The 288358-nt window shown below is 39.6% G+C and overlaps 6 protein-coding genes and 2 long non-coding RNA genes across 17 annotated transcripts; 5 read left to right on the top strand and 3 right to left on the bottom strand.

The window, feature by feature from the left end:
* Positions 1–48946: 48946 nt before the first annotated feature.
* Positions 48947–131989, top strand: ASAP2 (ArfGAP with SH3 domain, ankyrin repeat and PH domain 2). 6 transcript variants are annotated; one of them, XM_021525431.3, is made up of 28 exons: positions 48947–49299; positions 67995–68067; positions 71853–71998; positions 80576–80650; positions 82196–82245; positions 91896–92025; positions 94115–94200; positions 95521–95596; positions 95967–96053; positions 101291–101394; positions 101504–101573; positions 106510–106597; positions 108386–108434; positions 108543–108709; positions 110088–110221; positions 110936–111030; positions 113293–113482; positions 113895–113980; positions 114179–114294; positions 114751–114818; positions 115605–115718; positions 117359–117614; positions 120026–120187; positions 121043–121211; positions 122523–122590; positions 123736–123845; positions 127643–127765; positions 129355–131989. In XM_021525431.3, the coding sequence occupies exons 1-28, from the start codon at positions 49174–49176 to the stop codon at positions 129427–129429; spliced, it is 3093 nt and encodes a 1030-aa protein (XP_021381106.2). In that variant the 5' UTR covers positions 48947–49173; the 3' UTR covers positions 129430–131989. The 6 variants fall into 6 exon arrangements, with proteins under 6 accessions (XP_021381106.2, XP_077638544.1, XP_085430661.1 ...); XM_077782418.2 differs by having other exon boundaries at positions 48948–49299; positions 123739–123845; positions 129355–129835; XM_085574535.1 differs by lacking the exon at positions 120026–120187 and having other exon boundaries at positions 48948–49299; positions 123739–123845.
* Positions 131990–132268: 279 nt separating this feature from the next.
* On the bottom strand, positions 132269–141395 carry ITGB1BP1 (integrin subunit beta 1 binding protein 1). 5 transcript variants are annotated; one of them, XM_085574550.1, is made up of 8 exons: positions 141289–141395; positions 139378–139478; positions 138641–138716; positions 138364–138442; positions 137526–137662; positions 136244–136336; positions 133294–133443; positions 132269–132626 (listed from the first exon to the last, which is right to left on the bottom strand). In XM_085574550.1, exons 2-8 carry the CDS (start codon positions 139455–139457, stop codon positions 132555–132557), a joined length of 687 nt encoding a protein of 228 aa, XP_085430676.1. In that variant the 5' UTR covers positions 139458–139478; positions 141289–141395; the 3' UTR covers positions 132269–132554. The 5 variants fall into 5 exon arrangements, with proteins under 5 accessions (XP_085430676.1, XP_085430673.1, XP_021381112.2 ...); XM_085574547.1 differs by lacking the exon at positions 138641–138716 and having other exon boundaries at positions 141289–141322; positions 141370–141388; XM_021525437.4 differs by lacking the exon at positions 138641–138716.
* A 55-nt stretch (positions 141396–141450) lies between these two features.
* Positions 141451–160593, top strand: CPSF3 (cleavage and polyadenylation specific factor 3). Its single transcript, XM_077782424.2, has 18 exons — positions 141451–141539; positions 141972–142035; positions 142423–142520; positions 143467–143595; positions 144316–144493; positions 146034–146123; positions 147115–147265; positions 149499–149674; positions 150175–150333; positions 151084–151230; positions 152188–152340; positions 152736–152844; positions 153584–153682; positions 154746–154840; positions 155377–155464; positions 157455–157524; positions 158106–158202; positions 160165–160593. Exons 1-18 carry the CDS (start codon positions 141469–141471, stop codon positions 160264–160266), a joined length of 2076 nt encoding a protein of 691 aa, XP_077638550.1. The 5' UTR covers positions 141451–141468; the 3' UTR covers positions 160267–160593.
* A 678-nt stretch (positions 160594–161271) lies between these two features.
* On the top strand, positions 161272–166995 carry IAH1 (isoamyl acetate hydrolyzing esterase 1 (putative)). Its single transcript, XM_021525425.4, has 6 exons — positions 161272–161390; positions 162435–162487; positions 162926–163074; positions 163912–164073; positions 165848–165966; positions 166658–166995. The coding sequence occupies exons 1-6, from the start codon at positions 161316–161318 to the stop codon at positions 166823–166825; spliced, it is 726 nt and encodes a 241-aa protein (XP_021381100.1). The 5' UTR covers positions 161272–161315; the 3' UTR covers positions 166826–166995.
* A 1516-nt stretch (positions 166996–168511) lies between these two features.
* ADAM17 (ADAM metallopeptidase domain 17) lies at positions 168512–203109 on the bottom strand. Its single transcript, XM_021525424.3, has 19 exons — positions 202916–203109; positions 190677–190809; positions 189045–189178; positions 188048–188136; positions 185925–186093; positions 185249–185379; positions 183474–183563; positions 182277–182390; positions 181613–181757; positions 181002–181090; positions 179002–179154; positions 177998–178197; positions 176856–176959; positions 176080–176214; positions 175024–175154; positions 173929–174007; positions 172710–172798; positions 172017–172073; positions 168512–170427 (listed from the first exon to the last, which is right to left on the bottom strand). Exons 1-19 carry the CDS (start codon positions 202998–203000, stop codon positions 170086–170088), a joined length of 2469 nt encoding a protein of 822 aa, XP_021381099.2. The 5' UTR covers positions 203001–203109; the 3' UTR covers positions 168512–170085.
* A 177-nt stretch (positions 203110–203286) lies between these two features.
* On the top strand, positions 203287–212763 carry LOC146767796 (uncharacterized). The gene is made up of 2 exons (XR_014953585.1): positions 203287–203768; positions 212162–212763. It is a non-coding gene; the product is annotated as an uncharacterized LOC146767796 (long non-coding RNA).
* Positions 212764–226243: 13480 nt separating this feature from the next.
* On the bottom strand, positions 226244–247903 carry YWHAQ (tyrosine 3-monooxygenase/tryptophan 5-monooxygenase activation protein theta). Its single transcript, XM_021525423.3, has 6 exons — positions 247802–247903; positions 246404–246782; positions 231337–231460; positions 228801–228964; positions 228338–228433; positions 226244–227313 (listed from the first exon to the last, which is right to left on the bottom strand). Exons 2-6 carry the CDS (start codon positions 246695–246697, stop codon positions 227254–227256), a joined length of 738 nt encoding a protein of 245 aa, XP_021381098.1. The 5' UTR covers positions 246698–246782; positions 247802–247903; the 3' UTR covers positions 226244–227253.
* A 558-nt stretch (positions 247904–248461) lies between these two features.
* Positions 248462–278949, top strand: LOC146767795 (uncharacterized). Its single transcript, XR_014953584.1, has 2 exons — positions 248462–249098; positions 250828–278949. It is a non-coding gene; the product is annotated as an uncharacterized LOC146767795 (long non-coding RNA).
* The last annotated feature ends 9409 nt before the right edge of the window (positions 278950–288358 follow it).

Raw genomic sequence — 288358 nt, 5'->3', positions numbered from 1 at the left:
ATTAAGGTGTGCATTTTCTCCTGGCCTCACACTGTAGTGACCACATACTCATGCTCCTCTATTTTCACAGTATTGGCAGTGGGAAAAACAAGTCTCTTCAATATTCTTTTTCAGATATCAAGACCTGGATTTCCAATGTGAGAATTAATTGCTTTTACATTACAGAATTGCAGTTTGCAGATTTTACTTTATTTTTATCTTATTTTCCCTTTGAGTTCAGCAGATCTCAGAGGTTTCTGGGAAATCATATCAGAGTGACAACAGATCATGTTGTGAGAAAGTGCTTATTGTTATTTGTTGCTTTGTTTAAATCACCTTTTATAGCTTACTAACTTCCTATGGAAATGGTTTGCCTTTTGGTATTAATGTGTCTAAACAGATAATTAGTGTCTTATTCTTAGAACCTTCTTTGAGCTTGGGCAACCCACTGGTGATATTTACACTTAGAGATCCCTGAATGGAGAAGAGAGGGAATGTCTAAGCCTAGCATGGCCTGAACATTCTCTTCAGGCTCTGCAAAGTTTTAGAATAGCCTTCTGAACACATAATGTGTAAGTAAAATGAGAAATTTTCTGAACTACAAAAGCTCAAACACAAATTGTACTATTACTTGACCAAATCCATTACCTGAAATTAAATTTGTCAATTATTTTTTATATAGAACTGAAAGAGTGCTGATCTGAAGTAACTACTTTTTCAGTTATACCTGCCAACCAGCACTGCCACAAAAGTGGCTTATCTGCCACAGCAGAGGGGTCAGAAGTGAGTTGTATGTAGTTTATCACCAGAACCTCCCATGACAGAGGTCTGCCTCTGTGACTGTTCAAAGGACCCCTTGCCAAAAAGCATTGGCTGCTGCAGTGCCTGAGATAGCGTCCACCTAAAACAGACCAGTAGAACAGACCTCTGGTGACTTTTCATGATAACAGATGTCACCCACTTAATAAGCCTCACAATTTAAAAGTTAATAAAAACTTAACTTTGCTTAAACTTTTCCTTAGACTAATTCATAAGCACTGTTCTTATGCAGACAATGATAACAATGATTATTAGTGAAGTACAGGTTGTAAAATTTACCACACACCTTAAACCATCTTCACTTAGGGGGCAACCCTCCATTAAAACAGATCTTGCTTGTTTAAATGAACCTTGGAGAAAGAAGTTTAAGGAGACAGTTGACTTAACAGTTCTGCAGCTCTTACTGAGACAGTGTTGGGGAAGGTGCTGTACCATTATAATGGGTTTCAAAACAGCAGACCCATCATTGATGTCTCACTGTGAAGAAATTGGCCAAGTATACGAGGTAGTTCTTTTCGGGGGAAAAAATGGATGACATGGTTTCCTTTGTAGATCACTATCCCATACCTGGCTGGAGACAGCCTTCAAACCAAGTAATGTAGCACAAGCTGTCAGCTGCTTCTGAAAATTATTTCCCATGTGAGTTGACTGTACTTGTTTTCAAGTGCTGCAACCATGACAAAACCAGACTTCTTGCCATTTTAATATTTATACACATAATTGCAAATTTAAAATATATTAACCTTTTGTAGCAATTACTGAGACATGCTATATTACATAATTTAAAACACCCAACACTATTCAAATTCAAAGTGTTACAGTTGCTCAATTTATGTATATAAAACCGCCTCCTATTATCAGTCATCCATGCAAGCAGCAGCCATAAACTTCTTACTTGGCTTCTTCCATTTCTAACTGTAGATTGTAACTGTCTGTCCAGAAATTGTCTCCCTGTTTACAGAGATGTTTGTCAAACCATAACAAAATCAGTGCTTGGTATTTTGGCAATGTCACTCAGAGCATGGAAAGATTTATCCCAGTGCATCAGGTCCCCCAATTATTCTCTTAGCTTGTGAGGGAACTTCAGCAGTTGAAGCAGGTGTAGGAGTGAAATCTGAGCCCCCGAGTCAGGCTGCCCTTAGGGCACAGAGCGGATACAGGAGCACAGAGCTGCTTCCCGGGGGCTCTGGGCAGAGGCTGAGCAGGAACTCACTCCCAGCCCAGCTGGGCATCACACCTTTTCTTTATTTGTATATGTATTTATATATATTTGTTTAGGAAGGTAGGCACTCTCCTGAGTTTGTGGAGCAGTCTGAGTCTTTCCCAAGGAATGGCTGAGAGTGCATCTAGCAGGGGGGAAGCAAGTGGCCACATCATCCTGATTCACCCAGCACATGTTTTCATTATGTGACTACATCCTTGTTTCCCACCAATGATAAGCTTGAGATTTCTTGATTTACCATAAGATCTAATTATGAACTTTTGACACTACCATAAAACTATTGTCTTTAGCATTATTTTTTTTTTTCTCTTTGCAGTACTCTGAAGTAGAAGTCTAGATTGAGCTCAAGATTACTCGGGAATCTAGACTAAAATGCAAAATTTTGTTTAATGATAAAGAGTAGTATTTACTACTAATTATACATGTGCAGTTCTTACCATACAAGTGCATAGCACTTTACAAATATTGATGGAGCTAGTCTGATAGTGCTAAGATAACATAAGTAAGCATAAATTTGGGCACTCAACACGAAACAACTCTGGTAATGTATGTGACTAATAAAAGTGTAATCCTTTATGCTGATTTACTAAGCCTGTTGACTCACTATGTAACCAAAATCCAGTTAAAGGAACTGAGGAGTGGCTGTGTAGGACAAGGGCAAGGACTGTACAGGCAGGAAGGGTTGAGAGGGTGGGACACTGTAATCATAAGGCAGAAAGCTTTTTATTTCTTCATTTTATTTCTTTTTTTATGGTTGTCAAATTCCGGAAAGGGACAAGTTACACTGGTTGTGTCACTGAAAAGGCTGGGCACAACATCTCTTCATATAAGAATTGCATCTGCTTTGAGATGGGATATTTGAAGAAGAAATTATGATAACACCAGAATAGTGTCACCTCTGCATAGCCAATCTCTGTCTTTATTTGACAACCACCTCACATATTTCCTTCTATAAATTAATTAAATCAGTTTATAAGCTCTGGTTTATTATTTGTCCTTGTAACTCCCACTGGAAAGTTTTTTCAAACTCAGTAGTTTATCCTAGTGTCAGTAAAACTCAGCTTGGGTACCTTGATACCTACTGTGTGCTTTAATTTGAAGAGCACACCTCCTTTCATCTGCTTCTTTAACTCAAAATTTGCTTTAAAGTCCCATTCCCACTGTTGGCCCTGGAACTTTCCCTTACAGGGCACCTGGCATTGTTGCCGTTTCCAGTATTTTAAGTTATCTGTGTGTTGTTTCTTTCAGTTGTTGCCAGTGCCCTAAAGTAGTCAGAACAAGTCATTTGTTGTAAGTGCAACAATTTAACTACAGTAAACTGCATTATTTCTTTGCTGTGAGTGTTTTAAAGGTTTTCTTTAACTATTCCATTTATACGTTTCTGTGTTATTTTGAATTAGCCACTCAGCATGCTGGATTGGATTGACAGCCCAGAATTCAGTGTTCACTTGTGCTGCCTGGCATAACAAGATTTTTTTCTTTTCCGTTGGCAATGTTCATGGATCCTTAGCAGAAAGAATGGAGATCAAGTTAACAAAGCTGAACACTTCCTTTGCTGGCATTAAATAAATGCTGTACATTTGGAGTCATTTCAGCTGTTCAATGCACTTTAAGTAATTTTCAAACCACTGCTAGACAGTCAGAGGAATCTACTGAGCTCTCCTACACTTAAGAAGAAAAGATTGCTTTTGCATTTAGAAAAACATACTAATTTTGCTTCTATGTACAGCTAAAAATCAGAAGTAAAATGTGATTGAAAAACAGGCTATGAGTTTTCAGTGTTACCTGACATAAACCACAACCTGTCACTAAGAGACAGGTGAGTCCTAAGCATAAAGTCCAGCGCATGCCTCATGCAATTCAGATGGGCTTTAAAATTTTCCACTATTAACATCTTTCAATGTAACTCAAATAGCCATTTTTATTCTAGGATTAAGCAAGAGTGCATGTTGTTCCACAGAGAGTTGGTGGCCCCTTCTTAGGCTGTTAATATAGTTATGACAAATTGTTCTGAATTACATGCACCATAACTCAATACTAATCTAGTAGCAAACTACTTTTTAGCTGCAGTCCCTAAACTTTGTTGTGGAAAAATAAGAAAAGTTGATGGAAAAAATTGGCAAAAATATTCAATAATTTGTACTTGATAAACACTGAAAATAAAGAACTGTTAGTCAATTGTGATTTTATCAAGACTTTTTTCACAAGTGCAGTTAGAGCTTAATGATTTCAAGCAAAAGAGGTTTTTTGTGTCAAATGATATATTGTTTGCTATTGTAAAACATTGGGGAGAGTAAATTATTACTTCTTGGAGGGGGATAAAAGCAAGATTCAACAAACTAAAAAGGATGAAGGAATTGTATGAAGCAGTAAAGGAAGCAAATCCTCCCATTTGCTGGAAAAAGAAAACCATGGTTAAGGACTATGCTGTAAGCATGGAAACATATTTGCATCTGATTTTATTAGGGATGATTGTATGAACTTTATATTCTGATGTCCATAGGTATTCAAACTGTATTTGAATAACATTTTCCAGAAAAAAATATAGCAACAAGTTTAAATATGGTAATGAACTTTTTATAGCAATAAAGTTATTACAAAAAGTTGTGATAAAAGACCAAAAATCACAAGGAATGGTCAAAATAAGGTTTTCCTGATACATTGATCCTTTAATTAGATGGAGAGAAATTGTAATTCCATTAGCAATGGGGGTTTTTATGCCTTGTGAGGGTAGAAGATGGAAGGACAACAGTTCAGTCACCTGGACCACCAGTTACATTTGTTGCTTTGGCAGTTCACTTCCTCCCCACTTAAGGCTGCTCACAGACCTGAGCACTACCTCTTTGCTTCAGGTACTGTGGCTGAGTTCTGCCTTCACAAACCTTTTTAGCTTTCAGAAATTTGTTAGGTTCTCTGAAAGTAGTGAAGTTAATTCCCTCATTATTTTAAGTGCTATGGAAAAGCAGAAACTGAGGTTTCAGAAGATAAATAACCAGGAATATATGAATTCATCAAGATCTCAGTGGCCCAATTAAACCATTGAAGACTCAGCTCATGAAAAACTGAGTATACTAATAAAACCATGAGTCATCGTTCCATTTTTTATTGATTCTTGCTATCTTTCTCTATCTGAGGCAACAATAAACATGATTTATATGCACTGCCTTTAATTTACCAGGATGTTCTAATCTCACAGTGTTGTAGGGGAAAAGTCAATGAAGATGGATGGTGAGCAGACTGCAAACTGGGAGGCAGGCAGCAAATTTGATCAGAAATTGGGCTGGGATGGATCATGTTGCAGAGATAAGTTACTTTTACATCTCTAGAGCTGATGCCATTTAGCATATATTATAAGAAAATGGTGTGATGGGTAAGGCAGGAAGATGGTCCTGTTTGTACCCATAAAAAGTGCCCATTTCAATCTCCTTTGTGGATGAATCAGAACATAATGCTTAACATTTATAAGCCTTTCTATCCTCTGCACACTGCTAAGCAGAGACAATTTCTGTGAAGATGTCTTCTGCAAGGTCCAAATAATCTAATTTGTATTGGTGAAACGTCCTACAGCAGTTCTCCTTGCTGAGCCACACACATGGCATCACAGGAACTCCAGTGCCTTCATATACATTTTCTATATCACATGGGTGTTTGATGGAGAGCTGCCTGGAAACAGGCTGTAGGCTCCCTGGCAGAATCATTCACAAAAGATTAATTCAATCTTCTAAAAATATAGAGACTAGAAGACTAGAAGAAAATTGCTACAGGCTATTTTCCAGTTCCTTCCCTCTGGATGCATTGTTGGGGCCTTTTTGAAAAACATTGAATTAGGCTGCAAAATCCTCCCCTTTCATTTATTGTCTCTGATAACATCCTCTTTATGACTGTATTCCAGTTACTGCTGAGATGGTGCCATTTCACTAAATGCTATTTATCTTTGCAAAAGGGATGGTTAAGCCTGCAGCTTCTGGCAGAGCCATGACCCTCATGCCTGCACAAGGGCCTCTGCATATGATACAAAAGAGGCTGCCTGTGAGAATCTGAATGAAGATGAGGTGCCAGAGCACTTGACTAAAGTGGGAATCAGTGCTGAGGACAGCTACCAGGAAAGTGCTTAAGGTGTAAGTGCAGATACTTACTAACTTCCTTCTAAAATTACTTACCATGGCTCAAGAAATCAAGAGCATTGGTGTTCAAAGAGGTCAGTCATGGGCACAGAAAATGTAGTAGTAAAGCAACTAGACTTCTAGAAATGCTGTATTCCTCTGTAGAGAATGGCCTCAGGGAGAAAAAAAAAGCCTTTCCAAGGAGCAGCTTTTTGTAGGGCCATTGCAGCAATTGTAGGTCTCCAGTTGTTATTACTGGAATAAGAAAAAGATCGCATTCTGAAGCAACAATGGCTTAAGCCTTTATAAGCAGCTCCCTCTTTATGGCTCATTTTGTGGTCTCACCAACAAATTATTTTACAGTTTCTTCCAGAGAAAGGCAGCTCTACAGTTAGAGAAAAGCCCTTTGGGTTCTGTTCCTCAGCTCCACTATCCCTCTCTTCTCCAGTGAACACAGAGATCCTTAACCTACTTTTACATTATTATGAGGCTCAGAGCCTGTGTTGCTCCCTTTAAGGACAACTGGAAAGCTGCCACTGACTTCAAAAAGAGTACGGCAGGCTTCTTGTTAGTTAACATTCGTAAAGTGCTTGGAGGTACTTAGACAAGAGATGTTACATAAATGTGATTAATATTGTAACTTGTCTGTCAATACTGAAAGGCTGTTCTGCACCTTGGTCAGCAGGATCTCCATTCACAGCACCATATGGCTGAGGATGAGGGGTTAGTAAAATGCAGATAGATAATTTTCCTAAGTTCAATGCAACTATTAATCTACATAAATAAACCTTCTACCTTTGTCTAAATAAGGAAATATCTTGTTTGTGTGGAAACCCTTTTAAAAGTATATATTAACACTAGCTCTTATTTCTGGTACAATTATAAATCATAGCTACTTGTTGAGGTGTTATATGTTTGAATCATCACAGATGCCCTGGGAATGGCAATATAACAATAGATGCAGAAGGTGAATGCTATTTAATACTAACAATTCAACTGTTCATGTTAACTTTTGCCAGTTAATTGTCAAAATTAGCTTTATCATCCGGTGACACAGAGAAGTCCATTAACACTGATGAGTTGTTTGGGTTACCTAAGTACTTTGGTGCCATTTGTTCCTTTAACATTCCATGAGAGAAAAGTTATTTCTCTATCGTTTTACAGAATTCACAACAATACTTCAAAATTTGTGGGCATTTCTTAGTGGTTCTTTGCATTAACATTCAAATTAACTTTGGGCAGTATTGCTTGATTCTATCATCTTGAGGCTTGGAAAGAGAATCAAATGAATGCAATGCCTAGAAATCACCTCCTGACATGGAATGGCAGCCAGTGCTGACAGGGAAAGGTGGATATGCTCCCCTGGAAGGATCCATGGCAGAGGGCTGGTAGAAGGAGGTGGATTTTGGATGAGTCTCAGCTCCTCGCACCAGTAATGGCAATGAGTTAAACAGTGAAATCCAACACTGAAAAGCAGTAACAAGCACAAATCCCTGTCCTGTGTAGACAACCCACATTCATACACAGGCTTTATGTTGTATAAGCAGAGTCATCATGTATTATGAGAACTATAATACGTACTAACTGATTGATTTAATTATGTTCCATGAACCATTATCTTTTTTCCTAAAAATTCAATCCACAGGATAAAATCTGGCATCAAGTCTTTTGATAGGCTTTCTTATATGATGTAAAATTCCCCTTTTGTATCACATCCCTGCAATTCTCCATCAGCATTCTGTATGCACTTTTGTTACCGAGAGCCTAAAATTAATATTTTATAGTAGTTCCTTTTCTGTATTGAAAGCACTTTGTTGTCATGTGCTGCAAGTATTAGTCAGTTTGGTTAGTCTTAACAAAAACAATGGCATGTAAATGAATATTATGGCTGTGTATCTACCATTTCAGATTCTACTTTAATCATTTGAGGTAATTACCAAAGAAATATGCAGATCATCTGTGGATAATATACTTAAAGAACAAAGCATTCTTGTAAAAATGAACATTATTCAATTACAAAACTAAAAATATAATGAGTTGAGAGGAAACCTACTGGGTATTTGGAAGGGCAATTATAATGCACTTTATCAAACTGAACCATCAGCATTTGTATTCCCACATTTTTTTCATGTCCAGCACATAAAGAAAGCAATTCTTGATGTAGAGAGCTGGTTTAACAGTCCTTAAGTGATGGAGAACCTGAGGTCCACAGATAGTTTAGGCAAATATTTGCAAGCAGTGCAACTGAGCTGTGTTTTTAATTTCTCAGAATGTAAGATACTTGTAGTGTGATGGGAAGAAGTCTTTAGTCCATTATTCCAGTCATGGCCTGGAAATCATAATGCCAGTTCATGCATCATTGATACATTTGGTATTTGAATACTTAGAGACACAGCCTTTATACAGTAGGGGATGTTATTCACTATAATTGCTATTCTCTCTAACTGCTGCTTTGCAGCCACTTTTAAGGCTTTTAGTGTTTTCAAAGCTGCTGTTTCCTTCTGTACAAATATGACTTTTCATTCTCTTACTTTATTTGTCAATACTAAAATGCAGAATACTTCTTTGCACTCTGTTCAGCAAGTGATGCCTATAAAAGCTAGGTTTGCATTTTCAATTTCCACTCCATCAGTCTTTGTGCTGCACAGGGATATTAAAGCCAGCTCACGAGGAGCTCACTACAGGCTCGTGTTGCTGAACAAACCCAGCTGTTTTCAAGCTTCACTAGTTTCCTTTAGCCATGTACCAACTCCAAACCTTAAACAATTTCTCAGCCAGCTTGATGACTGATGAGTAGATTGGATAGAGCTTTGGAATTTGTCTGCAATTTGCCAATGATAACCCAGAAGTGGAATGTTAATGCTGCTCTCTGAGTTAGTCAGAGGTGGGAAGCTTCTTACAAAACTTCACTGCACTATGTGGACAAAAACTTTCTTCTCTAATTCTTGAGAGTAACTATTTTATGCAGTCTTCAGGATGACAGATTAAAAAATTAATGTATAGCTGCTTAAATAATTTAAATGCTGAAGGTGTTAAATCATAAAACTGGCCAATAAGGATGGGTATTTTCTCTACCTTACTTCTATTCAAATTCAGCCAACTCAGTATTTCATGCCTGAAAAAGATTCTTTGCCCACAGGAGAGTGTCATGCTGTCATTGCAGCGTCGCCTCCTGCATAAAGTGCCACGGAGTTGCCCTGTGTTGACTAAACTAGAGCACAAATATGATGTCTTAATATTAAAATTAACAGAAATTAACAAAGAACCTGCAAAAAGGTCTGAGTGTTACAATTGTTTCACATTTATAGTGAGGCTATATCTAACATCAGTGTAATTTGCATGGAAGAGGGTATTTCTCCTGGCTGTTTATTCAGACAGACCCAGTCTGGCCTAGAAGCCAGTCATCCCTTGTGCAGCTCCACAATAACAGATGGAGTTGGCCTCTGCTAAATGTAATCTACCCTTTAAAATAGCTATGTAACCATGTCTGGATCTTACACCTAGTGTATTTTTCCTTTATAGTTTTTTTTAAAAAGACATTTTCAGTTATGTAGCCCCTTTTCCTGTACAGTGCTTCACAAGAGTGGACAGCTCTTGACTTTGTAGTGGTGTGCACCATAGAACACTGACTTCATGATCGAAAAACTACATGGACTTGCCATTTCCAGCATCTTCATTTTTTCTTTCAATAATTTTATTCATGAGTTGAAGCAAAAGAAGTAGAATACAGACCAGCACAGAGACAAAACCAGCCACTGATTGCACAATATGGACAGCTGTTTTGTGCTTTCACAGAGCATTCAGTAAATAGAGTTTGTTGTATTTGGCACCCATACCCTCTTAATTCAAAGACGCTCTAATTTATATCAACTAAATATTGTAGCAGTGAAAATCCCTGTGGCAAGCACATGAAGCTTGTGGTAAAACAAGAGACACAAAAAGCTGTCCAAAACATTGTATGTCAGCTATTTAACATGTTAGAGCTGATTTATTATTGACAGTTGCTACCTATTCAGACAGTTATCCATTTTAATTTTAATAAGCATCTTAAATACATGTAAATTCAGCCCAAATGCTGAATATTCTTTTTTTTGATCCCAAAGCCCCACTTGCTACTGAACAACAGCTCCAATTTGTTGAGAGAATATCCTGTGCTATGACTGCAGTGGGCAGAGAATCAGATGTGACCATTATGGAAGACATTAAGTCCTGGTGTTTTTTTCTGGATTTGGCCACCTCTCCCACAGATTAATGGCACTGTTAGTTTAATGCTCAGATTTTGTTTCCTTGAGCTCTTAAGAGTACATGACCTGTATAATTCTTTTTATAATATCTAATTTATGATGTGCTTACTAAGAATGAATGCTTACTAAGAACCTTTTCCATTCTTTCTTTGCTCATTTCAAACTTAGCTTCAATTCTGGAGAAAAAGCCATATAGCCATAAGCAAGGTTAAAACAATATTTAGCAAATGTTGTGATTTGTGTAGATATCCATATTCCTTTCAAATCATGCCTAGTTTGGCAATCATATGGATGCACTATTATAATTTATAATTAATCAACATTCAGTTATACACCACATTATGATGCTTATTTCTAAACAGTTTCCTATTTCTTCATTTATTTTTGATCAGTTTACTGTTGTAGTTAAGAAAAGACATATATACATGGACAATGAGAGGATACTGACTCTGAGCCATTAAAAGGAGACAACATTTTCAATTACATGGTCAGGTTATTATTTCTGCCCCCTAGCAGAAAGGTAGTATCCAGACTTCAAAATAAGATACTAAGATTTTGTTATGAATGGTGGACCGGCTATGGGTAATTGATATAAACTGTTATAGTTCTAACAACTTCACCACAATAACTTAATTAAGCAATTGAACCTGACTGGCATTGCATTGTTGAGGGATTATTGCATGCCTTTAATAAAACATAAAATAAAAAGCAAGAAATTTCAGCTACCAAGAGACCTCTGAAAACTAATCTTCTGTCCACCTTTTTTAAAAAAAGAGGAACTAATGGAATTTTAGGAAAGCAGAAAATAGGTCAGTCTTGCATTTAGCAGTCTAAGGATATTTATCACCACTATGAAACATCTGCCCAGAATACTGTATTTATTTCTCATAACCCATTGCATGATAACTTTTACCCTGGAACCAAGATTCAAACAATGGTTTCATGTTAAGATACTTTTCTATTATTCTGACAAAAAGCAAGAAGAATTAGGGTGCCAGCCTTGAGGTGTTCTTTTGAGGAATGAGCAGAGATGGAGACAATCTCCTCTCATTAGGTCTGTCTGCTTTGGTGGAGACAGCTGAAAAGACAATGGAAATAAATAGTATTAGCAGCTAAGAATGGTGGGATAGAGCCCAGTTTACTTGAGCCAAGCCCTGCATTGCTGTCAGAGCTTCGCCAGATGAAAATATGGTTTGCAGTAGATTAATTATTATTGACTAAAACTTTGGATCTAGAGCCAGTTATGTAATACAGAAATGCCTAAGTCATTTATTTCACTAAAACATTGAGCAGAGCTGAAATTCTGCCATGCTAACAAAAACCTATATTTATCATAACCACTCTGCTGACAGCGTCTACCAGTACAGGTGTATTGTAATGCTTTCCAAAACTTTACCTTTCAGTATTTCATACCTAAATGTAATGTGTCACAAAAGGAATGAGAAGATCAAGCCAGTCAAAGCCAAACCAGGAATTATTCTCCTTTTTCAAGCTTTTGAGGTTATCATGCTGCATTCTATATGGAGAAGTAATAAAGACTTTGATTAAACCTCTTTCAATCTGGAACAATGAAATGGAGGGTGTTGTGTTGCAAAAAGATTTGGCTTTGTTTTGATCCCTGTTTTTCTATTTGAGCTCTATGAGGTCTTCCTGGTCTATGTTCAATCTTCAGTACCTGAAGGGCACTGCTTGTTCCTGTTGAATGCCTGATCAGTGTCAAGTTCTTGTAGTTAGGTACCAACATACTGCCTTAGCACAGATCCCCTACCATGTCAACATTTTATTGCATTTTGAAGGTTATTAAAAAAACAAACTATTGACTTCATCTTCTGCTTTCTTCCCATATCCCCATGGACTTACCAAATATATCAAATATCCCCCTCCCATCTTATAACTGGTGTCAGTGACAGGCTGTCTTCACAGGAGCACCTGCTGCACATTGAGGATCAGATGAAACAATGGACATGTTTGACCTATGCTGGAGTTAGCACGTAGTCAAAAGAAGAAGATGCCATTTTTATTTAGCTTGCTGGCACCTGAACATCCACTGGTACAAGAGTCAATGCTGATGAAGGAGGAAGAGAGCTGTGAAGGTGCCTGATGAACTTCTCATGGCAGTCTTTATCTAAATGCCATAGAGGCATTTCTGCCACTTTGGCATCAGACCGAGGGCTGACATTCATTTCCCTTTCCTGTTATCTCTCTGATATACTTTCTTCCTTGAGCTGAGGATAATCACATCAGGAACATACTGTGCTTCTATGTTTAGATCTCTAATTAGTTTATTCAATAGGGTAAGTAAAATTATCCTCATTTTGAACCATTGTATGAAGATTAAACAATTTGCTCAACATCTTACCTCAAATCATTATGCTTTTATATCTGTGAAAATTCCTCATTGTATTGCTTGTAGTAACAGCTTGTCTCACTTAGTTCCACAGCCTGTGTGTCCCACATCTTCCAAACAAACTCCATATGAGACTTCTGCCCACTTTACACTGTGATGTGGGAGAGAGGCACAGCCTCACACAGCAGCAGCAGTGAAGGAAGCTGCTTTGCAGGGCACCTCATTCTCCCCAAGGTAAGGAATGAAAGCTTTGAAGATTTCTCTGTTTCCTCTAAAAACACAGAACAGATTTATGTTGACATTTAATTTCTCCTAGTCAGCTATTTGTAAGCACACCACTTCTTAAAGGAAGTATAAAGTTATGTGTGTAGAGGTTCAGTAATTTAAAACAAGGCACTCTTTAGCTGATGAATCCCAAAACAGTTTTCTGTTCAGTTACCATTCTCTGCTATAAAGGACTGAAAAGTTGCACTCATAAGCCAGAGTCATTCAGAAAGTTAAATTTTTTTTCAGCTCTATTTTATGCAATTTTTTTAAGGAAGGGAAAAATTAAAGGAAATTTGAAAAGGCTTTTGGCAATTGCGTCCACAGCAGTGTATGTATTCTCTTCAGCACAATCATTACACTGGAGCACACAAAACCCCAGTTTTCATTTGTTGGGACTGACTTTTAAGAAGCTTTCTCACCAGTGCATACAATTTGGTCTGTGTGTCCTCTTTTGTGGCCATTATTAACTCACAGTGTGGGCTATAAACCCAGGCTTCCTCATCTGGTGCCAACTGGCATCTGTCACCACTCTCTCCTTATCTGATACCTCTGCCAGTTCCCAGTGTGAAATGAGGCCACGCCACGCTATCGTCGGGATTAGACCTAATGCACTGAGTTCTGTCTGCCCTGTTTATTTTTACCAACTTATTTAGATTTCCAGTCTGGGCATTGGATGCCCAGAAATACTGGTGTTTTATTTAATAAGCAGTAAATCCACACAGATGTAAAGCCTGACTACTTCCTCTTGCATTTTTTGTGTGTCCTTACAGGGCATGGAGGAGATGCAAAATCCTACAGCACAGAAAGCCCTGCAGAAGTTGCTTCCCTACCACTGCCATGTGTGTGTCCAGGTGCAGAAGGACCAGGGGACACAAGGAAGGACAACTGCCTGACTATGTTGAGAGGCACCTGGCGCCAATTGACCTAATGCTCTGCAGGTATCAACTGGATAATTGTTCTGCAGCTGTTTCCTAAACTAAAAATATATTTATTAGATATTAGGAGATAAAATAAACAAACAATAAATGGATTTAAAACTTCCTCCTCTAATATATAATGATGATTAGAAAAAAAACCATTATATGATCCATTTATAATCCTTATCTGAAACTGATGGAACAAAACCCAAACTAGATAAGATGCCAAAGCACAAAGGGCAAGGACACAAACATGAGATGTGTGGTTCTCATGCATGGACGAACATAAAGGAACTCTGCAAAGAGAGAAATCATCTGGTAGCTATTTAATGCCAATGCAGAAGTATCCTTATCCAGTCTTTCCTAAGGGTTCCAGTCCAGTCCATTTTTAGACACAGACAATCTCTTACTAGATATTTCAGATATTGCACTGTTGGACAGCATTTTTCTTCACAATCTAGTCATCATTTTCTTATCTTAATTTTTTTCTTAGTACCACACAAAATTTTTAATCATGGGTGTTAACACCTTTTTTAATACTTATTTGCCTGTTAAATCCCCCAAGTACCTTCTTTACCTTCCTTAAATTATCACAACTCACTAGTCAGAAAGCAGTAAAAACATTAGGCTTTCATTTTATAAAAACAAGGTGAGCAAGGTTAAGACAAAACTGGAAATTAAGCAAGCCTCCAAAGCTTGCTCAAAAAGCTGCAGAACACTTCCAGAGGGTGTAATGGATTTCAAAATTTTGTGCATGTCCATTAAGCAATTAGATTCATGGTAGACAGGCACCTCAAATGCAATGAAAAGAAAGATGTCACCTCTCAGCAAGTCAGTCAGCTGCAGATCACTGAGGAATGGGTGGTGAGCTGGGGAAGAATCACCACATGCTTCCCAAACACCTTGTGTCAGCCACTTTCCGGGAAGACTAATGAACTAGGTGGACTTCTGGCTTGGTTCAATACATCAGTCCTTACAGTTTTTTATTATCCTTTTGGGATGGGTGGATTGTTTCTTTGATTGATGTAACTTATCTACTGTATCACACAGAAACTCTGCCGAGAAACCAAATTGCTATATTCGTCATAATGTTGCTGGGACAGAGGTCAGCAGTGCGGAGCAGCACTTCTGGGCTGATGAAGGCACAGCCTGACAGCCTGGGAAAGGGTTTCAGAGAGAGATGCTGAAGGTGTGTGCATGTGTGGGGTAGAGTTAGGCTGGGTAAATGCACAGCAGCACGAGTGCCCCTTGGGTTTTGCTCCTCACTCAGCTGCCGTGGCCGAGGACAGATCCCTGTGCGGGCAGCCCCAGTGAGAAGCTGCTGCATGAGGAGATGCCAGCGCTGCGCTGCTGGACCCGAGCGAGCTGCAGCGGTGGAGGGGCTGGGCTGGGAGCAGAGGGGCAGCTCGGCTCCCTCAGTGCCTGTGCTGGCAGCGCGCCCCGCTCACCGAAGCCCAGGGTGGTGTTCTTTCCAGCAAAACATCAGCACCCTGCAGTGCAACAGCGCTTTAAGCTGCAGAAGAGTCATGTCTTCCCTGTGTGAAGTTCATCAGGGGGGCCTCCAGGACACTGGCTAAGGTTTCACTAACTAAAACTTACACTTTCAGGCCATTACAGCCTCAGGATTGTGCTTTCTCAAGCACAGATTCCTCTTTCCTCCCTTCACCTTCTGGCTCAGTCAACAGCAATGGCTGGCTTCCAACACACTCGGCACAATGTAATTGAGGGCAAGTAGCCAGAGCTTAGTGTTGATACTTGGATCAGAAGAAGGTAAAACAGTCAATGGAGACTCATGGACACAAACCAGAATGGGTTTCAGATCTCTGTTTCCTTATCGCTTCAAAGAAAACTGCATTCATTTAGTCCAAGGAAATTAAATGTAATACTGGCATTCATATTTCTAAATTTTTCTCAGTAATTAAAGAATTCAGACTACTGAAGTTTCAAAAATAAATAACACTTCTCTGTTTCTATAAGCTTAAATAAGCTGTGATTTATTTAGAAATACTGAGCCCAAACACTTGATATATAGCACTTGCTACTGGGAGATGAATTGTCTGAACCAGTCAACCTTCAGCATGATTCATTACTACCCAGCAATACAGACCACTGCAAGAGGTCTGCTTGTTTCAGACAAGCAAGGCATTGCAGCCTACAGTTCTGCCAGTCAGCTGTAGTCTCTGACTATATTTGTCCATAAACAGACCTGATAATCATAGCCCCAATAGCTATTAAATTATTGGAGTTTACTGGCTTCATTATTTGAGTTAATTTTTATCTTAAATTATTTGTAATTATTATTGTATTTATCTAGCTATCTATCAACAAAAAGAAAGAAGGATTCATAGGCCAATTACTGTTTTCTTCATAATTTCATGTATTCTGTGACTTCTTAACCTGGGCTAAGATGGTGAACAAACATCTGTGTTTTTCCATTCAGTTCGGCATAGTTTTCTTATTTGTGGAAGCAAGAAAAATACTGCCTCTACAGTTCAGTGCTCTGCTCCTATCAGTTTCACTGCTCTGATGCATTTCATTCTTTTTTTCCTGTAATTCACTTTCCTTTCCAAGTTATAAAATATTTGGGCCAGGTACTCTGCTCTGAATTGATTTAAACCTGCTGAGGACATGTTTCAAGAGCTCATGAGTAAAAAAGAATCTTGTTAATCTATCTGTTTTCACCTTATTAAACCAAAGATAGATTGTATTATGTATTTAATTTGCATTATAATAATCTTAATACATGTGTCTGCAGTAGTCAGCAACTCACAAACATATGGTTATATGGGTAGCTTTATGCCTGAGATACTTCCAGTGGTTTTGGGGGTTATTCCAGTGTCAACATCCCTGTGTGTGTTCGTGTGTGCAGGATCAGGGTCACAGCTTTCAGGCAAGTCATTTCTAAACAGGAACATGACACGCTACATTTCACACTGTGACAGATCTTGTAGTAATACTCAAATCTTCAAGAAATATTCTCACAAGAGTGTGACTCAAACTGGCCTTGACTGTCAGCACACTTAAGGGATCAAATGCTCAGAAAAAAGAAGTTTCAGAGCAAGAAGCCAAAGCAGCATAACTATTCTTAGGTACTGCCTGGCAAAACCCAGCTGCCAGCTGGCTGACCTAAACATGGTGATTGCCAATTAAAAAGGAAAAATGAAGATGATGACGAATATTAGACTGAGGGCTAGTTAAAGAGTTTGCATAACTTGTCTTTGGCTTTCACCAGCCTTATTTTGAGGTTTGGTGTTCCTACCTCAAGAGTTCAGCTGTGATTTTTGTTATCAGTATCAAATATTTTTCATGGTAAAAACTACTGACAAATATTTTCACAAAGCAGGACTTTGTTAAACATTTAAAAGTTTATAGTTAATAGTTTATTTATAGATTATTTATAAATTTATAGTAGTTTTATTTATAGCTTATAGTTAATAGTTATATAGTTATAGTTTATTTTCTCTACTTTCAATCCCAACTTTAGAATTATTTACCGAACATTGCATTCTGTATTTTTTTTGTGACTGTAGAAGGTTTTCTACATTATGTTTACTTGATAACTTTAGTTTCTTTTCTCTCTGAAGTGTCATAGACTGCCTTATGTGTTGATGTACTAGACAACTAGAAAATGTTTTTTATTCAATCAGAGTAACTATATGATATCACAAGCTCCTTATGACTGAGCAATATGTTATCAATAAGGCCTTGTGCTTAGTAATACACTTATTTGCCTATGAACATGGATGGGATTTCACCTGGTATTTATTGTCTCTTTCCTACAGAATTTATTCTTTCAACACTCTCCTCATCCTCCTCTCAGCAGGTGAAACAATGCAACTCCTTTAACCTTTCCTTGTAAGTGTAGGCCCTTTACAGTCCTAGTATCCTCTCCTCCATTTTCTCTGCATCCATCCTAACTGAAACAAAAACCCCTCCTGAAAGATGTGTTTCAAATGGAGCCTCCCCAAGACTGAGTAGAGAACAAGGCAGTGGGACAGCGAATGTGAAACCATGCAATATAAACCTGACATTTTCACCTAGGAGTGAAGAGTCTTTAGGAATCTCTAACAAAAGTGTAGCAGGGTACGATCACCCTCACCCCAGACAGGAGCACAGCATCAGGGCAGAGCCCTTTGGGGCACATGTAGCAAAGGCTTAGCACTTTCTCCATCATGTTCATTTTCTTCAATGTTTTTGGCTAATAAACTTCCACAAGTGCACGTTTAATGAGCTGGTATGAGCACTGCACCAGCTGAGCACTGCTGCCACTCTGCAGTCAGGGCAGGTGATCCAGGCAATGCTTCTCACCACTCACTCACCAGCTGTTCCTGGTGGCAAGGCTGGGAAAGGGACCCTCAGTCAGGACCAGTAGTTATTCCAGATTCAAAGGACCAGATCCAAATATTACATTCCAGATACAGATAAAGTGATACAAACACCTTACTGGTGGCAATAGTGAACAGCTACCAGACAGATTAAACTAACTCCTTTTCTAGTATATTTTATGTTAAGTGTGCTCTTACCCATCCCTAAGGAATTCTGAGGCTCTTTGGTTCTGGTACTGCTCTTTGGTATAGAACAATAGTTTTAGTCATGTTTATTGCCCCATTTGAGGATTTTTGGTAAAGGACCATCTTTTCTGATTTTTTTTTGACTACCATCATGGCTAAGGTGTTAGGCAGAACTGTGGTTCTGCGGTTCTGCCTAGTCAGGGACTTTATCACATCTGCTGTGGACAGCCAACTCTCCTTGCCATCCCCTCCCACTTGTGACCTCCAAACTGCTGCAATTTAAGCACTTGCTAGGCCAGTTCAGTACAAGTAACATTGTGGAAAAGATGTGATTGTTTACTAGTGCTTATCCCATAAGCATATCTCAAAAACAGTTATAATATATTTTCATTTAAATAGAAATAACCACACTTCAGTGAATTTAACTCCCTGAATTAAAACACATCTGTTTCTGGCTTTCCCTGGGATTTTTTTTCTGGTTTGAACCATCTTCTAGTGACCACAGCTGTTTCTACATGTCTTTGTGTGCTTTTTTTAGCTATGTAAAGAATTGCTAACACTCAGTACGGTCCACATATACAGACTGATAATTCAATACCACTTTCTCTCATGATGAATGATTACAGACCTAATGGTGGCTTCTCCAGATAATGGATTATGGGTTCTGTGAACTCTGGTTTCAGCTTTTCCCATGACTGGAGGGGTTGGGATGTTTTTTTCCAGGTAAGAGTCTCTCTCGATTTAAAGTGAACTTGTGCTGCAGCTGTTTCTTCAGCCACAGGGTTTCTAGCTTCCCCCTCCACGCCCTGATCATCAAGAAACATTCAGGAATTCCGCATGGAATTAAGATAGCAGATGGACATTCGCGTTGAGATGAGCGGAGGCCTCCAACAACAGAAGCTTCTCCCCTTGGTTCAGAGCCAAAATGCGGCTGGAAATCAGTCGCACCTCGAGGACAGGAGGCACCAATCCTTGCGGCGAATGTGGCTGCAATTTGCCAGCAGCTTCCGAAGCTCTTGGGCTGGCACCTCTCGGCGCTTCGTGCCGAGCCGAGAAGGGGCAGCGGGGCTGGGCGCTGAGGCCGGCAGGAACGAGTCTCGCAAGGATGGTGAGGAAGGAGGAAACACTCAGCCAGCCCATAATGAGCTTCTAGTGCTAAGGTCTGAAAAGCAACCAGGCCAGCATGAACTACTCAGGGCTTTAGGCATGTTCAGTTCAGTCCCACATGTGTAGGATTCCGGTGTCACAGTCCCCCATCTAAACAGCTGAGTCGCTTTTTCTGAAACTTACTTGACATAAAATTAAGCATTTCTGGGCAAAGAAAGGAAGATATGCAGGCTACCAGTTTTTCCCAATAAAATATTCTGGATTTTATATAAGATTTACAATTGTGATTCTAAAAATAGGAAATGAACCATTTTTTCATTAACTGGAGTAATTTGTATCAAGAACTCAGAATCAACTTTTATTGTAGGGACCAGTAGAACTAAATGAGTTTCACTTAGTACCGTCCATTCGTCTTGTACTTTTTTTTTCACTTTCATGAGTCTTTTGAACTCATGTAGATCAGGTCTCCCAGTAATAAGCTGCTCTCCACCACATTTGTAAAGGATGCTATCAGACTGAAAGCCAGCAAGAGGCAAAGGTTGTTTGAAAAGATGTTTTTTAATATCAATACCTGTTTATAAATAAAAGGTTTCCACTAAATTTCAGCCAGCTAAGCTGGTAAAAAATTCCTGACTAAAGAAGGACTCAGACTGCAAACTCTTTGGAAATTCTACTGGTTAGCAAATCAAATACCTTGCAATCAAAAAAACATCCTTAGTATATGTAAGATGTGAATTTGTTTCAGTAACAGTTAAAAGATGTGGTTCAGATTTTAAAACTATAGCTAAGCTTAAAAAAAAAAAAAAAGAGAGAGAGAGAGAGAGAGAGAGAGAGAGAAATGTCAACCCACGATCTGAAGGGGAGTTTGTGGTGCAAATCCCTGCCTATCCACAAAAGCAACAAGAATTGTATTTTGAATAATAACAATAAATCTCAGGTATAAGTTGTTGGAAGTTAAAATATTCGTCTTCTGTGTTAGTGACTTGGGAATCAAGAAAACTGAAAGGTAAGCAAAAATATTCCTTTTCCCGTAGAAGCTAAATGCAGAATTCACGTCCATCACTAAGAGGCGCTGCTGCATCAGGCCCATGGGCGACTCTTGCTCGTCTCACGGTGAGGTGGAGCCAAGAGTAAATAAATACCTGCACACATAGATTTGGAGGGGGTTTTTAATGCTGGAACGTGTATATATGCATGCATGTATGTATGTATGTATGTATGTATGTATCTATCTATCTATCTATCTATCTATCTATCTATCTATCTATCTCTGAATTAATATTCTTCTTTCAATTGAAACAAATCTTTCAGCTTAAAAAATACTCTACTGAGTGGCTGCTCTATCTTTCATCAGAAATATCCTGTATTTTCATTAAGCTGTGGAAGATTTTGTGCTGCACTTGTGATATTGGAAAATGCTCTGAAAGTTATGATGGTGCTGACAGTAAATTCTTGGTGCCTGAGGCAGTGTAAGTCCTCAAGCTGGTAATGAACATTAAAAGGAATTTTAGATCCATAGAGCCAACTCCCCTTTCATGAGAGGATATAAGAACAGGCTTAAAGTGCTTCTTACCGTGATACACGGAGCATGTTAAGCAACATTTTACTCCTTCATTTGCAAAGGTGGAGTTTCAGGAGGGGGCATTACTAAGCCAGAAATACATGCAAATATTGTTAAAATTGTTCATGCAGCTAAGGTGGCCACTACCAACTGGTTTAACTTGTTCTAATTTGGAAAGGAGTTTTTTCAGCAGAGTTCACAACAAGCTGGATTTGGTCTGGGATGGAAAAGTGTAGGAATCTCAGAAAGGATTTGCAGTTAATGAGGGTGAATGCACCAATGAAACAAAACCTGTATAAGATGACAATGATCACAGCTCCAGCATGCAGCAGGCCTAGAAAGTACAGGTTGGGCTTAGCAGCTTGTCTTGGGTTTGTTCTTTACATCCTTGCTGCAGACACTGGAAATCCTAGAGATAAAAATACAATGTTATAGGATGATTAGTGGTGCATATGACTCTTCCAAGATGGTTTTTAGGAAAAGGAAGAAAAACACAAACAGTGCTCCACTCTTTAAAGAAATGCAGAGAAGAATATCAGTACTGATTAAGAAAGAAACTATCGTTTCAAAAGAGTGTTTGACATATAAAAATATGACATTTTGAATTAAATTGATTTACATTTGTCACAATTGCTCTGTGAACCATTCTCCTCTTAAAAGCTAACTTAAGAGCTTTTATTCGAAAGAAGATACAAACCACTAAAAAGAAAAGGGAGATAAAATACATTTGTAAAGGCTCTTGCAGCTATAGGCTCTAATATTTTTTCTTTTAGGAAAAAGTAAAGAAATTAACACAGAAGAAAGTAGTAGTTACAACTACAGCAATGTTTACTGCTTCCCACTCCTTGAAGATTATATAACAATTAAACTAGAAGAGGAATGTTCTTCTACTGTGGTTGGTAATGGTAGAACTATAAACCAAAATACTTTTCAAAGAAATTAGTATAAGGGTATGGTTTCAAACACAGCAAAGTTGCCAAAATACAGCTTGCCTCCCCTTACCCACCCTTGGCTTTAGCCCTTGAGCTTCCTTGACAGCTGTCAATGGAAGAAAAGCTCCTGCTCACAAAGGCCTGTCTTTCTCACATTTACTTGCCTGATCAAATCACAGGCCAGTTAAAAAGTCTAAACTGACAGAAAACACACTACCTACTGGAAAAATACAAGTCAATGCATTTTTGCCAGTTCAGTTCCCTTAGCTCAGGCACCAGGGGGTCAGACAAGCTCCAGTGCAAGGGGCAGCAGGGAAGAGGTGGCATGGGAATGAGATCAAGTGTCCATTTGGGCAGCAGTTGCTTCCTCAGCTTGTGTGGATCATCACATTGAAATTTATCCCTTTTGCCCTTCTCTTTTGCATGTGTAAAACCCCATGTGATTTTTGGACAGCCTTCCTCCTGTGCCTGAAGTGTCTTTCAAGTTTTGTCACTATGATTGATCATAGAGTAGAATCATAGAATCATAAAATCATTAAGGCTGGAAAAGAACCTTGAGTCCAACCTTTGACCAAACACCACAATATCAATTAAACCACAGTACCAAGTGCCATGTCCAGGCGTTTCTTGCACACTTCCAGGGATGGTGCCTCAATCACTTCCCAGGGCAGCCCGTCCCAATGCTTAACCTACATTTCAGTGAAGAAATTCCTCCTGGTGTCCAACCTGAACACACTATGCTGACACAGCTTTAGGCTGTGTCCTCTTGTCCTGTCCCTGTTGCTTGGGAGAAGAAACCAACCCCTACCTGGCTGCACCCTCCCTTCAGGCAGCTGTAGAGAGTGGTAAGGTCACCCCCAAGCTTCCTCTTCTCCAGGATAAACAACCCAAGATCCTCTTCAGACATTAACTATTATAATATCATTTTGTCTTCAATTGGAAGACCAATGTTGTTTCCAAAGGAAAAAAAAATCAATTCCAATAAAGAACTTAGAGAATTTATATATATATTCTTCCTGTTTCTTTTGCTATATCAGCATACCAGAAATGGTCAAGGGACATTTTGGACTTCCAAGCTACTCTCTCCAGCTGCTCTTCAGACCTGTCAAGCAGATTACCAAAATGTGCTGCCAAGATGCTTGCTCCTTCTCCCACTGCCACTGCTGGCAAAGGTGTTACCTGGAGTGGAGCCAGACCCAGCAGGCCATGGCCAGGTCCTCACCCAAGGCTCACTGTCCTCTGGCAAACTCTGCTTTCCAAAAGGACAAGGTATGAAGGAGGCAAAGGGTATTATACCAGAGGTCAAGAAGGCATAAGATATGACTGTAGCATGGTAGTGATACAGCCGTGTGTGATAACAAGGAGCTGAAAAGTACTTCAGCATGTTGCATTCCCTGCAGGTGTCAGGACAGGAAGGTAAAGTGAAGGGTGGTTTGTATCCTCTTAGCATTCACACTCCATGCCTCCAATTATCCCTGCGAGAAGAGAAAATCTTGCTATTCTTTTGGCACCAGATGCCTGAAAATTACTAACATTATTGAATGTTGTGCAAAAGAAAATAAGTCTTTTTGGATTTAAGAGTGATTGTTCCACTGTGACAATTTGTAAGTAGGAGACAGTGGCAGACTCAAGATGCAAAATTCAGCTCATGAAGATGACAGCAAAACAGGAAAATGGGTCAGTGTCTTCAAGTAGAGGGGTATGTATAATTGTCAATATATAGAGTAAGGAACATAGCAAAAATATTCAGTTGAACTTAACCTTTGTAAAATTTCAACTGCACTTTAGTTATAAAAATACTAAAGGTGTGTGAAGGAAATTCTGCCTAATTTCTAGTATATCTTTGTGTAAAATCATCATCAAAGCAGACTTGTATTTCTGTCTTCAGCAATCATAATAAAGCTACATATCCCTTTAGAAGGGTAAGGGCATAACAGCAGGGATGGCATCAGAACTTGTTTTCATTTATTAGCATTCATATTTTGGTGGAAAATATTCTAAATAATAATTAATGGATTATGTGGTGATTGTATTTGTGTAAGTACTTTGGTTTCCCATGAGGTCTGTCTTTACCACAGCCCAGTACAGCATTAGCAGTGTCTGTCATCTTGCTTTTTTGTTCAAGCTCAACCATTCTTTCCTTCTCCAGAGCCACCACAGAATTCATAATTTAACAACTCCATGTAAAGGAAAAATGCCTTCTGCCGAAATTAAACACTCTCTCTGTGCTGCATACATCATAATAAATCAATCAACATGATAAAATCTTTCAAATTACTAAAATTCTTGTATCTCAAACTCTTATAATAGTTCTTTAATTTCAAAGCCCATAAACAAGGTTAAATAAGAAATAATCTAAAGGAATAGTAAAGGGAGGAAAAATATAATTTCTCTGATAATATAGCGTCCATGTTGTATTCCATCCAAAACATCCCACAACAGCCAGGCAGTGACTGTATGTCAACCATTGAGCAAACTCCACAGCATTTCTCCTTCACCTTCCCATGGTGAAAAATTTGGAATAATCATCTTGCTGCATGTTGCAACTTCTACTTAACTTCCACTGTTTTTTGTTTTTTGTTTTTTTTTTTTTAGTTCTGTAAGGATCTAAAACACATAAATTATTCTGCTTGTCCCCAGCTTTAAAAAAACTCATCAAGTGATGAGTAGCATGGAAATATTGTGGAAACTCCAGGCTGATATTCATTATGCCTATATTTTTTCCTGTAGCAGTTGTGATCAGAAACTAACCTTTAACTAAAACAATATCTAAGATCCCTCCTCCACCACTTCCAGAATTGGGCATGATGAAGATAAACAATGGCCCTAAGTCTTGTGATAAAATTAGTAAAATTAGCTCAGCATGGAAATGTAGTATATTAGGAATATCTTATGCATGGAGATGGAAAAATCTAGTATGAGAGCTAAAAGTAAATTGACACACAGAATGGCAGTCACTTCAAGACGAAACAATTTTTGGGTCCTGGGAATTCTTTTCAGTACAGATTCATCCACACAATGTATTATGTCCAGTTCTTTTTTCCCAATTAAACAGAATACAATATTATTATCTCATAGTTTTTCTGGCAAAGACAGTGTGTTTTCCTCTTGTGCTTCTAAAATAGAGATGCAGATTCTAAACAGCTGGACATTCAACAGAAATTATCTCATCCTTTAAATCTGTAGCATCAAAACAATACAGAAATAACCTTTGAGTGCAATGGATATTTTTTACAAGATAAAGGTCTCACACAGGAAATGGAACACTCAATTGTTCTTAAGATCTTTGATATGTGTCTGTCAGAAGAAATCTAAACCAGCTTTTGGAAAGGAAGGATGAAGTGGACTGGGAACTTTCTTGTGGCTGTACCATAATTAAAGTTATTGTTACCAGGCTAATTTATAATCACTGAAAGCCTCTGCTTTCCCCTTTGACTTCATAAGGAATTTGACTGCAGGATGGAGTAAGTTTTTCCAGTAGCCTGGGTAATCCCTGTTTTTCCCACCCATCTCTAAAACCATTCTTTGCATTAGTGTGGTTTTCAGCACCACTTCAGATCTGAAAGCAGAATTCTTATCTGCTAATTAATGATATCTGCTAGTTAATGAAAAAAAAATCCAAAATATTGTGACTAATGCTATCGACAGAGCTAGAAATCCTCATGCCAGTAAAGGGTAGGATCTAAAAATCAAAAATCTTTATATTCCTAAGACACCAGGATTTAATATAAACCCTGAAGTATCAGTGTTTTTCAGGGTTTGTTGTGGCTCCATGAGTGCTGGAGTCCTCAGGAAGCAACAGAAACAGAGACAAGGTATGTGTGCAACTTCCCAAAAGGTCCTCAGCTTCTGCTTCCCACACACCACTGCTTAGTGCCAAAGCACTAGGTGATTTTTGAAGTGGAATTTTGGAAGTTTTGGGGTTTGTTTTTTGATTTTTTTTTAATGGGTCAGGATTTTGAATAAATTTTCTGGGTAAACTGGAACAGATTAAACCTCCAAGGTGAGGGACAACTGTCAATAGAAGAAATGCTCCTGCTCACAAAGGCCTGTCTTTCTCACATTTACTTGAAAAGTAATTCCACTTCTACACATGTGGCTGTGTAGTTTAGGATGTAATTTATTGTAATAACAAACAGGATACTCTGGACTCTGGGAACAGCTGCAATGGGCTTTGGAGCAGTGGTGTGGAAAGAGCTACATCCTTCCTGCAGCAACCAGCAAGAACAGCAGCCAGCCCAGCACAGAGCCAGGCTACAGTCAGCAGTCTTGGCTAATCTCAATCTAAATCCCCTGGAATCCCTCTAGCAAACAGTGTCTGACAAACTCCTCTGATGAATCTGCCACAAAGACCATTTATTACCTCAATTTCTGCCCGAAGTTCCATCTCTTCCCATCATCCTGGCAGTTACCCAGGCTGTGAAATGGGGACTAAGTGCACTTTCTTTTTCAGGGGAAGAGGGACTTCAGGAGGAGGCAGGAATTTCAAGCCCAGGAGCTGTGTGAAGAGAACCACTGCTGTGGGGAGGCTCATGGGAAACCATAACCAGTGAACCTCTGATGTCCCATGATCTCAAGTGTCAGAACAGGGTGGTGCAGATGGACAACAACCCAGCTGTCCTGCAGTTCAGAGCCAGGCTGTCCCATGCACTGCTGTTGCAGACTCCAGACCACTTGGAATTTATGCACACCTCATTCATTTTGCAATTTCCCCAAAGCTCTGACAAAATGGCTTGAAAATAAAGGAGTTTTGCCCCTAGGTTGGTGCAGAAAATGTAATAAATAATTAGAGTTCATCAGAAACAAAATCATTGAGATCTTTTAATATTTTACCCTAAATCAGGACATTTCTAAAATCCCAGGATCATAGAATGGTTTGGGTTGGAAGTGACTCTAAAGACCACATAGCTCCAAGCCCCTTGCCATGGGCAGGAGCACCTCCCACTAGATCAGGTTGCTCAGAGATCCCTCCAGCCTGGCCTTGAACGCTTCCAGGGATGGGACATCTGCAACCTCTCTGGGCAACCTGTTCCAGCGCCTCATCACTATCACAGCAAAGAACTTCCTTCTAATATCTAATCTAAACCTACTTTCTTTTACTTTGAGTCCATTCCCCCTTGCCCTGTCACTACAAGTGTTTGTGAAAATGAGAAATTCTCCAATGTTTTAATTATAAATATAAGAATTATAAGCAGGCATTTTACATAGAAGTGAAATGCTTCCTTCCTTAACATATGAGCCTTTCAAAGAGGCAGGAAAAACCCACTATTCACTTGATTTTTAAAAAATTTTTCTATTTAAAAATATTCTTTTTAACCTGACATGATGCCATTTTAGAGAGAGGGTATTGAAACAAAGCAATCTGTTTCAAACATCATCACCATGCAGCCACCACGCTGGGGTCTGATCAGGCATCTTGAAGGTGTTCCACACCTGCACAAATAAACATGTCCTGGGTTGGGTTTCCATGGTGGGAAATCACACCCTTTCAGCTGATCAAGAATGGATCATGCAGATACAAAATGGTCAGAGCTATGACCAAAAGCTGAAAGGGCCTTGCCAGGCTTATTTTGACAGCCTCATGCTCTCACACAAAGTGCTCTATGAGTGGAGATTCTTCAAATCTCTTGTAATGGGAAAAGCTATGCAGATGATTTGTGTATTCCAATTTTTTATGTTTTGCTATGAACCAGTGCCTTGAAAAACATACCATTTTCCATGTAACTTCTTCAGTCAAGAACTCTCTGAAGAAGAAAATCTAAATGTGATAAACCCCCAAGGGCTGTAGGATGCTGCCTCAAGTCCAGTCAATTCCACATTTTTTAAGTTTTTTACAATTGTTCTTCCTCAGCATGGGACCCTAAACCACTACTTCTTAACATATTCCACATATCATGGGAAATACTGACTGGCTTCATGGGCAGCTTCTCACTGAGCCAAACCCCCTAAAGGCACATCTCTGGTAGATTGCAAATACCACACAAAAGTACCAAGTCTCTACAGTCAGAGGTTTCTGCTGCAGTGCAGAAAAGTGTTTTTAGAAGCCAGAACTTGAACATATTCTTAGATTTTAGAGACTGAAAGACTTTATGACAGCTTTTCTGACTACTCATCCATTACAAGCCTTTAAATGGAAAAGCAAAGTTTACGTATTTTGTGAGAGCCCATTTTGCTCAAGTTTTGAGAATCCAAGCCCCTCCTGCAAGACATTCAGCCTGGTCTTTGTTCCAAACTCCCATTTCAAATATAAAGATGGATATGAATACATTTGAAATAATGCCCAGCCACTGTCCTGGGCTTAGGAGATGAAGAAGGAAGGAGAAAATTCTTACCCAAGCAGTAATGAAAAAGGACATTTTGGCCAATGTTCTTTTCTGCGTTTTTAAAGTAAATCTTCTTTTCTCTTGGACTGTGTTCATACAGTGGCAGTTCTACCTGATTGACACCATCTGTCATTCCCATGCTTGTGGAGAGAAATTAGTATCTTCCATCTCTGTAAGAAACCATGTGAAAACAAATGCTAAAAACGTAGTGGCTGTCTCTAATAAACTGCAGTGGCTTAAACCAGTGATATTTACATCTTGAGCCACATTAAGTTTAGACTGTGGGCAAATGACCAAATCTTTTGCAAGATGTTGCAAATATTTGTTGACAATAAATACGTTACATAAGTGCCCAGAATGTCTATGAGGAAGTGGTATTAAAACATTTCTGCAGATCACTATTCATAAGAAAGCCTTGGAAACTTTCAGCTGAAGTATGTTTACTACCTTGATGTAATTTGTAGATTTATTTTAAAGCCTGAGATTTAGGGGGGAAAGTATTTAGAAAAACCAAAAGCAAACAACAAACCAAGGTTTTCAAATTTTAAGCCAACATAATAAGTGTTGTTTGTGGAGAGTAACTATGAAAATTAACCACACACCCCCTTATAGGATTCCTTCTCTACACTTCATCTTATCATCTGGGATGCATCATTGATGTATTGTGTTGCTTTGGGTCAAACAGAATTTTAACTAAACTGACAAAGAAGTATAAATCCTTAAGGCAAACCTCCCAATATTAGTCAATTTTATCAGAATTAGCCAGCTGGATTTCATGAACTTGCTGAGAATCTTCAAAGAGTTTTTAATAAAATGGGTAGTGTAGTTACTGGGAGCTAAAAAAATTAATGAGTGCTTAAAGCTTGAAATCTAAGATCTTAATAGAAAGTCTGGAGGCTGATAACCTATAACAGCAGTTCCTGATATTTCTACTTCCTCTGCTTTAAGAAGAAATATCTCAATATCTGTGAAATAAGCAGCTTAGAAAACTCTAAAATTACATCCTATGTAGTAGCTTTATTGGGTGTTTCATTCGAGCAAGAGTAGGTTGACACTGCAATAGTAATGTCAGATGTTGTTTGCTTAATAAAATGTCTCTTTGATTAGACTGTGGGCAGATATCTTGGCACTAAAACTATTAGACTGTGGTGGATTTCACTTAATTTAGGAATAAATTTCTCATAAGCATTTTATTTCTTATTTCAGGCAGTAAAATCAGAATTAATCTTATACTAATTTTTCTATAATCAAGGCACACTGTAAAGGACCTCCCACACAGCCCTTACTGTGAATCTGATCTTTTTCTTGCTTGCAGGGAACAATGACCTAATGCTTTTCCAGGAGACAACCCCTTAAATAGACCTTGAATGTTTTACTGAAAAATCTGTTCCTATTCAGAGCTGTCAGATTAAACCCCTCTATTTCAAGACAGTGGTCTTCTGTTGGTAACTGGGGCTTTCCTGTTATTTTTTTCCTACTACTTCCAAATAGTGGGGTAGTATCAACATCTTTCTGGAAGTTCTCTGGCAGTTTCCAATTCTACATCACAATTACACATGCTGTATCACACCCCTTGGATTTTCTGCCACAGGGGAAGATCAAGACTTAAAGTCCTTCTCCCTGAAGATGTTTTTCACCTCTTCCTGGTGAGGCACTAATTTATATCCCAGAAACTGGCTATAAAATATTAAATATCAGAGTTGTATCATATTTACCTTGATTTTATAGCAACATGTGTTACATGGCAAGGTGCAGGGCAAAGGGGATTCATGTCCCTGTGCTACACTGAGCTAGTATCAGTGTGCTAATTGATTACCAGATGTGACATCTAAGTGTAACACAATTTGAAGGTCATTATCATGGCCTGTTACAACAGTGCCACGCAGACTTCAAAAACACAGAAGTTATGAACAGACACTACGTTATCATTAGCAAGCAGTTTGGCTAAGAGATTTCTGTGAAGACTAAAAGGGGTAAGTCCAGTCATAATTAACTCCAGTACTGCAGACAGTAAAGGTCAAAACTGAAATATCTGGCAGACTTACAGACTGACTACATGTTGCTGTGACATAATTCTGTCCATCTTACTACAGAGACTTCTTTATCACCACAACAAAATAATTCAGTTAGAAAGGGAAAAAATTTGGTGATATCTACAATCTCTCTTGTATAGGAAGTGGGAAAATAACTGCTCTGAGCTTAATACCATCCCCACAGTGAACTTCTATCACCATACAAATACTATCCAGTGACAGCAAACCTAAATTAAGTGTTTTAAACAAAGTTAGGTGCTTCTCTGTTTATGTGTACAGGAGATTTTGTGGCTTCAAGATTGGTGGCATACATGTGCACACTTCAAATACTACCTTCTCACTAAGCACTGCCTCTAGACACAACCTACTGCAAGCACTGGGCAAAAGCAGGGATGGCAACTGGCTCATGTATGGAACTGAATTGGTCTTGAGCCTGCAGTTAAACTTTCCTTAGATTACTGTAGAAGGACACACAGAGTGGCCTTTTCTCTTCCTTTAGCTATTATTAATTGTCATTACTTCTATAGTTCCACTGCCATGCACTTTTTTCTTTGGTTTTCAGTTTACCAATGAAAGTAATGTCTAAACAGAGAGCGCACATGAGGCAGGGGTTACCTGCCAGCTCCTTCCCTTCAGTGCCAATTACCTACAGAAAGTAGGGAACTATAAAAGAGTGAGATAAAAGAACAGGGTATTTCAAAGAACAGCACTGAAGACACTATATCATAGCATTAAGATACAAAGGCTTATTGTGGGAGCAGCTGGGTTTGCAACCTCAACTGGTTATCAAAATGTGCAAGGAGCCATTGCTTTAAACAATATTTGTGCTCTCTTGCCATGGGGATGCCACATACATGCCCCATTTCCACAAGGAAAAGCATGAACAGTCTTACTGGCTGCAAAACTATGGAGAACAGCCACCACTAATGAGGTTCTGCTTCTTTTGCTTTTCTGTGGAAAAAAGTCAGCAGGTATTTTCATTCACAGGCATGAAAGAAAAGGATGAGGAAGATGCTGACTTCCAACCTCTGCAAATGCTCACAGAAACTGAAGACCAGTGACAGGTAATTTATTTATTGTCACTCTGTTGTGAAATCACCATATTAATTTCCCACCATTGTGGGAAGACTAGCTACTATGTATTCAGGTGGCCTTAAGTGTAGAAATAAGCTGCCTTTAGAGGTGAAATAAACCGTCCTTGGATATGCTTATCATCTTGGTATATGAGAATCCATTAATACAGTGAACGTGGGTTGCAGCTGGGAGGGATGAATTTCAGAAGACATTTAGTTGAAAGTAATGGAAGGTAGGTACAAAATCTGACTGGACACCAATATGCTAAGAGTAGTTATTAATAGACCCACTGTTTAAATTAAGGGATTGATAAGCAAGCCTATCTCTATCAAGCTTGGGGCTACAGTAATCTGGCCCAGGTCCAGTTTAATTCAAAATTTCATTTGTAACCTGGATGATGGACTAGGTAATATTTCTATTAAATATACAGACAACATAAAACTGCAGAAGACTGAAAGGATATTGGCTGACAGGATCAGAATTCAAAATGGTTTGGACTTGTAGGAAAAAAATTCAGAAGACATGAGAGGGGATTCAGAGCAATCAATGGAAACCTATATACTTAGGCCAAGTTTCCACATTCATGTGAGATCTGGGCATTGCTCAGTCGCCCACCTTTACCACCTCACTTAGTTGCAGATACAACGTTTATCATCATAACTTCCAACCTATTGCCACATGAGCAACAGGCCATGTTCACCTCTACCTTAAGCAGCAGTAGTAGGCTGGATATCTACCTGGAAGTGGTCAGAGAGCTGTGTGAAGAGGAATAGATCCATTCAAAGCTCATCACACACATCACAAAGGGACAGTGCAATTTTATGGCTCAGTGGTACTAAATCTGGGCTGCTGTAGTTCTGCCATCTGCAGGACTTCCCAGCTATATTCCCATTCTTTTCTTTTTTTGCTACCACTGCTTCTAATTCAACCACATGCTGAGACAGTTCAGGGGCCTGACAGCTGGCTGTGCCAAGAAAGTGATTATTTTTTTGTCAGAGCAGCTCTCAGTCAGCTCACCATATAATTCTATGAGCATGTGCAATGTGAGGGATGGGAACATGTCTGGGTCTGAGTGGGGCAGCAGGAATTCAGCAGCTCGGATGTGACCAGCTCCAGGTGCCATAGCACTGTAAACAGAGAGAGGCCTCAGCTAAGACTTTAGGAAGTCATTGTGTCCATATGAATAAAGGGCCTCCCCCTCTGAAATCATCCCAAGAGAAAAGAGATGTCTCATAGCTGTGGGATGAGCATCCGTGGGTGGCTGGAGAAAATGTATTTGATCACCTGAAGCCCAGAGGAATATTCCTTAAAGGGAAGAAAAATCTCAGACTAACTTGACAAGGATTCTACTTCTCTGCTGTCTCCTGCATGACATTTGCAGGAGCAAAGAGGAGCAGATGGCACCAGACAGAGAGCAAGAAGCCCAAAAGGAGCCCCAGTCACCACCTGTGCCTGCCACAGCTTGTTCACTCACCCGGGACAAATGGGAGGGACAAACTGTGGAGAATGGCCTGACTGACTGTGCTGTGCACCATCCCTGACCACTGCTTGCTGTGCTGGGAAATTATGCATGTGCTGGAGGGAAAGAAGCAAACAATTGTGCTCTGCAAATCTTGCTCCTAGTCTTTTTTAAGGTGTTATTCCTGCACCCACCCTGGACCCCAGCCTCTGCCAGACATGGCATAGATCCCCTAGGCTGCTGGTTCACTGATTATTCCCAACACCTTGTTAATAATCCTCCAATTTACTCTCGCAATTTTTCTGCTTGGCAAAAGTGCAGACAATCCAGAGCTGTTAAAATATAACAGAATTTGTTAAATTGTAACAAAGGCTGAGTTATGCAAAGACAAGGGCAGGTCTGAAAGACAGAGGGACTGTGGAGAACTGGAAAGGTCAGAATCCCATCATGTGTCCTTCTGTGTCCATCCCATCCAGTGACTCTTACAATCCACTGCTCCTTGATCAGAAGGATTTTTCAGTGCTAGAAAGAATCTTGTTGTCCTGGGAAATATAAAAATTGCCAGGGCACAAATGCCATGGTGTGGTGGTGGAGGAAGATGCAGGAGAGCAGAACATGGCACTGAGTACAGAGATCCCTTGTCCACTGGCACTACCATTCCATCACCTGCTCTCTCTCCAAAAAAACCACAGAAGATACCATCACCTGGAGAGAAACCATGAGGGAACAATAAAAGGAATTGGAGGTCTAGAAACCCCAAGGAAGGAATTGAAGAATAAAGGATATTTACCCTTTGTAGGAAAAACAAAGGGAAGCATCATAATAGGCTTCAGAACTTTTTAGTGGAGAGAAGCAGAGCAGTGGAATGACACTGTTTGCAGCAAACACACTCACTAAGGTTTTAGGATCTGGTCAGACAAGGCCTATGAGGAAGATGGTGATACAGTCTTGGGATGAGTTGATGACCTGTGCTACCTCTGACTAAATTTTTTGGGTCTTATAATTAATACATTATATTTTATATTTTACATAATATTATATATTAATACATTAATACAATATAATTAACGTCATTGCATTTGCATCCTGGAGCAAACAAAGCAATAAAGATTCATTAGATATGACAGAGAATTACAGGGATTTGGTTAAGAATATTGCTGCAATCAGAGTCCTCTCTTAGCACACTGAAAGGATTCTGTTCAGAAATCAGAGGCCTGGATAACTCTGCAATCCATACTTCCATCACCATTCTTCTTCAGTCTTCAAGTTAATATTCAGTTGCTCTTCTAATTACCTTTATTATAATTTGCTTGAATTAATTTAACTCAAATAAAAACTAATTACTCATATTTACCAAAATCAGAAGGATTTCAGAAGTTGTACTTTTGTACATATTATATATTGTCACCTATTCCGCGGATTTAGGACTGCTAAATAACATTAAGTTCTTTATCCAGTTCTCCTTGAGCCCTTCAGTGTGTTGCACTAACAAATACACTCTGGGAAAATGCTTCTGGAATCACCTCCTGTCTTTTAAGATAGCATCAGAATGGTTACAGCAATTATTTTGTCAACCAAACCCATTTTATTGAACTACATGCATGATCTGATTTGAAAGTAATAATAATGAAACAGAGGACCAGCACAGGAATTCTTTAAACAATTTTTACTCCTCAGTTAAATTCCTCTATGAAAATAGTAATTTTGCTGAGCTTTTCCACTTTTTACTGTCCTTTAGCAGCTAGCTTGTCCTTTTAGTCATGCATTCGTGTAGCTGAATCTCATTGTTTGTGTCATTTCAGCTGCCTGGATGTGCTCATGCAGTGCTACAAGGAGAGGAAGCCTGGAAGCGGCGCCTGTTGTGTCCCAAAGGACAGGCTGAAATGTCATTTAGAGCTTTGCTATTGCATACACTCCAGTGCTGAATTACAATGTAGAATACAAGCTGTGATCATCTGATTCTAGATTTTCTGGTGGTAAAAAATGAATCCTGGAAGAATAGACATCCTGGTACACTGCAGGTTTATTCTGGATCCTTTTAATATTTCTTATCCCATTTCCAAACACACACTTTTATTGCCTTGTGATTCAAAAGGCTGACCAGTTTACTGGGTTCTAGGAGGGTAGTGGCAGGGAGAAGGGGGAGCTGATTTGAGGGCAATTCCTCTGATTCTTCCCTTTATTTCCAAACAGATTATTTTTTTTCTAAACACAAGAAAAATCAAAATAATGCTGTATAATTCTACAGCTCCCATCCTCAAATCTTTCTCACTCAAAACATGATTAAAAATCCCTTGTTCTTTCTCATTTTTTCTCAGATAACCAGTACCAAACTTCTGTGGGTTTGTCCTATCCCATATTTATTTATTTATTTACCTAAGAGACATTTCTGCTGCCTTTTGTAAAGAGAAACCAAAAAGAGTATAACAATACCCAACAAATTCCTCTGTATATATATATGTACTTTCTTTTGGATGAAACCAGCTGGTGCTTCAGCTGCTTTTTTGCCATGGAAGTGTTTAGTAACTTCTTAATCTTAAATGAGGAATCCTATACATAACTGTGTACTCATCCTTGATTAATGCCCTGATAAAACCTGATTTTTTTACTTCAATATAGGAATTTGGGCCAAGTGTAGAAAAATATCATAAAACAATCTTTTTATTTTTCATGTGAATTTTGCAGAGGTTTCAAATATGCTTAAATTAGCTTTGTAGACTGTACTTCCCTTGGCCTTTGTCTTCTCTTCTGTTTATTTATGCTATTTTAGCCCCTCCAGCAATATTCAATAAATAATAATTTCCTTTCTGTTAACTGCCATTGAATAACGCTTGTTCTAATGTATATTTCCTATAGTCATAGCTGAAAATCACCATCACCACCAGCCTGAGAAAGCTTAATTCTATAAGTTGATAGTGCAAGCTAGTGCTTAAAAATTTATCTCCCAGAAATTATGAAAATGAAAGCAAACACATCTAGTTTGGCTATGTTTCTACACAATCCTGCATGAAGCAAAAGCAAAAGGATTTATTGTTTCTATTACATATTGCATATCAAAATACACTCGATGTATTAGCAGTTTTGATAAGTATATAACAGAAAGAGCCAACAGAAGTATATTTGCCGTTGTTACCGAGTCCATAAGCCTGATTCAGCTTCAGACTGATTTCCAGTCTCAATAGACTGTGCTAGTAGAAGAAAGGATAACTACGTGCTTTTCCAAGAGAAAACTCATGAGAAAGGAGAGACATCTCAGGATTTCTGAGATTAAAAAAATTAATATGTCTTGCGCATTCAAAAGACAGAAGATTTTTTTCAGTATTCACTGAGCAGAATTCTTTTGTTTTCTCAGACTGAAACCAAAAGTGCATTGAGAGATTTTATCCTAGAATGACTGTGGCATGCAATGTCTTGGCTACCTGTGACAAGAGCAGCTTACAAGATGAATTTCCAGACAGATATTTAGTCTTACTCTGGTACTTTACTATTCTACTCATGCAGGCATTCCTCTGTCAGTGCAGTTTTACTGCTGCCTCCCCACAGTCGTACGAGCAAGTCCATGTTCTTCCTTTGAAACAACACACTTTGCTGTAGTACTTGCCTCATCTGAAAAGTTTTAAATCATCCTGAGACCTCCTTAACAAGACAGATCCTAAAACACAGTCTTTGTTCAAAGCTTTCTTGGCAAGCTCCTCATGAGACATCCAGTAAATTCACTCAAATGAAAAACAGGTCACCCCACTGCACCTTGTCACTGAATCATTGCATACCTCTCTTTCCTGTGCTTCAGATGCAAGTACTGGTTTTTGTCACTCCATTACATTTTAGCTATTTTCCTTTAATAAAGGGAGTCCAAAGCATCACTCAGTCTAAGTTTTCCAATTGTTCTGTTTCTGAGTTTTAAAAAATCTCAGCATAAAGGAAAACTTTGTTATAAAATGAGGTCAGTGCAGGATTGTTACATGAGGTCACTGAAGAGCTCATAGAGCATGTGTTACACAATGCCAGCAAGTCAAAGAGAGCTTCCAGTAACAAACCATGACAATGGCAACAGAAGTCATGATGATGTGTAGCTGCCTTGCAGTTGCTCAAAGTTTTCCACAACTTGCACTTGTCATGCAAATAGAAAGTCAGAACCTGCTAACAATAGTGTATGAAAACAACACATTGTTTTGCAACAAACAGGCATTATGTTAATGCACAAAGCCTAAACACTCTTTAGGACTAGATAATTATCCCCCTTGTACTCCTGGAAAGCCAGAATTGCAAAGGAGAACTGCATTAGCTCAGACGTGGTCAAATAGTGGCCCAACTGAGACCTCAGTGCCTCTGGGTGCGTTTTATTATTGCTGTAAAACAATGATAATTTGTGCTAGCTAGAGACAAAACTTTTCTTCTGCAAACTCCTATAACACTGCTTTGATTATGTTTTCCAGAGCTTTCAGGACAGTGCATGAAGTCTATAGCAGATCTGAGCTAGCATCACACAGCACCAGGGAAAAACAGAGCATTAAAACACGTAATGGACATAGGCTGTCTCAGGGAACTCCAAATGAGGATAGAGATCAAGCACCAGCAAGAGGTCATTTTATGTAAACAGAAATGGAGAGCACTAAATTTAGTCAGCTGATTATTTATTTCATATTACATTTTGCTTGAACATTTGGCTGTGGAATAAAAAAATGCTAATGTGACTCCATGGATATTCTTGAGAGCATAATAAATTTGCAGAGTAGATAGATAAGCTCATTGAAATCAATGCTTTGGACCACGCTGAAAATAGCACTCAGGACAATACCACTTAGACATTAGAGATATTACAATAATTGGCTTCATGTAAAACAGATAGCTAAAGACATTGGATTCGTTCCCAGGAGCATGCTAGACTATATCATTGAAGATGGGTTCTTTAATTGAATGCATATAGAAATAGATACAACAGCTTGAGCCATACACAATATGTCACAAACCTTAACAATTATGGCTACATTTCATTTTGCACACCATCCCATCCCCATAAAATAGCTTGTTTCAAATTTAAAGGTACAGAATACAATATATTTGCTTAAGAGACATTTTCTATTCTTTGAGGAAGGAGACACATCCTCCTGCTTTTTACTGAAAAGAATCCAGTACAGTCCTGGAGCAATATAAATAATAAATCTCTCTCTTACACATTTATAAAGGCTCCATCAGTATGATACATATTTAACATACAAGCACTTTATATTTCATGATATATGTATGTGAAAATTAACTCCACTTTCTAGGTTTCCATAAATTTCCCTGCATAACTGGTTTGAAAATATGGGCTACGTATTTTTATTTTCCTTTTTTTTTTCTTTTGTTTTCTTTTCCTTTCTCTTTTTTTTTTGTTTTCTTTACCTTTTTTTTTTTATATTTATACAAGCTGAAAAACAGTTTGCAGCTATGCTTATCCTTTTCCTACATCTTATTTTTAAAAAGAACCAGCCATATCTAGACTGTTTTTTTGCTTAAATGCAGGAAACTAAGAATTTTCATTGATAGGGTGTACCTACAATGTTCTGACTTTGCAGTTGTATATGTGAAAAAGCAAAAACAGAACAACTAAAGCCATAAGGATCACAGATCAATCTGGGCAAGTAATCAGGCATCTTGCACTAGAGAACTTGAGAACTTCCTCAATTATATATATATTTTTATTTTTATTTTTATTTTCTTTTCTTTTTTGTTTTGTTTTGTTTTGTTTTTTGTTTGTTTGTTTGTTTGTTTTTTGTTTGTTTTTTAAACATATGTATTGTAAACCAAATCTCTACCTTTGGCCAAAACCAACTGTGCACTGTAATGGCTCTCTTATGAGCATTATCACAAGACAATAGCTTTGGAAACAGAGTGCTGTGTTTTCTGTGAGTGTAAAGATAATGAAAATATGTGAATGGAAATCATGTGATTTCCTTGGAATGCTATATTAAACCTCTTGATTGACTCTCATAAATTGCTTTGCAATTACTGCACCAATTCTTTTCCCTGGTTAGAGATGAAACAATGTAGTATTTTCTCAAGAAGTTTTCTAACAGCTAAAAATGCATCAGAAGAAGGCTGAGCTGCCTTCATAACAACATATGTGCTTTCAACCATATACTAGAATTTTTTGTAAGTTTTTGCAGAATCTATTATTTTCCTATAGGACAAAACTAGATTGTAAACCCATAAATATCAAATTAGGCTGCTTGCAGTTTACACCAGAGTAACCTCATTCCAGAGGTGCTCAGAAATCACAGGAGAGAGTGGATTGCATCAGCTCTCAGCCCTGTGAGGGCACTTTCCATAACTTACCATTCATGCTTGCAGCAATTGTGAAGCAAATCCTCTTCTCAGCTTACTTTGACCCATATGGACAGTCTAGTTCTGTGCAGCCAGATTTCCTTCATGAGCTGCTGCTTGGGATACTAATGCAGAGGAATTAAGGGGCTGCCTTAAGGCTCCTTATATGCATCACAGTAAGCAACTGTGCTGCATCCAAGCACTACTGCATTTGAATTCTTAACGGCAAGTCAGTTATTGGTGTTTATTTTTTTGTTTCCTTCATACAACATTGTAAATGTTTATGTTAGCATAAATGAAGGATTAAAAAATATTTTTAATCATCTCCTACACACCAAGAAACATGCTAGCATGTAATTTGTTTCACTTCATTGATAATATGCTCAGTCTTTTGTGCTGAGGCATGAAAAGTTAATTACTTGCAGCACAGGGTATTTATTACATCTCCTTGTGTTCTAAGTGTTAGTATTTTCTGGATGGACTATTTAAATGAATTTTTGAAGTAGCAATGTTTTTTTTGTTGTTATTTTAATGTGCCTCATGATTATGTACATTTTTCATCGTATCTGGATTTTACCAATGAATTATTTGCTCTTTTTCCTTTAGGCAAATGTGTCCCGATGACACATTCTTTTAGCCACTGACAACTGTGCTTATTACTACTTTTCACTATCTTTTATATATTAGATAGTGACACCAAAAGAAAGACTATCAGATACTTTAAGAGAGTGAATGTAACTCAGTTCAAACACAAATAAAGCTGATGTAGAAGGACTGAGCTTTGTGGCATCAAAAAGTCTGTAAATTTCTGCTGAAGTTCGTCACTGTCTGCCACTAATCCCACAAAGCTCAGTAGGGATCAGCTGCTGATAACACCAGGGAAAGGGGGTCTTTGTTACAGCACTCTGGGTTTTTGTACATATTGAAGACCTTGTGAGCCTCATTCAGATTGCCTGTTACTTAGCAAACATTAACAGTGTGTATAATGCAGTGCTTCAGACAAATCTGTATTTTCTCAGGGTTTTTTGTGTTATTTCCATTTATCACAAATTTTTATATACAATTCATTCTTATGATTTAATTCTCTATCCAAAATAAATGCTTCATAAATAAACATTAGATTTTTTCGTCTTCTTTTCAGTGGCAAAATAATGATTGCATAGATAAAGTTCAAAGCTAGAATGTTTTGCCTGTGGTGGATTTATTATTACTATTATAAAAGTTGTCTTCAAAGAGTTAAAGTTGGTTAGTTAGTTATCCCAATTCTCCCTGTTTAATGAAAGTATTTTGTTTCCTTAAACTGCATTTAATAAGTAATAAGGAAGACTGGAAAATGAATACATATCTTGCTGTATTGATTTAGGTTGAGTTCATTCTGTTTTCTCTCTGAAGTCGACAAGCCTTTAGGTGCTAGCTAATCTATTCATTTCTGACATGCACATCTTTCTACTGCCTAAGCGCCTGTGCTGTTCTTGAAGCAGCCTCGGAGATTATTTAAATCCACATGCTTTGCTTTTTCACCTGCTCACCATTTCCCACATACTTTTATCATGTACTTCAAAACATAATTGTACTCTTAGAAACTCCATTGTCATATTAGGTCTAACTTAACATGACAACATTATCCAAGGATAGTCCCTACATCCATTGTCCTGCAAGGAATATTGCTAGATCTCCTCTCGGGTTCTGAAAGTGCCTGGCAGCAATTCCATACTCGGGACTGCATTTTAAAATGGATAGCTACTAGTGTTGGAAGGTAATGACTCAGGCTGTGCATATACAGGTAAGATGCAGGCAAAGTTAACACTGTGGTTCTATGGTAAGTGTGATGACAGCAAACTGCAGTTATTTTTAGATGACAGTACAGGAAATAAAATGATGTGCTTAAAACCCACAAAATGCTAAATTCAAACCTATAAAGTGCAGAGTCATTGTGACTGAAGCAGCAAAGTGAGGGACCAAGGCTGGTGAAAAGGCTGGAAGGCATGTCCTGCACAGTGGCTAAGGACACTGGCTTTGTCTAGTTTGGAGCAAAGGCAGCTGAGGGTGAAGCTTTAAAGCTTCCTGAGGAATGGACATGGGGACAGAAGGAGGTGATGAACTCTTCTCCCTGGGATGCAGTGACAGGATATATGGGAATGATTCCAAGCTGCACCAGGGGAGGTTCAGACAAGACCTCATGAAGCATTTCTTTACTCTGAGGTTGGTCAAACACTGGAACAGGCCTCCTTGAGAGACAATCAATGCCCTGTGCCTGTCAGCATTTAAGAGGCATTTGGACACCAACCTGAACAACATCTAATGTTGGTCAGCCCTGGTGGTTGGACAGCTGGAGAGATGGTCACCATGGGTCCCTTCCAGCTGAAACACTCTATTCCAGTCTATCCATACAGTCACAGTGCCATGCTATACAAACTGTCTTCTCAGTATAACTTCTTCTCTGAATCCTTCTGCCTGAGCCTCCTTAGGCAGGGGCTGGCTCAAACTGTACAGTCTCTGTAGGGTCTTTCTCTACCATTTAGAGCAGCTATGAACAGTTCTCCCAGGAGGATGCAGGTCTTTTATAACCCTGGAATGCCAAATAGCTAAATACAAGTGTCAGTAGCTTCCATAGTCCAGAATACCTCTGGACTATGATCTTGTTCAGTCAAAATTGAAGAGCAGAACCATCACTCTGAAGAGAGTTCCTTTCTGTACTGCCTAGGGCCTACCATGTCCCCTACCACAAAAATTTGTGCCACCAAGTAAACTAATTTCCTACCATTGCTATGTATTCCAGATAATCATATGCAGACAAGCAAAAAATGTAGCAAAGGATAGCCTCTGAAAGGCATCCAAGGCAGCTGGTTTATATAATCATAGAATAGGTTTGGGCTGGAGAAGACCTTAAAGAGGATCCAGTTCCAATGCCCCTGACAAGGGCAGGAACACCTTCCACTAGAACATGTTGCTTTAAGTTCATCACTGCCAGATATTCCCATTCAAATCTTGCATATTTTTGAATAAGTGGGGACTTTACCATGCAAGGATAGAAGATGCCAGGCTTGTAAGCTTACTTTTGTTTCTAAATGTATTCTTCACTTTAAAGGTCATCATATTTTATTTAGCAGATATTCATGAAATGCTTGAGCTCATATGCTACACACTTGATTGCAAGCCTGACTCTGGGAAACAAGAGATTTATGCTTTTTTTTTTTTTTTAATTCTACTTTGTTTTGAGTCATACTTTATTACAATGGGGAAACTTTGAATTTCTATGCTTGTTTTTCTATGTTAAAGCCAGGTGAACTCCAGTCTTAGTTCTCTTTTTTAGACAGTCTTTGCCTACTGAATTTCATTTCTTAGAGTTTTGTAGTATTCTAAGTAGCTTTTTGAAGACAGACCAGTTTCAAGATTCTAAATTCCAGTGGGGCAATGGAGCACTGCTCTCTTCTGAACTGAGTTTCAGGAACCAGTCCTTTACAGCAAATTTATGAGAGGAATAAAGGTGCTTTGTGTTTAACAACAATACAGGCTTTTCTTTCTTTCTAAAAATTCTTGAATCTCAAAACATTCCTCATCTTTTCATTTTGTGTCCATGGGAACTAATGTCTCTTCATTCTTAAACACCATCCAGTTGTCTTCCTTGTTAAGTGCTGTCACCTGAAACTTTGCTGATTCTGGCACTGAATTGTAATTCTTTAATTTCTCAGAAGAGAAATCACCTTATCTCAAGCTATACATTAGGGATCTGACACAACAGAGCATGTATTGAATATAGTCTGGTGAATGCAAAAGTGGCCCACAGTCTGCTGACCTTGCTTATTTTCATTGGAGATCTGGAGCTGTAGGATCAGAATAAGATCAAAAGGCCATGTCTATGTAAGGGTACCTCCATTGTGTAGTCTTTAGATACAGCTGAGCTGCTGACAGGAACGATGTGGTTCAGCATGACCTGAGGCTTGAGAAGTGACCTTTCAGGATGTGCTTCTTGTGACCATTGTGACTGCAGAGGTATTTACAACTGCCTGGGTACTAGAAAGACTGAATTTCCCTCTGCAGATGTTACTCTCTTCCCCTTGTGTCAACAGGCTGGTTTATGGCCCAGGGCAGAGACTGAATGGCTGTGGTGGTTAGGGATGGTGACACAGGGTGAGGGAGCAGCCCAGGGGAAACACAAGCTCTGCAGATGAACGTTAGAAGAATCTCTGGGACTGTAGCAAGGTAACTTCAGCAGTTGGTATCCCTGAGGGCTTCCCCTCTGACTGGGTTCCTGAGATGGCCCAGGGGCCTGAGGCTTTATCCACACAACACAGCACATCCTGAGGCTCTGAGAGGGGCGGCGCTCCAGGGCGTCCTGAAAGATAACATACAGCAGTGCTCACATTCATCCAGGGCATACCTTACAAATACTGTGACCCTAAGATATAAATATTGAATTTAAATTAAAACATGCGGTATACCTCTGCCACATCTCAGTAAATAAGATGTTACAGACTCAGTCCTGTCCAGTTTCACCCTTGGAGTAGCATGCTCCCCCACTGCTGGTTTAAATAGTCTCTTTGGGGAGCTTTGAGGGAAATAGAAAAAATGCCAACACTCTACTCCATGTTTTCCTTCTTGCTTTTGTCTACACACTACTATTTCAATTACTGGTGATGTTGTTATTATTAGTACTAGGCAAAATAAATCTTCTAAAATTCTCCACAAAAGACTGAGAGCAATGCAAAGGTACATGATGTAAAATGTAGTAAGGGTGGGAAAAGCATACAATCACATATGCTTAAACCAGATGCACTTCCAAATGCAAAAGGACCTGAAAAAACATACTTTTCTGAACAAACGTTTTTAATTTGCAGAATTTGCACTAATTTGTAGACATAAATCTCTGGAAATAGTCCTATGAGACCAAATAAATTTTCAAATAGGTGTTATTTTCAAGTTAATTCTAAAAGAGCAAACACACTTGCTATTCTAAAGCTGCTACATGTTGCAATTGGTATCATTAAAACATGAGTTAAACCTCCAAAATCATGGGAAAGACTTTAAAATAACTAGGTATCTGCTCTTCTGGGGATTAATAAATTTAGAAATCATGTGAAACATTTCTCCTAAACCGTGGTAACAAATTTTCGAAAATGAAAGAGGTTTTGAAAGTGTTTCTCTGAACAATCAACACCAGGGATTGATACTTCATGGAAAGAATGTAAGAATTGGGATGAAACTACAGAATCCACTAATAAGGCTCGCCACACAGTGTTTTACTAATCTGCTATGAATTATATGTACTATAGAAATTTCCTGAGTTTAACATCCATCTGCCTGAAAATTGTCACACAGTAATTAGCAGCTGCCAGACTACATTTATTTGCATGCTTATTTAAAGATAAGTGATGACACTAAGGAGATTTTCTATGAACCATCTTCTTGTTGTGTTCCCTCAAAACACCCTTAATAGAATTAAGAAATATACCTCAGAATCATTGTAAGTGCTGAGTACATACAAAGAAGGCCAAGAAAAAGTGTTTCCTCAAACTATCTAAAGCTAGCAAAGAAAGAAATTTTGTGGAAAGCCATTGACATAACATAAAGACAGAGCAAATAGAAACAATCTGTCATGGAGCTGATTAATGGAGGGCAATAATGATGACTGCTGTGGGTTAAAAAAAAACAACCTTACACATTTTGGGTCCTATCCTAGGCAACTGCTTGAGGGATCATCATATTCTAACCAGATCATCATGTTCTTTCCCTGCTACTCTCAGAAGTCCATTAGCATGTCCTCTCACTAAACAGATATTAATTTTCCTCTGATCCATGACATTTACCTCCAACTTTGACATGTTAAATTTCAAGGACACAAAGTCTTTTGTGCTTTCTTTCATGTTGACCCTTATTCTTGCAATAATTCCCCCTTAAGCACACCAATCTATCACATAACCCTTCTTGAAAATCCTACTTAAAATGTCTAAAGAAACATTTGGGCAGCAGTGTGTGAAGATCATAAACTGTAATACAGACCAATAATGGTCCAGTATTTCCTTATATTAACTCAATTGCCTTTCATTAGCTGATTTTAAATATCAAGATCTCCAGAGGCTGCCTTATTGTTCTGTTTCTATAGCACCTGATCCTCAGTTTGAGTTCTCACTAGCAGTGATGCAAATAAAGATTTTGACATACAGATAAGATTTCTAAAGGCTCAAAACCAACCATACAAATAAACAAAAACATAAGAAAATCAGTTTTTTTTAAATCTGTCTTACTATTTTGAAGATGACATGTTTTTAACAACACAGGCTGATGCAACCATTAATGCTGTTTTGAAGTCACTGTTGGGAGAAATGTTTGTACAAATCAAGTATTCTGACTAATGGAGCTGTAGTTGGTGTGTATCCAGTAGATAAGAAGCTTTTCAGCAATGTGCAGAACATGAATCTTTGGAAAATATTTTTATTTATTTCTCTTTAGAAGAAGATCTCTGAGTGACTGGGTCAAAGAAGGCAGTGGCATTTTATCTAGGGAGGGACAGAGGGAGGGAGGGTCCAAAACAGGAGGAGCCATGGTAAGGAAGCAAGGAGGAAAACATAGAGACAAAATAGTAGTACCCCATTCTGCACAAGCAAGCTTTGTTCACAGCTGTCTCATTATCAAGTGTATTCCACTTCAATACTTATTCACAGGTTCAAAGATTGGTTGAAATTAAGTATCACTCATAAATACCTAAAGGCCAGACTGTACATTGGGACCAGAAAGTCTAATAATACACTTGAATGCAACAATGAAAGAGTAGAGAACCAGGAGAGTAATTTATTGAGGTGTTAGAACTGTAAAAATTATGGAAGGGCTGAGAAAACAGCCTTTCAGTGAGAGATACAGGATTTGCACATACTAATAAAAGTGTTACTGCAGAGTAATGAGGTGCCATGTGTCAGCTGACTCACAGTCACCCCCTGAATACTCAGTTTGAGTTTGTGGCTAATGCAAAGCAGTTCAAATTAACTCTGCCCTCTTTAAAAGAGGGGAGTTATTCTATATATATATTAAGAAATAAACTGGAAAATTATTTCATGTCTGTGTACAAGAATGCTTACAAGTCGAAAAGTCTGAATACCAAATAGTTCCTCAAATACTGAAAGATTGGAATAATAGCTGTGGATGCAATTAGCTGATGTCCTAAAACACAACAGAAGCAGGGAATTTTCCAAATTGTTGAGTCCTGATATGAAATCTAAACAACTTCTAGAAAGTTTACCCAAGTACAACTTTTTAGCTTCATAAAGAGGAGAGCTGAGGCAAATGCACAGTCTGTCAAGAAAAGGACCTTGCAGTTTCATTGGGATGGCAAATTTTTGCATCTATTTAAGTTAAAGATAGAAGAAGATCAGATATCATTGCAATCATCTAACCTAATCTGCTGTACAAAATAGAATCTGTAGAATTCAAAGACTCATTGCATGATGGCACTGTCTGTCCTGTTTTCAGCTGGGATAGAGCTAATCTCCTTCTTCACAGCTGGCACATCTGGCACAATCCCGCATTTGGAATTTAGTATGAAAATAATGTTGATACCACACCAATTTAGTTGTTGCTAAGTAGTGCTTACTCTAAATCAAGGACTTTCAATTTTCCCATGCTCTACCTGCAAGCAGGTGCATGAGAAGCCAGGAAAGTGCAGAACTCTGACCAGGCCAAAGGGATATTCTGGACCATTGAATGCTATGTTCGGCACATAACCTGGGCTTGGTTGGAGGTATCAACCACTGCTTGGTGATGGGACAGGTATTGGCCAGTAGCTGGTGAGCATTGCCCTGCGTATGGCTTGTTCATCTTCAGTTTTAGACCTTTCTCTCCTCAGTAAAATTACTAATATAAACATTATTATTTTATTTGGATTCCATTATTAAACTGTTCTTAGCTCAACCCACAAGTTTTTTTCCTTTATTTTTGATTCTCCTTTCCATGGGCAGAGAAGCAGTGATGGGTGTCCATGTGGTACTTTGTTGCTTTGTACTGGATTGGAGTTAAACCATTACATAATCTCAGTTGTATATACTACAATATCAAACTGTGGGTGCAACCACTAGAGGCTGTATTATTATGTTGCAGATTTGCACTATAATCTGATAGAAGAGCTGCTGCAGAAAGTCAAAGTCTAAGAGTATTTGCCTTTCAGACCCCAAATTTTTCATCCCCTTCAAAATATCAAAATAAATATGCCACACAGGGAGATATGGTAGGTAGTTTAAGAATGCTAGTGTTTACTAAGTTTGGGTAATAGTGTGATAAGTGTTGCCTTAAAGGTACCACTATCAGCTAATGCAAAAATGAGCATGCAAGATCACACATTTTTAACAAGAATTAATATTTATCCTCAACTATACTTATTTATTATGTGATGTACAAATACAGAAATTAAATGCATTAGCAGCAGAACAATGTATACCTTTATATGCTGTAGTAACTGATCATACATAATTATTAACAAGGAGAGCGGCAATGAAGTTAGAAGCAAAACAACAGTGGTGACTTTCATTGGAGAAAATAAGGAATTATTAGGATGGAAAAACTATTAAGAGTTAAAAAACTGGAAGAACATGCAGATAGACCCTGCATCCATTCATCTGATTTACTACAACCAGTAAAATAAATATGGTTGACAGGCTTTATTATTTATGCTAAAGAATCTAGCAAGGATTGCAATGGGCAGTAACATCTGGGCAGGCTTACAGTTATTTATTTGGACATTTTACAAATGGCAGCAAAAGAGTACCTGCTTACTCATCTGAAATCCCTGAAGAGTTTTAAAACAGAGTAATAAAGAATCACTTATAGAAAGCTAATAACTATCACCGGAGGGGAGTGAAAGAGCCACAGGAGACTTTCTGGGCCAAAATACAAACTTCTAAAGCTTTCTGCAGGAATAGGATAGAAGTCCTAAGGGCTTTGGGGCCGAAAGAAACCACTGCCATGGATCACATCCCTGTATTCCCAATGCAAGCAACACCATGCTCGTTCAGTGACACCTTGCCAGTGTCCTTTCTGCTGCATCAGTCACAAACACTACAGCTCGGCTGAGTTTCACCCTTTTTGCCTTGAGTGATCCTTGTGGCTTTATGCTGAAGAACAAAGCAACTCCTCCGATAGCTCTTATTCCTTGAGTACAGAAAAAGCTTTTTAAGAATTTACATTTAACCGTTACTTAGCCTAAAAATATTTTTGCACGGACCTCTTGGGGACGACAACATTTATCTTTAGCTCCCTCGAAACTAGACAACCAATTCGTAAAACAGATTAAACTGTTGAACCATAAATTACGAGCTGTGAGGGAAGAGACTGTCTCTGCACCTGCAGGCATTCCCGGAGGGGACAGCGCGGAGACCTGTCCTGTGGGCTCCAACCTGCTTCCCCTCCTACCAGGCAGGCACTGCGCCTCACCTTCCCCTGCCCTTGCGCTTTTGTTGTTAAACACTCTCCGAAGCGCTCGGCGGGATCCGTCCTGCCCGTGGCTGGGCTCACCCAGCCGGCGCCCGCCACTCCGCTCCCCGCGGGGCTCGGGGGGACGGGCTGGGGCAGGGAAAGGGGGAGGGGGCCGCCATCTTCCCGCGCGGGCGCGGCGGCAGGTCCGCTCCGGGGCTGCCGGGGGTCGCCAGCGTGTGAGGAGCGGGGGAGGAGGAGGAAAGCGAGAGGGAGAAAGCGAACGGGAGGGCGGGGTGTGGAGGCAGCTCCCGCGGCTGGGCGTGTGCCCGGCCCCCGGTGCGGCGTGACCGCGCGGGAGGAGCAGGAGGAGGAGTGTGGGTGCGGGGAATTTCCTTGTGTGGCGGCGGAGGAACAACACCGCTCCAGACAGCAGGGCTGCGAGGAGGGCGCTGCCGCCGCCGCCGCCGGTTGCCGAGCGATGTGAGGGGGAGCCCCCGCTGCGCCCTCCCCTCCCTGCCCCTGGAGCCGCCTGCTTTCCCCCTCCCTCCCCTCGCTCATCCCCGCCCCGCCATGCCGGACCAGATCTCCGTGTCGGAATTCGTGTCCGAGACCAATGAGGATTACAAGTCACCCACCGCCTCCAACTTCACCACCCGGATGGCCCAGTGCAGGAACACGGTGGCGGCCATCGAGGAGGTGAGCCCGGGCGGGGGGCGCGGGGCGCGCAGCGCTCTCTGGCCTGGCAGCAGAGAACAAGGCGCTACCGGCGCTGGCTCCTGCCGCTCCCTCTCCCGCCCGGCCCCGAGCAGCGCCCTCGGCTGCCGCTCGGAGGAAATGGAAATGGGCTCGCCCGAGTGGAGAGAAACGGAGGGGGGAAGGGCCGGGGCGCCTCTCCCCCGGCCCGCGGGGCTCACGCTCCGCCCGCCCCGCAGCGCACGGCGGGGCAGGCTCGTCTGCCGCCCGCGGCTGGGGGAGCCCGAGCCGGCGCTTCTCGCTCCTCCTGGCGCTCGAGGAGCCCCGATCCGGGCGGTTCCGCCCGCTTTCCTAGTAAATGTGTGTGTGTGTGTGTGTGTGGTGGTGGGGGGGGGGGGACTTGAACTCTGCAGTCTCCTCAGTCAGCCCCTTCCTTCACATCGACCCCTTAACCGCCTTGGCCTCGCCAGCTGCTGTGTGGGGCTTCGGCTTTCCCTGTTTGTCCTTTCCCCGAGTGTGTGTCTGCCTGCCCCCGGGCACAGGTGGGATTTAATCCGCTTTCCAGTTCCCGCACACAGAAATTTAAACGCACTTCCCCCGGCCATACGGTTTAAGGCAGCCGTCCCTGGGATCCGCTCCCGCTCTTCGGTGCGCGGGGTCCCGAGCTCCTCCTTCTTCCCTGCCGCCTCCGGGACAGCCGGGCTGCGGGTGCCCGGCGTGAGCCGCTTTTGTCTCGCCGAGAGCCGAGTGTTTCTCTGCCTTTAAAGATACTCGGAACGTGCTGTTGAGCCTGATGGTGAGAGCCCACCCTCTTTCCCACGGGGGACGTCTGCCAGCATCGGGAGAGGGAAGCTCTTTTCCCTCCTGTTTCAAATCAGAGGGAAATCTGGGACAGGTCTGAACACAGTGAGAGCACATTCCACATCCCAGTCATACACGCAGAATGAAATGAGAAGCGTCTGTGTATCCTGACTCTTCTAGCAGCTTCTCTGAAGTAACTTATAGGACGGGGGAATCTTGTGCTGCAGATTAATTTGCTCCATCTACCTGTTACATCAGTTCTTACAGTGTGTGTTTAGTTGATTTGTTTTGCAGTAAGCATGTATTTTAAAAAGAGCCTCTTCAGCAAAAAGAATCTTGTCGGTTGTTGATGTCCCTTCTTTCAAAAGAACTGCCACTAGCAATGGATTATTAACGTGTCTTTAGTGAACAAGACCCAGGTTAGGTGTTTAAACACCCTTTTCAGGATTTTCCTGTTTTGCCAGTTCCCAAAGCCACTAAAGCAAGGAGTTGAATTCAAAATAATCTTGTTCCTGAGGTAATTTTCTGCCCTGCAAGCTTGCACTTAAATGCCTGGATTTAATTATGCTTTATTAACCCAATAGTCTTAAGATCAACAATTCTGTAACAAAGGCAACCTCTTCCTGAATATTTATAGTGATGAATAATTTTAATTGCACGGTAGAAGTGCTTAATAATTGATTAATACAAGATTAAGCATTCGGGCCAAAAGCAGTTTTGTGAGATTTAGAGATTTTTATTGCTGAAAAAAAATTGTTTTTTCTCTAAGTCTAATAGTGGATTTGTGTTAGATTTTTAATATAACTCAATCACAACATTAAATCTTTCTTTGTATCCGCCTATTTCTGGTATTAGATGCTGTATGCTAGCTTAGTACAAAATTATCTTTAGTAATAGTGATGATAAACAATGAGCCTAGTAAAGTTTGTAAGGCAGGAGGTGAGAGATTGCAGAGACTGGCAGTAGTTGTTAATAGTATTGATCTATCTGGCACTTCTGGCAAAATATCAGCAGTTCCTGCTTGTTTGTGCTGCTGTCTGAAAGCATGTGTGGAAATGACTACTGAATCTTTTTCTCTGTGATTTGTCAAGAACAACAAATATATTTTCATAGTTTCAAAATAGTGATTTTTTTTTTTTTTCATGTTTAGACTTCTTTGGTTTGGAAATACTCAGGTCCTTTAGCATGACGTGCCTGGTTTTTCAGGTTAAATGTGATTCTTGGATAAAAAGCTGTCTGTAAATTGTGTAATAGAGAAGTCAGGGCTCAACACATTTTTTCTGGGAGGCTGGGCAAGAAGTAGTTCATCAGCTTGTTACGAACTAAAGCTTATTAAAGAATGCAACTAAAAATATTCAGGGAATACAAAGAACCTGTGCATTTCCAGCGGCATGGTATTGTGAAGCACTGATTTGCAGAGCACACTGCTCTCTTGCAGCAGGCAGTGTAGTTCTGGGATCTGGGAGGTCTGGCTGTGTGTGATTGTGGGAATGTATTACTTTAGAGCAGTTAATAGGTAAGTTGAAATTGGTTCACTGCTGACTTTGTGTATGCAGTGGTTTGAACAAGCAACTGTAAGAGCTAGTTTATTAACTGAAGACACATTTTTGCTTCCCAGGATATTATATACATTTATTAAATCAACAAATTAAGTGATTAATACTAAGACTTAGAGGATGTCTCTTTACTGCTACTCCCAGAAAATATGGTTCTACAATGGAATATTCAACTCCCTGCATGAAGGCAGCTCTAGGCTCCAAGTCTGGTGCTCCCTTGGGAGCTGGGGAGGCAGTGTAGAAGCACAGGAGGGAGAGGCTGCTGTGACTTTTAGCCTGAGCTCAACTGTCCACAAACACAGATATGTTTTCACATCCCATTGTGATGTCTTTTGCACTTAACATTGCTGGCTACTAGTTTTGTAATTCTGCCTTTGTTAATTAGCAGGTACCTAATAGTGTCTTGAAAGTTTAGTTAATGAAGCTTTCCATGGTGGAGTGGAAGAAGTTTGTTAAGTGAGGAAGTCAATACAATGTTGGACAATTCAGGATGTATAATTTATCTGTATATCTTTGTGGGCAGTGGTATTGCCTTAAATCTGAACTTGGATTAACTGACCTCTGTCAGTTTCACAATATGGTTGATTCTTAGTATAAGTTGAAAATACTTTCAATTTTGCTGTTTTATATAATTATATACACTGATTACAGACATGGATTAAGGCTTTTGAGATCACCAGAAACACCTGCATTGCAGTTTGGGAGCTGGTGCCTGTTCAAACACTTGCAGGAAGAGCTGATTCTTTGCTGAATCTGTTTATTTGCTCTCAGTAGTGGAAAAGGGATTAGGGAAGGCATACTTGTGGAACACAAAGTGATTTCAAGGGAAAAGAATCATATAGTTTCTTCTTTGTTCTCAGATTAGGATGTTGCTTAGCAAAATGTTGGGAATATTTTGCTGCTTCTGAAACAAAATTATTAGTGAGCAATATGTCACAGGCCCTTACAGGTTACTGTTTAATCTTTACATGTGTGATAGTGACTAAGATGAAATAAGTTTTAATTGATAGAGTGCAGAGCATGGTCACATGACTGGGGGAAGGGTTGCTTGAAATCAGTAATCTGGTCTGAGAACTGCAGCCTTTTTAATTGTCTGCTTTTACTAAAGGTCACAGGATCTAAAAATTTGTGGTGACCATTCTTAAACTCTGAATGCTTAAAAATCTGGTTTCAGTACTGCTGTTACTTAGAACACATGTTTCTCTCTTTTATATGCTGTAAGTTAAATAAAATAGTCCCTAAATTGTAATGAAACCTGCATAGTGGTTGTAGCCACTGTAATAATTTTAAAGAATTTTAAGAAGTAGTTTAAGGAGTAATTGAATGACTAGAATCTAATTGTGCCACCTTTTTTTTTTTTTTTTTTTTTTTTAAGCATGAGTTAAGTTTTACAATCAAGAGTGGAAGTGAAGCCCATATTTCTGTTCTGGCTGTTTACTGGGGTCCAGTCCCGGACCAAGTAATTAGGATAGGGAGCAGTTTTGCAGACTAATATGTAAACAGAGAGTAGCAGACTGTCCCTGTGCTTAAGACATTTCCATTAAGACATTTCCATTAAGACATTTCCATCTAAGTCAGGATTGAGGTACAAAATTTACCCACCTACTTAAACTTCACTGCATGCACAGATTTCCCTGTGAAGGGAGGAGAATGGAAACACTGAGAGAAGTTTAATAGGTTACTGGAACACCTCCACATAACAGTGGCACTTGCCACTGAAGTAAATGTTCTCTAAAAAGTAGAGAGGACAAACATGGGGGAAATATGTAAAGTGTACAACCAAAATAAAAAGCATAGTGGTACCAAAGATGGTTTTAGTTCTCTGGATAGAAATAGATTTCAATTGCATACAGTCTATTTACAAACCGCTCTCAATAAATTTTTGTAAAAGTTGAGGAATTAATGTTAAAGGCATAACTTGTAATTTCAGGTCTCTACTTGCCTTTGTTTTGTAGGTCCCATTCCATGATGATTATACCTCAATAATTCTGTTATTTTACCCTTTCAACAATTTTTTTTTTTCAATTACCACTTGTACAAATGCAGCATGTCATTTCTGCATCAAATCCTTTTCTTCCTCACTGTTATTTATAATGCAGTTTTCTGTCAGAAATGGCAAATCTTCCCACCTAAGGCAGTCCACAGTTTTCAGCTGGCTTGGAGTGGTGTAAGGGATCAATGTTTATTGAATTTGATTCCCTCTTTTACGGTACAATTCTGTAGCATTCTCTTCTGCATTTTGGTTCTGCGAAGCTAATGAGGGGGAGATGTAATAACAGCTTAGTAGGCTGGGGGAATGCGAGTCTGGATAAATGGATACACATATATATTTACTTTTTGCTTGCTACATTTATAGAACTGGATTCTGTTTTCCTATAGGTGATGATTGTGCCTTGCATTTCAAAGTTACATGAAGAGGGTGATTCTCTACAGTTTGAGAAGCAGTGGGAAGTGTCATATACTATAGTGCATTTTGAGAAATTTACTATGGTTTCTTGTATATTTCTTTTTAATAAAATGTATCTTTATGTCGACTACAGCATGCTCTTTAGTAGAACATATTTGCACATTTTTCTTACCTCACTGTTAAATACACTTCCACAAATACTTGTTATTTAAAATGTTTTTTGTGTTCCTTTCTGGAATCATGATTCTCTGTCATCAGCATCCAGAGGTTTTCTGGAAAAGTCATTATAACACAAAAGGCATGATGATTTCAAAAGGAGTGTGGGAATTGTTTTCTTTTTGAGAGGAATATAGAGGATGAAAATTGCAGAAATACAGGAGATAAACTGTATGGCTTCAGCTGGAGCTTTGTGCATATTTTCAAATAGATAATTTCAACTTTAAACCCTTAACGTCAACATGCAGTCAGTTAAAACAATATCAAACCACAAAAAACCATTTCTGTGCACCATACTTTAGGGCATTTGATGATGAATCTGCTTCACATTACCACATGCTCCCATTCCTCCTAGGAGCATGAATGAAAAATATAGATTTATAAAGAAAGATATAAATATTTCCAAAGTATTTTACTAATTGGGGGTTTTGTGTTTGAGTTTTCCATACTGTTGGTGTATTTTTCAGAACCATCTTATCTGAATCTAGTGTACTTCATGCTGATGTTAGAATATGGTAATGTAGAAAGTGGATACTTCTGCTTAGGTTCAACCCACTTTTTCTTCCTCTTCATTTTGTTCTCTGTGTACCATAATATGCAGCAATATTAGGTAAAGGTGAATAAAGGTGAAGCATTTATTCTGAAAGGGATTGCAAAGTCACAGGACAAAAACCTAATCCCTGCTCCAGAGTTCTTACAGTCCACATGTCAAGTGGATCTAGCTGGTGAATACAGGTGGAGAAATGCAAGAAAACTTGGTGCACCTGACTAGTGTAGTGTATTAGTAGCTGAACCACTGTGAAGTGCTTTCTTTTTATTCATATGCATTGGAGTAGTGGTTATTAAACATTTAGTTCAACTCTTAAATCTATGATTGTTTTATAATTTCCACCTTCCATGTGTGAGTACGTGTATGTATTACATGCAGGCATTCCCTGTGTAAAATCCAGCACTGCACTTTCTGAGCCTCACTCTTGAGAGCCCACACGGTCTGTCTGCTCCAGTTTCCCAGAAACAACCTTTCCACTTAAAGCTCCACAGAAGTCGGGTCTGGCCTTGTTTAGGCTGATTCTTCCCTCTCTTGTCTTGGGTATCAAGCTCCTCTATGCTTTCGAAATGTCTCCTTATCTTTCTTAATTTCTTGAAACTTCTTTGCTACAGCAATTATTGGTGCTTTGTCCTACCCCTGTAGAGGTCCCTGCCTTGGCCCAACCCTGTCCAAGGTACTGGAGCAATGGCTGGGGTTCAGGTGGGCTTCATGCTAAGATGAAATTCCTCTCATGGGTGGGCCAGTGGCAAGAGCCTTCACTTGTTCTCAGCCCTTGCTGTCTCCAAATAAATCTTATATTCTTCGTGAAGTTGCTTGTGAAGAGATAGTCAGGCATCTGTCATGGCAAGCCAAGATGCTGACTTTTACACAAGGATACAGAAGCTGGAGGGGCTAATGTGAAAATTGCTGGTTTAAAGGAAGGAATAAAGTTGTGGAAACAAGTGAAGTGTTTGTTGAATAGTAGGGGCTGAATTAATTATGTACTTAAAGCAAAACGAAATTAAAAGCAATGCACACACATATACATATATATGTATAGGAAAAAAAAAATTAAACTGGTGAGAGACCTGGTGAGGTCGATAGGACTGAAGAGTGCATGTTCTAAAGCCTGAAAAATGTTAATTAAATATTCCAGGAAAGGGGAAAATTATGGAAAAATCTACAGACTTGAAACACCCCAGGAAGAATGTCACAAATTATCTGAACCTGTCAGACATGTGAAGAAAAAGCCAGATATTCAGAGGAAGGTTTTGTTTTGAAGAATATGTGTAAAGATAAAAGACAAATTTGCAAAAGTCAAGTTTCTTTAGGAGTGATAGGAGGCAGTAAAGAAAACAAAACTGCTTTTAAGGACATAGAATTGCTAGGAGAAAAAGAAGACATAATATGCAATTAGAATGTAGTAGCATTAAAGATAATGTAGCTATTGCCAAATCTAAACAAGTGCTATGCTGCAGTTTTTGAGCTCAAAGTGTGAGAGAAGGTAGAATGGATGGCAGGAACAGAGATGCAAGTAAGCAAAGCAATAAACAAAATGGTGAGCTTAAAGCACTCTGTTTGTTGGGGCTGGTTAATTTATTTCCCAGGATCTTGGAAGATTTAAGATGGTAACTAGCAAATATTTCTGACAAATCCTCTTAAGACTAGCTTGATATGTGATGTAGCACAGAGGGTTAAAAAGGCAGGGATAGAAAGAAAAGGAGAAATATTTACAGCTTAAAAAAAATATTTCGGTGAATGCAGAAATGCAGACCATGACCATTAAATTGAGGAGAGCTGTTCTTACTCAAAAGATTGTAAGTGTTCCTGGATGAGTGGCAAGCAAGTACTGGTTCCCCTCCTGCTTCCAGAAATGCTTGAAAAACATTCTAAACATGCATTTACAGCAATTACCACTGCTATTCAAGAAGACGGTGCTTTTCACACTTGTAGCACAGTCAAATGTTCAAGAGGTTCACAATAGGAGAAAGTGTCTGTCTCCTTATTTACTCTTTCAACAATGCTGGAAGCTGCTGATGGGAAATCAGAATTACTGAGAATCATACTTGTAAAGCTGTATGAAGTGGTTATACCCAGGCCTCATATAGCCCTAAAATATCTCCTTTGGTCCATTTTAACTGAGACAGATTTTTTTTTTTCTTTAATCCAGCTGGAAAATGTTGTTCTCGTTATGGGACAAGCAGAAGTTTGTATCTATTAACTTTATTGCAAATTGAGGGCAGGACTTCTCTGTTTTTTGATAGCCTTTCCCCTACACAGTCTCATGTTTGTTAGCATGAAGCTTAAGCTTTTCTCTGTGCCAAATGCTTCCTGTGTGGCTGCTCTTGGTGGGGACAGAGACATAGCTCAAAGAGTTTTAGTATTAGAGATGAGATTTTCTGTGATTAAGGTGACCACAAGCTTCTTTTGTTTCAACTAAATCTAGACTTATTTTCTGATGTTTACATCAATCTAGGGGTTAAGTGGTTAAGTAAATTTTGCTGGGAAGCAACAAAAAATGGTAACACAACAAAAAGGGAAGACTCACAAAGTAATGGGCACCTGAAATGTTTAAGAGCTAACATGGAGATCAGTCAAATGTGAAGAACAAGAAAAGGAAATTTGAATTAAAAACTAATAGAGAGATTGAGTGAGTTATTCAGAAGCAGAAGTACTGTGATGGCATATGAGGAATTGAAGGGTCAGGAATTGCCACTTGGGGAGAAGAAGCATTAAGGAGGGGATAAGGAAATGCATAAAAAGTCTGAGGAAGTTCAGAGAAATTGGAATTGACAGGAACTACAAAGGAAGAGGGAGTGTGGCAACGTTCACTCAGGAAGTAGGACGAGAACACAGGCCTGAGAACGTGGGGGCAGGGCTAATGTGAAAAGGATCCGTGTAGCAAGAAGACCGGCAGGAATATAGGGAAGGGGTAGTGGTGGAGGACAGAGAATAAAGGTACCTCTTAGCTATATCCTATTGTGTAGTTTAGGACTGGAAGAAGAGTTCTGTAAGTTCCTCAGAAAATGGGATGTAATTAAGAATTATGCAGACTTTATGAGATATTATACATATCTCAATTTTATTTGGAAAGAGAAAATAATTCACCTTACAGAGGAGAATATATTGATGGAGAAACCGAGATACAGAATTGCAACTGAATAGGCTTTTTCTTATGAGCGATGGTGCTTTGCAGGAAATTAGCTTGGGTGGTGTGATTCAGTACTTCTCATCTCAAGTAGTAGGCTTTGTTTTCAAGTGAGTAGGTGTTGGACAGAATTTGAAAAATGTGCTTCTTTCTGTGTGTGAACTCTGCTTCACAAAAATATTTACTATGTAAGTGACATACTGTGCAGTGAAGTGTATTTCTTTGAAATATATTCTTTAAGAGGTGGCTGTAAAAGAAGCTATAGTATACATTCTAGCATCTGACTTGTTAAACCAAGAAGAAATAGAGAGCTGAGAGAGAAGGCTGAACTCTGTTCCTTGTTATATTGGAGCAGTGTGGTGTTAAGAACCATCTGCTGTTTGTGGACCCCTCAGCTAGCCCTGATTAAAGATCAGATTATCAATGTAGTTGTAGCCTGAAATCTATAATTCTGTCTAGGCATTATGCTAAGTATGTGTTTAGATACATCAAAACAGCTGAAGTGATTAGAGCTGAACAAACTACTTCCACATTTCTGAAAGCTTTGTACCACATTTAAAAAGCACATAGGAAGGGAAATGGTAGTGAAGGGATGTGGATGTTCTTATGGATTATTTTCTCATGTTTTATGATTTCTGTTCATTGTTAATGAAAGATTTCTTTTCTAGAATATACAATTTCAAGGAATTTTAGGCTGTATTCTAGGGAAGTCAATTCAGAAACAAATGCATGATGTAATCATTTTAAGCCACTTCAATCAACCAGGATTATTGTTTGGCTATTGCAGTAGGAATAGAAATTTCCTTAGCATTTGCAAACACAGAACCCCTGCTCCATAGTCATGTGCAAAACATGCAGTATGGAGTTTTGCAAAGCACGTGTTTTTAATTATTTATTTTCCAGCACTGTAGGTGTATGTTACACAACAATAGAAAAAAAATGCCAGCAGAGTCCTCCTACACTCTGAGCTCCATGTAGACTAGATGCTAATTGTGCTGATGAGAATAGCATTGAAGAAGCAAGTAGTAAATCTTTTCTAAGCTGCTTTTTGTTTGGTTTCATTCATTCTTCTGCTTAGTTCACTCTCTTCTGTTGCTTAAATGGTCTGGATATAGATGATAAGCTGTTCATATAAGTATTTCTAGCCCAGTCTGTTCCAGGGATGGAGTGGTCGTGCTTGCCACTGCCTTCCTTGTCCCCCAGGCCATACAGATGTGGCACTGGTGCAAGGACACATGGTGCTTAGTTACATATAGATTCAGGCATTTGTCTCTTCGTTTCAATCAGTTGATTCAGTATCTCTTTTCTGTTTCATTTAAGAACAACAGAAGTTCTGATAGGCCTGGACATGCTTCTCTGTTCTAAATTGCTTCAATTTTAAATGCAGAAGTTCTTTGTCCTAGGTAGCGTTTTGTCTTAGGTAACAGTTGTGTATGAATTTACCTTCCTAATCTAAATTGATGATACAGGGAAGTAACATCTGCTCCATTCTATAGATACCTTCCATGACATGAACTCTCTCATTATTTTGGCAAAGTCCACTCTAGTGATAAAATTTTTATTTTTGCATAAATACTATGTAAATGAGTATTGTATCTCTACTGTTTGGTGCACTAATAATTGCATCACTTAAGATTCACTTACACTTTGAGGCAGCTGTCTCTAGTGACAGGAGTGTCTGAACTGTTAATTTTTGTTATACTTAAAGCTGCTGAAATTCCAGTAGAATTTAAGATCATTGCTTTCAAGATTGTAATAGTGTCCTGAAATTTCTGTGTTGAAATCTGAAATGAATGGCAGTTCAGATGCATTCTTTCATTTAAATGTATTGATAGTGAGATCACGCAGAGATTTTCAAAGGTATGATGAATTACAGAGAAGTTGGAGTGCAAATCACAGGCTGAAGTCTGAAAGCCACTATAGAACAGAAGTAATTTTAAAATTTTTCAAGAGAAAATAAGTTATATCATTTGACACTGGTTTTTATGTGTAATTATAATAGACCATTAGTATTATAGGTAGATGCTCTTAATAAATTTCTCCCCTGATAATAGAAAGATGATGTCCAATGTGCTGCTTTACCTCTGATGAACCTTATTTTGACAGCTGGTTCTGTATGTCCCTGGGAATGGTTGGTTCATTTGAGGTGATTTGTCTTACTCTCCTGAAGTCCCCTCTAGATACCTCTGCCATTCTTTGTTGTGGAAATATGGCTTCCTAAGAGTTTCTGGTGTATCATAAACTAGATAGAGTTTGTGTGTCTTCTATCCCAGTTCAGAATGGACACCTTGTATGTGTCTGCCAGAGATGTTTGTGACACTGATTTATTATTTATTGCTGTTAAGAAGCTCTCAGAGGCCTGTTAAGACTAAAGTTTAATTTTGCTGTGTTGCTGTAGACTCTTCTCTTTTCTAGGCTAGTTTCTTCTCCCTAAAATTATTGGATACCTCAAGAAGAAAAAGTCAAAGGAATGTTGGGTGTGGAGGGATAGATCAGCTTATGGCATCCAACTGATCTGTGCACATACTGCAAAGGTTCTCATTTTTAGCATAGAGTATGTCATACATGGGGGGGAAACGTAACTGTTTAGTCTTTCATTGTTTTATAGAGTTTGTAAGAGGAATGTCTGCCTGGTTTAAGTAGAGCTTTGGAAGACTACAAATACCAAATTAGACCACTAATATGGGAACTTTTGAGTATCTGGAAATAAGTATCTCCCATACTCGGGGAAAGTATCTCCCATAAGTAACAAAAATTTCTCTTTTCTGAAAGCTTATCACATGCAGAATAAAAGGGCATTATGTTCTGCAAAGATTAATTTTTGTTGCCTCTGATGGTGTTTAAAAAGATTCAATACTGGGGAAAAGAGTTACTGAATTAAAAAATCTGCAAAAGGAAAATCCCATCAGCCAGCTCATCATAATGCTGTGGAATGATACAATGTGAAGACCAGCCTCTTCCAACAGCTGGACTCTGAACCATGAATGACTTTGATGGATGCTGACAGCAGACCGAAATGCAAAAGCATGAAGCTAAAAAAAAGTCTCTTTCAGGGTGAGGATCAGAGAATCTTGACATAGGTAAAGGGTTGCTAAATCTTACTGGTCCATTTAAGACAATCATCACTGGAACTTTAATCCTGTTGCCTATGTTACTTTATTTTACATGGTGATATATCTTAGGATGTTGAAGCATGTAATAGTAAATAAAGGGAAATGGATATCAGGAGTTGACTACTGCAACTGAAAAAAACCCCAAATATTAAATAAGGGAGTTTATTTTACACCACTCTGTTTATAAATGAGCTACTGTAAAGATTAAGTGCATCATCTATTACAATGCTTATGAGATCTGTATTTAAAGTTGAGTCATCTTGTCTTTGAAAGCAGATAGCTGCAGTGTTGGAGAAGGAAAATGTGTTTCTCGGTGTAAAAATTGGTTAATGCAGGAGGTTGATGTGTTCTGGATAAATAGTTGGCATAAGCAGCTTCCATTCTATCTCTAAGCATGAGATTTTATTTCACAAAAATGCTTGATGTCTGTTTCCTAGTTAAGTACATGTTGCATTTCTAACTTTTTGTAGTGAGGGAAGCCTCACTACACGGATTGTGGAAATCAATTAATACACAGATACAGCACCTGTTTAGTGTGAAACAGTCTCATTTTGTGACTTGTATTAATGATGTAACATTTTTTATCTCTGAACCTCTGATTTGGGATTTCTCTTCTGATAGAAGTGATCTGTTACAGAAATCTGGTTTTTAGGCATGCCTTCTTTGTTTTAATAAATGCATTGTACAAAGTCATCATGCTCAGGTCTGATTTTATACACAACATAGAGCCATACCAAATTCTCCCATCATTTACCTTTGCAGCAGAATTACCTTGCACTTTCACATATTAATTTCCCAAAGCACATTATTGTTACTTTTTTCCACTATGCATATCCTTAGCTCAAGAGTTTACTACATTTTTCTGCCAGATACAGCAGTGCTTGTTTAAACAGATTGCCTTGGCACTGGGACCTCAAGAACCACAAACCCAGATGCTGGAGAAATAATGCTTTTGTGGAAAGGGACCTTTCAGAGATGATTCTGCCATAAACTGTCCTTTTTTTTTTCAGGTTTGTCTCTGAACCTTCAGTCTCTTCAGATGGCAGGTCTCACAGCAAAGAGCTCATTTATACAAATTATCTGTCATAGCTACTGCAGTTTTTCACATGCCTGCTCCAAGTAAAGTAATTGCCTCAAATGAAGTGTTTTTAAATTACTATTGTTCTAGGATAGATTCAGGAACTACAATGCCTTGCCCCAGACTATGCCTGTAAGGGTTTTTTTCCACCCTTTGTATCAGTCCCTCTGTGAATTTGCAAGGTGATCAGTGGAAGGAAACTGGAGAGGGTTTAGGAAAGAAACTAATACATTGAAGGAGGAAATTACATAAGAGTAGGAGAATGGAAAGAGGATTCTGGAGAGGGATAACATAATTTAAGAAGTTTTTTACCACCTCTGTAACAGAAAAGTGGATTGAAGCCAGCGGTGTTGACAGTTCATTTCTAGTAGAAAAATAACAAGCTGAGACAGAATGTCTGTGGATATCTCTGATCTTTTGAGTCAGCAAGGATTAATTACAGCAAATATCAGATTGCCTGTAAAGATACACCAGAAAAGCCAAACTATTGTGGTTCCTGGATACAAGTATAAAAAAATTTGCTGCTGTTAATTTTTAAATGAGACCAGTCCAGTGAGGCACAAGAACCTTGTCTTGTTCTGCTGTCTCTACAATAACTACTTGATTGTCTCTCTTTTCCTTAACTGTCCAAGTTTCTTCCTGTGCCCTTTTGTTTTTGGGAAGGATGTTCCTATATATGTTCAGCATCTGCATCAGCTTCTGGCATTATAACTTATCCTGAAATACTGGAATGGACGAAGTGCAGGATTTATGACTGTTGAGTACCTCAATGTTTTAAAGCAAATTGCTGAAATTAAGAGCAAGATCTGATTTTGCTTTAGAGAAATAGTGTTAAGATAACTGTGTATAATAGATCAAATATCAGTGTTAATATTTTTTTGTATATTTGTCAGTTAGATGTTAGATGTATAGGGAAGAACAAGTAGGTTCCTGACTCCAGGATAATTTTTCAAATAACACAAGATTTATTTCCCAAAATCTTGTTACTGCTTTAGCAGTACTTCCAAGCATTTGTTGTTGTTGTTCCAATGGACTCTTTATTTTACAAAATTATTATCTCGAGACTTTTCTCAAATTCAGACCCAGTTCTATGAATACTTTCAGCAAAACCCCATCCAAATAGCTGAAAATGTGAAATAGTTGCTTTTATACTTTCCAAAAGGAAGCTGTTGTGGGTATGAAGGAGGGAATATGTTAGATGTTTTGAACTGTTTTAAATGCAAAATAAAGTAAAGGTGATGGCCAGCTCCTTCCTCTTCCTCTGTCCCTACTTCCCATGGTATGCTGTCAGGTTTAGTTTTTTTCCTTTCCCTTGTCTGGAATGAGAAAATTTGGTCTTGTTTCTCTTGAGAATAGCCTGTTGGGCTATGTAGTGTTTATGGTTGAAAGTATCACAGCCTTTTGTTTTTAAACTTATTACTGGAAACTGGGAGATTATCCTGGGGAAGGATGTGTACGTGCTTTTCCTTGCTTGCAGCCCCGAACATCTGCTGTTGGCTGCTCCTGATAGAGGATATCAAGTTAAATGCAGTGTTCATCTGATCCAGTATGGCTGTTTGTCTATTCCTGCACAGATAATTAATTATTTTCTGGGTCACAAAGAAAAAACACACTGGTGTGAGGACACTTGTATAAGATAAAGACCCAGACTTCTGCTGTAAGTTTGGCACAAAAGGTGTTTAATGAACTGCTAGAGCCTGGGGACTCTTCACTTATGCTGCTACTGCCCTGGTTTTCCTGTACCCTTTGGCTCTGTAAAAGGTGCCAAAATCATCTCTGGGATGTTCAGTTTCTGAGTTTCTGTCTTCCTGCTTTTTTTCCTCCCTCAGTAAAACATGCTAATAATAGAACAGTTTGTTTCTCCTCTCTCCACTGTAAAGAGCAAATAATACATTCCTCTTTTATGCCAACTGTCTATATTGCACAGATCTATTTAGATAATATAGATTTGGGGATTCATGCCAATCTTTTTATTTTCTGAGTTTTTTTGAGGGGGAAGCAGCACAATTAAATGTTTGAAAATTGTAAATCCTGGTGGGCTTAAATCCTTCTAGGGAATGTGAAACAGACTTAATCAGAACTATTATTATTATTATTATTATTATTATTATTATTATTATTAATCATCATCATCATCATCATCATCATTAGATTGAAGCATACAGAGTAGGATATAGAATAGCATTTCAGGATGTTTCAGTAATCTTAGATTGATTTCTTCCTGGTAAGATGGATTTGATTCTAATTAGTTGACACATTGTACAGTTCAAAGTAAAAACCTTTGAAGCAGTGAAAATGGAAACTGGCCTTTGGCAAGTGAAACTGGACCTTGTTCCTACATGTGGAAAAAAGCTTTGCTACTTATCACTGTTAACTTGTGTCCTCTGTCCTGTGTTCCTTTGAAAATCTACATTTGATTGTGATATGCTTGTTCCTTTCCCTAGTATACTTCTGACTAAAAAGTAATTTACCTTAAAAATGGTTTCATCAGATTGCCATCAGAAATCACATGAAAGTAAATGAAGAGAAGACATAAACACTGTGTTTGGAAAAAAGATTGCACAGACAAGGACACAGTCAAGAAGGTCACTTTTGAGTTTCTGTTTCAGTTCATGTGCATAACACCACTTCCACAATAATGTGACTTCATGTTTTATGTACTGTAGAGAATTCCCCCCCCCCAACTTCAGTCAAAGCTATATTTACTGTTTTTAACAATAGAGAAATCTGAGTACTCATTAGTAGAAGCTGAGTAGGACTATGAAAATTATTTATATGGCCTCATAGTCTTAGTTGTGCTGAAACAGATGCTAAAAGAAGAAGCCTCACAATAGAGTTTTTTGAGGCAAAACTAGAAACATTACCTGAGAAGACAAACTGATCCCATCATCTGAAATACATGGTCACTTTTCGTTCTGTTCAGGAGTTCACTAGGCATTTTTAAGCGAATAAAAAGAAATGCTAGTATATGCAACATACAAAGCTATTTTAAAATTTCCTGCTTCTGAAACTATTGAAAATGCACCAAGAAGTTGAATTAGGGTGCATTTTGGTGCATGTGTGTGCATTGGTATAGTATGTGTATATTTATGAAATAAGCAGAAGCTTAGAAATGTGAACTGTAGTGAGGCTACAGCTGGATTTGAACTGATTTCCCAGTGCTAAGATGTGGACAAAGAAAAGGACAAGGAAATATGTAGAACAACACTAAAGACAAGGAGCTGACATTTTCAAGTTTTATCCTGAAATGACTCCTTTGAAACACTAGATATGAATAACACCAATGCTGTTCAATCAAACAAAGGCAAAGTCTTCCTCTCTATTTTTTGGTCTGTAAGCAAGAGTGAAATACAGTATTAAAGATGCAGAGCTTTTTACTATTTTGCCCATTATTTTGCGATTTTGTTGTAGGCACACATAGGCACTCCTAAATGTCACACACTATGAAAAGGTTGCACCAAGGAAGGGAGGAATAGACAAAACTTCCTACAACAGCAAGTGTAGTTTTCTTACCACAGTTGGAAACATAGTAATTGTATTTTATAAATATATCCAGGTCCCGCTTCAAATGGCTAGATATTTGTTATCCTTTGTTTCCTGTTTCGAAAGCTTTCCAGAACTGATTTTCCCCCCCCAATTTCTAGTCACAGTTTGTTAAGGTTCAAGTAGAGCTCTGCACAGACACAGCTGAAAAGACAGGGAGAGGATGAAGAGAGGACCCAAGAAAGCCTGACCTGTACAGTTTCAGCACATTAAGGTTTTAGGTTTTATTTGTTGTGTTGTCCTTGGTACTGTCAGTGGAGTATCTTCCCCCTTATCCTTTGTTTTGAATTTTTATGTGGAGCAGCTGTTTGAAATGGATTGATGCTTGAGTTGTCAGTGGTGTGTTAGTGGCATTAGCTGCCATTCCTGTTGGACTCTGGTTGTGCAGTGCCTTGTGGGTTTGTTCCTCTGCTGCCTGATCCTGGTGAAAGGGGAAGTTGGTTGAGAGACATTTCAAACCAAAATGATGACTTTAGTTGAGGAGGAGGATTTGAGGTTTTTTCCTTACTGGGAGTTTGTGCTTTCTGACTGAGGCATTCTTGAGCCAGAGGATTTTATTAATCCATACATCTGTCTGGATCCCTCACCATGGTAATAAAATTAATCCAATGCATTTATCCTTCTGACATTTCCTTAAGAATTATCTCCCTCAAACTAAGGTGCAGAGATTTAAATTTTCTCAGCTGCACACACAAATCTAAGACTTGGCTGAGAATTGAATTTGTTAGTTTTAAGTCTTTGGCTGTCAGCCTTCTCTTTGGACTGTTGCTCATATTGCTTGTAGTTGGAGACATTCCTTTCACTTGTACTCCAAGAGGGTGATTACCCTTTGATGCAGTCATCAATGAAATAATTCCTCTGTAGTCAGCTGATCAGAGGATGCTTTTCTTGAGGTTATTTTTAGAAATCAGCAAATACACAATGGGGGAATTCACTTCATGTACTCCCATCCAAACAGGTGACTAATCTACCCTTCGAGATCACACTAGATACAGACTTGTTGTACTAGATGGAATTCAAATTGCTGAAGAGGGTGAACAGATCTGGCTTTTATGGGCTTGCTTAGATTGTTTTATTTTTCCCTTCCTCTGTACTTCAAATCTCCATGTGAAAAGGCCTCTGTACTTCTCCTGCTGATATGTTTCAGATATGAACTATAAAGATGCTGGAGGTAAAATCTCCAATGGATGTAGCAGTACCATGACACTGTAACCATTAATGTTAAGGCATTGTCAAAACTGCTTTGTTTCCATGGAATGCTATGAAGATTTTGTTCACCTATTTGAGGTCTAAATAGATTCAGTTCAAGAATACTTCCAGAATCAGGGGGCTTAATATTTCTTTTTGCATTCACTGTGTTAAAATAATTGTATAGACTCCTAGGGACTGACTTTTCTGCATAAAGCAATGGTAGATAAGGTATGTAGCTGCTACAATTCATTGGAATGTTTTGGATGAGAACTAGGATTTATTTGGTGGGATTTTTTTGCTTTATCATGTATCATGCTAAACAGCTCTTGGCGTAATACAATTTGTAGTGTTCAGTATTGTTTTTCAGTGGGGTCTAAAGATACCCCATCTCTGAACATGTATTTTCTTCAAGTTTCACAACTCTTTTTTAAAAATTAATTTGTATAACTGTAATTCTGCTTCTCCCTTCTGGAACAATTCTACATTTTTGAGTCCGCTCATATTTCACTTCAGTAAGCAAAATTATTACCTGCTTTTACTTCTTTCTTTGAAACAAGTTGATTATAAGTGCTTGAACATTCTGGGTAAGATTTAAACTTGAGTTTTATGTAGTGTTGGAGAAAGCTTAGCTTAGTGTTGAACTATGTGAAAGATATTTGAGAGATATGCAATTTATTTTACTCAGCATAGCAGTTAAAAAGTTCATATAGTTGAGAAAGCAATTAACTAAATTATCCAGGAAAACTGAAAATAAATTCCATTTTCAATATTCTGCCTAAGGAAGTGGTGTTGCTCATTTCTTCAGCAACATCAGAATATACCATGAGTGAAAACTGTTTTAAGTTTCTTTAACAATTTAGATTGGAAAGACAATACTTTGTAAATTGTTTCCTGCTTAGTTTATATGATGCGGATCCCCAGCCAAAGATGGAGGAGGTGTTTTTTTCGGGTAAGGTGACAGAATAGGTTGTGTGGATGGGGATGGAAACAAATGGCAAGTAATTTATTAAGTATGGAAATAAAGTTAACTATGCAATAACTGTAACTACAGCAGGTTTTCAGGACAGAAATTTGCCAAAAGAAAATCCGTTATTATGTTTTTCTCTTCTTTTTTAGGCTTTGGATGTTGACCGAACTGTTCTCTATAAAATGAAGAAATCTGTCAAAGCCATAAATTTATCTGGTCTGGGTAAGTACAAAATTCCTATTAGTTTATACTGATGAAATTAGAAGATTTAAACAGTCAGATGTCATACTGAATCAGAAAGAGTTATATGGGTAACTGTGAGAAGAGAAATATGTGAATTTTTAATGGCAGTCTTGAACTGGCTGTTTGATCATGACCTCAGTAAGGATGAGGTGCTGTGGGGTAGCTAAACCTCTCTTGCTGCTGTATGGGTACCAAGTGGTAAAGCTGTGCTCTTCTCTTTCCAGTGGGTGTGGGCTACCTGCTCTTTCTGTCATGCCTGCTGCTTGGCAGATACCTAGATGAGTTTTTAAGCTTATATAAAATTGCATATGCAGTGAGATCAACTTAATTTGGATTAGATGAGCACCTGAAGTGGTAGGACCATGTGTATCATCAAGAGATGAGGGTGTGGGGGGTGAAATTACTCTTCGGCAGCAATAAGAAGCTACATTGGCTCTACTGCTTTGTGAAATCTCAGTCTCCCTGGTGGCTTCCACTTATGTATGTTCAGAAATTCATGATGAGAGGGAGCTGATGAGCTGCAACTTTTTGTTGTCATGATGTAAAAAATCAGATATTTTTCATACAATGCTATATAAAATACAAAGAACTATTGCTGCATGCATTTTTAAATGTGTGCCAATTTATTATAATTTTGTAGGTTTATCTTCTTTGAAAAAAATAACTGAAGCTTTTGTTTTTGTGGATCACCAGCATTTTGTGAATAAGAAATAGCATTTGTTTTTGTGGATAAGAAACAGCATTTGGTTGGCTTTTGTTCTCACTGTGCAGTTCATAGCAATTAGAGCTAACAAAACCTATATTAAATGCAAAACATATAGGCCTGTCAACCTTGGAGAGCCACCAATATCTGACAGAACTTGTGGCCGTGTTGCTGTTCAGACAAAGGTACAAAAAGAATTGTTGCTGTGGTATAATTCATCTCCAGTAATTGAAAGGAAGGTCCTTGTCGAATGTAATAAAACTGTTATCTTCGGATTATGGAGAGTTCAGTTTAAGATTCATCAGGAGCTGTTTCATTGGTTTGGCATCCTTTCTTATTTTCTTTTTCTTACTTGACTGGGTTTTTTTGGCTGTTGAGTTTTTTTAAAATTTTATTCTAGAGTGCTAGACTATGCCTCCTAATCAGAATACCTGTTAGAACATTGTAGCAAATCACTAGTCTTTGCATAAAATCAGTACCTTGCCCACGTTTTAAATTTGTGCTGCCCACCCAATCTTGGCAAGAAAGGTTTGGAGGTTTTTATCTTCCACCAGCAGAAACATCACTATCCAAGCCACTTTTCAGCCCCTGGGGTTTCTTTTAACAAAACAAACCCCATGGTCCTACACTCAGAAGAGTACAGTGACTGGATTTTTAGTATAGGCTCCCTAAATAGTTAATAATGTTATAATAAAATAATGTTTTGTCTTTCTTTTTTAATGTGAGCATTTACAAATCATTATTAAAGATTACATAGCGACTCCCAATTTGTACACATCTTGGGTTCTTGCTTAAAGAAAGCCTCTAAACCATCAAAACTGGATCAAGTTTTTTTGTGTTCTTCAGAAGCACTTGGGGGTACCAGCTCAGTTAATAGTACTGCTGCAATAAACTAGCATCAGCCTTCTAGGGAATGTCTCAGAATCCAGAAGAACAGTCCCTAGGCTGCTGGGGAATAGAAGACTCCTGGGGATGCCTTGTGGAATGGTGCTGGGCTTGTTTCCTAAGGTAAAAAGTCAGCATGGCTCAGCTACTGGTTGCACATCTAACCATAGCACTTAATGGTAGAAGCCTTTTTACCTTGCTTTCATGCAGGGACAGCTTTCTCTTTTTGCTATAGGAATTGTGGCTTGACCTCTTTTCTCACACCTGGGTTCATGTAAGCTAAGCTGGATGCAGGAAGCAGCAAAAATGCAGAAAGCATTGTGGAAATAACTCACCTTACTGGCTAGATGTGATGTGAAATCTAAAGGATCCTCATTTTTTCTGCCTGTGCCAGTTCATTGAAAGCTTGTTCAGGTGTATATATGTCACACAATAGAATTAGTTGAACATCCTTACTTCATCCTACAGCAAAAATTTTGGTAAGTGCTCAGCCCTTGCTTTTGAAGCTGAGGAAAATAAGTAACTTTCAGTGCTAGTATTCAGTTTTAAATTTAATAGCTATCTGTCATAGGCTGCAAATTCAAGGGCTCAAGTTAAAGACTTGTAGAATTAATGGTTTGTGTAATTCCCATTTTGCATGTACATTTTGTCAGTCTTTAATTACATACTGTTATACCACTACTGCACTGGGTTTTAGTTTCATATATTGGAAATTAGAGAAAATTTGTAGCTATTTGAGAAACAAAGTTCTTGAATTGTGTTCAAGATAGGACGCATGACCAGACAGGTTTCTTTTTAGTCTGGAGCGTGATAAGTTTATTGAACAGGTTATATAACTAATGCACTGAAATTTGGGGAAGGACTTTTATAAAAAATCCTTTGGATATTAAATGTGTTTATGTGCACAAATGGGCTTGAAATGAAATGGAATCATTGCTTTTTAAAACAGATTAATCCTCTCTAAATAATCTTCAGGGTTTATGCTAGTGTCATGTAATGACCAAGACAGTCTTTGTCCTTATTAATGCATAATTTGTTTTCTACGGTATGGAGTTTTGTTTTTTTTTTCCTGACTTTCTTTGAAGCTTTAGAAATTGTCTACAGCTAGAATAAGAAATAGGCAGTGTTAGCTTTCTCATGTGCCAACTTGGTGTGCTTTGTCCACATGTTCAAGCATGACATGGTCACTAAACTTGAGTTCAGAAAAACCTTGTGTTTCTGTTTTATTCCACAGATCAAATTGACTTTTGACAAAGGCACTTTTTGTGCCTGTCTATATTGGCAGATAACCTGGTGACCTAAGAGTAAATCACTTGTGCAAAGTGGTTAAGACTCTCAAATTTCCTTTATATTTGAACTTATTTTATGCCTAGATTTCCTCTTATGCCCTGGGATGAATAACCCGCAACATGTGCAGCTCAAAGCTTTATGAACATTGATGCTGGTTGTGTGCTGCATGAATTGTCCTGGACCACTGGATGACTTCTAGTGCAGAGCTTCTGGTTTTGTTGTCTCAGAAAGGAATCTGGTTGTCATGAACCAGAACTGCTTTCAGAACTGAACTGGCCTGTGGTAAATGCAGATTGCTAGGATTTGCTTCAGATCCCCACTACTGCCCTGAATTGGAGAACTGACATAGATATGGTTTTGTCCTCCACTATAATGTGTTTTATAGTCCTTTTTCCTAGGGTGACCCAAGAATATTTGTTCTATTGCCTTCTGTTGTAGAGATCCAAGACACTGCCAGCACACTTTAGCTCCTCTGTTTCTTTTACAGCACACAGTAAAGCATAATAGCACATAATAATAGTAAAATAAGAAAGTGTTAATAAAAGACTAAAATCTGAAATGTCATTATAGGAGTTGGGAGTTTTTTTGAGGTGTCTGCTGTGATGCAGAAATACAATGGATCTTTCTAGGGTGTCAGATGTTTGTCTTGTCTTGGCACACTGTCATTTGTACATGTGGATAGGAACATGCAAACCGGAATTAGTGAGATATGTCATATTTCTGGCATATCAGTGTTAAAGTGTAAATAATGATGGATTTTTGTATCAAGTAAACATTTTAACAATAACTCTGGAAAGCTTTTCTTTTTTAAAAAAGACCCCATAAATTGTGATTTCAATAACCTTTTATCTGCTGATCATATATTCATGTTTTGCTCTTTTCAAAGCTCATGTGGAAAATGAAGAACAGTATACACAAGCACTGGAGAAGTTTGGTGGCAACTGTGTTTGCAGGGATGACCCAGATTTGGGAACAGCGTTTTTAAAATTTTCTGTGTTTACAAAGGAATTAACTGCACTCTTCAAAAATTTGGTAAGGATTGCTTAAGAAAAACATGTTGGAATTTTAAAGCCAAAGGCTGTGTTTTGGAATTATAACAGCTCTTCATATTGAAGACAATTTGTGTTGTAGCAACCACTGTTCATAAAAAATTCTCAACTTATAAAAATATCTCATGTCCTAGGTTTTCCCCTTGCAGAAGTCAAAACTCAACCCAAACCAAAGAAACCAGAACACCACAACATAAAAACACAACAAACTGCCCTCTTCCAACACTTCTCATGCCTAAAAGCTTCCCACAATAAAGTAGTTGTAATATACATTATAAAACTTCACAATTTGCTTTAAAGTGTGAAACCAGTAAAACCCAACTTGATTTACTGTGTGATCATGATATTTTACTTTACTTTTTCCCACTTTCCATTTGTATTTGTAAAGGGAGATTTTAGTGGCTCTGGAAGAGAGCACTTTCACTTCTTAGGGAAACAAAATCAAGCAAAATGCTAAAACAACAGTAGTGTCCTTTGGGGACCAATCCTACAGCTGAAGCCAGTACGTCTAAAAGCCTCTTTGGTGAGCCAAATGGGATGGACCCAAATGGGAGAACAGGATTTTTAATTATAAATGGAGAATTTTCAGCCTCAATTTCACATTAATCAGAGGGTGCAAAAAGGATAGATTCTGATTACATCCTAGAAGCTAGAGCTATCCCCTATCTTAAGTACTGAATTTACTTGAATTCACAGAACTCTTATACCAGGGGCTAGGAAGGGGAAATGACCCAGATTCCCAGGAGCATTTAAAAGTCTGTGTCTGCTGAAATCAATGGCATGAAGACACATCAAATGCTTTTGTGAGACTAGTCCAAATGTCTGTAGTTTGCAGCCAGCTGGTCATAATCACTTCTTTGGGGAATGTTTCCAGCTGATGGGATTTAGGGCAGTTCCATTCCCTCTCTGATGCTGTCCTGTCTTTTTACCCAATCATTGTATTGGTGAATACAGCCACAAATATATTTATCAACAATGAGATGTATTTCATATTGGTTATATTGATTTGGACTTCTCTAGATGTACAAATACTATCTGAGATTATGTATCAGAAGAGGCATCCTGATTCAGTGTGAGTCAGTTATCCCAAGTCTCTCGTACAGAGTCAGGCAGCTCCTGCAGAAAGGAAAATGGAATGGGTCTTCTAATTGATATCTTCTGTTGACTAAAACCCCCTCTCTATCATATATTAATTGCAGTATGATGAATTCATTAGGCAAATGGATCTGGGAAATGTAATGTTTAAGTGGTTTTAAAAAGCAATCTGCTAAAAGCTACACCCCCTCCCCAGAAAAATCTTTCAATGTATTGCATTTCAAGAATACTTCTGAAAGCTAGGTGGTGTTACTTTTTTTCCAAAAATCTTAGCTATTTGTGCTCTTAAAACCAGAAACAACAATCTTTGCAAAATGTTTCTGACAAGAATAAATTTTCTTCCACACTTTGGAAAGAAAAAAAAGCAAAACAAAATAAGTATCTATGGGTAGTTGGAATGCATGTTTTTGTTACCTTTTGTTATCTGCCTAAGTGTTTTGTGTGTCTTCTCCAAGGAAAATTTGTAGTTCGTTTTGCTGGGTAGTGGTGGGGTTTTTTTAGTAGCAGCTATGTCCTTTTGCTTCAGTTTGTGTCTATAAGAAGAGGATATGTTATAAGAGAGTAGCTAAGTATGTAGTTTCTCTCAGTTTGTGGTTCTTATTTTCTCTGTTTTTGAAGGGAAGGGTAATTTTGCACAGACATGAATGTAATTTTATTTTTTTTTTTGATATTGGAGTAGCATAGACACCTTCTCTCTTTAATACTGTCTGGTGAAGAACAAGTCTCTGTAAAGCTCTGCTCCTTGCTAAGATGCCTCATATTGTTGAGGTTTGAAGCTTTTTGTTTTTTTCCTGACTAGCAAAGGAAACCTAATGGTCCTTGAATTTGGTGTCTTAATAGGAAAATAGTTTCCTCCAGAAAGAAATACAAATGAAAAAAAGGTGTGAACTTAATTATTCCTTGTAAATGCCATATTTATGAAAAAGAAATTTAAAATAATGAAAAAATACAGCTTTATATAGCCTTGCCTATTAGAAGTTAATGCCACTAGAATAAATTTTTAGTAACTGGTCATTTTGAAAATCTGTTCATCAATTCAGTGTTTGAGGTCTAGTTTTCTAGAAGGTTAAAAGAGTATTGACCAGTATAAAAAGTTTTGTACAGTAATTGGAAATAATTTAGGGTGTGTTTTATTAAAGTCATAGCCATATATGCATTCTCACAATGAGGTGACATATCCAACTCTGAATGCTTTCAACATGATATTAAAAACATGCCTCTCCTCTGGTGTTTCCTTGTAGCACTCCACATGTTTTGGTTGTAAATGTTTTCATCAAAAATTTTGCCAGGGCCATACAATCTGCTGCTGTTGAAAAAACATTCTGAAAAGTATTCTTTAAATAGACCTATCTCTGGAGTTTCACAGAGTGCTGAATTTCCACAGAAGATTTTAACTGAAGTGGATGGGAAATGTGCAAGGAAGTGAGAGGACATGTTCAGACTGGAACAGATGCCAAAGCTATTAACACTGGCAAAGCTTTAGGGCTACTGTCAAGTTTTGCTTTGTCATATATTTTACTTTTGTTTCTAGAAGCTGATGTGTTCTGTCAGCTCTTGGCCTGGATGGCATTTAGAGCTGTAGCTCTAGAGTCCTTCTGCACTCAGATTTTCCTTAAAGTTGTCCTTAGTAAGATAGAGGAAAGCCATTATAAAGTTGTTCTCCTTTAACTGGAGTTTCAGGTGCTTGTTTTCCCTAATATTTTTAAAAGTTTCCCAAAAGACTTTGAAGTTGTTATGGCCTTTTCAAGACATCAGTGTTTTAAAGTATTTCAGTAACAGCTGAAGTTTTTTTTGTTTTAATCCTAAAACCTGTATACTTACTACTCAAGTTAAAGTTTAGGTCTTGAAGTTTATACAAGTTTGCTATGCTGCTTTTATGTGTACACTTTCAAATACTGAATAAAATTTAAAAAACGCCACCCCAACCTTTGTAGTTTTTCTTCACTTTTGAAGGGTTTTATAAATTCATCTTCAAGAAATGAATTTATATTTACTGTGTACAAGATCCTTGTAACCACTTATTTTAGTCATTCTACCCCAGTTTGCATTATTTGGATCACTTTGTGATATGTACTGTGCAATTATTTTCTCTTGCCAAAGCTCTGCTATCAACTTAAACTTTTTTTTTCAACTTCTGTTTTTTAAGAAGATTGAGCAATCAGTTTGTCTTTTTGGTAGTGAAAGATCTGAAAATACTAGAGGCCATTTTCAGAGATAACATAATACATTTTGTGGCAAGCACAATATTCCTTGTTGATGGCAACCTTGTTACTAATTCCTAATAGATTTGGACCACCCACTAGAGTAGGCAGTGCTCCCAGGTGGGTTATGTCTGTATGGTACTTGCTTGTAGTGTTAATTGCTATTCTTTATTAAGTATAGTGTCAAGGGATAAGGAGTGAGTCTTAACATGGAAAATATTAGGACAAGGAAAGGCTCATTGCAATTTATTTGCACATTAAGTATTTTCTCCTTTAAATCCTATTAAATTACTACACTGAGAAGAAATAAACTCTAGTTGTGCGTCTTTGTCAGCACTCCTTAAAAAGGGTGAAGATGAACTAGCTATTTAACAAATACCATTCTGTATTTGTTGTTGTTTTTCCTTTATTTTTCATTTATATAAATTTAAAGCTAATGAAACAGGCTGTATTGAGAGGAGTGGATCTGATATTTCCACTCTGTGGAAGATAGCTGAAACTAAGAGATTCTGTTTTCTATGAATAATCTGTGGGTTTTTAGTCAGGAAAAATGGAAGAACAGCAGTGGTATTTTTCTGACCTTATGCTCTTGCTTTACTTACTTTTTTAAACATAAGAAGAGAGAGAATATCTGCTTAACTGTAAAAGGTAACAGCAAAACTGAAAGAATTATCTTTTCTGTATTGTGAAATGAACATGAAAAATTTATGCCTAGGATTTTCTGTGTTCAGACCAAGGTGTTATAATGTTTGATGACTGAATTGTCACAAATGTATTTTTGTTTAGAAGCACTTGCTGAAGTCCATGACAAAACTCTACAGGTTATACATATTTGAGATTGGAGTATTATATATGGAGCTTAATGATTTAACTTGTGAGTGTTCAGTTTTTCACCAGTACACTTGAGGAAAACTTGGCTAACAGTGTGAGTTAGAGTACTCTTTGATTTATGCTTGTAGAGATATAAACCAAGATGTAATAATTCCTCCTTAGCAGCATGGGTTCAGCTTCACCTGGAATCAAATTTTTATTTTTTTGCCAAAGGGTATTGATCCAACTGGAGGAAATTCAGAGGACAGTAATAAAACATGATTAGGGCTTCAATAGGTAGGATTATGAAGAAAGTTTGGAAGAATGTTTGCTCCACAGATAGCTCTGATTGCGGAGGAGGAAAATAATAAATTGCATATAAATGAAATCTCACTCTGAAAATATTAGGTGAAATGTCCCAGATAAAGTGATAGAAGCCTACCACTTAGGTCTTTCAACCTAGGTTAGAAAATGTGCACTCTGGAGTTCTCCACTGGCAAGGAAGAAGGGCTAGAATAACCACAAACCTCTTCCTTCCTTTTCTTTTGCAGCTCTTCATTTTATGCTTTTCAGATTTCCTGTGAAATACTTCCTAATAGAGAAGTTTGCATATTGGTGCTAATAATGGGGCTGATCCTAAGTAGTTCATGGTGGCAACACTTGGTATCTTGTGTGAAGGCATTTTTCTAGGCAGCTGTGCCAGCAGCTGCATGTGGATCCTTAGTGGTGCTCAGCTGCTGTTGTGCTGGAGGCGTTTTCTTCGTGGCATAATGGGTGGTGGGTGATGTCTCAGCTCAGCCACACCTGTGCTGTGGGGGAAAGGGGGTGAGGACAGAGGAAGGGCAATGTTGTGTCCATGTGTGTGAGGGGAAGGCACAGTGCAAAGATGAAAGTTTGTGCTGCCCGTCTTTGTTGCACATTTTTCTGAAGTCTTGGGGGTAGATGCTAAACCTTAAAGTTCAGACAAACAACGTTTTATCTGTAGTGAATGCTCTGATTTCCACTTTCTGCCTGCTATATTGATTGGCCTTGTTCTGCTAAAGCCCATGTCACTAGGAAAATTATTGGAAACTGTTAAATCCAATAGAACTTGCCATAAAAAAAAAAGAAAATAATTTAAACAATGATTTTTCAGCAGGCATTACTGCCATCACCTGCACACACACAAGCACACTGAAGGTTGAGAAACCCACAGGCAAGTACAGGGACTGCATCTAAGGTTTAGTAATGGCAAAAGGAGACATATACTGCTCAACTGCCTGAATTTTAGTTTAAACTGAAAAAACTTTAAGTTCTGCATGTTAAGAAAAGTATTGGACTTCTGAAGTATACTGAAAAGGCTTTTTTCCCTTCTTGCTTGGATTTAATAAACAAAACCTACAGAAGTACTGCGGGCACCAGTACAGAAAGCTCTTATGGAAAAGAGCTTTATGTTAAAATTATCAGGAGGGCTGGCAAACAGTGAATTTAAATGTTTAACCATAGGCCCTTAAACCACTTGAACATCTTTCCCCTTTACAAATGCTAGCTTGCTTGTTGCTTCTACCAACACTTCTGGTAGCTATGTGTTTTGTTTATATGTTCTCTCCCCTGCCAGTTCTTCTTCTCCGAGCCTTCTTCAACTTAGGAAGTTTTAATTTTTTACTCTGTCTTGTTGGAAACTGTCAGGAAAACTGCAAGTGCCAAAGCAGCAAAGTTGGAAGTGGAAACGAGGTCAACTACTTTTTTTTTTTCCTTTCTTTATTTTTAACCATGTGGAATTTGCTAGTGTTTCTCTGAGACAGGATGACTTTAATTTCTGTGAAGCTTTCTTGCACCTTTGTTTATTTTTTTTTAAAGCACATTTTAAAACATAAATGTAGAGTCAAAATGTAGAGTCCATTGCATATGTTCTAGCTCCCTGTACTCTGCACAGAGTAGGACCTGCAGCATATTAGTGCTTCTCTGCATGCCAAAAATGGGTCTATATTTTTAGATAGTTCAGCTTACACTTCTCAAGAAAGAGGGGAAAAACATGTAAGAACTTTCATCTGTATATTGCTTGCTGACTTATAAATATGAGGGAGCATGATTCATCTAACTGGGTTAAGAATGACAAGTTCATGCATTATGTATGTTTACTTTTGTTACAAATAGAATAGGAGCATAGGAAATATAATAGACTGATGGTAATGTACAGGTGATGGCACACAGAAGGAATTAATTTGAATAGGCAAACTTTCTCTAAACTTTTAAAAAGAATGTAGAGCTTTTCTCCTGTGTTTTTTTTTTTTTTTAAAGTTTCTTTGGACTCCAGACCTCATGGTGTGAAATTCTAGCAAATATCCTTAACTATTTTGGAGTCTAATTGATGTTTACATGAGTATGTTTGGGATAATACTTCAGATGGTTTATTTTTTTATGACTTAAAGAAAAATCAGTCACCTTGAGTCTGCTGTTGAAAAATGCTTTGTTCTTTATTCCTGTTACTGAATTTGAAGAATAATTAAATGGAGGCTATGAAAGTATTAATCCTTAAGTTAGACATTTGACTACATCATACTCATAAAATAGAATAAAAAAGTATAAAGCTTTGTGTGAGAAGATATCTTGAAAGAGACCTCTTTCCCACCTGAAGAACCATTCTGGATGTGCGCTTGTAGAATTTTTGGGGGTCTTTTATGTAGGTGTTGTGCAGTCTAAACCTTTTCACTTATCTCCTGTATTTGTGACATATAATTTTATTACCTTTTAGAATGGTTGTGTTGTTATGTGCATGTGATAGTACTGCTAAGGACTTAGGAGGTGGATTGTTTCCAGCACTGCCAGCTAGGCATGTGTACATGTTGCTCATTCAATTTTTACAGCAAGTACTTTAAAAAAACAACCGCAATAAAGAGCTGAAATATAACTTGTTGATTCTGAAGGGCTGTGGTTGGGTCCTGCAGCTTGTTGGGAAGGAGAAAACGTAGGGTGGAGGAGGGAAAATATGATTTGTGTTAAGAGTTTGAAAGACCAGACTTTCTGTATTTCTTTAGCTTTTCCATGTAGACACAGTCTGTGTAACCTTTAAAACTGATGAAGGTTCATTTTGACTGGTGGCTGAAACTTCAAGCAAATGCAATAAGGTAGTTTGTTTGAGGAGGAAAGCTGGGGACAGTGGGGCTTTGCTGGTTTGTTTTAACAGAAGCTGTTACATATCACGGACTCTGTTCCAGTGAGGCCACCAGGTAACTACAGGGTGATAATATTTTGTATTATACAATTCTGGGGAGACTGAAGCTTCCATAATTGGAAATATTTTTTCCTTGAAATTTTAGTATTCTTTCATCTCTGGATGGGTTACACTAAAGGGGACTTTGATGTCCCTGACATTATTCCTGAAGAAATAAAAGCATTTGTTCCTACATGATGCAAAGTTTTTTCTGTAATTTGAACATTCACGTAGAGATTTCAGAGCTTCTTTTAAAATTGCATTTTAAAATAACAGCATAAAATACCAAGAAAGAAGTAACTCATCCAAGGGCAACTTTTGCTGAACTGCTGCAAAAGTTATTCTATTTTTTTTTCTCTTTGTCTTATTCTAAAATATTTTGTATTTTGCTCCTCAGAGCAACCAATCCTTTTGAATAGTTACAGTTTAAACTCTTTGCCTACGATCCATACCTTGAATGTTTTCTTTGAATCATAAAGGAGTTGATATACAATCTTTTCCTAGCTGCTTATTCTTACAGTCTTTCTTTGTTCTTTTAACTTACTAAAATATTATCATACAGGTACTTAACAAAAACCATTATTATTTTACCACTGTCTTAATTTGAAATAATTTTTATCTTATTGAAGTACTTCTTTTCTCTTGAATTACTTAGATACTAATGACATAATTAAATTCTTGTCTCAAAGTTTACATGGGACAAATAAGGCAGATGTATTGCTTTTTAAAACAAATGGAAAATATTGGAATGGTACTTATTTTACAGGCCAGCATACTTTGTCTTTATAACTTCTGTCACAGTAAAATGCTATGTATTGGGAGAGTAGCAAATATGCTTTATGGAATAGGTCTGAAGATGCTGGAAAGTAAACAAGGTTAATATAAAATATGCTCATGAACTTAAAATAATCACTGCTAAAAATTATAAACTTGTTTTCATATAATTTAAATGAGGAAATAAGGCAATGTAAAAAATAGTGATCTTATTTTGCAGACATTGTTAGATGAGATATTTATAATCAGCAATAATTCTGGAGATTTCCTGCTGGTTTGGGTTATACTGTTTCCAGAGTGAAGTTTAATTAACTCGCGTTGCTTTCATCTTTGATTACTGGCTGTGCTGATAAACGTGTCCATAGGGCAGGGACAGGAAAATAATATGTAAAATTTCCTTGTGAAACTTTCTGAAATGTGTGTATTAAGACAGTTTATGTCTATGCCTAAATATATTAACTGATCTGGTGTAATTGTCTTGTTACAGATTCAGAATATGAACAACATAATCACTTTTCCACTGGACAGTTTGCTGAAGGGAGACCTGAAAGGAGTTAAAGGGGTATGTCTTTCCTCCTATTAATGTATAGGATTGTTGTTGGTACAATAGATACCTTTAGCAAGTGTACTATTACATGTTGGAAGGCGTAGGATACTCAAGTAACATATTAGCTCAATAAACAAGACTTTGGGGGATTTTGGTGGGGTTTTTTTGGGTTTTTTGTTGTGAATCAAGTCATCCCTTCTGTTTGTGGATTCACATACCACAAGTTCTTGAGTGTGTATACAAAACAACATTTGAGAAGCTTTAAAAGCAGGCCTGAGATACAGAAGATAAGCAGAGAAAGAGGTGTAAGATTCAGATATTTACTTAGTTGAATTAAGGGTAGTACTGTATTTTAAAGGATTATAATAATTTAGCATTCTAAACTTACCTGGAACTATTAAGAAACAATCAGATGACTGTATGAGCATAGGATTTTTCTTAAAAAAGCTGAAATCTATTTGTTTATGCCCCAAGGACATTTTCTATTTGAAATAACAGCAACATAAGACTCAGATGATGATATGTTTATGATAAATTTCAGAGCCTATGGCAACCGAACTTGCTTGGCTTTTGCTTTGTTTACTGGTGAGCAAACAGGAAGTGACTGGCAGCTATTGTTCTAGGACATCGAAGGAAGGAGGAAAATATGTACATAGACTAAAATTGGTTTCTGTAAATTACTGGAGGATAAATAGATTATTTAATAAGATAGACTTATTATCTTTGTGTTGTTTGCTTACCACATTTAATTTGTGTTCTTCTCTATGTCAGAATACATTTACTACGATACACTGTTTCCCCACTGCCTTGAGAATATAATCAAACGTTTCTTCAGTTAATTTAATAATTGTCTCAATAATTAATTAACATGTAAGAATTAGTTCCTAGTTGCAAAGTTTTTCCAGTGTCTGATAGTTGAAGTTGTCTGTTCTCTTGAACTTCGTCAAAATTTCAGCTCTTGAATTTTTAGACATCAGTGAAATAACTTTACAACTTGTTAAGATAATTTTATCTAAATTACCATATTTAAAGGAAAGAAGATAAAGGAATTTGGAATATAAGTAATTCAGAATTCTCACGGAATTAGTTATGCTGAGTCATAAAGTCTATACTGTTCCAATTAAGTCAGTGGAAAATTGATTTTTTTCAAACTTCAGTGTGGTGAATCTAGTTCCTAGCCAAAGCTATACCACAGCCTCAGGACAGGGGCTTTTTTCCAGTAGAGCCAGAGACAAAATGATGAGAAAGTAGTTACTTTGATTAATTGCATTGTGTGGTCTTGGGATAACATGATGTTATAACTTTTAACGAGTAAAATGGAGCTGTAAAAATCATAGTAAAGAGCATCCGTTAGATGCTTTTAAAAACATGAGTGTATTAATTCTCTTTACAAGATTGATTTTTCTATGTGCAAGATTACTTTTGGACAATCCTTAGAAGAAAGAGTGAAGTCCCTTATTCTAGTAGGCATTGCAAGTGGCCAAGGTGTGTCTTCATTGTTAGATCCACAGTATTTTTCATGTAAATAGTTGGCTGTTATTTTTTCTCTTTTCTTGACAGGACCTGAAAAAACCCTTTGATAAAGCTTGGAAGGACTACGAAACAAAAGTGTATGTATCTTTTAAACTTTTATTTAAAAGGGAAATGTAACTGAAATCTGTAGAGGTTATTTCTTCATTATGAGGTTGGATGCTCTCAGCAGGTGCAGCATGTACTAGAAGTGGATGTACACCTATCTGAGCCTTGTGAGTTGTGTCTTATGTTGTGGATCTAACCCTACTTAGCATAAGCCACTTGTTTGAAGTTACCAGATACACTGTTCAAACAGCTATAAAATAAGTTTATAAAAAATGGAACTTTAGCTGAATAAACGGAATGAGTCAACAAAGCTCAACACCTAATATCAAACACAATTTATTCTGGTTCCTAGTAAATCTCAAATGATTCAGTGTCCTACATCAGGGACAGTTCTTTCCAGGGTTGGCCAGGTCAGTTGTAGCAGTACAGCTGACAGTCTCTGAAGTAGAATTTTGTAGTGAGTTTTATTCCACATTACCGTATTACTTGGATTGTCTATCAGTTTTGTGTCACATGTACAGTATCTTTGTTCTTCTGAAATAATGCTGCTTTGCATCAGACCATCTCTGATGATACAGATACAGAAGAATCACATTTGACGACACTATTTAACATAAATAACTTGCAGATCCACAGCCAACTAGACTGGCTGAAATTCTAGCACCATTTATGTATTTTTTTAAATTGCAAAAAGTTATAATGATTCTCTGGTGCCCACTTAGTCTGTCTGAAGTCTTCAAAAACTATTCCTGTAGCTCGTTTACCCACAAAAGCAACCAGTTAGCTAAATTTCATTATTCCTTTTGTGCATAACAATGTTATGCTTTCTAGCATCAAATTGTGAGGAAGACCTGTGTAGCTTTTAATTTTTGAAACTGCCTAGCTATAGCTGGATTTTCATAAAAAGACATTCTGAAATACTGAGATAAACCTCTAGTCTGACACTCTAAATCCATAGACGATTGTGTTGGCTCCAGTGTTTTATGTTCCTGACACCGGTGAGCAGTCTCATTTGGTGCCATACCAGTTATTGGCTATTGAAGTATTTAAGATTTCTAATGATTGCCTATGGCAGTAGTTGGTCTCTGAGGACAGGCCTCAAAGAATAGTCCTATAATTTGGTCTGCTGTTGTCTCACACTGCTTGATTGCTGGATCTGAAAACTTGTTTACTTGTGTGTGACTATTCATACTGACAACCCACAAAGTTTGTATTCAGAATTTAAAATAAATTTGTGCACTGCTGGGACATACACCAAGAGGAATGTTACTACTGGACCAGGATCTCTAGTGCTTTTAGGATTTTTTGATCTAATACTCACTAGGATGAGTGTGTTGAAGTGATGTAAAGATTTGTACTTGATCATCAGTTTGTTCAGAGCTGGCATTTCAGTCAGATATACTGGAAATACTTTCAGTTGTTATTTAATTTAGTTAAGTACTTGAGAAGTAAGAAATCCCCTTAGAAAATGTATTTGTATATTTGGGGATTTTAATTTGAGGTTATGGACATGTTGGAAATGTTATTTTGTGTGCTGTGTCATTCAGGACCTGAAAATGTGATGTGGACTTTGTTTTCTGTCTGTGGCATTGAATCCACTGCTGTTTGTATGATATAATGAGATTTTTTTCTTTTTCTTTCAATTGGCAATCCTTTAGCAAACCTTTTTTATGACTTTGCTTTCAAGTAAGACACTTTGGGTTTGATCTGAAATGGGTTTCCTTTTTCCACTTGCAGTTATCTCTACTTTCTGCAAGATTTTTTAACAAATGAAGCAGACCTACTTGACAATGCTCATTTCTAAGCTATTTACATGTCAGGTTATTCAACATGCAAAAGTTGAAGGTAGCACACATGCATCAGGAAATTTTTTCAGATCCATGAACAATTTTTTTGGTATCTCTAAGTGGTGGGCTGATACAATTACTGAGTGCTGTATTTTTTAAAGTGGTTAGATGAAAGCTCCACATCAATATTTTGAGGTTTTAAGCTCTTAGTCAAATCTGTTGGACTCCTTGACTTTGAAGACCAAAGGATCATCTGCTTGAGACTCCAGATGTGAAGCCTGGGAATTCCGTGTACAAGACAATTCTTTCAAATAATGGGCTGCTCTTTATTTGCTTTTTTTGGTAGGCTGTTCTACAACAGTGGAAATGACTTTTCACAGCATAAGGTTGGCAATCAGGGAGTATTGTTTTTTGGTGCAAGCTGTGTTGCTTATACCGATGTGCAGACCAGTTTTGCATGGTTTTGTTGAGTTAAATTCAGTCTTGGAACTTCCATAACATCCCTGCCCCTGCAGTAGGACTGTGGGATTTGTCAGACCTCTTGTACATAAGATCAGTTCCCAGATAAATTGAGATGTTATGACCTCTCATTATGGAGCGTTTGTCTTTAAAAACCAGAGATAGGAATTTTAATGATGTGATTTTCAATTTAGTGTGAGAATATTAATTTGAGCTTGGATTTGTTCAGGTCAGTTTTTTTTCTCATACTAATTTTCTGACATAGGAAAACAGTGAGGCTTCTCTGGGTTGCTATTATATATACATGCTGCTGAGGTTTCTTAAGAAAATAACTTTTCATTCTGTCTTGAATGGATCTAAACTTCCTTATAACTGTGTGTTTTGATCATCTGTAGCAGTGGGTGGATGCAGAATCACCTCAAGAAGTCTTAATTGCAAATTTTGGGGGGTTTGTTGTTGTATCTTCATTCTCTCCGCTTTAATAAAAAGAACAAAGGAATCTGGAGAGGTAACCTCAGTCTCACCTGCAGCTTGTGTTGCCAGAGTAGAATGGTGGCTGTCGGTGCTGATAGCCAGAGGTTTGCTCAGCCTTCTTCAGTCTGTTACATTAGATAACTCCTTGTTTGGATTGTGCCTAAAACCAATTCTAGGTATGTGCTTAGTGAGCTATCTTTTCCAGTGATATTTCTTCTTATATGTGAATAACTCTTTAAAATTCTTACCACCTTTTTTTTTCTTTCTTTTATTTTTCCATTTTGGTTAACAAACTACTCAAGGCTGCTAGGCTGCTTTTTTTCTGCACATGCCTCTGTATCATATGCTTAATATCATATTGTTCATCTGCATTTCCTAGTCACAAGTACAGACCTGTGAAGCTACGTGCCAGATAAAGAAGGGGTATTTTTGTAGTCTGTTGGGAAGTGACAGTTTTTATATTGATTGCTGTCTTTATAAGGAAAAATTTTAAACTTATTTATCACACTATCTCATCTTTCTTCCTTGCACCTTTGTGATAACCTCTCGGGTGCAAATATACCAAAGTGTGACATATTTGTAAAGAAAAAAAGTTAATTTAAAAATGGCATCTGCTTTGCTTTATTCCCATAACAATTTTTGAGATTCAGCCTCTTTATATAATTAAGTGTATTTAAAAATTTCCATGTATCTAGTTCTTGTTTGGGAGAGAGATGTTAAGATCCATTCTGATGCTCTTGGATCACCATCCATCATTGTTGATTACAATGCACCTCCTCTGCCCTGTAGCCACCTAACTTCTCAGACTATTTTCCTAAGGATCACCTTAGGTGAAGTAAGGAGGGAAGCTGGATCCCTATTTCTCTGTGCCCTGGCACTGTTCTTGTGTAAAGTAGTAGGAGGAGCAAATAACCTATAGCTTCATGCAAACCTACTTCAGTCAAAAATTGGGACTATCCTGAGATGGTATTCATGAACAATTTATCTTTTCTCACCATCAGCCATTTACATGAGTTAGTTGGAGCCATAAACATTTTTAAATGTTTTTAAAGCCTTAAAGCAGTGCATTTCTGATGGGACCTCAGTTACAGTTGTTGCTTCCCACATAAGAGCTGGGAGATGCTGCCAGCCACCAGAGCAGCACAGCGGGACTGGTCTGTGTCCTTTGGGAGAGCTGTGTTGGACTGGGCTCTTCTTGTTACAAGGCAGTTGCTTTCCCCTGTGTACTTAAACACTAATGGCAGGCGTGCCGGGGGACCATATGGAGAAGGAGTACACGTGTCATAAAAACTGCTCATTCTCCCAGCAGACAGATCAGATTCAGCAAGGCACTGAGCCAGATATCGCCCACATGCTTCACTTTGGTCGGTCCTGTTGTGGTAGATTCTGAGGTAAAGACTTTGTATTGAATTTTATGCAGTAAATAGAAGCATAAACTTACTGAAGCATATTATTCACAATATTTTTTTAGCTGAATATGTCTGTATTCTGGACATAAACCTGATTTTCCTGAAAAGAAAAAAAATGTTATTTTCTTAAAATAGAGGTGTCTTATTTTGGGGCCTGTAAATGCCTATTATCTTCAGAAGTCTTCTTTAAGAAGCGTTGTGCTAGTGCTATGAAATTTAAAGGTTTAATGGAAACTAATGAGCTATTTCTGGGAAGGCTGATTACCTCTCCTTTGCCATTCTCCTTTTAAAAACTGGGCATGAGGTCTCTTTTGCACAAGTGAGTGAAGTGAAGAAGTTGTTTGAATGTGCTTATGGCATTTTAAGATCCAGGCTTTAGCAATACATTACTGTGAAGAAATGCAAACATTCATATCTAGAAATAACTATCATTGATTTGTTTCTGAACTATTTGAAGTCAATGGAAAAATGAACAAAGTCAAATACAGTTATCTGTTAAGATGTCTGTACAACTCTCTGTTTAAGTGATGCTATTTCCAGTTTAGTAGTCACGTTTTACACAATATGAAACAATTTTATCTGAAAATTCTGCAAGCATTTCTCAATTTACTTCTTCAGAGCTCAAACTTGACACAGAAGACCATTGATATTCATAGCTCCTAGATATTTCTGCCATGTTTCCTTTTAATGCAAGTACGTAAGATAAAGTGGAGGTTGCAGCTTGTAAATAGTGATATAGAATGAAAGTGCTAAACAAGGTTGCTTAAATATAGAGTCATAGAATAGAATAATACAATCATTTAAGTTTGAAAATACCTTTAAGATTATCAAGTTCAACCATAAATCTAACGCTGCCAAGTTGAATCTAAAGCATGTTCCTAAGTGTTACATCTACACATCTGAATACCTGGAGGGATAGCAACTCAGCCACTCCCACAGCCAGCCTGTTGCAGTGCTTGACAACCCTTTCCAGAAGAAAATTTTTTCCTAATATCCAATCAAAACTTCCCCTGGTGTAACTTGAGGCAGTTTCTTTTTGTGCTATTGCTTGTTACCTGTGAGAGGAAACTGAAATTCCACTGCTGAAACCTCCTTTCAGGTGTTATAAAGAGTGATAAGGTCCCCTCAAGCCTAATTTTCAACAACTTAAAGAATCCAAGCCACTTCCCATCAGACTTGTGCTCCAGACCCTTCACCAGCTCTGTTGCTCTTCCCTGGACTTGCTCCAGTGCCTCAATGTGTTTGAGGGGCCCAGAATTGGACACAGTACTCAAGGTGTGGAGTCACTGGTGCAGAGTACAGGATCACTGCCCTGGTCCTGTTAACTACACAATTACTGATACAGGCCAGAATGCCATTGACCTTCTTGGCCACCTGGGCACATGCTGGCTTGTGCTTAGCTGGCTTCTGACCAGGACCTCCAGGGTCTTTTCTAACAGGCAGCTTTCCAGCCACTCTTTCCCCAGCCTGTAGCACTGCCTGGAGTTGTTGCGATCCAAGTGTGGGACCTGGCACTTGGCCTTATTGAACTTCATATCATTGGCCTTTCCCTATCAATCCAGCCTGTCCAGATCCCACAGCAGAGTCTTCCTACCCTCCAGCAGATCCACATACCACCCCTCCTTCTTAGTGTCATCTGAAGACTTACTGGGAATGCACTCAATCCCCTTTTCCAGGTGATTCATAGAGATATTAATCAGGACTGGTCCCAACACCAACTCTGGGGAATAGCACTAGTGACCAGTCACCAGCTGGAGTAATTCTGTTCACCATCATCCTCTGGGCCTGGCTCTCCAGGCAGTTCTTTTGCCCGGTGAACAGTGGGTCTGTTCAAGCCATGAGCAGCCAGTTTCTCCAGGAGAATCCTGTGGGAAACAGTGTCAAAGACTTTCCAGGTAACCACATCCACAATATACTGTTTCAAGTCTATGATTTCATATTAAGTATTTTTATTCTGAAAGAGATTACCTACAAATTAAATGGAAAAAGTCTTTGAATCAATCTGCAGATGTTATGGGTGAGATGATGAAAATATCTGAGCACATTTCACTCCCGTCCTCTTCTCCTTTATCATTCAGAGTAGGATGTATGGAAGGGAAAACCTTTTAAGCATTTCCAAAAGGAAAAGATAACTTCTTAATTGAGGACTTGAGTGTTAGGAGAGACATATTTACTGAGCATTGACAGACAGTAGGGTGAAACGAAATGGAGGCTCTTTCACCAAAAAGCTGGAGGGCCCAAGTCTGGAAAGTCAGGCTGAAAAGGAAGATTAGACAAAGAAAGGATATTAGAAATGAAAATGTGTCATATTATTTTGTCAAACAAAATAGCCTTCAGAAGCACTTCTTTTTCCAGAGTACTACCAATTAAGTGTGTTCCCTCCAGGTGCTATTCTCAGTCTCTGCACCTTCTCATGTATTTATCCAGACACAGCCTGGCTGACTGCTGTATGGAGAGGAGGAAGAATGACAGAGTTGCTTCTCAGCCAGCCAGTTCACTACTGCTGCATGTACGCAGGGTGATCTGATTTTTTACCCTTATTGATTGGCAGAAAATAAATACAAATCTTTGGTGCTTATTTATGCCATGATCTGTATGACAAAATTGATTTATTTGAAATGAAAATTGTGATTTATATTGAAAGATGGTTGCTTTTAAAATGGAAATGGTAAAAATAGTCCTATATTGGAAACTGAATGGGTGCGACTATTCACTTTGTATCTCTTTGACTTTACTGTTGTAATTCTTCATCCTGTATTTCAGCTTTGCTTGTCTGTTGCACGCATAAGAGCTCACTGTATATTAGTTATGTACAGCTATCTTGTAAATGGACTGATGTGTGCTCACATTTTAATCTTAGTCAGCAAAATATGCATATGTGATATCATGCATGAGCTCCAAGAATAGCAGCATTACAAGCAATTTGCTGCTTTCTTACTGCTTCTAGGGTATTTTTTAGAGTTTTCACAATTTTCTTATTCACTTGGGTTAATTGATCTGCCTGGAAAACCTGACTACCCTGCAACATTTGGAAATCTCACAGTGTAGTGTTACCGGACTGTCTTTGCTAAAAGGATTTGGTTACAGTCACAATAGACTGACATTTGAAGCTGAGTTGATCCTTGCATTTGGATAGGGTACTCAGCCAGCCTTTAGCACTCAGATTTGCTGTGCAAAACAGCTGTGAGGGGTTTCTTTGTTTCCCTAGAAACAAAGTGTCCTGTAGTATCAGTCAGATAGGAGGTAGCCTATTATTGTGGCAAAACAACAGGGTAAATTCTGAATTACAAAGATGAAGATGTAGTTAGATATTAAAAGCAAAAATAATGAGGAAATGCAAATGTGAAATGCAAATGTGAAATGCACGAGGCATGTATCTCTGATACTTGTCACTGAGAGCTGATATGGGGTTTTTGGTAAAGTACCTTTTTGAGTTTTTGAAAACGGTTAGCCTGAAGTTCTACCAAATGGCTTCAAGGATATATTTCTCTGAATTGCTTGATAGAGGTCAGTACATTTTGCCAGTGGAGTATGATTTATCCTTTAAAGAGCAGAATGCACCAAAATCTAGCTTTTTTTTAGGAAGAATGCTGTGATATTGTGCATAATGTTTGGCTGTTTGACAGTGTTAGCTGTCTTTTGGTTTAACTAGCATTGAGAGAGACCTTATGGCATGCTAATAAACTCCTAAGATTTTGGAGGTGGTTTCAGTTTCTTATGCTTGAATATTGTTCTCTATAAAAAATGAAAATACTATACAATGGTAATTGGGAGTTATTAGCCTTCTCACACCTGGTCACATGTTAGTGTGTTCTCTGGCCTCAAGAACTGTTAGGTTAATTTGGAAATTGAGAGAATGGAAACATCCTGCATCTTTCCTTTGATGTTTGATGGTTTAGAACTATCAAGTATGATCTAGAGTGTGTGCTAGAAGGGAGATGCATAGTCATCATTTTCTGTGAATCTTTTTTGTAGTGGTTTATCTTTCTTGTTCAGGATTGTCTGGTTAATTCTTGTGTCTGGACTCTTGTTTTCTGTGCTTGAAAAATAGTGTAATTGGCAGCAATTGGCTAAAGAGTGCTGACTTATTCTTCATGAAAACAGAGCATTTTGGAATTGAGTTTTAATTCAGGCAACTGGAGGTTTTCAGAACATTTATTTAAAAGGAGAGGAGCTTCCTTCCAAACGTCTGCTTCTGGTGGAATGAGATGGGCTGAGGAGGGGCACAGTGCTAGACTGGATGTGCTGCTGCTGCAATACTGCACAGAGCTGGCTCTGCTGTGCCTGCCCATGCTAAGAGCACAGTGGGGCTTCTTGAATTGCTGCTCAAAATGCTTCCCAGTAGGAATGTTGAAGGGAAGGATTAATGGAATTAATTCTTGTTTTCCCTTGCTGCTTGAGGTATAACAGGAGGCAGTTCCTCATTTTTGAGAAGTGTAAGTACAGAATATTTTGTTGACTGGAAGTCCTTAGACCTTCTAGACATTTTCCCATAATCTGTTAGGGTAATGTTAACATCAAGTTAAGAGAGTACTTGAGACATGTCACCTTTTCAGAGGGAGAGCTAAGAGACACTTGACTACACAAGAGGAGGTAGGACAGTTGTGTGTGTTATTTGTTCCTCTGATCTCCTTCCTGCATACTTTGTTCCAAAGCAGTATAGCATTTCCTTAGGAAGCTCTTTTCAGAATTTTGAGGTTCTAAACAGTATGAGTGGCAAACTAAAAGTCTTCAAAAAGTAAACACCCTTGTGGGTTTTTTTTTCCTCTCTCTCTCTCTCTCTCTCTCTCTCTCTCTCTCTGTCTATATATATATGTATATTAGACTTATACAACTGGGTTGTCAAATTATGCTACTGCATTTAGGAATAATATGGAGAATAGCTTTACCAAATGCACAAGTGAGTTTATGGGAATAGGCTAGGCATTGGTCATTCATTTATATTCTGCAGGAGAACCTGTTTTATTCAGAGCTCTTGGAAAACGTTCATGGAAACTTTTAGGGAATTAGGACAGCTGGTCTAGCAGACTTTGAAGTCTGCAACACAGCCGGCTGGTCGGCATTCCCAGTGCCAACTGGCTCAGCAGCAAGTAGAGACAGCAACTGTGATTTTGGCTTAGGAGCCCTGTATATATATAAGATGACTTGATGACAGGCAAGACTCAATAAATCTGGTGACATAACTGAACTTTGTTAACCAGTATTTGCTCTGTTGGGATTAAACATTCCCCTATGTTTTCAATTAAAACTCACAAATTTTTCCTGTATTTTTTTCTTTGGAGCCGGAACTTAGTATGTACTTCTGATTGACTGTCTTTTGGAATATCTGTCAGAACATTACTTTAACAGATGATTAATTAGATTTCAGCTACTGTATGTCATTGCTGATCTTTAGTCATTGTCAAATTTCAAATGAAATGTCATCTGGAAGTAAGTCATATGCAAAGCTACAGGAGTTTGGCTCTGCATCTGTCAGAAGACTTTGTGAACGATCTGATTTCCTGAGAGGCTGTGGATTTCTCACTTCATTGACCGATTCTTTTTGCCTTATAGTACGAAAATAGAGAAGGAGAAAAAAGAGCATGCTAAACTTCATGGGATGATTCGTACAGAAATAAGTGGAGCTGAAATTGCAGAAGAGATGGAGAAAGAAAGAAGGTTCTTCCAGTTACAGATGTGTGAGGTAAGATTCAGTGTGAAATTATTATTATGGTGCTGTTCATAGGAAAATTTTGAAAATTGTTTAAGAGTAGCTGTGATATTAAAGGGAAATGCCAAGTTATTTGTTGACTCTATTTGTGAAAACACATTTTTCTATTATCCTGATGGGCAAACTTTGCAGGGAATTTAGATATTTTCTAATTTCATTAAACAGCTAAATTAATACAAATAAAACACTAAGAGATTATAATGAATCAGTCTTTACACTGTTAATTCACTGTAAGTTATTTTAAGCCATTGATCATTCTCTAAATTGTTCCCTGTGCTGACAGCTGTTGTGTTATTAGGAGGAGAGGCTCTAGTCTAGCACACTGCTGGGTTGGTACAGGGAAAAAGTGCTAGGGATGGAATCCAGTTATCTTTCAAGTTGTTTCAGAATGTTCCTACTTCAAAATTTCTGTGATTTTGCAGTATGTTAAATCTGATGTGAATATTTTTTGTTTGATTCATTTAGGGATATGTCTGGTTCTGTGGTTGGGAATTCAAGTTGCTGTGTTCTTTTTTAGTACACATTAGCCCAAAAATACACCATGAGTGTTTCTACTGCCTTTCCTGTGATGATGATAGCTAATTTGATTCATATGCCAGCATAGCACAACTGCACTTGTCTTGGATATTACTTTTAGTAACTACATGCACTCATACATAAGAGAAAAGCTTCACATTCCTATACAGAATCAGACTAAAATATTCAAAACTGATTAAGGAATTTGAGTAACAAATAAACATATGGATGTTTTCAGCTAATTGCCCATCTCTATCCTTCCTAAGAAACAACTAGGAGCAGATGCTTCTCTCGCTGTGTCACAATAAAGGAAGAGTTCACTTTAGTCATTTGTAGTGATAATGAAGGGTGAAGTGTATGAAATTGGATCAAATTACCTTAAATATGGAATAACTGAAGTGTATCCTGTATTTCTTCTGATTTTGAGGGAAAGAAGTTTATACTCCTTTACCTCTGAATAGTCGTGAAAGAGGACTTTGGTTTTGTTTTGATAGTAAGTCAGAAGGGTGACATATTGAAGTTTTATCATAAGTACAGACTAGTTCTTTCTAAATTGTGAAAGTAAAAGGAATACCAAATGCTCAGCTTCATTTTAAATTAACAGGAGCTGGAGACATGATTATTGTAACTAAATACTATCCAGTGCTCACGTCTACATTTAGGCTTATCATTTGTTTACCTGAACCAGCATAAGAAGCTGCAACATTGAAAGCTGGCACTTGGATGCGCTTTACTTTAGTTGATTTAAAACATTTAGGGTGTACTGTGAGAAGGGGAAACCCAGATGCATTAGAGCATCATTAAGAACACATTCACTCCTCCGCTTGGAGGTCACTGGTTAAAATTTGTTGTCATTTAATGGACAGTTAAGGAGTTTGATATTTGATCAATCATACTTGCATTGCTGACATTTTCTGCTGTGATATTCAGGGGAGGAGTTGCCACTTAATGTGGACTTTGATTGTGCCTTATACAAAAGGACAGTAATTACACTTCTTTTGCACTTGACAGTAGATTATTTGAAAAATCTCTTGCTAAATTGTAATTTGTTGTAATTACCATGTATAAGAATTTGATAAAGCAAACTATAAAATCAACAGGCAGATTTAAAAACTTGTTAAAATAATCCTTTACTTTTATTTTAGCAAACTGCTTTCCTCCTTAATGACATCTGTTTAGCAATGAATTTTACAATTAGTGAGATACATTTTTAGATATGCTGCTAGGTGTAAGAATGGGTTCTCAAAGGTATTTCATAAACCCTTTCATGCTTTCTTTAACAGAGACTCTCCTTAAGAGCCCTAAAGGATATTCTAACAATTTGAACAAATCATAGTGAAATATCCTCACAGGGTATCAAAAGTCAGCAGTGACAAAAATTCTTTTTGTGTGATTTAACTCTTGAAGCCACTTTTTGCTGCATTTTCTTGTAGGTTTTGTAAATTTGTGACTGTTAAAACTTGTTGAAATATGACTGAAAATAAAGTGTTAAAAAACCCCTGTAGCAGTAATAAATAATTTGTTTTGTGAATTACTGTTTTAACAGTACCTGCTGAAAGTCAATGAAATCAAGATTAAAAAAGGAGTGGACTTGCTTCAGAACTTGATCAAGTATTTTCATGCTCAGTGCAAGTATGTTTTACTTTTCATAATTTACACTAACTGGAACAATATTTTGTTTTCAAATTTTGACATCATCATAACACTTTCCTAGAATTTTCAAAATCTCAGGTTTCAGCTGTTCTTGCTGATGTCTTTTGACAGATTGCTTTTGTCAAATTAGTCATAGCTTTTGTTACTATATTCTGAAACATGTAATGAGGTTGAGGTTATTACATTGAATAAAGTTGTATGTTCCAAAGGAATACTGAGCAATAATTTACCATGTTTTTAAACTACTCTTGAAACAGGGCTTTTAGTTTGATTTATTACTTAGTGGTCCATTAGTTTTGATGGGCTTGTTTGAGTGTATCTAACAATGATCTAAATTAATTCTTTGCTCAAGAAAAATAAGTTGCATAAGTAGTGGAATAAAACTATATCAAAAGGGGCATTCTTTTTCTAGTTCAGTAGTAAAACACATAGTTGTCATTAGAATTATGTGCTTTTTTATGATAGTGTTACAAATCTGTCATGTAGCAATGAAGTCACAGCTATAAACTTGAAAGAGCCACTGCTAACCTGCTGAAATCAGTTTTCATCTTAAAACACCAGTCTGCATCTATGTATTTTTTCCTTAAATACCTGTGTTGCTTTTAGAATCAGTTTCACTTGTAGCGTGTCATTAACCTGCTCTGTCCGTTTAATAAAATGCTGTGTTGCATTGTCACTTTCATGACTGCTTCCCAGAATGAAAGTACTTTATGTTGCGAACAGTGCATAAATATTTAATCAAATTAAAATTTATTTTTTAAATCTCAAATCCTTTTTTTAAGAACTGGAATACTTGGCATAGACAGCATTACTCTGCCAATTCAAAATGCATGTACTGCAGAAAGATGTAGCATATTCAGCTTGCTTATATAGACCATAATTAATGCTTGTGAAACAAAGAGGTTTTCCTTTAGTAAAAAGATTGCTTCAAACATAAAATTATTTGTCTTCAAGAAATCACATTTTATACCTACCAGAGCTTTTGCTGTTCTGCAAGTGAGTCTTACTTGTTCAGGGCCTTCACAAAGTGTGATGAGAACTTGTATTTGAAGTGAGAATGAGGAAAATTTATGTGGCAGTGGATTGTGGCAGTTCTGAATCTAATTAGGGATTTTGCATGTTAGAATAAGCTATGATGGAAATAAAGAGGTGGATCAGTCAAAGAGGAATTTAAAAAGGTTTACTATTTTGAAGTTTATGACATAGCATAATAATATGCATATCTTTCTTTGGCAATTTTTAAGCAGAAAATACAAAGTAAAGTTTCATAACAGCTGGCTTTTTGCTTTTCTTTTTAAGTTTCTTTCAGGATGGGTTAAAAGCAGTTGAAAGTCTCAAACCTTCAATTGAGACACTCTCGACAGATCTTTATACAGTGAGTAGCAATCTTGCATGTTTGTGTGGTAAATTTAGTTTTTTACAGTAGAAGCATGATCATTTTGGTTCAGGTTGCCTGACTGTTTTAATAGTCAGCATTTAAGGTTTAAAGTAGATTGTTGGTAAAGTCTTGTTTTAATATGGCATTCAGAAGTCTTAGTTTCAGTTCAGGACCACACTGTGTAAAATGTTATGAAAACAGTCTTTGCTCAAAAGTGTTATTTAAGTAGAAAATAACATCTTTTCTTTTTGCTTTCATTCTCACTGAACATTTCTCAGAATATGAACCAATTAAGCAGCAAATTTGAAGGACCTGCGATGAAAATTTAAAAAATGTTATCTTTAACCTGTGTTTTTCTTCATTCAAGATTAAACAAGCACAAGATGAAGAAAGAAGACAATTAACACAGCTCAGAGATATTTTAAAATCAGCACTCCAAGTTGATCAGAAAGAGGTGAGCATATAAGGTGGTTTAACTTTGGAACACCTATTTTAATTACTTGTAATGTTAATATCCAAATAAAATTATTTTAACTTTTATCAGACATTTAATTCCTTTTGTTAATTCATTTTTGTTTTGAGGCTGATGCTGAATGTTTCTGACAAAAGCATTTAAAAAAAAAATAATGCCCACTAAAAATATGATACTGAAAAATAATTTATTTTCATTACCACTGTTGTAAAATACTTCAGATGGTCCACTGTTGCTCAAACTGAGAATGAAAGAACTTGGGCAGTATCAAGAAGACCCTATTTGTGGAACATTATCTCACAATATTGTTCTAAACTGTATAATGATTATGTGAAACTGAACTTCAAATCCCAAAACACCTCTGTCATCATCTGCAAAAATGACAATCAAGTTTTTTACTCAGCTGCAAAGTGCCAGTGTTCAGATTTGCAAGAGCTGCGTCAGTTTGGCAATCCAATAAGTATGTTTTGAGTTCAAATTATGATTGCTATTATATTTAATGAATTCTGGAGTAGTTTCAAACTCTGACCTGGAAGTAAGCATCTTTTGTATAATGTAATCCTAAATATTGGGTCTAGTTTTATTTCAGACTGCTAGTGCCTCCCCTTCATATAAATAAAAGTCAGCCAGCTTCCTTTGTGTGGCTGCTGGGCCATGAGTAAGTGATGAATGAGCCACACCCCCCCTTCACTTTTCAGATTCTTTTTCTGAGAGGGATCACAATGAGATAGTTTAGTCTACAGAGCTCAGACTTCCTTGATCTTTTCCTGTCTTGCTTTGGTCTTCCTATAAAAATTATGGTGACTCCTAGCTCTTAGTGGTGACAGATGATTGTTGTTGAGCAATGTAATCTAGTGAAAGGTATCCTTACCCACAGCCAGGGGTTGGACTTTAGGATCTTTAAAGGCCACTCCCAACTCAATCCATGTGATTCTGTGACTTGCTGGCAGGCATTTGGAACGGTCTTGAACACTCCTCACTTTGTTACCTTGGGAAGTTTGTGATAATGACCATTGTGTACAAAGTCCCACAAGATCAGCAGGCACTTCCTTAGAGTTTACCTGGCATTCAGGACTCACTGATCTGCCAAAAGCTTCCAAATTTGAGCTTGGTAGAATGAGAGACCTTGTGGAAATGGTGGCTGCTTTGGGTTAGGCATTGACTGCCCACTCCCAAGAAGGAGTCTTTGCTGTTTAGGGTGTGTTAGCAGGTGTCCTCTTTCACCTGGGTCTTTGCTCAAGAAGGATAGCAGAAGCAGTTTGCTTTCATGGTTGCTGGGAATGTCTATCAGTGATACTGATATTAAATATATATGGAAGATGTGGCAAGTACACATCTTTCACATATGCAAAAATTAATAATACACATACATTTATTATTTCTACTGGGTTTGTGACATTTAAAAATACAAGTATAAAAAGTGCTTTATGCTAGAATCATTATTTATTAATTCTTCAAATTTAGATATAGAAGCTTACCTGCAGAGCATGAGAATTACTATAATTATTTTTAAGGCTTTTTGAAAACATCAATTAATCAGTGGGATGCCAAAGAGTTCATATATAATTTATTGTACAACCCACTAATATTATTCTTGTTGCACTGTAATTTTCTTTCCTGTAACTGATTTCTTTTTCCTTCCTGAAATGCATTTACATTTTGTGACCGAAGTCTAGGAGAGTAAGTGTTACTATGTTTTAATGAAAATAGTGGCATGATTTCTATTCAGTTTTCAAGAAACTGGATTTTTCCTCTGAGCTTTTGTCTGTTGGCATGAAAAGACTGGTCCTTTCTCCTCTTTGGTGTATCTTATTACAAAAAAACCCCCAAAAACAAAACAAAAAACAAACAAAAAAGAAAAACATTATAAAAAATTTATCAGATTCTTTTTTGGAAAGAAAATTGTTGTAAGACAAATTGGTGATTTCCTTTGTACTTTCTTTTAGAAATTAAATCCAGTTGCTTGATTTGACATTCTTGCAATATTTTTAAGATATATGTATTTTTAATTAAAATAGACTTAATGTATGAAGTACCAGAATGTTGACAAATATTGTTCATGTTATGTTTAAAAAGTTTAACACACAAAAGCACTCTTAGAGAACCTTTTTTTGTTGTGCCTATATGCATAGTTTCTTCCTGCACACAACTTTCTCAAACCTTGTTTGTATTGAAACTTCATTTTTAAATGTCCTATTGAGTACACCTTCATAATTTTTAATTCTTAAGCTTTTGTTTTTCAAATGTAGAAGTTCTGCAAGTTTCAGAGTCAACCTTAAAGTTGTATTACCTTAACTGTCCTTTTTCCCATGACCTTGGGTGAGGTCACCTCCTGTGACTGTAGTGTTTAGATTAATTTCTGCTTCTATGTTAGAACCTATATTTAGACCACTGTAAGATAGGATAAATGTTGTGTTTCTTGACAAAAACTATGGTAGTTTTGCAATAGGAGAGGCTGGCTGCAGGGGGTTTTGATAGATATATATTTTGGAGACTTTGTGGGGCTGTAATAGGGGTAGGGATGGGATAGATAAAGGATGGATCTCTGTAACATCCTCCTGGTAATGATCCTGCAAATGTCAGAGACACTCAGGCTCTAGGAGAGTTATAAGAGCTTTTTTTTGGCTACTTTACACACAGGAATGATCTAAACAATCTAAAAATCCCACTCCATGGGAGCTGTGGAATGGCTAGCCAAAATTTGTTGTGTATAAGTTGAAGCACCTTGTATGAAAAGTTCTGTTATGTTCATGTAGTGGAGCTGACAAATAGGATCTTAGAATATCTCTTATCAGTAGTCACAGACCATCTTTAGAGACTTTTAGCTCTTCTGTTCAGCTTGACTTAAGAGTCAGTATATCTTCATAGACTTTGGAAGAAAGAATTTCAAGCCTGTCTATGGTCAGTGAAGTGATTCATTAAGAATATGCTGCAAATTTTAAATGATTCACTTATTTTTATATGCCTATCTACATTTCAAAGTTGATAAAGTGGTTTAAGTTCAGTTCCTTAGGCTCGTGTACTTCAGCCTATTCTGATTTTGTTAAGTTCAAGATAGACTTAAAATGACAATACTCTGCACTAGGTGTGTGTCCTCTAACCTGCAGTAATCCATTTCCTCCCATAGGTAATGTACATTGTTTCTGCTCCTCCAATGAGGCTATTGGGTCTGACCCTGTTATCTGTGATTTCTATCTCTGTTTTGTGCAGTATGCAAACCAGAAATAGGGGAAGATCCTTGGAGTGCCTGCTTATGGAAAAGGCGTGCTGAAAGGAAGCATGTTAATTGTGGTGGTGATTTGTGGGGTGGTTACCATCTCTTAGAAGCTGGATCGAAATCATGTACTTATTGTCAGACAGCTGTGGAAAACCATCATTTAGCAGTCATGTTGGGCAGTATTGATCTCGACATGACCTGAACTGAGAATTTAAAATGAACAATATGTTTGTCCTTAAGATCTTTTCATGAAATAGTATTAAATTTTTTAGATACTGTTCACAGTGATGTGGAAATACACGTCATCTGCTGCAGTTTCCTCTCCTGCTGAAATAAGGCAGGAAGCTTGTATTATTGGTTTGCCAGTTTGGCCAAACACAGCAGCTGAGCATAAACAGATGAAGGGAGGTAGCTGAAATGAGGCAGAAAATAATGCACAAAAAGTAGCAGCACTGACTAATGGGAATGCTACTATGAGCAGGTGTTGGAGGTCACCAGTAATCTTTACATAATTGAGGATGTGAAGAACTGAAATTAATTTCCTGTCAGGCCTCTAATCTTGAGAATAGAGTTCCTTTACTGGCTAATGGGAGGCAGAGATCAAGGCATTGGTAGGGTACAATAGGCAGTGTCAGATCAGATTTTCTTCAAAAGTCAGTAAATGTATGTGTGCAGTGGTTTTTAATGAGTGACAGGAATATTTAAAAAATGTTGTTCTGTCTTTATATTGTGCAGAGTGCAAAACTAAATAATTCTATGTAAACAAACTAGAAAGGAATGATAAACAGACTGGTTTAAATCTAAAGAGATGCTTTGTCAGGCACAGACAGCTAAGTGGTAGTTCTTTAGGGCCTTTAAAAGGCTCAGATGATGTTGTAGCTACCTGGTATGGCTTCCTGGATCACTTGCTGAGAGAAAGGGAGAGGGCACAGGTTGCTTCTCTTGAAAAGGATCAACAAGGAGTGCTGCATCCTTTGTGGAGCTGAGCTCATGGCTCACAGGACCACTGAGCTCAGGCAGTGTATTCAGGATGAGCCTGAAATCCTGAAGCTTGGAAATATGGAGTCCTAAGTCCTCTGAACAGAGGTGTAGGTCCCCACCATCATGTTTAGAATAGCTTATAGTAATATAATTTAGCTGCTTTTGATTTTTTCCTTACCGTACTAGTATTATATGCTATATAAAGCACAAGAGTAATTATGTCCATAGAGCAATGATAATAGATAAGAAAAAAATGAAAATTTTAATAATAGTCACTGTTATTGTGTGCATTTAAAAGTCCATTCTGTCACATTACTGCTATTAATATGGTGTGACACATCAGATTCCTCATTTTCAGGTTCTTATTTTTTAAGAAGTTGGACCCTTACAGCAGTGGGTCCTGCCTCTGGGTAGTTCTGAGAGCAGTGCGAAAGGTTCAATTAACCCTTGTCTCTTCCTGTCTCAGATTTTACTTTCTTCCAGGTATCTTGCTTTAAATTACTCCTTTTTGGAAATGACTTTTCAGTTTTTCTGTATGACTCCTGAACTATGTTTCCAGGAGAACTCTTCTGCTTTTCAGACAATAACTTGACTCAGTTTCCACAAAGAAAATAACTTCTTCAAATTGATGTATGTAGTTATCTTTTCAGTGGAAGAGTACACTAGCAATTGCAGGTAATAATAGTCTTTAGTGTTTATACCTTGATGTGTTTACGTGAGTCAGAAAGGCCACTGCTCAATTAAGTTTTGGGTTAAAGCCTCTATATATTAAGACCAAGAGCAAATATAAGTAAAAGCAAGTAAAAAGATTTTGTCAGGTGCTGATAATGGATACTTCTTAAATGTTTTTTGTGCCCTCTGAAAAAACAAATGGATCTTGTTCTCTCTCATTGGGGAAGAAAATTGTACTTCCTTGGCCTGTTGGATTAGAGCAGGAAGAAAAAGCTCTGAAGCTCATTAATGGGAGACTAGTTTGATTGAATGTGTGGAATACATCACAAATTGCTGTTGATTATTTCAGGATTCTCAGATTCGTCAGAGTACAGCTTACAGTTTACATCAGCCTCAGGGAAACAAGGAGCATGGCACTGAGCGGAGTGGCAGTCTGTACAAGAAAAGTGATGGGTAAGTACTGCTGGAGTCTGCTGGGAGAAATATTAGGTCCTAAGAGCTCAAGCAATGTAATAAAAAATATATTTTAAACTGTCACTTTTTTTTTTCCCCTTTAAACTAGAATCAGAAAAGTGTGGCAGAAAAGGAAGTGCTCAGTTAAAAATGGTTTTCTTACAATTTCCCATGGTACAGTAAGTATTTGTTTCCAGTATTTTATGTACATAGTTGCTAATACAGAAAGGCAAGCTATGCTGGTCTATATTTTTGATTTGGAATTAGCTAGATTCCTGATGCAATGTGTTTTGAATATGAGGGATATATTTTTTGAGTCAGCCTTTTAGAAATATATCAAGATATACACAGTATCTAAAATACAGCTATTTTAATATTCATGACTGTTAATGGGGAAAAAAGGGCTTTTTTAGTGACTCAGTTCTTGCAAATGTTCATATTTTACCAGGATATCTAAAAATACAAATTCTAACTTTTTTTTTTTTTTAAGTTATGGTTGGGCATTAAGCCATTTTTTAGATATGAGTTAAACAACTTTTTATATTTGCAAAATAAACTAAGAGTATGCTGAATTACTTTTCTCCCCCAGATTTGGTGCTGTTAGCTCTTTAGGATCTTAGGAGTAGCTGTTGGGGAAAATCAAGTCTTAAAACAACTTCTAGCAGAATGACAAGAAATAGAGAATTGGAAATTCCTTTTCATTACTTCTACCAATATTTGAACACATTAACTGTAACTATTAAACGTTTGTTAAAATTTTAAAACTTTATGCTTTCAAGGTTTGGACTTTTTGCACTTTGCCTTCAACTTGTTTCTGCTTTCCTGTAACTTTTTTTATATTGTTTTCTCAAAACTTTTAAGAAAGTTTCTTGAGGCAAAAAATAACTCAGTGTCAGTATTTCCCATTCTTGGTCTAATAAACAGTCCTGTTTCTTGTGCCTGTTATGAACTGTTCTGTTCTTCATCCTGTTATGCTTGTTGCCATGACTACAAGTTGACCCTGGCAGTAAAAATGAATCAATCTCTCATTTGTGCATCTAAGCACAAGCTGCTGCCTTCAGAATTTATAATCAGGAGTTAAGAAGGAATATAAAGTCAGGCCTGCAAAGCAGAGTCCTTACTATGGCTTTGAAATTGTCTACTCGTTTGTGCCTCTTCTCATTTGGATGTGTAGGAGCGTGTCTTTGTCAGACAGAAGTTTGTTGGTGCATTCTGTGCTGGTGTCTCCATGTGCTGTGATGGTGCCTGATGTTGGACACACTGTACTGGTACCAGTAGCTGAGGAAGCTCAGAGCTGGCAAAGGCTCTTGTGGAACCTCCACTTGTGGAGCAGAATTTGAAAATTTTGACTTGAAAGTACAGTTACTGAGTCTATCAAGATACTGTTTTCTTCTCTTTCTATAAGCTGTCTACCAGATGAGCTGACATTTTTAGAATCAGTATCTTCCCACTGAAATCAGTGGAGCTGGAAATCAGTTTCTAAGGCAGATATTCAAATATGAATTTAGATAGATGCATTTCACAGGTTTGGTCTTGATGTTTTTATATTACAACATTAGAAAAGTCCCTTCTAGTTTCAAAATATACTCCTAAAAGTTATTTTCACTTATTTGCTCACTTTCCCCTTATATATTGATGACAGCTTTATGTAAAAAATTAATTAATGTTTCACAGACACTGAAAAAGGTAGAAGTAATTTTTGTTAGTTAAAATTTTTCTAGGCTGCTCTGAATGTCTTCTGAGAATTTACAAGCTTCTCAGGGTTGATATCTTCTGGTCTCTGAAGTATTGTTCTCTCATCCCAGCAGTTAATCAGAATCTCAGAAATTCAGTTGTCAGTTTTGCTTTCTTTATCAAATACAAATTTGTTAATACTTCTCCTCGAAGTTCTAAGGATTCTTCAAGGATTTCTCTTCTTTGGTCATGTAGCCTCTCTTTATGAGGGACTACTTTGTCAGTCTCTAGAACAGCTGTCTTCAAGCAATTGCAGGTGCTTAGACTTGCCTGCCAAGTGCTCTCCTGATGGATGGAGAGAATATGTTTGATTCTCTGTCAGTCACCCAACTGTGACCCTGTCTGTGCCTGCCTGCATTGACGTATGTGCAGAAGTTCTGCTTTTAGATAACTAAAATCTTCAAAGAAATCAGCATTTGTACATTTAACATACATGGATGAAAAAACAATGATAGAAGAAGATTGAAACATGTAATTAGGAATTCCTAAATACTTTCCAGGCAAAAAGATTTCAGAAATATCAGACTCCTCAAAGCTGGATTTGTATTTGAAGAAGGTTTGCTGGTTGTTTGAAAAAAAGAATATAAGAGACTCCTTATCAAAACTTTTTTGTTGGTCTTTCTTTACTGCTGAAAACCTGCTGAAAAAGGACAATCTGAAGACAAAACAATCAGATTTCATCTTTTTATTCTGAAGTTGATCACTGATATCCAGAAAAAATGCATGATGAAATCAGCCAGCCAGTCTATTAAGTAGACATATTTGCTCATGCCTTTTGTAAAATCAACTCTATATCTCCTGTATTGTCACAGAGGCCTAACTTTTTGATTCCTACACTTCTGTTTGTTGCTAGAACATTTTATAAGTCAGTTTTGATGGATAGAGAGTTGCTGTTTTTGCAGGAAGGAACATGAGTTGATGCTCAGGTCTGTGAAATGGCATGAAAGGTGGCAGCACTTTTCAGGGTGTTGGAATGTTAATGTAGGTGCTCAAAAACTCAGCAGTATTCTGAAATTTAATCAGAGACTCGATCAGGAAAGTGAATCTCAGAAGTTTCAAACAAGTAGTGTAATAGTAGTTACATGTGTTACTCTTTTCCATGTCTAGGGTCTCCTAATCCTGCCAAGTGTCCGAATCAGTGTGGCTAAGGAGTTCACAAAGCTTTACCTCCTTTGTCTTTAAACTTCAGCTTCTCTCCAGGCAGCACCTGCCATGTGATGGAAGTGTGTTGTCCATAAGCAGCAGGCACAGGCCGGGGAGACTGCTGGAGAAAAGCTGTTACTCAGCTGCAGGGTGGAAGCATGAATGATGTGCTATCAGCCACATGCACAGGGTTTTTAATGCCCTTGTTAATGCTCACCCCAAGTTAGGAGTTCTTCAGATAAAAGCTCAGGAATTAAGGATTTCAAGATCAGCATATTTGCCCAGTATATGTTATTGTTGTTGCAGCCATTTCTGTGGGTTGTCAGACTGTGATACAAGAGTCCTTCTGCTGCTTTCTCCTGTCCCAAGGGACAAATCCTGTGGCATTGCTCCTTCAGACCCCTCTAAAGCATTTTATTGCATTCATTTACAGCTTCAGATTTCATAAGTTAGAGAAAACTAATTAGGTCCCAAATGCACTTCAGATCCAGTCTTGGGGCGAGGGGATTTTCTCTCAAACATTCTGATAGAGCCTGTGAGAAAGGTATATATGAGTTGCCCAGAGTCTATATAATTAATAATTTATAAATATTTTATATATTTATATATAATTTATAACTAAATATTAAAACTGTATGCACTTTTACTACCAAAAGGAAGGCTGGAATTTGAAAAGCTATTTATTAGGCAGAGAATACAATGTGATTGTCAATAAATTGTCATCTTGCTGCTTCTAAAACCTCTCTTGGGTATAATTTGTTTTACTTTGCCCAGCAAGTGACCTGCACATTTATTGTTTCAAAGCTTACATGACTTTGTTTTGTCTGTTGCTTATGCTGGGCAAAGCATGAGCCTACTATTTTTCAAGGACACCATGCTTGCTTTTTTTTTCCTGACAGGAAAAAAATACATAATTGTTTCCTTTCTTATGTTTGTCCATGGTTGTGATTTTTTTTTTAAACTGGTCTGCAGATATAATGATACTGTTGTTTTTAGGCCAGCTATATTGTTTCATTAGCTTGTTTCAAGGGAATCTGTAATGTTTTAACTTGTTGTCCCTTTGTTTTTTTGAATTAAATGTTTTCATCAATAAATTTATATGAGATTGTGAGAATATCTACATTTCTTATGATTCACTGCAAGTTAATAACATTATGTGATAGTACAGCTTAATTTGGTAATAGTTTTGTTTATATATTTAAACCTTATTTTAGCAACTTATTCTATAAATATTGTTAGAATGCAACAATAAGTGTGGTAATGTGTTTGTGAATATTGCTATCCTTATAATAGTTATTTCCTAATGGTTTAAATTATGATTTTTTAGATATTATTGTCTAGAGCAAAGGTTGACTAGTTAAATCTGCTTTCTGATTTAATTATTCTAAAAGAAGAGTGAAACTAATTTTCAGTTGTAGGAAGTGAAAGCCATTCCTCAAGTTAAGGTTGCAAACAAGTCTTTCTAGGTCCTACCCTAGATCTGTAGCACAGGTAGGTTAAGGGAAAGAAGAATGCAGATACACCATTTGAAAAGTCTTTGTAGCCTTTATGAATCTTTTAAAATGCAGGTTCCTTGTAAATCTTGCTCTTAGTAGAACACTGTCACTTTCTATTCAAAAAGGAACTAAATAGCTGAGAGGAACTTGACTAGAAAATATATATCATTATAAAATTCATTATTTCACTATATTTTTCAGTAATCAGCTAGCTCAGTTTACTTTCACATATGTTTGCTGCAAGACTTCTCCATGAAAACTTATTTTCCTTCACTTAGTTCCCTTTACTGATTTAAAAATTCAGCATTTGTTCTTAACTCGTTATCTGGGGACCCCTTAAAGGCATTAGCAGAAGTCAAAATAATTAATTATTGAAAACAGGGAAATTTTTAAAATTGAATGTCTGAGTGTTAAGGGATTAAATATAAGGATGAACCTGTCTCTTTTTTGTACCCAGTTGCTTCAGGTAAGTGTTCCTGGTTAGTGGTAATTAAAGAGATACTACCTTTCCTCGTTTCAAAATTCTAATGTCTATTCAGCTACCAGGACACAAAATAATCAAATAAAAGTAGCTTATGAACTATGATGTGAAAGAGAACATGAATGAAAACCTGGGGACCTTAAAACTTTAACAGCCATTTGTCAAGTCTTTTTGGCCAGTAGGATTTTATCCTGTGCTATCAATCTGCAGCTTTCAGTCAGTGTGGGTATACTAAAATGTGTATGTTTTATCTTCAAATAGGCTAACCGGCCTCCAGCAAAGCTCAATCTGTTAACCTGCCAAGTGAAAACAAACCCAGAGGAGAAAAAGTGTTTTGACCTCATATCACGTAGGTTTGTTGTTCAGGTCTTTTTACTTGCAGTTCATAGCAGAATTTTGCATTATTTCTGTGGATGTGTCAATAATCCACTAGAACATTTTTTACCATTGTAGAATGCTTTCCTTTATAAAATGCCCTTCCTATGATAATTTGACTTTTCAATCAATTATTTTAGCATAATGCAACTAACTGTGCCTGCTTCTTTGGAAAACCACTTGTATTTAAAAGCTGTCTTCACTTCTTTTTTCTATTTAATTTTTTACTGTCTTACAGCACAGTAACTATTTTTTGCTATGACATCACTCTTCATTACAAAAAATGTCCTAGCTCGTCATCTTGAGAAGTTGAAACTTGTGCACAAGACCAAAAGGTGCTTGTTAAACTTTTTAAAATTTAAGTCTGGTGGTTGCTATGCAACTATGAAGAAAATACTAGAAACATTTTTTGGTTTATTATCTCATAATAGATAAAAAGGTGAGATAAAGAATCTACATGTTAAACCTACCAAAACGGAATAATTTTTGGATCAGAATGGGATGATATGAAATAGTATGGTAGAACATTTCCTTTGTTTTTTAACTAGGATATTTTACTGAAATATGTACTCAAATTAGCTGGGGAGAAGAATCTAAGTGTATTCCTCATTTGTTCCTTTATTAAAGCATAAAGTTCTTCTGCAATTGTAAATGTAAGCTGTGCTGCTTATGTGAATAGACTTGAATGCTTGTGTGCAACATACAGCTAATTCATTTCTGCTCAAGCAACTGGGCCTCCCTGTTTACTTTTGCACTTTCTTTTTTTGTTGATGACTGTGTCATGTTTTGCCTGGTATCAGCTTATTTCAATGTTACCACACATTTGAAAAAGCATAACTGGTCTCTTAGCCTTCTCCAATGACTTTTTCACATTGTTTTACTGTAGAGTTAAAAAAATTCCTTTCTCTTTACAAAATGCAAATTGCTGTATCATGGCAAATTAAAATCTCTAATGTAGCACTTTCCTTTCTATTCTTTCATATATCTTCATTGTGTTAATATTTTTCATGCTTGAAGCTATCTTTTAATACCTCTTAGCCTGAGTATTTTTCAAACTTTATAAATTTTCATCTTAGAATTTTTTTGACAGGAACTTTACCTCTGTTGGTCTTACTCCAGCTCAGTCATTAAACTGTAACATATCTTATTCTTCATAGACTTAAAATGTATTATGCTTTTTTCTTTATAGTAGTACACTATAATAACAATGCTTAGAATTAGAAAAGTAGTAGTAAATTTAAAATTGTGAGCTTCATGTAATTGAAACAGCTTGGGGCTCATGCTGGTTGTAGTTTGGAATTTGTGTCTGGCAGATTTTTTTTGAAGTTTGTGATTACTGGATTTTAAGGCTCATTTGAACTTTAATTCTTTCTTACATACACAGATAAACTCAAATATGGACTCTATTTTACTCCCCTCCCTCCCAGCAGAACTTTATACTTGTGATTATGGAGGTTATATGCAGGACATGGAACATTTCCTTTGCTCTCCTGCTGCTTGTGTGATAAAAGCACAGCACTGAAGAAAGCAGCTTCTGTTTAAAAGGAAGCAAGCCACCTTGTGTAAACACGGATGTAATCATGCAGGAACTGTAGGCAGAAAGGTGAAACTTCTTAAATAGACTTTTTGTCTGTCAGCACACTCCAGTGACGAGAATAGAGACCTCAGGAATCAAATTATTTTAGATTTCATTGAGAGATTTCTGCAAGATGAGTTTTTCAATAACTTTTTTTAATCAGTGTGTGAATTATTTATTGTGCAGATGACAGAACATACCACTTTCAAGCAGAGGATGAACAGGAATGTCAAATGTGAGTTACTTTGCTAATATTATTGTTGATGCTGGTGATCTACTGAGACTTACTTTGAACTTCAGAAGTGCCATAACACTTAATAGCAAAATATTACTGCCATTTTAGATGGACATCTGTGCTACAAAACAGCAAAGAGGAAGCTTTAAATAATGCATTCAAAGGAGATGATAACACAGGAGAAAATAATATTGTCCAGGAACTGACAAAAGAAATTATATCTGAAGTCCAGAGGATGACTGGAAATGATGTTTGTTGTGACTGTGGAGCACAAGGTGACTCAATTAAGCATATTTCTAATTGGTAAAAATTCTTTGTCTCATGAGATTCTTTAAGCTAATGTTTTATACTTTCACTTCTACTCATTATTTCACAAAAATTATACACTTAGTAGAACACGCTAACAATTTAATAGAACTACTTTAGTAAGATTGATTTGCTATATGCTTATTATCAGAGGGGAGAAAAGTTACTAAGAAGCTTATTTTTCTCCTATGCATTTTACTAATTGTAGCTTTTGCTTACATAAATCAAATGAACTTACATAAAATACGGGTTAGTAATGAAAGATTTAGGTAAAACTGAGCAGCTAAAAGTTACTTGAACATTTTCTTAATACACCTTTCTTCTTTTTTTTTCATCATGTTTAACTAAGTGAGACAGGGAATATGTCTAAGGCTGTACTCACTTTGACAAGAATGCTCCTGCTGACTATTGTTTGCAGTGTTGGTTTTGTTAATCAATGAATTTCTACTTTAACCCTCTTCAAATTATTTTTAAAATCCTGCTGTTTCTGGTGTTCTTTTATGTTGCAGGGGCACTGCAGGACTTAGGGTTTTTTGATGTAAAAGTGTAGCTGCAAACATCTGCTCTGATGCTGTATGCACTTTACAAATTGATAGTTAATTCCAGCAATAAGTGTTATATAAGACTATGGGAAGAGTCAAGCCTGCTGTCTTAAAAAAGGAATGTGAATAGCAACGAACAAACTTTTATCAAACAAATTAATTGCTAAGCTGTCTAAATCTTCAGAAATTAATTATTTGGCTGAAAAATTAGGGAATGATGTAGTAAATGCAAAATACCAGGAGAAAAGACTGTCAAGGGCTATGAAAGGAGAGGGATGAGCCTTAATATCTTTGAAGTAGTTGAGTGAGAACCTTGTAGTGTGTGCTGTGTGTGCACTTCTGAATCACTTCTGCTTCACTTGGTTGAAAGTCTATATTTCAAGTACAAAAGAACCCCAACCCTGTAAATGTTGTTATTTCAGTTTAAATTGCACCTATACCCAGTTGAGAGTGTGGCACCATTATACCATTATAGTGGTGGTGGGAAAATGCGGTTCCTGAAAGTTGTTTGAAGAATGAGAAACTGGAGTGGTTAATGGGCTCCCTTGGACAGCAGTCTTTCACAAAAGTAAAATAAAAATTCTCCTCTTCACTTCTTTCAGCATTAAAAAAGATCCTGTTTGGTTTTTTTTTTTTTTTTTTTCAGGTAGAGTAAATATAAAGACATAAATTAACAGCAACAGAAAAAAAGAATAATTCATGTACAAGAATCTTATTTTACAGAATTTCATTTATGTATTCTGCATTTTCTAGATGAAATAATTGCCTGAATAAATTTTCATTCTGTGGGTGCCTTCTGTTCCAGATCCTACTTGGCTTTCAACAAATTTGGGAATTTTAACTTGCATTGAATGCTCAGGAATCCATAGAGAACTTGGTGTTCACTATTCCAGAATGCAGTCACTTACATTAGATGTGCTGGGAACATCTGAACTTCTGGTAATCAAATTACTTTTATTAACTTAAAAATAGTACTGCAAAAAATTTCTAACACAAGTATATCTTTTGTCACTTTAGCATGATGTTCTCATCCTGAAGTTGTCTCTGGATAAACACAATTTAAGAAAGCTTAATTTTTGAAGTTTATTGGAACCTTCTGGAACATAGTGTCCTACTGTAAACTTTTCCCTTATCTTAGAATTCAAATTAGTAGAGGCTTAATATTTTTTGTGTTTTCAAATCTTTTTATTATGAGTTGCTTTTTAAAAGAACTGTCTGACATATAAATGTGCTTCAGATTAAAAATTGGAGGACTTCACAAATACTTAACCCATTAATTATTTAGCATTATTTTAGAAGATAACTTTAATCCCCAAAGGAAGAAAATGTATTCAGCTTTGCTACACGGAGAAGTTACCACTTAGCAGCTGCTCCATGACAGTTGGTACGTGTGTTCTTACCCAGCATAAAGTATTTGCATTTATTGTATGAATGTCTTGATGGATTATTCTGCAAATTATTTGTTTGTGTACTAAATCCCAGAAAATTCACATCCAAAAAAAGTCCCTAATCTGTTTGTTATTGTTGACATAGCAGCAGACCAAGGAATCATAAGAGGTCCCAACTCACATTTTCTGTTGTTCTCTCCTTGTTACGTGTGTGACTAATAACTGAACATGTTTATTAATTGAGTGGGATTTTGTTTTTTAACAGCTTGCAAAGAATATTGGGAATGCTGGATTTAATGAGATTATGGAATTCTGTCTTCCAGTTGATGAGGTGGTCAAACCTAATCCAAGCAGTGATATGTAAGTAAAGAGCCACTACTTCTGAGAAAGGCAGGCATTTAATTTAATATTGCTAAGGGGCTGTGACATTATGGTTTGCACTGGCAGGCAATGGAAGATGTGTAATATCTTATTTATGGTCTTATAGTTGAGGAGTAAACCTTTCTTCTGATGCTTTGCATGCCTGTTTTATTGAGTTTTATCTGACTGTACCTACTCTAATAGTAAGGGATATCTTACCAACCCTTTGAATCATGTTTTTTGGGACAGAAACAAATTAATTGTGACTTGTTTGGAACTTTAAAGTCATACAAGGATAGGGATTAAAACCAAAGCAATTAATTTTGTGTTATTTGAAAACAAAATAGAAAGAGTAATAAAGTGCACATTTAATTGAACGATACAGAACAGCATTGAGAAACTACACCTAGGACCAGAGTCCATGTGGAATGAAGACAGAACATTTAACTGAATTCCTCGAAAGCACAGAACAGTGATGGCAGAGATACAGCAAGGACAGCTGCCTACTTGGCTGGATACTACTCATCATGAAAGAGCTAGTAAACAAAGCAGAAACATATCCAGAAGAATTGGCTCTGGATGAAGCTGATTTTACTTTAGGTGTATTTTTAGCATTCTGACAAAACTAGCGTTAAAAAAGGCAGTTTAGGTAATTTTTGACTACTGTTATCTGTAGTAGCGCGGCATGCGCTCTCCTCGCCGCGGCACCCCGAGCGGTGCCGTGCTGGGCTGCGAGAGGGAAGAGAACGGGCGGCCGCTCCCCCTGCGAAGCTCTGCTGTCCCAGTCGGTGGCGCGGGGACAGACGGAGGCGACACGGGACTTGGGGGTGAACAGGATGGTTTTATTCAGCGAGCCCCAAGACCCCCTCGGGGGCGGGAGCAGAGGTTTTATACAAGAATTCAGGGAGACAGGTATAGGAACAGCAACCAATGAGGGAATAGCAGGGGAGGAGTTTAGGGCAGAATTAACCCATCACAAACCTGTCAGGGGAAGCAGGGGAGTGGAATAACACAAAAAAAGCAATAGGGTTTCGAGTCTCACCAAACAGACAGGGAATGCTCTGGAAGCAGAGGAGGGGGCTAGGATGAATGACAGGGAAGGTTCCAGGAAAAGGGGTAGGGAAAGGGAAGATTGACAACTTGGAGATGATGGAGTTAGGGGAGAGCTAGGGAAGATTGACAACTGGGGAGAGGAGGAGATTGGGGGGTTGGGGCGGGGGGGGGAACAGATATTGAACAAAAATCAAAGACACACCACCACAGTTATCAATAATAATGAAGAGTATTAATATGAATAATTTAAATTACTAATAATTTTATCATATGATGAATCAATATAAGAACACTTCTAAAAATTTGTATTTTAAAAGATAATTTACTTTGATACCTCTGCTTATCAAATTTGGGGCTATTTTATTGAAATGAGAACCTGAATACTATCGATTGCTTTATGAACAAGAGTTATCCATTGATTCAATTTATTATTTATTGGTTTTTTTTTACTTCTTGCCCATTACATAGTAACTAGATTATGAGGTGTGGCTTTGTTAATTGTCTTCTGTGCAATGCTGCGTTCATCCCAAGAGCTGGTAAGGAGTTATGCCAGGTGGCAAGTAAGCTCCTGCCTTGCAGTGATGGGAAGAGGAGTAGATGTGTTACTGGGCATCTACAGCAGAAGTGATAACTTGTGTTGAGTCAGGTGGACTAAGCTGTCATCTTGGTTTAGAAATATGGCTAAAAGGTCCAACACATCCTCCCTGTTACAGTTGTGGTGAAGAGTTTAAAAAACATACTCACTGCTGTGAAGTCAAATTCAAGGCCTGGATGGTCTGTGCAGAGGTATAAGATAGATTTTTGTGTTTGTTTGGGGTTTTTTTGGGTTTTTTTTTTGTATCCCAAGCCTTCCATCCCTTTCCAGCATGTGCAGGAGTACCAAGTCAGGTAAACATAAAACTGCAAGACAACATAAACCAGCATTATGAAGCTTTGATTTATCTTCTATACATAGAGCTGGATAGTCTTAATCTCAACACCATCACAGAGTTTGGAGGAAGAAATTTGTGGTCCAAATTCCTATTGGATATTTTATTCATTTTCTGTAACTACATTTCATACTTGAAATATGAGACTGCATGGTTACATGAATATTTAAAAAGAAAAATTATCATAATGAATTATTTCAAATAACTTGCATGTATTTATGGAAATGCTAATGTGTATCTTCAGCTGAAAGTTATAGAAGTAAATCATATTCAATTTCAGGAATGCAAGAAAAGATTACATTACTGCCAAGTATATTGAGAGAAAATATGCAAGGAAGAAGCATGCAGACAATGCAGCTAAATTGCATGCTCTTTGTGAAGCAGTGAAATCAAGAGACATTCTTGGATTAGTTCAAGTGTATGCTGATGGTGTGGATCTCACAGAAAAAATTCCACTGGCCAATGGCCATGTAAGTGTTGTAAATTTTATTAGACAAATTGTTGTAAGTGCAATATGCATTCATTAATTAAAAATTATTTGAAATAATATCTGAAACACTGTTCTGAGGGCATGTCCTTTTAATGATGTAATTTAACAATAAAAAAAGAAGATACTAAATAGTTTAATCTAAAATTATTTCCAAGTAATATCTTATTTTAAATTTATTAAAATTAAACATTAAATAATTCAATAATCCATTAGTTTTCAACCCATTTATTTATTTATTTACTTTAAAGGAACAAAAGTTTTCACAGATGTTTTAATGGTAGCATGTTTGAGTATTTTGCAATTACGTGTTTTATTTGATTTAATTAATGTCTTACTTAAATTTCTTCTTCTTCAGAAGAAGAAACAAATATCTTTTTTCATTTTATTCTTAGGAGCAAGATGAAACAGCACTGCACCTTGCTGTTAGATCAGTTGATCGAACATCCCTTCATATAGTTGACTTTTTAGTGCAGAACAGGTAAGTATGGAAAGCTAAATATTGACATTGCTTTTATGTAAAGTAATATAAATACTAAATAAATACAAATACTAAAGTACTAAAGCTGTATTTGCAAATGTAATTTGATTATTTGAAAATCTTCTAATGAGAATGAATAATAATATAGGGTAGGAAACTTATGTTTAATTACCTTTTTTCTTTCTTGTACTCCAAAAGTGGCAATCTAGATAAGCAAACCTGTAAAGGTAGCACAGCCCTGCATTATTGCTGTCTAACAGACAACGTTGAGTGCCTCAAACTGCTGCTGAGAGGGAAGGCTTCTATTGAAATAGGTAAAAGGGTAATGTGTACTTCAATTTCCTATTTGTCATTGCTTCAGATAAGAAACAGTGAAGTTGGAATAAGTGCATTTTCTTCTCCATTGTTTATCATAACTACCTTCTCCATTGTTTATCATAATTCTGTAAATCATTAGAGAATCAGTATTAAGTTTAAAATTGACTTATATATTACACTTAGTTTTTAAGCAGGTTTAGAGTTTTAATTGCTTTGTTGTCAGGTTATATACTGCCATTTCATGGCGATCTTTCATATGTGTGTATGGCATGTTGAATTGCTACTGCTTGTTGTGTTCAGACGGTTGATGTGAGTTGGACCTAGCTATAAAAGAAAGAGATGAGTTTTCATGTGTGTTGCTCTAGTACTTTACTATGCAGGTTTGTTTTTAGTAATGGACTTGTTAATAGTGACACTTCTCATAATACATTTCTTTTTTTGCTGTAATATAGCAAATGAAGCAGGAGAGACACCACTTGATATAGCTAAACGTTTAAAACATACTCACTGTGAAGAGCTGGTGAGTATTGTGTCATTGTGTGTGCATTTCATGTCTGATCATTTAACAGTTTACAACTGAATATTCAGTGAATATATTCCAGATGCGATAGTGGTGTAGAAATAGTTATATCCTCAGAAATAGTCATATGCTAACATAAATTTATATGCTTTTAAGGAGAAAACAATATTTTTCTTTACACGCAAGGCAATGGTTGAGTCATGTTTTCCTGGAGGTATTTAGAAATGGTGTAGATGTGGCACTTAGGGCTATGGTTTAGTGGTGCATGTGGCAGTTCTAGGTTGAACTTCATGATTTTAAAAGTCTTTCCTAACCTAAATGATTCTGTGAATTTTAAGTGTCGGACATCTCCTTGAAATCTAGTTACTAAAGTACTTTTTATGTGTGAAGGCCATGGATGAAGATACCATTATCTTGTTGCCCAAAGAAGTTGTGGATGCCCCATTGTTATTAGGGGGGTCAAGGCTTCTTAATAAGTCACTCTGATTCAAGGAAACTGCCATTGCAGTTAATGTCTTTGAACTGCAATTTCTAAATCAAAACAAATGTAATGTGGTGCTTCTTATCAGAAAATGGAGAATGGTTCATGAAATGTCTAGTTACTTTTGATTTATTTGTGTTGTATTTGGTAACACAGCTTAATTTAAATTTACTTCAGTGCAGTAACTTTCCAGATTGCTGAAATCAAGAGTCTTCCTATTTGTGGACTTTGTTTACTTTTAAAAATGTTGTTTTAAAATAAGTACTGCCCATAAGTGTCTGCAGTCATCTTTTTTTTTTCCTTAGCTTACTCAAGCACTGTCTGGAAGATTTAATTCTCATGTTCATGTAGAATATGAATGGCGGTTACTTCATGAAGATCTGGATGAAAGTGATGATGATATGGATGAAAAGCTGCAGGTTTGTATCAATATTATTTTTCTGTACACATCTGTGTAAGTGTGATGTTCATAATTATTTCAATAACTTTGCTTTTTACTATAGGTATGAAGACACTGTGAAATAATTTTTTGTAGTAAAATGCAGTAGTTGGGTAAGAAAACTGAATAGTTTTTGTAATCTATGTCAGAAAATCTATTTCATGTCTGGTCACATCTGAAATTTAAGTTCTTTTAGTCCAGAATATTTCATACAAGAGAGACTCTAACCTAAAAGAAGGTTAAGATAATTTGACTGGTTTCTGCTGTTGTTGTACACCGTGGCTGCCTGGTCCTGCCTCAGGTTTTGCCTCCACTCTGGCACACATTTGTCTGTCCTTGTACTGAACTGCTTCAGTTTGGTGAGCCAGTGAAAAGCTGAATCATAAACATGAAAAAGAATTTCTGCTGGTTTAGAAAGCAGAAGGTGTGGGTTGAAACAAGTCCCAGAACGAGGACAGTGGAGAGGTCAGGGAATGGAGAGTGTTAGCCAATGAGGAGTGAGGCTGCTAAGCCAAAGCATGGGTAGGGACTATCATGTACATAATTCTGATAAATCTTGGAGCTATAATGCTGTGCTATAGCATATCTAAAGGCCCTACATGATGAATTCAGAAGTAATAATTGAATGTATTCAGAGGAAAATCAATTGCTTGTTATATATATATGTATAGGTAATAATGTTGATTTAAATCTTTATTCTGCCTAAATGCTATTAGTATAAATGATTATTTTAATTTCATACAGACAATATGTTAGTATGGCATATGTATCCAGCACTGTTTCTGAAGGTATATTTTTGCTTTCTGGGCTGTGGATTGTTGAAGCCCATTGCTGTACTAGCCACATTAATTTGTAACTCCAGCTATTTTAATTATCATTTGATAACAGTAATAACAATGCTTGCTGTTGAAACAGGAAGAATAATGCTAAGTGCAGAAGATTGCTGTAAATCTCAACAACACCTAATCAGATAGAATTTGGTAATGTGTGTGGGATGAGCAATGTTCCATCCCAGCTGCCAATTGAAGTAATCTCCCGAATTTATGCAGTAATACTAGTGAGCTAAAAAGAGTTTAAGAGAAGTTTTGGCTACTCATTTGTTGTAGGCTGAGTGACAGGTAGAATACTTAGATGAAATCTTGTCTGGGTTTTGAGGGCATGATATCCATTTGGGATTTAGCTCTGCTGAATTTCAGATGAGGCTTAGGACCTACAGTTGTTAATTTCATTTTGAAAATACTGACGGGTATTTTGATGAAGGTAAACTTTACTTGGTACAGTCTGAAAATCTATACTGGTTATCTATAGAAGAATAGTCTTGTGTATATAGGGATACAGTATTATCCTGTAGCAGTGTACTACAGAAGAAATGAGAATATATTAATAGTTTTGAAGTGCAATTGACGTTTAATCTTTTGTTGTTGTTGCTAGGGTGCATTGTTAGGGCGCACAGTTACTTTGTCTTGAAGAGGCAGGTTTTAGGTTATGTATTAAAAGCAACAAAAATGCATTTTAGAAGCCTTTTTTTCTTTCTAGAAACTAATAACTTTCTATCAACTAATACATAAAATGAGTGCAACTAATGTGGTATCAATGAGTACTTTTTTTTTTGTGTTTAAGCAACCCAGTCCCAACCGGAGAGAGGACAGGCCTGTTAGCTTCTACCAGCTTGGATCAAACCAACTTCAGCCTAATGTAGCATCATTGGCAAGAGATGCAGCAAACATTGCTAAGGACAAGCAAAGAGGATTTATGCCAAGTATATTACAGAATGAAACATATGGAGCAATACTCAGTGGCAGTCCACCTTCCATTCAGCCTACAGTACCTGTTACAAGTAGTGCACCTCCTCTACCTCCAAGGAATATTGGCAAAGGTACTAGAAAATATAATTGTATATTAGAAGAACAGGATCATAATTTAATTTTTTAAAAAAATAATTTTGGGGTTTTCTCTTACAGTTATTTAATACAGGTAAGTATTGGAACAGTTATTGATGGCCTCATTTTATATCATTGCAGTGAATCTACATAACGTGTTCTGAGTTTGGTTTTTGTTATACCTGCAAGACAGTACACAATAGAGTTTGAGAAAACAATACCCAGATAACCTCACCAGAGTTAAACTGTTTATTAAAAGGATGGCTTCAGTCAATGTAGCTCATCAATTTTTTTTGTTATATTCAATCTTTTCATACTTCTGTTTCTTGAAGACGTCGTTGTCAGAGTTCACTGTAAAGATAAAATTTCAATAGCATTCGTATGTTGTGAAACTTTGTTTAAGATCTCAGAGAATGGAGAGTGTATGCAGAACATGAGATTTTAACCTTGCAAATTCTTCTTTTAATAAATACATGCTTCAAAGTTGTTCAAATAAAAGTGTAACTGTCATGATGTGGAGAACTGGATGATTTTAGTGACCTGATAGCTGACTGAAAATACAGCTTCCAATTACTTGTTGTCCCGAGATCAATAGAACAGCATAAAAGTTTGTGTCTCATCCTGATTCGGAGGGTTGTGTGCTTGCAAAATCTACCATTAAAGCTGGTGCTGTGAACTTCAGTCCTATCTTCATATGTAATCTGTTTGCATCACAGTAAAGAAACATAGAGAAATATATATAGGTCCTCTTAGTACAGGTCATATTCAATGTGTTTCATTGTTTTAATACCTTTATTATCCACCATCTTGCATGGAGGCTAAATTTATGTATTCAATTCAATTCAAGAAAAGTTATTATTAAACACATGGTTTTCTATGATGCTGTATTCAGACTCTGAAAGAGGAGATATGATCAGGAAATGTTCTGGGCACACATGGGTGACTTCTGTCTTTGGGAGCACTGTGCAGAGGTCAGAATGTAGGACTCCATGCACCAGTGATTGTGCCTGAGATGGCAAACTGATCTTCTGTCTAATATGAAAAGTCAGTTATGGAATGGCTGCATAAAAGGGGCAGAAAAAATGAGGACAGTTTTGGGTTACTTGGAAAGGGTAGCATGGGACTGGGGGAAGTTCAGTCACATGTAAAACTTAATTAAGGCAGGATAACTTTAACATTTCACATGAACTTGAAGCTTAATATCTAGACAACATTTTTCTACTTGATGGAAAGGAATGTTTTCCTCACCAAACAGGAAAATTTACACAAGGAGCTTGCTTGGTTTGTTTAACTGTTAGATTCTATCTCTGAATTAGTAAAAAATTTAGTAGTTAAAAAGACTGTTTTATCCTTTGATATTGCTTTAATCATGGCCAATCATACCCACAGTTTGCCCTGATTAAATGACACATTTCAAGAAGTGTCATTTTAATTTAATTCCCAGCCCCAAACTTCTTGGCATCACTGTAATAGAACTCATGCCATGAAGACATGCTGCCTGCCTTATATTATTAGCTCATATCCTTTACTCTAGCAATGTATTAGCCTACTAATTTTTATACTTACTTAAAAGCTATAATAGTATCATTGACCGTAGCTTCTTGTCAATTGCTGATGTTGTTAATGTTATGCTTATGGTGTATTATTACTCCTTTATCCTCATAGCTTTAGGCTGTTTTCCAAGTCTTCTGAACCTTTTATGCTTTTTCCTGCAACCTAATATTTGTTCATACCTTACTTTCTTTCATCTTTTCTTTATATGATACTCATGTGCTGAGGAGGGAGAAATGGCATAATATGTGCAAAATACTGGCTTTATAAAGAAAACCTGTAGAGTGTTTTTATGAAAAGAGGAGGCAGCTCTTCAGAATGAAATAATTTAAGAGGCTCTGAAGTAGTACTTTGTGACTGTTGCACATCTAGTTATTATAGCTTCTTGCTTGAGTGAAATTCAGGTTTCATTTTGTTTCTAAGTCAAAACTGATGTTTCACTTTGAGCAGCAATGTGTGCTCATGCTTGTGGAAGAGTGAAGTCCTCTTCTTGCAGTAGCTGAGAAAAGTAGAGTTATCAGTCAGGGATTAAAGAAGGTAGTAATATGTGCCTTTTGCCTTCTTACTGAGAAATCTGCTTTTTCGAATATTGATGTATTTTAAAGTAATGACTGGAGACAAATTTTATTTAGGTAAAGTGTTAGAAGTTCTGGGTGAAGTTTTGCTGTGTAATTTTTAACACCAGACTGATTTCTGCTCTGGCATTCCATTGGGATGCAGTGACTATACTTGATGAATATGGTGTTGCTAAATATAGTGGTCTAGCCACACCATTTCTGAAAGCACGGTGTGAATATTAACACTTTGTGCGTAGGGTAAGTAATAATAATAATGCAGTATTTTCCTCTCTTTTTAGTTCAGCCTTCAGTTCTTGGCAGTGGTATTCAGACAATTTCTTCATCTAATGCAATGTGGAAGACAAATTCTTTAGGAGTGGAAAGTATAAGCAGGCAGAGGTCTTCATCAGATCCACCAGCTATTCAACCCCCTGTGCCGCCATTGCGTGTAACATCTACAAGTATGTTTGCACTTTCCCCTGTTTTCCCTTCTACTGTATCTAATCGCAGTTGGCTTATTTTTCCATCTCCACAACTCATACTTCCTCTTTTGGTGACTGTGGCTTTAGCCTATCGTTCCCATCCAGTAACAAACTGTCTTCTCTGATGCTCCAGTGAGGACTGTATGGTGTAGTGCAGGGTTAGCAGGAAACACCATCTATTACTACAGCTAAAGGGCTCATAATTTTATATAGTTTTAGTGCAGCATTTCTCACTAGTTGTAAAGGTGAATGTTACATGTAAGCCTGGAGCTGTGTCTCCACATTGTGCTTGATTCTTGCAGACCACTGGAATACAAAAGGATGTTTTAATTCATTGCCAGCTGCTGTTGTGATGGCTTTAAGAATTGAATAGCAATTTTAATTAATTGCTAAATCTAGTCTTCTGTTAGTTGTGAATCACAACAAGATTTTCAGAAAAGATGTTCCTCTAAATAAAATTTGCCAGATATTACTCACTTGGTTACTTTTCTGTAAAACACAGACAGAAGGCATTGACTGAACAAATAATATTAGCACTTTAAAAGATGTATTCTGATCTACTGTTTTCAATAATGTGACTGACTTTGGTAAAATTTTCTTTACTTGCACTTCAATGCTTGAATAAATTTAAATGCTTGTGAGGTCTCCAACTTCAACTAGATGAAACTAAAGGTAAATTACTTTCCAAAGAGGTCCTCCTTTCGTTACACGTAATAAAGCGTTTTTCTTACATGAGGATAAGTCCTGTAACAGGGCAACCTGTAATGAGAACCCAGGAAATGAAATGGTAAATAGAAATTTAATTCCATGTTTCTGTCTAACTTTCCTATATAGATGTACTTTCTCCAGCACCACCACCTCCAGTGGCAAAGACAGCCAGCATTATAGAAGCTCTGAACCAGCAATCAAAACAGCAGCCAGCTCCTCCACAAAACAAGCCAACCCCACCACCACTGCCCCCACAACCTCCTAGCAGAATCTCTCAGAGAAAACCTATTCCTGGGTAACTTATGTCATTTTAGCCTTTAATATACTTAATAATTTTTAATAACTTAATATATAAAGCATGCATGCTTTTGCCAATGATGTGTTCTAGAGTGTGGGAATGAACAGAAGGCAGATGCTAAGGACATAGATGACAATGATTACTACAGTAAAAACAAGACAGCTTAGTGTTTTGAGGTTATATGACTTGCAGAATATCTCCAGAATGCCTAGCTATGATGGAGATTAAAAAAACATTAAAAATATTCAATTGCTTATTCTCTTCTAGCAGCAAATAGGAGATAATGGGATATAATGTCTGATTGTGCCATTTATTGTTCACATGCTTTGTGTATGTTCTGTTCCATTGAATCTTTTCATTTGTGGCAGAAGTAGAGAGACCTGGAAAAGAAAAAATAACTTTTAAATTTGCAGAGAAATAAGTTAGGAAGGACAAATGCACTGGAAAACAGAATCATATCCAAAGCATGCTTGAGAAACTGAAGGAATAGTCAAGGGAAAAGAAGGGTGTCATTCAGTAAGCAACTCTTAGTAATTAAGATCAATCAACTACAGGAATGAAGCATGGAGAACAGCAGAGTATGGTAAGCAAAAGTCCTTAGAAGAAGGATCTGTAAGAACATAGTAAGTAAGGCAGAGGACCTAGTGCTGTTGTGGAATAATTAAAGAATATAGTTTTACAATAACCTGCAAATGATAGGAATTAATTCTCTCAACTGTCTCAACATCAGTGGTGCCTCAGCAGGACTGCTGTGTTCAGTTTGGGGCATTGCAGTAAAATGAAATACTGAGGTGGGAACCAGGGGAGATCAATAAGGTAATGAGAAATCTAGAAAATAGGGCCTTTGAGCAAATTTTGGAAGAAATAAGTTTTCATTTGCAAATTGGAGCTGAAAGATGAAAGCAACCTTGACCCTTAAGTTTCTTTTTAGCCTTTTTTTTTTGCATGTACCATGCTAAAAGGTAGACACAAATTTTTGAAGCTTTCTATAATGTACAGACTAATATGGATGCATAATTTTAAGAAAAACATAAAATAACAGTGAAAGGAACTTCAAATCTCAGGAAAAGACATGAATTGTAATAATCAAACGTATTATTTTTCTGCCTTTTTAAAAATGAAGTACAACTTTCAATTCACTTCATTAGAAATACAGAAGAAAATTAGTACTTTAAAAAGCAAAATAGCTGTCACCAGATTTTCCTGAAGACATGCTAAGACTTTTATAATTTGGAAAGTACTCTATATTGGTTTTTTTTGAGATCTTGTTTGTTTCTGAAATTAACCAATTTCTCACTTTCTGCACAGGACTGAGAAGTCATCTGGCTTAACAAACAAAGGGCAGACCAGAGGACTTGGGTCTCTACAACAACCTGGTAATTGTGGTTTAGAGATTTATTTTATTATAGTTAAGATGTCATAGCAATCAAAGGGAGAGTGTGAGTTTGCTGAGGTTTTCTTTAATCTGTTCATATACCTTACATATTTAAATATAATCAGTGCTGACATTCTTCTTGTTTCTCTTTGTGATTATGTAGGCCCTGATGCCTCAAGTTCTCTAGCATGAACAGAGCTATGGGCCAAACAAAGTCAATAATGGGACCATGTAATAAGCATAATCACAGAATGGGTGATGTTGGGAGGGACCTCTGCAGGTTATTGGATTTAACCCCTTTTCTCAAGAAGGAACAACAGGGGTGGATCACACAGCACTGTGCTCAGAGGATGGAAACTCCACAATCTCTCTGGGCAGGCAACCTGTGCCAGGGCTATATCACCCTCACAGTGACCAAGTGTTTCCTGATGTTCAGACAAAGGCTCCTGTGTTTCAGTTTGTGTTCACTGCCTCTGGTCCTGCTTTTCAGCCAAGTGGCCTCCAGCATATACTGATGCATGGCCTGTTCATTCCCCAGTGCAGGGCATTGCACTTCATTGCTCCAGATTCTCCCCTGATGTGTGGAACAGGTTTCCTGAAGACCTGTCTTGCTAGTAAAGGCTAAGGCCAAGAAGGCATTCAGTAGCTCAGTCTTTTCCATGTACTTCCTAACCAGAATCTCATCTTGGTTCAACAATATGTCTGCATATTCTCTTATTTTCCTTTTGTTACCTATGGATTTATAGAAGCCCTTCTTGTTGTCTTGGACATTCCGTGCCAGATTCAATTCCAGCTAGGCTTTAGCTTTTCTAACTTCACCTTAAAACCCACTCAAACAAAGGATGCATTTTGAAAATTTTTGTTTGCATATGTCATAAACAAGGTGTCAGATGCGCATATAGAACAGAAAAATATCTGCACTGTCTAATGTCTTAGGTAGTTGTGTTTGGGAAAAGTGGCATTTTTGGTAAGGAAAAGTATAGAATTCTGTTCCATTATTTAGAAAGAACCAGTAAAAATTAAATACTCATGGGATATAAAATAATTTATATACTTTTAAGAATAATTGGTTTGGTTTCAGTTGATACCATCACTCTTACTTTTTTTTGAAAGCATGCCTAATATTACTTGGTTTATTTACCTTAGCAGGAGAGTCATCTTCTGTATGTGACATTCCAGGAACACAAACTGGTTCTACAGCAAATACTTTGGCACAAATACAGCCACCAGCACCAATGCCAAGAAAATCACAAATAGTAAGTACAAGATGAGGTATTGGATTTCATTCATGTCCTGCATTCTACGAAACATACTGTAGACATGATAGTGTGTCCTGCCATGGTAAAAGTGTGAGAGCCATGAAACATACAAGGCACATAAACATAAGCACATATCCTGTGTTTGAGTATCTGTGTGACTTGTACTAGTTATAAAAACATTTTTTTCCTTAAATTTCCTATAGGATAGTATGTAATTTTAAGTTTAAAAAAGAAAACCAAACCAGTTGGATTCTTTGTTCATGTCCACATGTGACCAACACAATCCACAGAATTAGGGTTTGACTTATTGGAAATAGATAAGCTTTATGAGTTAGTGACTTGTAGGTGAGCTTGGTGAGTCACTTGTAACATGTAGCTTCATTCTCAGTCTTCAGTGAAGTGAGTTATAAGAGAACTCCTGTGCTTTTAAAATGGACATAGATATACTGGCATATATCAAATACTGGTGAAATTACTTCAAACAAGACTAGCAGGAGTCAAACTCAAAAGAAGCTCTTTCTTTGTGCTGTCAGTTCTCAGCATTCACCTGGTGACAGGAAAGAAATCTCTTGGTAAGCACATCCTTAGCAGAAGGTGGTTAATTCTATATTTTTCTTCTCCACCCTCCCTTAGCCTTACAGTGACTATTAGACAAGAGATACTGGATTTAGATAGACTCTTGATCTGATTGTGTGGCCTTTTTATATTCTTTACTTATATTTTTAATTTAGGACCATGAATGGTAACACATATTAGTGTCAGTACCTGTAATCTTATACTGGTGTAGGTAAAGGGATGTATTTCCAGATGTCAGAGGAGCTGTACATTATGTGTAGTTAACTTGGTTTTTGGTCTTTGCTTCAATTTTATGTTGGCTTCTTGTGTGATAGATGTAAAAGATCCATATGACAGTATATCTCTGCAGGAAGCAAATCACAATATGTAGAACCTGTACATTTCCAAGATGCTGTGTGTGACTAGGTCTGGGCTGTTTCACACACTCTGTGTAGGAGTGTGGTTCAGCAGTAAATAATAAACAGACAGGTAGGAGACGTGCTGTGCCGGGCCCTGCAATGGTCTTGTTAATGGCTTGTAATGAAAAGACCTGCTTCCTTCAGTCCCCCGTGTCTCTCCCTTCAACCGTTTTTCCTTAACCATGTCCACTGAAATAGTAGCTCTCCAGGACAGAGTTCTGTTAGTGTGCATAGCCTTGCCATTGGTCTTGAGTACACAGAGCCCCTGTTACCTGTTTCTCATCTGATAATGATGAGAAACCTCAGAGACATCATCTTGCATTAGTTGAGAGTATAAAATTTTCTGGTTTCTTACCTCCCCCACTCTTGTTCAACCAAGTTACTGTCCATCTTGCATTAAAATAACCTTCATTTTTTAGGCCTCAAAAAATTAAATTGTCTAAGTAGTGCCAATTGCTTATGTTGTCGTGAAGCTACTGGATTCTGGTCTTAATTTCCATTGTGTGTGCTGGGGTTCAAGTGTAAGCACTGGTTACATCCTTCCAGCACATCTGAAAAGGCTCCTAACCTGACTTTCTATATAAATTGAAGTTGTAGTTTCCCTATGTTGTTATCTTTTTTTTTTTTTTTTTTTTAATAGCACAAATTGATTTAGCTATGAAGGAATAGACTGTGCTGGCTAGTTTTAGGGTCAGTGTCTTCAATGTTTAATATTAATTGCACATAATGTGAAGAACATATCTGACTCTCCGTCTGTCTCTAGGTCTTCATTAAGGTGAATTTTGACTGAATTCTGACTGAGCAAATCAGCTGGGTGATTTTCTTCTGTAATAGGACAGAGAAGTAAGGGAAAACCTGACTCAGGAGTGTGTGCTAGTTAAGATGCTTTGGCTAAATCAATCTACCTAAAGCATCTTAGCTGAGATTTAGTCAAGGGCCCATCAGCTAAAGAGCTTTAGCTAGATCAGTCTAGCTAAAGTTCTTTGGCTAAATTGCTCCATTTAGCCTTATACTCCTGGCTTTTTTGCTATGTCTTTACCCTGCCAGGGAATTCAGAGGCCAGACAAAATCTGGAAAATGAATGCAGAAATGCTCCTTGAGTAAAGAAAATATAGGTCAATTTGTACACGCACATTTGGCCAGTGGCTTATCTCCTACACTGTGCATTTACCCAATAGCCTGTTTATCAGGGGGAAATTCTTGACTCACCTTTTGATTTCTTTATTTTCCTCAATGTGACATTTAGATTTTTGAAACCATTTTGTAGATACATGGGAAATTTCCCTAGAAGATTTTATTCCTCTGGGAATGAGATCTATTTTCATTTCCTTGTCTTCTAAAGAACAAGAACTACCTGTAATTACTGCACTTTGAAGTTAGTAATTATATCACTGTTATACTGATGTGAAGCTTTTCTCTTTTGACCTAAAAGGTGGTTGTGGTTCAGACTGTCATTTGTCTGAGAGGGAGTGTCTGGAAAAATTGCTGTGCTGCAGTGCTGGGTTGGCAGCTCACAGGGGTGAGAGCCTCAGGGTGTGCCTGCCCTAGGCAGGCCAGAGCTTTATTTATATTAGAATTTATATAGAATTTATACTAGAATGCAAATGAATGCTTCCAGAGGACCATAACAATCATGCTGCATCCATCCTTCCCTATCCACATTCCTTCTTTTCTCTGCATGGTTCTCAGCTCTAATAAAATGGCACAGTTAAACCATTGGGCAGTTCTGTCCTCAGCAGAGCATTTTGCTGATGGAGAAAATGAGAGTTGTAAATTGGGGTCTTTTGTTCCTTTTCAAGCTGTCTGCTCCATGGCTGTCCTAACTAGAGACTGGGACCGGGCACTGGGGGAACTCCAGTATGGTGGTGAGGCCATCTTATGCCATGTGGAACTTCTGTCCCAAACAGCCACTGCATTAACAGCCATTTCAGACCTAAATGGCACTTACAGCTCTGCTCTGACACTTTAGGGTAGAAAGGAGAGATTTTCGTTCCCTATGGCTGGGAAAAGGGTGAACTCATTGTGGAAAACTTTGCACTTTGCCTCCAGCTCTTGAGCCTCTTCACTTGTTGAGTTGTTTTGCATGGAAACGCTGTGTAGGCAGCATTATTTTTTGTCTGCAGCAGAGAATGAGGAGGCTGAAAAGAAATGCAGCAGCAGACTGGTTTGCACTGGAAAAGGTGTCAGATGAGAAAAACCGGAGTGAAACAATTTTGATATAACTTTGCACAGAACATAGCTACAACTGAGTCCCACTGCCATACTGGAATATTGCAACTCCTTACTAAACTTCACTTTTGAAAGAGCTGCCAAAAGACTCCTGTGGCTGGCAGTCGTCAGAGCACTGCTTGGAGGCTGAGGATGTTTTGGTGGGTTCTTACACTATTGGAATGGGTTTAGAAAATTAAGAAGGAGCATATTGGCAGGTGGCTCAGGCCTCCCTCTGGTAATGCTGCCGCTGTTACATTTGCACAGAATTTGATCACCCCATCTTCTAAACAAAATTACACTCACTGCAGTGATGTAGATCTCTGAAGATGGAGGGTGAGCCTTCTGTAGGTTTGGGTGAGCCAAAATGCAGAATTTCTAAGGGAAACATGGCCTATATTATTGGCACAGTGGTTCCAAAAAGCTTTGGGTGGTGCCAGATTCAGCCTGAAGCATGAGCACCCAGCATAAAATATATAGCTGAACTCTAACCTATGAAAAACAGCAGCTGGAAGCAGTTCTGAAACTTTCTTTAAAAAACTCCAAGTCTACTTTGTTTCTTCTTTGATGTATTATTTACCTTCAGGTTTGTTTTCTTTTTTTTCATTTCAGTCAAAAACTAAACCCAAGAGAGTAAAAGCAATATACAACTGTGTAGCAGATAACCCAGATGAGCTAACTTTTGCAGAGGGAGATATTATTGTAGTTGATGGTGAAGAAGATCAGGAGTGGTGGGTGAGTATTTTGCATTTTCTGTCAACACACTTTGAAAGAAAGTAATTAAATCTTAGAGGTTGACACTCACTGCAGAAGATCCCTGCTGAGTTACCAAAATAACAAGAAAAGTTTCATCTCATGGCAACCAGAGATGAAATTTCAAAAGTCAAACTTCAGACAAGCTTTTAGAAGGAAAAAAAAAATTTAAAAAAGAAATCTGATTAGTAGGGTTCACAATACACAGGGAACATGGTCTGTGTGATCCAGAAAAATTTTGGCGGAGTGTCAGCATTTTAAGAATCTGCTATTACAGGTGCTATGTAGTGGGTGTCTGTCCTGGTTTGGGACAAATTTGGAAGGGAACTTCCAAAGGCATGTCCTCTAAAGGGCAGAATTCAGTGGCTCTTCCCCCTACCTGTTTGGGAGATAAACCTCCTTTGAGAAAAGTGAAAAAAGTGGTTGATATAACAAGCAAAGTACTCACAGACATGAAAAAATGAATAGTATTAAACAATGGAACCTCTTGATGTTCTGAAGAGATGGTGAATTCAGAGAGGGTCCTTTTTGTGGGGTGTAGCTCGGCTTGCTCAGTCTCTTATCAGTCCCTCCTGCGTTGTAAATGCCGTGTACCGGGCCCTAGACGTGAGCTCCTGGTGTATTTCTGGTTTTTGGTTCAAAGCAGGGCTGAACAGTTCCAGGAAAAAGAGCAGCTACAGTCCAGGAAACTTGTCTGCCTCAGTGGGCTAAAAACTAACTGGAAGCAAAGGAGAGCTCTGTCCTTCTCGCTGTCTGTACTGCAGACAACACGCAGCGAGAGAGAGCTGAAGCTCTCATCTTTGTGATTTGAATACAGTTCCTCAGACACTCCACCGATTCTCCTTCTGCCTCCCTTAGCTCTCAGATCTAGTTTTAAAGGTGCAGAACTTATTTCTGGGCTAAACAGATGGATGGGGATACAAATACTATATAATACTATATAACATCCTAAAGTCACCCAGGACAGCACCAGAGGAGAGCTTTGTATTGTCCTCAGTCTTCAGATGACTAGGACTGAGTCTGTGTGAGCTGGGAAACCATCTCAAGTTTTTACATTCCAGAATCTTATTGGCTAAAGCAAAATCTTGGAAAATTATTGTGCATGAAAACAGTTGCCTTAATGTGTTAGCTAGTGAACAATTTGCATCTAAATTGACAATAAGCTGTATAAACAGAAACAGGTTAAAAACCTGTTAAAAACCTGAAACTGTTGAAGGTTGAACTATCCTTTTGCCTCACAGTCTTGGTTAAAGAAGCACCTCAGCATAGGCCAAATGTGGGCTGCCAGGCATTACAGATTGCACTGGAATTATGCAGCAGTACTGCAGTGAGATGTTGTATATTCAAATAACTGGATAAAACTTTTGCATTTGACAAAAACCCAACCTACAGCTGATAAGCATGCACCCTGTAGGACTGAATTTTCCTACTGGTGGAAGAAAAGTAGCACTACCACAGAAAAGATTTGGTGGGAGGCTTGTACTACAGGCAGGAAGGTCACTGGTATTCATCTTGGTGATACTGAAATGTCATTTTGAGATTTAACTTGAAAAATATCTGGACTCTTTCAGATTGGTCATATTGATGGAGATCCCAGTCGGAAAGGAGCTTTCCCTGTATCATTTGTGCACTTTATTGTTGACTAGATTGCTACTGATAAGTGGAGACATTTCTCATTTCCAGCAGTCACAGAAATAAGTTTTGTTCTATTCCATTTCACCTACCTTTACATAGCCACCTTGCCAGAGCACTGCCCAAGTCCTAGGTACTGTAGCTTACTTTTTTATTGCCATTGTTCTGGTTTTGGGACTTTTAAACTTTTTTCTACGTGAAAACTTCTCATAAGCAGTTTACACTTTTAAAAACAAACAACTCTTCCTGTATTTTTCAAGGTGAACTGAAAAGCTTTAACAATCAAAATCCACATGTCTGAATATCACATTATGAATGTTCTTGTTGATCAATTCACTGTAATTTTATTCTCCCTTTTGTAACGTGACAGTACAACAGTTCAGTGTTGCTTCCCCAGTTGAATAAATTGTGTATGCATCTACCAGGGCAGTGAACTTATCCAGTTCTTGATACCATTTGAAGTGTTGGAACCAAAACATGTAAGCTGCTGTGTAGTTCTGAAATGGACTCATTCAGTAGCTTGCCATACTGGCTGTCATCAAGGATGCCAACAGTTGCAGAAGAAATTATTTTAATTATGTGTCTTTGGCCAGGTGAAAGTGAAAAAGTACTTCAGTTTACCACAGGAGAAACTTCTTTCTTTCAGAATGGATGTAGATATTTGTTTAAAGTTACCTGAAATCTGTGTTAGTTGTTGAACTTTCTAGTTCTAATTTTGTGAGCTTGAGACTGTTTTGTTTTTCTATGCTGCATGTGTGTAGAACCTGTTTTTTAAATGTTCTTTATGTATGTTACATCCATTTGGTCATTTAATGTGACTACTGCTGGTTAACTAAACTATGGCAATATTAATGAGTTACTATATTAACTCAAGAATTTGAAAACTGCACTTCCTGAACTGTGCTTAATTATGATGATGGATTGCAGAACATTTCTTACATTTGTCTCATTATAGCATTAAGACTTTGTTTTTAAATTCTTGAATTTTCTTTAAATCATCCAGCAATGTGTTCACAGAGAGAACATATTTTGTGGAACATGTTGTCCTTGGTCAATGAGATACCTGACACCTCACAAGTTCACTACGTTATGTTCTGGTTTATGAAATTTGTGTGCCACTACCTTGCAAACGATGATAGTTTGCCAACTCACTCTGTATTTATATAGAATACTCACATATATGGTAGCTACACTGTTGTTAAACTTGTTTTGCTGATTTGTGTACAAAAGCTAGGCCATGGATAGTTCCCAGTTGGTTGATGGAATTTAAAACACCAATACGGATCTGACATAATTTTGATGTTGTATATTGTGCAATTGTACCAGGTTTTGCTTATGCTACAGGAAACAACTGAGGCATAGGATACAGAAAATCAATGTCTAGGTCACATTGGCTTTGATCACGTTATGTGAACATTGTATCTCTAGATTTATCAAGAGAGCTTTGGATTTCTGGCAAATGGTGCTTAAATTGGCCATTTCATATTGGAAGGAATGGAAAACAGGCCACAACTACCACATCTGTGCTCACTTGGAGAAAAACCACGTTGTGAAAATGCTGGAAGAGCAACACTGATTTCACCCTGTATCACCCTTCCTGAATGGTACCGCTGGTTGATGCCTCTCGGGCGTGTGGGTACAGCCACGTAGATGTGTAACTTTCACTTCCTAGATGCTGTTGCTGCAGTATAAATGGGGAACAAACTGGAATGTTTCAAGATATTTTTATTGCAAGTTGAAGCAAATTAGTCTGTATTTTCAAAGTTCCAAGTAAAATGATAGAGTAATAGTTTAGCACTACAGTTTTATTCACTTACTGATATGTTCAGTTTGCAACACTATTTTGTATGTTTCTATCCCTGATAGAGTCTAGAGAGTAAATGGGCATATTATTTTGCACAGATCTCCTAATGTACAGTATTTTTAACACAGAATCTTATAGTGTATGTAACAATTCGTAACATTAAAAAATAATACAAATTTCCCTTGAGTTCTGCTAGAAGAGGCATAGAGTAAAACATCACAACTTTGTTTACTGGTCACTTAAATTCCAGGAAACTTGTGGACTACAACTTAATAGCACTAACAGTGCAGACAGGTAAAATCCCAAAGACCAATGAAGAGCAGCTAAGCAAAATTTATCCCTTGATTTTCTGCATTTCTCAAAGTTTTCTCCTCTGGCAGAGAAAAATGAAATTCTAGAGCCTGTAGATATCTATTTATAATATAAAATTAAGAATTTTAAGTCCAAAATTTTGGCATATTTCATACAGCTTTTCAAATCTGATTCAAAAAACCTGTTAATAGACAGACTATTAGGTTGCTGTGTTAACTGTTTAAAAAGGAGCAAGTGACACTTAAAATGCAGCTTAGAATGCTATGAGATGTATAATATTCAATTCAGTTGTTTTTATTTTGTTTAGTTGCAGAGCAACTGTATATATTGTATAACCTAAAATCAACTCTTATTTTCAATGTCCTGGATGCAGTGATTTATAATTAGAGCATGATTAATAAATTTTACTCTTGTTAACCAGTCAAATGTCTGGAAAAATAAAACTACTTTTAAAATCACTTTTTCTGCTTCTCTTCTGTTCCCTTGTATTGCTTACACAATACTGTTCTTTTTAATGTATAAAAATGACAAATACAAACAAGTATCACTTGAGGAAAAAATGTATTTCTTATGAACTTCAGCTGAACAGAAAAACTGTAGATGGCACACCTGAGATTAAATTAAAGGGGTAAAGAACCAAATAACTCCCTCTTACCACTGTGCTTTCGTTTTCTTCTGGTGTCTGGCTTAAGCAGAATCAAAGTCAGTATTTACAAATTGTTTTTCAGACAACGAGGTAGAAGCAAGTGTCAGTTTTATTTTACATTTCTGCAATATTGACATTAACATAGAAAACATTATTTAGGAAAAAGGGAAACTGTGTTAAATATAAAATTCTGTAATGTCCCGGAAACTGAAGATGCAATCTTCAAGTCACGTTTGGGGAATGCCAGAGTACCATGTGCAAGGCTGTGTGGCTCTTGTTCGCACAGTAAGCCTTTCCTAGGACTGTGTGGCTCCCAGCTGTCCGTGGTGCCACGAGGAGCCCCGGTGCCTCCACACGAGCACTGCTGCCGAGGGAAATCAGGACTTCTCCGACATTAAAACTGAATCAAAGGCTGTAGACAACACTTTGCAAATGTTTTGTGCTTGTTCCTAAAAAACCCAAACACACACATTAACACTTTCTGAAGAATTCTAAACTTCTCAAAACTCATTTAAAGAAGAATGTGTCCTTCATTTTGCTTTGTGAGACCGGATTTCATCTGTCTGGCCTGCAATGATATGTAAAAACTGTCTTACATGAGCTCTTTTGAGCAAACTCAGAATTGCTGGCTGTCAGCAGAGCACAGCACCAGCATTTAGAACCTCATTTTTTGTGTTCCTCCAGTGCTGCCAGCCAAGGGTCTGTGTCATCAGAGCATCCTGACAATGAATTCTCGTACTCATAAGAAATCACCTTCCTTATTACAAATATGGTTGCATGCTCTATTACCAGAATTGTTGCTCCATTCCTTCCTGCTCCATATATTAAGAGGTTTTTGTCTTTGGAAATACAAGTTGAGATTGTCCATAGGTGTTGCCACAGCACCCTTTAGACTGGACAGAGCTTTCTCAGGTGAGTACAGTCACTGGCATATTTAGGAATGTAGGTGTTTTTCTCAAAGCTGATCCAATATAGACAGCTGTTGTCCCCTCCTCAGCCAGCACACATTTATACCTTTTTAATTAAGCAATCCTCCTGCCAAAAAGCCTTCACAAGAGCCTTGGGTTTTAGAATCTCCCTTTACCTAATTTAAATACGGCAAGCATAAACTCTTACCAAACTATTGCACTGATATACCCAAAGGCTGCATTCTTCAGAGGCTGCATCTGTTGTCTTCAAAGCCAGTAAACTTTTTCCTGCTCCCAGACCATCATCATAGCACACCATCCTTACAATCAAATAGAGAGCATGCCTATGTAACACATCCTGAAAGCACACAGCAAATAAAAGTTACTCTGGAACAGTACAACAGATATTTCAGTTTTCCACGTTTTTGTTCTTACTTATGAAAAAATACTTTAGATTTATTTAAAGGAGAAAAGTTTTCCTTAGTAATTTTTTTTTTTTACTTGAGAATTTAGTCTTGATTTTAAAAAGTGGTGGTTAAGCACAAGTTTAGCTTTAACTTTTGCTTCTAGTTTAGAAGTGTATTCCTATGTGGACTGTGAAGACAAGCTGAGAGAGTTGTTCAGCTGGGAGAAGAGAAAGCTCTTGGGGAGACATTAGGGCACCTTCCAGTACCTGAAGGGGGTCTGCTAGAGAGCAGGAAAGGGACTTTTTACAGGGGCATGTCACAACAAAAAGGGGATTTGAATGGCTTTAAACTGAAAGAGTAGGTTTATAGTAGGTTATTGAATTTAAGGTAAGAAATTCTTTACTGTGGGAGTGGTGAGGCACTGGAACACATTGCTCAGAGAAGCTGTGGACGCCCAGTCCCTGGAAGTGTTTGAGGTCAGGTTAGAGGTGACTTTGAGCAACTGGCTCTAGTGGGAGGTGTCCCTGCCCAAGGCAGGGGGACGGAACCAGAGGATCTTTCAGATCCCTTCCAACTCAGCCCCTCCCATGATTCTATGGTGACATTCCTGGCCATAATCTGGAAGCGCACATTCACTTCCCACCAATCCTCACTGAGGCTCTGTGCCAGGTGGGACACTGTCCTTCTGGCACAGAGGGAACTTAAAACAACTTCTTACTTTCCCAGTATTTTTCCAGACAATCCCGTCTCAGTCTTGGGAAGGATACACACAGGAAACTGTTCCCAGAAGACAGTATAGACAAGGTCAGTTGCTTTGGGGGGCAATAGCCATGTGGCTGTAGCCAGGCTGTTTGTGACCTAAACCACAAGATGTGTCCTGACTCTTCTACAGATCTCATCTGGCAGAATTCTACTCTCCATCAGAACTGCAGGATTTCCACTGTAGTCACAACACTTCTGATTTTGGACATTCCAGAGAGGATTGGTAGAAGACACCCAGTATAAAGTCTCTGCAGTTGCACCCTACACAAAGCCTTTCTTCTCCAGCCATCCTGCCCTCTGATCATATTCATCTAGTCTATTCCAGTCATACCATCTCCAGGGTCTTAGAAATTCTAGACAGCTCTGTGTTCATGGCATCAAACACCTGTTTTTGTCAGCTGAAGGGTCTAAAGAAATGCCCACTTTGATACAGAAGCTGTAAAAATGGGCAGTGAGCTTCCTGCCTGCCTTGGAACCCTGGAGGGAAAGACCTCCACCACAGCCCTAAGGTCACCCTCCTGAAAAACATCTCCATCCTGAAGCTCACTCAGCTCATTGCTCACATTGCTCTCGCCATCAGCAATATCACACCACACTCAGGGCAGCTGGAACCTGCCTGGAACTTACTGCATCCATCCTCCCATCTCTGTAAGAAAGATGCCAAGACTGTTCACCAAATTACTAGTAACTCTCAAGGATTGCTTGCCTGGAATTTGCTACAGTGCTAATATGTATGTGGATTATCACGAAAAGAGGGATGATAGAATTCTTTTGAGTACAGTCTCCTTGTAAATTAATTTCTTCCCATCCTTTCAGTATCTTGGAACTCTGAAAAGAATTTGGTGAAGTAACACACTGAAGGACAAATGCCTACGGTGACACAGATGCAAAAAGCCAGAATTTGGGGAACAATGCAGTGCAATAAATTGTCAGTGTAAGCTAGCTTAACCACAAAAGGCTTCATCTGCTTGTGCGTGCTTGCAGCTTGAAGACAGAAAAATGATGGATGAAAGTCTTAAATTAACTATGTGATCTTTATCAAAGCACAAAGGAATTTAAATAATAGTGTAACCTATGTTTTTGAGAATTAAGAATTTAGGAGAACAAAAACAGAATTCAAAAGAATTCAAAGTCTGAATAACAAGTACTACCCTTCCTCCCAGGTATTACTAACAAGTGTTTTATTTTCTGAAGGGACCAAAGGAAACTTTTTGGCTCTCTTCAGAGCATTCAACTATTAAGCAATGGTATTCTCTGTGCTCATACTTGAGGCTTTCATGGACAGGCATCACTGGGCTGTTGATGGGTCAAGGCTTCATAAGGCCAAGTATTTATGGTATCTGGGGCTCTGAGGGCAACAAGAAGGAAACCACATGGCTAAAACACAAAGCTAAACAAAGGCAACTGGAGGGCCCTGGGGAAGAGACTGAATTTTTAATTTTAGCAAAGAAGCTACCTGAAGTAGCAAAATAAACTACATGTAGGAAATTATGCAAACAAAAAGTAGGCTTGATCGATAAAGTGGAATCATGAGGCTTTAATGCTAGAGTGAACTCTAATTCTTGGATTAGGAGTGCAAGGATGGAACTTAAAAGAGTTGGGAAACTCAGGTATTCTTAGAAAAACCCCATCCTTTTCACAGAAACACCAAAGGGAACTGCCTTACTAACTTGGGCTGAGGAACCGATGGTTTTGGCCACCACAGTCACACTATTTTCCCTCATTATATAATGGCACCCAAAGAGTATTACCAAAGACTTGCTTGCCTTTTGTATGGTGTTCTATCTCACAAGGAACAGCTTTTTGTCATAAATCCAGGAAAACACAGCCTGTGGAGATATGACATGAAGCAGTGCTGCTGGGAGAACTCGTTTGTTTCACTTTTGCTTAAAGCCAGAAATGACATTTTGGTCACACAGATCATCTACCAGAGAAAGAAATGAAAGCACTTTTCAACTCTCATCAGAAAGACAACTTGGGTGCACTTACATACTGATCAGATGTGGAAACTTTAATGCCATATTTGGAAACTCCCATAATAAACTCCTCTTCACCTGGAACAAAAGGTAACTTTCCATCTTGCTTTGGAGGGAAACAAACAAAAGCCTTTAGTGCAGACAGAGGAACATGAACAGTGAAGATACATAACAGAAAACATATTTTTGTGTACTTGGGTCCACTGGGTCAGGACCACCACAAACCCTGCTCAGATCCTGCTCTGCCCAGCACTCGCCCAGTTGCTTAATGTGAAATATATTCAGGGGAGACTGGACATTAGACTGGACATTAGGAGGCATTTCTTTACTGACAGGGTGACCAGACACTTGAACAGGCTTCCTAGAAAGGTGGTTGTCAGGCCCCAAACCTGTCAAGTGTTTAAGAGGCACTTAGACAATGCCCTTTAAAAGACATTTAACTGTTTGTCAGCCCTGAAGTGGTCAGGCAGTTTGGACTGATGATCACCATGGGTCCCTTCCAGAAGAAACACTCCATTCCATTTTGCTCTGTTCTACTCTAAATATCACATGGTTCCAGAAAGGAATTTATCATTTCAGGGGAGAGTTGGCCCTGTGGTCAAATCAGGTTGGCTGAAAAATCATGCATGGCCTATCATGCTGCACTGAGCCAAGGTGATCCATGTTCCACTGGCAGCACCTTCACTGTTTGGCTGCAAAAACAGTTTAGCACATATGCAGAAATGGCAAGTTGCTGCATGATAAACAGACATTCTGTGCTTTTAAAAATATATAATCAGCTACCTAGTGAGAACAACCAGTTATGGCTTTCAGTACAAAAGTAAGTACAAGCAAGTAAGTTTGGCAAGGATGACCCAAATATTATTCAGGTTCTTTGGTCACAGGTTCATAAGTGACGAAACTTGCAGAAACTTGACATCTTCCTCTATGGGAAAACTTCTACAATATTGAAGAATCTGGGGAGATATTCCTTCCGGGATACTAATCCTAATCCTGTTGGAGGCAATGTAACAGCTTTCAGCTGGGACTTGTTCAATAAGTACACATGAAAAGGGCCTTGGCTCTGAGCCTCCTTCTGCAGAATGGTTCTCTGGGTGCATCTTCTCCAGTCACTTAAAATTATAGAACTGTGATGGCTTTTGAGATTAATAGGTTAATAGTTAAGTATGCCACATTCTTCAAGTAAATCTAAAATTTACAGATGTCAAACCACAGGATAAATAAAAAAAAAAAAACCCACACCTAAATTTAAGATGTTTTGACTTTGTTGGTATTGCCTTTTGTAACCCACTTACCTGTGCAACATCTATGTAATTTATCAAGTCCAGTGGTCCTTCAAGACTTTTGCTCTCATTGTATTTCAATTTTTCAATGGCACCAACATATTTAACTCTGAATTCTGCACACGTATCAGAATTACTATTGCTTTGTCCTGCAACAAAGTAAAACAAAACCATTCTGAAGACTTCCAGAACTGTAATGCTATTCTAATTACTGCTGACAGGGCTAACATAATAAATTCCCTAATTTTGCAGACTTTCATCAAACACTTATCACAGTATATTAACTCTTTAATGAACTGTACTGGGTTGATTTAGAACAGACCCTTGGTGAAGGCAACAGTTTCATATGCATCCATGACACAGCACTGTTTATGCCAATTCATATCTGGAGTTAACAATCTTGAATCAGAAAACATAAAAAGCTGGTTCTACTTTTTGAGGTCTATTTGTTTCAAATTAACTGTTTGGTCCAACAGTGATACACTGGTGACTAAATACAAGTAAAATCAAATCTTATTTCCATTATTTTGGTGCAAATGTAAACTTAGAAAAGCAGAAAACAGCCATTTGAAAAGCTATACACAATTTGTGCTGGCAATTGACTGGTAGCACAACTAAGTTCTTCTTCCTCAGACACTTTACTTTGAAAACAGTGACTTAATCCTAGATGAATCATTAATAACACTTAGAGGTCTAGTGCTGTGCCTGCATTAATCACCAGGCTACCGAACAGATTCACTCATTATTACTGAAAATACCTATCTTAAACTTTTCCATTTTCTGCTGTTTTATACAAAGACAGGAAGTTAATCCTGCTCTATCCATACCTGCTCAAGCTCTGACTACATACCTGAACTTTTTGTGGAGTCTGTATCAAGGCTGGCCACAGTACTAGACCTGGAAAGTCCCCCAAGACTGGAATCTACAGACTAAGGAAAAAAATACTCATCATCAGAAAGGTACTGAGAATGTGTTAACAATTCACTTCTAGATGTCCTGCCTCAACTCTTAAAAAAAAAAAAAAAACAAACAAACAAAAAAAAAAAACCAAAAAAACACTACAAACAAAAACCTACAGTTTATGTTCTAGTTACTTCAGCAGCACTGGAAAATGGGGAGGAAAAAACAGTACCACCTGTTTCTTTCTTGAAGATATTTTTCTGCTTCAGTGCAGATTGGACTGATAAAAGTTCATTAGGAACCCTTGAGAAGTTTTGAAAGAAGGAAATGACAGAAGAACAGAAAATGAACTTTAAGATATGTCCAGAGAAAAAGGAAAAATAAACCTTAGGGTTATGTTCAAATCTTTCTGGTACTGCAATTTTACATGAAGAAATTGATAGCTGCATACTTGTCACCAATACTTGAAATACCATAGTAGTGCAGGGGAAAAGAAACAGCATCTTGGGAAATCCAGAATATTCAACTGATCATTCTAAAACCGATCAGACAAAACAAACACATTATTCAAAATTAAGACTGCTTTTAGAGATACTGAGAAACCAAAAAGTACTGAAGAAAACTCATTCTTGGTACCTAGCACCAGACACTGTCCTTAAAGGCAAAATTTAAGAACAAATGTACTAATTTTTCCTTCAAACCTTTCTATGCACTGCAAGAAAATCTTGTGTTTGTGTAATTCACCATGGAAGTGACTGAGTATTCATCTCAGAATACATGGGCTTTATGATTGATAGGTATCTTCAACTTCCATAACACAATCTGAGGAACGGAAGTAGAAAGTTCTCTTTGTGGAACATGGCATTTTACAGAAGTCACATCAGTACAAGAGAACCACTGAACTGTTAACTTGTAACAAACCCAAGTGCTCTACAAAGAATAAACACCATATCCAACAGCTTACCTTGCTTTTAGTGCTGATTTCACTACTTTGTGAGCTGCTGCTGCTGTGTCGCTTTTTTCCTTTTCTAAACATTTTTTCATAATTGGATCAAAGAAGATCTTCTAAGTAGAAAAAATAAAAATTAAAGCCTGACATATCATCAAAGGAAGGAGGTCTAGGCAAATACCAGTGACTGTGTCCAAAGGGGACCAAAGGTGAAAACTTGCACAGGGCTCTGTGAAAGGAGGTAGGAATTTTACTCTGGGGCTCTTCATGTTTGACTGGGGAAAGTTCCTCAGGCTCTCTGCTAAAACTTCCCTTTCCTTCTGAATTGTCAAAAAAGGCTACTACGTAGTTTACACAGTGTTGCAAAGGTCAGTTTCTAATGCATAGATAGATTTAGAAACAATGCAAAATTTAAAATTTACTCCCACCTAAATGTATTAGGTGATTTTTATTTGTGAGTACAATCTAAGTGTCCTGTAAAGTGCAGACAACACATTCCCTGCTCCAATGACCATGTTTCCAGTAAAACAAAACAAAAAGCAAAATGCCACACAGCCCAACTAAACACTCCTCCCTCCATAACCAAACAAAAAAACCCACAAAAAACCCTGAATCCCAGCCCCAGCCTACTCCTTAAGAACTACTGACTGGAATACCCATAGAAGCAGCCACTACCACTTAACATATTCCTGAAAATTAAGCAAAATGCGTGGTACATTTACTGCATTAGAACTGAGTTCCTGGGAATTCTGAGAGGATTCCAGAACCCTACTTCCTGTGCCTGCCTTACTAATACCTTGCTTCACTTCAACTTTGGCTGGCCAGTGTCAAGCAACAGGATGCTGGTTCCCTATTTCTCAGCTTCAGAGACGAATTATTTTCATTACAAAACTTCAGAAACTTTGAGCAGATGGAAGAAAGAGGACAATGGATTATGACAACCTACAGAAGACGGCTCACACTGCAGAAAATAATGAAAGAAGCACAAGGCAGAGCTTAGACGTGCGATGCCGTGATGGGTCAGAGTCCGCAGGCCGCCCCTGTTCTGTCACTAAGCGGACATTGGGTCCCTGCAGGACTAAAAGCCACTCTCGGCCACCGGCAGTGCGCGGGGCAGGGCGGTGTCAGGTGCAGCCCCGAGCCCCGGCCGCCCCAGCTGCCCGCATGGAAGTGCCGGAGCTCCCGCACGGCGGGATGTGCCGGAGCTCCCGCACGGCGGGATGTGCCGGAGCTCCCGCACGGCGGGATGTGCCGGAGCTCCCGCACGGCGGGATGTGCCGGAGCTCCCGCACGGCGGGATGTGCCGGCGATCCCGCACGGCGGGATGTGATGTGCCGGAGCTCCCGCACGGCGGGATGTGATGTGCCGGAGCTCCCGCACGGCGGGATGTGCCGGAGCTCCCGCACGGCGGGATGTGCCGGAGCTCCCGCACGGCGGGATGTGCCGGAGCTCCCGCACGGCGGGATGTGATGTGCCGGCGCTCCCGCACGGCGGGATGTGATGTGCCGGCGCTCCCGCACGGCGGGATGTGCCGGAGCTCCCGCACGGCGGGATGTGATGTGCCGGAGCTCCCGCACGGCGGGATGTGATGTGCCGGAGCTCCCGCACGGCGGGATGTGATGTACCGGCTCTCCCGCACGGTGGGATGTGCCGGTGCCTGTGGCCGCTCGAGGAGCGCCTCTGTGCCTCCGCAGCGGCCCCCGGGGCGGCTCCGCGCCCGCTGCTCCACGGGCGAGCCGCTGCATTACACGGGCCCTCGGCAGCTCCCGGGCTTGCCGCGGAGCACCTCCGCCCCTGCGGGTGCAGGGGCCGGCCCGGGAAGCCGGGCAGGGCAGCACCGCATCCCGGCGTTGTTCGCTCCCCGCTCCTCCCTGCGGCCCCGGCCGATAACACGGCAAGTGACGGAGCGATGTGGCCGCTGCTCACCGGGCGCGCCGGGCCCCGCCGGCTCCCGCTCCCGCTCCGCTCCCGCTCCGCTCCCGCCGTTCCGCTCCCGTTCCGCTCCCGTTCCGCTCCCGTTCCGCTCCCGCTCCGTTCCCGCCGTCCCCCCGCCCCGCCGATGCCGTTCCGGGTCGCGCGGCGCGGCGCAGGCGCGGTGGCGGCGCGATGGCGGCCAAGCGCAAGGCCGAGGCGCTGATCCCGGCCGAGGAGAGCGACCAGCTGCTGATCCGGCCCCTGTGAGCGCGGGGCGCGGGGCGCGGGGCAGCGGCAGAGAGCGGAGGCTGGGGGTGTTTGTGCCAGCGCTCCCACAAGCCCTGCTTCTGGGACAGCTGCAAGATGCTGCTCCAGGCTTGTTCGGCCTAATTTGTTACTTAGGTGGACTTTAATTATGCGTGTCAATAGTTTGAGACTCGAGTGCTCAGTAAAAAAACAAAAGAGGCCAAAATAATTTCCTCAAACGGGTTGTTTTTATTTCTGCTGCGTTACGTAGAGCCTCGCTGCCTTTGGGATAAGTACAGCTGTTCAGGTGCTTCGGATAAATGAGCTTAAAAGGGCCGTGCAGTTGTTATTTCTACGCAGAAAAATAATCCCAGTAGAGGCATCCAGTGTAGTTACATCTGTGTGGTGTGGGTTGTTTCGGTACTCATGACTTTGCTATCCCTTTGCAGAGGTGCTGGCCAAGAAGTAGGAAGGTCATGCATCATTCTGGAGTTTAAAGGAAGAAAAATAATGGTAATTATTGCATGGATATGTTTGTATGCCCTCTTAATGTGCTACTTCAGATGACTGAAGTGATCTCAAATGTTGCAGGTTAAATTCAGCCTCTGCACTGAAGTCAGACACAGTGGAACATTTTGTAGCCTTCTGGAGCATGTATGATATTAGGCATCACAGAGCCTGTGCTGTAAAATAAAACCATATCCCCATAGAGAATGTATGAGCTTCCAACCCAAGCCATTCTGCTTGAAATCCAGTGTTAAAAGTAATGTTTAATGAAGAAAAAACTTTTTTTGTGTGATGCTAAAAGTTACCAATCACTAATAACTATGTCATAGACCAAGATGGAAGAGGGGTTTTCATACATTCTGCTAGAAGCTTTAACTTTCTTTCATTTTTCAGCTTGATTGTGGAATCCATCCTGGGCTGGAAGGAATGGATGCTCTTCCTTACATTGATTTGATAGATCCAGCTGAGATTGATCTTCTCCTCATTAGCCAGTAAGTGGCACCTAAAAGCACAGATACCTTGAGGTCATGGTCTGAGCTGTGTTCACTTGTAGATTATTAAGATAGGCTGAAAAATAGGTGTTATTTGGATGGTAGGGAAAAATTCTAGTTTCCAGGTTTTAGGATCTCAATTTAGAATTAGGGACTGAATATTAATGATGTTCATTCACTTTTGACATTACAGCTCTTTTCTGGGGTCACTCTGATCTCTGACTGTTTTACAGCCTGGCCTGCTTTAACACCATTGTGATAGCTCATGGAGTGAGTTTTCTACACAAAGAGTGCAGAAGAATTTTGGTTGTGTTTTTTGCTCTATTGGCTTTGAGTTGGAAAAGTTCGCGGAGATTTACCCAAGCTTTGAATGTGTTTTATGTATTGCTTACTGGCTGAGAGATAAGGAGACCATTTCTATCTATATTATGTAACCAGTAATGAAAAGCTCTCCATAAAATCCTGAGCTTTTGGGGTATGTGTTTGATCTACATGTATTTCAAAAGTAGTTTTTTAAGATGGGTCAAACTAGAGTGTGAACAAATAATTTAATTTTCAGAGATCATGTTTTATTCTGTAGTATGCAATATGCAAAATTAGGATTGTGGTGTTAGCTTTCATGTATCTTTGTGTAGTGTCCCTGGTTACTGTTCCTTTTCTCCCTCTAAATTTTTATGGAAATTACAAAAAGGTCATTTTAATACTATACATGTAACACCTTGGCAATTAATGGAGAATTTCCTGTATTAGTTTTACCTTTTCTTGGTTGTATTTCTAGTCACCTGTCTGCAGAACGTAGACCAGCACAGTTAAAAACAAGGTTGAAAATTCTGCTTCTGGATTTTCATGACACCATGTTAGTCCAGTAAAGTAGTGAATTACAGATATTGTATATTAGTGTTGTGTAATATGAATGTATTAATTGGATTTGTGTGTCTGTTTTAAGCTTCCATTTAGATCACTGTGGGGCTTTGCCATGGTTTTTACAGAAAACAAGTTTTAAGGGAAGGACATTTATGACTCATGCCACCAAAGCTATTTACAGATGGCTTCTTTCAGACTATGTTAAAGTCAGGTAAGCTAACCTGTGGGCTGTCTCTTCCTGAATTATTTCACCTATTATTTCCCTTTCCAATGGGAAACTTGAAGCTACCAAAAGTAGCTGGATGAACCTGGATGTTGTCTTAAGTAACAACATTACATATAATCAGATGAGAAGTAATGAATCATATTACTACTTCATGGATAGTTTGTAGTGAATTTTAAGCTTCTAAAGATACAATTCACTCTTCAGGACAAGGACAGATTAAATATACAAAGGGGGCTCTGTTGGGGTTTTTTTTGTGTCTTATATTTTTTGTTTTCATGTGTTTCATGCCTTGACATATTACTGCAATGGTCCTGAGCTTATCTCAACTGAGCTTCTTTTGAGCTTGGATCAGAAACTTGATGAACAGTCCTCTTTTAGCTTGTTTCTTCGGGGCTGGTAGGAAAAGCATGGATCCATGTGGTTTTTGAGGACTGTTAAAAGATAAGTTGCAGATCTCTGCACAGGACTGGGAACCTTTTGAGAAACACAGAGCAGATTCTTAAGTAAAAAGACTCTTCTAGAATGGTCTTTCAAACCAAAGATACTTTAACTGTCCTTAAGGAGCTACATTAGAGTAGCTGGACTTGATATCTAGCATAGGAGAGGTGGTGTTACTGAATGGAAATGGGTCAGTGGGGAATACCCAGGAAGTGTTTTTCCAGCAGTTCAGATGAGCTGATATTCAGCCATTTCACTTGTACCCAGCAACATCTCAGCGGATGACATGCTGTACACAGAAACAGACCTTGAAGAAAGCATGGACAAGATTGAGACCATCAACTTCCATGAAGTGAAAGAGGTGGCAGGAATCAAATTCTGGTGCTACCATGCAGGCCACGTTCTGGGAGCAGCCATGTTTATGATTGAAATAGCTGGTGTGAAGGTATTTGCTCTTTCTTAAAAGTTGAAATGAAGCCTGAGTACTAAATGTAGTCATTAATTATTATTGTCTCTTATGCCCTACCACTGTGGCTGGAGCTGTCCAATAGACTTGGACTCAGGTCAGGGTGAGAAGCCTTGGCTTAGGACATGCATTTTCTCATTGATTAAAACTGGTAAGTGACACAGATTAGGTAAAATGTTTGGATTGTATGGAAGTCTGAGACATGACACAGACTTGGAACCACTAAACATGTAGTTTCCCTTGCTGGGCTGATCAGAGGCAGGTGGTAGCTGAGGGATTGTGTGGAATTGCATTGTAGTAAAATCTGTGAACAGATGTTTGTTTCTGTAATTCTCATTTACGGCTCTGCCTGTCTCAAGTTCTTAAATGGCATTTGTCAATGTGTGTGAGTTACATTTTTCTCATAACACTCCTATGCTAAAGTACCTAAAGAAATAAGATTATTATCATTAATTTTAGGCACAGAGGGATTAAATAAATAATATAATCACAGGCAGAACTGTGCCAAAACCAGATACTTGAAACGCATCTCATGAATTGGAGTTCAGCAGGATAATCACTGTCCAAGAAAAGTTTTACACAGCCCTGAAGAGGGAAGAGAGAAGGTGGTTCTGAGGCTTGCTGCCCAGTAGGAGTTTGTTCGTGATTTATAAAGATTGTGAATTACATGATTTTTAACTTTTAAAAAATCCTAGAAATAGAACTGAGTTTACGATTATCACAGCAAAATTTAGATCTCTTAGTGTTTCTTTTTTGGTTTTTTTCCTGATTAAGGCATGATGAAGAAAATTTTCCTCTTGCTATGCATGACTCAAATAGATTGAGTTTTAATATCACTATTTTCATTAATTCCCTGTGATAGTAGGTTACCTGAAAGACCAGGTGTCTGCTGTCACTGACTGTATGTTATATATTACTCACATTTTCATCAATGGAATTATTGTTTAATCAAAAAAATGTCAGTTTTGAAATTATCAATTTGGGCGCGAGAGTTGCATTCCACCCCGCAGTTAAGAACCCATTAAAAATAAGTAACAATTAAAAGTTACTTCTTGGTGTATTGGGGAACATGATTCTTCCATTTGGAAAATCAATTAGATTACAGGATTTTTTTTTTAGTATCATAAAATATTACAAGAATTTCTTATAAATAATTTTATTGGATTGTATTTTCATTCTGGTATGTAAATGCAGTTTGATCTTTGATATACTTCTTCATAGGAGTTGCTATATTTTATGTTATGTCTATTTTTACTTCTTTAATAAGAGCTTAATAATTTTTTACCTGTTTTTGTTGGAATTATGTTACTTCTTGAAAAACCTTTACTATTGAAATTTAAATACTTGTAGTACTGTTGACCTAAAATTGTAAGCACTGCTCACAAAAGAAGAGTCTTATTTAAAGTACAGCTGACCTTTTTATCAAAAATTCATTAAAACCATCTTTGCACAGCCTTGTAAAGGCTGCTGACTGGTAGAACCTATAACCAGAGCACCTGCTTCTCTTTGTCTCCAACAGCTGTTATATACAGGTGATTTCTCAAGGCAGGAAGATAGACACCTGATGGCAGCTGAGATTCCCAATATTAAACCTGACATTCTTATAATTGTAAGTTTTGCAAAATTATTTCTTTCTGTTAGTGATTAATTATGGATTAGGGATAAGACTTGACTAAGGCCAAAACAGAATGACAAAGACGGTGGAGATTTAGTGGTAGTGATTTGTGTTAAATATCCAAAATACGTGGGTGTTCAGAACTCAGACATTGCTTCCCATTGGATTGAAAAGTGTAATTATAATTTTATAATTCTTCTGATGAAGCTCCTTCAGGCTCTATACAGACCTTTCTGAGATGGGAGATTTATTAGATTTCAGCTTGCGTTACACCAACCCAAATTTAACCAGATGTCTCTTTTAGTAGATCCTAAGCTACTTCCAGATATGTTAAGAGTTTGTCCTTGGTGGAGGTGCCCTGAGTGTTATTCCATATTTTTGTTTTTTCTGAGTGAAATTATTTTATTCTGAGTCCACGTTTGGAAAATAGAAGCTTAAGGGAAACTTTATAAGTAGCAGTTTTAGCTGGAAGCAACACTGAGAACTTTTAAATTATTTTGTTCACTGTGTCCTTTCTAGCTGATCTCTGTAACTGATAATCTAATTTTAAGTCACATCAAAATCTTGTGTTTTGTGTAATTTTTGTATTTTTAGTCTGGGGTTAAACCGTGGCACATGTACCACTATGGGCCCTGTCAGTGTGATCATCAAAGTTCTGGCAGCATTTCTAGTTAGGAAAATAAATGTGTTAAATTTGAAACCTCTCAAAAGAAGCATTGAAATTAATAGCTCTAATTTCTTTAGTGCCAACAGGGTCTGTCTGTCTAAATTGCTTGGAGGGATTTGGGAGCAGGGAAGTTTTGGTTATTTGCCTTGGCAGGGTTGTTTTGGAAACCTGGGGAAACTTTTCCCACTCTTTGACATTTCTCCTTCCTCTCCCCACCATGTCAACACCAGTATGTTTATCTGCTTTTTTTTGTTGGGTTCAGAGAAGATCAGGAATTACTGTGTCAGCCCTTTCAGTGCTCTGTCTCTCCATTTGCAGGAATCCACATATGGCACTCACATTCACGAGAAGAGGGAGGAGCGGGAGGCGAGGTTCTGCAACACCGTTCACGACATCGTGAACAGAGGGGGCCGAGGGCTCATCCCTGTGTTTGCCCTGGGTCGAGCTCAAGAGCTGCTCCTAATCTTAGGTGTGTACCTTCCCAGCTGCTCTTAATGGAAAGGCACAGAAAGGGATTTAGAATGTTTTCAGCTATCATAATTCCTCGAACAACTCTTCAGCCATTTCGCAGTGTGTTATTTACCTGATAATTTAATATATAATGCAAAAGGTCCAGTAAACCAACCAGCAGTTCTGCTTTGTGAAGTAGGATGGGAGACCTAGAAAGGAGGAGTGGTAATATGTTCTTGGCTTTTGAATCTTTTTGAATCAGGATGTCAGCAAATAGGGACAATTATTACAAATAGAAAAATAACAACAGGAAACAACAACGACTGTTTTACTTAAACTGTACTGCTAAAAAAGGGGTGTATTTTCTTCCAAAGTTCTGCTATTTTTGCACTTTAATTTGCAAACCTATATGAAGAACTCTTTATAGGAAAAGCTTAGAAGACCATAGAAGACACTTCCAACACTTCTGAAGTCCTAATAATAATGAAAAGTAAATTAGGCTTTTGAACAAAAGTGAGTGAGAATTGCCCATGAACATAACAAGCTACTTCACATAAAGTATATAGTAGTTGTTACAAGGTACTTCAAAAAAAATAGCTTTTAAGTAAATTATTTCCAGGCCTCTTTCCTTCCTTTCAGCACATTTAATTTGTATTATGTTACATGATTTTTCTCACTAGTCTTTCTGCTTGTTCAAAGGCTGGCAAGATCAAAAGAAAATATCTCAAGCTTAAAATGCATAAATTTAGGAGTGTTGAATATGAAGTGTTCCCTAAACTACTTGAAATTTTTCTCACTTTTCATTTCAGTTTAGCTCAGTATTAGAAACTAGTTTGTTTTTAAAATGTTGTACTAGTCTATTCAAATGTTAACAAGAAACTCAGATGTAGGTGTGGAGTAGTATTTGATGTTGTAAAATTATTTACTACTTACCATTGATTGCAAGGGGTTTTTTTAATTTATAGAGAACATGAAAACTGAACATTTTCAACCTTATGTGGCCATTAGGTTGTAATTTGTTTGCCTCTCATTGCTGTGTGTAGATATTAGAGTGAATTTCTAAAGATAAGCTTGAAAATATATCTAGGAAAGCTAGACATGCAATTGGATGCTTAATTAGGTAGAAAATGCAATTGCATCTCACACGCCTATGCAGTTGAGCCTGCAGGCTTCTGTGTTTATTTTTCTTCTTTCTGTAGCTGTGTGACAAAAATAAAATACTGTGTTATGGTGTAGACAGTTATGATGATTAATTCAGTTTGTTACTGGTTATCTTTCACTGGCTGTTTCCACCTTACCCCTGAGCTTATTAAGGTAGCCATGGCAGTGAGCCTCTCTGAAATGTTGTGAGAAGCTTTGCCTGCAAATCAGAAATGTTAGGTAAAAGCACATGGTAATGTCATTGTAAATGCACAAATAGAGCCAAAAGAATGTACCTCTATTTTTGAATGATTATGCCTCAATTGTGCAACATGGATATCTTTCAGGCTAGCAGAAATGTATCCAAAATGGAAAATGGATAAGTTACACTTGTACTGCTGCATTCAAATCTCTTCTTTGTGTTTAGGAAAGGTCATGGCTGCTGTCATCAATGATAAAATAAGTTGGGGTTAATGGAGGCTCTTTCCGTGGATTTGTTCCAGTTGGGCTTGTAAAATATAACTGTTGGTGCTATGCAGAAAGCCAGGCTCGATAATTGAGTGGTTCCTTCTCACCTTGAACTCCATGGATTTATCTTACAGAATGTTCATACAGTGAATTCTCACAAACAAATCTGTGTGCAGATGTCCCTGGCTCTTAGATGTACAATTAACATTTGACAGGGACATTTTAACTTTATTGTGGAGGTGTACTGTTGTCATCAATGTAGAGTTACTGCAGTGTAGTATCACGTGTACTTTAAATCTTGTTGCTGAAGATGGTTGAAATTTGATTGAAATTTGACCTGCCAAAAGGATCTGAAGTTCACCTTTGTCATGTTTGTTTGCCTGTTTGTTTGTACTGGTTGTATATAGTTCTAGCTGATGACTGTTTTAGAAAACCAGGAGAAAGCAAAGAGGCTATGATGGTGATCTTCTGTACTAAAAATGAAAAAGCCCACTGGTAAATCTGTTTTACAAGAATTACTAATGTTTCTGAGGAGCACACACTTTATAAATAATCCTGTGGATAGAATTTTGTGTTTTGTTGTTTGGTGGCTGGGTTTTTTTTGTCTTGTTCTTTTTTATTATTTTGTTTGTTTTTGTTTTTAGATGAATACTGGCAGAATCATCCTGAACTCCATGATATCCCCATATACTATGCCTCCTCTTTGGCAAAGAAATGTATGGCAGTTTATCAGACATACGTCAATGCCATGAATGACAAAATCCGCAAGCAAATTAACATCAACAATCCTTTTGTTTTCAAGCACATTAGTAATCTGAAGGTAAGTTTGAGATTCTTACAAAAAGATTAACATGGCTGAAGAGTTAATATTTGCTTAATAGTTTGCATGTTTAATATCCTGATATCACAGAATATTCTGAGTTAGAAGGGATACACAAGGATCATGGAGTCCAACTCTGACATGAGTGGCCCCTCCAGGGATTGAATCCACAACCTTGGTGTGTTTTTAGCATCATGCTCTAACCAGCTGAGCCAATCAATATCCTTAATATCCTAATAGATTGATTAGGTCCAGGTTTATATGTGAGTTACCTGCTGTCCCAGTGCTTAGAGGGCTGTTTGAGGGAAGCTTAGGCCCCAACATTTTTTCCACTCTAGATCCCTGTACTTGCAGTTTACTTCTTGTGGGTATCAGATTAATTTTCCTGCAAAAGGCACTTTTTGTGAGGATGGGGTATAGTCTGTGAACACAGGGCCCGTGCAGCTGGGCTATCCTTTAAGTGAGATGTGATAACTGATATTCTTACTGTGTCTTTCTAGAGTATGGATCACTTTGATGACATTGGCCCGAGTGTTGTGATGGCTTCCCCGGGTATGATGCAGAGTGGCTTATCCAGAGAGTTGTTTGAGAGCTGGTGCACAGATAAGAGAAATGGAGTCATTATTGCAGGCTACTGTGTTGAAGGAACTCTTGCTAAGGTGAGTTGCTGATGTACCACAACCTCCTAATTACAGGTAGCATTCATGTTAGGTTTTAAAAGAATTGGTCAATAAGAAGTGCCCTTATTTGATTTACTGAGATTGTTGTTGGGTATGTATGAGTACGTAGTCAAAACTGGTTGCTTTTGGCTGATACTAATGAAAAGTACAGAAAATTTGCATTTGGTCATTTTCAGTGATGTTATATAGAATAATCTTTTCTAGAGGCAGTTATCTTGTAAAGAAAAAGAATGATTGATACTTTAGACCTCTTCACTGTTTAATTTTTCAAGAAGGTAGCCCTAATCCTAATTCTAGAGAAGTTGCAAGTCTAACAGTATTTATATGTCAGAGACCAGACTACCTTGTGCACCTTGTGCCATTGACCATCTGTAGGGAATGAAATCCCTCCAAATTCCAGCAGCTAAGGGCAACTACAGCATAATTTTGCCTTTAGAGATATAAATCACACACTTGTTACTGTTTTGATACAAGTTAGAGAGATTTATTTGGAAGAAGGATGAGCCTCCACATCTGCTAGGGATGCACAAGATGAAATGGTGTGTGTTGGGCATGTGTTTTTCATGTGTCAGTGTGTGTTCTGGGCAATTTGAGAGATTTTTTTTCACTGCTTCACATTTAACATGGTTGCCGCTATTATTTCATGGATTTTTGAAATGTAAAGTATTAGTTATACGGTGTCTATAAGAGTCTTTACTTTTTTTAATTAAAGTGCTTTTTCTTTTCTAGCACATCATGTCTGAACCTGAAGAGATCACAACTATGTCAGGGCAAAAACTCCCACTGAAGATGTCTGTGGATTACATTTCTTTTTCTGCTCACACAGATTATCAACAAACTAGTGAATTTATCCGGGCCCTGAAACCTCCACATGTGGTCAGTATCCATGCTGCCCATTTCTCCAGAGTGAGATTCCAGACCAGCTCACAGCCTTGAGTCAAGGCAGGGACTGGTGTCTAGCAGTAGCCAGCATCCCTGTGCTTTGAATAATTACAGGTGGAGGTTTTAATCATTTTTTGTCAAGTTATCTTAGCAAAGTAAAAATCACAACTTCTTGAGTATGTGCATGTGGGATCCCTGGGGATGACTTTCCATACAATAGTGTAAACCATAATCTGTTTCAGCAGTGTTTGGAGCAAGTAAGATGTAGTATGGGGCAATGTTAAGCTGGGGATGCTGGTATTGGAATAATTCACTGGAATTGGCCCTGAAATAAATAAGAAAACATTGATTGAAGGTATGTGCAGACAACAGAAGACAAAGGCAGCACATGGAAGGAGAAACATGAGCAAATCATAGGATGAAGAAGGTGTGAAGGACCAGAATGTGAAAATGGAGGCTAGGATTAGAAACAGGTGGTAAAACAGTGTGCAAGCGCAGATAAGAAAGAAAAAAACATCACAGAAGAGAATTAACTTGGCAAAGAAAATTGTGAAGTGTGAAGCATCCTCTTTGAATTGCATGTTTATTATATCTACACACAAAAATACAAAGCTAATTGACTTCTGTTGAACTTAAATTAGTACTTCCCTTTCATAATACAACAATATATTCATGTTTGAAAACTTAAATGGGACCTCTGTAATGCACTCTGCTTCGAAGCATGGATTTTTCAACTCATACTCAAGGCTGTGAAATCCCACCTTTCAAATAATGCAGAGAATTTGCAGGCACAGAACTGTAATTAAGCTCATGTTTCCTATGCTGTGACCTCATGGAATTGCATTTTTATAAAGATGAGATAGAATATAGCAGTTTTCTTGGATAGTTTGCTTACTAAACGTGTCTGTTTGGACAAATAATTTCTGCTAAAAGGAAAACTGTCCTTTCTAGATTTTAGTTCATGGTGAGCAGAATGAAATGGCCAGATTGAAAGCAGCATTGATACGGGAGTATGAGGATAATGATGAAGTTCATATAGAAGTTCATAATCCTAGGAATACTGAAGCTGTGACATTAAACTTCAGAGGAGAAAAACTTGCCAAGGTATGAAATCAGTGTTTTCTTATATGTAGAACAGTATTTTCTTCTGGTATAAAAGCTGCATGTTACCTTTGTAGCCTCTCTTTTAAATTTACATATTTTCCAGGGTCTCAAAGGATGTGACTATTTTGTGTTTAGTTGTATTTGGGGTTTGGTTCAGGTGTTTTTATTTTGAGGTTGTTTTTTCGTTGTTTTGGGGTTTTTTGGTTCTTCACTCTTGCAAACTTTTCTTGTATTATGTCTCAGAGAGTTTCTAGGTTATTCTGATGTTCTTTTGTTTTCAGAGCTAATTTTATACTCTGATTTTTCAGAGAGAACCATATTTCATCTCCATAATTACTTGAAGCTGTGAATGCTTCAGATTGCCTTGTTGCACTATATGTATTTTTTCTCTCCAGGTGATGGGATCTTTAGCAGATAAGAAACCAGAGCAGGGACAGAGAATTTCTGGAATCCTAGTTAAAAGAAATTTTAACTATCACATCCTTTCTCCATGTGACCTCTCCAGTAAGTACAGACAGTGATGTGATCAGTGGGTAATTGAAATGTACTGTGTCATTAAAACACTTATAATTCTGGGTTTCTTTTCCACAGTTTTGTGTTTCATCAGCAATTAGTGAACTTCTTAGTTTTATTTCTTATTTGCCACAAGTTCCAAAGTATTGTAGTGAGACAAAACACATTTAACTCATTATTCACTCAAATTAAAAATCTTTCCTTTCTCTAACAGAAAAGAAGCCAAGTTCCATTTCCCTTCTGGTTACTTAAAACCTTTTCATCTGAAAGAATATGCATAAAGCATTCCAGGGATAACCAAAAAAACACCTCAATCAATAGTCCTACCATTTTCTAAAATGTCATTAGTTTTTAGTGTAAAAAGCTACAGAACAGAGAAAATATTTACATAATCCTCCTATGTTTTTTATTACTCAGGGAATTGATCTATTCTCAGAATAGAGGAGGAATTAAATCTAAGGTCAGAAGAGCCTGGGGGAAAGCAGTTCTGCTGCCCTAGTTCATTGTTTGTCTCTAATAGGGAGGATAATAAAACAAGCTGGTTTCCTAACCACAAATATATTACTTATCTTATAACAGGTGTCCTGCCTTCCTCTTTATAAATTGCCCTTTTCAGCCCCCTTGTCTTAAATGTATCAATGCTATTGTTTGTCTATAATAGCAATTCTGTTTATTAGAAAATAAATCCAGAGGGCCAATTTTTAACATGCACTTTTTAAAACGGTTTCAGATTACACGGACTTGGCGATGAGCACGGTGACGCAGACACAAGCCATTCCCTACACGGGCCCTTTCAATCTGCTTTGTTACCAGCTGCAGAAACTCACCGGTGAGTGCCTGGGAGGACACGGCCCTGAGTTACACTGGCCAGCCTTTAAAACAACCTCCAGTATTCAGAGGTCTTCTGAGTGGAGATTCCTTTGTATTTTACAGCTTTCATTAGAGTATGCAGCTTCTGCCAGATCCAGTTCATGAGTGTGACACAGCTTTGGGGGGGATACTACTGCATTCATATTACAAAGTGATGAGCATATAGCAGTATAGATCATAGGCTGATTTCTGTCTCTCTCAGCCCCCAGAGTGAGTGCTCTGGCCATTCTGATGGAAACTTTATTAATTGATCGTGTACCTCGAGCCCCAAATGGAATGGCTAATGCCATCCAATTAATCAAAACAAGAGCTCTGCTCCCCTTTGGGACAGACAGCCTCGTCTGTGCCTCCCCAAGAGGCATGAATTGGCTTTTCCTGGATGAGAAGCCATTGAAACCTGATACTGGGATGATCCCCTGTGCCTTTCTCTGGCTTTCTCAAGGGTTAGGGGCAGCTCCTATCCTAGGTACGCATACCTTGCAGATTCCTTTCCCAGATTTAAAGCTCAGAATTTTTTTAATTCTCTAGTGTCAGAATCTAATTCATGTCACTAGTGAAGAGAACACCTATATTCAGTTGAGGTTCAGGTCTCATAACCCAAGTGCTAGCAGGCACACAAGGGCTTTTCATTTAAGCTCTGTGCCTATGTGAGCAATGGGTTATCCTTTAAGGGGTAAGAGCTGGTTTCTTCTGCAAATGGAGCAGAATTAACTAAATTCCTCATGTGTTTTCTTTTTTGTTGGTGTACTCAGTGTACTAAGGTAGTCAAATAAAAGAATTCAAACCAAGTAAAGTGGCCAATATTATCTATTAAAAAAACCCCAAACAATCCAGAACAAAGAAAATAATATTGTCAGGTAAGGGAAGAAAGTATGGGATTCCATTTTGTGAGCTACTCTGAGCAGTTGTGGTAACAGACAGCCTCTCCTATTCTTAAACTGACTTATTTTCTTATGTGAATAAAGTTATTCTTGCTTTCAGTATAATTTCCTTATTGCTAACCATTTGTTGTCACTTCTTAGGTGATGTAGAAGAAATAGAAATCCAACAAAAACCAGCCCTGAAGGTTTTCAAAAATATTACTGTGATCCAGGAACCAGGCATGGTAGTTCTTGAGGTGAGCATTGGTGAGGGAGAAAGAAGTATTTTGTTCTTCAAACAATACCATAGAGATGCAATGCAGAAGTCAATGTTTTAAGGAGCTTTCTGTTATATGACAAGTAGAGCAAAGGCTAGAGCAAAGTTCCCCTTAAGCTGTGGTCCTGTGTGGATGTGTTTTGTTTGATTTAGCCAGTGCCAGTTAGGTTTTTTGCTGTATCTCATGAGTATAATGGCATATTTGGTGCCCTTTTTTTATTTGGCAGATAGGAACACCATTTAATGTTATTTCCAATTACTTTCTCCCCCAAAGAGTTACGGTAATTGTTTTGTAAATGTATTCAGAAATATTCAAAAGCTTGAATTTTTCATGGGAAGTTACTGGAGTACACCCAGTTAAAAGTAGTTAATAATTTGGTGTGAAATATATGACAGTCATTTGAAGCTGCAATTCAGAGGAAAGCAAAAAGGAGAATGCAATTAATGTTATATTGTCTTTATGCTGCATTATTCACTCAGTCTAAATAATGAATTTTTTTTTTTTTTGTCTTCTAGTGGGTGGCAAATCCTGCTAATGATATGTATGCAGACACTGTAACAACAGTGATACTGGAAGTTCAGTCAAATCCCAAAATACAGAAAGGTATAAGTTTAGTGTATTCTTATTTAACTGAGGCATTTCTTTTTGTTGTTTGTTTTTTTACATCAAGCTTAGAGGGAAATAATGCCTTCCAATCCCCATATTGTCTTTCCTTGCCTTATGTAACTTACTAGGGAGTAAAATTTCCTACTTAAAAACGAAAATTACAGGTTGTTCTTCATTATTTGCGATATGTTCATTTGTTGAAACTTTCTCTTACATGGCAACTGATAACTGACTGGAAAACATGGCCTTATTTAAAATAAACTTTGTACAAAAAACCTAAAGTGATTAAGTTTTGTATGGCCCAATCCAGGTTTTTTTTTTTATTCTAGGATTCTAAATGGACAGATGTTTTCACTGGATTACCCCTCTTGTCTTTTTATTATATATTTTAATAATTTTGTATAATAGCAGTCAGTGTTCCTTAGGGGTTTAGTCTCATACCTGACTCAACACATTTGTTAAAAATCCTTTCACCTGAGTTTATAAAGTCCCATAACAGTTCTAACTCTGGGGGTAAAGATTCTCCAGTCACCTTGACCCGAACAAATTCAGAGTGTAATGTTGTGACCTTGGTTGTGATAATTTTCACTATATAAGTTCTTCTGGCCATGTCCTCATGTTCTACTCTCTGAGACTAGCCAAAAATAGAAATTTTATTTTTGAATGATACTTTGACCACCTCTTTTTTTTTTCTTTTTTTTATACAGATGGAAAAAACTGTTTTGCTGTTTTGCTAATGTTTTTTATTTCGTATTGTAATATCTGTTTTACCCTGTTTTTTCATAGTCCACACTTTCTCTGTATGATTTGTTAGTGACAGTATCTAGATTCTCCACCCTTCACCACCCTGAAATGAATTCTTTGTATTTTTATGGGCTTTTAGCATTATCTCCCATGTTGTTTTATGGTGTTGATTTTGTCTGCTAATCTCAGGTGTGGCTTCTTTCAGGATTTTTTTGTTCTTATTTGGAGCAAAAACATTCAAAATAATTCTTGCAATTGTGTATTTTAGGGTATGTACACAGGATCAAAAGAGATCAAATTAAAATATCTTCAGTTATTGTTGCTTAGCTGACCATGTGCCTGTGTTTGCCTCATTTCCAGGATAATATTATATCTTGCTTAGTACATTCAGTTACTGCATCTTATGTGAGCAATAGTAAATTTCAATATATTTATTTAGGCTTTTTTATTATTACTAAGATTTAAGCTTGGTCACTTGCAGTTGTAAAGTTTTTCAAAGAATTATGCAGCAACTTACTAGCAATGAGTTCTGAATTATTCAGCTGCTTTAGAAGTATTGGAAACCAGTTTTTCAAAAGACTTAAAGTTTTTTGTGTCCATCAATGAAAAGTTAGCAATTTTCACAACTGCCCTTACCTACAGACTTCTGACTCTTTAACAATCAAATACTTAAATAATTATGTTCAAAATAAAATTACTTGGTTTACACTACCTCTTAATTTTGAAACCAGGTCTGAAAAAAAAGCACTGTTTTTATTTCAACTTCTCTATGCTGAAATATATTCCAGGAATGTCTGTGCTTGTTACTGCTGCTCACATTCAGTATAAAATAAAACTAAACTGTCCAGTTTTATTATTTTTTATTTTCATTCTCCCAGCCTCCATGATGTGGGAGTTTAATGTAATAAGAGAAAATGGAGGTATTACAAACAACTGTAGATTATTTTCTCTATTTAAAGTAAAGGATATGTGAGATGTAATGGGTGTTAAGAATAAACAGAAGTAAAAAGAAGGTGGATTGTGATTTTTTTTACTTTAAAATATTATAAGTACAGGAATATATAATGGAAATGCATGATTTCCTTGGCTGTCTTTTTTTAAATAAATTGTTTAAACGTACATATCTTTTATTTATTTTTTGGAGTGTTTTTCAGGAAAGGCAGTTTGTAAATGGCATCTATCAATTAGCCATTTTCCCTCCCAGTAAATGCCTGTGAAAGTAAATTCTTTTTTTTCTTTTCAGCTGCAGTAAATAAGATTTCCAAAAAAATAGATATGGATGTATATAGGAAGAGAATGGAGATCATGCTTCAGTAAGTTGGTATATATTTTTCTAAAGGAAAATGACTAATGTTGACCATGTAAATAGAACAGTCTTAGTATAAAAGGGTTTAAAGATAGTTATGTAAAAATACTTCATGCAAATTTATTTCAGTCTAATTTCTGTGAAGGCTAGGAACTAAGCAAAGAAAGAGGGACAGTAAAAAGTTCTCAGAACCATTAAAATTTTGAATACAGGGCCCAGTTCTGTCTTCCAGAAGCAGATTTTTAAGTTGTCCCAAAAGTTATGCTACAAATCGTTTACAAAAACAACTTTGGATCACATATCTTTTAAAACTTGCTCTGATGTGTTCTGTTACTTGTGTAGAAATCTTGCCTCTTTTGAAATCAAAGGAATCCTTCCCTTTGTTTATGACGAGATTATTTTGGTAAAATTTTACTGTTATTTGATACCCACTCTGATAATAAGGATTTAGATTTTTAATTACATCGGAGTGAGTTAAATAATTGTTCCTGAAAGGTGATACTCACCTGACGAAGTGACCTCAGGGTCAATAGAAAAACCTAAATTTGCTGTTTGGCCACACCTTACACTCCCGTGTCTTTGCTTTAGGGATATGTTTGGAGAGGACTGTGTGAGTTCCAAAGATGACTCCGTGCTGTGCATCACCGTGGATGGAAAGACTGCCAACATTTCCCTGGACACTCGGGTATGTAAAGCAAAGTACTTCTGTGTGTGCTGTGTTCAGCAGTCTCCTGTCTGGCACACAGTGCTCCTACACTGTCATGTACTCACTTGCTAAGGAAATGTACTTGGTATCAAAACAGAGAGCATTCTTAACTAAAAAATGCCAGCAATGTTTATGCAACAAATGCAGTACATTTGGAAAAAAAACCCAGTATTTTTCAGCAGCTCAGTTGTATGACAAAAATGAATAAAGCATTGTAGTTAACATTTTTTAAATGCTTGTAAAGCATGGCTCTGGTCTGAATAATTGAACAGTTACAGGGTAGGAATGTTGTTAATATTTTTTTTGTCATCTTTACCTCCTTTTGGAGCTAACTGAAATACACACAAAAATAAATATTTTATTAAATTACTATCTTACAGAATTGGATTTCATGCATGTTAGAAGGATGCTTTAAGAAGCCATCATACCTACTATTTTGAAAAATTTAAAACTGGAAAGAATGGTTAAAGCCATGTCCTTCATGTTCTTAAGCATTTTAATATGTTGACTTTGTCATTACTAATAACATATTAAACATAGCTTATATATTGCCTCTGTTCATAGCAATAATGTAATATAAATTCATTCTACAGAGCACATCTCACATGCTTTCTTTAAGGGGTCACAACAAATGTTTTGTGTTCTACAAACCCAGAAGAAAAGGTTAGCCCGTGCCAAAAATTTGTTACCTATTGAAACAAAACAAATGAATGTTAATTACCTTAATAGTAACAGTGGTTAACACACAACTTGTGCCATCTTTTTTCAATTCTTTAATAAGAAATCCTACATTTCAGTTTGTACATAGTATAGAAAAATAAAGGACTGGTGAAAGAACTCTTGAAATAAAGCAGAAAGTAACTAGACTGGAAAAGGATGCATACTGCTTAATCAAGAATTCTGATTTAATTTTTATAATACCTTATTATTGGTAAAAGGCTTGTATACAGACAGAAACCCCAGTGGCAGTTCAGTTACAACAGGGTGTATCTTTGCAGTACTTACTGTACAGTCTGTGTTAGCAATGGCAAGCTTGTGCCATTGTGAACCAGATTTTACAAGGCAGATCTGCCCTTCTTTACATGTGTATATATCTTATAAAACCTTACTTGCTTTAAAATAAAAAGCTGTTTAGCATAGATCTGACTGGTGGGACACACGGAATTTTTTTTTCCATGTTAACACAGTGCTCTTACAGTTAACATGATTTTAATAACATTTCTAGATAATATTAAATGTATTTTTGCTGTTTTAAGTGCCTTTCCCCCCCTCACCCCAAGCCTTTATGGATGGAAAAATCAGAAGAGTAACAAGTTATTACTGAATTAAAGGAGGTATAGTCTTAGACTCTAGAAAGGCCACAGGACCAAGAACAGTATTATTACTCCAATGCTGCCCTTTGTTTCTGAGGTATAGCAGTCAGGAATGTAGACCAAGTTTCATGTTTGGGGTGGGCATCTTTCTCTAGGAAAATTTGTTTTAGTAAAAAATAAATTTATTTTGGTTATTCTTGTGTAAATGTCATAATGTGTGTGGGAACATCAGTGTGGTGCCTCTACTTCTAGTGACTGCATGTGTTTTGCAGTGTTAACCTAATACAGTATGAGTGAATATACAGATAAAGCGAAATCTCCAGGAACTTAATCTTTTGTGATTTTTAATTACATTTGATTTCAAATCAAATGTAATCCACAAAATTGAGTGCATTTTACATAGCAGTTTTGAGCATAAGACTCAAAATTAAGCTTCTTGCTCCTCAGCAGGACTTGCTTAGCTCTTCTCTGAACTCCTCTATGTGCTGGCAGACCACTGAAAAATATACACTGTTGCTCTTGATAATTTCCATGACTACTTTTTCGTTTCCCCTCGGGAGCATTCTTTGTGTGCTGGCAGGCAGCACGAAGTGCCTGTTGTTGTAACATCCTTCTCTCTCTGTTCCAGACAGTTGACTGCGAGCCAGGAAGTGAAGATGACGAATCCCTTCGTGAAATGGTGGAACTGGCAGCACAGAGGCTTTATGATGCCCTCAGCCCTGTGTACTGACCTCTGTAGATACTTAGGATACCTAAAAAAATCTTCTAAATTTTCAATTTACTTGAGTTATTTTTTACAAGTAAATAGATTTTTTTCTTGAATAAGTCAAAGGTTTGAATTCTGTGAATGCGAAAGTGACGAGTTATTTCACATAATAGATCAGCAACCTTGTAACAACTGTATTTGTGTTTATAGATGCAGTTAAATCAGGCAAAGTGTGCATATGTTCTGTTACATGCACATACAAGAAATAATTCTTAACCTGATACAGAATTACAAAGGTTAAATGGAGTTTTGTATTTTTGAATATTAAAACCACTTGGAGGATAAATTTGATATATTGAGTTTGCATATGTATAATTTGGTTCCTGTTGAGAAAGTGATTGCCTGCTTGTTTGTCTCTATTTGAAATCAAAAGGGTCTTGAACACAACTGAAAATGGAATGCATGTTTGCATGGTGGGGTTAGTTGGAGCTTTAAAACTCTGCCTGCAGGTATGCCACTAACTGGACTATAAGAACACCACACCTGCAGGAGACGTGGGTGCTTATGGCGTGTGACAGCCTCGTCTGCCCCAGGTCGGTGACCATCCCGGCCTGGGAAAAGGGGCATGGAATATCAGACACTGCAGGACACAGCAGAATTCCAAATACAGCGTGGGTGATGCTCTGAGGTATCTGCAGTTGTTGCCAGAGGATGATCCTCATAGTATTGGACGATTAGCAAAATTAGCGACACTTTCTTCCCCAAATTGTGTCGTTAGCAGGCTAAACGGTATGAAGTCTTTTAAATGAGGTAATTGCATTTTCTTAAGAAGGAAGTCTGTCTTTGAAACAGGTACAGACCTGAAATGGCGCGCGTTCTTTGGGAGCGCTTGCGGCCCGCGCGGGCGGTGTGTGAGGGGCGGGTCCCGGCGCGCCCGCCCGCGCCGCTGAGCCTTTCCAGGAGGCGACGAGAGGCGGAGCGGGGCCGGAGCCGGGCCCGCTTTGTACGCGGGGCTCGCACCGCCCCGCTGCCCGCAGAGGAAGCGGCCGCTCCCGCGGGTGTCCGGCCCGGCCATGGCGGAGGCGGGAGCCCGCGGGCGGCTCCTGCGCTGGCCCCGCGTCCTCCTCTTCGGAGACTCCATCACCGAGGTACCTCGGGCCCGCCGTTCCCCTGTGGGGCTCCGCGGCCCGGCAGCGAGCCGGCGTTGCTGCGAGCTCCGGTGCCAGGGACCGGGAAGGGGACAGGGACCTGGAACGGGACAGGGACCGGGACCGGGAAGGGGCCGGGCCGGGGCCGGGGCCGGTCCGTTGGCGCGGCCGGAGCGCTCGTGGCTCGGCCGCAGCCCCGTCCCGCCGTGAGCCCCTGCCTGCGGCCTGCGCGCCGGTGGCGGATGTGGCGTTTGGAGCCGTCCCGCAGAAACCGCGGGCTCGCTGCGTTAGGGCGCCAAGGGTGTTTCCATCCAGGGGCCCTGCGGGGAGCCGAGCTCTGCCCTCGCCGCTCCTGGTGCAGCCCTGCTCCCCGTGCCTGGCTCGCCCAGCCCCGGCACAGCTTCTCCACTGAGGTGGCCGCGCCTGGGGAGCATCTCTGAGGCAGCACCAGCTGTTCCGCACTGATTTTGGGTCCCTGCCTTCTCTTGGGTGGGTTGTGTGGTAGGTCACGGGACTGCTCTGAGGAAAAACTAAAGCCAGAGACCAGGTTTATCCTTAATGGGAGATGGGTGTCTAAGCCGACTTCACTGTGCAGAACTGTAGCACAGAGGATGGTGCCGCAGTGGGAATAAGGAGGAGGAATTAGTTTTCCTGTTTCTGGAGGAGGTTAAACTGAACTCCACGAAGAGGGAGGATTTTTGAGAGGTGCCTTTCAGAATGAAAGGATATTACAAATAAAGTAGAAAAATATTCAAACCCTTGCTGGCCAAAATGAAACTACAGTCGAGCAGTGGTCAGTTTGGATTTTGAAGGGACCACAGGGTCCATCCCTGCAGAGGTACCAGCCCCGTGTGCCTCAGTGGTGCACCTGGGTAAAACCAGGACTGTTTGACCTCAGAGGGACAGGGCAGGGAGGAAATGCACCAGCAGCAGTGCCAGAGGCCATGCACAGAAGCTCTTGAGGTGGGAAGGTGCCAGTGGTGGGGCTAAGCTCTTGGGAACAAGTTCTTCCAGTGAGGATCTAACCATTTTCCTTGTTTTCAGTACTCCTTCCAGGAAAATGGCTGGGGGGCATACCTTGCTGAGAGACTGGTCAGGTAAGAGCTTAAATTTCAAAAGTAATTTCTAGCTTGCAGAAAGTCATGCAGCTTTTCTAAATGAAAACCAACAGCGGTTAATATTTAATGCAGGTTTATTTATTGACATTTATTTATTTAGTGAAGTGAAATTGCCTTCTGGGCAGCATGCCCAGAACTGGTGAAAATACTTATTGGGTGTTTCCACACAAAGCTTGAGTGGAAATTAAAAATTCCTTAGTGATTGTCAGGATTATTGTCTTGGTTCCGTGGTGTAACAGGTAAACAGTACATGTGTGTGAACTTTCAAAGCGTGATCCCATTGAAAACTTATGTGACATCTCATTTTTCCTGAGAGGGATGGAGGCAGATGGCTTGACAGAAATGGTTCAAACCTTCCAAAGTTTTGTTTTGGTGGACAGAGGAGAGATTTTTTTTTGATATGTGTCTCTGTTTCAGAAAGTGTGATGTTGTGAACCGTGGGATCTCGGGGTACAACACCAGATGGGCTAAATTGATTCTTCCAAGACTGATCACTGAAAGTACTAGTGCTGACAGTATTGCTGCAGTTACTATTTTCTTTGGAGCTAATGACAGTGCTTTGAAAGGTAGAGTAGCTTGCTTTCTCTCTTTTTTTCCTGTGACCTGTTCTCTTAAAACAGTTTTACAGTTTAGCAGAATAGGCAGAACATTTCAGAACAGGCTTTTCCTGCTAGTTCTCCAGGAACTGATTACTCTCTCTTAATTTATACAGAGGTTTGCTTTCTGTCATTTCATTTGTATTTAAACCATGCAGTGCCTTCCATTTCTCTCCCTATCACTAAATTTTAATACTAGAAAAATAAATTTCAAGATGCTCAAGACTTAGTTGTGTAGCAGTTGCCTAAAATTGGAGTTGGGCACCCAGTTGTTTCTTCTGTCTTTAAAGGAGACTGATGAGGCAGATGGGCTGAGGAAAGGAGAGAAGGTAGCATTTGGATTCTCTTTCAGATGAGCATAGCAGGATGCAGAGTCTAATCAAAATGATAATAACATCAGTGCATCAAGGACTGACTGTAGGTCCATGGGACTTTTCAAAATTTTCTCTGCATCCAAGAATATTGGAAATCTCAGGTTTTGGTTCAGATGAGGTTTGAGGTGATTATATTTTCTGATACTATGATATGAAGTTATAAAAAAAGCATCTTAAAAAAACCCAGCTGTTGGGGTTTTTTTTCCCCCTGTGCCTTATTTGCTTGTTGGAAATGCTGTCTTTAAACTCTTGATTTGTCTGCTTTGGGTATTGAGGAACAGAACTTTCCTACCACACCTCCCAAATGCGTGATTGAGAGGTGCTGCATACTGGAAATGAGTGTCCGTGGCCATACTGTGTAGAAGTGCTGTTATGCTGTAGGGAAGCCTGCAGGGAGCTCAGCCCCACTGGTGCACTGCTCCTCCCCTGACAGAGCTGAACCCCAAGCAGCACGTTCCCTTGGAGGAGTACGCCGCCAACCTGCGGAGCATGGTGCAGTACCTGAAGTCAGTAGACATTACTGCGGACAGGATTATTTTGATAACACCACCACCTCTTCAGGAATCAGCATGGGAAAAGGCATGTCTTGCCAAAGGTAAAGGAGTGATGAGGATGGGTGGAATTTCTGCATTTTACCAGTGGAGTGTAAGTGACAGATCCCAGGTTGTCAGGTGGTTTCCTTCATGTGTGTGCCATATTGTAGTCATATTCTTTGACTTTTACTGATCAACTTCTGGATAAGCTCATGGAGGAAGTAATTATTTTAATTTATAGTAATTATTTTGTAACTACCAAGTATTTACAAATATCTTTTCCAAAGTGTTGATTGATCTGTTAATGCATAGAGTTGACAGAAGTGGCTGCCCTCTAAGAACATGGGGTTTGTCAACGTCTCCTAGGCAGATTCCATTGTGTCCCAGCAGCTTCCAGAATAATACAAATAATTGAAGAAATGTTGGCACTGTGGGCTTTAGAAAAGTTTTTACTGGGTACAGCAGATTTCCCATCTGTTTGGATAAGCAGTAATATCCCAGCCAGGTTTATTTTAAAGTTAAAAAAAACAATACCAGAGAACATCATATTCTAAGGATGCTAATAAAAGTGCCTGAAAAAGAAGAAAAAAGGTAGTTAAATTATTTCCCATGTTATTTAAGCTAATTCTAAAATTAGAGACATAATAGCACCACTTACTTTGTGTTACTGAGCTGGTGGAAATTGCCATAATCCCACTGACTCCAGCTGTGACAGTTTATACGTCCTGAGAGCATGTTCTCTTTTCTGTTGGGACACCTTGTCCAGTTCTTGCACATTAATAAAAAACTTTTGAGTTAGGTCAGGTACAAATACGTAGTACAGAGATCTACAGAGGTGGTACCTTTGTGGCACAGTTTTCTATAATTTAGGTGGTGTTACATATCCTGAGTCATGTTTTCAATCAAAGCAGTAAAACTTTTAAGATTACCCTAAATTTAAACTGGATTAAATTGGACATTATTGTACGATTTTGCATTAGGATGCTTTGATGTGATGATGTCATGTGAGCACACCTCAAATGCTGCTTATCTGGCTCCCAGCTGTCAAGGAGCACTTGTATTGTTAACACATTTTCCTCTTAAGACTGTCCTTTTTATGGGGTAGGAGGGGAGGAAACTTGAATTTATGGCATTGAATCTGCCAGCATCTATCTAAAAGAGGGTACTATCTAGGGATGGAACAAAAGACAGGGTGATCTCGGACCACAAGTGAAGTATTGTGGGCACAGTAAGCAGCAATATCAGACCATCTGCCCTCCAGTATCGAGGAGAAATTTTCTGCCTGTTTCTAATTTTTTTCAGACAGATACCAGAGCAAGGGAGAGATGGGAAGCAGGAGGATGGTGATGTTCACAGGAGCATTCATCCAGGTGCAAAAAGTAGCAAGAGGGCTACTGCAAGGAGCAGTTGCATGTGGAGTCAGACAAAAAGCAGAACTCATCTTGTAAATAGATTTCCATTTACTTAACTCTGTTTTACCTGCCTTAGCAGGTGTATGAAGAGTTTTAAATCTAAGCACTGCTTTCACCTGAAGCTTGCCAGAAGGTGAGAGCTGTGAGCAGCAGAATTATACTGTCTGCTTGTTTCTGTTGCTTCTCTCTCAACCTGATGCATTTCTTCCAAAGAGACATTTTCAAGTGACTCAGAACCAAAGGGTGCCCTGAAAAAGACCACATAGACTGCGGCTTCCAGTCGTTTGCATTGCCAGGCTTTGTATTTAGTTTGTTATTGGTTATGTGTGCAGGTTTAACACCTGAAACGCGTGGTGTGTGCCACAGAAGACTGAAATTGTGCTGCATCAGTGGCGGGTGCTGGATGTTTTCTTTGTGTCGGTAGGTGACAAACTGAACCGCTGCAATGCCACCACCGGGCAGTACGCCCAGGCCTGCGTCCAGGTCGCCAGGGAATGCGGCACGGACGTGCTCGACCTCTGGACCCTCATGCAGAAGAATCAGGTACGATGAAATCAGAAATAATTGAAACTGTCACAAATTGTGAAATGCATCGTTTAGCATAGAGGAACCAGTGGTGCTGCATATCACTGAAATGCTACAAAATACATCCAAATTACACTTTAGGGAGGAAAAAAATAATCCAGGTTGCTTCATAGTTGGCAATTAGAAATAAAGCTATATATAACCTGGCCATCGTGCTTGGCTAGCAAATATCCCAAGTACTTTATATCTAAATAGCCTTTTTCTTGAATTTGAGTCATAGAAGAGTTTAGGTTGGAAGGAGCCTCTGTAGGTTTCTTTCTTGTCCAACCCACTGTGCAGTGTTGGGCTAATTTCAAGGTCAGATCTGGCTGCACAAGAGTGTTGCTGATGCTTCTGACCAAATACCCAAACTCATTTATGGGAGACTGCAGACTTTTCCTGTGATCAGATAACTCCAGTTTGGATCCTGAACCTTTTCCCTCCCCTGTCCTCCCCAGTTCAGTAGACTGCTCATTTTGATTGCATCACTTAATCCTATGATCTTTTACTGATGAATAGCAGTGATTTTGGCCATCAGAACATTCTCTTAATATTTTAACATAAACAGTGGAAAATAAAACCAGTTTGCTAGCTGGCTTTGAAGAATTACTGAAGACTGTCTCCTTTAGCTAGCAAATACACTAATACATGGTTTTAACCTCGCTTGTAGGATTTCTCTTCCTATTTGTCTGATGGCCTTCATTTATCAACAAAAGGCAACAGCTTTCTGGCAGCTCAGCTTTGGTCACGCCTGGAAAACAAACTGTCTTCTCTTCCTTCTCTGCTTCCTTATTGGCGTGACGTGGACCACATGAACCCCGAGGCCAGTCTTCTGTGACATCCCTGCAGGGAGGAGCCAGGGCAGCCACGCCAGGCAGAGCCAGCTCATTATGCAGCAAGGTGCTGCAAACTGTATCCTCAGGGAACACAGCACTGGGGAGTCCCCAGCAATGCTCTTCTCTGTCCCCTTCTCTTGGTCTGGGGGAGAATAAACGTGAGACCACTTGGGGGGTGTCCTGAGGTGGTTTTTCTTACGCTGCTGTTGCCAGGATAGCTGTGGGGATAAGTAGCTCTTTGCTGGAGGACTCAGAAGAAAATGAGTCTCAGCTGTGATGTGGCCAAGGGATAGAGGCTGCCCTCAGCAGTTCCTGGCTTTGCTGAGCTTTGAGGACTGCACTATGATTAATAACAGCTACTTGCTTTAAACACAGAGTAGCTCATAAGAGGCAGTAGTGTGGAGTTTGTCAAGAGCCATTAGTGTCAGTCCAAATTAATTTATTTGGATGTAATACAGCAGGAACAGCAGTCCCCTAAATTTTACTGTGGCTTTGGTAGTGAGTGATAGAGAGTAGTTTAGAACAGGGCTTTTAAAATTTAATTTACTCTGGCACCAGCAGCAGCTTCTTTATACTCAGCTCTTCTGTGAGCTGAGTTGTTAAAGTAATTTTACAACTCATGTAACAGATAAGGGCTGCAGACTATGCAGGTTTTGGCCAAGAAAACACAAACAACAAAACTGCCTTTACAAACAAACAAACAAACAAAAAAAAAACCATAAAACATTGTCTGCAATCTAAATGAAATTCAACAAGTGTGGAAAAAATGGTTGTCTAGCAAGCCAGATAGCAGCAAAAACGAGGCTACAACTAACCATTCATAAAAATCAAATGGTGTATCACTGCAAATATAACCCCTCCATACTTCTGGGCTCTATTAACAGTTACATTGACGTGGAACAAGTGTGCTTATCGTGTAGGGGGTGAGAGTAATGAGAGGCTCTCATGCTGTCCTGCACTGTTAGTGCCATTAGACTGCCTTTGCTTTGTGAAATCATTAAGACAAACTGGCCAAGATCTGTCATCTACTATGTAACAGTGTTATAAACTGAACCATAAGTATTTTTCATGTGCCTGGAGCCAGCACAGGAGTTTGATATATAAATATTTATGAGTATTAAACTGGACTATCCTTTCTGTAATAAATGCTTACAGTACAGACTGGCTGAACAGCAAAAGCGGTTCCCAGTGGGAAGGTGTGGATCTTCCTGCCTTAGATGTTACAAACAAACCATGCAAGTACTGCTTTCAGTTTCTGGACTACAGCTCAGGCTGGGGGATGGATTCAGTGGTTTCCAAGGCCTGCTTCAAATCTCCGTTCTCATGATCCCAAGCACCTGCCACTGAATGGTTTTCACCTGGGATGTACAGATCTTTGTGCTGCGAACATGTACTCACAGATTTGGTGGCTGAACAGGCATTTGAGCACACCCCCATCCCTCAGGCACTTGTCACCATCTGAACTGGTGATAATCTGCAGGAGCCATGGCAGTACCAGCTTCAGCCTGGGAGGAAGCAGGCAGCCCTCACAGTGTAGGTCTGCGCCATTGATAGTCCAGGTCTGGCCTCTGCAGCATCTGAGCTCAGAAAGGAGCAGGCAGAAAGCCTGGCTCCTGCATGACAGACTTAACCCAGGTTTTGACAACCAGACAATAGAGATCTTTTAGAAAAGGACTACATAGAAACAGTTCTTGGTTAACTGATTTTTTTATTATAAAAAGCTTTTATTTTGTTGGGAATTAAATTAACTCCTCACACTTGTACTTTGCACTGAATCAAAAAACAGAAAACCCGAACGAAAACCAAACAACCCCAAAACAAAGTTCAAAACCAGCATATAAAACATAATAGCTAGTCAGATAGGAATACCATAAGGCACACATTCAAGTAACTAGTGTAACAAGTATCCTTGGATGTGGAGGAGAGAGAGCACTCACACAACTTTGCAGCACAGGTTCAGTCCTTTCGCCTCACATTTAAAAATACGGGCTCACCACAGCCTCACATCCCTGTGTCTGAGTCCAGGCTTGTAAGAGTTAAATGGTCCTGCCCTTGGCCATGTTCTGCCAGTTTTATCAACAGATTATTGTAGGAGAAAACAGCTGCAGAGTGAAGGTGCTGCTGTACTAGCAGGACAGTTGCTCTGACTCCACTGTGTCAGTCCATCTGCTTCTAAACTAAAACAATGCTCATGTGCCAGTCCCAGCTCACCTGAGAGATCTCCAGGTGTACAGAAGACACCATCCAATTATCAGCTTGTGAGTATCTGTATTCACAAAATCTCCTCCTTGTACTTACCCTGCAAGTTTTAAAAAAGGTTTATTTCTTTACTAAATTCACAATTGTTTTTAAATGCCTCCCCTGCGATGGAGTGAGTTTTTCTCATCACTCATGCAGTAGGAGCTTTTAAAGGCCACAGAGACCACAGAAAACAGGTCACTAATTTGAACATTCCAGCAATAGTGTCGCCTGTTTTAAAATAACATTTGGAGAAACATTTCTGCACCAAAACTGCTGTAAAACAGCAGTTTAAAATGTCATCTGCATAAATTATTTCTTTTATGTTTCAATCTCCAACCAGACACCTGCAACACACAAACCTCAGTGTAGAGTGGGAAGCTCCCAACAAAAGCCACCAAGACAGGACAGCTGCTAAAGGAGCATTTCCCATGCACTGTGTACAGTGTAACAACCTCTGTGATCCTTTTATTTATACAGAAGCTGGGTGTTTTAAGGTTCCTTATTCTGATTAAGCATTTTACTGAATGCTGCGAGACTGTATTTTTTTATCTGTTTCATTACTCTCTGTTCTCAAGGCATTTGCTTAGGCTTTTGGTTACATGTACCTTAATTATCTTTTGGTTTTAAAAGCCCCTTAATTTTGTCTATCAGTGCTGTAGACTACAAAATATTAAATTATAAAAAAAGGCTGATATACACAATCCAATATCCATCAGGATATTTGGTTTTGCACCACAGGTCGAAGGAAATGTTAAAGGTCAAGGAAGTAGAAAAACAAATCCAAAAAGCTTCAAAAACAAGCCAGTTCTAGTTTGGATTTTCCTTTTTAAAAGATATAATGCTCTAATAAATGTAGTTTAAGGAAGGTCATACACATGACCAGCATCTGCAGTAGGTCACTTCCTTATTCTCCCACTCCCTCACAAAAATATATATACATATATTTATATTTATAGAAATGAAATGGTTTCAGATCCTTATTTTGCCGACACAACTCATACATTTAGAAGGCAGCAGGACACTAGCACTCTGTTTCTTTGCTGTCCACCCGGTTCTGGCGCTGTAGTTTGAAGGATGAAGCTTTCTCACTCCTAATGACAGGATGGTCTGTCAAGTCCTCGAAAGATTTGGCGGCAGAGCTGCTGTTTGGGAAAGGGTCCTTGTCAAAGGCGTCCTCGTCGATGTGCGAGTCGGTGCTGGGGTCCTCCTGGATGGTGTCCATCCTCTGGTGGTCCTGCTTGGGCGGCGCGGGCGCGGGCGTCAGGGGCTGCAGCGGCTGGTGCCGGCTCGTGGCCTGCGCCGCGGGGAACGGCTTGATGATGCGAACAGAGGCCGAGTCCAGGCTGCTGAGCATCTCCACGTTCTGCAAGACACAAGAGACCACATCACTGGCAAAAGCAACCAGCACCTAGCCCAGGCTGCAGTTTTTGCAGCATTTTTCAAAGGGAGGAGGCACGTTCTGAGGAGCAGCTGCGCTTCTGTTAGAGCAGCTTAAAGGCTGCCATGTCCTCTGTGCCATCTCTAAAGGCAGAAAGGCTGTTGTGTCTCTGCTGCTTCCTCTGTAAAGCACCACACGTGACAGCCTCACTGGGAAGAGCTGCTGAGTCCGCCCTTCCTTCCTGGGGCCCAAACTGCTTTGGCAAACCTAGGACTAGAAATGCAGGGTCAAGCCACGTGGCACAGAGCTCAGTGTAGGGAAACAATCCAAGGTACAGCTTATTCCAGTCCTCCAACTTGGTTCATGGTTTCATGTACAAGAACTTCACTGAACACAGGATCAAACACTACAGGGATCAGTGTCATTGTAACTTAACCCAGATTAAGTTCAAGTCCATTGATGTCTGCTACTATTTCAGCATGGTTTGGAAAATATCCAGAGATCTTTAATCATAAAAATTCCCCAAGGACTTCAGCAAATGCTAATACTGGGAAGAAAGAGATGTTTACCATCTCCCAATTCTCCATCCTTAGCAGATTTAAAAGACACAAAATTTGTTTGTTAAACTGTTGCCAGTGCAAGGAGACCATTGGCTATACCTGTGCTCTCTCTCCTGCCTCTGGGATTTTCTCAACTGAATGCAGGTAAGAAGCACTAAGATAACTTTTCTCATGTCACAGCTATGGGGCACTCAAACTAAGATCACCCTCAGTTCTGTCACAGTAGATGACAGAGGCACTCTGCCTCAGTAGTCTCCAACTCCAGTATGCTTCTTGCAATGGTTGTACAAGGAAAAGCTCTGCAAGGCTTCTTCCCCCTCACCTAACAGAACAACTTTTCCTTAATATTTAGTTCTTAATAGGAACTGGATTGTCAAAGCACAGGAAAGGATATCCAAAACTCTGTCACAAGGTGCCCTGTGCTGGACTGTAATTAAAATTTATCTTGGTACTTTTTTGCTCTTCCCCTCTTCCCAGCTCATTATCTGCAACGTGAGAAGTGCCACTGATGTGACACTGGAGCAACTGGAGGGCTGTAGCACATCTGGCTGCTAGAAGGCACCTCCTGCAAACAGCCATTCTGCAGCAGACACTGCATTTTGCAGAGATTTTTGGGCCTCATGCTTCAGTGACTCCACTTGGCTGGGAAGAAGCAGCCTGTGGCTGGTGCTGCTGAGTGCACCGTGCCGAGGGGATGCCGGACACGGGTGAAGCTGTGCTCTGCAGGGCAGAGTTCCTGCCCCTCTCTGCTGCACCAGAGAGTTCTGCCAACAAGGCTCAGCTCTTACAGGAAGGGAGAATCAGACCCTTCCATGCTGCAGTGCTTCGTAAGAGTGAACAGAGGCTTGTTCAGAAACCAGCTTCCCCTCTCACGGATTCAGCCCTCTGCAGCACGGGGCTCTGGGGCTCTCTCTTACTACACTTTTGGTAGACATTCTGCAGACACCTGAGGTTCTGTTTTTCCAATACACATGGGAGAGCATTCTGCCAATTCAGACTTGGATAGCAACTTACACTGGGGCAAAACAGGGACTTTGTGTTCTCCTCATACTGCTTGTCCAATTTCTTGTCCTATTGAAAAACACACAACAAAATAAGAAAGTTAATTTCCCAAAGGCAAAGACTCCTTTTTCCAGCAGGGACTCATCACTTTGTAGGGCTCCCCTACTTCCCATGCCTTCCCATTCATCCCAGGAGTGCCTGTAGGCACAGCACCCCTTTGCTCTAGGGCCCACACTGCTGTCAGCAGCACACCACATATCCACACTCCCAGTGGCCATGAGCTCACTGACTCTCTTTACCCATCCACCCAAAATCAACTAAGATCACTTCCCACTCCAAGTCTTCTCTCAATATGTGGGTGTCATTTCTTCACAGGGCTTTAGAAGACTTTGTTTTTAATGATAAAAATAACAAAATTATACTTGGGTGGAACTCAGAAGGCAGAGAAAGAAAATCTGCCTGGGAAAGGATGGGAAAGGCTCCAGGGAATAGTCATGGGAGCACTGGGTCTGCCAGAGCCTGGCAGAGTTTAGCAAGAGTTTTCCCTACTGAAGGAGCAGTAAGCCTTACATATGCTGGATTTCCCCCCAGGGTTTGCTAAAAGCTTCCCATCATTTCTCCCACAGCCATCTGCCACTTCCCATATGAAGGGTGTTCTCCTAGCAAAATCCAACAGAGCAGTCATCTCAAAGACAGCTTACTCACCACACAGTGCACAAGGATGCTGAGAGGAATCCAAAACAGTAAGGAGAAGACAAGCACAGAGCCCACTATATTATCTGCTAGGAATTTCCCTGTGAAACCAGTTCAGATCTGTCAGTTACCCAAATACAGTTTCATGAACACACACATCTATGATCCCCCCTTCTGCAGCCACTGTTCAGGCAACTGAAGGCTCAGAATTGCTTAGAGAAGCACAGGTTGCCTGCTTTGGAGCAGACAAAGATAAAATCACACAATTAAAAAAAATTCTATCCAGTATGTTAACAATAACAGGTTTTTCTCTGTTGTTCTCTGAAGAGAAATGCTGAGGCTCTAATACTGAATATGGGTTGTTTTGGAACAGCCTATACTGAGCCAGCCAAGCTTATACAAGACATGCTGTGAGTCCACTACCAAATTCTGATGCAACAGTCATATGATCTCTACCTGCCTCCACAAACAAAATATTTGGATGTCAAAGATTCAAAAACTGCCTTTATCCAAGCAGGCTAAACAGCTTTATCAGCTACCTCATAAACAATTTTTGTCCCTGAAACTTGAAATGAAAAGCTGCAGCTCAGATAATTGCACTGTGCAGGGACAGCGGTGCCATGAGCACACACAGTTAGAGCTCATGATACAGCACCAGTTAACCACCACGAGTTTTGCCTGGTGCCACTAACAGAGACATTAGGGGTGACACCTGGGGTGAGGTGACACCTGCTTAGGTTGCACAGCTGGGATCAAGACCAAGGAGGCCCACTCTGTCCCAGGGAGTGACTCTGCACAGACACAGCTTGAGGTGTGTGACCTCTGGTTTTCTTAAATGACAGAGAAAGGAAGTGTTCCCCTCCCCTTCTGTTGACATTTAAATCCCACTGAGAGGCCCACTTTATACCTGCTGAATTTACCTAACCTCTAAAGAGACTGTTATTTCCTTTTCTCTAATTGACCTAGTTCTTAGTATTCAGACAAGAACCTTGGAAGATGCCTAGAAAAAAATGGAGTACAAAAATGCAAAACAATCTCCCATCCTTTCAGCTTTAAAAGGTGAGATCAGTAGTGTCAAACTTCAGGCAAAAATATACTTAAATATATCACAAGCACAGCTGTGCTACCCTTGCACACGGTGAATAAATCCAGGCAGCTAACTCCCCCCGAGGCTTTAGAGGTTCATGTCATGAACTTAAAAATCCCCAAAGGATATGATTATGTATCTTACCAAAAGTATTGATGCTGAGTTGGTCTATGAAATCCCAAAATCGTTCAATCACATCCTGTACTTGCTTCTCGCATTTGCCCTGCAAAAGTAACCAAATAAGCTTATGCTACCCAAGAATTAAGTACTGCCTTCTTGGAGAGGAAAGTACAATGATAGTAATGAAATGAGAACTACAGACACAGCATGACTTCACTTACATTCTGAATACAGAATTACACTCATGTCCAATAGCAGCAGTCCACTTTTACTGCCTTTATTTTTATCAAGCCAGTTTCAATTCAATTGTGGTCTGAATCAGATAATTTTTTTGTTCGAAATGTGCAAAATCTAGTCCACCTTTGGCCCATGTTAGGGGACATAAAACTGATGTTTCTGGAGAGATTTAAACATTGGAAGCCTCAGTTCCCATTATCCACAAAGAAGGCTACAGCTCTCAAGAGTCCAAGGTTACAGACAAACTCACTCTCAGATTTGGCTGTGCTGGTTTAACACAGTAGAACTCTGATCTTCCAGTTCTGCCAGCAGAAGGACTGGGACATGCCCTTCCAAGTTCACTTTTGCTAACACCCAGTTTAGCTCCAGCCACTGGGTTCTGCAGGTGTCTGTGCAGCTGTACCATAGAAAAGGCCACTGAAAGCCAGTAAGCCACCAGTCTCGCTGCCACAGGCTCACTGCCGCACTTCAGATACTGCTGGCTGGATTTTCATGGGATTGCTCTCTGACCTGAATTATTGGAATGAAAACTAATTGGGCCAACAGGAACAACTGAAAAGGCAAGTGCTGCAAACCTAACCGAGCTTACAGCAGCGCTGTCTCCTCCTTTGTGCAGGGTGCCAGGCTGCTGAGCTGTGCAGGGTCCCTGGCTGAGCTGTGGGGAGCAGCAGAGGGGGTAATGAGCAGCTCCAGAAGGTAACAGCTTCCCCTTGCATGGGTCTCTGCAGAACTCCAACACCCACAGCCTCCAACGCTCTCTAATATTTACCCCATTAAGAGTTAAAACTCATTACCCTGCTCAAGCTTTGGCTTCTCTTCCCCAGCACAGTCCTCCTCCCTGAGGACTCAGACCCTGAGCAGAGCAGAGCTGGGCACACTTACATTTGTGTCACAGAACCCCACAGTGCAAGGCTTGCCCTTGCGCAGGAACAGGAACTGGTCGTTGGCATCCACGTATGGCGTGCACCTGTCCTGCTCATCCCGGCAGCACACCTTGCAGGAATTATCAGTTTCTGAAACAAAGCAGCAAACTCATTCCTTGGAAGCACAAAGCAAACCACAACCCCCTGTGTCTCCTGGCTGAGCATAGTCCTGACCAGCTTCCCCACACGGAAAGCAGGACCAAGCTGCCCAATTTTGGGCACTATGACAATCAAGCCTAAAACTCAATCATGTGCCCTGTGGAACATATTAAGGGGTACAGTGGGACCAAGTTCTCCAAGCTGATACCCCAAAACTACATGAATCAACAGGCCAATGAAGAGGTTCCAAGCAAATCCAAAAAGACAAAATATTTCTTGGGCTCTGAGTCCTCTAGGCACCTGTCTCCTCAGCTATCCAGCTGTCTCCTCCATCTCAAACAGTGGGGCTCACAGCAATTCCTTCTGTTGCCCCTATGAAGCTTTCATCCTACTCCCAGCTGCTTTCCCACATTTAGGGGATAATATGGACAGCAAAGAAGCAGGAAAAGTCACATGAAGAAGTATATGGCAGGGAGGTTAGCAGGGGAATTAAGCTGGGGATTCTATATTCTCAAGGCACTTTAATCTCTTTGAAATCTTTATTTAATCCCTTGCTGGAGGCCACTGCTTCTCTGCCAGATGCTAGATCCAGAGGTTGGCAGGAATCTCCTTACAATCCCTTCTTATCCATCTGTGGCAGAGCTGGAAAGTAGGAGAGTGTCCTCTCCTTTAGCTGGAGTGTCAGAGCCTGAGTCTCATCTTAATTCAACCCAAACCATCAGAAGACAGGAGGACATTCACATTCCCTTTTTAAACAGAGAACAGCTGACAAAACCCAACAGTTCAAACTTTTCCAGAAACCACAAACTCAGCCCTCCAAGAGGCCAGCCCACATGAAGACAGCACTCTCCAAGGAGCAGAGATGAAATACAAATTTCAGTCCCAGTCCCGTTTCAGTTCAGGCTGTGTCACCCACCATTGCAAGCACAGGACCGCAGGTTCTTCTCCCTCTCGCAGAAAGGGACGCACTCCCCATCCTTGCACTTCCCCATGTCCACGCACACGGTGTCATCCGGAGCGTTCCCCGGAGGGGGACACTCACTGCTGTTCCCTGCAGATGGAAGTCAGCAGAGTGGGAGGACTGGGTTAGAGCAAAGAGCAGAGAACCTAAGTGTGCAGAAGAAAGAAGGAAAATAATGGAAATACAGACTTATCCCAGGAAAACCCCAATAGCTTTTTCTTGGCTTTCAACTGCAGGCTGCCTGCCAGCTGCTCTGAGAGGCGGCAGAAGCTCTGGAAGCTTTCAACAGCTTGGGCATTGTGGCACTGGCAACCAAACAGTAGGTGCAGACCCTGGAGCCCCCCTTGGCAAAGCACACACTGACTTGACTCCCTGTCTCCAAAAAAGACTATGAGGAGGAAGTAAACAAGTGGGGAAATGAAGCAGAGCTGCAGCAATTCCACATTTTCTATGCAAAATTCATTCTTGTTCCCTCCCAGGGACACACTCTGTTTTGCTTTTTTTCTTTTTTTTTAAATCAACCTTTTTTATGTAGTTCTGGGCAATAAATCACAAAGTGACTCTTGAACTACAATGAAACTCATTATAGGAGCATATTGTGATGCTTAACTGGTCTCTAAAATTACATGCACCGGATGACTAAAGGGCACTAGTCTGAAAGTGGGCTGAGCAGGACACTGAGCCTGAAGCACTTGGCTAGCTGACATACAGGGGACAAAGCCACATCCTACCAGTGCAAAAAGACTCTCCTTTACAAGTGGCATTTATGGCTTCCTGGCATTTCTTCTGTGCACTTTCAAACTGGCAGCCTTTACAGCAAGGACTGTTTCGGTCACTGGGGAAAGATCAAAATGAAATAAATAAATATTAACCAATTTTTTTAAAAAAAAGTACACCTGTGACAAAGCCAGAAAAAAAGATGTTTAGGAAATAAAAAGCTACTTCTTGGAGACTGACTGATTCAACCCTTGTCCTCTCTGCCCCCTCCCACAACCACCTTTCTACATACATACTCACTCTTCATTTACTGAAGGTCAAATCACATAGAAAGTACAATATATTGAGAGACAACAGAGGGACCCTTGTATTTATTCAAGGCACTTGGATCATCCTCTTGTAACCTGCTCTGCAACTTAGGACAAGATCTTTCACCCTTTCCTTCCCCAAACACTTCTCCCCCTTCTGTTTGTCCTGAAGGTTTCCTACTTTGTATTCTGCATTGTCCTTACTTTCATTTTCTCACCTAATACAAGAAGGCCCTTGGTAAAAAAAAATTATTAAAACACATGGATTTTCTTGCTAAACAACAGGAATTGCACAAGCTCTCTGATGTTACGTGGTGTAGAGCTGAACTATTAACAAAAAAGATTGGACACTGCATTGCAACAAGGCCATGAAGACCCCAAAAAGCAACAACAGAAAGAGGAGTCATGTAGTGCAGTCACTGTGTTGTCTGCTCAAACATATTTTGCAGCAGTCTGGAATTACCAGTATGTACCAATGTAAAAAGCCACTTCCAATACAAACAAAACTTGTATTTCACAGAAAGTGTGCACAGGATATTTTTAAATGCTTTTTGATCACCTAAGTTTGCTCAATAATAATGGTAGTAATAACAATGACAACACAATAATAATTTGCAAGCCTCTGGGTCTTGACACTTCTCAGGAAAATAGAATGCTATAAAAATTAATGCATACACACAGAAGCCTTTCATTAAGTCTTTCACTGTTGTGAGCTCACACATTCACCCTTAGGTGAATGTGAAAAGCCAGGAAAGAGGCCTGTGATACTGCAGGTTGCTTTAGGAGTTTTCAGCCCAACCCAACGTTCTCTCCTGTGTAAAGAGAAGCTGCAGCTCATTTCCCCTTACCTGCACTTGGCACCATCTTTCAGTTTACAGTCTGCAGTGCAGCAGGGATCAGCCAGCTGGTACAAGAGGCCAGGATCACATTCCTCGCCTTCATCCACTCTGGAGTTCCCACACACTTTGTTGTTGCGCTCTTTGAAGCACTCCTGGGCCTTGACCTCTATGGTCCTATGGATGGATTTTTTGCTGCAGCTTGAGAACATCTACAGTCACAGGGGAATAAAGCAGCACTGAGTGTACCTTTCTGTCAACATCTGGCATCTAAGACAACCACAGCCTCCCTACGTCTCTGAGTTCTGGCATCCCAGAAAGCAGTTATTCCCTTTGTACTGTCAGCTTGATGCCTTGGAAAAATTTTAAGATGGGAAAGTAACAGCTGGGTCAGTAACAGACACTGCTGCACACTGCAGGGACTCCCCCACGCAGCCTGGCTCAGAGACAACTCCAGCTCTCCACACTTCAGCGGCCCCAGGACGGGATGTGAAGCTGCAGCAAGAGGAGAGGCACAGACAGCACTGCCTCTGGGCAGAGGGGCTGGGCACAGCCACGGTCAGAGCACACTGCAGGCCAACCATCCCCTGCTCATCTGGGTTTCTCATCTGTACAACAGGCACAAGGCCAATTCCACACTGCCAGGGCAAGCTTCCACCATAGCTGTGGCACCTGGCAGCCCCTCTCCAACAGCAGCTATGAACCACCCCAATGCTGTGTGGTACTGAAGGTCTTGGATTTGACTCTTACTGGGACTTGCTTGTAGCAGCATATGGCCACAGATAATTACAATTAATTAAAACGCACACTGACATGCCATGAATTCCAGTGAAACCCAGACTCCAAAGATGAGCTTATCTTGCAGAGAACCCCGCTGCATGCAAATGTTTTATGGCTAACCCATTACATTCTGGTGGTTTCAAACTACAGGAATCATTAACTAAATAGATTTGCCATGCAAAGGGTCACTGATCACAGCAGAAACTTTGTGTTGATGCAAAACTAAACCACCATACCTTGTTGTTTTCATGATCCCCACTGACAGCAATAGGATACATTACATATTTCCCACCCTGGTCTTCAGTGGGGGCACACTCTGGCAGACTGTCAGGATCATGCTCTGCTCCAAAGTTATGTCCAAGTTCATGTGTTGTAACCAGGTCAGCCTCCTTTTTTGAACATGAAAAAAAAAAATGTTGGAAAAAATTAGTCTGACCAGTAAAGGACAGAAGATCCCAGCTACTTCTAGGCCACTAGCAATACTAAAATACAGCAAAACAATAGGGAATTTCCCATGAACATTTTTCTAGTTTTCTGGAGAAATTAAGGTAAATTAAATTGTGGCCCTTTTCAAAGTTAACTTCAAGGAGTAGATTTGAACATTAAATCACTGTTAAAAGCAAAATGCTGTCCTAGAATACCAATTCAAACTTGTTTTCAAGGCAATGCAGATGCTTAAATATGAAATTTACTTCTGTGTAGCTGGAAGGCATAAAAAGTTAAAACAAAACCCAAACAAACACCAGCTACTACAATTAGTCAATCTCTTGTTTAACATATCTTGCCATTAGAGTTGTTTCTTCTAAATGGATGATGACATTTGGAGTGCTGAATGAACTCCACTACTGCATGATTTCTAGGAAAGACACCTACAATTGTGGCCGATGGATTTCTAACATCTTTTATGCAAGACACGCCTGCCTGTGCTGAGGATCCCAAACTGGCTCTGCTCGCTGTGCACCTCCCACAGTGCCTTCTCCAGCACATGGTGTCACGCTCACAAGGTGACAACCACAGATTAAACTCACACAGAAATAAAGATAACCACAAGGAGACTGGGCAGTCCTGGAGAGGAACTGTCGCTGCAGCTGCTGTGTGGGCACGGGAAGGACGAAGCGCTGCCATGAGCTGCCCTGTCTGTGTCTAAGCTTGGCTAATGTGGGAGCCAGAGACAGGAGCGCTGCCCAGGCATCCCTCCTGGGCTTCACTGTGTTTCATTTGGAGAAGAGTTTTAAGGAGGTTGTTTTGGTTTTGTTTTTTTTAAACCAAAGTAGAAACCATGCAGCACTTTCCCTGTGAAACCAATGTGAACCATCATCCCAAGCCCTAAGCTTGCCACTGGGAAGACAGAAAACTAAACCTCCTTTGTAATCTAAGGCACAACTCCAGTCTGGAGATGGAACAAATGCAAATAGCATGGCAACAGCTATTGCTAGAGCTCTCTGTCAACATCCCTCTAACACAAAGCTTTACTGTCTTTTTTCCCCTATCTTCTTGACAGCTTCTGTGCCAAGTTTTAGCCCACACATCAATTATAAATTCCTATTATAATCATGCTACAGAAAAGCACAGCTGAGAAGCCAGCAAAAGCAAAATATGCCCAACTTCAAAGATTTAATAGAGGAAGACATAGACACTGCTCTGGTGTCTTTACAAGTGATACAAAGCTCATACTTAGGCCTTTGTGCATTTACTATCTCATAAAGTATGAAAAAATACAGCAAGCATCAACTTACATTAAGCTTAGTATTAGCACTAATAAGCCCTGTCTACTATACTGTTCTCTGCTCTAATTACTCAGGACACACAAAAATCAGGTGGATGAATTTAATAAAAAGGCTCAAACTAAGCCTCCTACTTTGTCTGCCTTGTTCTGTTTGAGGGTTTGTTTTGTTAAGAATTTTGTTAGTTGGGGATTTTTTGTTAAAACAAAGCACATTTAAATTCATCTTTAGACAAAAACATGTTTATATCTAGGAAACTACAGTTCCTATGAGACACTAGCTGTTTCTGTTCCTGTTTCACAGTGAATTCAATTTTCAGTTCCATTCAGTCCTGTCTCCCCTTGTCAGCTACAACAAAAAAGATGATTTTTGTTTCATGATCTATATCCTTGTCCGTAGAGATCTCACTCAAATGGAAAGCCAGCAGCTCTTTTCTGACAGAGCACAGGAGCTTGTCACAATCCCATGGTACACATCACCAGCACACACATATGAGGAGGACAGTCTTCTACCTTTGTGAGGATGGTCTTCCCATAGTTCTTGGTGCTGGTCAAGCCACTGTTCAGATAGATATCCTTCTTTGCAATTTGACTGTAATAAGCTGAAAGAGTGAGAAATAAATTAAAATTGAGAACCATTTTTCTTGCGCTTCAGGGTACTTTTGGGAAGAGAGGAGTACTTGTCCAGGGAAATTAACAGCTTTACAGCTTTATTGTTCTCACAGGCTCACTAGTGAGACCCTGCCTCTTGCCAGTTTTTGGAGCTGGGAATCTTTCAAGCACAGCTCCAACAGCTCATGTGCTGCAGTAAAGGCAAAATCAGCAAAAATTTCCAAGACAAGAGCATCTGCCATTCCAAAAGCACTGCAGGATGTGCCCACACAAAGCAGCCCATAGAACAGGGTTTTTTCTATACAGTCTGTTCACACCAGATAGTTCAGTGACTTTGATCCTTCCTGCTTTTTCCAGCTCCAGACAAAAAAAAAATCGCCATCCCTTCTATGTAAAAATCCAGCTCCTACAGTTTGTGCAAATATCCATGAAAGTTGGAGGAAAGAATTAAACATGAATAACAAAAACTAGCTTCCAACCCACAACTGGGAGAGAAGACAAAGAAGCCTTGCCTTTAGGACAAATGCCACCATGGCTGTTAGGTCTGGGAGAGCCAACGTAAGCCAGTCCAAGCGTTCCCATGTCAAAATCTTGATAGGTGAAGAGATGAGCAAGGCACACGTGAGCTGCTTTCTCTGCAATATCAAAGCTAAATTGCTTAAAAAAAAAAAAAGTCAAATCCCTGTTAGCTGACAGTACTTGTTAGAAGTCTATAGATAACATTTATTTAATGTGCCAGACAAGTACCTCCTAGATCTGGTTAAGTCAGAAAACAGCAGCTGTTTAAGTGTCCTGCAGAGCTGCAGGAAATTAAACTAATGCTCAAGTACACTGTACACATTCATTTACATAACTTGTCTATTCATTTTCCCTTTTCACAGGCAGGAAAAGCCAAGTACAATAACTTGATGAAGGTCACAAGGCAGCCAGTCTCAGGGCCAGACAAATCAGGACTGCCTGACTCAGACCACATTAATAAGACTAATTAATGTCTGCTCTGTAATTATGCAAGGGAGCCCTTTACCAAAGGCTACAGGGCATAGCAGCTGGTTTGACTTTGTGTGACATCTAGACATCATGCAGAGGGAGCAGAGGACTTTCACCCATTACTACAGAGCAGCCATATGAATGAGCAATTCTCTTAAGGGGCATGATTTTTCAAGGGTTACAACCTACCTCTAGCAGCATTTTCACATCCCAGGCATCTTTCTTATCATCTGGGTAACTTCTTGCCATATTATAATGTCTTTCTCCAGGTTTTACAGGATTTGGCTCATTGTGGATGATAATCTACATGTCAAAAAGGGCAACAACAACGAAAAGGAATTTTTGTCAATTTTATAGCTACAGAAGTTGTTCCAATGTAATTTTAAATACCTCAATAGATCTCGAAGGAGAAAAATTCAGACTCAGAATGATTCTAATATTAACTTTCCAGCCCCTGGTAGTTAAATACACCAACTAAATCATAACTACATTGTAAATAACCCTTTCACAGGATAACATTAGAAGTTTTCATATAAAATTCTGCTCTGAGATGCCTTTTACTTTTAGAAAAAACCCAGACAAATACAATCAGTATAAATAACACCAAATAAATTCAGAGTTCTAGCTAACCAGTATGTATGTTAAAGGACTGCCCCTTTCCCAGTAACCCAGAATTAGTTCATCATGTTTTCCACCCCCTCCCTGCCCAAGTAATGCTCCTCCTTTATGCCTGCAGATCTTTTCCCAGGAAAGGGGCATCTGGCTTGTACCATTAGTCTCCATGTCCCCCAAGACAGCTCTTGCAGTATGCTGAGCTGATGGAGTCCTCCTGTTTTTAATGCTGTTTTGCAGATTTCTGTGCACTAAATTCAAGACACCATCATAGAAACTGAAGTCACGACACTCCCTGTGTCCATATATAAGACTCTACACTAGCATTATGTCTAAGGGAGTCATTAAAGCTCTTCAGGCAAGATTGTTTTCACCTGGGTTTCAGGCCTACTAAGGCTTTGTAAGCCAAGCACTAGCAACAGGTATTTGAAATAAATGCATGAGCATGTCTGAATGAAACAAAATTTGCACATGTTCAGGTGAAAAATGCACTTTTGAATCAGGAATAAATATGGAAAGATTCTCCCTCAATAAATATAAAATCAGGAATAAATATGGAAAGATTTGCATCTCAAACACTGCAAGGAACTGAAAACGGGCATCGTGTCAGATCATTAACACTGGCAAGATGCTATTTCAGAGTGTTCCTGGCTGGAGTTAATAATGTAGGATTTTATTATTTTAGCTCTAACCCAAACAAAATAGTCAGAAATACTGCTGTTTAAAAACCATGTTCCTTTAACCTGGAAGCCCTCTGCAGAGTGCAGTGAATACCTGCTCTATCTGTATGCCGTACCCATTGAAGGTTCCATCGTCCCAGGAAGTGTTTCGGTAGATGTCATCTACTCTGTCTATCAATTCAATCTGTGTGGAAGAGAAAACAAGTCACTCAAGTGAGCTTTCATGGAGCAAAAGACATTCAGAAAACTGCTACACACTTACCCAGAAACAGTCCCTTGAATTAAAACTGAACCTTGTGTAAGGTAACAAAACAAACTCCCTGTATCCAAGTACTGTTGGTTTTGGATCAGTATTATCCAATATACTTGAAAATTTTCCATCATAAAAAACTAGCACAACCTTTTCCACTTATCACTTTTGTTTGTGTAGTGGAATAGCAATAATATTAAGAACAAGACATTTTGGAAAACACTTTGTTCAAACACTAATTTTCCGGATTTCTTTCAGGGGAAGGGCAGAGGAGGGAGCTGTTTTTACTGCTTTGTTTCAGCATGGTGCTTAACTAGTTTAACTGACCCCCCCAGGCTTGCTTCCCTCACCCAGCCAAAAACCTATTATTTCCTCATTATGATTCAGGCACAAGGTTCCAGAAAGTCTCCTGTCAGTGTTCACAATCAATACTTCCCTTTTCAAGCTGTTCTCTTAAAAAAACACCTTCTACTAAATATAAACCACCAAACTTGCTGAAAGTGACATTCAGAACCACTCAATAATAGTTTATGCTTTGGTTTTCCAATCACTGTGTTGTTAACATTACCCATCTACCCAGGAAACACAACAGGGGTCAGCCTCAGCACTTATCAGACGCTGAGATAAGAGCACCTCTGCAAACACATCAAATGAGGCACCCTCACCTGGAGAATGTAAAAGCATTTCTGGGGGCAGAAAGGTCAAAAAGCCAGCAAAAGTGCAACAGAGTAATTAGCATTTCAAAGAGTAAAGCTCAGAAAGATATTTTAGACAAACAACAGGCCTCCAAACCTGTTTTGTTTAATCTGCAGTCCCCAAACCCCCATACTCCCCCTTTCTGCTGAAAGGCTGTGGGTAGGCCTTGTTCTAGTTCACAAAAACCTGTCAGATAGACAACGCCAGTGTTTCAGCTGGGTCACTCAGTAATTGGTACAACAATGGAGCCCTGCTTCCCTGAGGATGGCTGAACACCTGCCTGCTGATGAGAAGAAGTGAATTAATTCCTTTGTTTTGCTTTGCTGCTGGGAACAGCTTTTGCTATTAAACTGTTTCTATCTCAACCTAAAAGTTGTCTCACCTTTACCCTTCTGATTGTCTCCCCATTCCATCTGGGAGGAGAGAGCAAGTGGCTGCCTGAGGTTGAGCTGCCTGCTGGGGTTAATCCACACCACCAGCGTACAACCAAACAAGGTGTTTACTGGGCCTGCTTCTAATTTATTGTTCTGGACAGAAAATCCTGAAAGAATTTGGAAAAGAAGATCTATATGAGTTGCTTTAACTTCTCATTAAACATGCTAGAACTTTAAAGATGGCTAGATCATTTGCAGTGGATTTCAAAATCCAGGAGATTCTAGAGCTCTGACTGAGAAAAGAGAAGCTCCTGGGCAGAAAACAGCATAGCCAACAGAAGTATATGACAGGAAGGAATTTGCTTTTGAGTGAAATTTGAAGACTACTGAACTACATTAGCCTCATTATAGAATATTTTTAAAGCATGATTTAGCACTCTCCCAGGTAAAAGCTGTGTGTACAAAAGTACAAAAGAATAAGTTGTATGTTGTTTTAACTACTGCAGCAGTGTGTTTTCCAGCAAATTTTAACAGGGTACATTTACTTACCAAGTAGTTTATAGTGGTGCTCTCTTCCCCACGGCCCATGTACTTGAAGAAACGATGGTCTGCCACTACCAACATCTTGCACGTGTTTTTGGAGTTCTCTGGAATGGATCTTTTCTTCCGATGGGTGCTTCCTAAAGTAAGGATTTCAAACAAACACTCAATACTACTACCTCTGCTAAATCTACTGGCCTTATTTAAGACTTGAATGTGAGTGTGGGTGGGCTCCTGGGAGGACAATGGGGATGTTTCACTTTAGTTTCGGGCTTTTTTTTAATAGCTATTTTTAAATTTTGTCTTCCTAACAGTCCTCAAACTTACAGTAAGGAAAAGAATGCATAGCACTGAATTATTTATCAGATTTACCTACAGAGCTTTTATGGTCATCACCACAGCCGTAACACCTCTCCTCCTCCTGTTCCTAGTCATTACCCCAACTTTTGCTGATACAGCAAAGAACAGAGGAAAGAGGGACAAAAACTCTCAAAACCCCATCATAGCTCAAGCTGGACTCCTTGAGTGACCACAGAGGCCAAAGAGGTCCTGCTGCACAGTGCACAGAAGTACAAAGTTGTTTAAAGAGGCATGAGGACTACTGCTTCCCCCCTCCATGCCCACAGTGAATTGAAAGAGCTGATCTGTTTCACAGATGCTGCTCTCTCAAGGTATGGACACTCACCTTCATTTTGTTTCCTGTCTTCCAGTCCTTTTGGCAACAGTTCATTTTCACTCAGCTTTAAATAACCACATACTTTGGGGGACTGCAACCTTGAGAAATCTTTGATATCTTCAGATCTGTAGACCAGCAGTCTTTCATCTTCCACATCATCTACAAATCTCCACAGTGGCTGACAGCACAAGAAGTTAGGAACACAGTGAACCCAAAGTCTAGATAAGTAAAAAACTTTATGTATGCACCATTGTATCTCCATAGCTTTCTGTCTACACACACAAATGCACTTCACCCAACAAATCTACTGATAAAATGACATCCCCAAGAAAGCCAACGGAAGTAAACTCTCTTGTGTTACATGGGAATCCAGAAGTCTGAGAGCATCTTAACAAAGTAGTGGCAGCTACCTGATAAGGCCATAGGAGAGAATTTTTCTTCTCCTCAGAATCTGAACAAGCTGAAGAGGCTTCTCAGGTTCCTCTGCTCCCCTCAGCAAGAGCATGGAGCCAGAAGAATATCTTTAACTGCTAACAAATGCACTGACCAGAAGCACAGGAGGAGGCAGGTAACGGAGAGCCTTTAAGCACACAGCAGAATGTGGGCTCTTTGATGTTCAACAGCTACCCAAGTCACAAGCATGAAAATGTCTCCAAAACCAAAGAAGACCATGAAATCTCAAGGAAAGACACCAATTCCCATAGCAGATGCACACAATATTTTACTTTACTGACAGGTCCTATTTCTATCTGAATGTCAGAGCTAAAGCAACGCCACCAAATATGACACAGAGAGGGTCAGTTCTTTGGCCAAAGCCAAGCAGCACAGACTGCCTACATGTACAACATAGTGCACCTGGCTCTGGGTCTCCTCTGGCCCTTAAGCAGGGTTCTTCCAACTTTAGCCAGCCATCATTCAGAACACTGTGCTTTCATTTCACAGCAAAAACGTCCTGGAACATGAAGGTTGTGCTATGTCAGCAGCCACATGTCTGCAGCAGAAAACTGAAGGTTTCACACGCTAAGGCAAGGTGTGAGGGCAACAGTGATTTACACAACAGCCCACAGCCAGTCTAAACCATACACAACTACCTTGAAAACAAAAGCAGGAAATGGCAGAGCAGCTTTGTCCATGCTGCCTTTGGGGAACAGACTGTGCACGGGAATCATCTCATCCAGGGCTGTCAGTGGCCAAAGCTGACCTGGGGACAGCACCAGCGAGGCAGCAGGGCAAGCCAGAGGCTGCACACCATTGCCTGCCCCAGCTGCAGACACAGCCAGCCAGGAACAGGAGGCTGGCTGCAGGGAGAAACAAGGCACACCTACAACTGCTCTGGAGCACAAACACAAACATGCTTTACATCACAAGCAAACAGATACAGTGTGTTCTCAATGTAAAATTCAAGTACAGTGATTTGAGCATTTTGATCACATTTTTATACTTTAACATGACTATATTTCTCAGGTTTACCCATAATTCTGTGTATCTTTGGGTTTGGAGACAATTACAATATCCATATAACACTCAGCCATAATTACTGTTATTCAGCCATTCAAATACTGCTTGTGTCTGGGAATATACTGCAATGAACATCTCATTATTACAGTCTCTAATTATGTATTTGTTGAATTTTTTTTAACCAAGAGTTCAAAATAACACAAGCAAGGAAAATGGTGAAAAACAAGGGAGTAGGGAAAAATAACCAATTTTCAGATAAAATATCAATTTTCAATGCAGCTCTAAAAATGGGAAAACTTCCAAGATGTAACAAAGCCAGCTTTAAAAAGCTTCACTGACTTTGACTCTGTTTAGACTGCTAGTTTGTTAAAGGCCATGATCACCACCAATTTCTGACATTATCCATTTGTTTCTGAAACCCCTTCCTGTTTAAAATATACCTTCTCCCTGATGTACTTAAAACATGCAACTGTCAGAGAATGTCGCTCACTAATAAAAGTCAACACTTGCAATCCAAATTGGCTTCTTATTTCTCTCTCTCCTCACCCCAAAACAAACACTACCATCAAATCTAGTTTGAGCTACAGAAATGTCAACATAACTAACAAGGAAGAGGAATACCCAGAGGAAAAGAAGGTGATTGTCTGGATACAGTTTTCCACAGCAAAGCATACCTCGATATTGTATTCTTCTCCATCAGTATTGATTCGCACCGTAAAATCTTCATCCCCAATATGTGCCACAACCTTGGAATTATGCTCTCCTTTAACATAAATAAGGAAGCATTAAATTAATTCAGCTGTTTGCATGTGCTCCTGCACGGATACCGCTTGTTGGGGGTTTTTAATTGTTTCTAAACTTCATGACAAATTACCTTCCTCAGTCTCTGTACTGTTCAATTTAAAGAAAAAGACAAAATTAATCAGCACTTTCCCCAAGTTGTAACTTCCTAATAGTCATAGTCAGTGAGACTCAGATTTAACAGAAAATTTTGCAGAAAGTGTTGAGATGGCTCTGGGGATTAGTAATGGGGGACACAGTATTTCTGCTGACAAAAGCAAGGTGCATCTAATTACTATCAGACAGCAATTTCACAGCATCAGCCTGCATTCCAGTGGAAAAGTCTCACCACATCACAAAGGCAACAAAGAAATCAAAACAACTTAGCAGAAGCATTAGTACTGCATGGAAGTGGAGCACAGCATCTTTCTTTACAGAAAAGTAATCTACAGAGAACTATCTTTAAGTCTTTTAATTGAACAGTCTGGGTATTACTGCATCACCTCTACCATAGCTTTGTGTTCTGGGGCAGGGAACAATTCAAGTCCTACATTCCAGCTGGAATTAAAGCTACCATCAGCATTAAAAAAAAAAAAAAATTGCAAGCTGCTGCTTAAGTAAATTATACCTTTGTGTCCTTCCAAACTCAACACAAGAGTCCTGTCTTAGGAGCCTGATGCAATACACCCCATCACCCACCAAACCTAAAAAAAATCCCCAAACACACCACACAAATAAAACCAGAAAACCCAAGAGGATAAGAATTACGTTTATTTCTTCATCCTAACCACATTTGATCAAAATGAGGGAAATACACCATTTACTCTACCCAAGAGACCCGAGCAAAGTTGTAGTTTCTCAGCATTGACCCATAGTCTGCTTCATACTAACCAACAACATGTCCGGTGAAAAAGTCTCGCCATTGAACACGATACTCCTTTTCCTTGCCTTTACCATCCACAATTAATGCTTGAAATTTTTCTGAAAAGTGTTCAGCAGTTGCAGTTAAGTATAATTTAAAGTGCCTGTAAAAGAATTTACTTACATTTATTTTTAAGCAAAGTATACATGTAACAAATACATTCAATCTCCATTTTACTGAGGGTCAAAAAAAAGTAAAAAAGCAATAATTCTGATAAGAAGGCTACAAAAGCATATAATGTGTAATTGATAACTGTAAATATTTTAGAGTCACAGATGTTTAATTTAAAAAAAGTGTAAAAAATAACCCCCTAAATCCAAAACAGTCACAGTTTGTTCATGATGTGCCTTCTTCATTTGCAGTTAAGCAAAACCAGTTACTGGTAACTATTTAAAAAAAAAAAAAAAAATCAGACCAAGAAATTTCTTCATCTATTTGAAATTAAATTATCTTTAAGTTCTTACTTTCTTACATAATACAGGCAAAAGACCATAAACAGAAATCTGAACTCCCTACATTTTTTACAATATATTGTCACAAAAACTGAAAACTATCCCAAGAAGTAGGCTGGTAACCTTTTCTGGAAGAAACCTGATGGGCTCTTGGTTTATGTGGGCTTTGGGTGAAAGATTTTTGGCATGCTCCTCTGCAATTATTCTGTAATCATCATCGGCAACCTCACCCTAAAGCCAGCGTGCATGAGGCAGTGCAAAACAGGGACAGTCAGACATCTGATCCCATTAACCTTTCATAACTGCCCCTCCAAACTCAAAAAAAAAATGCCCTTTCAAACATTCAGAAATTCAAAAATTATGCATAACTTGCATGACAGTTGAAGATGACACAGGGGAAGGCACATGAATAAAAGAGGACAAAGGATGTCATTCAAACAAAAATCGATCTACATTTGCTAATAAAAAGAGTGATTCTGACCCTGCTCCCCATTTCAGATTCATTTTCAGTGAATTTCAGTCATAACCTGCAAGGCATTTGTCTGACTCTCAGAATAAAATTTCTGCCATCTTCATGCCTGCTTCCTTCTATTTCTCCTCCCCTTTTCACCTGAGCTTTATTTCCCATCTTATAACAAAAACCAAAATACAAAACCAAACCAAACAAACAAAAGATGAAAATAAGTGTTTTATTTAATGGGACATACTCAATAGGAAAAGGATTAAACCTCCATGAAACTAAATATAGTCAATCTCTTGGGCAGCAGAGCACACACACTTCCCAAACTGAAGGCTGAGATTTTCAAGAACCAGAGGACAGTCGAGAAGAACTGACAAGATTGCCAGATCAGGTATAAGTGAGATCCAACCTAATCAGTAGGAGTAATCTACATGAAACTAAACCTAAGAATAAAGCAAAAGAAATCCTAAATTACTGTTATGTCAGCCATCAGAGAAATAAAAGAGAATTTACTTTCCCCTTTCCTCTGAGCCTCTCTGAAGTCACATAACCATGCAGATCACTAACCTAGAAGAACTGGCCAGTCATGACAGAGAACAAGACAACAATTTCTGGGTTTGAAACTGCACATTACTCATGAGAAACTGAAGGAAAATATTATGCTATTTCATCACTGATGATTTAATTACCTTTGCAGGGCTGAAAAACTTAAGAGCCTTTCTACATGTGTCTCAGGCTGGAGGTCCCTCTTCTTCAGTGAGTGTTGCTGGATGCTAGACAGAGAAAGGATGTCGTAGTCTGAAAGCATGGACTCAACTGTGTCTGAAAGACCAACAAGGAAAGTTTTAGTTTCAAAAGACTTTTTTTCCAAATGCACACATAAAAAAAGAGCAAACCAGAGACTCCCATTTCAACAGCAATACCACAGTTTGCTTTAATTTTAACTACTTCTGTAATGGCCTATTTTGTGTATGTAATTCAAAATCATAGAGTGAGACAAGACAATCTCAGAGAGACAGTTTGCTTCAATTTTTATACAACTTCTAAGCAACCAACTCATCATTTTTAGTGCCACAGCAATGCAGAACTTATGCCCTCCCTGGCTCCCCCCAAGAAACTACATAGGGAGAACATCCCCATTTCTCTGGGGTAAATTACTCTCCTCACCTGCTGGTCCCCACATGAGTCTGAGGAAGAAAATAATTTAACCTAGGAGATTTAAACCAAGTTAATTGCAGACTGGACTGTATTGGGCCTTTCTGCCCAACAGTAGACAGAAAACAGGTTATCTGCATAGCACAATCAATCAGAACTAACAAGGCAACTCATGTGAGATATCCTGATTTCCCAATACCTTACCATCATGTGAAACTCCTCTTCCTACTGAGAACACGAAAACTTATTCAGAGAAAGGAGACCAAGTGCCTGAATTCCTATGGGAGCAGTACACACATTACAAATTCATGTCAATATTCTTCAGATGTTTCCACCATTAACAAGCTGCAAAAAGTGCTTCTGTCTTGCTGATAAAACCTCCTGCTACTTTGTAAGGCATTCCTTCATCAAAACACCCATCCACACTCTTGCTTCTCTGGAGCACCCACCACCCATCAAGACAGCCAACAACCACCCCAGCTTCCACCAACACTGACAGATTCAGTTGCTATTTACAGCCTTAACAAGAGGTTCTTATTCCCACATTGTCATTTTCCTTCTCAGCCAGAGGTGCTCACTCTTCACTGCACTAAATGAGGATTCAGATGTGTTTTACTAGAGACAGAGGTGCAGAGGTGCTCACCCAGGCATTCTTTTTTTTAAAAATGTCCTGTTTCCTTCCCCTCCATTTCCAGCTATGCTTCTGAACCAGACTGACAGCTACCAAAGACATATTCTGTTAAGGAAGATAACATTCCTTCAGAGTCCCTGGTCACTAGCTTACCCCACTCAGCAAAGCCACCTCATGTGCTTTATTGGACTTTAAAGTAAGCAGCACCACTAACAAGCTATTGTGCAACAAACCAATATTGCCAACTTGAAATCTAGATGCTCATAGCTCTTGAAATAATATGGGTTTTTTAAACCTGACACTCAGTACCATAATTTATTCCCAAATCCATGTTTCCAAAGCCCAGGAAAGCTTTAAGAACACATGCACTGATCAGGGCAAGGAAGCACCTTGTTTTTTCTTTTGCAAGGGGTGGGTGGATGGGGAGAATTAACCAGCAGTAAATGGCCACTAGTGTGCTTGTGTACACTGAAGTGAGGAAGGCACAGAAGCAAAGATGATCCTCACAGCCTTCCTGGCCCTGCACCAGACCCACTCACAGAGTGAGGCACGGGCAACACAGCTGCTCTCTTGGGCAGCAGAAGCCACTGAGCAGCAGTTCCCAGGCTTCTCCCTCCCTGGCCCCTCCTCTCTGGCCCTTGAGCAACACAGGAAGGGCAGAGCAGTTGCAATTTCCCGATTTCTGTTTACAACTCTCAGGTCGAGAACACCTGCACATGATTACCATGTGTTTCGGGTTATATGCAAAGACAAGTCTCTATCACCCTACCTTCTGTGGTGGGGGTTTTCCCCACATATGCCCCACTGTTGCATGTCAGGCAGGGCCTTCATCTTTAGGTTGCTGAGTAAATGCCTAGCTTCCCCCTCCAAACAGCTGGTTTTTACAAAGTCTGTTCTATTTAATTGCTTCTCTGGCATCTGCCCTCATCCAGAACCACCTAGAAAGGATGTAGGAACAGGCAAGGAAATAAATTCTGGAAAAAAAACCTCATTAAACTGCCTAGTTCTGAATTAATTTAATCAAACTCAAGATTCTGTCACTACACTCAGGCTAGAGCTGACCCCTCAAAGTGAATGCTGATACACAGAATATCCAACACTGGTTTATGATTCAGACCAAGCGTGTGGAACATGGGGCATGAAACAAGAGGTGTGGTACCCCTGCCGTGCTGTTCAGGGTCTTGCCACACGAGGTCTGCCCGAGAGGCACAACCCCAGCTACAAAACATTACTGTCCTTTTCCATCTCTGCCTCTGAAGTACAGACCAGACCCAAGAGAAAGCCATGCCAAAAAGCAAAACATAGTTGCTACTATGGCCAGACAAAACGTCTCAGTTTCATGGCAAGAGAACTAAGAAGTCTGCTAAAAAAAATCAGGCTTTTTTATTTGGTAGGCAAGTCCTATTCCACCTTAATATACACAAACACCCTTCTGGAAATGCCTCACAGAGACACAGGAAGGGTAGTAAGAACAAGACCTAAGAAGTTCATGAAGATGAGTAAGATGATTCTATTGAAGTAACAAATGAAATACATGGCACTCCCAGTTCCTGTAACCCTGAAACAAGAGTGCACTTGTTCATATTTCCTCTTACCCTTCCTAAATTTGTTAATTTTACTTACAACATAAGTAGAGGCTTAAGACACATTCCTCCCAGACATAATCTGTTAACTAACTATGGTATCAGATAGATGTGGAACAAATAGATTGGTAATACACTCAAACTAAATTTTTTCTGTAAAATGTTCATATTGTGAAAATGAATCCATGTTCATGGCTTATTGAAAATAAAAGATGAAGTGTCATTATTTTAAAGAAAACACAGAACTGTACAGAAGCCAACTGTACAACAGTCTGTGGATGGGAGCCATAGAAAGCATATACTTGACTTTTTATTCAAATTTTAAAATCTTTCTGGTATTCCTTCCCTATTATATTCATTATGGTCCAAGAGTCATTTCCCACAGGCTTCAACAGACCTGAGCTTAGGTTTCCCAAACCATTTTTTTGCAGTTCAATCCCTCCCACTCCCTCCAAGATCTCTGCATTCCTGTCATTTTAGGGAACATCTTAACTGCATCCTGATACGGCAAGTATTTATTTACTGTCACCACCCTTCACCTCATGGTACCTTCTTTCCCAGAGGGAAACCTCCTAAGAACATACAGAAATTGGGTTTGTAAGAGAGACAAGGAAGGAATGTCATATGACAAAGACAATATCCCAAAGTTCTCAAGAAGAAATCCACAGCACTGATCCACCTCTACCCCTAGCTTTGAACTCACCAACTCTTGCCTCTTTTTTTTTTCACCTTGTTTCTGGGCTAAAAGCTCCCTGGCACTAGACCTTCAGACTTAAAACAGGAAAGTATCTTTTAATAAACTCTGCACCAGCACCAAAGAGCTCAAGAATGCACAGGAGAACAGCTTAACTCCCTGAGTTGGAGGCCACTCTGCGTGTGTTTCAAAAGAAGTTTCTCTTTCAGTGCTCAGCTAGCAATTCATATACTAATGTCAGCCTTCTCCAACCATCTTGGCTTTCATAAGTACAACAGTAAATTCCCATGATCTCATGCCCCATCTATTGTCTTGAACCCAACAAGTAAATGTGGCATTCAGCCATTTCATAAGCATGCTTTTTCATTGCATCATTTATGGAAAGGTTAAGCTTATCTAGAAGCATGAAGTTTTAACCCAGAACATATAATTAATATTTTCTAGAACTCTCTTCAAAATTATGCCATGATAGAAAATATTCCTACCTAAAATTCGGGATCTGAAATTTAAAAAAAAAATTTCTTTTAGGATTTAAAAAAGACCACTAGATAATCAGTGAGACATGCAGAAATGATTGCAGTTATTTCTCCAATCATCCCAAGGGAAAAAATAAAAGCAGAAATAATTTTTCTGTCAAAGGCACTGGAATGGGATGACAAGCCTACAGGGAGTACTCCTACAACAGGCACTGCAAACACATTCAGGAAGGATTTTGTAGTGGGACTGCTAAATCAGTTTCATCTCCAAGACTGAAGAAGCGACTCCAGACTGTATTTTATACAGTACTCATCAACTACATCAGGGTTCTGATCTCAAGCTGATTTCCAATGGGTATCAAATACCTATCAAAAGCTTATGAGCAGTTGACTAGTAACAATTTTTCTGATTCAGCTGACAAGTGACTGAGTAGAAGGGTTCCATATTCTTTATTGTTACTATTTAGTTTTGTATGCTCTTCTTGTACATTAAAATATTTTAACTGAAGTAACTAAACACAGCAATTTGAAATATAATTCAGACTCTCAGAATTTAGACTAGGAAACACAGACTGGAGTTTTTCCAGCTTGAAGCACAAGAGCTAGAGCAGGTGTCCATCACCCTACATAAAACAGCTGCCCTTGTGTTTGTAGTAACAGCCGCTCACTGGCTGCAACACAGCTGGTTTGGCTGCACCACCATTCCAGAGAGTGCTAATGGAGAAGGCAAATATATTCATATTTCAACTGGGCACACAAATGGTCTGTGCCGGGCAGGAGGTGATGCAGTCGTGCACAAATGTTTGTGGATACCCTCTCTGAACAGCTTATGCTGCTTTTAGGAGACTGTTGATGAAGAGGATACATTGAGAAGGTTCATTGTGGGTAAGCTGGTCTGTAACAACTCCTTGCACGTGCTGTTAATATTTCTCCAGTATATCTGGTACAGAGGCATTGCCAGAGACACAATAAAAAGTGAACTGAAATACTTAACCCACACAAAACAGCCCATGCTTTCAACAGTTCAGATAAATCATGTTTACTTGTTTCCACTGAAGAGTGGTTGCTGTTTTGCTCATCAAGAACATTAAACAGAAGAACCTGTATGAGAAACAAGTTCAAAGAAAGAACCAAATACATATCAGCATTCTAATAAACCATAACAAGGTAAAAGTTTACACTCTGAGCACATTTCTGGATAAACCTGTAAGTAAGAACAGTCAGCCACATCAGCTGAATGTGTTAGAAGGCATGTTTTTAACTGGATCCCAGCTTCATCAAACTAGTCAAACCACCTGAGAAAACAAGGTGCCTGCACTCACTCACTCGGCAGCAGATGAAGCCTCCGGGTAGGGTTAATCAGCCCTTGTGCAGGGAGGGCAGGGATGCTGCTGCTTTATTGTCCAACAGCTACTCCACAGTGCACTTCTCCTGCAGTTACACTGGGCAACTGTTCCCTCCTTATCACACATTCAGACATGCCAGTGATGGGTATCATGGAAAAACTAACAGCTTACTAAATACCCTTTAGCTCATCTTAGGAAAAACTTCTTCAGGTAGCAGCACCTTTATGCTGCTCCAAAGTTTTTCCCCAGAGTAAAATAAACATTTGTTTCTAGGCAGTGGGAATATCTCCTTAAGGGTGCAAATTCTGTTTAGCAGAAGCTGTATAGATAATTAAGCTGCTGTTTCTGGTGGTTTTGAATACAGCTGAATACCCACAATGATCCTACACATTACCTCACACACTTCCAACCTTGCAAATTATCTCCTTCTCTAATCACATCTTAAATAAGGACCAGTGAGGAACAAAACCTACACTGTTGGATCTACTTGATTTAATAACTGTTTGTCCTATTAATGACAATAGACCACTTTTCAAAGGAAAAAAAAAAGCAATATCCTGCCAAATATTGGCATTATAAAAAATAAGGAACTCTACTGAATTAACATCCTCATAATTAAAGTGAAATGAGGGCAATACAGCCATCCCATCTTACAACAGAACAGCATCATATGACCTGATGCTCAAAAAACCCCAGCACAACCCACCCCCAAATCACATGCTTTCATACAACCTGCAGAGAGGAACTGCCCAGTCATGGCATGCAGTGTTCTCTGGAAACAGATCATTTGTCTGGCTATCAAAAAACTACAAGCCTCACCACTGTATAAAGATACCACATCACAAAATCCTGCTGTGTCACAAAATAAATTTGAGTGGAGCTGATTCTAGGTAGACACTAATACTGTCTAGATGACACTTGTGAGACCAACCCCTTCACTTCTGACTGCATTTCTTTTCCTTGTGGATACAACTTTGGACTCATTCACATACAAGCTTCCAAAATTAGAGGCACATCACAGGTACTGAGGCACAGAATTTTACTATTTCAGTGACAACCTGAAAAGGTGCAAAAGGAAACCAAGGGATATCATGTTCTTGTTCAACATGTCAGTAATTATGGATCAGCATCTACTGGATGACAGCTGTAGCTGCTTCCCTTCATAACAGAGCCCCCTTGCCTTCCCACTTCCCAGTCCATGCACCTACATAGGCTAAAAATGCAAGTATCAAGGTGGGAAAAAAGTACAAATAATGCACATTAGGGCAACACAGGAAGACAGGGATGGATATTGTGAAGAGATGCAGGCCACAAGTGACAAAGATGGACAATACATGTATCTGCAAGAATGGAAGACATCAGGAAGATCATTAGAACCACTGAGAGGGTTGCTGGACATCCCCAAAACAGGCAAGTTCATGTGCTACACATGAAGATCACAGAAAAGGACAGGAGGATAAATTGCTCTTTGTTAAAAAAACCTAGCTCTTGGGTTCACAGCAAAGCTCGTGCTATCATCAGTCTGGCAAACTCGGACTCCTACAGTTTATAAAAAAGCTGGGGTGGGGAACTAACCTGTTTAAAATGGAAACTAAATATAAACTTCTACGGCAAAGACAAATCTCTGCTGACTACAAAACACAGTTACACCTAATGTGCCAGTACTAGAGTATGGCTGACTGGGCTTCCACACTTGGCCCTTCCAGCCACAGAGCAGAAATCCATGCTGGGGCTTCTGCACGTGCACACAAAAATTCCAGAGCAGCAGAAGCATGAAACTGAGATGAGTCACTGCTATCAGCAATGTAGAGCAGCAGTGAAGTTGTCAGTTTTACTGAGGAAAAAGTTAAACCACCCCAAATCTTAAATGCAAACAGCAATTTTACTTTTTTGTCTGCTTAAAGGTAAGAACAAATTGGCACTACTGAAAACCAAACTCATTTTGAGCACTGGATTTTGCTCCCATTACAAAAATCTTGCAATAGTTAAAGGTAATTCTTATTAATTAGACTTTAATGTAGCATTGACATTGTTCTTTTTGTTAACCTTGAGTACTTTTTGCAGAAATTACACTTCGATCACTTTTTTCAGTTGGAAATGGAAACATTGACCTCTTCATCTGAACAAATGAAAACAAATTTGAGAAAAGTACTTAAAAACCTTGATATTAAGTAACTTCATGGAAAAGATTGCTAATCCACAGCATAAAAATAATATTGGTAATTTGCATTCAATAGGGACATGTCTACACCAAGCATTTGCTGTTTATACAGACACTGCATCAACAAATTCCTGCAATGATTTTGAAATAATCCCACCACATCCTGGGCAGGGATCACATGCTGTGGGACTGCATGTCCTTGAATTCTCCACCATGTGATGCATGGTGAGAAATACACTCAACCTTCAGCTTTTGGGGACAAACTGCAAAACCAGCTCCATCTAAAACAGTAATCTTGCTTCAAAGGATGTCCAAATGGGGTAAGAAACTATAACAAAAAAGCAGATCATGGTAGAGAAATTAATCATTTGACCCTCACCTAGGTCTTGCCTTAGTCTCCAACAGAAGCTTCAGTCCAGCAGGATAAAATTTAACCTTGCATTAATATTTTCGTCACTAATTATCTCACTGCACATTCTTGACACTGAGCTAAACTTCCAATCCCTAAATTCTTTGGCAGCAAGTTATGTTCCTGGCCTTTGGACTTCCTACATTTTGTCACAACAAGTGTGAAAAATTCTAAACTGATTTCAAATCATTTTATGCTGCCCTCTGTATCACTTAGTTGCCCTGGTTCATTCATCAACATCACTACCATTTGTTTTTTTTTCACTCAACAACTTCTAAATCCGAGTCTTCTGATGTGCATTAGGTAGGTTTGCACAGAACCATTTGTACCATTTCTCTAGCTCATGCAATTGTTCCGGAGTTCGGTGTGGTATTTCTGTGGTATAGAGAAAAAACTGGTGAAAATCAGGGTACCTGCCTCAGATTTTCTTAGTGAAATTTGGCAGGTAGAAAAAGATCTCCAGTTAGTGATTTAAAGAATATCATCTGTAAAGCAAATGATGAACTATCTTATTTTAGTTCCCCACCTAGCTTGAGACAAAAAGTTCTCATTCGAAAGACGCAACAGTAGAGTAAGACACATTTTACATCCAGACTCTGTTGGGGGCAATCCTGCACAAATGCTGCACAGTGGCAGCACACAACTTGTACCACTGTATTGTAATACAGATTCTGGCAAATCTTTAGATATATTCAGTGACCTATTCGCCTATTCAGCACCTGAGCTGGATATCTGCACTGCTACTCTTTTCAAGTACATTAAGCTTTGTTACCATTCAGATGTGTCTGAACTTCAAGACAAACAGAATAAATATTTTATAGATATAAAAGGTTATCTTCAGAGATAAATGACAACAAAGAGAAAAATCTTGAAAGAGCTGCCATTAATTTTTCTGGGGCCAAACTACAGTATCAGTCACTGTATTGCGTAGTAGAGCCCCATTTCTCTAGAAATTGATCCCGGATGTCAACATTATTAAAAAGAGTACACCTAAAGACAAACTGAGCTGGAAATCATTCTGCCTTCATCCCTCACCTGGAACACAACCCTTTCCACCCCTCAAAAACAACGGGGCAGGTGCTTGGACAGTCACACTGTGAGCTGCTCCACAATAATGGAGTTCACAGAGAGAAAATATATCCTTTACTGAAAATAAACCAAAACCAATCAAACAAAAACCCCAAACCACTAAAAAAGCCAAAAAACTGATTAAGAAACCAAACAAACCCCAAAACAAAACAAAAACAAAAGGGGGAAAACCAAACAAAAAAAAGAGATTAACTTCCAGACAGCTCACATTCCATGAATGTGCTCACAGGAATGGGGAAGGGATTGGGAAGCTGAGGTCAGGTTGTGGCAGTCTCATTTTAGATCAGTTCAGACTCCTGGAGCACCACACCCTAAGATTACTTCAGCCAAAAAAAGCCGGAAAATGACCCACATAATTTTATCACTTATTCTATTCTTTGTCAAATTATTTTTTTCACTGTATAATTTTTTTTCCTCCTTGAAAAACTGAACTCAGAGTAATAAGTGAGAAGTTCTCAATAGAAATCACAAAATGTTAATTCATGAAACTTCCTTACAGTGCTCAGCAGAAATCTGATTTCGGTTCCCAAAAATTAAGCTGTGAATAAATAAAACTTTCAAAATGATAACACTGAAATTATTAGAAGGAAAAGATGATATTTAGAAAACCAAGCTGTAAGATGAGGACAACAGAACTCCAACAAAAGATGAACATAAAACCACAATAAAATAGGCAAAGGTATTTTTAAAAAGCAGCTTATAAAAGGCAGAAAGCTAATACTTAAAATATTTTTCATTTTATGAGAAGAAACCACACAGCTAAATAACCAAAGGGGCTTGTAAAACAAGTAAGATGCAAAGACAGTCCCAAGAATGGATGCTGAAGGCCAGTGCCAATAACTGACCTTGGTATTCACTGCGGAGGAGATAAAAAGTTCCCCAAAAGTAACTTTTTGCCATGATAGGGTACATGTAAAGACTTGTGTTCAAGAATCAGGAAAAGAGGCTTTATAACAACTCAAGAAAATGACCAATAAATCAACAGGATATGAATTTATTACTCCAAGAGTTACAAAACACTGCAAAAATAGAACTGGTCAACTCCTAACTGTGGTATGAGACTAAAGAGCCACTGGTGTAGTGCATGAGGTCTGAACAGACCAATTTCCACTCCAGGTACTACCTAAGGGCCTAATCAACAAATACATTAAATGTCCCAAAAGCAAACAGGTAGCAATAACAACAACGTGTAAATTACTAGACGTGGGGGGGCTAAATAAGATACCATGAAAGTAATGCCTCCTATACATATATATATATATGTGTGTATATATATCTGGCAGTAGTGTGTGGATAAAAGTAACAGCTAATGTAGCACACATAGATTTTTCAAATTCCCTCACAAAATACTTTTGTAAATTTAGTTTACTGGACAACAAAACAAAACATGTGATGAAATTCAAAGTGTGAATGTGTGAAATAACATGTGAGGAAAAGAGTTCCTCACTGTATTTACACAACAAAGTATATCAGTACAATTATTACCACTCAAAGCAAAACAAAAAAAAAAACCCAAAAGAAACCCACCAAAAGAAAACAAACAAACAAACCCCCCCACAAGAAAATAACTCTAAAGCAAACAAACAAACAAAACACAAAGAAAAGAGTGCTTGGAGTGACTATTAAAGACCAAAAATTACTCAGAAAGGAAACAAAATCAAAAGCATTCATAATTATAAATTTATATTGCCTTTGTATTACAAATGGTGTCTTGCAGCCCTGACCATACATCTCAAATAAATAAAAAATCCAACACAAAATATATAGACAAAAGTAATAAATAAAGTCAGGATGCTTTCCTCATACTAAGAATTATTATATGGACTAATATTTTATCACTTAAACAACAAACAGTAGTACAAATGAGATAAATTGCATAGGTATGTAAGTCACTACAGATGTGAAAAAAACGAATAAGTCTTCCAACATTTAGAAACAGAAGAAATGAGGTTTTCGTCCATGCAGTATTTCATAAAATTGAAGAGCTCATAGTCCAGGCACAGTGGTACGTAGGCCAAGAAGATAAAAGCCACCAGATAAAGACTGCACAAACTCATAGCAGAGAGGTCCTTCAGAAGGTGTGAAGGTCTGACAGCCCAAGCTGCGACCGCTGTTCAGGACCCCCTGACCTGCCTGATGCTGAAAGGACACGCTCTGTTTATTTCTATTACACTTCCTGGGGCATCCACCACTGAGCCCCATCCTTCCCATGTTCCTACAGCCACAAACTGCTGAGGTGTGCACAGATCCACCTCAGGTGCAGGAGATGAGGGCAGAGGTCAGACATCTCTCAGGAAATGTGCTGAGAGATCTAAGCCAAGAAAGGAGACTTGGAGCAGTCCCTGCTGGCCTTGGTGACTGGAGACAGGACAGCTATCTCTGTGGGGATGTACAGCTGATTAATCACTGGGACAGTGTTCAGAGACTGCCTTTAGACAGTTCAGTTGTTCATTTGAATGTCAGCATCATCCCAATGTGAATCCCCACCCCACACAACAATGGGCTCAAGGAAAGCAACAGAACTTATCGCAAAATTGTTTTTGTACCTTTGATTTTCAAAACAGGGGTTTTCATGTGGGGGTCAGACATTTTTCCTTTAAAAACCTTTCAAAGGAAACAATAATTCTGCTGCTCCAGTGATGAGGAACCAGGATACAGAGAAAAGGAAAAATGGAGCGAAGACAAGGATCCAAGAAGTATGCAAGATACAGATCTTAAGGGCAAGACCTGGCCATTGCCTCGTGCAAGAATCCATCTTCCATTTCAGTGATAAGCTTTTGCTTATCAAACGAAAGTCTGCAACTTGATCAATGCAAAGCAGAAGCTTAGACGCAAAACTGTTTACAGAAGTTAAATAAAGCAGCGGTTCTCCTCCGTGTCAAGCTTTTCTAGAGGTCACTTTCAGCTCCAATGGCTTCGGGCTCTCTGGTGACTCTGCAAGCAGAGCTATGAAGGGAGGCCATTTATATGATTTTCCCCAGTGAGGCTGTGCAGCCTCCCTCCCTGGAGATATTCCAGAACCGCCTGGATGCAATCCTGTGGGATGCGATCCAGGATGACCCTGCAGGAGCACGGACACTGGAGCAATGCGGTCCCTTCCACCAACCGGGACTGTCCCGCCTCAACGGAACGCGAACTCCTGTGAGGAAACTCCTCAGCAGACCGAGTGTGAAGGCAGCGGTGTCTCCCCGCAGAGCGGCGACCCCAGCGCTGCCCGCCAGCGATGCCTTCGCTCCAGGGCCGCTCTGCCCGCCCCACACATCGCCCACCGCTCCCCCACGCCAGAGGCGCGGCTGCCGCGCCCTCCCCACCATCGTCCCAGTGGTGTCTCCCTCCTCCTCCCCTCTCCCCTCCGGGGTTGCCGTGGTCGCGCCCTGTCCTCACCGTAGCGCTGCGGGCGCCCCAGCGCCTCCAGCCCGCCCGGCCCCCACAGCAGCACCAGGGCCGGGACCAGCCACAGTCGAAGCATCGTGGTCCGGACGCGGCCTCCTCCGGTGCTGCGCGCCCGCCGTTCGCATCCGCTCGGAGCCGCTCCGCCCGCCGCGCCGGGCCCGCCGCCCCCCGCGGCCCGCACCCGGAAGCGCGGCCCTGCGCGCGGGGCATTGTGGGGCGCCCGGGGGCGCCATCTTGGGCGGGGGCGGTGCGGGGGCGGTGCGCGCTGCGCTGTGGGGCGGCGGGGGGGCACGGGGCGGCACGGCACGGGGCGGCACGGCACGGGGCGGCACGGCGCGGCACGGCGCGGCACGGCGCGGCACGGGGCGGCACGGCGCGGCACGGCGCGGCACGGGGCGGCACGGCGCGGCGCGGCGCGGCGCGGCGCGGCGCGGCGCGGCGCGGCGCGGCACGGACCGCAGCGGGGCCTCGGGTCCAGCCCCGCTGCTCCTGCAGGGTCATCCTGGACCGCATGGCACAGGACTGCATCCAGATGGTTCCTGAGTGTACTCAGGGACGGAGACAACAGCCTCTGGACAGTCTGTTCCAGTGCCTGCTCGCTGGCAGTGCTGTTCTTCCTCTGAGAGCGCTTGCTTTCTCGGCACATCCTTACCACAGCCCCCTCACGGCCTCCCCAGGGCAGAAACAGACCCTGGAAAGGGATAAGGCTCTGGGTTCTGCAGTGCTCTCTGGGACAGCCCCTTTCTGAGGTGTGGATCTGCCTGGACAGGACCCTGATGCTCTCAGGCCTTGCACTCTCAGTGATGCCACTCACAACTGCATTTGCTGCTTCTCCCCTGCCCACGTGAGTGACTACTCAGTGACTTTCCAAGGCTTTGCGTCGTTTCCTTAGCAGAACTGAGGATTGTGGCACTTAGTACGAATAATAAGTGATGGGTCTATGGCTCAACTGTTCCCAAAGAGCGTGCCTTATTGAGATAAAAGCTCAGAAAATGTGTTGCAACTTGTGTTGCAGCTGCGCTGAAGTGCTCTGGTTAATGTTCTCCAGAACTAGGTGGATCTCTTACCTTTTGCAGATGCCTCTAGCAAAGATGATTGTAAGGGATGTACTCAGCAAAAATGGAGAAAAAAAATGTCCCCATTGCCCATCCTGCTTAAACTGTGCTACTCATTAGTTAACCTGAAATATTTTAAAAAGCATCAATAAAATCACTCATTTTTTAATTTTTCATAGCACCATAAAGGCAGATGCGTCACATAAAGTAAGAGTGTGTCTCCCAGTTCCTGTCCCCAAAGACGAGAGGATTGTAAGAGGTGAAACTTCTGGGGAAACTTCCAGTGGGTCTGCTTTGAACTTCCAACAATTTGCATCTAGTGACTCCTGAAATCAGAGGTTGTGTCTTGCTTAGCAGCCCTCACAATACCTCCTCCATATGTTTGTTCAGTTGATTTGATGCTCATGAAGTGCCAGCTGAACACGAGTTGGAATTTCTTTACTGTTTGAGTGACTCAGTACTGGAAGAGATTGTCCAGGGAAGCTGTCAAGTCTCCCTCACTGCAGATATTCCAGAACCACCAGGATACATTCCTGTGCCATGTGCTCTGGAATGGCCCTGCTTAAGCAGGGAGGTTGGACCAGATGATCCACTGTGGTCCCTTCCAACTTTGTCCTTTCTGTGATTTTTATGATTTCTGTGATTTCTGTGTCATACTGCTTGTAAACTTGTAGCATCCATATCATCCTGTGGCAGGGACTCCCACAGTGTCTCTGTGTGTATGAACGGCCACTTTCCTGGTTTTCAACTTGACATTCTGTGACACCATGTGATGACCTGACCCTGCTTCTTGCTTGGGAAAGGACAGTACATCAAGTTTGCCTTCTCTATGCCAGTCACCACTTCAGAGCCTCCATGAAATGTCCTTGCAGTCTGGTAAGGCTTTTCTTGCACTCTGACAAGTCCAAGTGAAATCTTTTTTCCAATTAAGTGTTTGCTGCTATTCTATGAACTTTACAATTTCTGTTATTCCTGTTTGTGACGGTGGGACTGGAGCTCCGTATGGTGTCCATGACAGAGGCATCTAGTAGATTTATAAAGTGGCATAACAACATTCCCTGCCTTGTTTTCAGTATTGCTTGTGAATATTTCTAATATTCAATGTGCTGTTGATCTCCACTGAGCTGGCATTGTCCTACAAATAACACTAAACTTCCCAGCTCTCCCTCCTGACATGTAGTGGTCAGTTCAGACAGCATTATTCCACATGTGATGCAGGACTGTTTTATTCCCATGTGCATGGATTTACATCTGTCTGTTTTCATGATCATCTGTTGTTTTCCTGCCAGGCACCGAGATCTCTGTTCAGTTGCCCACATGGAGGTGTCCAGTGCTACTCCAGATGACACAGAGGGTCTGAGTAAAGCTTTAGAAGAATCTGGGGGTCCCTGTTGAGTCCTGTGCCGGAGCAAATGTGTCCCCCATATCGTGGATCATCAGTGGGTGTGTGTGAGCCCTAAATAGAGGAAGGTCTTTCTGGAATTCTCAGCCACACCTTTTCTCTCCTTTCATGAATTACTTATCTTCAGCAATCTTTGTCTTGTCACTCCTTATCTTACTTGGAGTATTTATGAATAAGTGCAGAGATGTGAGGGTGCATTAGTGACTTGTTTTCATAGTGAAAACTGACCATATACTTGGTCTTTTAACTGTATTTCAATCCATGCTGGGATCCTCTCTCTTGTCCTGTGGTTGTTTAGTCTTCTTTAGAACATTTAGCAAGAAAGTCTTGAAAGTCTTTCAGAAATCTCAGCAAACTGTAGCTCTGAAATCCCTCTTATGCAAGTGCTTGCTGACACATTCAAAAGACTTAAATCTGAGTTTATAAGGCAAGACTTCTCTTGGCAAGAGCAATGTTGACAAAACCTTTGTTGACCTTTCCCTGGTAAATCACATCTCCCCACGCATGCACTAATTATAGTTGTACTACTCTCTGTGGAATAGTATCACTTTGAATGGTCACGAGTTCTCCAGCTTTCCCTTAGAAACAATTAAAAAACAAATGTAATATTTGATACAATCTACTTCTTAGATGCCAAGAAAGTTTTAAGCCAGCAGTTAGAATTTCACTGCACTGTACAAATTACTGTGTCCTTGAGTTTCCTGCGTAAGAAGTGTCTGTTGAGAATTTATCTCAAAGTTGTTTGTTTTATGTCATGAACTTCTTTTTAAGACAACATCTCCACTTGAAACAGATAAGAAGTAAGGCCAATGATGAAGTGTTCCAACAGAGGGACACAAGACTCAGAGGTTCTTTTGGGTTTTCTACCATGGCTTTATCATTTCTCTGTACTGGTTTTGCAGCCAGTTTGGTCGATGGATTTTAGTTTCTGGCACTTTGTGCACTAAGATTATTGAAGCAATCTTAGATTATTTCAGATCTTCTTGAAAATTATTTATTGTTGGGTTTTATGTATTTTATGGCTCTTTCCTTCAATGTCATTCATAAAATCTACCATAACCCTCTGAGTTACAGGTTTGATTAGGATTTTCTCCAAATGAAATGTTTTATTTTGGTTAGCCTTCCCTTGTGTGTGATTAATCCATGTTTTGCTTAATCTAAACCTCTTTCTGGCTTTTGGGTTTTGGTTTTTGGGTTTGTGGTTTTGTGAGGTGTTTTGATATAGTACAGCCATTCTGAAGTATGTAATAAATAATTTTCCTCTACTCATGTCTTGATTCTAGTGACTTTCTGTAATTTTTGACCTCCACTGAGTACAGAGTTGAAGTTTCAGGTAGATGATACTTCACCAGCTTTCTAAGATGTCTTTTCAGATTAATAACAACTAAACAGATGCTCATCATTGTAAGTAGTTGGTGTAGGTTACGTATAACATTTGTAAACATCAGTTTTCATTTGCCATCTTACCAGATGCGATTTAATATCGCAGGATCTTTCTGCAAGCCTTAGAATCAACTTTGGGTTTAACTTTTTGGAATGCCATTGTTATATCTGTGAACGATTTATCCCAACTTCCAGATCACATTGGACTTTAGAGGTATCAGTACAGATCTATTTTTTATCGATGGATAGACTGTCCTATCTCTTACAAGTTTTGTAACTTGTGAAGGAAGATACAGACAGCCAGGTAAAAAGTTTCCTTTTCTATTATTACTTGAATTTTCCTGCTGACTAGGTTTTTTTCTTCCATTTACTTCATATCTCACAAGGACACTTTAATAATAAAAGTTGATTGCCTGTAAATATTTTTAGGGTTATAGAACTGTGTTTTGGGTTTTGACAGAGCCCATCACAATGGGGTAGTTAGATAAGTGTTTAGACTATTCGTATTTAATAATAGCATAACGGTATATAGTAATTATGAAAATTGTTACTGATTTAGCAATATGGTTTAATCCACATTAATAACAGTAGCAGATTTGGCATAAGTAGGTTAGTTTAATGGCATGTCTGAGTGCTTTTTTTTTAAATCTTAATTTGTTTATATAAATATATAATCTTGTGTCCAGGACAAGACCATTTTTGGAGTGTGTTGATACTCAGTATTAATAGAAATGCATTCTTTCCTTCCCACAGTAAGGAATTTGAGCCATTTTATTAATATGAGTGTGGACTAAACAGATATTCTAAATACATAGGATATTATTAGAAATTAATGAGAAACAGCATGTAGTATGTTAGTGAGGAATAGCACAAGTGCAGCACATTGAATAAAAAAAAAAGAAAAAAAATTATTTTATATATGTAGGCAGTGAATGTGTTTCCCTGTGTTCATAATAAAAACTGGAGATGTGGAGTGACAGCTAGCTGGGTAACTGACCCTGTTCACAAGAAGGGTTCCTTTAAGAACAACTGTTTGGTGAAAGAGGTAAACCCACTACCCAGGGTGATTCATAAAGTACACAGTTTAGTAGTTTGTTTGGAAAAGAAGATGGATTCTGTGGCATGCCCTGGAGGAAGATGGTGGATTACCTTTGTTTTGTGAATGTTTGAAGAGTAAATGATCCACCCTGCCCCCCCCCCGCCCCCCCCCACCCCCGAGGAAAAAGTCCTGATCTTGGTTCTGAGCTAAAGAGATAAGCAGATCTCCTCCCCACCTATGTGGGAGATGTAGGCTTCATAAAGCTGCATATTTTCCCATGGAACTATTGAAACCCATGTTACATGTGACTTTTGAATCTATGTTGGGCAAAGTCCTGGGAAGTGCAGTGACTTACAAGAAATGTTCATACTCTGGGAGAAGGATGGAATGAATAAATTAATAAATCTGTTCCACTTTCATGATCATCTGCAGAAAGAAAACAAAACCAACTTTAAAAGCACCTGGGAGTTTCTCAAAGTGAAATAACCTCCAAAACATGATAAAAAACCCCAACACCAAAACATCATCTGTGTTTATGTTGCACACGGAGGGTGTTGTGCTTGTTTCATACCATGGAACAGGACACCTAACAGCAAGAACAGGTCTGCAGGAGTTAATAGGCAGAAGAGTAGTATACTTTGGCCTGATTACTGAGGTTGTCTTCTCCCTCTTTCTGATTAATGAGATCTGGACTCCTATGGCATACCGGTTCTGAAGTCTCTATAATTTCTCTCTTCCTTACCTTTTTTCCCTCTGCTCTTCTCTTCCATGTCTGTCTTTCACCAAGTCATCTGACTTAGTCTCCTCTTTTATCTCCATAGATGTTTTTCTTTCCCATACAGCATTTCATTACTTTGAAGGCCTCACCCTTACTTAGCACTGTTTGTCCTATTGTCACTTTCAAAATATGTAAAATAGCACTCCACATTAGTGATCCAGGAGTTTCCAACATTTCAACATCAGTGATCCAATGATTTCCCCTGCTTACTCAGAAAGACAGAAATTCGGCTACAACTCTTGAAATATACATATTCTAATATTTTCTGACTTTGAAGAACTTCTATGGTCTCCTGTGGTCTTCCAGGACCACAGAAATATGCTGCAACTGGACTGACTTGCCTGCTGTGCTAGTTTTGAAATCTGCTATTACTGCTCACAAAGGAAAGCAGAGACCAACATGAGAGAGCTTTTTAAAAGCAGAAGCAACCTGAATTTGTTCTTCGTTATTGTGAGCATGTGTTCTCTATAATTATAATAACACATAATGCTTTTCTTCCCTGAAGCATATCAAAGTTAATCTTCTTAGGGAGGGGATATACTCTTGTGAAGTTACTTCCTGCTTCAGTCTTTTTAAAATCCACTAATAAATTACTTGGGCCCTACCTTTTGATACAAAGTGGTCCCTATTTCTTTTATCTGCCAGGAGATGGTGCTGCCAGTCTTCCATCTCTTTCTTTCCAGTTTTTAGGAAAGGTGGCACATGTTTGTGTATCAATAATGAAAATACTTCTGCCATCTGGCTGACACGTTTTTGTCCTAATAGGGATCTTAAAAGAAACAGAAAACACCTTTCCATATTTAAAGCTTACTACTATCTTACAGCTGGACAGATGTATTTAAGATTCACCAGGTGTCCTTGGCAAAGACATTCAGGAGTTTTCCAGAGGTTTTTAGTATTCCACGGCAAGATGCTGAATATAAACCACTTAACTTTATGGATTCCTGGGTAGTTTCACACATGCCTTTCTCACCTTTACAGACACCTGTGGATACACTCTGGCAAGATGGTTCATACTTTCACAGGCATCCCAGCCCTGTTCAGAGAACAAGAGCTGTGACACTGCTTTAAATGGCAGCAGGATGCAGTTTTAAAACTCATCCTAAATATTCTTTTGTCATTTAGACAGTTCTGTTAGCATCAATGTTAACAGGTCATGTGGCTTCAGGTTCCACTGAGCACACTTCACAAAATTTGGCCTGAAAAGACCTTGCAATGTGTAATGGAGAGACACATTCTCTTCTGCTTGATCACATTTATAAATATGTGTGAATGCCACAGAGCAGGGTACTTCCTTTTAAGCTTAAAGGATCAATAGTTTGGCTTTGTTTATTTGGCATCAGATTTTCTTTTCATCAGTGCAATTGTTTGGTAACACTCATGGCTACAGTAAAAAAAAATACAAAAAAACCCACAAAACCCCCAAAAAACTAAAAAAAAAACAAAACAAAACAAAACAAAACAACTGGACCTAATGTCAAATCCCCAGGTTTTGTTGCATTCTGTTTCTAAAATACATCCTGATGATTTAACATATATCCTGGTGATATCTCTTACCCACCCAACAGCTTTCACAGACACTGGTGGAAGTTAACATCTTTGGTATCAATTCCTGCTCTTCAGAGGACATCAGATATTTTTATTGATTCTTTTTTCGCTCCTAGGAAAAGCTTCTTTGATGTGAAATTTAATAGAAGAACAGAGACTCTTAGCACAAGGTAAAATGTGTTTCTTCTGGGCAGTGGCAGTATTTTTGATCAGACATTAGGACCAGACATTATTCCAGGAGTATTGTTAATATAAAGGCAGAAAATGTGGACCTTATGGAAAGTAATGAAATGTGGGCCAGTCTCTAGCTGTACTATTTTGGTGTATGAGATGCAGAGGGAACTGACTGCCAGTAGTCCTAAGCAAAATCTGGCAGCTGGACAACTAGACACCTACCATAATAAAAAAAACCAAAACAAACTACCCCAAAACATTTAACTGATTGAATTTGCCTATGTTTGGGTTTGGAAGGATCTACTGGCATTCTACCTTATGCACACTGCTTTGCTTCTACATTTGTGTATGTGTGTGTACTATGTCTTTATATACATATGAAGAGTTCCTGTTTAGGCTTAGAATAGTATGAAATAGACAAATGAAACTCTTTTGGGCAAACTGAAATCAGTTTTCAGTGGCTTCACAAGTGAGATTTAGTCTCATGCATGAGAGTTGAAAGGTGGTGCTCCTGGGTTTTTTATCCCTTGCAAGCTAGGTTGACAATATGGGATTTAAGTGTAAGTGGAGACTTCAACATGCTATGGAAAATTCATGTATTGGATTTTGTACCATCTGCATTACAAAGAAACAGAAAAAGAGTGGGCTAGAAAAAGGCTGTGCTGGAATGGATTTGTGCCTTCTAGGGTTTTTTGGCAATACCTCAAATATGGAGCAATTCATGGAACACATGGAATGTAGCATTAGATTTTGCTTGCTATTCCTACACTTGTGAATGAGGCATCATCAAGAGTTGTTTGAAAAGAGATAAATGCCTCAGCCAACCAAATAAGACCTTGCATTTTACCTGGGTTCCACAGTGAGAACTGGAGTCCTGAGCCTCCTGCAGACTCAGATGCTCTTGAAAAATTGCTGTGATGGGATGTTGCAGCAATTCTCCTTCTGTAAAATGAGTTGCTGTGTGCCTGTCTTAATGCTCCTCTGGGCACTATCTTAAAGCCCCAACAGAGAGGAAAGATCAGAACAAGAGGATGTCATGTAGTGACCTGGTGACTTTGGAGCAGAAGGACAGTGCAGAGTTACCCAATTACACACTACAGACTGAATGAACCCATTACCCCAGAAATGGAGGAATGCAGGCAGTTTTTTGCTGAGCTGCTGCAGTCCTTAGTGTCTACAAGCTATCAACAAGCTCAGAGATTTCATTCTCCTTACTTATTTTTGACCATGTCAACTCACTGATATCCGAGCAATATAAGTGTGAAGCATTGCTGCTCCAGGCTAGCAAGTACTTCACACTCTGGATAGGTGTAAGTGCCTGCACTGAGCAGGAAATCTGGATCAAAGTCCTCACAGTTCTTTCTCAGATGAAATAGCTCTCCTGAGTATGTGAGTGAGACCAAAATTATTTATTTTTAAATAATTTCTTTACAAAGAAAAGTTCACCAAATGTCTTGGGTCTATGAACACTGTCAAAATCTTCATGTGACCAGAATTCACACATACCACCTGTTTCCAACAAGAAAAGGAAATCTCTATGAGCAGCCTCCATCTGGGACAGCAGTTCACCACTGCAAAATGGGCCTGCCCATGTGTTGGACTTGTAGACAGCCTACTGAGACCAGGCTTGGGAGCACCACTGGCTCACTTCATCCAACAGTCAGGGTCCAGGTGACCCAGACTGGCCAGCCTCATGATGGAGCTTTGGTGACAGAGCTGCATTTGAACTGCTTAAGACCTGTGTGTGATTCAAGTCACCTGCTCATCAGCTGAGATTTCAACATTGTTTTAATATGTCTTCTTACTTATATGCCTTTGATGTCTCATTTTCATGGTGCCTAATTTCTCTTCTCTCCAGGGCTTTCAGTTCCGTGTGCTTGAAATGTGACTCACAGAATCGCCACTCCCCAGCCCTGCCCGATTACACTGCTCTGGGATGTGCTCACCAACCAGATCTGATACAGGGCACGCAGCAGGAAGACAAGAGAGAAGGGCACTTCCAAGAGACACTTCTGCTTCAGGACAGTGCTGCTAGAAGGCATGTTCCCTCCTACACCCGTGCAGGCTCTTCATCCTTCTCCTGGCCTACCTGCAGTGGTTTGGTTGGAAGTGTATTTTGTGTAGTGGCAGTAGAGAGCTTCAAGAGACCTGCCCTCAGCAAATATGCTGGCTGTGTTATTCATTGAGCTGTAGCTTAGATCACCTGGTAACACAGCTCTGCCATCACAAGGCAGCTGGGAGCACTTTGGTAATTCTGTAATCACAAATGTCAGACTATGTCAGTAGTCAACACTGAAAACTTATTGCATGCTATTATTAAAATTATACCTAATACCATGTTTTCATATGATCCTGTTGAGTCCATATCAGTGGCTCATGTGGCACAGTAAGGAAACCACAGGCCAAAATACTTCAACTGTAACTAACTTAAGGTACCATTAAAGAGACTCTGTCTAAGTCTCCTCACCTTTTTGTGTGTGAATCAATTTTCGATGGTAGAGCACGGACAGTGATATATATTAGATATGCAATGCAAGAGCTAAGTGTTCATAGGTATTATACACCCGCTGACTTAAAGCACCAATTTAAAAGGACTGGGAAGTAACCTGAAAACAGGCACAGTGCTAGACCCATTTTAAAGTGATTATCTTAGGTAATTTTCTTTATGAAAAATGACACCAAGCTTGGGTTTCTCACATATGACTGCAAAACGTTATTGGTGAAGAACTGGTAGGCAGGTGTTTCTAAGGTCTCTAAAGCAGAAAGCACAAGCACAGAGTTTTCTGCAAGTCTGGGACAGAAATTCATACTTGCTTATTACTCTTTAGATATTTTTTCTCAAAAGAATACTGATTTATATATAATCAGGGATGTTAATATGGCTCTTTGTAAATTTTTTTTGCACTTGGGGGAAAAGATAATAAAGGGAGTGTTTGAGAAAATACCTGTTCTGAGCCTGTTAGTTAAGATAGTAGGTAAACAGCACTGTAATTAAAGGACTCAAACACTTTAGAAGTTGCTGAGGAAATATGTGACAAATATCATCAAGAATGTAGTTCAAAGGCTAAAGTTCATAACTCTAAGACACACAGGGGAAGCCTAATTCTGATCCTATGCTAGTTGGGCACCTGGCTTCAGCTGAATCAAACTTTCTCTGCTGTCACATGTCCACACTGGGCAACTTTTCTTGCTTTATCTGGGATGCTGAGAAAACATGACCCATGGGTTTAGGGCAAAGAAGCCTGAAACAGGTGATAAAAAGGGCCATGAAAGATGAGAAGGTAAAAAAGGTGACCGGGAAGAAGTTTACGAGAAAAAAAACAACAAACTCTGTAGTGCCATCAGAGCTTTTGCTTTTGTTCCTGTCTCCTTGATACCTTCCTCTCCTTTCCTCTTCTCTTTGAGCTTCACAAAAACTGTTCCAGTTTGGCAAGTTAAATGATGCTGAATATGGTTTGTCAGTGTTTGTGTTTGTAATTAAATCACACTGAATTCTTAGCTACACTTATAGTTTATTTTGTTGGCTGGTTGGGTTTTTAAAATTTATTTGTGTTCACAAATGCAGGTAAAAAAAAGGAGTGAAAGGCATAAATAGTTATGCAGAATCAAGGTCTACTGTTGTTGGAATTCTGGATTGTCTGGAAGATTTCTCCAAGACAGCTGGCTGGGAAGATTGAGACACAGGCGAACACTTGTGGTGGGATCCCAGGGGCTCCACTTACATTTTCCATGTAAGGGCAGCAGTGTCTGCACAAGACCTCTGGACTTCTGTAACAGTGGTCATCCTGCTTAGTGCCTTTGCCAGGTTTACAGACTGATCAGATGTCTGTGCCAGCATCTTCCAGCTCTGCTGGCAGAGGCCTTGCTGAAGGAATCGTTTTCCAGTAGGAATCAGTAAGACGAGCAGATTATCCACTGTAAATTAAACCATCCTTTTTGTCAAAAGTCAGTTTGTCTGTGTGTTTTGATGAAAACATTGCTGTGGCCAGTGTAAGCAAGAATGCATTGCTGCTGTTTCTGGGGCAATTATACTGAAATTAAAGAAAACATCAATTTTCAGGGCCTTTACAACACTAAAGTGATTAGAACAAAATTAAACTAATTGAATTTTAGTGTGCTGCTGTTGGACAGGTTTTTTCATTTACCACAGCTGATACATGTCTTTTCCCCTTGAGAATACAGACTATTGGCTTTCTGAGTATCTAAGAAATAGTCTAAAGCATAATTCACCAAGCCTCAGTCTCCAGAATGCAATGCTAGTTCCCCAAGAATAAAACCACCACCACTGACTGTACAAATAAATTTGTAGTTAATGACTATGCAATAAGGAGTCTAAAATAAAAAAGATAGTATAAAAATAAAAGAAATTAAGGACTTGAGAGAAAAAATTCCCAGCAACATTGTTATTTATGTAAGATGAAACAAGTGTAGTGGCTAGTTTTAACACAAGATAACTTTAATGTATTTGTTAGTGGATTAGTGAGAACAACTGACTGCATTAATGCTTTTAATGCTATGTAGAGTATTGGGATGACTTAGCATTATGTGTGTTTGAAAGACACGCCCCGAGGAACCTGTAACTTTGAAGTTGGACTTGCTCTGAGAGGAGATATGAACCATGTAATTTCCATAGGTCCCTTCCAGCCTTAATGGTTTTATGACTCTAAAGCATTATTGAAACTAAGCTGCTTTTATTAAAATATTTGCCATGTTAGTGGCTGACAGCATTGTGTAATGATAAGAGCAATGGAGACATGATGTTAAGCTATAAAAAGTCATAATCAGTAAAGTATGAAGGCATAAACAAACTACACTTTATAAATGTGTGTGTGCAATTTATGCAATGCAGAGAAACAGTTTAAGTGTGAGATGTTTTGTAAGATCCTTAAATGTATATTACTTGTCTTGCTCCTATTAATGCAAAGATACTGCATATATGGCAGTAAATAAACCTGAGCATTTTTTTTTTTATAAGTTTATTGCTTTTATATTGCTGTTTACTGTGCAAGCATCTAGTATTTCCTATCATAACTTAAACCATGTTCTAATGAGCTATTTGAAAAATTTAATTAATAAGTAAACTGGCTGTTCTTACCTGTGTACAAAAACACCCAGAAAAGAGGAGTTTATCTCTAAAGATTTAGACATTTATTTATGTTTTTTCCAGACAACATGACCAGTAATTACTGTTAAATGTGGTTTCTAAATAGTCTTCAACCAAGACACCATAATTAAAGTAATGTATTTAGTAGAAAATTTTAACAACATCTTTCTGTCCCCATTTGAGTCCAGAAATCCAAGTTATGCAAAAGCAGGAGAGGTTCACAGGACTGCAAACTCACAACTAATGATGTGTGGTTACTGGCATGGGGTCAGCCTAGGTCCTTAGTAACCAAAAGTTGTTAGCATCTGATTATAACTAATTTCCAACATCAAATGAGTTAGTCATCTGCAAGCAGACACAGTCAAATCATCAATTCTCATATATATATATATATACAAACACATGTAAATATATATAACAAAATACTTATAAATAAAATATATATTTCAGTACACACACACTAGCACAACTGAAACTATTTGGTGTATTATTCATTATTTTCCCACCTTTTAGTTCTCCTGAATATGGTACATCTTTTAGGTTATAATTTTAAAGAGAGGAGTCCAAATCCATTTCTCAGTTGAAAGAAATAGAAGTCTTGCTCTAGATTGTTTCATTTTAATAAGTTAAACTTTAGTGAACTAATTTTCTGTGGTTAATTATCTTGTTTCATCTTGTTTCTTGCATTAATCCCATATTCTCCTGTTTCCTTGATTACAAGCATCACTACCAGGACATTTCATTCTGGAACAGTACAGAAACAGCCTCCCACACAATAAAGCACAGGAGGACTGTAAACAATGTTTGCCTTTTGATGCTTGAATTTGTTTTTACCCTTAAGCCCAACTTGTGAAGGTAGAAAGAAATTGGATCATGCAGAATACCTGAAATTGTAGTAAAACAGGTTTACTGACCATGACTGTGTCCTGCTAGGGTGTCATATGGATTGATGCTTCTGCTGAGAATACCAAGCTAGTTTCCTTGGTTAAGATCCAGATTTTTGTCTTTTATTTACAACTCTTCTTTTTGCACAGTTTGAGACTCAGGAGCTTTCACTGCTGGGAGATATTACTCCCAAAGAGACTTTGATCATGCAGCCCAATGGGTGAGAATCTGGTGTCACTCACTTTGAGCCAACAATAAACATTACAAGACCAGACCCAGAATACAGTGCAAAGTAGACAAAGAAACCTGCCTTGAGTCTGACAAGAAGGGATGTTAAAGTCCTTGTACCTGGGTTTTTGTTATGTTGCCACATCATACATCCTAATTTGCATTGCCATGGGGAGAGGAGTGCTCCTGGCCTCTCCTCCCGTGCATTTCTCTTCCTGAGGAGCCATGCAGTGAGGGGTCAGCATGTGGGTGGGAAGGGAGGAGGGAAAGGTGTCCATCCCTGCATGTGGTTTTGCATTCAGGCTGTCTGATGCCAGCCTAAGAGGACCACTAGGGACAAGCAGAGATGACACAGAAGATTAATTCTAAGGCAGGATGGATTTGTGTTGGACTAAATTGACTGCATAACTGTGACCAGAGAGGGATCTTCCAGAGCATGTATCCAGTGCAGCAACTGCTTGTCAGCAGAGGCCCAGGAAGACAGGCTGCCACTGGAACTTTGTACCCTAGCAATTCCCATTTAATAAAAATCTTCAGACATCACTACCAGGAAATATGAATCAGCACAGCCTTTGGATTGCTGTAATTTGTAAGGCTCAGACTGATAACATTTTATCCCACAACACTGTTTAGAAGCAATATGTGGAGTTTTTAAGCCAAAGATCTTTGAATTAAGCAAGTAAACAAATTACTAATAGCAAGCAGGAGTTTTGGGAGTGGGTGGGTGCAAATGGGTATGAAAGCTGAGTGACAAGGAAAAAAACCAAACACAAATACATTAAACTGCATCTACCAGTTGCTTTTGTTTCAGTGGAGTAGGTCTCTGAGGCAGTTTTCCTGAATAGCAGCAATCTCCATATTCCAATTGGAAAACATCAGAAAGCTTCACAAATCAAGGGGAAAACCAAGCAAGAACAGACAGGAAATATGCTGTTAAATGTAAGATTTGTAATTTTTGGTCATTCCTTCCACAAAGGTCCCTCAGTAGTCAGACTCAAAATGTTAAAACTTTTTCATTATCACAGTATTTTTCTTATTAATGAATTATATTTTTATAATAAACATGTATCTATTTATTTCTTAAGAGCTCCAAGATTTTTTCTCATTGTTTTAGAAATTGGGATTGCTTTGCACAGGAAAATACTTTAGAAGAAGAATGCAGGGCATGGAAAGCTACTGACATCCCTGTATCTTGTCCATGTCTGTGGCCCCACAGGTGGCAGGGTGGAGAGAGTGCTCCTTTTGGCTACATGAGTAGGAAAGAACTGATGACCAGGGCCAAAGGAATAGGGGACTTGTCCAATCTTGTACATACAAGTCTGTAATAGACATCTACTTCAGAAGGCCCCATAAAATATGTAGACAATAAATCTAAGCTAAAAGACAGGTTTTTAACATCCTCTAACCCAAAATATGTAAAGACAAAGACTGCAATCCACAACTATTAAAAAAATAAGGTACAAGAAGAGGTCAGGAGATTGGGCATTGCAAGGCCCTTGATTTCTGCAGTAATAGAAAGCATGTGACATACAATTCTAGCAAAAAGCACTCTACTCCACTTTCTCTTACTGAGGAGGAAATCAACCTTACCACAGTTTTTCCAAAGTGGTTCTGAGAGGCAAACTCCTCCTGCATCTCAGTTGGCTATATGAGCATCCTTTTAGTAACTGCAAATCAGAGTTGTGAAGGATCTCAAGGATAAACATCCTCTTTCAGACAATACAGTGGCTTTGTGTAGTTTCCATCAAAACAGTAAAGTGTTTTATTGGTCTGCGTATTCTGCTTTTTAAAGTTCTTTATCTTGTACACTCTCACTTCTCCACCCAGATGCAGGTGTTTCTAAGTGCATTCTTGTAATCCAGTATTGTCTGAATGCTATGGTCGGGACTCTTCAGCCTTCGTGTTTGGTTGTGTTTGTAGGTATGATGTGAATAATGTTAATGGAGAATGATTACAGATGGGATGCACCAAGTGGGAATAAGATTCCATGTACAACTCTACAGCAGGAGGTTAATAAAATGTATTTCAAAGACTTATCCCTTGATAATAATCTAAATGCTAATTCCAATATTCTTCATGTTGCAGATAAGATCTGACAGTACAAAACCTTGGGCTAGCTTACTCAAGGAGAACTGGTAGCCTGTTCAGCCAGCAAGAAGCACCAAGCCATGGGAAAAGAAAGAAAAAAACAAAGAAAAAGTCTCCTTTTGGATCATGACAACCAGGTCATGGCTGATTTATAAACAGTTGCAAAAAAAGCCATCTTAAGACAAATCTAACCAACTGCAGACTTTGGCTCATGTCATATGCATACAAGGTATGATAATGGAGTAGTCAGCACAGGGCTGCACTTCCAAAATCTTGTAGATGAGTTGTATGGGGTAACATTAAAACTGGGCAATAGGGTATATTATTCCTGCAAGTCCTTTTTTGAGCTCTTTTTCTCAAGCCTTGCTTCTATTCACGCATCAACTGCACCAAGCAGATGTCTCATGCAGCTGAGGAAGCAGTGCTGAATTCCAGACAGAGCAAGTCAGTTTTAAGGGTTTCATCTAAAACACCAATGTAATGATATAGGACTGTGTGGCATTCAATTAATCAGTGCTTGCAAGGTGATGGAATCAATAATAACAGGATTTATTTGTTTCACTGGGAGATGTACTTTCCGTATTTTTTTATCCTTGTTGTCAGTCACGTGATTGCATGACTAGTTGAGGAATCAGAGACAACTCTAATGGAAAAGAGAAATTAGGTCATCTGGTCCATCCTTGCTGCCAGGGCATGACTGTCCCTGCAGTGGATCACTTCCCACACAGTTATCTTTCCAACAGTCTTTTTGAAGAAGGAAATGCAATTCACAGTGCCATTTGGCTTCCAGAGCTTTTGAGGACTTTTTATTTCACCAAGAATGCTTAATGAGAGAATCAGATATAACAATTTTAAATTCATTTCAAATAAAACCCCCCAAAATCTCAGAATTGCATTCTCAATAAAAAGTTTTTAATAGAAAAATTATGCAATATTTGGGATAATTTGGGCCACTGTTTTTATTACACAGAAAATAAGTTTCTGTGACTCAATTCCACCAATTAAACAATAGGAATCCTGCTAAAAAGATCAAGCAACTAATTCAGTAAGTAGTTTAGGAAGCATCCAGTTCTTGTGATACTCTGAGCAGACCATCATGAGACCCAGCACTAGTGTTAGCTGACTGTAGGGATTCCAGGTTGCCTTGATAAATTACTCCAAGTGCTTGGATCCCCATCCTTCAGCAGAATGTCTCAATGGGCAAACAACACTCAGAACGTACAGAGCAGGATTAGTTATTAAAGAAAAAAAAAAAAAACACAAATGGAAAAACAGTGATAAAACTTACACCCAGGGAAATGGCACACTACTTCCCTTATGGCAGCTTTAGCATGACTCCCATGCTGCCTGCAAATGGAAACCACCCCCATCTTTTACCACTACATCACCGTGCTCATTGAGTAAATCCATTATTTCAATTAGTGTCAGTCCAAGTATTTCCCTAAGGTTGATGTCCTTTCCCAAAGGACCCATTTGCTTCATTTTTACCCAGAGATGTGACCATGTAGTTTGATTTAAGGCTTGATTCACTTTCTCAAGTTAGGCAGGGATTCTCCACTCTACTCAGCCTTGCTGGATCACTTTGGCTACCAATTTCCCATCCTTCTTTGCCCTCTCACACTTATCTACATCATTTCTTGATGTTTTTAGACCATCATCCTTCAGTGGAGAATTTTGTTTCAACTTTACCCTGCAGCAACATTCTCACCAGAGAAGATTCAAAAGCATTTAAGGAACTTCAGTATAAACTCAGCAGTTCAGAAACAAGCTCATCATGACAAAATGAGTAATGTCTTCTCTAGATCTTTGAAAAGACCACAACCACTGCAACCTCAAATACAAGTGCATGTGGTTATTTTTATGTCTCACCAGAGAAATAAAAAGATTTTCTTGATAAAAGATGCCTTTTCTCTTAAACAGAGGAAGAGTGCTCCCAGGTGCTCCAGAGTTCAGTAATAAAACAGGTTACTCTCTCCAGTTGCCTTATTAAATCTTCAAATTAATCCACATAGCTTTTCCTTTTGTCCCCAGCAGAACTACAAAGATACTGCAGGGTTATTCCATCTCTGCTATAAACCCTGAAATAATTGTCACATTCTTATTATTATACTTGTCTTTTAAAGTACATAAGAACACCGTATTTCATTCCTTTACATAAATAACGCTTGACCTTGTCTTAACTTAAATGGGCTTTATTCCACTCTTTTAGGTAGTCATTGCAGTTACCAAAGGTTGTCCAAAATTCATCAGTCATGAAAGGGTTGGCATGCCAGGTGGGAGTTCCCAGGCTTTGGATGTTGTGTATGTCATGCTCTCCACAGCAGGGTTGTGAATGAAGCTTTACTGTAATAACAATAATGATTAGATCCACGGTAACATGACAATTTTCCTTGGCTTTTTTGCCATAACAGGTTTCTAAATTCCACTTGATGAGGAAAGATGTGGTTACTAACAGAACACACTAAATAATAGACCTTTTGTGGGTGTAGCAATTTCCTACTGTTAGAGAAAAACAAAACATTCCAGTATTACAAATCCACTGAACAGTCAACTTGTTTTCTTTGTTACTTTTCTTACTGCATCATTTAATCATAGTGATTTATTAATTAGTAGGAAGGCCTGCCTGGTTTTCTTGGCAAGTGAAATTTAGAAAGTCAAGAAATACAATATGAAGTTCAGGGTGCTGATCTCAATCTCATATTTGGATGGAAAAAAAAATGTTACATTTGGAAAGCTTGAGCACCTTTTAAAAATTAAAGCATCTTTGACAAGAATGATTTGCCCTTTGTGGCAAATGATTTGTCCTCCAGTTCCAATTGAACAAAAATATTTGCAATTGACCCATCAACCAAGCCAGACAGATAAGCAACATTTCCTTTTTATCTTTTAAGACAGTGAACTAACAAGTGAGCCATTTTTATAAAGAGCAGCCATTTGGAAAAAGAAAGTATGTTTATTTCTTTCAAATGTCAATGCCCATGCTGTTAAAGATCATTCTACTCAACAACCAAAACAATTCCTTTTTCCTGTTATTTCCTTTTGCAGTAGATTCTTTGCAGATGCACTCCAAAATGAATTGCCTCCCTTGTCAGCCAAATTATCACTGACAAATTACAAATCTAACTATTGCAGACCATTGATGAACTGAATCCTCATTAAAATGAGCAAAACCTTGAGCAAAAGGATGTGCAGCATTAGGACCCATGTCTGAAAACCAATACTGTTACAGATGTATTGAAGTTCTGCATGATGTACTACCCCTGCATACCACAAAATTTCCTGGAGCACTTTGTTAATCTAAGATTCCTCTCTGTGCAGAGCTGCTGACAGCAGAATGCTTACAATATTTAGCTAACAGGCAGCCCTGACACAAAAATAAGTGGGTAGAAACTAGCTAAGAGAAAGCTTTTATTTGGATTTCTAGCTATCAGCAGGATGAACATACTGATACCAGCCCAATAAACATACTGTGTAGACTGGGACATGGTATCTAGGGGGATCTCCCCCAGACTTATTTTAAGTACATAAACCAACAACACGTCCCACTTTGAAGCAGAAGTCTCCAATTGGTTAGGGTGGCACACTTAAGGCTGTATCCTCCACAGGAACCATTTATATTATTATTTCTCAAATGTTATGGTTTTTATTATTTATCAAAGCTACTGGTTTTGAACCATAGTCCACAGATTCACTAAAGGTGTGCTCTTGGTACAGAGCAGCAGGTAACCATCTCATTGCTTGCACAATGGAGCAGCACATGCGGAGATATTAAACATCTTTTCAGCTATGACCACACACCAGACCTTCACGCATGACATCCCTTACTTTTAGGTGACAAAGTATCTTAAGTCCTTTCCACTCTGAAGGGCAGTAACAAGAGACAGCAGTGTTTGCATTCAATACTGACAGATGGGCTCTGGTTTTCCAATTCTCCTGCCTTACAATTTCAGTAGTGATCATCTTGCTGTATCTTCTCCCCCCTGGGATCCTACACACCTGGCACCTGGGTGCAGACCATCCCCTCAAATATTCTCAATATGCAAGAGATGAGAGCATGAGAGCAATTTGTGCCTTCGAGCATCTCTCCCACCACCATCCAGTGTGACCAGCCCTTGCTCCAGAGCCTTCGGAGGACAGGGTAGAAAGGTAGAGCAGTGCAAGAGAGCTGGAGTAAAGCAGAGCAGGAGAGTAACCAGAACATCAGAAACACATTTGTAGGGATGGAAGTTTCACAGTGAAATAGCTTTGAACTTGGCTGCTAAATAATTCAAGCAGGCCTTGCAAAAGCCCCACTTTTATTTCCCACTGAGCATTATTGAAACTGTCCCAGATGGTATAAAACTTGAGGGGAGGGACAAAATGGACTATCAAAAATTGAGTGACTTAAATTTGCTCTAGCTGCAATTCCACTGTACACAAACTTCTTTGGTGATGCTCTGGTACTCCTTGAGAAGTTCCTCCTGTTACTCCCACTGATGAAACTGTCAACCATGTCTCAAACCACAAACTTTAACAGCAGTAAGTTAGCATGAGTTTCCACTTGACACAATCCTTACTGAGCACTACAATTTATTTGAAGCATTTTGGTGTAGCTATGTATTCACAAATATCTATACTTCGAAGTGTGCAAATAAAAGTACATTTTATATGAGTGCTTATCCTCCGTTTGCATAATACCTTACTGAAGACTTGGTGTATGAAAATTGCAAATTATGTTCTCAAGGTCCTGTACTTAAGCTGATTAATTCTAACATTAAAGGTGAATTAAGTTATGAATAAAGTTCACTAACTACTGAAACCTTTTAAATCATATAGCAAGATCGTGTCCACACCATTTAATCTGATCAAATTAGCTCTATAAATGAAGTTTAACTCACCTATACATTGAAACCAGTGAAATTATGCTAACAGAATAAAGGCAGATTTTGTGTAAGCCTGCATTTTTCAGAAGGGATGAGACTGGCAAAACCTTGGCTCTGCCATTTTATAATAGCCCAAATATTCTGTTGCCTCCTGGTTCACATTGGCACAATTTGTTCTATGAATAGAAACACAAGTATTTTTTAAACTCCACTGGGCTGATTCATGCATCCTGTACTACAGAGACTTCAGTATCACTTAACACATACACAAAATCTCTTTGGAAGCCTTGAATTATGTGAAGAATGCTATAATGCACAGTGTTGTTATTGCTGTTACTGCCGAAACCCAACTATCACTCCCTGGCTTTCACACACCAGATTTCCCTGGGGAATGCAATTTAAGTAATTCATAGCATAGAAACAAACATATCCTCTCCCTCTCATTTTCCTTCTTTTTACAGGACTGTAATGAACCTCTTTTGTTTCCAATAGATTTACAACAGATTGAAAATACCCAGCATCTGCTCAGCAGTAACAACATGAGCAGCCATATGTGATTTGAAGCCAAGGCTTAAAAAAAGCCCCAGTCTTCTCCCTCCAAAGAGATTTTACCAACTGCCCTTTTGCTTCCAAAGTAGAGGGTTTTTACAATGACAATGACCACAACAGGAATGAGGATTTAACTAAGCAAAGAGGTTGGACAACATTTGCAATAAAAAAGTTTATGAGCTACTTCTAATGGCATTTACAGAATCTCTGCTCAGGAATTCTTACACTGATATCAATGCACAGATCCTACACTACAGACAAACTGCCTTTAAACTAGTTCGCATATACAGAAATACAAGTTTTAAAATACTTGATGTCATAGTTTCAGGCTACACTTCATTATCAGGTGTACTCATGGCCATGTAGCAGAAGACAACAAAGCATTCCTCTAGGAAGCTGGAGTCCTTGCAGTGTAGCGGAAAATATCATGGCAGCAATCCAAAGCTGGTACTAACATTTCACCCTTCCCACTCTGGCATTTTATACAGCTGCAAGCTAGCCAAGCTGTAATTGCTGCAGCTTTCAGCAGCCGTGTCATCTAGCCACATTCACACAAAACAGGGCAGTTTTTGTTACACAGGTCTGGGATTTCAGCTGTACAATGGGACTCCCAAGTCCATATGCTTCCAATAATGTCTGGAATAAATTACCAAGTCTGCCCTTTTCCTATATAGGATGATTTATTGTCCAGGTTTACCTGGGAGGGAAAGACTCGGCAAAGTAATTTAGGGAATTACAATCCATCCTTTTTATTTGTGGTACCATCCCATTCCCCTACACATTTCATTCCCTCTCTCCTCCAAAACAATGCAAATACCTGGCCAAACTTTGGAAGTAACAATGAGGAGAGATGCTGCTATATTCATTATTATTAAAATTTAAAAGCTGATGCTGCAGTTTGAAGACTTTTTTCATGTAAAACACAGATGCAATCAACAATAGAGACAGTCTAGAATTTGCCCAGCTTGATAATAATCTGAAAGCACATTTAAAAATAAAGCCATAATCTAAATATAAGGCCCAGCTGCTGCTCCTGTAAGGAAAACTGACAACTCTCTCAACAAGGTGCAAAAGCAAGGAAACAAGAGAACAGTGTTAGCTGACAATGTAGTGCAAGCTAAGACAGCAGCCAGAAGACAGCAAAGAAAGCAAACCCTTAAATGAGCAGATAAAGCTGACTGCTAAATGTCAGTACCCAAACAGCCTTACTAGAGAATGGCAGCACTTAAGAGCCAAAACCTTTATGAAACAAATAAAGGATCAATAAGAAATGTGTATTTGAGGGGAAATTATGAAACCAAAACACTGATTAAGAAGCATATGAGTTTACTATGTAGTCCTGACACACAATACTTTGACAGCAATTGAAAGTGACTGCATGAAGAAAATGGAATTGATACAATTTTTTTAGAGTAATGCATGTCAGTTGAAGCACAGAATCTCAACAGTTTTATTGTAGAAACACTCATTGTGCACACTCAAAGATTGAATAAAAACATGAAAGGTGGAAAATATACCACCAGAAGCTCTCAAGGACTAGGAATATATATCCTTTTTTGTAATGTGATTTCTTGTCCAGCCACAACACTAACAAGAGTTAAATATTTTCAAAAACCCACCAACATGGGAAAGTGAGAGGTAGAGATTTAGGAAAAAAACTCTTAAGGGATCCAGGGAAAAATAAAAAAGCAGAGCAACATATTGTTACAAAACGCTCCAAAAATGAGGGAAAACGGTAACACTAAATGTAGTCTAAGAACAAGAGAAAGCAGATCATGATGTAGCAGCACACAAACTAACCTTCTAGAGCAGGATAAATTCCTCTGCATTGCTAAACATGTAGCTGGAACACTTTAATGAGATCCATCAGGAAAAACACAAGAGAACACAGCAGAGAACTTCAACAGATTACAAAAAATTGCATCATTTAGATTTAGCATTTTAGAATATCTGCAAGCCATAAGAGTATCAAGAAATTTGCTATCTTTTCTTAGTTCATTACTAAGGTGAATCCATTTCCTGTAGTAGTTTTAGTTATTAAGAAATCCACATGTCAGATTAACTATGAATATTATCCGGGGTATTTTTTAAAAACAAGTTCATTTAAAAGCAGACTTTTCTTTTAAGAAGCATGCAATAAATTTGAGAAAGACACTTCCAGCACAAGATACTTTTTTAAGTTCAGCCCTTAAGCTATATGGAATTGTTACAAGTCAACAGTAGGTGGTTTATAAAATGTAATTTTATTTAATGTTACTTTGCTGTTACAGAGGGCATAACATTTTCACAAGGCTTTTTTGGGACTACAATCAATGATTAGCAACACACAATAGTGGTCCAAACTCTCTAACAATCACTGGACAAACTTGACACCTTCTCACATGTGCACAAACCTGCATGGAAAAGTACTAAATTTTATACTTGGACATGTGAACTTCAATTGGTTTTCCCATTCCAGTGTATTAAGAAATGACATGCACTTTAGTCTGCCAAAAAGCACTGCCTGTACTCCAGCAGTAACATGCTGCTTCTAATACATAGTAAAGTGAATACCAGAACTACAAAGGCAGGAGTGTAAGTGAACTTTTATTGGGAAGGGATATCAACTTAAACAGCAGCAACTGAAGATTAAGAGAAGCCCCTGTTTTTGAATACACAAGCTTCTGTATTACATGATACGGGAAGCAACTCAATTTGTTGTTTTCCAAACTTTAAATTCTCAACTTGATCTGGCCCAGAACTTCCATATTCCTACTGAAACAAATACACAGTAGCATGTGAAAGTCAATTATGGAAAGGAAACCCTGCAGAATAAGAAGGGAATGTGGAGAATTAAATGCTATGTGGAACACTTTTTAGTTGCAATTAACTACATTTTCATATCTTACTGTAATACAAAACACAGTCAACTGGCAGGAACTGGTTCAGATTTGTTTTTAAATACCAGGTACACTTTAGTCCGCTACATAAGTGTTTGGAAGTTACTTATGTTTATATGAAATGAAGCTATTAATACTTTTCTACAGCAGTAACCGCACACCAGGAAGGCCAGGACAAACACAAATCAAGGAATGGAGTTTTCCCAAAGCTGCAGTGTGAAAAGACTATAAATTGATTTCCATACACATGGATGGGTTTTCTTTGCTATAGGAAATCCAAGTGGAGCTATAAGGAATGGAGACGTGTAAAAAGGTTTTTTGAGAAGGAAAGGGAGAATGACGCCCCATGTGCAGTTTAGTTTTCTGCACCTTCTGCAGCATCACATTCTTCTCCTGCACTGTCTGATGTCCATAACTAGAAAGAAAAGAAGAACAGTGTCAGCTTTCAGAAGTACAGCTTGAATTCCAAAGAGATAACTACTGAGTGTAAGAAAATGATAATGTGTTAGACTTGCCCACAAAGTACCAGTGGAGTGGCACTGCACAACCCTGGCTCCCAGCATGTGCTGGGTGCATGTGCCCATGCACAGGACACAAAGAGCTCTTCCCCTCAGGCAGAGCAGGGTGTTCTCAATGGCTCCACTGTGCTTAACAGTGCGCTGTGCCATCGATCCCAGCCATTCAACTGCAACAGCAGCTCCACAGGCAACTTCCACTTCAAACATAGCAGTCTCAATCCTGCAAGTGTAGATTGCCACTTTGGTTATCAAAGCTAAGCACTTCGCTCTGCTAACCACAGACACTTCCACTAAAGGACTACTGCAAAATAACAAATGTTGTAATTTTAAACACAGTAATTATTCAGAGAGGCTAGTCCCTGAAAAACTGCCATAGCCGCATATTTTAATACAACTTAAGTTGTTCCATAAAGCACTTTTCTTAAAGGTTTATCATTATAATAACATAGTTAAACAAACTGATTTTATTCTTAGTACACTGAAATTTCAGAGCTTTGGAATGAAAATCAGGACAACATGTAAAGCAAGCTACACTGGATGTACACCAGGAGAAACTTTGTTTTGAGGTAGTCATCAAAAAAGTTTGAGTAAGATTCCCTGACAGACCACAGATGACCTTTTTTAATCCCTTGTCCTGTCTTATACATTAGGTTGGGCTGAATGCCCCTTCTCCCCTCATAAAGGCCATTACACCAGGAAGAATGTGAGCTAACCAAGCTGTTATTCCACATTACATAGCATGAAGTTGGACATCAATTTACATAATATTCAAACTAAGTTATGAAAAGGTATCATAGGCAAACAGCCCAAGTTAGTCCTGTGCTTTGTGTGAGATGAAAATAAGGGTTTTTTCCCTATCAAATTCAGTCTAAGCAAACACCTGGAGAAAAGAACCAGATAATACATAAGAAAGCAACTTACTGTTAGGTTGTCTCTAAGCAACTGCATGATGAGAGTACTGTCTTTGTATGAATCTTCGTTCAGTGTATCAAGTTCTGCAATTGCCTCATCAAATGCCTGGAATAATTAAATCATCTTTAGCCTTTCTATTAACTGATCATTAAGCAGGCAGAAGCTAAACCTATCAGAAAAGGCAGCTTAAAATAGAAAAGCAACATCAGAAGTTAATGACCTGCTTTACTTGAAATGAAACTATACTTAAGATATAATAAAAGCTTCCCATGCTGCTGAAAATTTAAGTCACATTATAAACACAGCCTGCTTTTCCCCTTCAATCCCATTAACAATATGAGCAAGGAAATCAGAAACTTTAAATATGATCACTTCATTCACAAAATCTAGGAAGTAATAATTCATACAGTTTTAAACATAAACTCTCTTCTACTTTCCCTGCAGGCATACTGAAAAAAGAAAACTGACTTACTGTCTTTGCCAGTGTGCAGGCAAGCTCAGGATTGTTGAGAATCTCATAATAAAATACAGAGAAGTTAAGAGCTAGACCCAAGCGAATTGGATGTGTTGGCTGCATCTCCTTCTTGCTGATATCAAACGCCTCCTGATAAGCTCCCTGTGAATTTTCTATTGTTTCTGTAAAAGAATGACAAACAAAGTGGTTTTGGGTTAATTTACACTTTTTTAAAGACATTCCTACCTAGATCAATCCATTAGTAGGAGACTCTACAGTGCTGTACATAAACCTGTTCTTAGGAAAACAGTGCAGCTACTTTTAATCAAAGTAATGATTGTACACCCATCTTAAGTACAGCTGCCACACTGACAAAGCACAGGGAACAAACTAAGCTACTACAGAGCAAAGGTATTCAAGAGAGATAAACACAAGAACTTGGTAAACATAAGCATCCAAGACTACTTCAATCTTCAGTGGCCTTTGATAATTTTGAGGGGGGTGGGGGAAGCATTTGTGCACTGCTTTTTCTACAGAACTCATACTTCATTCCTTTCTCAGGATGGACATGTTCATGTGAGTTGTGTGCAGAGTAAACAAGGCTCAATTCTCAATTCCATGAGGAAGTTTGGAAGGCATGTACAGCATGTTCCTGAAAAATTGAAGGTTTGCCTCCAAAATCTGCGTGTGGACAGGTCAAGATAAAAAGCCCCAATGCTGCCCCCAAAATAACTGGGATAAACATCACAGAGAAAAGGGGTTACCAGAGTACTTCAGGAGTGATACCTGTAATCTATTCCAGATTCACTTCTGATAGACAACCAAAAAGCCAACAGCTTCCCTAAACATGCTGCAGAATGGAAGGAGACTGCAGGAAAAAAAGGTTGTTGTCAGAGCTAAAATACTCTGTGAGGGAGCTAGCTAGTACTGGCAGTGCTCCAGCAAATGCTGGTAGAAGAACCTGGTAATTAAAATATAATAAGAACCAAAAAGAGTCAATACAGATTTGGTTTTGCAATATTTACACAGTAATGGGTGCTAAAGGACTATTCCTTTGTTGAGAACAGGTGAAAGAAGGCAAAAAGCTACCAAATCCAGGAGATAAATTAGCTCATAAGTACATAAAATATATTTGAAGCTGAGAAAATAAACAGATGCTTTAAGGTGGAACATCAGAAAAGCTTAAAGTCTTGAAGTTTGCAAGAAGTTCAGCAGAAAAGTCCAAATGGTGATATATATAAACTGTAACTTCAGAGCTAAACCCCAGGAGGATCTGCTAACAAGGCTGTAACAACCAATTTCTCCTGCACTGCATCCTCTTATCAGCATGTGTGGCATTTAACTGCAGTCATTTTAGCAAACAGGAGCTGGTATTTCTATGCTTGGACAAGCCCAGATTTGTAGCCGTTCCTTGAGACAAAGTATAAATTAGATGATCTTTGTGAAAGCCAAAGGCAAATTTACTCTGCTACCCATTGACTTGCTGCTGCTACTTGAATCAAATTAAGGGTTAAGACTTTCTAAATGCAACATATTAATGCAAAGACTATTACTCCATTCCGTATGTCTTCATCTTTCTACTTGATGCTCCTACAATAGAGGAGACTAACAAAGCCTTTACTGAGAGACAACCAGTCCCATCCTCCCATTGTGCACTGCAATTGGTTTCAGGCAGCCAACAGGGTCAGATCCTGCCCTGCCCAGCCCCAGAGACAGCCACTGCAGCATCCAGTTGTTCCAGCAGTCCCTCTCCTACTGCACAACTAATTTTAGTCTGTTGTGTAGAAGCAGATCACTAGCTTATGCCATACCAAGAATTTTTAACATCACCACACTATCTGGGCACCTTGCAAGACAGTTTTAATAATTAATTCAATACATCAGCTCAATACAGAGTTAAAATCTTCCCCAGAAGAGGTTCCTGAGGTACTTACAGCTACCTATCCACCTGTTCTAACTCCTAGGAAAGGTCTACAGTCTCAAGATACACAGTATCAATTGCAGTTTCCAGGCCTTTCCTGCTGAATCCAAAAGGGCAAACTAAATTTCCCATTAAAATCTATCATTTTACAGTACAACTCATGCTTTTTTGCTAGAGTATCAACCTAGTAATTTTGTAGCTTCTTTATAAACATAGGTGACTACAATGAAGTCTGCTTCACAGTGAAATGGTTAAAATTTAAAGACCAACAGGACTCTGCCACAGAGTACAAAATGTTACAAAGATGTGTTTACTCTCCTCAACCAACTTTATTTTAGAAAAGAATTACAAACAAGCAGCATTAAATATATTAACATACCTTCACCTACATTGTTTTCCAGAAGATTTGAATAAGCATTATGGAAAAACTATTCAGGAATTTAGGGTAGATGACAGGAACACCAGCTAAAATTCCCTGGCATACTCAAGGTCTAGTCAGAGTTTGCTCTCTGTCTGTATGAAAACTGGAGATTTCTGATTGAAACACAACTAACTCATGTGAATTTGGAGTCTGTATTTCATTTCCTGGCCCTCATCCATGGACCAGCACTGTGAAAGACCCAAGGTACTTACGTTTTCTGTCATCACCACAGGCAACCTCAGCAAGGTATCGGAAGTAGTCTCCCTTCATCTTCAGGTAGAATACCTTGCTCTCTGGATTAGTTGCATTAGCTATTAAATATTTGTCCAAGAGCTCCTGAAACAACAACAAAACACACATTGACATATTACAAACACCACTGCAACTAAGTTCAATCTACTTCTCTCCCAGAAGTTTGGATGGACTCAAATGTTTGCTACAAGGCTAAACAGAGTTCTAAGGCATTTTAGATTGATGCACACTTACTCCAACAAACTGAGTATAGGTACAAAACAGACTACATTAAGATGAACACACAACTGCCCAATTAGACTGCAAGTAACAAGGAAAGAAAACTGATGTACTGTTTCAGGACCAAGTTTAGTTTCAGGATTTATACTTCTCATTTCAAAAACATTGCAAATGAGTAAGCTTTTACTGGAAAAGCAAAAAACGCAGAAAGTCTCAAAGCTACTTTTTTTTCATCAATTCTGTTTATTAGACTTGTGATAAGGAATCTCCAGCCCACCTATTACAGGGATTCAAGGATTCAAACCCATTCAGTTGGCAGCCAATCTCACCAAACTGAACCAGCTCTTCATAAGGCTCTAAAGGAACATCTGGCTCCAACACAGCAGAGGCACCCTTCATATCTGCCTTGCTGGTCCCAGAATGGGAAGGGCTATACAGTGCTCTCCAGCACACCCTGAGCTGTGGCAAACATCACCTCTTGTTCACAGCTCCCCACCTGATACCAGAAGGACAAGAAAAGGTTTACAAGCCTCCAGCAAGAGAAGGTAAGTCTCTCTCCAAGGCTGCAAGCCATCCTAAGACAGAGGTGAAAAAAAAAATGGAGAGAAGAGGTACAGGACTTTTCCCTAGAAAACAAGGGTAGTTCAGAGAACTGACAAGCAGCAGAGCAGCTTCTCGCTGACCTTGCCCCTGAACTCCAGAGATTTTACCCAACTCATTACTACAGCTACCCATGTTCTCCAGAGTTGACAAAAGATGCAAATGAGTTCAGATACACTCAAGGAAACCCTGCAGTACTCAGAGAAACTTCCAGCAGGAATGTAAATTATAAAGATCTGCATTTACTTATTTGGAAAGCAAACAGGTCAAAAAAAGAGCAGAAAGTTTCCACAAAGCTTGCAGCTGGCTAGTTAAGATTTTTGTTACAGGAACATGCATCCAAACTCATGAAGCAGCTAGAAAGAAAACATTCAAGGAACCGTTAGTTTTCTGCACAAAAATCCTTAGCACTTTAATTGGCTACTAGAGCACTATAATCAAAACAAGCTAATTTTAGACACAAACTTACTCCCTATGCACACACCATACCATTACTACTTCCTTTAATGATCAATAGAAGCAGAGCAGTCCAGTTCAAAGTGTTTACTCATTCCAAGTCCATTTGAGGTTTTGGCAACTATTTTAAACAGACACTTGTAGTATGGTACTTCCAATTGGGTTAAAAAAGCATTTTTGCATCCAAACTGTACGCGTCCCTTGGATATAACACTACAGTGCCAGACAAGCTCCCTCAGAGATCCCCACCAAGGCAGTAAGGAAAGTACAGAGTCATACTTGCCCTTGATACAATCCTACAGAAAACAGCAGAAGGTAAGATGATACAAAGCCTGACATACCCTTGCACCTACCAAATCAAAGACAGACATTTTTAGGAGTAAGGCTATAAAACCACTGCCAAAGCCTAGACACTGGCTATTTGGCAAAGGTATAAGTGAGGAATCTGTGTAATAGTTTAACGCAGTCAAGTATGCAGGGGCTTGAGCAAACATATAGAACAGTACAGCTCACCGGTGTTATGGAAAAAGCAGTAAAACCTTAGGTCTGTTTCAAAACAAGAGTTCAAAGGCAGTAGGCAGATGGGTAATACAACACCATAGTAATACTATTATTGTGCAGGAATCGTTCCATATTAGAATGAGTTATTCCCACTCTACAGATTACTGCAAAGAAAAAAAAACTTCACCTTTTGGCTCGATGTTTTCCTGTTGCTTTTCTCCTTTGACAATGTTCACATCAGCCATAAAAGTGCAACACTACATATATCAGTTTCAGAGTCTCAGAGACAACAATGTGGTAATCTCAAGTCCAACATTTGAGTTTGATTTTCCAAGAAATTGCCCAGAAGGATGAAACGTGACAAATAATACACCTACGGTTTAGCATAAATCCATGATGTTTGAAGAGTAACCACCAGCCTCTAAAAGCCATCCTACAGCTGGGACTGCCTTAAGTAGCAGAGATGTGATCTATCCATGTGCTCAGATAACTGTGCTGCAGTCTAAAGAGCACTGACCAGACAAGCAGTGAAGATATTATATGACATTTTAAACCAGGTATTTTTCAAAATCCTATCATTGATTCATCTTTCAATACTGAAATAAAACTTTCAAGATATCACAACTATATCAACAAGGGAACAATCAGGCATTTTTCTTTTATGCTTTCCAGAACACAAAAATTTACTACATACTTAGCACACAAAAGGCATTACCCACTTTATTACAAAAGTCTGTCTTTGGAGGCAGCTCTACCTATAGAGCTGATCTGGCTTGGTTATGACTCAAAAATACTTAACCCCTGGAATCTAGTGCACACTAAAAAATGTTTACAGGAAAGCTTTAGAGTGGCAAATTTAAGCCAAATCTGAAAGCTACATTCCCTAGAGCATCAGTGCCCACTTTTCCCTTCCCCCAGATGGGGTAGGCCACACACTTTTTCTGGGAATAAGAAAGGATTTTGCTGTGGCAGCCCTACCACAAGCAAGTAGCACTGTGGCCTGTGTGTCAGTGCATCCTTAAAATTCTGCCTTCATTATGCAGATCTGATAACAAGTGGCTCTGTCCAAACTTCTGAGAAACTTATAGAAAAAAATGAGAACTTAGAGAAAACTTCTGAGAAAAAAATGATGCTGAGAATAAGCTGCAGGTTTCAGACAGCAAAGAGTGGGTAATTTCCTAGGCACTTCTCAGGTGGAGAAGCTGAGTAGCTCAGCAGCTCCCACTCCCAGTTCATCTTGAGGGCCTACTAATCCTTACATAACACAAATAAGGAAGAGACCTGTGCCTTTTCCTTCAGCTAGGGTGGAACATTTTCCTTCTGGACTTTACATATTCAGTTTTGGTTTTTTAATAGCCTTTAATTGAACCAGATCTCATTTATGAATCCCATAGGTTAGAACAGAATCCAAACAGACTTTAAGTGAAGCTAATTATTTATCAGGCCAGATGTTAATCTTTCAAACCAATAATTTATTTGGTGTATTTCATGAGCCATTCATCTCAAGATATCATCATAATTTCTGGTAAGGCATCTTACCCTCCTTTTTCAGAGGCAAAATGTTAGTGGGGTAGTGAGAGCAGACAGCACAGTAAGCCAAATTATTTGCTTTATACTGCTATAAGTCAGTAATAGCCAGGAAAACTCTAATCTTTTCCCACCTTTTTTACCTTTCCAGCAGATATATATTAGCCAGGACTCCTTATTTTAAACCTCAGCTGATATTAAATGACTACAAGCAGGCAAAGCAATAAAGCAGACCACAGAGAGCATCAAAGGTTTTGTGATTTTACCTAGGCAGAGACAAGCACTGACAGAGGCGTGATTCTGGGATGAAGTAAGGCAATACAGCAGACTGCCATCCATGCTCACATACAGTGAATGTGCCCATCCCTTTTATGTATTAAAAATACAGCTGCTACCATCACTTAAGAATTGCAGCTCTTCCCATCACCTTCTAAACCAAGTCTTGAAAAACAATTATGTGCTCTGCAACATGAAACATGCCTCAGAAGCTGCATGACAGCCACAAAGTGTTTGAGCTGCTGATCTGCCCTGATGGCAGGTGACTCTCAGAACCAGGAGCATCTGTATGAAGATGCAGGAATCAAAGCTCTATCCTCAGACCAAACCTTTTGTGTCCCACTGCAGCTGCACTACAATAGGTTTGCAGTGTGACAGTCTGTGGTTGGTAGCTGCTGCTTCCCCCAGCACTGCCATATTACACTCAAGTGTTGTGCTGGTGCTCCTAGAGCGTGATAAGTGTCTCCTAAGTGTTGCTCATCCATCTCAGTTTACTTCTACCTTCATAGTGTGCTAACACTCTTATCATCCTAAAAGCATATTTTCATATATGATATTCTTTTCCTCTCCTATAAAAGGAAAGCTTCTTTATCTATTATAAAGATGCCAGCAACAAAGGGCTAATGCTCCCTGGAGCAGGTCTGCAGCTGCCTGAAGAAGCCATGAGGAACCAGGCAGCTAAATACTTCTTCCCCTAAAAACGGATTTTTTTGTTTCTTCCTCTCTCCATTGGCAAACATTGCTCTACATGCAAGTGAAACTTACATTTCAATTGCCTTTTGGATCCTTCTCCATTCTACTCTTGTTCTTTCCCAACTCAGAGGTAAATCCTGAGTCCCTTTTCCCTTCTGTTTAAGTAGGCTGAACATTGGTACTCACTGACCACTGCAATTAACCTGAGCCAGAAATACTAAGTCAGTGTATCTGCTCTCATCACTTCCCCATTTTTTCAGCTTTATGAAAACCAAGCCCTGAAGGAATGTCAGCCATACCTTTACCTGAAGGTATGTCTGCCACAGACCAAACAGCTCCCTGAAGACAAGAGCTCCTTAATAATTATTTGTGGTGTGTGCATCCAGCCAACCTCTCCTTACAATACACTGGCACACCTCCCCTGCAATTCATGTTCCAGTCCTACTCTACATATGGCTTCTCTTATCTCTTTTCAGGGCAACACCTCCTTGAAAAAGCTGACCTCGTAACACAAAGTCCCACCATTCTCTTCCCACCTAAGCCTATTTTAAAAGGCAAGACTGAGACATTAAGTTCAACCATACTGTACAGAAAACACTTTCTATACAGTTTAACTACAGGGTAGATTCAAGTGGCAGAAAAATACCACTGCTATCTGGTCTGTGCTGTTCTCTCTTCCCACATATCCAGCTATAAAAAAATCTCAACAGTAAAGCTGAAATTGAAAAAAAAACATCTTGAATACCCAACTGAACTTTTAGCTTCCTTCAGCAGTTGTGCCATTCAAAACTGGACTTCAGTAAGACTAGCAAGTACATGAGTGTAAAATCTCCTCATACATTCCAATACCACTAGCTAGGGGGCATTTTCTTCACACTTAACCATTCATTACCAGAGGATAAATGTGAACCAGGTCAGCTTCAGAGATTATCTACTCATCACAACTAGTTTGAGGCCGATTTTCAAAGCACATTAAAGACAGCATGTGCCTAGGTAGGGACAGAAGTTCTCAATGTGGCAAACTCGAGTAACTCAAAACATTTACAATGTCACCATTACTCAGATGTCAACATCTATGACATGTTTGGGTCACATCACCAGAACCAAGTTATTTAATGTTATGCTATTAAAAGACAGATCTACATTGTCATTTGCGTTTCTCAAAGAGTACAGTTTATCATTAACTTTGTTCCACTAAAAGGAAAAAGTCAATGTAAAAGCAACCATCACAAACAGCAATGCTCTCCAAAAGTTTGTCCCAGAAATTAAACTGCTGCATGGTATTTAACAAGGAGTGTGTCGATGCTCTAAACGGCTGGCACCAAATTTGCTGAATGAAGCCTATGTTGGATAAAGTTTGATTTTTCAAGTCAGACTGTTTCAGCAATACCCTTGAGCCTTAAGCCCATATATGTTCAAGATGTTTAAAATACCTTATTTCAGTACCATCTCCATCTTCTGGGAATGTAATTTTAAAAACTATTTTTAAAAGTGAACATCCAAACAGTTTGTGTGAAGTAACTGGCATTTGCAGATTTTAGTAATTTAAAACAATGTCCTTCACCTGGCTTGAACTCATATGACACAAAAAGCATCTAGAGAAAAAACAAAATCCTACAGTAGTAATTTTTTGACAGAAGAACAAATTAATAAATATCAGTGCTTATAATATAAAAAAAAATATATTCCTCCTCACTGCATAATGGAAAAAGTTAAGTTATATGGAAAAAAAAGAAAGAAGAAAAAGAAAAAAGAAACCAAGTCAAACTTTTGCTCAGCAGCTCTTAGTTGTCCAAGTGTTCTCAGACCTGCCAGCAGACAAGATGTTGTCATTTCACAGAATACCAATTTTTCACAGGTTTTATAGGAACTAGACTGATTTTTATTGCTGTTTCCTAGATGTTTCTTTGTTTTCTGAACTGATACTGAATGTTCTCTATTTTGAGCTTTAAGTGCTTTTGGGTTGTTTTGTTTATTAAAGAGCACAGCCACCAGGAGAACAGATGTTACCTGGGTTACTTAATGTACCATACGCTATTTGGCTAAACCCCACAGAACCAAAAAGTCACATGCAAGTGTATAAAAACTTTCAAAATAAACCTATTTTGAGACAAGTTTGCTAAAAATAATGCACAAAGCACAGAGTGCATGTCAACACTTCCAGCAAGTTAACTAACCACCCCGAAACATGGACTGAACATCAGAGTCCCATCTAGATGAGCAGCCTGCATCCCACTGGAACACCATGAGTGTATGAGGCTACACAAATTCAGGGCTGCAGTATGCAAAATATTTGGAAAAATTATTCAGTCTCAAGTATTTCTGATGGCTCATCCAGACCCAATATGAAAAAAAACCCCAAAACCTAGAAGGAGCATAGAGAAATGTTTTTCACCCCAGCTGCAGTCAAAAAGCAAAGCTAAAGTTGGCGAGGCAACTCAGACCAACATAATCACCTAATATAACTTAAATGTGAATTTAAACACATCAAATATTCCAAAGTCTCTGACAGCACAGATGACTGGTGTGGGCTCAGACCTTTCAATAAGGCTTCTACTCACAAATGACTGCCTGTTTTAATCGTCTAGCAGAGTAGTATTTAAGACTTCTTGACTATTTTAAGTAAAATCAGTCATTCCAAAGTCCACAGTATGACTCACTGAAACCTAGGTGTTTTTTAACGTTCAGCAGTTGTTTTCTTGACAGGAAAGGGAGAGTCCCCTGCTGCAACAGTAAGATCACTTTACTTTCAACAGTATAATTCAGCAGAACTGAATTCTTCATCCTTCAGAATTCAAGCTCTATGCATCAACTCCTTTTGGAAGAACTTAAGTGATTTTCATACAGACCTCTCCAGACTAACAGTGTTTCTGTTTATGTATTGAGGAAAATATGTGTGCACCTTTCCAGTAATGGCATGGCCTGAAGGTGACCTGACAAAGAACTACTGAAAGCAGTGACAAATGTACCTGACATGAAAATGGAGAGGGTGACCTAATTCATCTTTTCCATTTGGTTCCATGTCTTTGTCTACATAGTTTTAAGAACTGGCAGCCAACACTTAAGACAGGCCCTGAATGAAGTATCTGGAATCTCACTTAACAAATGCACTGGAAGCATGAGCTACAGCACGTCTGCCCACACTACTCCCACCTGGAGCCGAGATTAATTTAACCTATAATTTACACTCTCTGGTTATACTTCTCCTCAAGTTAGGAAGTTCTGCGGTCCCCAGAGAAGTATGTAAGCCAGGAACTAGAAGTGTATGGAAATGCAAGTACTCCTTTCTATAAATTTTCAAACACAATGAACAACCAAGTGAAAGTTTTTATAGAAGAGCCTGAAGTTTTTCAGTTTCCCCTATCTAATGTAAAAATGAGTATTAAAAAAAAGGTCATTACTCTTTTCAAAAATTATAAATTTTGGATGAATTAATGGCCATAAAACACAGCTAAAAGCTTTCAGGAAAAATTCCTTGGTATCCGACAGATTTATCTCAAATTGATTCTAACATTCTTCCATGACTGCATTTTACATATTTCTAATTCTTCAAAATACTTCCAAGCGCTCTTCACCTCTTAGCAAATACACATTTTAGACACCAAATCCTCTCCTTCAGAATCCTGGCCATCTAAAAGCTTCTTTCAGCATCCACTCATGACATTGCATAATATGATAGAATTAAACAAAAAAAGTCTAAACTTTCATTTAAAAATACTTCTATGCTCTGCAGCTACAGAAGGCCAAAGGTAAGATTAAATGACTGGCCAAGGTATATCTAGACCAACAGCACACAAGAGGGACAAGAGCACACAGAAGTTATGTGGTCTTAAGGCACACTGCCCTTATGCAAAGAACTAATTTTGACTTGCTTCAGTTCTCATCTCTTTGGGAGCTCTTGATCAGAGGCTTGGGACCACAAACTCAAAGTGGTAACACAACAGATGCACTTTATTCCCATTGCATAGTGTAGCTTGGAAGAGCCTTTTGCATCATCCAACTTTATCTTGAAGGAAATCCAGCAATATATTATTTTACTTAGTCTATTGGGACTGTGACTGGAAATGTGCCAGTAATTTGTTATTCCCCAAATGAGACAACCTACAACAATGAAGTCTAACCTTACGTCAGAAAAACTCAAGTCAGCATTTAAGATAACCTGGTTACAACAACATCTCACAGAAAGTGAACCATGATTTTTTGCTAAGGCCCTGTTACCTACTTCTATTAAAAACAATTTCTGCTTACAAGAATTTTGCAAAATAAACTCAACTTCAGAAAAAAACTTCCTGAAGAAGTTTTATCCAGGAATGATGTGGCTGTCAGTCAGGTTAGAGTATATATAGTGTATTTAGAAAAGCTATTATTAAAGAAAATGCAAATTCTTCTGTTTTCAGAGCTCAACACTACTCATATCAGGCTACTTCAGTGAATGGATCATATAAATTAAACAAGAGAATAAACAGTAATAGAGCAAATATCAAACCTTTATCAATATCAGAAACTGGTAAATCAAATCCTTGATTACTTTAACAAATTTAGAGAAAGGTACAAGCAAAATCATAGTTAATTCAGGACGTCCAGCTCTTAGATCTTGACATCTGATGTTTTGGTGGGGGCACAGACTACAAGATGTGAAACTCAGCACACAAATTGTTTAGCTGCCTCTCCTAAGGGCCTAGCTCACACAAACCGGGCAGTGTTATATATTCTGATGTACAGAATCGATTAGCAAATGACAAGCTTACAAATCAGCAATATGCACATCTGAAGTGTTCTCATGTTAGTTCCAGGCTCCTGGGATGCAGAAAGGATGAAGAGGAACTTGTAAACACCCCTCCAGTAAACTTGGTGGAGCTATACTGACTATCACAAATGCAGTGCTCAAGAATAGTTATTACTTACCTTACCTGTTTGTGACAAAATTGGCCTAAAATTTATTGGCAGTAAGAAAGCACCTGGCCCCTCATTCTCCAAGGCCAAGACCATAAAGCTAAATATGAAAACATTGATTAATCAAGTGCTTGCCCACCTTCACCCACCGAATTTACGAAGTATACCCATGCACTTTTACTAGCCCTTCCTCTGCTGTTTTCCTCACTACCTTCCACTGAAAATCAGGCATCCCCCATTACTGAAACCAGAATACTAAGCTGCAGTGCCTGTACAAAAACTGGTAAAATCTATTTCTTTAATATTGTGCTAAACAACCCTCATTTGTGTAATGATAAAGAAATCATGTGTAATAACCTTCAAACTCAAGTGTGTTCTTTCCCCATCAAGTTCTGTCTCTCATACATACAGCCTTCTGTGTTTTTCTTCAAAAAGGCACCTCATCACATTAGTATCCAAGGTAGTAGAAGTGCCTGTGAGACAACTGTCTAGCAGGTAAGCATGACAGTAATTTACAAAATCTGTTCACTGCATTAGCAGAAAACCAGAATTTTTGACTTTATTGTCCAGTTTGATCCAGTGAGCACAGCCTACTTTCTCAAGGCCACCAAAGCAATAAATGTCCTCCAATAAATTAAGTAAAACTAGACAGCATTCAGCTGTAAGGGGAGGGGGCAGCAAGCAATGACTGCATGGGATGGAGGCTTCAGCTACCATCAGAATTCCTTGATTTATTCTGAGCTGGACTCTCTAACAGTTCACAGTCTGTTCAAGAACCTCGGTGCACTCCAGGCTTTGTTTTCTGCAAGAATCAGTCCCTTTTCAGAAATTATGTTTTCTTTGCACAAGAGTGAGGATTCAAGCAGCATATTCTATTGAAAGATGACAGAGGAGGTAAAACTATGAATAAGTCAAGTTCATATCTAAGTTTCAAGCATATTAAACTAAAAAAAAAATTAAACCATTAAGTTCCACAATTCTTACCACAAATGTGTTGATGGTTGCTAGAAGTTGTGCTAAGAACACAAAGGAAAAATAATCTCCCCACAAATTACTTTTCACAAAAAAAGATTATTTATTTCAAACTATTAATTCAACTCGCATTCACTCCACAGTTCTGGACTTGCCATGAAGTAACATTCCCAACCTGACTTTTATGAAGTAGCCTTTCCTTTTAGTTAGCCACTTAAGAATAGCAGTTTCTTTAACTTACAAAAGGTTAAATGTAATACTAGAAACACTGTCCCAACCACAACTGGGACAACTAACTCAAGTCCAAATGTAACGTTGATTAGTATGCCTGACCTTCAAAATAAAACTGCATCCTACACAGTTTCCTGTATCAAAAGACTGTATGTAATATCCTTTTAGTGGGCTTTACCTCTACACCACATATATTTCTGTAAAAACTCTCTCTCTTCCCTGACAATAGGAACACAGAGATAAAGAATTCACAAGGTATGAAATTTTGGTAAATTGTTTACATAGCAGCATGAAGCTGATACTTACTGAATATGACAAATTTCTACACTGGCAATAAAAACCACAAAGATTTCACTTTTCTGTAGGCCAAAGGTAACAGCAGGGAATAAACAGGACTATGGTCAAAGTTATCCATCATCAGACATCAGATATTTTACCTGATATGAGGAATCTATTTGCTACTTCAAGAAAATGCCAACTTCACTTTCAACTTGTGCTGTTGAAACAAACTGCTCTAAACATTACCTTCTATCATGGGAACTTCTGTTCTACTTATTTTAAGTGACTAACTTTGGAACTAGATCTACAAAATGGATAATAATCAGAAGTGGACAGATTTTTTTTTTACTTGTTTTTATTAGTTTTTATTGTTTCTTATGTATGCTAAGTAGCAGTGGGAACAACATTGCAACCTTGGAGGGGGAGGGAGGGAGGAAGGAAGGAAAGGGGGGCTGGCAAGAGCAGCACACCAATACATGCTTTCAACAATTAACAGTGCAACCTCTCACAATATCAAAGCATCCCATCAGCCTTAAGACAGTAAAAATATAGACAATACACATCTACAGCTCAAAACTATTTCATTGCAGGCACTGCCACAGAGTGGCAAGAAGAATCAACAGCACATGGCAACGTAAGTGTTCCTTCATTTCTAAAAGTTTGTAATGCCATCACTCATTTCTAGAGGAACAAGCCAACATAGGCTTGACACAATACAATGTAAAAACGTTTACAGAGGACACTGTGAAAACTGATGTTGGGAAACAAATTAAAAGCCTCAGGTATGTAACTTTTCTACATAAAATTTTAAAGTACTAAAAAACACTTTAACATTTCAGTTAGAGACAGGAGAAGTAACCACACCAAGACACAGTTGTTTTCAAGCCCTAATGATTCTGCATCTTCACCAAGATTTAAACTGTGGGCAAATAGTTACCAAATCTTATCTCCACTACTCCACGAAGAGCTCCAACACATCAGGACCTAGAAACTGAACACATGCAAACACACACAAAAAACCTCAAGCTGCACGTGGAGAGTACTTCCAGGCAAGGGCTGCTGTCCTCCCTGCATTGACATTACTGCTGTCTAACAAACAAAGGAGCCTGAATGCAACACAAGTTATAGCCACGCAAAACGACCAAGGCTCTCAGAAACCCCACCAGTTTAATCAGCTTCCCTAGAAAGGTTCAATTCAAAAGTTAACTTTTTAAAAAAACTATTGTCACTGAACATTGGAGTGTGCATATTAGTAAGCAAACCTTATACTGCACATTTCATCTTCAAAGTTTCCCACATCATTTCACTAATTATATGAAAGTTGCTGCTGCATCCACCCCTTCTACATTATCTAGTGTCTGTCTTGGTATCACTCAGGTCAGGAGAAAGCAACATGAACTTTGTGCTCAGAGTATATGAATCAACATAGTGTGAACTGTATCTTGAAAAAAATTAAGTTGCCAACCTGTTTCTTTATTCAAGGAGAAGAGTTTCAAGAACAGTTTTAGCTATGAGTCATAAGGGATGATTCAACATTAACTCTATACATTACCAAATAATTAGTCAACCAATACAGGGAGTTCAGCAAAACCTCCTAGTGTACCTTTCAAATAAAACATTTGTGTAAGTTATTTGACAGCCGTATCATTTCTTCATTAAAGAGCTATTCTCATCTGAAAGACCAGTCATAAAATTAACACCTAAAAAGCATTCATATCATGCCTACTTGCAAGACAGGCAGTTAAAGAATGACAGTTAAATAATCAGTAAAAGCTTTATTTTTATGTATATCTCTATATACAGATATCTCAATGTAATTTTGAATGGTTTTATTCTAGTAGTGATTAAAATTAAGTTCTTTATCAAACCACAACCTGAAACAATGCTTACTTAACTGGCTTGGGACATTTTTTGCCAGAAAAAAAGTAATTACAGATTCCATGTTCCTGACATTTTAATAAAAATATTAGCAGCATTTTTAATGCTAGCACAAGTATTTCTACATGAAGATTTAGAAATATGCCACATCAGTAGTTAAAAAAAAAAAACTTTTGAAAAAACTGTTAGTAGTATGACTAACAGCAGTCACACTCCACCCAACACACCCACCCTTGCTAAATCCAAATACTCCAGATGACAAGAAACCTTTCCATACTACTTGCCAGCAGTTGTTACAGTTTAGCTGCCTTCCTAGAATTAAAAAAGCATCTCTGAGATTGAGCTGAAGAGATCTGAAAAAGCTACAAGCTGTTACCATAGTACTAGTACAGAAGAAATTATCATTCAAAGGAGGAGCCAAAACCATTGTGTAGCTCAGCTTTAGGAAACCCATCCTTTGTAACTCCCGCTCTCCTGAATTCCAGCCTCGCTCACGCTGACTCACGGATCATAGGAGTGGTAGATGGAGGAGGAAAGGGAGGGAATCAGAAGAGAACAGAATTGCACATGGCCCTCAAAGGAAGAATAAAAAAAGGAAGGCTTGCAGTAGATAGGCAACATCTCCTACCAAAGGAAGGCATATCTTTGCAGCAGGTCAGGACAGGACAGGAAAAGCATGCTCAGCTCCAGGTTTGGGTCTTCACTACTTCCTGCAGCCTTCCAGGCCGGAAGGGGAGAGTTGCCAACAGGCCATTGCTGAGAACAGAGAAAGACTAGAGTGCATTGAAAAATTCATCTAGCACAGGAAGAGCTTGCTTTCCCTACACTAGAGGTCTGTGCTAGCACGGCTACCAGAATACCTGCTGACCACCATCAGAGTAACTTCATTAGAGACACTGTGTGAAGTGGTTCACTGCCTCTCCCTATGGAAACACAAGTTCCTTGTCAAGATGGTACAACCAGTATGAGATTTTATACATCACCTTCTCCAAGGCACTCAATTTGGTAAAAGGACAAAGGGAGATTAAGAAATCTGAAGTGAGAGCTTTATATGGAGGTCCCAAGAAGTTAGTTCTGAAGTGGGGCACTGAGTAGAGAAAGAAGAGTGACACAAATGCTGGCACTTCAACACAGGCGTCCAGTGAAACTCTTGTCAGAGGAAGTAGGAATCCTACAGAAGTATTACTTTCACAAAGGTGAAAGTCTTACAATTTCAATACACCTTTTGAAACAATTTTGTTCTTGCGGAAGGCATGGGCTCAAATGTGTTAAGGAATTAACTGATTCATAAAGCTAATAAATATGAAAATTATTTTCAAAGAAAGACAACTCACTTTGATTAAAAAAGAACAAACCTAGATGGCAGCATACAAGGAAGCATATAGGTATTTTCAGCACAGTCCAAAGAAGCATTCCCTTGTATGTGAGCCAAAACACTTAATCAAGAAGAAAATCAGTTACTTCCAAACCAGTCACCTTTAAATTCACATCTCCTAAACAAATCTAGAATAAGTTTACCTCAAAATTGTTTATTTCCTTATAGACTTGCTTCCTCCTGGTCTCACATTAGCAATACTAGACACCAGAAAAAGGTAACTAAGAGGAGCAAATCAACCACTGAAGATGATCTGCCCACAGAATTACTATTGCATTATGCACGTGCAGTTTTTTTCAGATATCATTCCCTGGTCATGTAAAACTGGGTCCAGCAGCCTCCACACTGCAGACACACATCTCATGAGCTCCCACTGCAGTGCACTACAGTTTTCCTACCAACAGCACCTGGAATTCTGCTGCTTCCACAGAAATGTACTTCTGTGTTTGATGCATGCTTAGGATGTCATTCTGGTCTTTACACCTTAGTTTTACATTGCTCCGTAATTACTGCAAAACCATCTCAAAGCTACCCTGAGAAGTCAGCTTGCATCTAACAAAGACAATTTCTACATGTCACTTTCTCCCCTTCAATATAGATGTCTAAGTTTGAAAAGTTAAATTTATGTTAAAGCATTCATCAAAATGTCTCTTGAAGACCCCTTTAGAGTATTTCTCTTCATCAGGAAGTAAACAAAATGCATACATGGCTTCAATGTTTGTAGCAAGTTATTAGCTGATCTAAATAAAGGGCTTTCCACATTTTCAGTTTATCTTATGAATATGTTTACTAACCACAGCACAGAGGCTGTATCTCTGCAATTACCTGGTGAAATACTCCATATGGATCTCTCCACCCAAAAACGTACCTCATAGACACTCAAAATTAACTATCTCAAATACCTCTACAAATATAGCGTCAACAGCATAGTGCAGCTGATCCTCCTCATTGCAGTGACCCACGTAAGGGTTGCAGAAGTTACGGTACTGACCTCACCTACCCCAGCACAACACTGCATGATATGCCCCAAGCAAGTTCCCAATGCTTCCTCCAGTACAGCAGCACACTTAAACACTGTATTTTTTTACCTTAAACAAAATATAAGAAAAAACAAAGTCCTGACTTACCAGCACCGTGGTGCAGATGGACCTGAGCTCAGATTCCACCTTCTCCCGATAGTCCTTGATAAGCTGCATCTTCTTGTCACTGGTGTCTGTCTTCTGCTCGATGCTGGAGATGACCCTCCAGGCCGAGCGCCGCCCCCCCACCACGTTCTTGTAGGCCACGGAGAGCAGGTTGCGCTCCTCGTTGGACAGCTCGGCACCTTGCTCCGTTACTGCCTTCATGCAGGTGGCCATGTCATCGTAGCGCTCGGCTTGCTCAGCCAGCTTGGCTTTCTGGATCAACTCGGTCTTATCCATGGTGGCTGGCAGTGGGACAAGAGCAGTGCAGTAGCAGAAGAAGCTGGAGATGTCACACTATCAGGACGAGAATGCACCTCAAAACCTGACAGAAAGAAGACAGCAACCATGATGCCAGGATAAACACCACCAAACACGATCCTGCAGCACCCACTGCAACCCAGCAAAAACGAGAATTACTTTGAGCCTTGCCGTCCCTTCCCCATCTCCAGGTGCTCCTCCTGGACAGACGGACTGCAACATCCTGCCTTTCCATGCAAGGCTACGGGGACGCGCCCCAAGGGTCCACCCCTCGGGAAACCACGACCTAGAAACCCAGGCGGAGAAGTCGCACTCGGTCGGTGCTATACAAGGGACGGCAGCCAGCCGCCCAAGCAGTGGCAACAGCTGTTTTTCCATCAGAAAAAAGTCATCATCCCGCTTTTCCTTCGTGCCCTACGTGAGCATATTAATATGCCCCGTAACTCGTGGAATGATTCCTGGTTACCACCCCGCCTAGGGCCCTCGCCCAAATCCCTGCCTCCGTGTGCTACCAGTCCTGCGGGCGAGCACCGGAGGCAGGCGGGCATGAATGCCAGGACTGGCGGGAACAAATACATAATAAAAGCAGCAAGACGAGCTCGGCGCCGGAGAACACAGCAGGGGTTAAACCCCTCCAGGACCCGCCTCCCTGGGGGCGAGCGGGGCCGGGGCCGCGAGGCCGGCGAGGGGGCCCTGGGCGCTTCTCCTTCCCGCGGCGGGGCGCGGTGGACCCGGGCCTCCCTGTCGGCCTCGGCGGCCGCCGATCCGGACCCCGGCGCGGCGGGGGCCCCGCGCTGCCGGCGGGGAGCGCGGCGGCTCCCGGTACACGGCGGCGGGTGCGGTCTCGGGCTCAGCAGCCGCATCTCCTGCGCCGGCGGGGGGCGCGGGGGCGGCCGGCGGAGTCCCCGTGGCGACGGGGCGGGAAGAGGAAGCGGCGGCGGGTGCGAAATGGCGGCGCTGGATGCACCTCCCGCTCCCCGGGGCCGCCGAGCTCTCCACGCCGCGATCACAAAATGGAGGACGCGGCGGGAGGAAGCAGCGGAGCGGGGCCCATCCCGACGCCGGCCGCGACCCCGCGCTCACCTGGGTCCGCCGGGCTGTGGGGCCGGGCCGCACCCGGTCGGTGCCGCGCTCGGGGCTGTGGCGGAGAGAAAGAGCCGCTCCCGTCTCGGCCGAGCCAGCGCTGAAGGGCGTTGGCGCGCGCACAAACCCGCTGCGCGGCCCGCGCCCACGCGGCCAATCGCGGCCCGGCCTGCGCGCCCGGCCCCGCCCCCCCGCGCGCCGCCGGCCAATCAGAGAGGAGCGCGCCGCCGCGGGGGCGAGCGCGGGCAGGGCGCGAGCTCGGCTGGGCCCGTGGGCTGCGGCTGGGGCCACGGGGTTTCCTCCAATGAGATCCAGGGTGGGGTGACGTCACTGTCGCCATGGTGACGCCGCTACACCCCCCTTCGCCCCCCCCCGCCGCCGCTCCCCCCGCTCGGCACCCGGGACCGGGAAGGGGAAGGGAGCGGGGATGGGGGAGGCGGCGGGAGGGCCCCGGCCGGGGCGGTGCCCCTGCCGGCGGCGGGGCGGGAGCGGGGGGCGAGGCGGTGCCCGCGGCCGCACCACGGCGGCTGTTGTTCCGCCCGCGGGCGGCCGCGCCCTCGGGCCGCCGCTCCCCGCCGCGCCGGCGGCAGCTCCCGCAGGAGCGGGCGGCGAGCCCGGCCCTGCCCGGCCGGCCCCGCGGCGGCTCGGGCGCGGCAGGGCCGGGAGCGGCCGTGCGGTCCGTCCGTCCGGAGCGGGCCGGGCCGAGTCCGGGCGCTGCCGCCGCCGCCGGGCGCCGCGGGCCGGCGGGGCCCAGGACGGGCACTGCGGGGCTTCGTGTTCCCGAGTCCGTGTTCCCGCAGCCCCACGTGGCTGAAGATAGCATTTCCCACAAGCTCTCAGTATATTTGCTTGTTTTCATCCTCTTGATTTCACCTTAATTCTCTAGAGGTCAGCCCGTGCTATGACATACAGTAGTGGCATGTTACCCACCCGTGTCTGGATAAAGGTAAGGCACCTACGGCCACATGTAGGTCCAGAACGTTGGCTGAGTAGATGCATGACTTGTGTGCACTCACGCTGACTGAGCCTCAGAGGATGTGCTAAGGACACGGTGGGTTTGTGTTGTTGGTATTGCCGTACAAAACAGGTCAAATGCATCTGGTGAATCAGGGCTCAGGCGAGGTCAGGTCCTCCAATGTCTGCAGTACCAGGTCTGTGTGTCAAGAGATGACATTTCTCACCTTTCTTTTCAGCATCACCAAATATAGTCATACTGAGGAATTTCAACATCCAGATGGGATGAGGAATTCTCTGAATCAATCCCAGGATGTTACTGTCTCAACTTATAAAGCTTTTGGTATGTGTTTGGACTAGTACTAGGACTATGTGTATGGAAATTTGAGCTATACTATGAACAAGACACTTTTCTTTGTCATTTGAGTTTGGGAAACATTGATTTATTAAAAAAAAATAGAACTAATGATAAAAATATTTTCAAATTTAATGAAACTGAGAAACCACTCTGGATCTCCCTCGGAAGTTACCTCTTGGCAACTTGCTATAGTTTTAGGATGCCCATTTATTCTTGTTAGTAGGATATGTTTGCAATTACATTAGTCCCTTATAATTATCTTCATTTACATGAAGTAAAGACCAAAGCTGACCAATAGTGTAACAAAACCTTTTTTATTAACACCATGTCTTTATCAACTAACCATTCCACTTTTAAGGCACAGGTGAGTGTGTTTTATTTGAGGAAAGACACTGACCTGATTGAGGCTACTTCCTTCACTGCTTCACCTCAAAGAAAAGGGGAAGATATTGAGAATTACCCTCATAACATTTAGTTCCTGTCTCTCTTCCACCTATTGAGAGGGTGCATTAAGAAATACAGAACTAAGTCAAGAGTTGGGAAGTACTAAGCAGAGCAGTTTGCACAGAGCAGTGTGATGGATGCAGACTGAATTCCATGTGTGATGCAGAGTCTGATGTATGTGTGCATAGCAGCTGTGTGGCCTGTGTGTGTCTGGCTTCAAACCCCCTCTGTGCTCCTTGCTTTTCAGGCTTGGGTCTTGTGGGCTAACATGCCATAAGATTGCCCAGCAATGTAGATTTTAATCATACAGCCATAAGCTTATTTCCCCAGAAGAATCCTATTGCTGATTAGGAATGTTGTCCTTTGGGGAGCTTTTCAGAGAAGGGACTTGAAGGATATGTTGTGTTTAGATTAGAAAAATGAAGAGGAGATTTTATATTTTCTCAAAAGAGTAAATGGCATGGATGTAGAATTGTTTTTTAAATTGAAGACAAATGTGTGTAAAATGGTCAGTAATGAATTTAGACTGTGACTTAGAAGATTTGGAATTTTCAGAGCAATGAGGCCATGAGACAGTTTCCCTGTGCTGAGGGCAGGAAGCCCATTCGCTTAGAAAGCAGAGTCTGATGAGTTTATAAAAGTGCTTATGTGATTGCACATAAGCAGTTGCCTGGGATAGCAGGAGAGTAAGCTCCAGAAGCTTTCCAAATTTGTGTTTCTTTTATTGCTTATTACATATTCTTATACATGCTTAGTCCATGTGTACTTTAATGTACAGTTTACTGCATAACATTATCCTTTATTGAATTAAAAAACCTAATTTCCTGTAGAGCATTTCAGGAGTGCTATAATCTTACTGACCATTAAGGACTTTACCCTTGTCACCACTATGAAATGGCTGGCCTTATTCTGTCTTGGGTGCAGGAAATTAAAAATATGAACACTTCTGGTTACCTATATGAAGAAATCTAAGCTTAATTTCCCAGGTGGTAAATATCGTATCAAAGACTTTCATTTCCAGGGTGGTAGATGCTTTATGCTACTTTGCATGTAGAGAAAGTCCACCTCCCACTGACTTCAGATGCACCTACTCACATTCAGCATCTTAGCAGCTCACACCACAAATTACTCAACTGGGGTGTGGGAGAAAAATAAAGAATATATATAATGCAAATTCCTCAGACTTACATGTGAACTTTACAACAGAGTTAGAAGACAGTTTTCTAGAGCCTCTGTTATTTGCTATAAGACTTTTCTTGCTTTTTCTCAGCAGAAACAACCCCAATCAAATGCTTTCCATCTCTACAGCAAAGGAGGTTGAGATGGTACAGTCAGGAACTTCCTTCCTGCTGTCTGTACAACAGGTACACAACAGCTCAAAGTGGCATCTCACAAAGCAAACATACAGCACTGTGAATGAAGCTAAACAAGCAAAGAACCCCCAAAAGCAGACTTCTGTCACGGGATTTACCTAGAATACCACTGAACAACAGTGTGAGTGAGCCTTTTGGATACGCAGCATGGTCCTGAACTATGCAAAACAGTCCTGTCATGAGTAACAGTAGAAAAACTTACTCATTTTGTGTCCTGTCTTGAGTGGGATGGAGATCCTGTACAATTAGTCTCGTGTCTGTTCACTTAATGGCAAGAGAACATATTTTATGTTTATTAAGGCCCTGTGTTCTGGTGGTTAAGGTCTCTTTTGCTCCCATACTCTTCCTGTAATCTTCTCCTTATTATCAGCCCCCTAATTTACATCCCATCTCATCCCCTTCTGATTCCTGTCTTCTGCTCAACTCCTGTCTGTACACTTGTTCTCCTGCTGTCATTCTTTCTGTATCTGTACCCTCTGCTCTTCCTTTGTTCCAACTTTTACTAAAACTTTGGGGGACAGAAGAAGACTTGCTTAGGGGGCCTAGACATTTAGTAGTCCTTTATGAGAGCTGGAGTTTTAAGGAAATTCTGCAGGTAAATTTTAATATGTCATCTGAGGGTATTAAAATTGAGTTTTTTCTTTATGTTTTCCATGTTTGGTTAGTTTTCCATGAAACCAGCATAAGATTTAACTTCCATTTGCCCAACTTCTTGAAGAATTTAAAGGTGCCACTTGGTTGCAGGTGTTGGAATTTTTTGATAAGCAAATTGTAATAAAGTGTGTCATCCTGGACAAAACTGGAATTCTCTCTGATTTTCTCTGTGAGAAATAGCTAAACCATTCTAGCTAAAACATGAAAAACATTTTAAGTGTGTTCATATAGACTGATGTGTATTTAAGCCTTTGGAGAGGAACTGAACCAGTGGCCATGACTCTTCTAGATAAAACTTAAATTTACTTAAATTTGTTTATCTTGCACTTGGTTGGGGGACTTAGGAATGAAAGGATAAGATCTCTTGTTATCCTTGTATTTTTTTCTCATATCTAAAAAGTGCTAGAGCGTAGCATGAGTGCTCTTACATTAAAAATAGAAAGCCATTCATGTAAGAGGCTAAAGCATCATCAGAGTTCAGTTAAGTGACAAATAAATGTGAGTCAGTGGGATCAAGCTCTTTAAAAACTAGCCTCATTCCATATTCTGTCTGTTCTGTGCTGTGAGGAGGCCACAGGACTTCTTAAATTTTTGAAAATACTTGCATGGCTTGCTCATTGCTGGTGTAAACTAATTGCTCCAGAGAACAAGCCTCTGAAGGTGTTGATGAATGTGGAGCTATTGCTGGGTGCTGTTTTATGCAAACAGTTTTCTTCTGCTGGGAGGAGAGGAATCAAGGAGTACTTGGGTTAGGATGATGACTGTCAGTGTGGGAGGGTGGTACTGAACCTCAGTTTTGCTGCTGAGTGCCATTTTTCTGGTTTAAGTGGCTTCAAGATAAGTGTATCTCCATGCTGGGAGCAGTTTGGTCATTGCTTGTAAAGGATGGTATTGATTAATATTGATACCTGCTGCAAGGTAAATGTTGCTGTAGTCTGATGTGCTGAGGCAGCTACTGATCATGGTTGATAGGAGTGTCTCAGCTTTTGTCTGACACTCTCTTCCCTCCTACCATTTCAGTAACTGCTGTTAGATTCCATGCCTCTTTTTGGGAGGTGCAGTATCTATAACATTGTTGAACATGACTGGGTTTCTCTGTATTTCCTTCTGTAGCATGGAGAGTGCAATAGGCTCTAGGGAACAGAGTCAAGCCTGTTACCTGGGTGAGCCATCTCCCTACTTCAGAGAGCTTTCCTTTCATCCTGATGGGCCTGTGAGGGAGGGAAGGAGGATGCTGGCTGAACAGAACCATTCCCTTTTTTGTGCTGTTGGCATTAAAGTGCAGGTTTGTCTGTTTTGGTCCTAAGCAGGTCCAATGAATCTCTTGTGAAGTAGATCCAAAGCCCTGGGATCTCACTGAGCTGCTGCTGTCAAGAGACACATGTGGTGGAGTCCCATATGGGATACCTCTCCAGGAATACCTTGTACAGCTGGACATAAAGCTTTTGGAGATTTCTGTGGGCTTCTTTTACTTTCACTGGCTCTGTCTTACAAGTGGGAAGAGAGAAGCCAGCTGGAGTTCATGGTGTCCCTCAAAGTTGAGGCGTGTCCTTTTTTTTGTGGAAATTAAGCAAATAGCCTGTTAATGGCTTTTGTTTAGTTACATTCAACTTGCTCTGCTAGAAGTTGATAAAAGGTCCCTTTTTTGCATGAATAAACACAACTGGAAAAAGTCACTCAGATTGTCAAGTTAATTTTTTTCTCCTATCTGGAAGCAACAGGAGGGCCCCTAGAATTAAGACAAATGTAGCTCATGTCATTTTAATGGTGATTTGATTATTCTTTCATTACAAGTAACTAGTTCCCTTTTCTAATTATATGTTGTGCTTTTATCTAAGAAAAATTACCCAATTTATGGGAGTGGACGATTAAAATTGCTCATCCATTAACAGTTTATTGTAGTGCTATGAAATTGCTGGTTTCAGAAAACGTCTGTATTGCAATAGATTTGTATAGATTTTTGGTTCTGCCATGTTGCCAGTGGTCATGACAAATGAGAAAGCAGATAGTGGGGGTGGATGTGCAAGGCAAAAATGATATGGAGAGGTCAGAGAGCGCAAACACTGCACATGTTTAGTGTGCCTTTTAGGGAGTGAGAACTATCGGAAGGGAAAGGGGCACTAAGGTATAAGACCAAAATGCATAAAGATGCACTGGTACTTGGAAAGTCTTCAGGTTTCATAAAGATTTAGTGAATTCAGGGAGAGCTCTGTCTGTGTTTGACCTCTGCACTTGTTTTTTTTCTCTTTCCTTCTCTTTCCCCTGCAACTGCCATAAGAGCATGTTATTGAAATGGGGGAAAGGACATCAATCAGCTAAGTGACACAGTGGAGACAGGAGAGGGGGCATTGGAATTGTAGTTGGGAGCATGACTTGAGAAAGCCTTGGGTCCTGCAGGGAGGTCACTGCAGGGAGGTCACTGCAGGGAGGTCAATGCAGGGAGGTCACTGCAGGCCATTCCTGTTAGTTTTGTGATGGACTAGGGATGCCAGCAGGCAAAACAGTTGCAGAGAGGTAATATCTCTTACCGTATCAATTAACAGTTTGAAAATAGACAAGCATTTGATCTGAAAGTACTAATGTAGTTTCTCTGTATAATCTAAATGTACTTTTTTGCTCTGTATTATATAATATTAAGACTGATGGATGCCTGAAGGCGAAGTGTTCATCTATACAGGTAAACTGACTGGTAAAGGAATTGTGAATAATTTTACCTGTAAACTATAAGTAAACTGGGGTAATTCCTTACATGAAAACTCCATTCTATTAAGAAAGACACTTTTATTCTGAAATACAGTGCATGCTAGGGGAGCAATAACAACAAACTATGATTATCAGACTATTCTCAGAGTAGAGCAGCCATAAGAATAAAGTAAGGAAAGGGAGAAGAAAAAAAGATAGAGATGGAAAGAAGGTAGTCAAGTGGTTAAGTAAAGATACCTGTGGGAAGATGTAACATAACTATCCTTTCTCATCTGAATTTTACAGACTGAAATTAATTGTGTGGTAGCCCTCAGAAATTTGTTCAAAGGTAAGATATTTTGGATTTGAAGAATTCATGCTCTTCCATCAGCTCAGTGTGGCAATAGGATGTGTATGTATTGAATTTTTCCATATAATTTCTAATGACAAGGTTCTTGGTTATGAGTTTAATTAGCACTCAGCACTGTCTTTCATGTACAAAAATCAGAAGTCTGAGGACTATGAAAAATACATATTAAATGTCTCACTACTTGTGATTATATATCTGGTACACTATTAATAGTGATTTATATGTAGAATAAAATAATTCTTCAGTGAAGGAAGGGCATAGCATATGCATATAATATACATCTTTTAGGCTGAAATGCCCTTTGACAAGCCAAGAACAGGGTACTAGTCATACATCTTTAGTAAGTGAATTAATTTTGGCAGTTAACATACTGCATCTTTGCTTTACTGAAATACTTTATCACTGTTGCACTTGTCTGCCATCATTATAGGCAAGCTGTTTAATGATGGCCTATGGTAATGCAAATTATATCACTTAATTACTTGCATTAATGCTGTAGGAAGTTTCAGGTACACAGGGTGAGTGTCCATGGAGCTACAAGCAAGGAAAAAAGCTTCAGATGAGGGAAAGAATGGCTAAGTGTGGGGTTGCCTCCTGCATTGGTGGGTTGAGCTTACCAGTGGGAGGTTTTGCCTTCCAGAAAAACCAAATGAGAGATGCAGCCTCCCTTTCCCTATTTTCATGTTCTACTGCATATGAGAAAGCAGAGGTTTCTGTTGAGGTGAAGAGCTATGCTTAAAACATAGAGAGCGTGGTAACATGTTGATGTTGGCAGATAAAGCTGTTTCTGCAGCAGGAGATAAACTTCTGAATAGGGAGATTCAGATGTGGTCCTGAACCATGGATGAACACATGAGGAGTTTAGTCTGAAGGTGCTAGATGTTCACAGTGTTAAATATTGATGCTGGGAGGAATTTTCACATCTAATTTCCATGTGTTTGAACACTGGAGACTTCCAGATAGAACACACAGAACAGCTGCAAGTAAATGCCAATATTTATTTCAGTCTTCTTCTTTATGGCGTTTCTCAAATTATTGTTTGTGTAACATTCAGTAAAGTGTATTTGAATGTTCAGATGTTATGTAGTTAGCATTGCTCCCCTTCTTAAGTAGAGGCATTTCTATGAATTGGCCTTATTTTCTTTTTAAATACAATGTTTCTGTACATCTTTACCTGAGCTTTAAAGCTATGCATGGACCATTAAAATAATAAGATAGTTAAGGTGAAAGTTTTGGAAATATGAGGGGAAATATAACATAAAATGTTATATTAAATGTATCAAATATTTCATAGGGTTTTGAGGTTTTTTCTATTGTCACAGATTATCACCTTTGTTAGCTATTTCATTCAAATGTTTTCCAGGAGGGATGATATCTTACTTTCCTGGGTAAGATATTGATATTGGAGGAGTACTGGTTGACCAGCTTGCTTTATTGTATCCATGCTACTGTCATCACGGCTAGGTAGGAAACAAACATCCTGCTCTGTCAAACTCTTCAGGAATTCTTACCCTGAAGAAGAAGGTTGCAAAACTTTTCTCATGGAAAAAAAACCCCATACTTCTACAGTATGAATGAAATTACCTTCATGCCATGGGCAAAGATATCTTTCACTAGACCTGCGTTATTTAAAGCCCCATCCAACTTGTCCTTCAGCACTTCTATGGATGGGGCATCCACAACTTCTCTGGACAATGCATACCAATGCTTCAATACCCTCATTGTAAAAAATGTCTTCCTTATGTCTGATCTAAACTCTCATTTTAAAACTGTTGTCCTGTTGCTCAGGCCCTGGTAAAAAGTCCTTCTCCATCTTTCTTGTAAGTCCCCTGTATATACTGAAGGGCTGAAATAAGGTCTCTCTTACAGATAAAGAGAAGTGTGTATCCTGGAAATGTCAGATCTGTTTTCCAACACTTTGTTAGGATGCTCCACAAAAGGACAGACAGACTTGGATTTCTCTCCAGTAGATGTAGTTCCAAGTTACTGGACCATAGTAACCCCAGCATCTCTGTGTAGCCTGTGGAAAATATTTCCAGGGAATGAGTCTTCTCATCTCACTGAGCTTCTCCAGATGCTTAAGCAACTAAATAAAATGAAATAGACTGAACATAAGCCAAAGTCTACAAATGTGAGAACAATTTGATGAATATTCATAATGGCTGAAGATTACCTCTAATGGATTAATACAAACATTGCATATTAATTATGAGCAGGTTATGTTCACTCAGAAAGCACATAAATGATCATCAGGCCTGTATGAAGGGCTCATACTGCATTTGTTAGGGGACTGAATTTTCTACATTTTCCCCTTTTGCATCATACTTATGTACTTTCATTCAAAGTCATACATTTTTTCAGGTGGAGAGGAATATTCCATATTTCTGATGCAATTGTTTTATTGTTACTGTTGGCACAAAGCCATTTAATTTGTTTGAAGGAACAGTAGTTGCAGGGCGTGATAAGTAGGGTGATTGTCATCAAGAGTCATTTAGTGTTTGCTTTCACAGAGCACAAGCTCCTTTTGATTCACTTTAAAAGGATAAGGCCTGATTTTTGTCTGGTGTAAATCAGAGAAAATGCTGCCTGTTTTGAATGTGTGTCTTTTGTATTTAATTCCTTGAAGATTTTTTATTGTAAGCCAACTGCAGGATTTGTACCATCACATTTAGTCCGTCCTTATTTTTTAAATTCTTCAGTTACACCTCTGTAGACTCTTTATTTTCTCATATATCTCTGCAATGAGAGACTTGGTACTGGACACTGCTTGCAAGGTGAGACTTGATTTAAAGAGTGGTTTAATGCTTTCAGGACTTTTCTCAATACACTTCTTCCTGAAAATCTGCCAGCTTTATAAATTGACACTGAATACTGTGCAAATGTTCTTATTCTGCTGACCACATCAATACTTAAATAATTTTGTCCTAGACTATACTTGATAACATGGCATTTCTTCTGTTTCCTGTTGTCCATTCAACCAGCATTTGTTAGGTCTGTATGAAGTTTTTCCACAACCTTGTCTCAGAGCTGTTTTGACTGTCAGATAACATTGTGTCACTTGTAAACTTGCCCTGTTCCACTCTTTTTCAGACCATTAGTCAAGACATTGAGCAGTAGCCTACATCTGTAGGCACCATGCAGTTAATCTTTAGTCTGAGTGAAAAGTAAAACTGTATTCCCACCTTTTTGCTTGCATCAGTGACAATAGCACAACTTGATGCATCTGAGAAGGTGGCCAAACAAATCTTGTCCCCGTAGACTTTAGCACTGTTTGAAGTTCAAACCAGTTTGGATAAAAAAAAATATGCTGTGAGTAGCTGTGGTGGCATCAGAGTCTCAGAGTGGTTCCAGGAAACCTGCAGGAGTTGAAGGAATGGAGCCCATAGATGAGTGTTTCCTACAGCCTCAGAGCCAAGCACTTGTTATCTGGGGCCAAACCACCCCAGGCTGTCCCTGGCTGGCAGCTGCCCCTGTGGGTGGCAGTGAAGGGTGAGCAGAGGAAGTGGGGGTGTGTTGGGCTCTCTGCTGAGAGGCTAAGCCCGTGCACCACAGACTCCATTGGCTGGGATCGATGGAGGCACTCTATGTTTTTTCCTCTTCCTTCCATCAGTCTTTCTAGTCATTACTGGAGAGATGTTTTTCTGTACATAGCTTGTCAGTCAACATGCAGGAGGTAGTGCGGAAGTCCACAATCCCTGGAAACTCTGCTTTCTTTGCAGTGTTATATCCCTAAAGCTTCAACATAGGAATACTTAGTTCCTGGCATCTTTTAGATTCCCAAATGATTGCCTGGCTCCAACACAGCTATGGGCTTTGCACTCTTCTTATGTTGCTGAATTATTGATGCCGCTTCTTTACAAAAGAGCTCCTTAATGCCCATGTTGCAGCAGTGGAGCCTGATGTGAGACATTCTCTTTTGTAGTTCATCTCATCCCTCAGAGACACATAGGCAACTTGCAGAGGGAATGGGTTGGGGTGAGGGAAGAGAGAATATATGAGCAGATGGGGAAAAATGGGATCAAATATCAAAACAACAGAATAGGAGCCCCAGCTGAGAAATGGGAACAAAAAGATGTGTTTCATTAGTTGGAAGGAGATGGCTATGTTTCGTCCAATTTGGCAAGGAAGATCCACATTAGTTTTCCACATTTTGCTAAGGCAGCTTCTGAGGGAGTTGTTCCTGCAGGCCTGTCTCCCCTCTCAGGTTTGCCTTTAATTATGAGCAGCAGAAGTATGCTGGGGGAAGGCAATACAGGGGTTGTTGGAAGGCTCAGTGCTTGTTCACTGAAGCATGAGAACAGATTCTGCACACATTTCAAGGCAGGAGCATGTCTGGTTGCCTACATCTGCCTCAAATTCTGCAATCCTACCTTACAATTCACTCATGTTGCCTGTGCAAGTGCAGTCTAAACCTAAATGCTATTCCCTTTGTATCTATCTCCTTGCCTCCACCAAAACACTCTCAGTACCTCTCGAGCCTGAATTTGAAAAAAAACCAAACAATTCCTTAGAATATCCCAGCAAGATCCCCATAAGACTTAGTACTAGCACAATAACTTTTTAACTGGTGAAATAATTCATACTTCTTGGCATCAAACTTTGGTTTTTCAGCCCTGCATCCCATTAGCAAGGGATGATTGTGCTTAGCTAGAAATATAAGGTGTTCCTAGTTGGCTGCTAAATTTTAGCAGAAATTCTGGTGTTTATGACTTTATGCTCCATGTATATATATGACTTTATACTCCATGATCTTCAGTTTTTGTCTCTCTGTTTTACTCTTAGCCTACCTGTGCAATACTCTGCTCTTCCTCTGCACTGACCCAGCCTTTGAATCCTGTGATATACTCTTGATTCATTAGCATGTTTTCATTTTCATGTGCCAAGGTTGTTAATGAAAATATTAAATAAAATCAGTTCCAAGGTACCAAGCTTGAAGAAGCTTTAATTGGATGTGCAGGGTACATTTTGTAGATTGACAAAGGACACAGCAGAGATCCTCATGGGAGAAATTCAGCCTAATCCTAATGTATTCTGTGGGGTTATTCTGCTTATTCAGAGGATGCTGCTTCATTTCAGTCTTTTGTCCTGCACACAGATAGCAAAACAGCCTGTGTAGCTTTATAAAGACTATGAAATATGATTTGGATGAATCATGATTGAATGGACAGCACTGATGTTGAGGTGGAAGTAGGACAGAAATATTCTTGCAGCAACTTTGTAAGGGAAAAGCAAGCAAGAGGGTACTGTGGAGGTGTGGGAAAAGGTAGAGGATACACAACCAAAAGCCTTGAATAGACAGAAGAGGAACGTCACAGAAATGCTGAATGTTCTTGGGGCCATCAAGTCAGAAATGCATAGTGCTCCTGGTGTGGCTCAAACAGCCACTTGTGAACTACAGATAAATCTTTATATAAACCACCAGTCAAGCATATTGCCTATCTTCTTGTGTATGGAATACTATTGTCATGATTCATGTGTACCTTTTGCGTTATTTTATATGCAGAATTAATTGCACTTTCTCTGGAAAGGAAATACATTTTCAGCAGGGTTTTTTTTAAATTGAATAGTGGGGAGCATGCAGAGTAAACACTAAGCAAAACCACATTACTAAGAATCTGAAAAGCAGTTAGGAGTATTAAAACCATGAGCTTCAGGAGAGTTATCTGTCCCTCCAGGATCCCCCAAAACTGTTGTGCTATAGGGTATCAGCCCTTTTCCCACACTCTTCTGTCTCTTCTTCATCACACTGAAGATCTGGGGACACAAAAAGGAGAAAACCAAAAATTACTTTCCAATTTATAGACATTAACCCAGTGCCGTTGTCCTTTAGCCTTTTCCTCGGGTTTAGGTCTTCTTTCTCATAGACTTTGTCCAGACCTAAACAAATATGAAGTTACAAGGATTTCATCTTTCCAAATTTTTCCTTGTCCACTTAGCCTAAAGGTAGTTGTCTAAAAGCAGTCCTTTCTGGTAACTCAAGGAGAAATTTATTAAACATGGCATGGATTCCTAGATAGCCAGGGAATGAGCAGAGGGTAGAAGGCTGTCTGCTGAGAGAGGCTTCAGGGGTACTGTGTGGCTCCATTAGGAGGTTTGATGGCTGCTTTTGGTATGGGGTAGCAAAGTACATGAGAGGCAAATTAGTAAGTGGGCATGTATAGGGCTGCCCTCTGAAGGATCTCACTGTGAAACTCATTGCAAGCGGGCAAAACTGGATTTTTTAAAATGAGGATAAGGATAGAGAAGGGAAAATACATACTATTCCTCCAGAACACTGGGCCCTAGCACAAGCACACTCCCTCCCAGTCTGAGCACAACCAGAGAACTGTGTCAATGAACAATCTTCATTTTAAGGGAGAGCACTACTTTTGGTATTAGTTAATTTAATTCCTGCAAGTCAGTGTAAAGTACACTGCAAAACTACAGGAAAGCTGCAGAGAATTCCCTATAGCAACACTCAGAATTGCTTTCCTTTAGCAAGTGTCTGAATAGCCTGACCTCAGCAATTTCCCTCATAATAATGTTTTATGCTGGCTCAAAACTGAGGGCACCAATTAAACTGTAAGCCAGCAACACATCTCTAGAAGTTTTCTTCCTCTATTTACAGTAAACACTTCTAGAATAAAAGAACTTTACCTTCCAACTGTCGAGGTTTTCCTTTAGCTGTGAATTTTTTTTTACTGATGTAATAGTGCTTTATCACCGGGGCAGTCAGCTCAGTGGAGGAGGCAACAAGTTTCATCAACAATCTGGACAAGGGAATTGAATGCACTCAGACAATTCAAAGATGACAGTCATTTGGGTGGGAGTGTGAATCTGCTGGAGGGCAGGAAGGCTCTGCAGAGGGATCTAGACAGGCTAGATCAATAGGCTGAGGCCAGTGGTTTAAGGATCAACAAGATGAAGTGCTGACTCCTGCACTTAGGTCCCAACACTCAATGCAGTGCTGCAGCTGGAGGCAGAGTGGCTGGAAAGCTTCTCTAGTCAAAAGGACCTGGGGGTGTTGGTTGGGAGCAGCTGAACTTGGGGCCAGAGTGTACCCAGGTGGCCAAGAAGACCACCTGGCCTGTATCAGGAATAGTGCCATGGGACACCTTCCACAGACCAGATTAATCAAAGCCCTTTCCAGCCTGGCCTTGAACACTTCCAGGATGAGGCATCCACAGTTTCTCTGAACAACCTGTTCCAGCGCCCCATCCTTTGGAATGGTACCTTCCCCTGTCTACAACATAGAGAGATGTTCCAGCTGGGGCTCAGAACCAGTGCACAGTCAGGTCTTGGTAACAGTGTACTTTAGTAGGCCCTGGTACCATCCTTGAAGTCTTGCTCTATTTATTGATTTTTATCACAGGGTGATCACTATCACTCATCTTTTTTTTTTCCTGCACTAAGCACTAGCACTGCTAGGGATTTGGCCGAGACAGGCTTCTCAAAAGGTCATCAGTTCCAGACTTCAGTATGGGATTGTGATGGTAAATCAGCTTGCCACCAGCTAGAATACTATAAACCAACACTTTGCTCTTGCCAAAATGCAAGAAGGCAGGTAATGCCTGTAGCAAAAACCAGGTATCTAGCAAAGTATGTTGGGATATCAGTAGAAGAATATGGGATATTTTCAGAAGAAGGATCCATTTCCTGTTATCCTGAAAGGGTTAGGCTCCTCCACCAGGTTACTGAATCTGCCTGCAAAATGGGTTTAAATCTTTGCCAGTTTGCAGTAAAAAACATGAACTGCAGGAGCAAGCCTAATTAACACTATTCTACAAGCTATCTTACAAGGAGCCATAGAGAAGGCAAGGATGACATTGTTCCTTCAGTGGCATTGGTCTCCCTCTTGTCTCAGAAGGCCAAAAGGGAGGTGGAAAAACTCGTGACTCCTTGACTTGGATACATCTGACTGTGCAGTGCTGCCCTTTCCACTAGTGTTTTAGCTATAGTTCCACTGTTGTACCAGTCCTTAGGCTGAAGCAGATCTCTGAGTGCACTGGAGGAGAAGTTGCCTTTCCCAGCTGGACATGGCTATCATTGTTTATTGTGTACTGAGTGTTCATCTTGGTGCTGTTAAACTTGCTTTGGCAAGTTTGTGAAATGCCCTGTACATAACTCCTGTCGTTCTGACACGCATTAGCTGGAGTCAGGCATGTAAAGGAAATGACAAAAATCACTCTCCTGGGACACCCCTTACAGTAGGAGATCACTCTTTTTCCATTTCACCACATCCTTTACATTCTTTCACAGTCAGAGTTGGGTCTGGAGGAAAACCAACCAGATCATGAACGTACTGCAAAGCCACCCGCTTGAGGCACAGGGATAAATGTTAGTGAATGTTAGCTTGCAGGAGAATGGGGAGTGTGCCTCGTGGAGCATCTTGCTCTTTCAGGAATCTGGTTCTACAAGGAAAGGGGACAAACACTCTCTGTTCAACTCTATTCCCTTTCAGGGATGGGAAGAGGAAAGGTTCCCTTCCCCTGGTGGAAAAAGTCAGGACGAGCAGTAGATTTGGTCCCTGAGCTCAGAACATCATATTGTCTACTTCCTGGGTTAATTTTACCATTCATGTTTCCCCAAATCTGGAGAGAGACTTTCTAGCACACTTCCAGAAGGATGTGACACACGTTAAGGTACACTAAAGACAGTGTGCCTTGTTTATACAGTAACTAGCTCATCCTCATTTTGATTTCAAGTTTTCACTGCCAAATATATGGGAGAAGTTTAGTTCCTATGATATTGCAGGTATACATCTGCCAGGATGTATCTGCTCTGAATGATGTTTGCTTTCTTCAAGCATTTGTCCTTTGAAGCAGTGTCCAAAGCAGACACTTCCTTTGTAATGCCTGGCAAAAGATGGCTTGAGAAACCACACCAACCTGCTTTAAGCCAGCTTCTGAGCTGAAAGGAGGAATGTGGCCACAACAGCGCATCCCATTGTTAGAAAAAATAAAGATGGAAATGTTGCTTTATTCCTGCTCAAAGAAAGTGAAGTAAAACAGACGCCTCATAGCTTTTGGTATCAACCTAATTGAATAGAGAAATTAGGGCCATAAAGTAATATGGACTTTATAGCTGAAATCTGATCTCTGTCAAAGCATTTCAAGGATGTGCATCATGCCTGTAAAAGGCATTATAATTATGGCACCAGAACTTGCACTCTAATTTGTGTTGCCTTTGTCACAAAGCACCCTGACAATCCTCCTTCTGTTGTCATTCTGCATTCTGAGAGATGTTGAGCTCCCATTAAATCTTGAAGTGTGGTAGTGGGATAGTGCCTGCCTCACCCAGGTATGTCAGTGAGTTGTTAAGAGGATGTAAACAATTTAAAGGCAATAACCTGGATTCTGTGTGTTTTCAAGCAATGCCTGGGCAACAGGCAGGAATGACCTGCCTACAGTACCTTTCTGAAGCTCCTATCACTTTGTCATCATGCCTGTACTTGGTGTGTCAGGCCCTGTAGGTATGAGGTTACTGCTGTATTGAGTTCTGCCCATGCCTCTCATATCAGCTCTTTACAGAGGTACAGAAGCTGGAGAAGACATTGGCATCTTTCTAAGGAAGAAGCATTCAGAGCATAATGCAGCATTTCACTTGTGCAGCCAGGAAAGCTTTGCACCCTTAGTAACTGCAGATACAGGAGGGAGGCTGTTGGACACAGCCCCTGCTCCCATCATCTTCCACTGCCTGGATGTCACTTATGTGCTGCTAAAACCTCCTGCCCACATTTCTCTCATAGAGTTTTTCAGTCTTTGTCTGATTCATGAATTAGATCTAATCCCTCCTAATCCCTAATCTAACCTAATCTAATCAAGCACTGTTTAAAAGCTTGTTAAAACTGAATATCAACATCTAAGTAATATTACAGCACTCCATATAATTTCATTCTTTTTGCACTTAATGCAACTTCTTGCTTTTGTTTAATGCCACTTCATTGCCTGTTTTGTGGGTTTTTTTGGTGTATGCCTACACTATATTTAAATTTATAACACATCATTTTAGCTGAAATCATTAAGAAACCTGAAGCACTTATTGAGCCTTAGGACTGAAATATTACTCAGCTCAGTTTAGAAGTTCAGCTTTCACACACAGATCTAAGGTTCCTAAATGTTACAACCACCTCAGTTATGAAAAAAAAGGAGATAATATTAACAAATTTCTTGCATCTTGGAGAATTCTCTGTCAATTAACTCAAAAGCACCATTAAAGACTGTGGGAGCTGGACACTTAGGTACACTAGCTGATGCCTGGTGGCAAAGCCGAGCCAAGCCAAGCCTAGGCAAGCTACAAGAAAAGCACATTTCACCCTCCAGATCATTTTAGCAGGTCCTTTCCTAGGGCATATCTTGTTGTTTACAACAAAGGAAATACTACAACTAAAACACGTTCCCCGGGGGGCACTTCCCTGTCTCCATTAACTGGAGGAAAAAAGACACACCTTCCATGTGACCTGAGAAACTGCTTTCTATCGTACCATATGGACCTGAGATAGGCAGGGATACCAAAACCATTCCTAGGCTGCTCTCTTATAAAACTCTGCAGCAGTTAATGCATGTCAGCTTTGGGAGATGTAAAATGCATTACAACACTTTTGAAGATTGCACCAGAATCCCTGTCTAATTGAAAGGTCATGTATTGCTGTGATGTGTCTTGGAATAAGAAAAATAATCCTTCTTCTTAATGAGTTGAGAGCAGCACTGCATGCTGATAGGGATACACTGCCCTGTTTATATTGTGGATTGTTTCTCACCACTTGCAAACTAGAGCTCTGCTTCATGGAAATGCTGCACAATCACTTAAAACACTTTGGCCTTGCTAGCAGCTGGGGCTGATATCATCTTGTGAGGGGTTCTCAGAAATCTGCAGGAGCTATTTTCAATGGGACAGCAGGACTCTCGGTTTCTTTGGATTATAAATTGTGTCTTTAGGTTGCACTTCATATTCAGAGTTGTGTTACTGAAAAAGTCAATATTTTATCAGGTAGCTATCTGCATCTCAATTTTGAGGACAACAAATGTCCTCAGAAGTACTGAGGACTCATGAGTCCTAGGCTTCTGGCAGCTCAGTTCTGAGTTTCAATTTATATACTTAACTATAATATCCTGCATTTGTTATGCAAGTCATGAAATATTTTTTAAGACAGGTCTTTTGTTAACAATAGGTCAAGTTAAGTTGTGGTGCTTTTTACAACATATATTTTATTAAGAACTTTTGGTAAATGCTAAGCAGTGGGAAGGAAGGCAATATCTTCCATCCCTTCCCTGATCATCGCCACACTATCAGACTTGTGACTATACTACAGGGGAATTCTGCTTGCCTTGAGGAGGCTGCAGGATCCCAGTGCTTGCAGCAAGGCTCTGAGCAAGATCCTCAGGCCATGCCACACCAGGCCACAGAACTCTCACCTAAAGAAAAAAAGAAAACATTTAAAATGTACCAATTAAAACATTCTTGCAGAATGATGCCCAGCTCTAATCAGTGGAGGAGAGCAAAACAACGAGGAAAACTGGGAAAAGCCTGAGAAGGATTCTCCAAAGGTGGTGGTTTAAAATCTGCCCTTATGTAACTTGTTGAAGTCACCAAATATGAACCTAGGCCAGCAAACTCATTCAATTTTTTATTCTATAAATAGTTTCCTCTCTCCAGTAGCATGAGTGTAAGGTTTAATAGTGGTTTGGCAGTTTGCAAAGAAAAACCTGAGCAGTGTGCCAGTTTGCTGGGAGGGAGGGGCGGAGGGATGGTGAAACACCCTTCCACTCATTCCCATTGCAACCAACTGACCTAAGGCTTGGACTTAACTCGTTTGTGGGATTCAACCTTCAACATGTCCAATTATTTGGAAAACATAGGAAAGCCCAGACCTCGCGGGAGGCGCTTCCCCAGCACCCTGCCTGCCTGCCCCAGCGCTGGAGCCTCTGCTGCTCTCCCCACTCTGCTGCAGCACCCCGACAGGAGATTCTGTGCTCTATGCACATCAATTTCTGCATCGTTCTTAATGTGGGGGAAAAGTACCCAAAATGTTCGGGTTTGTTTGGTTTGGGTTTGTTTTGTTTTGTTTTGTTTGTTTTTTTGGTGTTTGGTAGTTTTGTTTTGTTTTGTTTTTTTTAATGGTTATCCCTTACAATTTGCTTTCCCAGCCCAGTTCTGTGTGTCGCTAACTGGAAATACAGATTTAAAGGAGGCCGTACTGGAACTAAAGAAACCAGGCAGGAAAGAGAAAACAATGGCTTGGATAAAAATCATTCCCCTGGACAGAAATGGATAACCAGGCTAAGAGGGATGAACGGGGGATCCCCGAACTCCAGCCCCTGCCTTTGGAAAGGCTGGGGAGAGGGGGGCAAGCTGAACTGCGAACACAGCCCTGTAGGAAGGGAGGGAGCTGGGGGCTGCAGGGGTGTGTCAGTGGGAAGGTGGAGACTGAGGGACGCGGCTGCGAGCTCCCACGCGCCCGAGGATGAGCAAATGCAACTTGCTTGGCCTGCGAACAGAGAGGATGCACGTGGGTAAGGGAATATGCTGGGAGACCTGTGTGTGCCTGAGGCATTGTACCTTGGCCATGCATCACTTCAGTGTCATTGGGGATGAATAAAAGGTTTTTAGGGGGGAAGTTGCAGATTCATAGCATTTGGCTGGTGGAAAGCAAACCTTTTTCTGAGAGAGATGAAGTACGTGTGGTTGGTCACAGCTTAATGTGAGCCTTGGCAGCCCCCCCCAGGAGAGGGACACAAGTCCCTGTGCTCTCTGAGCATCCCAGCTGAGACCCCAGGAAGGACAGTGTCTGTGGCACAGTGGTCATGACAGGGCAAAACTCTCATTTGTTGTTTACTGTTATTAATCTTCAGTTTGAAAACAATACAAACACATCAGAGTCATTCCTGCCTCTGCTGTGGATCCTCCACTTGGAGGAGGCCTCAGAGGGATGTCCCTGGAAGGCAGCTCAAGCTGCAGACCTGCTTTGTGTCACTGACACAGCTGTGCGTGCAAAACAAGTACACACAGAGCTCTGTGCCCCAGCCTGACCCCAGAGCTCCTCTGTGCACACTCTGTTCTCCTGTGCAACAGAGAGCTGCCTGTGGGACTGATGCTCCTTCCCACCACCATCCCAGGTGCAGCTTGCCCTTTCCTTTCAGGAATGTAACCCCCTCTAACAAAAAAGGGAGGAATAACCTGTCCAGGAGATACCTAAGAGGATCAAATTAGGAGAAAGGAGCTTCTCAAGATTCTCCTGTGCTTTTCACCTACTACCTCACCTCTCCTTAATAGTGGCTTCTGCTTTAGGGCAGGGCTTGGTAATGGTCATTTGGTGCTCAGGTCTCCATCCCTGCTGCAGGCAACCTGTACAATGCCTGTGGAAGTAGGATTCTTGGCATCACAGCTGGCCTAGGTTTTGTTCTGCTGCTCCTTACCTACCAAGGATGCCCTCTGTGGCCCAAATAATGTATGAGGCTGGGCAGGGAGAAAAGATCTCCAAAGACAGTATCTTGAGATGCCAGACTGCACTTCTTGGCCAGGCATTTCCACCTTATACAGAAAGTGGGAACTAGGTTTTTAAATGCCTTGAATGAGGTGTTTTCAATTCATAAAACTTTCTGAGATTCTTCACCATTTGCCTTTTCATGTTTTTGTTCATTGTGCAGAAAAGAATATTTAATTTTTAAGCAGATGAGTATGTATCTTGTTAAATAGAAAAAGTATTAAATATTTCATCAAGGGAAGTGTTTTAATAGGCACTTCAGGTTTTATGTGCAGTTTACTTTTGATAGCTTAGGTGAAAAATATTTCTTGAGGGAAATTGTAATCTATCTTCTTTTGCCAAGACAAAATGTCTCTCAGCCCAAGTCATTACATTTACTTGTCCATGACTAGTGAAACTAGTTCATAAATTGATGTTTATATGAGCAGCCTGATGAAAGACTAGGGCCCATAGGCGTTAAATATTGAGCATGATACTATTTTTCAAAAGTTGTGCTATTAATATCATGGTCATATTTGTATGCAACTAATTAAAAGTTGTCATATGGTCTGTCTCCTGCATTTGGAATGACACCCGGTCCAAACAAAGGCACTGCTGGACTTCACAAACATTTGGGGTTAGATCCTCATTGAAGTAATCTGTGTTTTGTACCTTCACCTCATTATGCCTGTATTTGATAGATTTATATGGCAGTTAATGGTGGGCTGTGTTTAGACATTTGCATATGACTTAATGTTATGCTATTTCCATGCAGAGCACAGTACATGGGAAGACAGTCTGCTTTTTGGAGTCTGATAAAATGCCAGTGAGCTTGTAGGTGTGATGCAATGTACCTGTGATCAGGGATGGCTGAATCAGGGATTAAAAATGAGTTGTCAGGGAAGATGTCATGAAAGCAGGCTCAGCCTACAGTGCCAGCTCTAACCTTTGGCTGCAGGGGGAAAAGGGAGGAACACATTCTCCCACGGTTTAGTATCTACAATGACTCTATTAGCACCTGCAAAAATGAGAAATAAAAAGCAGTCTGTTTCTGGTATTCCTTTTCTTCCATAAATCAAATAGTACTTGGGGAGGATTACAGTCCTACAGATTATGTGGTTTGACATAAAATAATTTTCTTGGAAGTTGTGAAGTGAGAAGTGCAGAAAGGAAATTTCTGTTCTTTAGCAAAAATTGTTGTCCTCCTTCTTGGCTGTACAGAGAGGATAATTCAGGCACAATGGGCTTGTTTCCCTCCTAAAGGAAGCAGCACAAATCAATAATTCTACCAGGGTCATCTGTATGGGAAGTCAGACTGCTGTAATTATGACTGTATTGCTGTGGTTATGCCATATAATCTCTCATGTATCCTCTTATTAAAGAGTGACTTCTTTTCAGCTGAGTTTAAACTACCTCTTCTGATGTTAAGAAACATCAACTGTGTTGAAAATGGCCATGGTTCATATTGGAAGAGAAATACTCACATGGGGAATTAAGTTGCCAGCATGATTAATTAAATTCACACCTTCTTTATAGTGGTGTAATTCCCCTTTTCCGTGGTTAATATCAGGTTCTGTAAGCCTGCCTTTTTTTTTTTTTTTTTTTTTTTTTTTTTTTTTTTTAACTTTAGAGCCTGCTGCTAATGAGCTGCCCAAGCAGAAAAGCTGATTTCTGACATTTTAACAGGAAAGTGCTTTCTGCTGCTACCACCAAGGCTGGGGAAAGCCTGAAGTCAGTGGTGTAATCCCATCTGTGAGACCTCAAAGCAGTAGAGAGTGTTCTGTAAACATTATTGTTCCCACTTTTACATCCTTGTTTATTTGTGCTTGGTTAAAAAAATCAGATTTTGACCCTACTGATGCTGATGGCAGAAATTGGAGAGGGTTGGAGTGAGACAAGTTTTTGCCCAGAGAACACAGAGCATTTCTCCAGAAGTTATCTTTGTCTGGTTCCCAGCCCTGTTCACTGCATCAAGCAATGGTTTTTGTTGAAAAGAATGAGTGAATTCTATGACTCTTCCCCCATGAGATTGGTTGGTTTTGTCATCTCTAACAAGATGCAACCATATGCACAGAAACTTACTCAAGTCTCTGCATGAAGGTTGAGCTTGAGCTGGTAATAAGGACTGACTTTTAGCCCTGGGGACATTTCTCCTGGTTGTTTGTCACGACCTGCTACACCTCAGAAACCAGAATGATCCCCCTTCCATTTCTCAATCAGACTGGGAAAAAGATGTAATATTGTCAAATATTATAGTCAGCAGTTTTGGTGCCAGAAGGGCTGTTCTTAAGCAAATTCTCCTTGGCTTGGTAGCATGCTGTCACTGTGCCATTGGTGGTGACCTGCCCTGGGGAGAGAGTCCACTGCTGGCTGGTGGCAGTGCTTGGATATCAAGTAACTTGATGCCTTTTTATTCTGTTTAAAGGCAAATTGAAATAAAATGGGTACCCTTTATGTGATTATTAAATATACACGCTACTGGTTTTATTCCATCAAGAAAATTAAACCCTGTGGTTTTCCTTTAGTGTATGCAAACCTTTGAAAACCTAGGTTACAAAGAAGTGCAAAATGTCTCTTAGAGCCACTGAGAACATTGTGAATAAAGATGGACCAACAAATAGCTTCCGCCTCACAACTTGATTATATGAAGGTTCCACAGCTAAAATGTGAGGTCAGAAATCTGCTTCCTGCATTCTAGGATTCTGGTATTAAAATCATTGATAAGATGGTGCCTATCACTGCTAAGAAGAGCTGTATTTTTTTACCTGTAATTATTTTCTAAGGAGAAGTGTGTTAAATTATCCTGTCACTAAGTCCATTTTGACCAGTGCCTTATTATGTGTAAACAAAGTGTTAAAACCTGAATCCTGCTTTCTCCATAAGAAGGTGCACCAAAATCCCCTTCTGCTTGCTTTGGTGAAGGACACACACATGGTACCTGTCCAGGGATGATCCCAGCTCAGAAACAGTGGATCTTGGCTCAGTGGGGTTCTGACATGAAAAGTCAGGGTAGATCAGGCTTGGTTTTTGTCTCTCTCCTGAAACAGCTTCTTTCACCTGAAGCTGTAGAAGGTGAGGCAAGCTGAAGCATATTCCTTGCATTGCTCCCAAAGAACAGCTCTGCATTTCCATGTGATAGCTACAGAGTAATTTCCCATACAAGAAGACACTATTCCAGCTTGCATCCAGAATGGTTACAGTGATCAGACTTAGCCCTCTTTCTAAGCCTCCAGCAAGCTTAATAGTCCATGACTCTGCAAAGACAGCCCAAAGGTCTTGCAGCATGAGCTGATTGTAAACTTGATGATGACTATTTTTGGTGCAATATGGGCTCTTTCTTTAGCTGCCGTTTTTCAGGGACTGGTTTAAAATTGTGCATCCAGCTCTGCCAGTCCCTAGGAGCATGTCCCTTTGTGCTCCAAACTCAGGTGAGCTTCTTTGCACCTGTGTTCACTGGTAACAGTACACAGCAGGGAGGGAGAAGATGCACACCTGAAGCATGGAAATGTTGTATTCCTGGAGAGAAGGAAGAGCATCACAGCTGATGTAAGTTGGTCACCTCTGTGTGTTGCTATGTGGATGGATGATGTACAGGCAGGTACAATGATGTGCTTTTCTCTACAGTTCGTGTCCGTTCCTTTTCTCTCGCATGGTAGACCTGTTTCCTCAAGACTTTGAATTAATTTTACTGACTTGATGCACTTGGCATGCAGAGGTGATACTGCTGCTCTGAGTCACTCCCGTGGGATGAGGTAATGCTCCCACTGGCTTCCCCACGCGCTGGGCGGCGGCCACTCTCCCCACAGGAGTGGTGATCCAGAGGCAGCACAGCTAAGCATGGGGGCTGTGCCTCCTCCCAGACCTCACTCCTGCAAGAGGCCACTACATTTTCCTATTATCCTTTAAATTGATTAACCCCCTTTCTTCAGGCTTTCCTTATGTTTTTTTCTCTATACATCCTGCAGACAAATACCACAGCCCAGCTCTGCTGTTTAATGGGGACATAGATTAGTAAGTGAAGGTTTTCTTCTTGGACTGCACGTGAACATCTTCCCTGTACAAAAGTTCCTCCCTGCCCTCTCCCAGGGATTAAACCTCCACCTCCACCTGGTGTAAATTCTGGCCTGTGGCAGCTGCAGGTATCTCGTTGCCTGGGATGTCCCTTTTCTCTTGCGGGCCAGCCCTTGCTGTGTCTGTTTCCTGTGAGCATTCACCTCCTTCTGCTTATGGCTGTTCCCTCTGCATCACTCTGGATTGCTCTGCACCGTTCTGCATCCCTCTGTGTCCCTCTGTGTCCCTCTGTGTCCCTCTGTGTCCCGCTGCATATCTGGGTGGCCAGAGCAAGGTGTCAGGCCAGTGAGCAGTGAGCAGGCTCCCATTCCACCTGCTCCTCCCGTTGGGAAGCAGTCAAATCTGAGGGAGCAAGGCTTGCTGGAGGCTGTGTCTGCTCTGTTTGCTCAGAGGCCATTCACGCCATATGCCCTAATATGTATTTTTTAATTATGTTGCCCCCAGCTCAAGTGCCATTTACTTGGAACAGGCCGGTTTTCCTCCCATGCAGCAGTGTATTTACAGCTCTGCTAGTGCTGGCACTGAGAGGATGCATGGGCATTCTCAGTTGGTCTGACAGTCCACCAAAGCATTGATTTTCATTTGTTTATTGATCGTACATTTTATATCATATAATATCATATTTTTAAAAAATGTCTTTATATTTTATATTACTCCCAGCCCTCCCTCCTTCTTGCTGAGAGCAATCCTCCCTGTCAGGATGGAGCCCCAGCAAAAGAAATGTGGGATAAGGTTGTCTCTGCCCAGGGACCACAGTGCACACTGGGGACCTTGTGCTTAATCAGTTCTTATCTGCTCTCCCAAAGCTGACAAAAGCAGGCATAAAGCTGTAACAGGAGCACAAACCCAACATTACCAGATCCTATTAATTCTATGTAAAAGCAATTACATGTTGGTGTCACATCTAGATTTCTACATACCAGGGCTTTATCTCTTATTGCACAAATCTGGTTGCAGATCTGCAGCCATGAGTTCTCATACAGCTCCCCCAGCACTGATGGCTACAGGAGATGGTGCCCATGCTGTTCTGTTGTGTGAAGGTAAACCAAAAGGTCCCCCCTCAGGGGACTGAATGAGCTTTTCATTATAATAGAATGGCTCAGGTTGGAAAAGAACTTTAAATCAGACGTTAACACAGCACTGCCAAGTCCACCACTAAACCATGTCCCCAAGTGTCACATACATACATCTTTTAAATCCCTTCCAGGATGGTGACTCACCCACTTCCCTGAACAATCTGTTCCAATGCTTGATCACCCTTTCAATGAATAAATTTTTACTAATATCCAATCTAAACCTCCTCTGGCACAACTTGAGACCATTTCCCCTTTAAAAATTTCCCATCACTGTGAACAGTAATTATCTTTGTGAAGAGTGTCAACATTGAATCCCTCATGTTCAGCTGCTGTTTGCCACCACTACTTTCAAAAGAGATCAATATGACACCAATCTGTGAGGAGGCATGTTCCCATAGACCTCAGTCTTCCAGCACATAAACAACCCAGGAGTTTTCTCAAGTCAGTACATCCTTGAATGAAGAGCTCATGGAAGATGCAGTGATGAGGGCATGAGTGGTATACAAAATACCCTTCTCACTCTATTCAGAAATTGTTGCTAGATTTTATCAAATGGCTAAAGAAGCTGAAGCAACACTCAGTAGCCTTTAAACCTCTGATTTAGGTGGAAAGGCTTTGATATTCTACATCTAGCTGGATAATAAAAACACCCACATCCAGCAGTACTTGTGTGTCTGAAGTCTTCAGATTTCTTATGCATGCTGTGACATTTCCCCTCCATTTAATGGCATTAATCCTATGCTGAGATTGCCTTGGCTTGTTGCTGATGCTCTCCTGCCTGGCCTTTTGCTACAGTTGAGCAAATGAATATTTCGTGGTGTACAGAATTTGCCATTTGGATATTATTTTTGCTATGTGTTTTTTTCTTATATTCCAGCACCACTTTTCTCTCTCTCCCTCACTTTTATGTGTTACTTTCTTGTAGTATGAGCCCATCTGCATTTACTTGAACGAGTGGGAACTGTGGGCACGCAACAGTACATGATCCCTTCTATTACATAATTAAATTGCCATAATGTATATGACTTAGAAATATGTCTGAACAAGTTGCTATGATTCATACATTTTTCAGCCTGAAACTGCCCTATTTAGCTTTTGTTAATCATTTCACTGCTCCTACGTTTCAAAGTAAAGCTTCCCTCCAAAGGCAAAAGGATGAGAAGAGTGAAACACATTTCCATCTCAGTTATTCTAGTGCAATGTGAACATAAGGTAAATTACAGCACGTGCAGTTGAGATCAGAATCTGGCACAGAGTCTCTGTACCCCATGATAAGAAGCTTCTGCAGTCCTGACCTACTGAACTATCAGTAACAGCAAGCAAGTATATGGGTAATTGTTCAATATCTCACATAAATTTTGGGCACAGATTTTCAGGGCCAGTTTTAAAAAAATTAAAATTTAAAAAATTGTTGTTTTCCTTCCCTACCAGAAGCTACTTGATCAAAACAACAACAACAACAACAACAATGTTCTGTCTTTAGTAGGACCCTGCTTTAAGCAAAATCCTGTCTTTATCAGAAGCTCTGTCTGATCAGAGAGAGAATCCTACCAAAAACATGAGAGAGATTTGGCTAGAACAAAATGTAAGAAGTCAATGGGAAAAGGAAAAAAGTCCAACATCTGCTTATTTACTCTGTGTCAGACTTTGTCTTCACTGGAATTACTTTAGCTTTCCCTCTGCAGCTCAGAGCAGAGACTGCCTGAGCTTTTGTAGTCTGGCTTGAGTAGACAGGGTAGCTGAATCAGTGTGTCTGGGGAGTGAAGTGTGAGTCAAAAGTGACACATACTCGATTAAAGAAATCCACTTGCTTCAGGGAGCCCTGCCCCAGCTCTGGCACTGTCTGGGGAGGTAGTGGGGCTGATGGGCCCGTGTGCTTGTTCATCTGGGGAGCTGCCCTGTCCTGGCCCCGGCGCCATTCCCAGGCAGGGACTCGTGCCGGGGGCTGGCACCAGCCCGTAGATCTCTCAGTGGGATCACCTACCCTGAGGATCTCTGTGGGGTCTCACTGGTACTCCCCACACAAAGCAGTATCAACAGGCAGCCCATGTTTCAGACTGCAGTCTGCTTTGCTGTGGATTTTGGTGATTCACATTCCTTCCTTTCTTTCTGCCTTATTTCTTATTTCTGTTGTGTCAACGGCAGTGCAGCAGCTGCGAGTCAGGGACGTCTTATTACCATGCAGAATTTTATAGTGAATGAGTAATTGAACCTCTGCAATGTGTTTTAGAGCCAGGCTTGCAAAATCTCTGCTGTAGCAAAGGGTCTGACTGCCACGCAAAGGAAGCATTGAGCCGTCCTGCCCTGCATGGGGGAAGGTAGTGGTCAATGCTCATATTCTGGGGAGAATTTAATATTCTGTGTTTTGCAAGATGTACTTGAGGCACTGTTCCCATGGGTCCAGCCTCTTTTTCTCCACTCTAGCAGGGAGGCTGCATGGAATGAATGACCAATGCCATGCGGTGGCTGTTTGGAAGGGGAGGGGGGCCTTTGTCATGCAGATTAAAGCACTTGCATTCATACAGGCAGAGACTTTCTTGTGCACTGTAGGATCTTTCTGTAGCTTTTCTTCTTTCATTAGAAGATTCACCAGTGTTATCCCTATTCCTTGTTAGTATAGGTGTCTAGAATGAGCTTACGTTTCATTCAGAGACTACATTAACTGCACAATGGCTCTACTTATGTATAGAAAGCGCAATTAGAAAAATACAGGTGGTGACAAAGAATGGTACCCTTTGCTCTCAGTGGCTGTGATGTTTTCCTCTTGCACTACATGGGAATCCCAGGGTTTCCCAAGGTACTTGTTAATGTTAAATACTCCTGACCTTCAGACTCTCTTTACTGGGTAATAAAACTAGAAAATGTTCTTATTTGGTATGGTGAACTCAACCTGTCCATTTAACACCTGTGTGTAAAATGTTACTGTGATAAGGCAGGATTGTACCCACCCTGAGATAGCTAATGGAAGGAAATCCCTGCTGGAAGCTGCTCAGAATATGACCCTTCAGGTTGGTGGCACAAGCAGGAGGACAACCCTGGAGTTCTGCTCTTCTTCCCAATTCCATGATCAGCCCATGTGCCAACTCTGTTGCTCACTCTCCTGCTGCAATACTGATGGCTTAAACATTTGCTCCATATAAAAGCATCCCCTGGAAATTGTAACACAATAAAAATATTGAGGATTGTCTGAGTGGTTTGTGCAGCATTTTCAAGTTATTTGAAAAACAAAAGAGTTCTTGATGTAATTTCAATGTACATAAAACACACAGACCGCTATAATAAAATAATACTACAAACCCTATATAAATGACATTATATACATCAGCAAAGCCCAGGACACCCTGCTTGAACATAAGAATCTGTTACATGGCTGTCATTGTGGCTGTAAAAACAAAGAAAATTACTAAAACCAAAGAAAATTACTGATGCTATTTATTGTAAAATATTATTGAATTATTTTTATTAATATTTTCTCATAACTTTTCCAATGGAAATGATGCAAATGCTTGTCAAGGAGTGTGTCAAGTGTCCTGGTTCATTAACTTAAAAAACAAAAGCTGCTTTGTTTTGATTTTCAGTGCAGACTTTTCACCCAGATAGGCCAGATACCAGCATTCTGAATTTTGCTTAAGCGCCTTTTTCTTAGAAATTTCACTAATTCCAATCTCATAGTAACTACCCTGAGTTACCCCTCAGTTTAGAGCAAGAAGTACTGATCAAAGAAGTCATGCTTTACTTCTTACAGAGATGAGGAACCACCCAGCAATATCACAGATTCTTTATTGTAGTGCAAAACACTATGTAACTCTCTGTAGAGAAGGATACTTCTGGATTTATCAAGATCCTTACAGTTTCTGAGCAGTTCAGGAAGGGGGAAAAATGAAGAGGAACTTCAGAAACTAAGACATGTAATTTTTTTTTCCTATATATTTTCAAGTTTTTAGAGCATTTAATTGCATACTAAAAAAGGATTGTAACACAATGTACAAGTAAGGGCATTAAAAAATGATGGCATCACTTTAAATTCTACATTTTAAAGTCAGTTACTCTCAAATGGAGCTCATTACTTCGGTAGTCTGTCTGCAGCCAAGGATGCCAATATTAGAAAACTGGTCCACATTGTCAGCTCCAAATCTCTTCTCAGAAGACTGAAGTGAAAATTATTCTCATTCAGAAGGCATTTGTAGTGAACATTTTATTCCAGTTAAATGTTTCTTTAATTATTTCAAAGCATATTTTTCTATTTTTATCACAACTGATCAGCCAAAACAAATCAATTTGTGTGTTAAATTGAGGAACTTCTCATTGAATTGAATTGGTTTTTAGCCAGACTCTCATTCCTAACTCTCAGTACAGCTAGAACACCTGCCTTGTAGTAGATAATAGATGCTTTTGCTTAATATGCACAGGTGTCCTGGACTACAAGAGAATAATGATTTGGAGGGACTTATCTATGTTCAAATAACAGCTCTTTTACTGCATGTTTGTGTTGTTGTTTTTTTTTTTTTAATAATGAAAAAAAAAGTAAGCCAAGGGAACATTATTTTATATTAAAGGTAGGGAGTCTAATCCAAATGCAGAGCTTTTTCCTCAACATTTGGTGAGCTTTGGACCAAATACCAGGCTTGCAAAATGCAGCATTTTGTGATGGCCTTCTCAGCCCCACCTGATTAGGGGCTGGAGCAGCTGCCCAGATCAGCAACTCAAACTGTGCTGCCAACAGTCTCTCTCTGGGTGGGGATCGTGTCCTGTTTGCCTTTCCCAGCTGTAGCTGGGAGCTGCTGGACTGGGATGGGGGACCACTGGTAAGGGTGGGCATCTTTCCCTGGTGGGACAGGTGCCTGCAGTGTGATGGTGCAGAGGGCTGAGGCAGGCAGGGGAGCCTGCTGGTCCTCCAGGGATGCCACCACAAGGACATGGGCATCCTTGGCAGGAATCATCTCACAGCAGGTCTGAGAATGAAAAAAGGGACAGTCATGCTATTTCATATAGTTTCAAGGCATGTTCTCTCACACAGATTTTTTAATAATGTAATTTGCTTACTTGTAACTGACTTGCTAACAGCCACAAACATGAGTTCTATGCTGCTGAAAGACAGCCCTGGTGACTGAAGTTACTGCTTCTGCTTCAAGGAATGATCAGCAAACCCCTTTCCTGTGCAGTGCTGGCAGCCTGCCTCCTCTCTGGCCAGCAGGAAGCACTGAGACTGAGTTACTTGGAAAGATTGTGGGACTCCTCAGAGTCTCATCTCTCCCCAGCTTTATTGCACAGGTGGTGGTCTGGAAAGATTGTTAACATTGACTGGAGGTGCTGGGAACACTGTGGCTGCTCTGCAGGCTCTGAGGCTTGTCTGCATCATGCTGGATTGTTGAGGTCCTTGCTATACACTCTTGTGGTAGCACATTTCTCCCTCAGGATTTTTCATAGAGGTCCACAGAGAGAAATGAAAGAGAAAACAATTTCTATTTCTGCTCCTTGTTGTTCTTATGTGGAATGTGTTTAGAGAATTGTTTACCTGGAGTGAGTGCTTGATTGGATTCTGGTGAGGATTGTTTGAGCCTGATGGCCAATCCAATCCACCTGTGTCTGGAATTTCAAAAGAGGATCATGAGTTGTATTAGAGGTACAGAGTTAGAGAAAATACTGTGTAGTTTTAGTATCTTCCTTTTATATAGTATATTAATGTATTTTAGTATAGTTATAATAAAGAAATCATTCAGCCTTCTGAATTGAGTCAGACATCATCATTTCTTCCCATTGGGTTCGCCTGCGTTTACAACACACTCTGCTGCCCTTTCATCAGTGAACCTTGTTACCTAGAAAAGGATATTTATTAAAAATAAAGCTGATCGAGGCTTCCACTCCCTGGGCATGAAGATTTCTCCTATGGCACTCTCAGTCCATGATGGGTTGTCTCCCACAGGCTGCACACTTAAAATCAAGCATTAGATGCACAGCTCTCACCCAGCTCTGAACATAACCTAGAGAAGACGTATGAATAGTTGTGAACCAGTGCAGGAATGCCAAGTGTGGGTTCGACTGGGTCCTGCCTCTACTCAGACACTGGGACTTCTGCTGAAATGCATCCATGAGCAAAGATGGACGGCCTGCAGGCTGCAGTTGTGGGAGTCTCTTGAGGGTGAATGATGGAGTAAATCCCCAGAGGGACACTTTCTTGTGGTCTGACCTCCAGCCAGAACTCCTAAAACATTAATAAACTCTCTGTGCTGCCTTTCTGAAGGGCCATAATTTCCTCTACTGCAGTGCAAAACTCTTCCCTCTGCATCCTGCCCTATTGGTTCCCATGTTCCAGCTGGGACAGTGTGCTCATGGCTCTCTTTTAGCATTTCAGTCATTTTATCTGCTCAATGAGCATGTGATGTCTGCCTCTCCTTTCTTATCCGAGCCCCTGAAATGTGTGTGAGGATGGAGAGCTGGACTGAGAGGCCAGACAGCCGGTCTGTTAGCAGGGAGTCCTCTGAAATCTGCCCTGGAGGAGGAGGCTCTGCCCCACGACGGCCAAGGAAGGCAGGACACGTGTGAGCCTGCACAGTGATGCTCAAAGGGCATTCCCTGCATTCCCTTGGTGCTTCTGTTTCAGGACAGCTAAGGTAATGCAAGCTGTGATTAAACCTTGTGTTCAACACTGCAAAATAATGTCCTTGTACAAAACCAAAAGCAAGGACAACCTTTCTTGAAACTCTCTAGCTGTAATTATCTTTGGAACAGCAGAAAGGGAAGAAAAATAATATTGCTAATGCCATTAATGGATGTCCTGTGTTGCAGGATGTTATCACAACAGCGATTTGGCAGTGGAGGTGAGCTGAAGCTGAAAGAGCAGATGCTCAGGTGGTGTAAAATGGCTTTAGTTTAGTGGAAGTTGGTGGATTTTCATTGCTTTACCCTTCATGACCTGATTCATAAGCCCTGACACCTTGTGTCCTGTTTCTGACTGCTAAAATCACTTTTTTCTCTTGAATAACACTTTTAGGGTATTGTAAAAGAACTTTCACAAAATTTAACACAGAGAAAATTAAAACCTTGTGAATTAACAGAGTTAATGCTCTGGCTTATTATTATTCAGTCCTTGGGCAGTTTGCTTTGAGAAAATGTTATGACAAAATCTGGGAGAGAGGATTTTAAATAAAAATTCATCTGGATCACATAACCAGACCTTTCTTACATGAAGAAAACTCCACCACTTTTGTTTTTAGAATTATGTGATACAAACTCTTCACATTTGCCAATATATCAAAGTAAGCCCTGAGATAAAGGCTTACCTAATGTATTGGGTTTTTTACCTAGACCACGTCTGTCACAGCCCATCAGCTCCCTGAGATGCTTCCTGGCCCCTTCCCTGCCTGGTTCAGCTGTGGTGAGTGGCTGAGAGGAGAGGAGGTGGGAGCTCCCCAAGCCTGGCAGTGCCACGCCTTGCTCACTGCTGCTCCCTTGCCCCATGGCCGTGACATCTTCTGCCTTGGTTTTCTCATCCTGGAGATTGAGTTCCTGTAGGTGATTCCCTTGTGCCTTGTGTTTGGTTGATGTTACGTGTTTTTAACTGAGTGTCTCGGGTGAGGCTGTGACTCGGGGCTGGCTGTGAGCCCTCAGTCTGTGGCTGTGCTGGGTGGAAGCTCCCAGCACACAGAGCAGCCAGTCCTGCTCACACTCCGTGCTTCCACCCCGAGCACAGCTCTGCTGTCAGCTTGCTTGCATCACCACCTTGCCCCCAGATGATGCTCACCTTCAATGAAACTTGGCTGAGTATGATGGCAGGCCATCACTTCAAAATGTGCTTGGCAGCACTTTGAAAAAATGTAAGAGAAAGAGATTAATAGATTTTATAGCCCAAGAATCTAATAAACAAAGCTAGATGTGAGGGTCTCAGCATACCTCGCACAGTTTGGAGAGAATGAAATAACACAAAATAATATTTCCACTGGTTCAGATATCCACTCTTGGACCAGATGACTCCCAGAAGTCCCTTCCAGCCTCCACCCGTCTGTGAACCTGTGGTAAGAATCTGGTGCCATTTGTAGCAGGGATGCAATCACCACCTCCAGGTACTTTGTGCTCACAGAGGCTTGGCCTTGCATCAGGGTGAATAGTGAGGCTGTGCTGAGGAGGGGCACAGCCTCTGCAGCACATCTCACACAGAGACTCTTGTTTCCCCTTCCCCTCCCCCTGGCTGGAGATGTGTGGGACAGCTTTTCCCTCCCAGCATACAGATGATGTCATTGCAATCACCACGACATCATCTTCCAGGAGGGGAAAGAGGAGCAGGTCTTGCTCCTGCCACACCTGCCCCAGTGGATTTGCTGTTGGAAAGTCTTGGGAGCTGATGCACAGTGAAACTGTCAGCAGCCCTTATAAAATTCTGTACAGCAAATATCAAAAAGGAATTAAACCCATCAGTAGATGAAATGGTAGGGCTGGAGTAAACTGAATTTGAACACTGTCAGATTTGGTTCAATGGTATTTTTAATTGAAGACTAAGTAAATAAATAAATAACATGATTTCATGCAATTTCTGGCCAATAGTAAAAAAAAAAAAAAAAAAAAAAATCTTGGTTCTTTGCTATGAAAAACCATCTGTCTTACACCTAGCAGGGGTTTGCACCTAAGTGATCTTTTTTCTTTTTTTTTACTCTTGTTCTGCTTGTACTATGAGTTATTCCTTACCCCAAATTCCCTCTCTCTCTGCCTCCTGTCAGGCTGAAGCAGTCACATATGTCAGGTTTCAGCAGGCAGCAGGCTGCCTGCCCAAGTACCAAATTTAATGAAAATTCTGGTTTTCCCCATCGAATCAAACCAGTTCCCAAGCTCTGTATGTGCAAGAAAGGCATGGTAGTGTCTCAGGCCAAGAGCTGTCTCATCAGTGACAGACCCCTGGCAAAGGGCTCTCAGGGACAGTTCTGTGCTTGTGAGTATCCTGCCCTGCCTGGATCCTGAGGATTTATTGTGCTTGCTGTCATCTTTAGGAATATCCCATTCATTTCTATTTCCTACCTCAGTATGCTATCCTTGTCACACAGAATGAGACAAGCTCTTAGTACCACATCTGAACTGTAAACGGCACATATATATATCCATATATATATGTGTACAATTAGAAACACCATAACACTCTAAAGTTTTTTCTGTTTTTTTCTCTTCTCCAGTCCTTAATGAAAGGGTTTCTTCCTCAGGAATTTAAGAGGGGAGGTTCAAAATTTGTAGAATTGTGTTGGCTGATTTTAGCATGCCAGGTTTGCATTATTATTATTCATCTTCCTTTGGTTTTTAAGATAGAAGACCAAGAGTTGCTTTAATAAGAGAGATGTCCTTGGCATGAGGATAGCCTTTGCCACAAGAAACACAGTCCAGCCATAATCTTGCCCAGTCATAATCCAGTCCAGCCATAGCAAAACTCAGCCAGCTACCTCATAAAATTCAGAGGTCAGAAAGACTCACAAGAAATACATTTAGCACACAAGAAGAGTGAGGTAGAAGAGGAGAATAAAACTAAGTAATAAAATTTTGCAAAGTCCAAGAATGTTTTCTACTTTCTACCTGGCCGTCAGGTGGGGCAAGGATGCTATGGTACCAGCAGGAGGGACCTCTGGAGAGCAAAGTGTCCAAGCTCTGCTCAGTCAGGGTCACCCACAGCAGGTCACACAGGACTGTGTCCAGCTGGGTTTTGAGTATCACCAAGGGTGGAGATTTCACAATCTGTTCCCATGTTCAACCACCCTTACAGTAAGAGGAATCTTTCTATTATGTTTTAACATATTTTCCTGTGTTTCAGTCTGTGTCTTATGCCTCTGGTTCTGTCCCTGGGTGCCATGGAGAAGACCCTGGCTGGGTGTTCTTTGCTCCCTCCCCAGTTAAACATACTCACAGGATCCTGCTGAGCCCTCTCTTCCCCAGGCTGAACACTCCCACCTCTCAGCTTCTGCTCACATGAAGAATGCTCCAGCCCCTTCATCACCACTGTTGTACTGGATTTGCTGCAGTGTCAACATCCTTGTTGTACTGGGGAGATTCTCAGCTTCCAGGCTCTGTAACAGCAGCATGGCTTTTGCCTGCAATTCCTTTGTGTGCTGTCAAGTAATAAAAAAGCCATTTTTCAGAAGAGTAATTTTTAAAAGGAATTAGTTAATTGCCAAGGCCATTTTAGAATTAAATTTAACTTTGGTGTGGGAGTGAGTTGGAAGGTGTTTGTGTAATAGTTGCACTGGGATACACAGCTTCACACAGATATTTCATGGGTTTGTTGACTATACAAATAACTAAAGCACTAATAATGTGTGCAAAGGAATGTAGGCCATTTGGAAACCTGTAGAATTTTGATGGAGCATAGAATTGAGAATATTTTTTCTCTGGCCATGTGCATCAGACTGGTCCATTTCAGTAATCCTTGAATAGACTTTGATCTTCTACAAATGTAGTTGATATTCAAATTATTTTGACAATGGTTAAGTAAATACATTTCCTCTTAGAATTTGCTTATGTTCCCAAGATAATCCATTGTTCATGCTGTAGGAAAAGTCACCAGCTCATACAACGTGAATTTCGCTTTCTGTGCATCTGACTGACAGTTCTTTCATGCATTTCAGTTTGACCAAGCACACATTTCCTGAAAACCATACGATTAATATCTGTCTCCAGAAGTATTTATGATGCTTTTCTGATGGATGCATTAGCAAAAGAGTTAGTTAGTAGAAACATTAGGTGAAAGTGAACAGTGAATTCCTTAATGTGTCATCTAAGCATCAAAAGGTGGAAATGGGATGTGATCCAAGCAATATATACTGTCACAGCTGTAAGAGCTCCCTTTTTTGCAAAATAAAGCGTCTGTGACTGTTGTGATTCTCAGCTGAGACCTACCAGAGCAGTCCCAGAGCTCTCTCACATCTGTGTTGTCTTTGAACAGCACCACAGCTCTTGCACCTGGCTCACCAGCCTGGTCAAAAGTCAGTTTTGTCAGTGGCCAATTGTAACAACACAGATATAGTGACGTCCAAATTTATTCCAAACTTTTTTTCCAGTACAAATGGTAGATATATCTGTATCCGGTAAGACTATTAAGATTTAAAGACTAGCCTTGAGGCATTTATGAACATACAGGTAAGAACAAGAAGGTTTATTCCTGAAAAAATCATTGTTACAATACAAAAGAGTGGCACTATAATGTAGTCATCTCCAAAATAAAAAAGAAGGTGTTTCTCCATTGTCAGGGCTGGGAAGGAGAATTATATGATTATATGAATCAGTAATCCAGTGTCTTTATGGACAAAGGTGTCTCTTCTGTGGAAATATGTAAATGTTTCCTTTTCCACTTTTGTAATAGACAGAAGCATTGAACTGACTTGAGTTTTCCCTTTTCTTTAAAACAACGATATGGTTATTCCACATCAATTAAAAACTTGATATTTTCTAAATATATTTTGGATATTAAAAGCCTAGTACAAAAATATTAGCTTCAGATTCGTATATTCACCTAACACCCAGTACAGAGTGATGCAGGTATGTTGTTGGGAGCCTGAGGTGCCACACCATAGAAACAATGATTGCTCAGAGTGCTAATGTTGCTTTGCACCATTTAAATAAACTGTATTGAATTAACAACTTCTTGGTAGAGCCACTTATTTTACGGTTGCTTTTTCTTCTGCTGCAATTATATCACTGTAGTTTAAATGGCTAAACTCTTTGAGACACAGGCCAGGCTTCAGAGGTGTTGCAAATTTAAGTGACATTTGACGGATACTTTAATAAGTCAAATGATCAGCAGTTACTCCTATGAATAAAACAAGAATATTCTTCATATTTGGCTTAGTGTAGTATCTAAACAAAGGTTCAGGATTATGTCTTGGGGACTAAATTCTTCTGGCAGGAACCAGTGAAGTTCCTTCCTTGTTTTTCACCCTGCCACACTTCAACTGAGCTGGTTGAGGAGCCTAACAATGTCCTTGTGTTATTTTGAACTTTCCAGCTCCCATTGGCACCACTTTATATAGCACAAAGCAATTTGTTTTCATTACAAAGGACATTAAGGTGATGTAGCTGAAATTGTTCTGTGCCCTAAATCTATATAATTTGTTGCTCTTGAGCTATTCAGCCCAGCTTCCATTAGCACAGGCTGACATTAACAGACCATTCCATCTTCCAGGCCTGTCACATCAAGTATTTTTTACAGCACTGTTGTAACTTCATTTCAGAAACTGACTGTGACGAAGAAGGGGCTGCATTAGACACCATGTCAATAGCAATCTGATTTGCTTCTCAGAAACTTCATTAGCTAAAAATAAATTAGAAAGTGATATGTGTACAGCATTGGCAGTTCAAAAACCCCAAGACATGAAGCGCTCTGACAAAGCAGGGCATGCCCCAGCAGCACCTTGGCCACTACCAATTCCTTAGCAGTGCCATGACCATTGCTGGTCCCATTCCCTGGCTGCTCTCACCAGCTGCCAGGAGAATATTTGTGTGCAGGCTGGTGTTCTCTGGAGTTGCATTAATGGATACAAATTTTGGAGAGGTACCAAGATCCTTCCGGTCTTCATAATATCCAATAGATAACAAATCTGTTTCGTGAAAAAAACAGTTTTTTGAGCTGTTTATTCATCACTTCTTTATCTACCGAATGCTTTACTAATATTGTATATTGACAATTTATAATCAGAATGCCAATATGGTGCTCAGAAAGAAACCTTGCAAAACTCTATTATGTCTTTGCAGTTATAAATCAAACACATAATCTCTTCAAATAATGAAATATTCTCTTTGGCAGGTCTTATCTTCCTAATTACATTTCTATTTTGTCCCTCACCAGTTTTTTACTTTTTTGTCTAATACCCCAACTCGCTGTCCTTCAGTTGCTGAGAGGTGCTAGCCTTCTATTTTTGAATTTGTTGCTACAGCAGCCCTCTCCTAGGCTTCACAACCTGCTCAGAGAGACAAGATTTATCCAACATATAGCTCCAGCAAAGGGGACATCCTGTCTTTCCTTGTCACCTGTCGTCCCACCTATGGCCTTTTCTTCTAGATACTTAGTTTTCTTTATAAATTTCCTGCAATTTATAATATTGGATTTTGATGTCACAGAAGGCATAAAATGGGCAGGACCTGACTAATATCTTCCTTACTTTGTTCACTGACATTTAAAGGGCATTTCAGCTGTGCCCATGTAGAGGCACAGTGCTGGCACAAGCACTCATGGGACAGGGTAGTATCCTTGGGAACACTGCACAGCCCCTCACCCACAGAAGACCAGATCCTGCTCACACTGGTTTTAGTGTCAGCACAGTCCATTCAAATCAGTATTTCTCAAACTTGTTGAAAGTACCCCTTATTTTGTCTCCTTCACAGAACTCCTCTAAGCTGAGCTTCCCCCCAGATTAGCAGCCAAATCTGACATGTTTCTGTTCAGAGCTGCACTAAGCTGATCAATTTTAAATTAATAACCTTACTTAATACATAGCTTGCATTCACACACTGCAGATGCTCTGAAATAATGTCTAACATCTGCTCACCGATTCTCAGATGAGGCAGGAGTAGTTTGGAATAAGAAATGTCTCTCATTTCTGTGTAAAGTGTCTGTACTGACAGCTACCTTAATCTTCTAGCAGATGCTCAGCACACCCACAGTGAGGATGAAGTGTTGGAACCTGCAGAAAGTAAAGGCTGCCTGTATTTCTTCCCAGACTCTGAGAAGTCCAGAGGTTCACTTCCTTTCTTGTGCAGGGATTTGTGTTGTGCACCCTGCAGAGGAACCCTGGCAAGTGGAAGGGTTGGCTGAGAGTCAGCCTAGTAGCTGTGTCTTGTAGCTCCCTTTTGCACCAATGTGGGTATCATGACATACAGGAAGCCTACAAAAAGGCCTTGCACAGCAGCCCTCAGTAAAGATTTTACTGGTTATTCCCTAAGTGCACAGAGGCTGGCATAGAGCAGTTTGGCCAAAAGTGAGAAGGAATACAGAGCAGGAAGCTGCAAAGTTCTTTACAAGTTCAAGTTCAAATACAAAAAAAGGACCTATTTTCCCCCCAGTGTATAAGAAACAAATCTTGTATTGTTATTATCTTCACAATTAATAATCTATACTGTTCTTTCTTGTATTATTTTGTTAGCTTAATCCTCCACTTCATTAAGCACACTACAACCATTAGATACTCCCAACTTTTTTGTTAAGATCCCCACCAGCCAGAAAGAATTAGGACCAAATCTACACTGCTGAGAGTTGCAAGATACTGCAGCAACTTATAGGTTATAGGCTGCTGCAGATAGAAAGATGTGAAGACAAGCAAGAATATAATAATTTTTCACTCTTGCCATAAAAATCCTTTTTCAAGAAGCACCTGTTCTTTCTGTGACCTGGGTTAGCACACACTGGTGTCATTTAGTCCCTTGTGAGCTTCACTTACATTTCTACTGGGTTTCACTGATGCATTCTCACACCTCTGATGGGACTGCAGAATGATATTTAGAACTGTTAGGAAGTTGATGACCATAAAAAATAAGGTGACTGATAGTGGATGCTTAGAAGCATGCACAAAAGTGTGAAAGCTGTAGGAGAACTTCCCCAGGAGGCTTTGCCAAGGAGCTCCTAACTCAAGTATGACACTTTTGTGATTAATAATACTTGATATATTCTTCCATCAACTATTTCCATTCACTGAGCACATGCAGTTTTGACATCCACCAATGTCATGTCTCTAGAAAATTTTAGGTGAGGTTTCATAACTTATTATTTATTATTACTAGTAGTAGTTGCAGTAGTATGAGAAGTTAAATCATTATTTCCTGTTAATCTACCTTATATGCTTGAGGTTTTATAAACCCTAACATATTCCATATGCTCCTCTATCCTTAGGTTGAAGATTTCTTATCTCTGTCATGTTCTTCCCCATATCACCCTTGCTTCACATCTTTGTGCTTTCTCTGCTGCTACTCTGCTGCTTTGGGAAGAGATGCCAATGCTTGCTGTAGAGATTTATGGTCAGATGCAGGCAGTACAATCCTTGTAATATTTATTTGGGGTTTTTTTCTTTCAAATTTTTTTCTATATTTTCCTAATAGTAGATTAAATTAAGCCTTTTCAAACTGATCCTGAGATTTGGGTAGACAGCTTAACAAACTAAGATCTCTTTCCTGAGTGG

Source organism: Lonchura striata, chromosome 3 (genome assembly GCF_050655825.1).
Source record: "Lonchura striata isolate lonStrDom1 chromosome 3, ASM5065582v1, whole genome shotgun sequence".
Classification (NCBI taxonomy): Eukaryota; Metazoa; Chordata; class Aves; order Passeriformes; family Estrildidae; genus Lonchura; species Lonchura striata.
The sequence above is the reverse complement of the archived record's forward strand: the minus strand, read 5'-3'. Positions and strand labels throughout refer to the sequence as shown.

What these genes read in the sequence shown, in the direction of transcription:
- YWHAQ (XM_021525423.3), bottom strand. Translation starts at nt 246,697, where the DNA reads ATGGATAAGACCGAGTTGATCCAGAAAGCCAAGCTGGCTGAGCAAGCC. An exon ending in CCATCTGCACCACGGTGCTG is followed by an intron (nt 231,461 to 246,403) that starts GTAAGTCAGGAC and finishes TTGTTGTTTCAG; the next exon opens with GAGCTCTTGGACAAATATTT. An exon ending in TGCTTAGAGACAACCTAACA is followed by an intron (nt 227,314 to 228,337) that starts GTAAGTTGCTTT and finishes TTTTCTTTCTAG; the next exon opens with TTATGGACATCAGACAGTGC.
- IAH1 (XM_021525425.4), top strand. Translation starts at nt 161,316, where the DNA reads ATGGCGGAGGCGGGAGCCCGCGGGCGGCTCCTGCGCTGGCCCCGCGTC. An exon ending in AAAGGCATGTCTTGCCAAAG is followed by an intron (nt 164,074 to 165,847) that starts GTAAAGGAGTGA and finishes TTGTGTCGGTAG; the next exon opens with GTGACAAACTGAACCGCTGC. An exon ending in CCCTCATGCAGAAGAATCAG is followed by an intron (nt 165,967 to 166,657) that starts GTACGATGAAAT and finishes CCTCGCTTGTAG; the next exon opens with GATTTCTCTTCCTATTTGTC.
- CPSF3 (XM_077782424.2), top strand. Translation starts at nt 141,469, where the DNA reads ATGGCGGCCAAGCGCAAGGCCGAGGCGCTGATCCCGGCCGAGGAGAGC. An exon ending in AACCTGACATTCTTATAATT is followed by an intron (nt 146,124 to 147,114) that starts GTAAGTTTTGCA and finishes CTCCATTTGCAG; the next exon opens with GAATCCACATATGGCACTCA. An exon ending in TTCTCCATGTGACCTCTCCA is followed by an intron (nt 152,845 to 153,583) that starts GTAAGTACAGAC and finishes AAACGGTTTCAG; the next exon opens with ATTACACGGACTTGGCGATG.
- ASAP2 (XM_021525431.3), top strand. Translation starts at nt 49,174, where the DNA reads ATGCCGGACCAGATCTCCGTGTCGGAATTCGTGTCCGAGACCAATGAG. An exon ending in ATATGGATGAAAAGCTGCAG is followed by an intron (nt 115,719 to 117,358) that starts GTTTGTATCAAT and finishes TTTGTGTTTAAG; the next exon opens with CAACCCAGTCCCAACCGGAG. An exon ending in TGCCAAGAAAATCACAAATA is followed by an intron (nt 123,846 to 127,642) that starts GTAAGTACAAGA and finishes TTTTCATTTCAG; the next exon opens with TCAAAAACTAAACCCAAGAG.
- ITGB1BP1 (XM_085574550.1), bottom strand. Translation starts at nt 139,457, where the DNA reads ATGAAAAAATGTTTAGAAAAGGAAAAAAGCGACACAGCAGCAGCAGCT. An exon ending in AGAAAGAAACAGGTGGTACT is followed by an intron (nt 138,443 to 138,640) that starts GTTTTTTCCTCC and finishes TTTTTTCCTTAG; the next exon opens with TCTGTAGATTCCAGTCTTGG. An exon ending in ATTACATAGATGTTGCACAG is followed by an intron (nt 136,337 to 137,525) that starts GTAAGTGGGTTA and finishes TTCCCTCCAAAG; the next exon opens with CAAGATGGAAAGTTACCTTT.
- ADAM17 (XM_021525424.3), bottom strand. Translation starts at nt 203,000, where the DNA reads ATGCTTCGACTGTGGCTGGTCCCGGCCCTGGTGCTGCTGTGGGGGCCG. An exon ending in AAAGATGGTGCCAAGTGCAG is followed by an intron (nt 176,960 to 177,997) that starts GTAAGGGGAAAT and finishes ATCTTTCCCCAG; the next exon opens with TGACCGAAACAGTCCTTGCT. An exon ending in TGGGGTTCTGTGACACAAAT is followed by an intron (nt 174,008 to 175,023) that starts GTAAGTGTGCCC and finishes TTACTTTTGCAG; the next exon opens with GGCAAATGCGAGAAGCAAGT.